Consider the following 277,621-nt stretch of genomic DNA (forward strand, 5'->3'; position numbering starts at 1 on the left):
CAAAGGGTCTGTGACCCACAGAGGTTAAGAACCCCTGACTTAGTCCAACCCCCTCTTTTTACCTATGACCCAGCAGAGGCACAGCGCGGTTAACAAGCCTAACATTGCACAGCAGATTCAGTGGAAGAGCTGGGATTTGAACCCACGTCATTTGACTCTGACAAGCCTCTTTCTCCTATATCACGCTGCTTCTCAGGGGCCTGTTGGGGAAGAAACAACCATATAAACAGAATAAACACAGAACAGAAAGCAGAAGCATCTGGGAGGGAAGTGAGGAAAGGCTTCATTGAAAAGGTAGACCTTGGGCCTTAAAGGCAGTAAGGGATTCTCAGAGGAAGAGGGGAGAGTGAATGGCTAGCACCAAGTCATCAAGGCAGGATGGGAGTGTCCATCCTGCTTGGAGGAAGGAAAGAAGCTAGTTTAGCTGGCCTGTGGAGCTTGGGCAGGGTAACAACATATAATGAAGCTGGAAAAAAAGTCCATTGGGTCTGGTTGTGAGAGCTGTAGAGCAGTCTCTTTTATCCTGAAGGCAACAGGAAGTTACTAGAGCTCAAAGAGGGGAATGGCACAGTCAGACCTGTGCAGGCTTTATTAAGGATGATTTGGAGCGGGGGACAGGGGAGGGTGGAGGGTGGGGGTGGGCAGAGACAAAGTAGGGAGATTATTGCGACAGTCCTGGTGAGAAGGGAGGAGGTCGTGGATGAAGGTGCTGACTGTGAGCGGTGAGAAGGGGTCAGATAACAAGAGATGTTTTGGATGTAGAAGATGCCACGATTTGGCAACTAAGTGAATATGCAGGGAGAGGGAAGGAGAGGATTTGAAGGTTGTGGAACCGGATGGAGGTCAAGAGAGATCAGAGATCTTCCCTGAAGTACAAGTCACATCTCTCAAGGCAGCCAGTAATTCAATCCACTTTGGCACGGGTCTGATTATTAGGAAGTTTTTCTTTACTCTTGCAACTTCTAATTCTTTCTTGTTCTGCCCTCAGGGGCCAAACAAGTGAAATCCCTGCAGATACCATGACTGCTGTCATTGGCCCCTACCTAAATCAGCCCTTCTTCAGGCTAAACATCTCTTAAATCTTTGAAGTTATCCTCACAGAGCATGAAGTTAAGGCTCTTTTACACTCCTGACTGACCTTTTTATGCTAACTTACAAATGTCATTCCTTAAACGTGGTGCCCACAAGTGAACGCAATCGGCCAGATGTGTTACGCCTAATTCAATTAGGCCACCTGTCGTCATCTGTCAAGATCTGTTGAAATCCTCAGTCATACCTTGTGTGCAAGCCCTCCTAAACCTGATGCCTTGATTATTGCAACAGCCTGATGGTGGGCCTGCCTGCCACAAGTCTCTCTCTACTGTAATCCACTCTCCATTCAGCCACTAAAGTGATTTTCCTAAAATGCAAGACTGGTAATATCATCCCCTTACACAATAAAAACTCCAAGGGCTTACCTGCAGGAGCAAATACAAAATACTCTACTTGGCATTCAAAGCTCTTCATAACCTTGGCTCCTCCCGCCTTTCCAGTTTTTTTTACACCTTACTCCCTGACATGTGCTCTTCAAGCTAGTGACACTGGCCTCCTGGCTGTTCCATGAACAAGACTCTTGGCTCTGGGCATATTCTCTAACTGTCCCCCAGGCCTGGAATGCTCTCCCTCCTGCCATCCAACTACTGACCTCCCTGGATCCCTTTAAGTCCCAACTAAGATTTTATCTTCTACAGGAAGTCTTCCCTAACCCCTCTTAATTCTAGTTCCTTCCCTCTGACAATTATTTCCCATTTGTCCTGTATATAGCTTGCTTTGAATATATTTGTTTGCATGTTTGTGTGCTCCTTGAGGGCAGGATTGTCTTTTGCCTCTCTTTGTATTCCCAGCTCTTAGCACAGTGCCTGGCACACAGTAGGTGCTTAGTAAATGCTTGTTGGTTGATTGTGTTAGCTGTCCCTTCCAACTTGGCATCATCTGCATATGTAATAAGCATATCACTGATGACTTTATTTAAATCATTGAGAGAAGACATGACTTGGAATTTGTATCACTTATTAACTGTGTAACCACAGTTAAGTCAATTTCCTTATTTATAAAATGGGGGAAACACCTGTATTACCTACTTCATGGTATTGTTTTAAGGAAAATGCTATATGTGTGTAATTTTTTTGTTAATCTATATTATGGCCCATATGTAGTAGTCTGCAATGGCCAAATGGGCCTCGTCCAAATTCCAAACTATTAGTTCTGACTGGAGTTAAAACACACACACACAAATATTTATTCAGTAGAAACTTACTTTGGTACTTCAAAGGCTCCATGATCTCATCAGTGCAGCTATGCCCTCCAGTGGTGCAGACTGCAATCCATCCATGTTTTCTTTCTTTGTGTGACTTTTGTCCATGTTCTTAAATGCTGGGGCCTTCCTCTCCTCTACATCTGTTTAAATTGTGGGATAACGAGGAGCATTTATGCCCTCTTATGGTTCTGTGTTCTCACTGCATGATGGCACCTCCACCTTCTTCAATCATACATCTCGTTGGTCATGTCATTTATTTTATTTCTCCTTCACAATTCCTATTTAGGAATATGTTGCAGTCTATTGACACCCACAATATACCTCAACATTGTCCTTTGGAGAAAGGATTCTGAGAAGATGGTGGAGTAGGCCAGAAAATTCCAAGCTTACCAGATTCCGCCCCCCCCCCAAACAAGACAAAAAAAAATCTCCTCAGGGAGAATGTAGAACAGGAAAAATAAACAAGAGTTGGGACAGAACAGCAGTCCTCAGGACAATGAGATTTAGTACCTGTGAAGTGTAAACATTACAGGCTAGTTCAGCAGGACCAACCTTGAACAAATGATATCCTAGAATACTGAAAGAGCTGGTAGATGTGATCACTGAGTGACTGTCAGTGATTTTTGAAATATCTTGAAGAATGTGATTGGAGGACAAATGTCCAAAAGGAAAAGGGTGAGGTCTGCAAACTACATACTCATTAGAGCCTGACAAATTCATGAAAAAATTTTAGGCCACATTAACTGTATGGGGTAGTTAATCCACTCACCTTTGGAACTCTCATCCTGGGGCTGAGAACCTTTCCCATTCTCTTAGAGTATACAATCTCCTGTGATAGTGAATTCCCCATCACTGGATATCAAGTGAAAGCTTCCTGATATTGTAGAGGGGATTACTGAAGTAGTATCAATGGTAAGATGACTTCTCAGGGACATTGTAGAGGGAAGTTAATCAAGTATGGTGTTGCACTAAATGAATCTACCTCTAAGATAGATATTATATATATACATGTGTACATGTACATATGTATGTATGTGTATATGTACACATACATGTAACATATATGTATATTTGTATTCAGAAACATAAGGAGAGCACTGCCACTCCAGATTGAAATTTCTATTTGCATCTTACCGTTCCAGCATGTAGTTACAGTCCCAAAGCTTTCAGAATTCAAATCCATTCATATGGATTGAATTTCAATACCAAATGAACACAAATAGCTCTTCACATTTTTATGTCAGTTAAGCCTCAAAGGTTGCATAGCAACAGAAAAGCTGATCCAAACTGGTGGGCACCTGAAAACTAATTCTGCTATCTAAAATAGAAATTGTAGTTTTCGTAGAATTATGACTTATTTGAAGCACACTGTAATTCTATGAACTAAAATAAACACCTTAAATGCATAACCAGAAAAGAACTATCTAAAGATATGCTGCTTAAAAAGTTAATGGTGTTTCACAGACTACAGTGTATGTTAAGGATGGTGTCAAATTACTTTAGAATATTCCTTTGACCTTGCAGAAATGTATTCTTTGTGAGGCTTGTTCTCATTCTTCTTAATTTTTGTATCATTTAGACCCAATAGAGGACGGCCACCATTTAGAGCTAGAGGCCCTCAGCTCAGATCCTAGCTTGGTCACTTACTACTGGAACAACCTTAATCTTTCCTCATCTATAAATACGGGGAGTTCCAACTCTTCATCTAGGAGCCTAGGCATCATTGGTGCTTTGAGCAGTCCCCATTCTTTGCATGATCATGCTTCAGCTTAAGGTGGTGAGTCACTGGGGAAGGCTATCCCCAAATGGGACACTCCTTGGCTCCCTCTTTCCTTTCCAGTCTTTTTACACTGCACCCTCCTCGACTGACTCTATAATCCAGTGACAGTGGCCTCCTTCCTGTTCTTTCCACAGGACACTGTATCTCCCAATTCCAGCAAGAGGAAAGAGGGGGAGGGAAGGTGCTCTGCCCGTGAAACTTCCTGTAACCAGGCGGGCAAATGGCACTATTTAAAGGTATCAGTCCATTTTCATCTGTCTAGTAACATCATTGATCAGCTTTCCAAAAAAAAAAAAAATCCCCCAGAGTGTGAAAGGTGAGAATATATGCTCATTTAAAAAAGAGTTCTATTGAATTCTAGCTTGTTCTAGGAGTGTGTTGTTTCATCTGGCTAGGATGGCTGGTCGTTCATCCCAATAGGCCTATTGTGTCCCCGGCTGGACCTGGCACTTTGGGATTGGCTTCTGTACCAAACACATGCCAAAGTAAGGAAGGCCCTTCTTCCTCTCCCTCAGGTATGTACCTGGAAATGAGCTTTTGACAAGGAGTCAAATTTGTGTTTAAATGGGACAATGGAGAACCTTTTCATTTTAAAATAAAATATGCCCTGTGGAAATTGTATTTATCTACAAACACAGTCAACTAAAGTATGTAGTTATAAGGAAATTTGAGGGAAAAAAATTTAAAAACCATCAATCCCCTTATAAGCTCTAAACAGTTCATAGAAAGAGGACTTTGGGGCCTCCCCCCAAAAAGTGGGGAGCTGGAGCGAATGGCTAGCTAGATTGTTTCTTTGATGCTGAAAAACATAAAAATGTGAAGACCTGACATTCACACAGACTTTTTTATGCATTTTCTTATCTGATCCTATAAGGTCAGTACTATGGGTATTATGATTCTTATGTTATGTGTGAAAAAACCGAAAGTTTTTGAGGGACTGTGACTCCTGGGCCCAAAACACAGAGCACAACTTGGAGTCAGGAAGACCTGAGTTCCAATCATGAGTTAGACGGTAGCTATATAACCCTGGGCAAGTCATCCTTTTCCAGCTTCAGTTTCCTTTTCTAGAGATGGACTCTAATGCCCCTTCCAGTTCTGAATCTATGATCTGCCCGTGGTCATACAGTTGGGAAGATCAGAAGAGGGGTTTTCTTTTCTCCTGATTTTTGATCCAGCTACACCATAAAGCCCCCATAAAGCACCTCAGTGATTTAATCTTAAGCCTTATAAAGAAGCAAAGTTTTCATTACAACTATTTTTTTCCTATAAGACCTGTGAACATTTGTTATTTTGGAGAGACAAAATCTGCATGTGTGATTAATTTCGACTGCCTAAATAAAGGGCTCTAACAGAGAACGTTACAGTAATACAAAAGGGTCAACAAATGCATTTTATAGAATAAACCAAAGACCATGAACTTTTTTTTTAATATTATCTATATAAAAAATAACGAGCGATTTACAGTTCTCTCTCTCTAATCAGAACCTCAAGTATATATAAAGGTACTGTACAATATATAAACATTTACAACCAGCACGTCCATTTTTGCTTAGCTTTCCAAGGCCATGTTGCTAAGTCATGATACATTAAGTACAGAGACAGGTTCTTAGAAAGGAAGAGCCACACCAGACCGACAACATATGACATCGAAGTTATGCCACAATTAACAACAAAAGAAATGGTCACTGTAGAGTTGTGGATGACAGGGAAAAGAAACCATTTTGGTGGCACTAATGCTTAGCCTATAGCATAGCTCCTAATTTTGTCCTATAATCAAAGGGTTATGAGAAGTGTGTGCATATAACTCTTAATGAAAAAGAGATCCAAGGAGACATTTCATATCTACAGTGGTTAAATTCGGGAATATTAAAGAGCTTCACAGTCAGACTCTAAGAGAGAAGGCTTTGTGAATGGTGTATCTTGTAGCAACAAGATGGACTGAGTATGATGTTGTTATAGGACAAGTAAAATGCCCCATAAAAACTACGTATTCTGAGAGTATTTTTTCATTTATATTTACTACTGAATGTCGTTTCAGGGAACTGAAAAAACCTACAGCTGTTTTATATATTTAAAACTGCACCTAGCCCTACCTTCCAACCGAGCTAGTTTTGTTTGACTGGACTCTAAGATTTTTAAAAAATGCACACAAGCTGAGTACACATCTCCTAATGAAGAAGTTGGTATCTGCAAAAACTTAACACGAAAGCCCAAGTAGATAAGTGGTCTCTACTCTCGATATGCACTACCCTGCTATCTGCAAATTGGATGGGGCCTCTTTTGGTTTTCCTCTTTGGGAGGACACCCTGAGGAAGGAACTCTTTGAAGTCCATGTCAGTGTTCTCTTGCTCCTGGAGTTTCTATAAATGATGAACCTCATAGAAGTGTTATCAAATAAACTGAATATTGGTATAATGATTGAAGCCCCATCTAAGCCTGCAAAATATCTTGATTTTTTTCAACCAAAGTCCATATTAAAGTATAATGATTTTTAGTACCAACTATTCAAAAACAAAGAAGTGGCAGTATGTTGCCTTAATCAGTTACAGGAAATATTTCACATGCTTTATAATATCATTATGAAATGAATGAAAAAGAGGCAGGGTGATTCTGTGGTACCTTAACTATATCAGGCTTAAGAAAAAAGGAAGTAAGCTTTTTATTGCTTAATGTACTTACTTGATGACTCTGGACCAAAAAATTGTAGGTAACAACATATTTTTACAGTTAGAGTTGTTGGAAGCATCTTAACTGATTAGACAGAAAAAAAAAGTGTTTTGCAGAAGTTAGAACACCAGCTTGAACCAATATATTTTTTCCTTTAAAAGTGATGGTGGTTTGGGGCTTTATTTAAAAGAAAATCAACTGAAAAAGCCAATTCGGGGGGACTATCAGTGGCTTTTTAAAGAGACCATTATCACCTTTCAATGACGAATTAACAGAACCTCCTCTTTGATGATCAGCAAGAACGCAAATATTTCTTTCTGTAAACATGCAACATGCTATTGAAAACATCGACTTCCAAGCCAAATCTTGCTTTTCCATTGCTGCAGAAATGTCAGAGGAGGCTAAAACAGACAAGATACAGTAGATAACTTGGCACAAGTACAAGGCATGAGTCATGGTCACATTGGCAATATCGACATCATTTTGTTCAGACACTCACAATACGATCCGAAAGCCTCAGAAGTGCAATGGCAAACGAGCAGCAGTATTCCGCCTTCCTGCAGTCCAGGGACATCAGCTAGGGACGAGAGAAAGCAGAGGGACGGGGGAGGGGGTGGCCAGCGGATTCTGAGCAATCCCGCAAGTCCTTCATGCAGCTTAGTTAACTTAGTGATCAAATTAAAATGTGTAGTTTACGTCTATTCTCAGACTGTTTTTTGGAAAACCAAACCAAACCAAACCCTGCTTTTGTTTGAAACAACAATAAAAAAAGAACATTTTTTTCTTTTCAATTTCAGACAATTAGAGACGTTTCTCAGTCACACCAGGGACTCGGCTTGCGCTCGGCACTTTCCAAGGTCCAGGAGTTATTGGGGCTTTCTTAACTGGAGAAGTACTTCCAGGTTTTAACCCATCACTCTCTTTTCTTGCCTCCACTTTCTCTGGGTCTTTTTCTTTGTGCTCTCCTGCCTTGTTCTGAATGACCATCTCTTCAGGTTCTAACTTCAGTGTTTTTTTGGACATTTTGCTGCTTGGTCCTGGTTTGGATTTGTTACAACTTGTGTCTCCGGAGTTTGCTTTCTTTCCTTTTTCATGATCAGTTACTACTTTGCTGCCAGGCTCACTGGCTCTTTTGGATGGAAGAGATTTTTCATCCATTTTCTGGCTTTTTTTCTCTGGGGAATGTGTTTCATTTTTCCCAGAGGGGTTTTGCTTTGGATCTTTCCTAGAGACACCTGGTTTTTCCTTCTCGTTTTTGATCATTTCAGTGTTCTCACCAGCTCTTCTACCCTGCCCCTCTTGCAACTCGGCATTCGAGTTTATTTTGTCTCTAATTACTTCCATCTTTGGCTGCTTTTGGGGGCTAGCAGATCTTCCTCTAGGTTTTCTTGAATTATCTCTTCTGGAACTTTCATTGGTGCCAACTTGTAAATTTTTATTTTCCCTTTTTCTGGGGCTCAGGGACCGATCTTTGGGTCTTCTTTTTGGGTCACTCTTTAAAGGACTGGTTATTTTTTCTCCATGTTCTCCTGAAGGTCTGTTAACTGATTTTTTGGGACTAATAGATCTGCCTCTTCTTGCAACAGCATCATATACAACTTCCTGAAGATTTTTCTTCTCACTGTGCTCTTGACTACTGGGTAGAACCTTTTTATTCACATTTTTTTGGACAGAAGATTGATGCTTTATTTCAGAATTGTTTTCATCTAGAGGGCTTTTCTTTACTGGCAGAGTATCCTTTAATTCTTCTGCCTTTTCACATATTTGAACTCTCATTAAAGCTTCTTCGGATACTGGTACATGAGAAGCAGAATGTGAAGATGGGAAATATGGTGACTGTTCATCATAAATTATGCTTGAAGATGAAGGATTAAAAGTATCCCAATCACCTAAAAATGAATAAATAAAACTAATTTGATTATAGAGCATTATTTTCTTTTCTGAAAAATTTATGTAACTTTGACAGCAATTTTTAAATGTATCTTAAAATTTTAAACCTCTGCTTATAAGTATATTATCTGAAGATATATAAATGTGCAACTGCTGGAACACCACAGTTCTGTGTGTGTGTATGTATGTATGTATAAATTAATCATTAAAAGAAGTATATTTGAAAAATAACGTCAAGGCAGCAGTTTTGGGAAATGAAGTATTTAAATATGGTAAGTATGTTTGCTTTAATGATAAGGTCTAGTGTGTAAGGAAATTAACTTTCAGTTGCTGTCCGTAAATATTCAGCCTTTAAGACATTGTCAAATTGTTTGCTAAAGAGTGTAGAAGGACTGTATAATTCATTTGCAAACTGGTAACCAGGTAGATAAAGCCTCTGGGATTAAGTGGTAGGAACTTGTAAATAATAACCCTTGCAACAAGCTGTCAAATTTAATGCCAAAAAGGAAACTGAAACATGGAGGAGAGGGGAGGAATAGATTTATTGTATTTAATTAAAAAGAAAAAATAAAGAGAGAAATGAATCAAAAGACATGCAAATTTACCAAGTCTTTTTAAGGAAAGACCAAGAAAAGCCCTGAAAGCCTTAATGTTGCTCAGGTTTCACGTAGGAGCACAGACCGGAAGGAGCCAAACCTGAAGGAGGAAGAGAAAAAGCCTAGGACTATGTACAAAAAACACAGAGCAGTCAGCAAAGACGTCACCAGGATTGTGATTTTTGAGTAGAACATGAAAGAGAATCATAGGACTGGAAGGGAACTGAAAAAGCCACATCTACATCTCCTTCTCTGCCCCCAAAGCATCAGGCAGTGTGGGTACTCTCCTCAATTCGGCTTCATCAAGCACCATCGACTTGGAACCATTTTCAAATGGTTTGGAAAATACCAAGAAAGCAATTAGGGCATGATGGTAGACCCGGTCCGGGGTCTATCACTTCTTTATGTCCAGCTCCTTGATTACAGTAGGCTATACCAGTCATTGTTACTGTACTCAGGAAAGACTCGGGTGACAAACACCCCACTGGATGGAAATCTATTACATTTGCTCATAGTCTATTAATTTATCCAAAGAAGAGAGGCAGTTATGATGTTGAGGATGGAGACTGAGCAATATTTCCCATAAAGAAGCTTCAGACACATTAAAAGGCAGTGGCCAAATCACTGGGCTTCTTGGAGGCCAAGTTCTTCTATCCACAAAACTGAAATCCTAATACTTGTACTGCTCACCTTATGGGAGTGCCACGAGGAAAGCACTTTTGTATATTGCAAAGTGCTAGGGAAGTGTGAACTGCTATGGCATTTTAAGCAGTTTCCTTCATTGTCAGGATGTATGTGAAGTTGATTTATTTTTCTTCTATGCTTGTTTCTCCACATAAGCAACTATTTTTTTCTCTAATGCCAAAACTCCTATTACAATACCATGCCCCAATAAAAGTACTATCTGAAGCCACTTATACTGCAAAAATATTAACAAATTCCCTGTGGAATTAGCTTTAGGATTCTGTTGCCCTGACCTAATCTCATGTTGGTCACTCACCTGCCTCCTTCCGATGACCAGCTGCCCCCTCTCCACAGCTCCCTGCCTGTTCCCTTCAAGCACCACTTGAGACCCCTTCCATACTTACCATGGTCAGGGATCAAGCCAGTCCCTGGCCTCAGAAGAAGAAGAACTTTATTTCCTCCGGCTTGGATCAGCTCAATTGCTCGAGTATGGGTAATACCTTGTGTAGGTTCCCCATTGATTTCAACAATCTGGTCACCAACCTAGAAAGAAGAGAGTCATCTAAGTGGGGTTCAATTGTGGGCCTGCTCTTTAAAGCCCTTGGGGCCATTCATCCTTGGTTAGTGAATCTTGTTGGCACCATTCCCTGGTGACCATTCATCCTTGGTAACTGATGAACATTGGAAAGAGTCTCAGAATTAAAGAACATCCAGTTTTACTTACTGTTCCACAATTAACCTTAGAGTAATTTAAAGTTCTAGTTTAATCGTTTTTTTTTTCCCCAAAGAATTAGAGAAGGTATATAATCATGCAGGAGACTGTCTAGATATTAAGACTCCTGAAGTTTATTTCTGTATTTTCCAACAGCTGCCAGAATGCCCTCTGCCCTAGAAAATGCTACCCAAGGGAGTGTAATGTAATGGAAAGTGTTCTCAATTTGGACTCAGAGGAACTAGGTCTGAGTCCTGGTTACATTTCTTACTGCTTGTCTCACCTGGGCAAATCCCTCCCCCACTTCTCTGGGTCTCAGTTTATACTCATCTATAAAATGAAGGGGTTGGAATATATGATTTTTTTTAAGGCAATTGGGTTAAATGACTTGCCCAGGGTCACACAGCTAGTAAGTGTCAAGTGTTTGGTCTGAGGCCGCATTTGAACTCAGGTCCTCCTGACTTCAGGGCCGGTGCTCTATCCACTGTACCACCTAGCTGCCCCGGAATATATGATTTCTAAGGTCACTTCTAAATTTAGTCTCTAAACAATGATTATCTGATGCTGCAGGACTTTATGAAGGTCAGTCTTTGAATAGGTTAATGAGGAAGATGTACTTTTGCATTGTCTATATGATTCTCTACTGTGGTTGTAACTGTGCAAAGAGAGGAATGATCCTTTGCTAAGCTTATAAGAAAACCATATAATGTATAGATACTTCTGCTTCAAGGATGCACAATCTTGTCAATGCGGGTGCTCCCTGTAAAGATGACAAACTGTAACCATTCTGCACCTTAGCAGACAGTTTTCACGAGTTGCCAAAAAAATCCCAAACCCCAAAACCCTGAAACGACATCATGGTGACCAGACTCCTTGAGAATGACAGACTGTAACTTGTCCAAGGTCACACAGCCAGGATGTCAGTGGACTACAGGGTTAGAGCTGACGGGAACCTCAGAAATCATGAAGTCCAACTGCCTCGTTTTATACATGAGGAAACTGACCCTGACATTCAGTGATTTGTCCAGTGTCACATAGCTAGTGAGTATCTGAGGCAGAATTTGAACTCAGGTCTCCCTGACCCCAAGCCCAGTGCTCTATGCACTGCCTAAGCAGGGGCGAGGGGCAGGACCTGAAGCCAAATCTTCCCAGCTTCAAGACTGACTTAATAAATGGGAGATGTGATTACTGAGCCACTTCCAGTAATACTGAAAACTCATGGTAAATGGGAAAGGTACCATGAGCTTGACTTGGATTTCTGGGAAGATTTCAGAACAAATTATTAAGAAGATGGTTAGGTGAGCATTTAAAAAGGTACATGGTGAATATAAAGAGCTAACATGGTTTCAGGGAGAACAAGTCACATCAGACTAACCTCATTTCTTTTTTTTGACAGAATTACTACTACAGTAAATAAAGGTAATATTTATGACTATAGTTTATATTTTAGCAAAGCTTTTTATAAAGTATCTTGTCCTATTTTTGTGATGAAGATGGAGAGAAGTTAACTATTGATAACTGCTTCTATGGCGGGACTTAATGGTTCAATGTCCACAAGGCAGGAGATTTCCAGTGCTGTGTTCATTTCTGGGCATCGTGATTTAAAAAGGAAACAGATATGGATAGAGATGCACTAGAGGGTATCAATTATGCCTGTTCTGTTTGGCCCCAGAGGAAAGAAGTTCCAAGGAGGCAAGTTTAGGGTTGGTGTCACGAAAAACAGCCTCAACTCTTTGCAGCTCTGTGATATGATGGTACACTTAGAGAATCCTAAAGAATCAACTAAAAAAACTACTTGAAATAATTAACAACTTTAGCAAAGTTGCAGGATATAAAATAAACCCACATAAATCACTGGCATTTCTGTATATTACTAAAAAGCCCAGCAGTTAAGAAATAGAAAGAGAAATCCCATTTAAAGTAACTGTAGACAACATAAAATATTTGGGAGTCTACCTGCCAAGACAAACCCAGGAACTATATGAACACAATTACAAAACTCTTTTCATACAAATAAAGTCAGATCTCAATAACTGGAAAAATATCAGTAGCTCATGGGTAGGCCGAGCTAATATAATAAAAAAATGACAATTCTACCTAAATTTATTTACTTATTCAGTGCCATACCAATCAAATTACCAAAAAATTATTTTATAGAGATAGAAAAATAACAAAATTCATCTGGAAGAACAAAAGGTCCAGAATATCAAGGGAAATAATGTAAAGAAATGCAAGGGAAGGTGGCTGGTACTGGCTAAGAAAAAGAGTGGTGGATTATTACCAAAGCCTCCTTTCCTCAACTCTCTCTTCTCTTCCATCCATTCTCTCCCTTTTGTAAAATTTAATTTTATTATTTTTTTTCTAATTACAAGTGTTTATTTTCCTTCTATTCCCTTGCCCCGTCACTAAACAATTTTAAAGAAAAAGAAAACATTTTGGAAATATCCACTGTAGGAATTTGTTTTGTTTGAGCATACATATTTGTAAGCCTTAGGATGAATTGAAAACAACCTAACAAAAAAATTTTTAATGCTAAATTATTTTGGCACAGCATAGAAATCCCAACAAAATAACAACTGGGCCCTTCTCAAAGCACAATTTGAAAATAGTTAAACAAAAGATCATTAAAAAGTTTCCAACTGATAGTATGATAATTTTATATCTTCAGGAATTTATTGCTAGTTAAAAGAAGAATATGCTTTATTAAGATAGTACCAGATGATACCAGAGTTGTCCAGTGTATATGATCTGAGATTTGCTGCTACTCAAAATTGTCCTCATTTATAAAGTTGTAGTCACCAACCATGTAGTATTTTTTTGTTCTATTTTCCTCACCCCTGTCACTTTATACAAGTCTTGCTATATTTCTATGCACTCTTCACAGGCTCCTCACCAGTCTCAGACCTGGACCAGACAGAGACTAGCCTCTGCCAATTTACCCTTTGGAACCAAGAGTTCCTGCCCCAGGGCCCCATTGTCCTCACTGGTGATTGCTTCTGTTGCTCTTTGTATCTAGGCATTAGCTCTAGCCAATTCACTTTACTCCCTGGATTTCTTGCCAACTCCCATGCGTATTCCCCATGTCCCCTATCTTTCTTCCCCTTCCCCCCTTTTCCAGTTCTGAACTACGAAGGGTCATCTTTGCTTTTGTAAATGCTTTCTGATTTATTCATTTATTCCTCATTACAGTCTTCTGCCAACATTCCTATGGCTCTTTGCCTGAGATCTCTCTCATCCCTGTCATGTGCTACCTGGTAATTACATATTTTGTTCACTTGTTATGTACTTTAGTAGAATTAGCCTGAAATATAGGCCAAACTTAATTTTTTGTTGAAATTAAGTCACTTAATGTGAGACTCATTTTCCACATCTATAAAATGGGGTTGATTGTTATGAGGAAGGTTCTTTATAAATCTTAAGATGCTAACAGAACTCTCACAAAATCTTTCCAAGGCCTATTTTTCTATTGTAAAAATAAGAGTACCAAAACTTGTAATTAAACAGACTTACCACCAGGTGTCCTTATCTTTTAACTAATGTTAAAAGAAGCTTAATGAACCTTTGTCCCAAAACACATTTTTCATTTAAGAAGGTGTGTATGGGGGGGGGAAATTAAAACAATTTAAAAAAGGTAGGGAAGGAGGGATAGAGAATCAACCTAAAGCCAGATGCAAATTAAAAGCAACTGAGTATTTCTGAGAAAGACATGAAACTGAAGAACATGGAAGAAAGGTGATGGTTGTTTTTAACCAGTAAATATAACAAGTAAAAATTAGTTCCTTTTTTTGTGATGGGGAATAAGGGAAATGATGGGGAAGGAAGGGAGAAAACAGATCTAAGAAGGAATAAGATAAGTAAGGGAGATACTAAGGAATTAGGAAAAGACAGTGATCATTCTTCAGCTAATACTGCTTTTACTCTATCCCTCTGGAACATGGACAGAATGTGTCTCCTGGGGTTGCCCTAGGCAGAGATGTTGCTTCTGGGAGAGGAGTGATAATGTGTAACAGTAATAGGAGTGCCTTCAAAAGACTGCTCACCACATGGTTAGGGGGAGCCTCTTTTCTATCGTCTATAGAGCCAAAGCTGGGGGCCTGAGTTAGCTTTGGCCTAGGCTCTGAGGCCATTTTTTTTGAAGGCAATTGGGGTTAAGTGACTTGCCCAGGGTCACACAGCTAGTAAGTGTCAAGTGTTTGGTCTGACGCCGGATTTGAACTCAGGTCCTCCTGACTTCAGGGCTGGTGCTCTATCCACCACACCACCTAATTGCCCCTGAGGCCGTTTTTTCTTTGCCTGTTTTTGTTTGTGGGTCCTTGGATTCCTTCACTATATGGTGAAAAACAATGATATAAGGGGAAAGGCCTTGGGGCCTTCTCCCCTTTGAGAGAATGTAGAGGCCCTGTGGAATGGGCCTTGGCCTCTGTGTCTGTTCTATTCTATTTTGGGTGAAGTGATTGGAGTCTCTGACCTTGAGAATTCTGAAAGGTCAGGAGGGCACTCCTGCCTGACGTTCCTGAGTTTGGGCTTTGTAGCCAGTGTGGTATCAGGGTGGAGAGGAACAAATAGTGACCTTTGGGACCCCAGCCCAGTGGTGGCTGAGACAAAGATTTCATCTGGAGGTCACACTATATCTGGCTATGGACTTAGTGGGTCCAACGTTATGTAGGAATTTATCTAACTGTATCTCCTGAGTGATGGGAAGCAGGAGAATTGTTTATAATACTGTTCTTGTAATAACTCCAAATTAAGTGTTCCTTTGTAAAATTTGATATTAAATGGGTAAACAGTACTGGAGTCCATGCACTGAACCCTGATAGTGGGGAACCTAGGTGCTTGCCAGAAGTTATGGACCTGTTACGAATGCCGGGACAGTACAAAGCCAAAGGGAAATGTGCAGTGCCTATCTGTACTGCAAATGCAATCTGCTTCATGTTTAGATGTCTAAGTTTCAACCTCCAAAGAGAAGATAATAATAGTTACGACTTGTGTTACTGCTTGGGGTTTCAAGTTGTTTTGGCTTTTTTTTTGTTAAATGTCTATTTTTGATTCTTTCTTAAAGCATTTCTTACATGTGAAATAAATAGTTCTCCTTTGCCTGATCTACGTTTTACACTGGGCACCTTCTACTTCCCTCTTTCTGTGGAGATGCTAGATGTGAACCAAGGCCCTAAATGTTAAGTAATTTTCCTTGACATCTGGGGTGGGGGTCTAAGATCCAAAGAGTTTGAAAAAAGGAGCCTGACACTGTAGCAGCAGTGGAAAAGTCCAGAAATGCGCCCAAGACAAAATTCAAGAAAGGAGCCAGCAATAAAAGCCATGGCTTCAGAAGTCTAGACACAGATCCACCAACTATGGGCGACAAGCTTAGATTGTGGAACGCACCGAGAGAGAACATACTACCCAGACACAGTCGGACATGGGCTCCACATGATAAGGCAGTACATCTGCAGAGTTTTAGAAGGGGGATCAGTAGGATCCCATGCACTGAAATTGACAAGGCAAGCAAACCCAGGCGCTCTCAAGATTGAAATTTTAAGGACACAAAAGAAACTCTTCCGATAAGGAAGAAAAAGGAGGCATCGTCTAGTTCCATGGCCATGGGCCAGTTGTTGGCCACTCAGTCTCAGCTTTCTCATCTGTATAATGGAGACCATTATATTCCCACATTTGGTCCCATTTCCTCACCTGTAAAAATGGCTGGTTGGATGACACGATTATGTCTTCTTCTGGTTTAAACCTATGAGCCCATCACTTTCTCTTACTAACACATCTTTGTGTTTTTATCCTTGACAAAAATAAAACAAACCTTGGTTCCTTAAAACTAGATCTTGCTGCTTCATGGAGAAATGAAAAATTCTCCCTTGGGCAGTGTTCCTGAGGACCACTTGTCCTGGCTCTTCCAGTTCATGGTAATATGATTAGTCCCTCAGGAAGTCCTTTTTATTAATTCTTTTGCTCTCAAAAGTCTAAACTGTAAGTGAAAAAAATGTCTCCTCTCATTGGCCAAAGTGAATAATAACGTAACTCTAAAATAGTATAACTGGCACATTTCACTAAGCAGAAAAAAAGCAATTTGACCATCCTAATCCAAGGAGGATCAGAAAAATCAAATGACAAGTTATTTTCCTACTCCCCACGACCAGTGGCTTTTCTTAGAAAATTTATTCTCTAGTCTCAGATGTCAGAAGTTTAAGAAGAACAAAATGTAAAAGGTGGCACAGATAGAGGGCAGCAAATAGAAGCTAACTCACATGAATTCTCCCATCTTTGATGGCAGGACCATCCTCAGCAAGTCGAAGAATGAATAACCCCATGTTATATTCCTTTCCTCCACGTAGACTGAATCCAAAGCCTCTTGGGCCTCTCTCTAGTTCCACTGGATAACAACCAAGGTTCTAAGGCAATACAGAAGGAAAAATAATAAGACAAACTTGTTTTTATGTCCTTTTAATGTTATGTAAACAACCAAAAGCTGCAAAGGCAATATTTACAACTGAGGAACCACACTCAAAACGCATTTTTAAGGAATTCTCCTGTAGAAAAGAACTATGACTTTCAGATGAATAAATACGTAATAGGTAATGACATCATTCCAATTAACTTGAACATGATCAGATTTCACCGTCTATAGCAGTCATTTATGGTGTACAGCGGGATACTCTTTAATTTTTTTTTTAATTTTAATTTTCAGTTCCAAATTGTCTTTTTCCTACCCACTGAGAAGGCAAGAAAGATGATATTCATTATACACATGAAATTATGTAAAACATATTTCCACATTAGCCATGTTGTAGGAGAAAAAGCAGGAAAAGTAGGGACATTCTTCTAAAAGGCACTATTTTGAAGAGCCTGAAGCAGTCTATAAGTAACTCTGAAAGGGTAGTTATGCTCCTATTGTCTCATAAGCACTTTTAACCAATAGCTTACCTTTCCACAATTAGATGGTAAATTACAGAAGAGGGATTAGTTCCTTAACTTTTGTATGCTTTTAGAGTGTCAATTATAAAACTGTATGGGTAGCAATAAAAACTCATGAAGGAATGTATTTATTCTAATCCTCTACATTTATAATCACCTACTCTGAGTTGCTTGGAGTACAATTATCTCAAAAATGTCACAGACTTAGGAGCCCTAACAATCAGTTCGGTGTACAGGACACCGGGATGGGTTTTAGTTACCTGATTGTGCCGATTACCCATAACTGAAATCAAAGCTGTATCAGGTTGGGCAAGATGCTTGTGGTCAGACCATGACAGCCTGTAAGTCGTGGAAACATCTTTCCCAATTTCACTTTCTAAACCACTTCTGCAAGAGAGAGAAAGCAAGACTATAGCACAGTTCACACCCTCAGTAAGGGAAGAGATCTCTGTATGTGTATAATGCATGGGAAACTAGAAAGACAAACTGGGGGTGATGGCAGATTTACCTCTATTTTATTCAGAGGGCAGCATGTCTTATCTCCACTCTCTCATCATTATTAAATGCTAACATTATCTAGCTATGATGTAAATCTAAGATAAAAATTTGGACATTAACCCAAACATATCCCTAAACCTTTGTTATCAAAATAGTATTTAACAAAATACATCAGCATGACTGAAATCAGTAAAAGCAGGACTTCATTAATAAAACTAAAGGCCTCAAAGTTAATACAGATATGGAAAAAAATTGTATTCCTAAGATGTATGGATCAATCCTCATGATGTTGCTGAATTTCCATCAACCTACATTTGGTTTCAGAGCTAGCTCTACCAACAAATGAGGGCTGTAAACCCTACTTCTGTTAGGCATGATGGCATCATTCAGTGCTGGCTCTGAGAGTTCAGACAGAGTTTCTCTGCCAAAGATCTCAGGTCCAATAGTGGCGAAGCCAGATGCTGCTTTATTAATTCTTGCCAGCATCTATTTGTCAGGCATGGATCTCTGACAACATTTTAGATATCACAGAATTTGCCAATTTAGTTATATACCTGAATGGGGGTGAGTGTACAAATGATTTTTGGTTCCAAACTGCTTTCTGTGCATTCCTAGAAAAATACAGCAAACAAAAAACAACTTGAGAAAAAACAGCCTCACCGGTCTCCCGATGTGTGACCAGCTTGTGTCTGTCCCATGGGTCTGTGCTGCAGTGCTGGACTTTGCCGGGCCGAGTTCGTTCCTGATGGTGGACCATGATGTTCTGGTCAAAAGGGAAAACAACAGAAATGAGAATCTGTGCATGAAGATGTGAAACTGAGGAGTGTGCCATTGAGACAAGCCTAATGACTCTTGAGTTTTTGACTTTAATATAAATGGTGCTGAGGTCAGCTGCCCACAATTTGAACCTGAGAATCTTCTTTCCCTGTGGTTTCTGATTAATGCATATGTTTCATGAGAACAACAGGAACAGGTTTCCTGCTGTACAATCTTTCTCCTCTTTCTTCTTGTTTTGATTACCACACAGATTATGAATCAAAAGCAACGAAAGCGAGTGAATTTTCATTTTTCTAAGACATTATGCATGTTACAACATATATATGTATCTATACATTACACATATGTACACACACACATATATACATATACATGCATATATATTCATGCATATATGTATACACACACCTGTATGAATGGGTAGTATTCATAATCCCTTTGAAATGCTTATTGATTGATTTGTAGAACTTGTGCTACAAAAATATAAATTATTTCTGCAATTTAGGGAACATTTTTGTTCATGTTTCCATAATTTTAAGATTATGAAGATACGCTTGCATTAATCTGTTACTGGGTTACTTTTACATATGTGACAGTATACAACAAGAAGAGATCAATTTTCAAAACCATTCTGTGATACATGTGTCAAGATGCCTATGTTTCTACCACTGCCCAATACTTAGTCAATCACTACCACAGCGACAAAGTCTAGTCTCAGGAACATAATCTAAACAAAATGTTTGATTCTTCACTGTAAATATAGGGGTAGCAACTGATACTCTTATGAAGTGCCAAATGCAAACCTGTTTTGGAGTTATATCAAGTAATCAATCAAATATTTAATAAATGTCTACTGTATGCAGGGCAAAGGGCCAAGAGGTGGGGAAGATACCAACTTTAGTCCCTTCACTTCTTTTTGTTTTTTGGTGAGGAAATTGGGATTAAGTGACTTGCCCAGGGTCACACAGCTGATGAGTATCAAGTGTCTGAAACCGGATTTGACCTCAGGTTCTCCCTGACTCAAGGCTGGAGCTCCACCCACTGTTCTACCTAGCTGCCCCTCCCTTCACTTCTTAATTGCTCACTTATTCCTTAATTCTCCAGCACTGAAGCCCTCTGGGCAAGCATCTTTATCTTTATCCCAGTCGTTTTTCACTCTGCTGACTGATGCTGTACTCTTCAAACCCTGACCTCCAGAGTCCATGCCCAGGAGCCTCTTGAAGCTCTGAACTCCCTGGACCCAACTCCCCTCATCTTTCAGCCTGGCCATTTTGCTCCCTGCTGTTGGGCATACCCAATGCCCCTTCCCGGCCTCCTTCTTCCACCTCTTGCTTTAAGAACTATTATTTAAATCAACATTCTCACTGCAGCTGAAAACGGGGTAAAATGGGCTGCCTTACTGTTCTACTCACCTTTCTTACTTCTTTCTAGACCAAAACATCTTTCTCTGACCTTTCTTAGTCATGTATTATTCCCAATTAGAGTATAAGTTCCTTGAAGGCAGGGGCTGTTTTGTTTTCTACCATACTGCCAGCACAGGGAAAGCCTGGCTTATAATATGTGCTTAATAAATGCTTGTTGATTGATTGAACAAATACCTTTTCATTCAGTCACATCACTATACCACACTAATAGTCTGCCTTCTGTTCCCCTAGTCTCATCAAAATTCATTTAATTTCAACATAAACTTCTTCCTAATCACAAATCCATTGGCCTTTTCTCAGTTCTCATTCTTTTTGACTTGCATGCAACATTTGACATTGTGCCACCCTCTTCTTTAATTCAATTAAACAAACAAGTAGCTAGCATTTATATTCAATTCATTTTAATAAGCATTTTTTAAGAGCGTAGCTATGTAGAAGGCACTATGCTCTGTGCTGGGGATTCAAAGATAAAATGAAAAAAGTCTCTGGTCTCAAGGACCTTACATGCCACTGGGAGGATATAAAATATCAGCAAAGCATATATCTGAATCTTCCTGACTCCAAGTCCAGCACCAGATCCATGCCACTATTCCTTCTCTTAAGAGGAAGAGCTCAAGAAGATTGAACATAAAGAGAGAAAAGAGAAAGAGAGTCCAGCACAAAGCCTTCAAGATATCTACAGTAAGGAGGTGAGGCCTGGATGATGAGCCAGCAAAAAAGACTGAGAATCAATCAGATAGGTAGGAGAACATAAGGGAGGGTGGCTAAACAGTACAAAACGGTATAGTTAAAAAAGGATTAGGATGGAGAAAAGGACTTTGGGTACAAAATATAAGATCACAGGCAACTTAAATAAAAACAGTTGAATGGTTTTGCTGGAAGCCAGACTACAAGAGGTTGAGAAGGGAATGGGAATTAGAGGGGAGGCCATGAACCAGATGCCTTTTTCAAGGAGTTTTGCCATTAAAAGGAAGACGTAGAGGGAGAGACAGTAGAGTCAAGTGAAAGATTTTTAGGGATGAGGAAATACAGGCAGAAGAGAAACCTGTATAATGGGAGACTAAAGATTAGAGGAGAGATTAGATGTTTGTTTTTCATTTATTTCTATTATAAATTTCAACACCAAAAAACCCAAAAGCATACTTACACATATACAGCAGAACAAGAGTATCGCATGTAAGAAACCATACCTCTTATTTTGTATACATTTTTAAAAAGAATATAATAAAGTTGTCAGGTTAACTTTTAAAATAGTTTTGTTTGTCTATGCCTCCTGAATTTGTTTCTGTTCTCTTTTATACATTAAAAAAAAGTTTAAATGGGCTTAAAAAAACAAACAACTATTACTTCCCCCACCTTTCACAATTAAAAGACCAAAATGGGGAGGAACCTTTGTAACAAATAGGTTTAGTCAAGCAAAACCAAGCTATATAGTGACTATGTCCAAAAATCTGTCTTTTTCTGCATCGTGAGTCCATCACCTTTCTGTAAGGAGATGGATAATATACTTCATCATAGATCCTTTAAAGTCATGGTAATTCAATTAACTGAATTCTTAAGTCTTTAAGTTTTGTCATTATAATGTTTTATTTTATAAATTACTCTTCTGATTCTGCTCACTTTATTATGCCTACATCAATTCCTACTACTCAGGATTCTCTGAAGTTATTCCTTTTCTCATTTCTTACAGTGCAATACTATTCCAAGACATTCATATACAATTTGTTCAGTCACTGCCCAAGGGATAGCCACATCTTCCTTTTTAATCTCCATTTCAGGGTCAGCAAGTGCTGCTATACATAATTTCTGTATATATGGGCCCTTTCCCCATATCTTTGAAATCACTGGGGTATATGCCCACTAGTGATATTGCTGCCAAAAGGTACAGTTCAGTAGCTTTTCTAGTATAGTTCTAAATTATTTTCCAGAAGGGAAATTCAGAGCCCTGCCAAGAATGCATTAGGGTGGCTGTCATCCCACAACACAGCCAACATGTACTATTTTATCTTTTGTCATTTTCACCAATCTGATGCATGTGAAGCAAAATCTCAGATTTGCATTAGTCTTATCACTAATGATTTGGCTCACTCTTTCACACGGCTTTTGGGAGCCGTTAGTTCTTTTGGAAACTACCTATTTGTATCCTTTGATCAGTTATTATTAGGGAATGGTCCTTATTCTTTTATGTTTGTACCAATTCCCTATATATCTTGGATACCTTAATTAGAGCTATTTTATGTTGACCTTTCCCTAGTTGACAATTTCTTCTTAATCTATAGCTACATTGACTTTGCTCATGTAAATACTTTTAAAATTTATGTACTCAGAATGATCTATTTTATCTTTTATAAACAATTCAACTTGTTTCTTTAATGGCAACTCCTCCTCCTCCTTTTCCTCTTCTTTTTCTTCTTTCCCTCATTTGTATCATATTGCATCCAAGCATGCATTGTACTTTGGGTCATCTTCAACTTTTTATTTTTGGAGACTTGCAGCTATACAATATTACTGGGAGAAGATTGTTAAAAAGATGGGCCTTTATTTTAGGGAGAAGTTTGGGGTCACTAAAATAACTGTACAATTTGTGAAGCCAATCAAGCCTGCCTTTCTTCACTTGTTCTGTTCTGTGCCCAGCTCACTTCACAGTCTTTTTGCAGTGTTTTTTCTCATATATATATGTATATGTGTGTGTGTGTGTGTGTGTGTATATGTATATACATGCAACTGCTTGACATAATCTCTATACTATTTCACTTGATTTCATTGGTTCCCTGGTTTCAACTATCATCTGTATGCAAATGACTCTCAGATGTACAGGTCCAACCTTGACTTCTCTCTCAACCTCTAGTCAAATATCTCCAACTGCCTACTATACATCTTGAACTGCACATCCCATAGATATCTTAAAATCATCATATCCAAAACGGACTTCATTAATTTTCCCCCCAAACCCTCCCTTATTCCAAACTTCCCAATTATCGTCTAGGGTAGTGGTATCAAATTCAAATAGAAATGGGGGCCATTAATTTGTACATAAATATCCCTGTAGGCTGAATACTGACTTAGTTTTAAAATGTAACATTATTATGTTTTATTGCATTTTTATTTATCTTGCTAACTATTTCCCGATTACATTTTAATCTAGTTTGGGTCACACTCAGGAATGTTGCAGGCTGTAAATGGCCTGCAAGCTGCATGTTGCACACTTCTGGTCTAAAGTACCAACGCCATCTTCCCATGTCTCTCCCCCCACCCCCTTCCAATCTGTTGCCAAGACCTATCAATTTCACCTTTGCAACATCTCTCTAAAACATACTGCCACTACCCTGGTACAGGCCCTCATCCCCTTGTGCTTAGGCTGGTTTACCTACCAGAAGCCTCTTCCCATTCAAGTACATTTTCCATTCAGCCACCAAAGTGATCTTCCTAAAGTGCTGGTCTGACCATGTCACTCCTCCCCACCCCCCCAATTTGGTCAACTCCAGTGACTTCCTATTACCTCTAGGATATAAGACAAAATCCTCTGCATGGTGTTCAAAGGCCTTCACAACCTAGGCATCCCCCTTCCTCTCCAGTCTTCTGACCACCTAATATTCCTCCATGTACTCTTCAATCCAGCAACACTGGCCACCTTGCTATTCCATGAACAGGACACTTCATCTCCTGACTGGGCATTTTCTCTGGCTGTCCCCCATGCCTAGAATGTTCTTTCGGCTTAACTCTGCCTACTGGTTTCCCTGGCTTCTTTCAAATCTCACCTACAGGAAGTCTTTCTGAATCCCATTAATTCTGGCTCCACCTCTCTGTTAATTAATTCCTACTCATGTATATAGTTTGTACGTATTTGTTTGCTTGTTGTCTCCCCATTAGATTGTGAGCTTGAGGGCAGAAACTGTCTTTTGCCTTCATTTGTATCCCCAATGTTTAGCACAGTGCCTGGGACCTGCTGGGTATTTAATAAATAAATACTGACTGACTGCCTCCTAGCAACTCAGGCTCACAACCTAGGTGTTACCCCTGCCTCCTCACTTTCTCTCACCCCCACGCTCCCTACAGCAGATTAGTGTGAAGTCCTTTCCTTTCTACCTTTACAACATCTCCTGTGTGCATCCTCGTCTCTGCTGACACTACTACCACCTTGGTGCAGGCCCTTATCCACTAATACCTGGACTATTGCAAGAGCCTGCTGGTTTCCCTGACTTGTTTCTCCCTAATCAAATCCCTTCTCAACTCTGCAGTTAAATAGATCATCTTAAAAAACTGCTCTGACCATATGACTTCCCTATTCAATAAACCCTAGGTGTTCCCTATTACCTCCAGAATAAAATATAAAATCCTCTGGCTTTTACAGGCCTCATAATCTGACCCTTTCCTACCTTTGTAGGCTTCTTATAGCTTAGTCTCTCCCCCTCCACCTAACTCTGTGAACCAGTGACATTGGTTTCCTTTACTTTTCTTCACTCCTAGGATTTTCACACGCTATCCCTTCGTGCTGGAATGCTCTCTCTCCCCGTCTGTGCATCCTGGTTTCCCTGCTTCCTTCAAGTCTCAACTAAAGCCCCATTTTCTGCAAAAGGCCTTTCCTAATCCTCCTTAATCTTAGTGCCTTCCCTATGAAACCACCCCTAATTATACTGTATATTTTTTGTTTGTGTATAGCTGTTTACATGTTGTCTCCCTCATTACACGGCTAGTTCCTTGAGAGCAGGGACTGTTCTTTGCCTCTTTTATATACCCAAAGCTTTGCACAGTGCCTGGCACATAGTAGGTGCTTAATGAATGCTAGCTGAAGGGCTACCTGAGCTCTTTTAGAGTAGAAACCGTCTTGCTTTTCTATATATTATCTCCAGAGCTTAGCACCACGCTTTGCAAACAGCAAGGGCTTAATAAATGCTTTTTTCATTCATTTGTTAAACTTGTTTTAAGTAGTGCTAGATGTTCACTCTTTCATCATTGAAGCAGCTCAGTACACAGTTGTTCTAATTTTACTGAAAGAATATAGACCTTTTAAGAGAGGGAAATATTTCATTCTGGACTTTTTAAAAAAAATTTTACACAACACTTGACACAAAGTGAGCATTTACTAGATGCTTTTTGACTGACTGCATACTATGTTTTCTCATTTTCATTTTTCTAGTTTTGTGATAATTTTGATTTTTGCTTTAGCAAGTTGATGTTCTGACTATCCTCAGAAGGCTGATTCAGGGACTGACTCCCACAGTAATAATGAGGCATTTCCTGTCTATTAAAATGTAATGAATTTAATTTTTCTGACATGATTAGGTGTTTACCATGTTCCAGATGAGGTTTTTTTTGGAGAAAACAGCCAAGATGTATAGGCAGGAGGCTCCTGGATAGTTTACAAGACTTTGTCTTCTCTTATTCCTTACTCTTGAAACATATTTTTATTTTCTAGAAAATAAATTTTATTGTTCTCTCATTTTTACATCACCCTGCTCTGAGACAGCCACTCCTTAAAATAAAGCATAGAAAAAGAAAAATCAATGAGCACAATTAGCCAATGCACTGAAGAAGGCTGATGTTACATTCAGGGCTTTGCACCAGTGGTCCCCCACTTCTTTGTTTTTTTGACTAAGCCTGTACATCACAATGTCACTGTACTCAGTTCCAATTGTTTTGCTATTATTCTTTCCATTTATGTTGCTGAAGTCATCATCTATACTGTTTTTCCTGTTTTTGCTCACTTGACTTTTCATCACTTCATACAAATCTTTCTGTGCTCCTCTGTATTCATCATGTTAATAGTTTCTTATAGCAAAGTAATATTGTATTACATAGATGTACCCTAATTTATTTAGCCATTACTGCACTGAGAGTCATCTACTTTTTGGCCAATTATTTGCTAGCATAAAAAATGCTGCTATAAATTTACTGGCATGTTTGGGGTGCTTCTTTTTGCCAGTGATGTCCTTAGGGTATATAACTAGCAGCGAAATTTCTGGATCAAAGGTATGGACATTTTCTTCACTTTCCTGAACCATATTTTCTTTCTTTTTTAAATTAATTTATTTTGATTTATCAACAATCACTTCTGAATCATATTTTCTAACATTCTTCACTGTCTTCCTCCATTTCTATCTGTTCACTGAAGTCACTGAGTAACTTCCTAAGTATATGTTGATTTAATTTAGAGGATTTATTGAGTTCGATGTAGAATTTCTCTATCTCCTCCTCCTCTGCCACAGATGTTGGTAAATAAGCTGTAATTATTTCATTGGTGGTTCTTTTTCAAATAGTTATCAAGAGCACTGTTGTACAAGAGGACCAAATACTCATCAACACACACACACACACACACACACACACACACACACACACACACACACACACACACAGAGTTTGTTTTGGATTTTAAATGCAAGGTAAAACCATTTCTGCCAGTTCTTCTATTTTTCTCTGCAAGGAGAGCCTGTGTGCCACCTTTGTATTTAATTGCAACTTCTAGTCTTCTGGATCCATTTATAGTGACAATGTGATATTGGTTATGATTTAGTTCCTCCAGTAGCACATCTACTTCTGGGCACTGGACAAAGAGCTTTCATATTCAGAATCCCAATAATGAATGTTCATAAAGTTTATAGATATTCTTAAAAGTGTAATTCTTAGCACATTCTGTCTCCTTTTCCAGGACTCTCCCATCATAAACGCATACGTGGAAGAGGCTGCACGAAGGCCATTTTGAAATTGTCTGTTTTACATGGTGTTATGGTCAAATAATTCACTATGAAATTGCCAGCCCTGTGAATACCTGTATTTAAGTGGGCTAATTCCAGGAAGACAGACAGAATGTTGCCAGGATCACCCTTGAAGTTTTTTCAGCAAGAAAGAATCTGTCAGACTTGTGCTCCACTGTCGTAGCCTTTGAGAACCCAAGGTCACCTTCAAGCGTGGTAAGGCATTAGAACAGAGCTTTGTGGACGTTACTGGGGCTCTGGGGCTTTGCTTAGTCTGTTCACGTATCTGAGAGTTTTCCTGCATTTTTCTTATGAGAGCTCCCTCCTTTCTCTGTTACTGTGTTGTCTCTTTATTTGACCTATTTCACGTTGCTCTGTGGCGAGGAAGGGAAGCTGGGCTTGGTTACAGCTGGTCACTCACCCATCTCGCAGAAGTGCAGCCTAACCTTCCCAAGGCACATCTCTGACATGTCACTTCAAAAACCTTCTAGCAACAAGTAACATGTACAAAGCACACTAATATCCACTACACAATGTAGTAATTAAAACTTTGCCAGATAGTGGAAGCGATAGGAGCAGTCAGTCTTTATACACTGCATGCATTTATGTTTTTAAATCTCTAACTTCAGAATAAGTATTAAGTCAAGTAACTTAATCCAAAAAGAGAGATGTAGACAGCATCCAAAATTATTATTAAGTGTTAGGAACTAATATGCCAATTTTATTTAAACCCTATATTTTGAAACATGGAGCTTAAATGGTAAAATGGTCACTTAGAGGCCAGGCTTTAGCTGAAAACAACCTGTTACTATGCAAGAGAAACCTCTGACACATGGAATAAAATGGAGCTGATAGAAATACGTTCAAGGACTGAAAGATTACAGTAGTTATATCTAAGTAGCAATTTCTATAGAGGAGGCTAACGCTTAAAGCTTTAATTTATACATTATTATGAATTTTGGCTTGATTTAAGCCAAGTCAAGCTACAGCCTTTTCAGTCATGTTTTTGGCCTAATAAAAGAAAGCATAAAGTCCTAATATTTTTCAGAGACCTGTATTTCAATGTATGTGGTGGGATGTGTATGGGGAAGGGGAGAGGTGAATGAAGGAAGAGAGACAAAGATTGTGGACAGGAGCATGTCAAGCAACAATTAACATTTATATAACATATTAGGTAAGGAAGGGGAGGGAGGGAGAAGGGAAAGGAGGGGGAAGAGGAGAGAGAGACAGAGAGAGCAAGGGGAAGAGGAGAAAGGGAGGGAGGACAGAGAGGGAGAAAACAGAGGAAGACAGAGGAGAAACAGGAGGGAGAAGGATAGAGAAAGGGAGAGAGGGAAGGAGAGAGATGAGGGAGGAAGAAGAACATTAACATACAAGAATGATAAGATGTGGAAAAAGGAAGCCAAAGTGTGGCTATAAGCACTACAAGTATTCCCACAATACCTGCTCACAAACTTTAAGAATTTTGCATGAGCTATGAGATGAATAACAAACCTCTGTTGATGAAAAGAGAAGCTCACATTTATATAAGTGCTTTATAGTTTACAAAGCATCTTCCTCACAAAATCTTATGAAACAGGTAATTCAGGTATTATTATCCCCATTTAATAGATGAGGAAACTAAGGCTCAGATGGGTTAAATAATTTGCCCATGGCCACAAAGCTTAGAAGGGACAAGGCTGCAACTAGAAGCCAGGTATTCTAACTCCAGGTAATTTGAATTTTTTTATGTAACCTGGAAAACTCATACTCAACTTGTGCTGGAGTCATCGCAGAAGCTGCAGGGTATCTTCTAAACTAGCTCAACCCATGAGTTATGATGGCCAGTAGCCAACAAGATAATGACTGGGGATTCCTGGGGACACCCGCTGGTCAGCGTCCTACTGATGGCCCACCACTAACCCGACTCCCTCTTTTCAATGAAGAGGGTGAGTTTGCCAATTTTAAGCATCCTTTCTTATCATCTGTGTATCCAACTATATATATTTAAACTATATATAAGTTAAACTATGTATAAGTATAGAGAAATGCCTGCCAAGGCAAAAAGAAGTGAACAGGGCAAAGTCAACATCAATGCAAGCTGGAGCGGAGCCTATTCATAGGCATGTCGTACTTCTTGTTCTGAGACAATCAGGAGTGCTTTTGGTTTCACAGGCTTGGCTGGAGAAGTAGGCACACAATCAATAATTGCATGTACACTGGAGGAATCGGTAGGACAATTTCAAGCCTTCCTTTCTTTAACACCTTTCCCAACCCCTCCATACAATCTCCAGTATTGGTGCTAAGCAAATGTACCCCAAACTAGTGATTATTTTAAATGACGTTCTCTGACGTAAATATTCCTTCCACTTTTCAGTTGTTCAATCATTTCAAATAATTTCTGAAATGTATTCAGTTTTAAAAATTATTATATTTCTTTAAATGAAGTATTCATTCCATCATGTGAAAACCAGGCCCATTTTCTTTTAGGTTTATCAGAAAACCCTCCAAATAGTAAAGAATTTGGAAGAGTAGCTACTTCAAAAAAGAACTTGATTTTTCATACTTGAGTTTCTGTTTTTCTATACTAAAGAAATGTACTGCTGGTACAGTTAAACTAAAATGAGACTGGAAAGTGATTAATGAAACCCCAAACTGTAGCTCTACTAGAAGACCATTCAGACATGGCTTATTTTGAGATATGCCCATCATTTACACTAAAATTAGATTTGACAAAAAGTTAGAAGTCATCATGAAAAACGATGGGTTTTATAAACACAAAATACTGCTCTATATTCATTAGTCATACATAAAACTACACAACTTGAATGCTGACAGGCAGCTCAGAGATAAGAACCAGGGCCCAGGTCTTTCAGCCCGTAGACAAGTGCTCTTACCATTACATACCATGCTTAGGCAAATCAAATGGCAGTATGTGGTGAGGACAGTGGTATCTGAGAATGGGATTTGGGTTTCTCGACCACGGATAAAATACAGAAATAATGGGCTGTGGGCCAGAGAAAAAGAGCATATGTAACAAAGACTAATACGAATCAAAAGGGCTTTAAATTGAAAAGGAAGAGGGAAGGAGCAAATTGCCCATACATATCCACAGAGATCACAAAGCCTAAGTGCAAGGGTGGAACAACAGTGAGAGCCACCTCCAGAAGCCAACAGACAATAAAATTCAAGAAAGGAGTCAGCGATAAAACCTGAAACCCTGGGCACCTAAATGCAAACAGGCAAATCATGGGTAACAAACAAGAACTAGACATGTTAACTGGAAGAGGGAAATTGGATCTAACAGGTGACTGGAATATGGCTCTGGAAGAATAGATCTTATTACAAAGGAAGAGGATGGGTAAAAAGAGGTAGAGGTAGAACAAATATACTCCAAATGCATACATGGCAGACAAAAAGACTGACCTCATAGACAAATTAGAGGAGCAAGGAAATTACCTCTTGAATTTATGGGTAGGGGAAGAATTCATGATCAAAGAAGAGAGAGTATCACAGAAGAGAAAAGACAATTTGGATTACATAAAATTTATAATGTTTTTGAACAAACAAAACTAATATAGCTAAAATTATAAAAAGATAGTAGGTAAATGGGAAAAATCTTTGCAACATTTCACTTAAAAAGGGTCTCATTTCCAAGATATACAAGAAACTAATTTATAAGAATAAGAGCCCTTCCCCAATTGGTAAAAGGTCAAAGGATATAAACAGGAAGTTTTCTAAGGAAAAAATCCAAACACTCAACAATCATAAGAAAAAATGCTCCAAATCCCTAAAAATTAAAGAAATGCAAATTAAAGTAACTCTGAGGTTCTGCTTTACATCCATCAGAATGGAAAAATTGAAAGAAAAAAAGGAAAATAAATTTTGGAGGAGCTGTGGGAAGACAGACATATTCATAATACACTGTTGGTAGAGCTGTGAATTGGTCTAGCTATCCTGGAAAGCAATTTGAAACTATGTCTTATGTCTTCAAATTTCCTAAACTATGCATACCCAGCAATACCACTATGTCTATACCCCAAAGAGACTGAATAAAAAGGATAAGGATCAACATGTATGAAAATATTTAAAGCAGTCCTTTTCGTGGTGGCAAAGAATGGGAAACTAATGGGAACTGGGGAATGGCTGAACAAATTATGATATTTGGATATAATGTAATATTATTGTGCTGTAAGAAATGATGAAAGTGGTAGTTTCAGGGTAAAGCTGAGAAGACACGTATGTATAAACTAATGCAGAATGAAATGTGCAGAACCAAGAGAACAATTTATAAAATAGCAAAAACACTAGGAGCAGCTAGGTGGCCCAGTAGATACAGCACCGGCCCTGGATTCAGGAGGACCTGAGTTCAAATCTGGCCTCAGACACATAACACTTACTAGCTGTGTAACCCTGGGCAAGTCACTTAACCCCACTGCCTAACCAAAAAAACCCCAAAACACTGTAAAGATAAACAACTTTGAATGACTTAAGAACTCTGATCAATGCAATGACCAACCATGATTTTCTGAGGAATGATGATGTAGCATGCTACCCACCTCCTGAGAGAGAGGTGATAGATTCAGGATATAGATTGGGATATATCTTTTGGACACGGCCAATGTGGGAATTTGTTTTGCTTGACTATGCATATTTGTTACAAATGTTTTGTTTTTCCTTTTTATCAATGGGGATGGGTGAGAGGGAGAGAAAATAGATTCTTGTTAACTGGAAATGAGTTAAATTAAGTTTTTTAAAGAAAGATACATTCATGTAAGGAAGTCCAGGAACCAGAGGTAGGCAAGCATGGTGGTAAATATTTGGTTGATGATAAAAAGACACAGAAATAAAAGCAACATAGTTATCACAGAAGCATACTATAGACCAGCTGTGTCTAGAAATGGGGGTTGTTAAACAATATATTTAGGACCCCTGTGAGGTATATGCTGACTTAGTTGAAAATGCAATATTAGCTATGTTTTATTGTCTTTTTACTTATTTTGTTAAATATTTCCCAATTACATTTCAATCAGTCCGGGCCACACTCAGGAGTGTTTTGGACTCCACCTTTGGGCTGTATGTTTGACACCTCTCCTACAGACTGTAAGGAAGAAATAAAAATACCAGAGAACATTAAGGTCTGAGAGGAGATCTCTCCACTTACTGCTTTTCTAACTCAAAACTTCACCCATTTTTTTCCCCTTGCTGTCACTGAAGAAAAACTATCTTTTCCATCCAAATCTAACTCCTTCCCCTCATGGCCTTGATTCCATTATCTCCTGCCTGTCGCAGAAGCCTAACGGTAACTAGTCCTCACCTTTGTTGTTCACCTTTAATTCTTTCCTCTCTCTTGGTTCTTTCTTCTGTGTCTGCAAATATGTTTATTACTCCTGAACCCCATAAATCATCTCCCCTCAAACTTGTAACCAGTTCTAGCTATCTCCTTTGTCCCTTTACTAAAAACAACTTTGGGAGTATTCTACACTGTCTGCCCTCACTGCTTTTCTACCCACTCCTAAAACTCATGAAATGTGGCTTCCTCTTCTCCCTGAAACTGTTCTCTCAAAGGTCACCAACAACCTTCTACAGCAATAGCAAAAACCCAGTGGTCTTTCATTGTACTCCTCTTTCTTGACTTCACAGAAACATGTGATATTATTGATCATTCCTTCCTTTTTATCTCACTTAATAAGGGACTTATATATAAGGAGGTATACTGGCATTTGAGGCCTAGTATGATTTAAGTGATACCCACCTGCCTTTCCAACTTTACCATCCCCTATTCCCTTTTATGTATTCCGTGCTTCAGCCAAATTAGTCTAAATGCTGTTCCCCAAACATCTTTTTGTTTCTTGGCACAGTGTCTCTGCTCAACATAGTGCTTCTACCTTGAATGACCTTTTGATTCAGTTCTATATAGTCAAGTCAGAGGCTGGCAGGATAAAGGTGTTTATGAATACAAAAGGATATATAATATGATTACTGCTCTCAAGTAGCTATCAATCCACTGAGTAGAAAGAATAGACACACAAAAATATAACAACATAAGACAAGAGGTGGTAAATTCCAAATGAGTGATACAGACAATACGTGTGACAGCAGATTTAGGGAAGGAGATCACTTGGGCTGTAGGGGTCAGTGATGGTTTTATGGAGGAGGTGGTCACTTCAGGTGGCATAAATAGCATGAGCAAAGGCATGGAGGCGTCAATATTTATAACGAGGTAACAAGAGCGCAAACTGGAGAGTTGGTTGGGGCCATACTGGAGAAGATACTGGATGGACAATAGAAGCTTGGAATTCAGCTTAAAGATCGTGAGAAGTTTCTGAATACAAAAGTGAGACAATAAAAAAATGTGTCTGAGGAAGATTAAACGGTGGGTAGGATATCTTAGAGGTAGGAACCAATTCGAATTAGACTGATGAGGGAGAAGACTATCAAGATGGTCTGGATGTACAGAAATAGAGATCTGGATAATGGTGGTGGTACCAGGAACAAAGAGGAAGGCCTATTCAAAGAACATTTTAAAAGTAAAAACTGACAGGACTTGACAAGACTAACTATATTTCAAAGGGAAAAAAAAGGAATGTAGCCTCCAGGAAGTGAGTTGAGAATTTCCTTTCCTAGTGGTTCAGGTCTCTTAATGCTGAAGTCTGATCCCTCCATCCCTCTCCACTTTTCTTTTAGGTACTCCTATTGACTTCAGAAGCTTAGCAGAGAGGAAATGTGAACCATGAAATCTCTTGCTACTTGCAAATAAAGAATGTGGTCTAAAGAGGATTCAGAATTGCACCTAATTAGAAATTATGTTAATGAAAGGTAGCATGGTGGCAAGGAAGGTAAGATATGTTTTATGCTTTAAATATATCCTTTTTTTTTTACAGCATCCCTGGGTCTTTCTTAGTCAATAATTAGGCATAAAACATAACCTATCTCCAAGTATCTTGGATTTTCCTGCCTTATAAAGTAATTGTTCTGGATGTAGTCTTCTGTCCTATAAAAAAGAAGCTATCTAATGCACCTAACATAAATAGCTGAATACCAAGTGACCTCCTTAGATCTATTTAGAGGATTCCCTCTCACTCTAGTATACAGATTTAGATTTTTAAAAAGTATTATCAATCAACCTTTTTCCTCCCAATTTGCATATATGTTCCACCATAAATATATATATTTCTGTTAATTACTAGTTGGGTTATTTTACTGCTGACAATGTTATAATAAACTGCCTTTTAAGTTCATTAAATAGCAAAGGTGCAAAATGAGACCCCAGGGTTTTATAAACCGCTCTGTTACCACAGTGATTCTGGATTTCCTGGCAGCAAGCCTGTACCTTTGTTAAGCTGTGCCTTCACATGATTAGTCCAGCTTTACATTTATTATGTACGAAGTTTATAGCTATTTACATGTTGCTTCCCCAGTTAGAATGTAAGCTCCTCATGGGCAGAGACTGCTTTTGCCTTTCTTTGTATCCCTCATCAGCGCTTCTTACAGTGCACGGCACATAATAAGCACTGTATAAATGCCTGCTGACTGATCCATCTTACCGTCTTCAGCAATGACGGTCAGTGTTACAGTGATGCCGGCATCTTTGATGAGCTGTACAATGTTATCATGGGAGAGTTCAATGATGGACTTCCCATTCACTGCAGAGATCCGATCTCCCACTTTCAGTTTCCCACAGCGATCTGCTGGACTTCCTTCAATGACACGTCCAATTTTATGAGGAATCACTGTGAAATCAAGAAAATGCATTTCAGCTTTCAGAAGTATCTGGTAAATTCTTGAAGATGCATCTAATACCACAAAGAATTCTGATTGGTGGCTACTAATCAGAAATCCTGGTACAGTGAACAGGTTGGCCTTCTAACCCAAATATTCAGCACCAAAAGGCAGGTTACAAGGAAATTTGCTGGTTTTATTTACCTGACGGTCACAATTCAGTAATTTAAAACTCCAGAAGCCTAGTGAAAAGTAGGCAAATAAATATATAAAACTAAGATTTTCAGATTAATTGTGATGCCCATAAAAGAGGTAGTTCTTTAGAGGGTCAAGGGTAGAGCAAGGATAGAAAGCAAAATGACTGGGAAACACATTAGTTCTGGTGTTCAATCACTTCTCACTGAACTATGCTCAGAGGGAAAGAAGCATAAAGCTGAATCAAAGACACTGTCAAAAGAAAATTCCCTGCAGTGCTACTCTATCACTGGAGATAGTCATATGTGAATGGCATTTGTTGGAGATTTTCTATATAGCCTCTGAAGCTCCTTCCAAATCTGAGATTCTGAATATAGTTGCTTGGAGAAGATGTGTGCACTTAGTGAAGAGAGCTTAAATTGAAGGTGGAGTGGGGGGTAGGATAATAGTTCACATATACCTACCAAGGCAGAGACCACAGACACTAGCAGATAGGACACAGGGAGACAAGCAGTAGAAAAGGGCTGGTACTAAACACTTTGGGCTCCCAACAGATGAAGCTCTTCCTGAAAAGGAGGTGGGTGAACCACCTAGGGAAGGAATTGATGCTTGTTCTCCAAAGAATGATGAGGAGAACCGACAAACTCTTTCCAGTGAGAGATCATTCACTAAGAGTCAGAGGATAGAGAGACAAATAGTGGTGGTGCTCTCTGCTAACCTGGTAACAACAACAGTGGTGTCTACTGGCTTCCTGGGGCATACATTCACAATATGGAAAACCTCTCAAGATTCATCAAATCAGACAACAAATAGCCACTCTTCATGGTTCGTGTGAGCACAAATAACATGACAAGAAGTAACGTAGAAAGTGCTATCAGAGATAATGAAGACTTGGGCAAGAGACTCAAGATTCACACAGCTGGTGCTATCACAGTTACCAATCAATGGCAAGGTCTTCAAAGGATAAAGGCAGATTTGGGAAGTAAATAACAGATGTAGGGGATGACAGACTCCTGCAGGGAAAGTGTCATAACTATAGCTAGGGGAAGAATTCTTAACCAAACCAGAGACAGAAATGATCACAGAGAAAAAATAGATGATTCCTATTACACAAACTTGAAAATCTTTAACAGTAACAAAACCAATGAAACTATGTTGCATCACATATCTCAGATAAGGGTCTACTATCCAATATATAAAGGGAACTAATGCAAATCTATCACCTTAAAATTCATTTCCCAATGGATAAGAAAGAAGTCAAAGAATGTGAACAAATACATTTCAAAAGAGAATTTCAAACTATTAACAATGGTTTCAAATCATTAATAATGAACAATAACATCACAGCTAACATTGATATAGCACTTACCATCATTTTACACCTTTCTGAGAGTTCAATCAATGTTAAGATTTATGATAGAGAAGAAGTAGAAGCTAGATATAATCTGATATACATCCTAAGGTTCACAAAGGCAGATTTAAAATGTTTCTGAAATGGACAGGCAGGTCTCATAGTCTAAAATTCTACAAGGGGAAGTCAGTCTAGGGGGAATGACATCTCAAGAAAGATGGAAGGAAGGGGCAGCTAGATGGCACAGTGGATAGAGCACTGGCTCTGGAGTCAGGAGGACCTGAGTTCAAATCCGACCTCAGACACTTGACACCTACTAGCTGTGTGATCCTGGGCAAGTCACTTAACCCCAGTGCCTAGCAAAAACAAACAAATAAAGATGGAAGGAAGAGGCTTTTTTTTAAGGCAATTGGGGTTAAGTGACTTGCCCAGGGTCACACAGCTAGTACGTGTTAAGTGTTTGGTCTGAGGCCGGATTTGAACTCAGGTCCTCCTGACTTCAGGGCCAGTGCTCTATCCATTGTGCCACCTAGCTGCCCCTGAAGGAAGAGGCTCTTCAGCTGAATCTTGAAGAAAGCCAGAGAAGTTAAGAGGTAGTGGTGAGAAGGTAGTATATCCCAAGTATTGGGGAGTTAGTGAAAGGGAAGGATTTGGGAAATAGAGTATTATATGTAAGGAACAGCAAGGCCAGTGTTGCTGGATCAAAGTGTACGAAGACAGAGTGTGAGAAAACTGGAAAGGTAAGAAGGGGCTAGGTTGTAAAGGAGATTTTGACTTTGACCCTTGAGGTAAACAGGGAGCCAGTGGAGTTTACTGAAGAGAGGAGATAGGATCAGATCTGGAACCTGCCTAGAGGATGGACCAGGAGTAACCAAAGGCAGGGACATCAACTAGGAGGCTCCTTTAAAAATGCAGACATAGGATGATAAGGGTCTGCACTGGGGCAGTAGTTGAGTGAGTGAGGGAAGGTAGAAGGGACAAGATTTAGCAACAGAAAGGATCTGTGGTGTGTGATTGAGAATCTGAGAACGACACTGAGGTTCTAAAACTGGATCACTAGAAGGATGGTGGTATCCTCAACTGTGGTAGTTTGAAAGAGATTTGGAAGGGATTGAGGGGAAAGAGAATGAGGTCTGTTTTAGACATGTTGTGTCTGAACAGTATGTCCAGTAGGCAATTCATGAGGCAAGACTGGAGGTCAGGAGAGAAGTTCGGGATGGACAGATAAAGCTGAGAACCACCTGCATAGAGGTGATAACTGAACCCAATGGGAGTGGCCAAGTAAAACAGTAGAGGGAAATGAGAAGACCAAGGGCAGGTCCTTGTCGGGTACTCATAGTTAGCAGGTTTGAAGAGTCTGCAAAGGAAACGGTGATGGAGCTGTCAGAAAGGTAGGAAGAGCACCAGGACAGCAGTGCCACAATAACCAAGAGAAAAGAGAGGATCCAGGGAAAGAGGATGGGTGACAGTGTCCAAGACTGCAGAGAGGTGAAGAACGATGAGGAATGAGAAAAAGCCATCGGATTTGGCAACTGCAAGACCGTTAGTAATGTGGCAGCCAGACTGCAGAGAGTTTAGAACTGGGTGATAGGACTGGAAGTGGAGGCACTTATTGTAGATGGTTTTCTCAAGGACTTTAGCCATGACAGGGAGGAAAGATTGGGGCTTGTAAGATCCAAGGGAGGGCTTTTTGAAGATAGAGGAGGAGCCAGGGGCACGTTTGTAGGTAGCAGAGAAACAGCCGACAGACTGAAGATTAGTGAGAATATGGAGATGGTGGGGTTGGTAATTGTCTGGAGAAGACAGAAGGGGATGGGATCAAAGGGGCATGTAGAAAGATTAGCCTTGGCAAGGAGCAGGGATGTTTCTTCATGTGAGATAGGGTGGAGGAGAAAGTGGGGGAACACATCTAAGTGACTTCAGAAGTAGAGAAGAAGAGAGAGCTCTTGGTGAACAGCCTCAATCATTTCATTAAAGTAGGAGGCAAAGTTCTTAGCTGGGGCGGTGGAGGGAGAAGGTGCCACAGGGTGTTTGAAGAGGGATGAAAAATGTTTGCAAAGGCTGCTGCGGTGAGGGACATGATGAGTTGATTAGACAGTGTAAAAGGATGGCCTTCCTGCAGTGAGGGCCCAGTGGAGATTATGTAACATAAATTTGTGCTGGACTGAGTCAGCACGGTGTTGAGACTTTCTTTAGTTCCATCTGGCAGGACGTGAATAGGAGCAAAGGCAGCAGATTGTGGAAGTAATCCAAGGCTAGTGTTTGGCAAGGCATAACTGGTGACAGAAGGGGGCAAAGGACTTGAATATAAGATGTAACTGGCTCACCAAGGAGTTGAGAGAGGGAAGGGAGGAGAGTGTAGCCAGCACAAGAACGATGGCTTGGAAAAGTACTGAGAAACATAGGGATTGGAGGGAATGGTAAAAAATGATGATCAGATAAAGGAACTCTGGTTTTCATGAACATGCCAGTGGTACACTGGGAGGCGATGGCAAGATCAACAGTATGACCAGTTTTAGCAGAACTCTCAAAGCAGAGAGTATCAAGATCAAAAAAGGTCTTATTTTTCAGGTAGAACGGGCACTGGTATCCCACACACAGCAGAGACATGGTCTTGGGAGATGCTCTCTCTTAGTGGGTAGAAAGATGATGACCAGGCAAAGGAGACTGAGAACAAATGGTTAGACAGGCAAGAGGAGAACCCAGAGACAGCAGCGTCATAGAAGTCAAGGGGACGAGAGAGTAATCGGAAGGAGGGAACACCTTTCAGTGCCAGAACCTGCAGAGAGGTCGAGCAGAATGTGGACAGAGAAGAAGCCCTGTGCTCAGTAGTTAAGTGGTGATTGACAACACTAGGAAAGCACTTTCCAGGAAAGTGGTGGGGTCAGAGAGAGGAGGAGGCGAGGAAAAGGAGGCAATGAGTGTCTGCTGCTGTTTTTTAAATGTATGAGGACATTTAACATTTTATGGAGTAGACAAGTTAAGCCAGAATTTAGAAGAATTTTTAAAAACATCAGTCATAAATTCAGAAAAATATGTGCCAAAGTCACAAGAAATATGAATTTGTTACAAATAAGTATAACCTATCTTTAGAAAAAACATGGTCTTACCTTCCTAGGAAAATCAAGTGTCTCATCAACTACTCTTCAGAAACACAATTAGCTTTTCCCATCTACGCCTATCCAATGTAAAATGGCATCAAGATGTTGCACTACAATTCTGTTACTTTCTATTTGTAGGTCTAAAGAAGAGTGTCTATATTTTTTCAACTACTTTACTTAAAATAATTAAAAAATTAATATCCAAAGACCTGAGTCTGTCCTAGAAGATACATGGATAATTTGCAGGACAGTTTTACTGTGCTTGGTTGGTCCACTAAGTTCGAAGATAGATTTACCAGATGTACCATTTAACATGGATATGAATAAAGCAGCACACATAGTACAATGGAGAGAATACTATATTTGATAAAGATGTCAAGTTCAAATCCTACTTCTGTTATTATCTATATGGTCTTGGTCAAATTATTTAACTGACACTCAGTGTCCTCATCTATAAAATGAGGCATTTACATTCTTTTTTTGGGGGGGAGGGGAGGGAAATTGGGGTTTTTGAAGCAAGTGACTTGCCCTAGGTCACACAGTTAGTAAGTATCCGAGGCCAGGTTTGAATTCAGGTCCTCGTGACTCCAGGGCCATTGCTCTATCCACTGTGCCACCTAGCTGTCCCTAAAATGAAGCATGTGGACAAGATGACTTCCAAAGTTCCAATGAGCTCTTCAGAGTTTCACTCACCTCTGGCCTAAATCTATTTGGGAGTTAACTGCTCAGCTGCCTTCTGTGCTCTTTATGTTCCTTTCTATGCAAAGACTCTCTTTTTTGCAATAGTTTTAAATGTCTCTTTCAAAGAATTAGTTTTACAAAACTAGATTGAAAGCACATAGTGAAAGAGCAGCACCATACACCTCTGAGGTGTTAGAAAAATTTGCACGGTAAGCAAAAAGGACTGAGATATTTAATCTTAAACAGAAGCCTAAACATTCCATTCTCCTAGCATTGTTTATGCAATATGATCCCGTGGAAACAAGAGGACACTGGCTCAACATTCTTGACTTCTAAAAACAGAAGAACTCTAAAAACAGAAATCACATTCACCCTCCTTCCATTTGCAATAGCATTAAGGCATTGGATTCACCTTCATTTCTTGGGTCAAGGAAGAAGGCTGTTGGCCAAGCTGCCTGGATGCTAATGCCACCAGAAACACATTTTTAATGGAAAAATATTAGAGCACAAGGTTTTGGAAGCTTTGGCTGAAGCCATGACATTTCCCCATGCACATCTGAAAAAGGTGTAGTCTTGAATGTTTTTATGCTTTGCAGTAATGATAATTATTTTCTGGACTAAATCTTTTTTGGTTTATTTAATCATGCCCACCCACATAACACATAGTTCCTTCTCCTAGGATAAACTCATCACTTCTAATCTCCCTACCATGCTTCTAACTCAAGCCTTGATTGATACCACCTCCCTCAGCCTCCTCTCCCCATGATTGCAGGGTGGTAGGACTGAGTACCAAGCTCTTCCCAATGCCTTCCTTTATAGAAGGCAAAAACTGGACTCTTAGCTCACTCCACTTTGTATCTTCTACTCTGCCTTGTTTCAACTCCATGGAAGAAGATACCCCTGAGCAGGGTAGCTCCTGGTCTCCTAACCTTCCCCTCACCCTTGCTCTCCTGCCTCCATCTGTGTGTTGTCTCCCTCTTTCAGAGAGACAATAAGCTCCTAGAAGGCAGGGACGATCTTTCTTTTTAGTCACTGTATGCCCAGTACTAGGCACAGTGCCTGGCACATAGTAGAAACTTAATACATGTTCAGTGGATTGGACTGGAAACCTCTCTATGAGGAGGTAATATCTAACATCAGAGTGACCACCAACTAAACACAACATCATTTGGGGAAGGATTCTTGCACAGTCTGTAGATGACATTTATCAACTAGCATTTCACTGAAGTTATCAACTCATATTTTATACCATAACTAGAAATCTTGAATACTTTATAAAATTCATCAACAACCTGAGACTAATTTACTATTCAGGCTGATAATTAATGAGCTGCAAACACTCATTTCCTACTGCACATTAGCTGCTGCTTCAATTTTACATTTTAATTGGGTTTTCTTTCCCACCTCGTTACTCAAGAATTTGCATTTATATACTTCTAAAGTTTCTTAAAAGCATAAGTACCTCTCAAAGGGAAGAGCAAAGAATTCATCTTTTTGCTAGATAAAATGTAACATTTAAACTATGTCTACAAACTAGCTTCTTAAAAAATTTAATGTTTAAACCAGTTATAATGCAATTTACTAGATCCCAATTTCCTTTCTTTTCCCCTTCAGTACTGCTTAGTTTTACCTTAAATACCTGACTCTACTTAATATAAAGAGATTTAGGAAATCAAGAACCCTAATAATCTCTCATTGGCTCATAGACCAGGATATCATAGACTACTCCATGGTGTAGAGTTAAAATATGACTATGTGTTATTATTTTCAAAAATCTTAATCTACAATGATACATGAAATCCACTTAAAATCTTCTTTTCCATTTTTCTGGTGTAGGCCACATAATGATCTTCACAACGTTAGTGACGGTTACAGTTCCAAGTGTTACCATAGCAACTGCTTTTGGAAAATGGAAACCAGTATCAGTAAGCAGTGACCTGGTACTCTGGTAATAATTCATCTATGACATGGTATCTTCTTCCATGATACACTTGCATTAATTTTAGAAATGTTTTCTTAAAATAGTTTGGCTTACAACTCTTTTCTGAAAGTGTTCTTTCCCTAGTAAGGAATTAGTTTAAATATATCTTGATATCCAGCAGAAAAATCAGGCTCACTGGCATGGAGAACATTATGTTAGCAAAATTTCTGGGGTTTTATTTTTTTGGTTTGTTTTTGATTTTAATCATAATGTTAATTTGCATTTATAACTACATTCCTCTTAGTTTTAACATATTTCAGGTAATCATTTTTTGACATCAAAGTAAATTGTGGATTTCTTATATACTAATAGCTCTGAATTATGGCATTTCCACTGAAGGTGTTAATATCATAGGGATGTCACTGGCAGGGAGGGGGAGGTAATCTCTTCCTTTTCTGAGATACTCTATCGCTATCTTTAAAATTTCTCAGAAGAGAATATTCTACCAAAATGGGCTAGAGGTGATTATTTATATATTCAGACAAGACAAATTCACAGAGATTTTCATTAAAATTTACCTTTGAACAAAACCATTATTTAAAGGAGAAATGTCTTTCATTTTTCAATAAAGGTATTAGGATATAACATGATATGATATGACATAAACAAAAGTTTACGATATAAACCTATCACTTATTTTTAAATAACAGGGAGGAGACATTTGATTCATGATATTCTGGGATTGGGGTTTCTGTTCTCCAACTGCCATTCACGTCTTCAGAGAGATTTCTAATTGTAAATCTGGAGTCTCTGCCCTTTCACCCCCCCTGCCCCTCCATATTAGTATTATTATGCTTTTCACTGAATCCATTAAGCCAAGATTCTGAGACATTCTGTGCTATAATCTTGATGCAGATTTAGCTATTAATAGTTATCTCCTTGAGTTTGTGAAGCCTCAAAGAAACTTCAAGTTCATACAGGTTTTATAGTTTTTAAAATAAATAAGAAAAATATTCATCATTCTCTGAAAGACTCACAAAGGCAATAAATTATAACACAAGCAGCATAAATCATAATTAATCTCATACAGTCCAATAGGAGGCTCACAAAACAAGACAAGGAGAAAAATAGACAAAAAGTTGTATAGGAGAACTTACCTCCAGGAGGTGGTTTATTTTTAGAGGTAAGAATGACAAAACCGAATCCTTCATTTTCTTTACGCTGCAAGACAACATCATAGGCCTCCTGAGGAGGCCTGGTTGTGCCCTCTGCCCGGTTCATTCGGGGAGATCCATTCTGTGCTGAAATGAAGGTCTGCGAGTCATCTTCTTCAGGCTGCTTCTCTATAACACATATTATTAATTCTGACACAATGAGAAGGTAATACAACTATATACAAAGTGTGGTTTCCTCTAAGAAATACCGTACAATGAGAATCCCCCTCTGAGAGCTTTGGTAAGCTAAGTACTTAAGTTTGGAGTTAAATATCAAAGGGCTCTGTGAGCATAGGATTAAAAATACAGTAATACTGAGTTTATGTTTATAGATCCTCGGAAGTATATGATCATCCTCCAACTACTAAGGGAGAAGGAACATGAGAAGGATCTCCAGGACAACAAAATTCGGATCATTTGGCTGAACAGAAGTCCAGCAAACATTGTAGACTACCAACCTCCGATACTTTTTTCATGCTTTTTGGGGAATGGGAGACAAAGCTTTATCTTGTATGCTGTTTCAGTGTCAAGGATTCATTGTACATGGTCCAGACTAGGTTCAAGTGTGTCTAAATCAGTCTGTTTGCAAGGTCCTGTGGAGGCCAGACTTATGATGTCATTGGTGGAGGGAACTCCTATATGAAGAAGGCAGTTAAGGTTGGGGGCAAAGAAAAAAATGTGGATAAGAAGTATGAAAAAGAGGCATAAGAAAACATGCTTTGCTGGGGAGGCTTGGAGAAAAGGAGAAGGCCACCCAGAGAAAGAAGGGAAGAACCACTCTAATTTTGGAGAAGAGAACAGAAGAGAAGTGGGCTTCATGCTCTGAGGAAACTTCTTATCTTCAAGGTCTGATAAAGTCCACAGGGCAGAGCAAGTGTGAGACCATCCAATAGGGGTCAGAGGAAGAAAAGAAGGGTAGGAGTGAATGGTGACTGTTCTGTTCAGGTGGCTGAGGAATCACCACAGGGATGTCGGTTATCTCCCCGGGGCATGTCTCCAAGATAAAAATGAGAACACCACCTCCCCCCACCCTCCCACAGCAGAGGATATTTCTGCTGATTCACATGGACATAAAGGTTACTACCACAAGGAACCCAGAAAACATTGCCAAAGTACTGTGGAGTCTTAGGCAAGGAACTAAAGGTGTTCTATTAAAGATAAGAGATGAAAAAGAGAAAAGCAGACTTAGATTAAGAAGATATTAAGATGTTTAGAATGCCATCTGGATTTCTAGCGCACTGCTTAAAACATAGAAATGGTAGTCTACTAGTCACAGAAAGGCTACTAAGAATGTATTTGCCTGATGTTTTGCAAATCCAATCAAAATGGCTTTAAACTGCAAAGAAAGGGATAGGAGTTACAGTGTTTATCGACTATGTTAAACGTAGAGAGCAGCAGCTGAGGCGCTCAGAAGTTTATGGAACACAAAATCCAAAACACATCTGATAAGTATAGGCAGCAAGATGAAACAGATGGAAACTCATGGAAAGAGGCAAATTTGATCTTGTAGGTACTACTGGGACCTGGTGGGGTTAGAGTCCGTGAGGGGAATGCACCTCTGGATGGGCATAATTTGTTTAAAGAAATAGGACACAAAAAGGGGCACACTATTGGTGCCTTTCTCCCCTCAAAAAATTATCTTGCATTGATGTATTTATTTAGTATCTATTCTGTAGATCTTATCTATGTACATAGTGTATCTTCCTGTAGAATGTATGCTTTTTGAGAAAGTACTGTTTATTTCTGTCTTTCTATCTCTAGCACCTAGCACAGTGTCCCACACAGAATAGACACTTAGTACTGGATGTGCAGTTGGCAAGAGCTGAGTTCAGATCTGTCTCAGACACTTACTATGTGATGCTGGGCAAGTCACTTTACTGATCTCAGCCTCCGTTTCCTGATCTATAAAACTGGAATAATAATCACATCTATCTCACAGGGTTGTTGGAAAGATAAAATGAAATGATATATGTAAAATGTTTTGGAAACTACAAAATGCTATGTAAATATCACACTGTAATTGTCATATTCTGATGATAGGGTTTTGAATTCACCTTTTTTTTTGGTTTCTTTTTCTCAGGAGAGCTCACTGTTCTTTCATGTGTGATTTTAAAATACTCAATGGTGTGGTTCATTTAAATTGGAAGTTGTTATGTATTCATAAACTGAGATTTGTTATGTATTAATGAGTATGTATAGAAATGAAAATGGCCAAAACTTGCACAATTTATATGCACCAACATTCAGTAGTTAAAATCATAACTGAAAAGACAGTGAGATCTCTTGCTAAGAGACAAGAAGAAATAGAAAAATAAAAGTAAAACATAATGGAAATTAGATCTAAACTTCTTATTAAATAAATTGGAATTAGAAGATAAATGTACAGATTAACTATACATGTATATGTAGATACATGTGTGTTTATGTGTATGTGTATGTGTGTGTGTGTGTGTGCATAAAACTGTTACACTCATATACATGTGTACACACATACAAAGGCAGTATAATGTAGTAAAGGACCAGATGTGGAACCAGCATGACCTCAGTTAGTGTCCCATCTCTGACATATAGAATTATGTGATCTTAACCTCTTACTGACTCAGGACATGCCCCAAGATTGTAAGTTTTAGAGGAGTTGCATATCTTTTGTGGCAGAATGAGTTTCCTCCAGTGACAAACCCACATCTTTCAACATACACATAAATACATCTTATCAACCAAACAATGCAAAACCAAAATGAAACAATTCCTGCCCTTAAGGTGTTTATATTCTACATGTAAAGGCCACACACACACACACACACACACACACACACACACACAAACACACACGTATAACACCACACACACACATATATACATACTCCCCCCCAAAGTGAGAGAGAGTATGTGTGTGTCTATGTGTGTGTATACACATACGCAATGAATGCAATATTATTACAAGATAATTTGGAAGAAAGAACTAGCCAATGAGGGGAATCAGGAAAGGCCTTAAGCAAAGGTAGCACTTGAGTTCACTTCTGAAGGAAACTAGGGATCCCAAGAGGCAGAGGCGAGAATGGGGAGCCTTCTAGGTCTCTCCTACACAAAATCCTGGTCAGAGAAGATGGAACGTCCTGTGTAAGAACCAACAAAAACAAGAGTGGCTGCATGGAAGAGTATATAAAGGGGAGCATGATATAACCAAGCTAGAAAGGCAGGCTGGAGCCATATTAGTGAAATCACAGATCTTTAAAATCTCAAGAATATAGGCGCACAAGTCAGAAGCACTTCTCCTATTAGAAGCAGGAATAAAACCCATATAGAGGGATTATACTGATGTATTTTAAAGTTGACACATGGAAGAACTCCCAAATAAAAGGCAGCAAATGAAATTAGGCAAGTGGCAAACACAGATAAGCAATATTGATCAATCGTCTGCAACACAGAAACCTGAAAGTGTGACTCATGTAAAGCCCTGTTATGTGATGTGACACATATATGAGAGAACTATAAGTACAATGCGGAAAGCAGGTGGGTTAGCACACGTGGTTTCTTGCTACCACATTGAGATCGACGTACCACCATAGAAGATCTTTCTTCTCACAGTAAGCAACACATGACCATTTCGAGCAGCAGTTGTCATTAGGTCCAAAACTTGTTTGTGTGATTTTCCTTTAACTGGAATTCCATCAATACACATGAGTTCATCAGCAGCACGAAGCCGACCATCTTTCTCAGCAGCTCCCAGGGGGATGATGGCTCCAATGTATATCTGATGAAACAAAAATCTGTGGGTTGGTCTAAACAGTCTGCTTAGATCAGTTAACAGTCAAATATTCAATAAAACTGAATATTAGGCAAACTGCAAAATGATTTTTAAATCCAAGGAAGAAAAACTGCCTCATCTTAGGCATCATTAACTTTGAAAATGACACCTGCTACAGTCCTGGTCATTGACAGAATATTATTTAAATGACAGGAGCTCCCCAATACCTTTCTCTTTTACTTTTAGCAAATCCTTAGAGTTGAGTACAAAGAGGGTAGGCACCATAATTCAGTCTGCTTGACCAAAGGAGCTGCTACACCCAGCAAACATACTCCTATGTAACAGCTGCTTGGAACAAAATCTCTGCTTGCTACCATCAGAAGATTCACTGTCTCTCTATAGCGATGAGGGCACTGGGATGAATCTTTCTCTACTCATATGCAGATAGCTGCCGTAGCAAGCTTACTGTTTACGACTATGAAACGTTTGTTGAGGAAAAAAGAATAAATGACATCTTTCATCTAAAAAGAATCATTAAAAAATTTTCATAAAAAGATATTTAGTATTAATTAGAAAATAATAAAAAACCCCAAATATTTCCAAATGTGTGCTTGGCTTATACAGCTTCACAGGTCCATTATGTGAGTTATAACTAGGTTTTAATAAACAGATTTCTCTAATATTTTGTTGTTCAGTCTTCATATCAGAAAAAAAGAATAAGGATGTCTCCCCAGGTTGTCTGAGTTGAATTTTAAAAAATGCTCTGGCAAATGATAGGAACCTCAGTACACTGAAAATATCTAAACATCAAGAGACAGGTACATCTTGATAAAATATTCCCATGTCTAACCACTGTCCTATAGTCATTTCAACCTGTCTTCAAATTTTACTTGCCTGGTAGGAGAGTGAAAAGTTTTATCAATATAATGAATCAGAACACATGTATGCCAACAAAATTAAATGCCCTTTTCTTAACTACTGTAGATATTTTCTCATTTTATTCTTCTAAAGCGGCATTATGGCCACCACGGTAAATTCACCTAAACTGTAATATATAAAGGCTTTGATTTGTGATATTGTACAAAGAGACTGTATACATTTAAATTTTATGAAACACAACTCATTGTGTGATGCTTAGACTATTAAAAGATGAGGGTTTTTTTGGTTTTAAATTTATCAATTTTTCCCTCAAAAAACAAATGTTAACAGACGCATACATAAACAAAATCTCTAAGTTGACTGCTTTGTCTACTTCAAATCCAACCTTTGGATCTACTGTAAAAAAGTCTTAATGATTTTGTATTTCTCCAGCTGTGTAGGTTTCCATATAAAATCACATGCAGAAAAGTACTGAGCATTTACTGATGTTTTTCATGCAAACACATTCTTAAGATTAAATGGTACAATTTTCAAAAGTATATCACAAACTATTTATGGATTAGTCAGAGAATAAATGTAGGAAACAGAATTTGGAATTATGGGCTTCCCAGGAAAAGAAACTGTCTAAGAATTTGTTTAGAAAAAGGTTAAAAGAACCCAAAGTAAAGGAGGAGAGTAACTAATCACATAGAGTTGGTATTTTATGAAGCTGAAGGATGATTACTCAATTTTTGGTTCGCATGTTTACTAAGAGATCAAGAAAGAAGGCTATAACTCCACCAAATAATTCTTGAAGGGAGCAAGGTGATATGAATGGAAACCAAGCCCATCTATTTATTAATCAAAATGTTAAAGAGAAAAAAAAGGGAGATTTAAAATAATCATGTGAGGGAACAAAACAATCCAGAAATACCATACATTTCCAAATTCCAAGTGAAAACTTACAGACTGATCAGGTCCATCCCCTCCCAGGACCCTAAAGCCAAAACCCGATTCCTGTTTGCGAAGGAAAACATCCAAATCCTTGGTGTTTGGAGCTAAGTGAAAAAAGAAAATAGTGGAATTTTTACTTTATTTCTTAAATGACAACTAGAACAAAACAAGATGACTAATGTTCAACATTTAGTCAGTTATATTTTACAGCCCTGCTGTAAAATTATAAACTTGAAGCTTTTAAGTATGTATCAGAGTTCAAGCCTGAATGTTAACATGATAAGAAAAATGTAAACTACCAAGCTCTGCTGCGAGGTTCTGGACACAGTGTTCTAGTCCTAATCAGTGCTTACTCGACCCGAATGTTTAGCTGGTGGCAAGTTAACATGAAATTCTAATAACTCCAGTTAGTACAACAATGCTGGATTCATTAAACCACAAGGTCAATTAATTTATATTTGCTATGTGGTAGCAAATAAAACATCAATTTGATAGTTAGGCAAAGTATTTCAGAATCTAGAAAATGACAGAAAATGTAGTACTGACACACTTAAACTGATGCCTTTCTCAGAGTACGGAGAGATGCATCCCTCTCTAAGCAGCTACATGTGCAGGATTTTACAAGTTTGTTTTTTAAATAATAAAAAGACATACTATTGCTATTAGTAAAAACAAGCATAATTTATATCACAATTTAAGGCTTCCATTAACTAGGTCAACATGAAAATACCAGACAGTTTACTTTACTTCATGTGTAAAATTTATCTTTGGAGTCTGGCTGGGGAAAATACTGCTGCCCTTTTCATTCATTCATCTATTCAGCGAACATATACTATTAAGTATCTAATATGTGCCAGAAATGATACTAAGGACTAGGAATGAAAAGCCAAAAACAACAGCATCCCTGACCTCAAGGAGCTTACATTCTATTATGGGAAACAACATGAACATTGATGAATAAATGCACAATTTATATAAATAAATATAATAGAAGGGATTTGGGGGTAGGGGAAAAGGCATTAGGAACCATGGGTATCCAGAAGACCTCCTTTAGGAAGTAAATGGGGCTTGAGCTGATCCGTGAAGGAAGCTGAGGACTCTGAGAGGCAAAAGTGAGGAGTCTGTGAGTTCTCGGGATGGGAGGGACAGCCTGGGCAGAAGCACAGAGAAGGAAACAGTATATAGACCAGTTTGGTGGAAGCATATAGTATGTATGTGAACAGGAGTAAGATACGCTGAGTCCAGAAAAATAGCCTGGAACCAGACCGTGAAGTGTTTTAAATGTTAACCCAAGAAGTCTGTGTTTTATCCAGAGGTTACAGGGAGTGGCTGAAGCTTCTTAAGCAATGCAATGACATGGTCACACCTGTATTTTAAGAATATCTGCTTTGTGGAAGATGGAATGCAGAAGGAAGAGACTGAGGTGGAGAAAAAGGGGAGACAAACTCCCAAACTCACTCTCTCTCTGTCTCTGTCTCTCTGTCTCTGTCTATCTCTGTCTGTCTCTCTCTCTCTCTCTCTCTATATATATATATATATGTATATAATGTACAAGATAACATTTCATTAAAGTGTTTATGATAAGTTCCAGGAAATGTTCTTTAGAAGCAAATTTTTAGTTTGATTTAGGAAAATAACAATTGCATTCCAAATCACATATATGTTTAAAGAAAATGTGAGTAATCTCCCACACTCAGTGATGTCTTGAATGCTGTGGAATTAAGTCCCATTTTTCTACCACAAAGCCAGGGGTTGCCTGGACAAGTTTAGTTCATGAGGCATAAGAAGCCAGTGCAAAGACTGTCTTGGGAAACAAGGTCTTCATTATGCACATAGAATGAGCCTTTTGTTCCACCTGTAGACGCTCTGCGCATTCTAGTCTGAGGGGTTACTGTTAATCCTTCACTCACTTTATGATCAGCTCACATTAGGAGAAAAAAATGCTTTTATTACCTCTGCAAAGACTTCATCAAAATGGGACTAAGTAGAATTCTAGAATGTTAGAACTATAAGGATCTTAAAGGTCCGGTGTGATCTAACAAACGTTCAGTGGGCAATGCCCTGAGAGTTCACAGTCTAGTACGTGACAGAAATATCTACACAGATATAATACAATTTAGACTATGAAAAATATGTAAGATGAAAGTCACTGCTCTGTCATCAGAAGACAGAGAAATAAACAAAAACTTCTTGGAAGAGGTAAGGGCCTTGAAATGTGGGCAAGATGTCACCTGTAGGAGACGGAAGAAAAGTGGAGAAAGTGGCAGGCGCAGGGGAAGGAAAGGAAACCAAGTTTATAACTAGAATGGCAGGTTGGGGTCAGATTGTGGAAGGCTCAGAATGACAGGTGAATATCAGGGAGAAGACAGATAAGATAGTAGAAGCAAAGGAAATTTGGAGATCTAAGTGCTTTTGTAGACAGAGGGAAGATCCCAAGTGAGAGATGACTGATGGAAAATAATCAGAGATAACTGGTGGAAAAGATGGGATGGGATAAAGTGCATGGCTAGAGGACTTAGCAATGGTCAGAACAGGAGTGAAGAAGGAGAAGACAGATATGAAGAGGGAGACAAGTTTTAAATGAAGGGGGGAAGTAATAAGAAGAACTGAGGGAACCCCTGGAGAGTCTTGATATGCTCTTTAAAGCGGAAGGTGAGGTCATCTGCTGAGAGTTTTGGAGGTACAGGTAGTGTTGGGATCTTAGGGAGAAGGTTCACAATGAATACTGTGGGAAGTGAGAAAGGGAATAGATAGAAACAGTACGTAGGAGAAATCCACATGGAAGAGGGGTCTAACTCAATTTTACAAATAAGGAAACTAAACCGCAGGACATACATAGCTTTAATCATTTTGTTTAGATCGCGTACCCACTTCTCATTGTCTTACAGATGCCAGGCTAAAGGACTGTGATTGTTTAAGGAGAACAAAGTTAGTCACATGCAGTATTTCCAAATATGGAAATAGATGCAGTATGGTAAAGGAGACACTAGATCTGAAGTCAGAAGACCTGGACTGAGATCCTGGCTCTGCCATCTGATTTTTGCCTTGTGACCTTGGGCAAATCCAACTCTTAGTTCTTCCCTTGTAAAAGGAGAGGACTGGATGAGGGGACTAACAGGGTGCCTTCCAGCTCTAACCCTTCATGTTTCTGTGCTTAATGCTTCCAAGGGGTAAATGAGCAGGCCTAAAAATTGTCTTCCTTCTTAAATAAATATTCTTAAACTTGCAATTAGAAAAGAAAACTATGATGCCTAATAATGGAAAAGCCCCTTATGGCATCCATGCTCACTTTGTTCTACACTATCTTGAAAAATCTTTAGAGACTTACGTTTATCTTCATATATTGTCTTGGACTTCAGGTAGACCTCGGAAGGATCTAATTTGGGGGATCCTGACCTGATAACGCTGGGTGGAAAAGGCATCGGCTGAGGAACAGACTCATTAATGGCCTCCAAGCTTCCTGAATTCTCTTGTTTATCCATCTTCTAAAATGGAAAAGCAGGTGCTACTTAGTAATTGGTTCAAAATGATCAGAAAACAGATGACTTAATCACTTCATAAAATAAGTTTGGCAAATGAAATACACAAGGTAGCTGGGCATGGATACATACATACTTCTTTATGTTTATCCCTCAACACTAAGAAACTAAGGTGTTGAGCATGAATATATTTGATAGATTCAGCAATATGAAAGTATTGGGCTTGAAAGTACTGGGCTAAGATGTATTTAACTGAGAGTAGAAAAAAATTCTACTTGGTAAATGACAAAAAATGAAGAGTATTATCAAATCCTGTGTTTGAACAAAGCTTCTCTTCTTCCCACTTTGAAACTGCTGGCTGATATGGGGAAGAAAATAAATGAGATATTGAATGCTTCCTACATAACAAGGGGGCTCTTCTATGAAAGGAAAAGGAAAAAGTCTGTGCCACATAATTTTTACTTCTCCTTTTTTAACCTAATTTAATTTCCAATGAAGATGTTTTCAACACCACATTCTTTCTAAGATCACTGAGTAGCAAAAGTCTTAAGCCTCAAATTCGGTTAAATAGATAATACTATGAAAACATACTCTAAAATCCAAACACTCTAAAGGGAAAGGCATGAAGCCAAGGCAAAGGAGTAGCTTATTCTGATTTTTTTGTTTGCAAAAAGTTAATTTCCAAATATTTAATAATATTAAGAACAAAATAAAAACAATTAGCTATAAAGGAAACAAAATATCATATTAGCCTCAAACAACTCCCACTGCTCCCCCAAACCAACCAAGCAACCAACCCAAACCCTCAACAGTATATTTGTCCAAATCTGTCAGCCAGGAATTAGATGATAAAAAATGATCACTGTCAACTAACATGCAGGAGTAGCTCTTAGCTTGGGGATCATCAGTGTCTAGTACTAGAGAACAACCCCATTTCTCCCTTCTTCCTCCTCCCCTGCTATGCAGAATCCTAGCCAGCCAACGGGAAAGGGAATAGCAGCCTCAATATGCAGCTAGAAGTTGCCACAAGCAGAATTCCTAGTACATGTTGATGAATTATATAACATTGAGTCTATGAAGGACACCTAGGTGGGCTAGAGGGTAAAGCTACTGTTCTAATAACTTTGCTAAATTACTATGATTCCTGAGAAGATATATTTTTAACTGTGCGGGAGAGTTCCCTTGAATAACCTAGGGTTTCTGGCTATTGAAGAACATCTTTGATGGGCTGATGATGACATATTATAAAGCATCAAGCTAAAACTATGAGGATTTCACATGTCATTAATTGCCTTTGCATTCAAGACTTGTAATTACTGGTGACTGTAATTACTGGAGACTGATAAGTGACTAACAGTTTCTTCCACAAGATGTTATGGAGAGCCTTCTCTCAGTTCTCATCCTATATATGGGTCCTTTGACAGACTATTTAACTATCCAGATGTCTAATAAACAACACCGTCTCTACGGTTAATGGTTAGCCAAACATAAACAATGAAGATGTATGTTCTGTAAAAAAAAAAAGCCCAACAAAAAGCAGCAAAACAAGTCACTCACTGGATTGTATGGAAGGCTGTAAATGTTTTGGGTAATTCAACAAATATCTATCATGCCTATCAGGTACAAGTTATGATTTAACAACAAAAATGAGGAACAGACTTGGTCTGTAAGGACCCTCCATTCTATTAAGCAATATGGTATGTAAAACAAATAAGTAAACCTGAGACGATTTAAGGCAGAAGAAAGCACCAACAATGGGGAGATCAGCCGAGGCTTCTAGGAGGATTTAGAGCCTGAGCTGAACCTCGAGGGAGGCTAAGGACTCTAAGAGGTGGGAAGTGTACACTCTAGGTTTCAGGGGACAGTCTGAAGGTAGGAGATGGAATGCAAAGTTTGAGTAATAGCAAGTGGGCCAATGTGACTTACCATAGAGTATATGAAGGGGAGTGATAGAAAATAAACCTGGGTAGGTAGCTTGGAACCAGATTTTAAAAGCCTTAAGTACCCAACAGGGGGATCTGGATTTTATCCTGGAGGCAACAAAAAGTCACTGAAGATTTCTGAGCAGGAATGACATGGTCAGAAGTATGGTTTAGAAAAATCGGTAGCCGTGTGTAGGATAAACTGGAGAGGGAAGAAACTGGAAACTGGGAGACTAATTAAGGGGCTATAGCAGTACTCTAGGAGCCCTTCAGGTGCTGAGGGTCTGAATCAGCATGGCAGCCACTGAGTAGAGAAAGTGGGGCAGATGTGAGAATTTCTGTGGAGGGAAAGTGAAAACCGCTTCTCAAATGAATGAATAAGAGGCCAGGAAAGATTCAAGGGTAACTTCAAATTTATAAACCTGGGTAACTCCAAAGATTATGGTGCTTTCAACAGAAATAAGGAATCTAGAAGGAAGGCTATGGGATACAGAGCCTTTGAGATGCTGATGGGATACAAAAGCACACAGGAAGTTTGGATATATGGATATATACTGGGTGGCTGATCACAGAGTTTTAATTTACCATCTGCCCCAACATTTATTTAAAACCACTGGAAGCAGATTTTTTTCCCCCTTGTGCTGTTTCTAAAGCCAAGAGAAATGAATAAGACTTTGGGAACAGTCCTAATTTTCCAGCCTAGGATATATGATGATCACTAACTCTTTACCTCTGTTGCAAACATTGTACATACTCACCACTTTGGTAGTTTTTGCTGGTGAAGGAGGACCTAGAGAAAACAACGAGCCAAATTTTAAAACCAGATGAAGAATTGTTTGGTCTGATATTATTTAATCATGAATATTGTCTACTAATGGAACAAAAGTAAATTAAGTAAGCTAGCTTTAATTTAGTGGAATAGAAAACTGAAAAACTAAGTATGCAGAGAGAAATGTCTAACTTTACCATGGCATAGCAGATAGAGTGCCTGACTAGGAGTGAGGAGAATTTTTTGAATACCATCTCTGACTCCTACCTGTATGATCATGGGATAGTCACTTAAAACCTCAGAGCCTTAGTTTCCCCATCTGTAAAATGGCAATAATAATACCTACACTATCTATATTACAGGTTCACAAGATCACAGCTCTGGAGCTAGAAGGGAACACAGAGGCCATTTCTTTGCCACCTAAATGCATTATTTTGCCAAAGTGGATATGGAGGCCAAGGGAGATTAAGAGACTTGCCAAAGATCACACAGGTAGAATTTGAAGCACAGTCTCTGACTCCTGGGTCAGTGCTCTCTCTACTGTGCTGTGCGGTGCTTTGAAAACCTAAAAGCAGTATTATGTATTTCAAAAGATCACCCAAAGAAGAAACCAAGCTGTTAAAAATAAACCAAAGTCCATATGAAAGGAAATGTTTCCATACACAAGATGAAGAAACAAGGTGCTAACAGAGCAGGCACATGTGAAGATGTACTAGAGTTGAATTCCATTTTTTAAATGTTAGCCATTCAGAGACAAGGACTCAATAATCCCATTAAAACTCAAGTTAGTAATTAGAGCTTAAAATGGGTGGTAGAGGGATGATATCTGGCGCATTTCATGTTCCTTCATGACCCTGGAAAAACAGGACTTGTGCTTATCTCATATAGGCACTGAGAGACTTAATTACCACTTATAAAAGGCCACTAGACCCTCAGAAAAAGTCTTTAAAAGTAAAATCTACTATCACTGTGGATTCTACAGAACGGGATTCAAGAGATTCTTCAACATAATTTAATGGCTGTAGAAATGTAAAGAGTTTTGTTCTTTGAAACCACCTAGGGTACATTACGGAGTCACAGACGAGTCTCACGGCTTTTAAAGGTCTTTCTACTATTACTTGTGTATATCAGTAGAAGAAATACAATAATTAAATGGGAAATCTTTTAAAGGAAGAAGCATCTGTGACTGATCATAAAAATTATAAGTAATATTTTTTAAATGGGCACTAATGGAGTTATCAATAAGTAGGAAGAGACAAGGACATAGAACGGACTTGTGATTTCTTTGGCAGAGAGAACCCTTCAGTTAGGAAACTGCCTCTACTGATGGCAGGTTGGCATCTTCCCTGCAGCTTGTGGTCTTGGAGCAGCCTAAAGAAAGCCATGGCCAGCATGCTCCCTCTCCATCATGCCACACTGCCTCAAAAAACAGATAAGAAAGTCATAAAAACTGCTCTCTGGCAGTGATTGAACAAAGCCTTAGAGAAAATGCACACTAGTGAATAGGTAGTCTGATGGGAGAAGAAACATCCTGACCTATTAGAAAAGACAATTAACAGACATAAACACATAAAAACTAAACATTTTTCCATGTTGCATCTTTACTCACCTCCTCTCAAGATGAGCAATGGTACATCTGCGCCTACTGGAAACTGCTTTAGCACTTCTACTACCTGGAGGTGTGTTAAGTTCTGCACATTTTGGTGGTAAATCTCCTTAATAATATCTCCTTTTTGAAGGCCATGACACCACTGGCTGTCCAATATCATTTTCACTTTCTGCCCAGTTGGACTATCAGCTATTGCAAACCCAAAACCTTTAGGACCCTTAATCAGAGGGATAGTCACTAGCTCTGGCTGAGAGCTGCCTGATGATGCCATGGATGCCCTTTGCTCATTTGGGTCCAAAGTAGGGCCATTGAGACGATCACTGGCCAGAATGTGACCTGGTTTCCCATTCTGGTCCAAAACCACTGTCCCTGATTTAAAATCCTGACTGCTTATGCAAGTCTCTCCCTTGGTTACAGGCTGTCCATTGATGATGGGTGTAGCTGTAACAATATCAACAACAGGATCTTCGTTATCGTCAGGAAGAGGATAGCCACGACACAAAGTCAGGTTCACATACTGGTTGACAGGGACCAATTGAAACATCTGGACAACATCTGCATGGGTGTGACCAAGGACACAGTTGCCATTTATGTCTACGATTACATCACCTAGTAAAACAAATGTATTAGAGTACATTAAAACCTAAGTTATCCCCAATTTTAATATTATTTTAGTTTAGGTAGTACTATTTCTTTTTTTTTTTTAAAGGCAATTGGGGTTAAGTGACTTGCCCAGGGTCACACAGCTACTAAGTAGGTACTACTATTTCTAATCGCTAGTTGACTAAGGTTAAATTCTGGGTCCTCAAGAAAAAAAATTCAGACATATCCCTTTTTGCCCTTTATTAATTTCAAAATAAATAGATTTCCATCCAAGAAAGAGAGGTCTTTCTACTTTTGTAAGCTTCTCTGAAAAGCAGGGGCTGCTTTAAAGTCATTATAAGAATATCTGAGATCCAAATTATTAATGGATAAAGGTGGCCTAGGGTGTGAGAATAATTATTTTATTACTCTATATAAATACTGTGATATGAATCATATCCAAGCGCCTGGAAAAGAATTATATACACAATAGGTCCTCTATATACATACATACATATGTGTATATATCTATATATCTATATATATGTTTGATGAATAAATGAAAATGTCACCTGCACAAAGTACTCTACACATTTAAAATTTTATTTACATCTGAAAAAATTATCCAGAAATTCAGTGACCAGTATGGCTATAACTGAGTGTCTGATTTTCAGAAAGATTTATTACTTATAGACTATATTTTCCTTTAGGGTATGATTAAGAATTTTACTGCAAGTCAATAATTAAATCTTTAATAGATCTTCACTCACTGCACATAACTTGGGCTTCAAGTGAAAAAAAAACATATAAATACTGGCAAAAGGAAACACCATATTTTTCTAAACAGAAGGAAAAGCCATCTCAATAAAATCTGACAAATCCAGGATCATTTCTGCAGTCCTTATCTGATATAGGTAAAAGCAGTTTGACTGCTAGATTCACTAGCCCTTAACATGCATCAGTTAGGATTCTTTTATGTAGACCCGATCTTTCTTACTTATTTACATGATCTCATCCATTTGCTTTCCCCCCGCCTTAAATTTGAAGGTGATTATTCAAAAGGTTATTTTCCCAATCGAGGTGCTCAAATTTGTTCTAGTTACATTTATGCTTTTTAAGGTCAACACGAATAGTCTTCAAACAAATGTTACTTCATGGAATTTGGATGTAATGACCTAATGAGAGACAGAAAACTGGACTACTTAGAAACAACAGTTGAGACATTGTTTTTGCTGCTAAAAGCTTGCAGAATGTTCATGGGAGTACTTTAATGTGATGCCAGGATGGCTTGTGCAGTACAGACAAATCTGAATCAATATTGTGACATTGTAGGAAGACAGTCAGGAGCTAATGGATTTGTTTCACAATCAAAATATGGAAAGGCGAAGACAAAACTGAGACCTGAAAAAGTAATTCTGATTACTCTCAATACTGATTTATGATGCTGGATGATGAAAATAGTTAAGAAGACCACATGTTTATATCCTTATTTATATTTACAAATTTTTCTTTGAATTAGGGCTAAAATATCTATAAAAGAATACCAGCTGGTGCTTGTTAAGGGCCAGTGAATCTAGCAATCAAACTGCTAACCTATAGCAGACAGGGGCTGCAGGAATAATCCTGGATTCGTCAGATTTTATAGCTTTTCCTCCTGTTTAAAAAAAAAAAGCTGTGTTTGCTTTTGCCAATACTTACGTGTTGTTTTTTCTTGTCAATCTCATCAGTTTTTCAGAAGGGCATGTGATGATCTGTAAATAATATTCTAATGTAACATTAACGTACCTCAGCATAGCAAAAGAAGTCTATCAATCAAACAAGCTAGCTATGCAATTACGTTCACACTATTTGTGAAACAGGTATCCATAAGAAAGTTAGGAGAACACAACAAGAAACAACTTCAACATTACATTAAAACTTTCAAAGGAAAAAAAAACTTTAAAATTCCTTCATCGTGAATAAGTGGTCTGAAAGACCCAAATATACTTTAAAAAAATGTCAAAATTTCAAAAAAAAAGTCAAATAGCCAAAGCAACAAAGTCTAGACAAGGAATATGCAACTTATCTCATGCCTAAACAGTTACATTAAGAACTGCAGAATTTTTGTCTGTTTCTAAAATAAAAGTTTCCCTTTAAAAAACCTATAATAAGCTAATCATTCTAAAGAGACATAAAAGTGTGAAATGTGGAATTACCATAAAGCAATTTATGGCATATCAGTAATATCACAGAATCATACATATTACAGAAGAAAGGAATCGTAGAGATTTTCTGCTCTAATCACCTTAGCAGAGAGGCAGTGTGGCAGTGGAGAGTGGGCAAGACTGGGAGTTACCAAGATCTTGGCTATGTTGTTCCTCTCAGAAACACTAGGTGAATGCCTATGGGCAAACATAATTCCTTTCGGAACCCCAGGCAATTCTCTAAGACTTTTCAGTTATAAACCATTCACAGTTCCCAATGCTGATGAAATTACTGGTCCAGACAAAAAAACATGGCTCATCACACAGTTAAATTCATCCTTTCATTAAGAAGGAAGACTGGTGAATTTTTGACAACCCTCAAGACACATGAAAAATTGTATGAACAAACTTTCTGACTGAGCTATACAGTGATCTTTGCAACTACCTTCTGCTGGAAGAGTGAGGGCAGCTTGGTGGCACAGTGGATAGAGTGCTAGGCCGGGAGTCAGGAAGATCTGAGTTCAAATCCAATTTCAGACACTCACTAGCTGTGTGATCCTGGGCAAGTCATTTAACCCTGTTTGCCTCAGTTCCTCATCTATAAAATGAGCTGGAGAAGCTGGCAAACCACTCTGGTATCTTTGCCAAGAAAAACCCAAATAGGGTCACAAGAGAGTCAGATGTGACTGAAACAACTCAGCAACAACAAAGAAATTACAAACATCATTAACAAAGTTTCCAAATTACCTTTTTCCTCTAAGTGGGTTCAGATACCATGTTTTTTATAAAAAAAAAAAAAGAAAAGAAAAATAAATACAAAATAGCCAGTCTCAACTCTAGCTATAATTTACTGAACAACTCTTCTGTTAAAGCAGTATATAGAAATTTGTTACCTGGTGCAATTTTCCCATCTTGAGCAGCTGGGCCATCTTTGAGTACATTCTTCACTTGAAGAAACTCATCAGGTCGATCTCCACCAATGATGGTAAAACCAAATCCCATGGTACTCTTTTTTAAAGATGCTCGTATGAGGACACCTTTAAGCTGGGAAGGGTCTCGAGTGAATTGTGACTTCTCTACATCTATACCAAAAAGAAGAATGGGTTTGCAAATCCAAGATATGACAACAGACATAGCAGGCAAAAAAAATAAGCCATTCAGGCTGTCTACAAAAAAAAAGAAATGTTTTACAATAGAAGGAAATGGGAAAAAAGATAATATCTAATATTTAACAACATAGAGAAGTTAATGTTTATGAACAAAAAGTTAGAGGTAATTACACATTTGTTAAAAAACCAAGTCTGGTTAATGTACAACTTCTCATTTGATGGATTCCTACGGTATAAGAATAATCCAATGGATCTGTGATTTCACTGACACAGATACTCTTTTCAATGATGCAGACAGTGCTTTCTCACCCTCTGTACCAACTATCCATGTCTTCCCATAAACTTGCCAACATGGTGGTGGGGGAGGAGGGGAAGGAGGTACTTCTAGTATTCTCTTCAAATCACATGAATATCAGTGCTAATAAAACTTGTGGGCTCCCCACTGGCTGTCTCTGCACTCACAACATGACACCTACTTTTTCCTGGACACATATTTTTCTGAAGACATGCTTTACAACACTTACGCTGAGTAACTTCTCATTTGTAGGGCATTATGACCTGCTCATGCCCATCAAGCATCTCTCCTTTGCTACCTTGGTGATCCTCAATTTTAATTCTTCAGAGATTGTACTTGTCTATGATTTATAGCCAAACAAAATCTCTGGAAGGATACCGGTGTTTAAAAAAAATCATTCAATCAACAAGGATTCATTAAATGCTTAATGAGCCAGACACTTACAAGTAGTGCTGAGGGTACAAAGACAAAAACAAGATAGTGTCTCTATCTTCAAATGGTTACATTCTTTCAGGAGAAACAACACACGAGTAAATACAAATTTCATACAAAATAAATGAAAGGTAATTTTGGAGGTGAGGCAGTCATAGTTGGGGAGTAGTCTTATAAGAAACGGCACTTGAGACAAGCTTTGGAAAAAGACAGAGATTCTAAGAGGCGGAGATGAGGTGTGAGTGGATTACAGGCATGGAGGATTCTATATACAAAAGCACAGAAAGCAGGGGTGGAATGATGTACCTCGTACACAAGGAAATGGCTCGGGTGCCGCAAGTAGAATTGCACTCGAGGGGAAGGCCAAGACGGCAAAGCAGCAAGAAGTACAAGAGCTGCTCTTTCTCTGCCTCCCTCCACCCCCAGACTCCTCTAAACAGAATGAGAAAATGCACAGGACCCAAACCTGAGTGAGAAATCTAAAGGAAAAAAACATCGCAGTGAATTCATCCTTCTGACCCAGGCTGGCACGGCAGGCAGACAGACAGAGAGGTCTGCAGACGCTAAGGACGAGGTCTGGCCAGGAGCACGCAGAGCATTCTAGAGCAGCCCTGAGGCTGTGCACCAGGGTGAGAAGCAGTCCTCACTCCAGCAGAGGGGACAGGAACAGGCACTAATAGTCAGGTCTGCTTACAGCCTAGTTCTGGATCCAGGGTGGCAGAGTGAGGAGTGGTCACCAACCCCACCACTGTACCAAGAAGGCAGCAAGTTCAGAAGTAAGCAGCTGCTGTGTGGCTTAGACTTTGGAAACAGAAGAGGATTTCAGTTCCAGTTTCTAGCCTGGTCTGAAACCTGCAGAGGAATAAGTGGGGCAGGAATCCCAGACCAAAGGGAAGCCTATAGTTCTGTCACTTTGAACCAGCAGAGCTTTCCGGCTGGCTGATAACCGGTGAATCCGACAACTGTCTACAAACAGGGCAATCCCATAAGCCTGTGGCTCAGACCCGAACCAGGTCAGGAATCTGCAGAGCTCAGAACAGGGTGGGCAGCAATCAGCCTTTGCCCTAGATCAAGCCACTCTGGGGAGACTGAAAGCTTACTGATCTGAAGCCTGGACTGTTGCTGAAATGCTGGAGTTACAATATTCAATGTCCCAATAAAGAAGATGAAGCATGACATTAACCTTTTGACAGAGATGTGATGAATTTAAAATGGAGAAAGAAACATGCATTTTCTGACATGGCTAATGTGGGAATTTGTTTTACTAGATTATGTAGATATTTAATAAGGGATATTTTTAAAAAATGCTTAATGGGAGGAGGGACATGAGAGGGACAGAATAAAAAAAATGCTTGTTATTTAAACATTTCAAAAGTTTCAAGGAGAAAAAATCCCAAGCATTTCTGACAAAAGCCTGACATTCAAGATCTATAGTAAACCAACCTAAATATAAAAGTCCCAAGAGGTCGTCAATCAATTAATATGCACTTATTAAATGTGTACTCTATGCCAATCACTGTTAAACACTGGGCATACACAGGCAAAGTGAAAATGTTTTATACACTGAATATTCCCCAATAAATCAATGGACAAAGAGAACTGCCATCTATCAATAATCATACAAAGGACTGGCCCAAAGCACTAACAATAACAGAAGTGAAAATTAAAATAACTCTTGAGATTTTACTCTAAATCCAGGAAATTGGCAGAGATGACAAAAGATGGAGATAATTAATGCTGGAAAATACTGCCATAAGACAAGAACACATATACACTGATGGTAGAGCTATAAACTGGTCCAACCATTCTGTAAAACTCTGTTGTTAAGCTATGTGAAAGAACTGTGGGGGAAAGTCACTAAACTTCATATCCTTTGACCCATAGGCTCTTCCTTTTGGGTCCCCAGGAGATCAAAAACATAAAGTCCTTATATATACTAAATATTCATTGTAAAACATTTTTGGTGGTGAAGAACCAGACAGCTAGTTAACATTCACGGATTGGGGAATGGGTTCATGTATATATATGAATAACAAATGAGAAATTCAGAGAAACATTGTAAATACCTACCAAAACTCAAAGTAACTAAAACTAAAGTAAGCAAACCCAGAGAAAGACATAAACAAAACAACTACGATAATATAAAGGAAAAGTACACTAATATCCAGTACTCCTGTATCGGCAGCAGGGAGCTTGCAGTGTGACTATAGCATTACTGCATAGATAAATGAAATTTGTTAGTATTATTTTGCCAGGATTCATACTTTTGACATTATGACCCCATTTGGTTACAGGCAGCAGAAACAGGCAATTAACTTCAGGACCCATACATCAATTATAGAGCCAACACTGACCTGATCACATTATAAATAATAGTTAATAAGATATAAATAAAGTTCCACCATCTCCTCCCCAATAAAATACTAATTGTACATTTATTATCAGCAGCATCAGAAAACCTTGCTATTTTCAAAATGTTCTTCTGTGTTTCTTCAGAATTCAGTATCCCTTATCAGTGGATCAAGAAACTGATACACTGAACATCTGAATTTCTAAATTGCAGCAAACAAACAAAAGAAGCTGCAATATCCCCCCAAAAAGGAAAATAATTAAACCAAGATCCTTCGGTGGCAATTCAACATAATCTATAAGGTTTTTTTATGAGGGAAAAGAACATAGGCTGTACCTTGCTTTGAGGAACCAACATCAGCCTGTCCTAACTGCTTTTTCCTCTTGGCTTCCACCACTGGATTTTCAAACTGGGTTTTCTGGTTAATGTGACTGTAACATTTAGAGAAATATATATTTCAATTCCAGATAAAATATTAATACACTTTTGTTTAAAATAAAGTTAATAAAACCTAAGTTAGGGTGTTACTTTCTCCTTTTAGACAATGACTATGACACAAAGCAAAAGAAACTGGCCCTTCAAGGTATGAAATAGACTCTGATCTTACGATAAATTTACATACATACATAACATGCATACATACACACAAACTTCTACCTCAAAGCTATTAACAGCTTTTGTCAGCATAAGACTACTGCAGAAACAGTGGGAATGATATTCTAGTACTTTAAAGCTTTATTACAATACATTACAATCCAAGTGGCATGCTTTCTAGTAAACTGTATTTTAACCTGAAGAGAGATTAGCAATGAGCTATAACTACCATGAAATCATAAGGTAAAGCATTAAACAGCCTCAGAATCTGAAGCTGACAAACCTGCATAAAAAGGTACAAACAACTTCTCTTTCATTCTGCAGTAAGCCTAGGGAAATGCTGGGGGTGGAATCGTATAGCACTTACCACCTCAAATCCCAAATCTACCACTTAATACCTGTGGGTCTCAGTTTCCTCATATGTAAAATAAAGGATTTGGACTAGATGACTTCAATTCTTTATCTCTGACACTACGAGGCTAAGAACACAAAAAACCCTAAGTCAAAAAGAAAGAAGTCACAGATGGGATTGGGATGTTAGCCTTCACTGTTGCATGTCTTAGCTCCTGAGCACATATGGTTGCTAAACTTCAGACTTATAAGAATGTCAGATATTCTTTAGGATGTGATTTTGCTTCAACTCAAAGATGTACTATGTATATTTTATCCACTGAATTAAATGAAATACCCTTCCCTCAACTCCCTTCAAATTAAAAATGCCAGGGCTAAATTAGGTATTGCTATTTTATTTATAAGAGATGGGGATTTAATGGAGAGACCTGCTTTTGAATATCCTTTTATAGTAGAAGAAGACATTCATCAAAGAAAAAAACCTGTTTGGAAACAGCCTGAAGTCCCTTTGGAGTGAGAATGAATCACTTCACCAAAGGAAGCTTCAGAACACAAAAAGTAGTAATTTGTATTTACACCTTTGATGAGGTGCGGGAGAACAGAGTAGGAACATGCAAATGAGTAATCACCTTCTTGCAAATACTTGAGACAAAAGAGTTAGAAACTCTAGTTAAGAAAACAATGTGATTGACTGTATTTTCCTTACATTAAAATAATTTTACCTCAGATAAATAAACTCTTTTCCTTTTAGCACTGAATGATTCATGGAATTTTCACATAATACTAGAAATAACAAGTAGTACTGAAGAATACTACTGATCAGAATTATAAATCAAATTAAACAGAAATAAAAACATGATTTTAAATGTTTACTATTTTCAAAAAGCCTCTCTCTACAATATATAATTTTCAAGTGTCATTTTCATTACGTGTTTTCTTTTTTAATGCATAAAATGCTTTGTCAAAAAGGAAGTTTAAATTATCCAAGAAACATAATTATGATCTCATGTAGAATTAGAGCTACTGAAATATCATTAAGATACAAGTATTCTAAATGTGGTATCTTATCATTTGCTCAAATTCACTTGTAAAAACATGGGCACATCAAATTATGTGCTACATTTCCACTGCAGAAAAAAATCTTATGTACATTTCTGAAAATGGCAGCATTTTTTATGAAGAACCTGTTAAGCTTTTACAGCAATCTTTTTAGAAATGAATTACTCGTTTTCAGGGCCGCATGCTCTATAGTAAAAAGTGACAATGCAGTTGGATTCCTACTTCAGTAACCCCGCCAATAACGATCATGGCGCCATCTGGTTTGACAACTAATAGCTCCATGGAGTAGCCATTTAAATAAGATCTTTTCAATCTCCATCCATAAGCTAACTATAGATTACCATGTTTGTGGTTGAAAACCTAACTAATCTGGGCATCAAGCCAACAAGCTCCACAGCTCAGCTGACTCCATACTAATATGTATACTCTGAGTACAAGCTACATTTTCTTGATTTAATAAATTACCCTCTTTAATATAAGCTTGTCCTAGAAATCATGTACAATCATGTTGCTGTGTTCACTTTCAGTCATTTCAAGCTCTGTCAAAATAAGTAGAGGAAGGAGGTTGGTCACCTCAGGAATGTCCCTAAACTCACTTCAAAATTATTATTTTTTATTAATGGAAACCATATCATTCAGTCTAGGATTTTTTTTTAAATTTGGCTAGGCAATGGGGTTAAGTGACTTGCCTGGGGTCACACAGCTAGTAAGTGTTAAGTATCTGAGGCCAAATTTGAACTCAGGTCCTCCTGACTCCAGGGCTGTGCTCTATCCACTGTGCCACCTAGCTACTCCCCCTCAGTCCAGGATTTTAAACAGGTAAAAGCTTTGATCTCTTTAATAAACTGTATTGAAATTTATAGCAAAATTATTATTAGTTTATATTTAGATTTTAATGCACTTTTTAAAAATAAAAAATCACTAGACTGCCAAAGGAGTCCATGATACAAAAATTTTAAATGGACTAAAATTTATTTGAATAAACAAAATTTAAAACCAAAAAATGTCACATTATTTAACATTACTATACCAGAAAGTCATAAAAATTAGTACTCCCCTTATAGAGGATAATGACTTTCAAACTGTTAAGTTATAATAATTAATTCTTTAAGTTGTGGTATAATGAAGAGAGCACTACATAAGGAGACAGGAGATATGGGTTCTAGTCCCAGCTCTTCATTGGTGAGTATGTCTCTAAACTGAAGCACCCTGGTCAGCCATGCTTACTCCAAAACCTGGTTCAACTCATAACTCCCCAGGTCCCCTGACTCCTTGTTGGCCTTGCCTTGGGCCAGCTTTCCAGCACTATCTTATATATTTTCTTCCTTGATTAAAATGTAAGCTCTGTAAGTTCAGGGACTATCTTTCTTGCTTGTATTTGTATTCCTTGTGTTAGCATAGTACCTGGCTTAGTACTTAATCCAGGAGTGGGGAACCTGCAGCCTTGAGGCCACACGTGGCCCTCTAGTCCTCAACTGCAGCCCTTTGCATTCAAACTTCACAGAACAAATTCCCTTAATAAAAGGATTTATTCTGTAAAATTTGGCCTTGAGGCCACAGGTTCCCCACCCCTGAGTTTTAATCAGTCTTTCCTTTCTTCCTTCTTCCCTCTTTTCTTTCTTCCTCCCTCCTCCCTTCTTCCTTCCTCCTCCCTTCTTCCTTCCTTCCTCTCTCTGTCTTAATCTGATTTTGAGTTTTAGCAAATTACCCAACTTTTTAAGGCTGAAGAGTCCAACATCACTAAAATGACGGAGGCTGAAGAGAAGACATTTATATCATGGGTCAACATATTTTCATATGATCACAGACTTTGAGCTGGAAGGGACCTTGAAGACCATTTCACATTTCCCAGATGAGGAAACTGAGACAGAAAGTATTCAAGTGACTTGACCACAGTAAGAGAGGTATTAGATATCTGAGGCATTATTTGAACCCTCCTGATTCCAAGTGGAGGACTTATCCCCTATGATTTGATTCCTTTTCTTTAGATTTACCTTGTATTAATTGTCTTGAATTTATTTGGTATTTATTCTGTATATACTTATATGTGTACATGTTATCTTTCCAAGAAAGTAAGCTGCTTGAAAATAGGGGTTGTTTCATTTTTTTTGCATTTGTATCCCCAGAATCTAGGAGACCACCTGGCCCATGGTAGGTATTTAATAACTGCTTATTAAATGGACTGATAGGAAACATTCCCCAAATTCATCAAAAGTCAGACATGTGATCAGCTTTCATAGAAAAAGAGGGCAGTATATAGGCAGTAATTTCTCATTTCTAATGAACAAGGGACCAAAGAAAGGTGTCCAAGGTTCATTTGGAAAAATTCAAAGAGGGAGCTGAATGTTTCAGCCAAGGATACTTCTTGGGCTATACGCACAGAGAAAAATCTACTTATCCAGTCCTAGCTCTTCTCCTGCTGTTCAGTCTCATATCTCCAACCGTCTATTAGACATTTAAATTTAGATGTCCTATAGACATCTTAAATTCACCAAGTATCAAGTGAATTCATGATTTTTCCCCACTGGTGCTCCCTTTTTCCAAATTTCACTTTCACCGTAGAGAGAATCACCAAATCTTCCTAGTCACCCAGGCTCATCCTCTAGGTCATGCTTTCGACTCCTCAGTCTTTTTCACCCACCACAGCCAATCTCTCACTAAGTACTATCAAGCCCACTTTGCAACATCTCTTGTACGCAGACCTTTCTTTCCCCGACACCGTCACCACTCGGGTGCAGGCCCCTTATCATCTCATGTCTGGACTACTGTAATGGCCCTTGGTTGGGTCTCCTTTGCCTCGTGTCTCTCCCCACTTCAGTCCAGCCTCCACTCTGCAGCCATAGCGATCTTCCTAAAGCGCAGATCTGACCATATTGCCCCCCTCTATTCAATACACTCCAGTGGCTCTGTATTATCTCCAGGATCAAATATAAAATTCTTTGTGTGGCTTTTAAAGCCCTTTACAACCTTTTCAGTCTTCTTATACTTTGGTCTCTTCCATGAATGTTCAGCTTTTCCTCGCACAGGACACTCTATCCCCTGACCCTGTCCAACATTCCTGGAATGTACTCCCTCTTTACCTCTGCCTGCTGGCTTCCTCTGAGTCTCACTGAAAAATGTCATTTTCTGCAAGTCCCCCTTAATGCTAGTGCCTTCCCTCTGAGACTAGCTCTAATTTACCCTGTCGATATCTTGTTTGTACACTCATTTGGATGTTGCCTCCCTCATTAGAATGTGAGTTCCTGGTGGGAAAGGATTGTTTTGGCCTTTCTTTGAATCTCCAGCACTTAGCCCAGTTCCTGACACATAGTAAGCACTAAATAAATGTTAACTGCTGACCCTCTGACCATCCTGCTCATTTCTCATTTCTATAATTCCCAGTTTGTAGAGCCAAGAAGCAAAGCCTAAGATAAAATGGAGGCTTAAAAATCTGACAAATTTCTAGGCAAGTCTCTACTGCTGCCTAGACTGAACAGCGATGTTTGGTACCTTGAGCTTCTAAGTTATTTTCAAAAAAAAAAAAAGAAAATGTACACTGATGGGAAGAAGGAAAATACATTAATATAATTTTGGCTATAATATGAAGAATTCAACAAACAAATGTTAAAGAATAAAGGACTAAGACTATTTGCATTCCATGATAAAATAGTTAAGCACTATGGCAACCCTGTGCCCACAGTTTGTTAAGCCCTACTCAAAGACTTTTTCCAGCTAAAATTTTGTGATTTTTGTTACAATTTTGATGATTTCTTAAGAATTCATCCAGAAATCTCTCTTAAATAACTTCAGGTAATATATTTGTCCAGCACAATGTATAGAATATGAAAGTAGGAGATGTGGGTCCTTTAGTTGTATGTATGTATGAATAAACACTTGTATTCAACAAAGTTAAATATCAGCAAATTAATGAGAGGGGAAGTAATAAAAGAGGAAAAGGAAAGATCCAATATTGTTTGAATCCCTATTTTTCCAGCTATTAATGACATTGCTGAATTTGCTTTTGCAACCTAAATCCCAGGCTCTGCAACCTAGTTTCTAGGCTGGTACAAATAAGCTCTAGATCACAAGTTTAAAGACTAACTGCAGAAGAAACATTGTCATTTGCAAATACATCATTTATAAGACATATGGCAATGCTGCAATAAATGAAGAACAAGTAAAGAGTGCTAGCTAAGATTTTTGACACTAGCCTACTGCACTCAGCTAATGTTAGTGGAGGTTTAGTTATAACATACACGTCCTTTAAAGTAATCAGGACAGCTACATAAGAATTTTTTAAAAAGAATTTTAAAGTATTAATACCAAGCCTTCCTTGTCTAACTCCTTAAAGGAAATAATAATGATAATAATAATTCAAAGTCTACAAAGCATGAGTTTACATCCTAATATTTTTATTCAATTACAAAAATCAAGTTGGTTTATCTATTTTTGTAATATAAATATAAAAGAATAAAGCAGGAAAAGGGGCTTTGTCCCAAGACCATTTCCATCTGAAATCCACTGAAAATGAGAACGACAGTTGTTATAACTAATATTATTATTACTATTAGAAATTAGAGAAGGTTTATCCTTAAAGAAAAGATAGAAATTGAGCAACATGTCCCTACAGGCTGCAAATATTTACTGAATATCTAAGAAGCTATGTCCTGACAGCTAGGATTATGCATCAGAAGCTTATTATTTTGATAAATGGTCAAAGGATATGAACAGTTTTCAGACAAAGAAATTAAAACTATAATCATATGAAAAATGCTCTAAATCACTACTGATATAGAAATACAAATTAAAATAACTCTGAAGTACCACCTCACACTTATCAGAGTGGTTAATATGACAGAAAAGGAAAATGTTGGATGTTGGAGGGGATGTGGGGAAACTGGTTCACTAATGCACTGTTGGTGGAGTTGTGAACTGATTCAATCATGCCAGAGGGTACTTTGGAACTATGCCCAAAAGGCTATAAAACTGTGCATACTCTTTGATCCAGCAATACTAATGCTAGGTCTTTATCCCTAAGATATTAAAAAAAAAAAGGAAAAGTACCTATTTGTACAAAAATATTTATAGCAGCTATTTTTGTGGTGACTAAGAATTGGAAATTAAAGGGATGCCCATCAATTGAGGAATGGCTAAACAAGCTGTGGTATATGATTACAATGGAATATCATTGTGCTGTAAGAAATGACAAGCAGGTTGATTTCAGAAAAACCTGGAAAGACTGACATGAATGATGGATAGTGAAGTGAACAGAACCAGAAGAACACTGTACACGGTAACACCCACACTGTGCAATGACTGACTTTGATAGCCTTAGCTCTTCTTAGCAATACAATGATCCAAGACAATACCAAAGGACTAATGATGAAGCATACTATCTGCCTCCAGAGAAAGAACTGATGTTGACTGAATACTGACTGAAGTATGCTATTTTTTACTTTCTTTCATTTTTTTCTTTTATTCAGGTCTTCTTGTACAAAATGACTAATATGGAAATGTTTTATATATTTGCACATATCTAACCTATATCTATGTCTAACCTATATGAATTACCATCTCAGGGAGGGAATAGAGGAGGGAATGAGGAAGGGATAGAATCTGGAACTCAAAACTTTAAATAAAAATGTAAAAAAGTTTTTTTAACAAAAGCTTATTATCTTTTTGATGTACTGACAGGCAACAAATTCCTATACTCTACAGACTTCAAAATATCCTGAAGAAGTCAACAAATATACTATACTATGACTGGACCATTACCATATATCAAACTGTGCTTATAAATATCCAGGCAAAACACAGATCCATGAATACTATGGAACACTTTTTAAATTTACTGTGCCAACTACTTATAATGTACAAGCTATGTGGTACAAACAGTTTTCAAAATATAGAGGTCTAGCAGAAGAAACATGATTTATGTGGAACAGGATCAAGTCTTTATCATCCCTGTTGTCCCATCTGCTATTGGAGATGTAGTGATGATGCTTTCAGTAAGCCCAGAGAAGATGAACTTACATTCTAATACTTTCATTCAGTTATAAAAACCAGCTATTTTATCCACCTGTGCTTAGTTTTCAGAATGTTAAAAAAGAACCACAGGACCGTCACTTATCTCAGGACTATTTCTATCTGAATGTCATTAAACAAAAGGAGAAGAATGTCTTTAGTTGATGATGATGAAATTTCATAATAGAGGACCTAAAAGTTGACAAAGTCCCTTCTCTACAACTTTACTCCCCTGTTAGGTTGCAATGTGCCCAAGAATCACACAAGGGTAGGACTGGGACTTGAAACCAGAATCTTCTGACTTCTGCTTCTGACACTTTTCAATAAAACATTCACAATCAAAGACTATTTAGTACAACCTTACCACAACATATTGATAAGTGGCCATCCACTCTCAGCCTGAAGACCTGCACTTTCCACTTTCTAATAGCTCTAACTTTTTTGTAACTTGCATCCACTGTTCCTACAGTAGTTCTACTCTCTGTAGTGAAAAAACCAAGTCATATAAAATCTCTCTTCTACATGGCAATCCTTTAAATACCTGAAGACACCTACTTCAGTTTCCTAATTTTTTATCTTTTTGCCTACTATTGTGCCATTTAAAGTCTATAGTAATAGTGACAACTCTTTTGCTAATTATCTGGGATGTTTCCCATCAACCCATTACAAGCATTTAAAATATCACTTTAACAAAACTTGTATGAGAAATACATACATACATACATACATACATACATACATACATACATACATACATATATATATATATATATATATACACACATACATACATATATATATATACATACATACATATATAGGTATGTATTCTTACCAACTATGACCTTACTAGACCTTATTTAGAATGCTATGCTGTGTAAGTAGAAATTATATAATCTAATGCTTTCTAAGGTTATATGCCCAACTAAATAATAACTGAACAAATAAATAATTGCTGTAGCAACTTACTCAACATAGTATGTTCCATACTGGGGGTCTTCTATTTTTTCCCAGCCATAGGGAAGTTCTGCAAACAGAAGTAAAAGATAAATGAAATGTTACATTCAATTTAAATAGAAAAAAATTTCAGCCATGCCACATATGAAGAAATATGCTCTGAAATTATTGTAATCTATGTGTTTGTGATTTCACTAAGTAGATTTTTGGAAGGAAAAAAGATAGAGAGATATTTTCTAGAGGGGGAAAAAAACGTGTTAGTGGATAGTAAAAGAAAATCCATTACCAACTATCAGAAAAAATGTAAATTTTTTTCTCTATAATGGCACATGAAATTAGAAATCTGTCCCCTAGTTCACATTTAGAAATAATTTTTAGCTTTGGTGACCAGTACTATTCCTCATTTTGTAGATGATAATCTAAAGTTAAAAAAAAAATGAAATAGCTATCTAGAAGCTAAAATGTTCATTTCTAAACTCTTCCTCTTTTATATACTCTAATCATGCAATAGCTCTTTTGATAGGTACTGAAGTTTTATAAGAAAATGCCCTTTTAGCCTTGTTGACATTTATTTCCATGCTTATCAACTAATTAACTTTTATCAAGTAATAGGCCCATCAAGGGCAGAGTATCTGCCAAGTCTGATCGGAAGTGCTAGCTGGCTGGAAAGCCTATGGTTTCCATAAAATTTAGTCCCTGCCTACAAAGTGCTAACAGTATACATAAAAAGAGATGGCATGACATCATAAGTAAATAAGAGACTTTCACAGCAAAGTGCCACTATGCTAAAGGTTATGGGGGAATCATAGGGATCAAATCACAGGGGAAATTATTACCAGTGGAAGGGCTGGGAAGGACAATATTTAACTTGAATTTCAAAAGATAGGTAGGAATTTAACAAGAGGAGAAACAAACTGACAAAGATGAGTAATTGTGTGGCCAAGTTGTTAGAAGCTATTTGGAATATTTGAAGATGATGGGTAAAGAGGAAAATCAGGATTTTGGTGCTCAAGTATGGAGAAAGGTGCCTGACTGATGTAGAAGTTAGCAGAAATTAAGAAGGATAGAAGAGGGAGACATGATTAGATCATATAAACTTAAAAAGAAGAAAGGTTATCAAGAGATAAGTAGAGGAAACAGAGTATGGCAATCATTCTGCTTGGCCATGTGTATCTTATTTTTTGGGTGGTGGTGAGAATTTGGGCAGAGACTGAGCAAGGAAGTTTGACTTCCAATATGCAAAAATTTCAGTTAAAGGGTGAAGGATGTTCATTTTAATCAGAAGCAGAAGGAATGTTTACTTTTTATCAAAAGCTATCCTATGTTGCATATACCATTATTTGGATTTACTGAACTGCTTTTTCCCCCTTCTTTTTTAAGTCTGTACTACAAAGGATAACTAGTTGGGGAGGGGAAAGAGAGGGAAAAACAAGACACTGTATCTCTCCTCTCTAAGCATTTTCTCTGGCTATCCCTCACTCCCGGAACACTCTCCCTCTCCTGCTTTGCCTATTGATCTCCCTGTCTTCCTATTAAGCCTCTTCCAATTCATCTTAATTCCAGTGCCTTCTTTCTGTTAATTATTTCCTAATTATAATATATATGCAAACAAATAATTTTGCATCTATATGCAGATACAAAATTCTTTGTTTGCATGTTATCTTCCTCACCAAATTATGAGCTCCTTGAGAGCAGGGACTGTCTTTTGCCTCATTTTGCATCCCTAGAACTTAGCACAGTGCCTGACATATAGCAGTTTAACTGACTGATTGGAAATATTAGAAATGAAAATGGTATAAAAACCTTAAGTCTATTCCCACTCCAAACTATCCTCCACTCAGCTACTAAAGTACTTTTCCTCACGGACAGATCTGCCATGTTACTCTTCTACTCAGCAAGCTCCAATGGCTCTCGGCTGCCTCTAGGATCAAATACAAACTCCTCTGATTTCTAAAGGCTTTCCCAACTTGGCCCCAACTTCCCTTTCCAACCTCATTATCCATTATCACTTCTTGCCTTCCTAGACTCTAGTTCATATGGACAGCCCTTCTTGCTGTCTGACACTCCAACCCCTATCTCCATGTTTGGCTGTCTCCCAAACCTATAAGTATCTCCCTCATCCCTCTTAGAACTCCTTGTTTTCTTCAAAACACAGCTCGATCTCCATCTTCCACATGAAGCCCTTCGTGATACCACCTGGTGTTAGCAGCTTTACTTCAAAAATTGCTTTGTATTTATTATGTGTATACTTAAACATATATATCTGGCTTTTCTTCCACAGAATTAAACTCCTGGAAAGAAGGGAGGGTTTCTCATTTATCTCTGTATCTCTAGCACAGAGCAGGAAATAAAAACCTTGCCGACTGACTAATTAAAAACAAAATATATTAATAAAACCCAGATACAAAAGCTATATTATTTCCTGCATATCAGTGAATCTTCATTTTCAGTTTGACAGAATTTTTTTCTCTGAAAAAGGACTAACAATTTGCTTTCTTACTCTGAAACATTAGAATAACATTTTCTAAATTTTTTAAGGTGAAAAATGATGACAAGTTTCAATCTATTTTAAGCCGTATTTAAAATTTAAGTTCTTTCACTGAAATGGCAATAATTGACATTCCCATAACACTTAAAGCTATGGGAAGTACATGATGCCACACATTTAGTTTTAGGGGTAAAATTTAACTCAGATCCATCTTGACCCCAAGCCCAGCACTCTTTCCACTACATTCGTCATCATAAGAAAGGATAGTTTATAAGTAAAACAACTTTCTACTCAATACTTTTATACTAATTATCTAACAGTAATACTAATGGTTTTTATTTGAATGAAGAGAAATATCTAAGTTAATTAAGTTATCAGACAAATTTTCCAAGATTTACATAACACTAGCCTCGATCCAATGAAGGGTATTAGAAGACTGGATAACAAAGGACCAGATTTGGAAACAGTGCAGTCTTTCTTGAATGGTCCACAATGATTAGTAGAATGTTTAAAGATATTTCAAAAAAGCTATGAGAACTTTTAGAAAAGATCAAGAAATGGAAAAAAAAAAGAAAAGATCAAGCAACAGAATGACTTCCATTTTGAAGACAGACTAAAGGTTGAAAGAGGGTATAATCCAAGTCTAAACTCATGAAGAATTTGTCATTGTTGTTCAGTTGTTTTTGTTGTGTCTGACTCTTCATTACTCCATTCAACGTTTTCTTGGCAAAGATACTGGACTGGTTTGCCATTTCCTTCTCCAGCTCATTTTACAAGTGAGGAAACTGAGGCAAACAGGGTTAATGATTTGCCCAGGGTCACACACCTAGTAAATGTCTGAGGCCAGATTTGAACTCAGAAAGATGAGTCTTCCTGACTTCAGGCCTAGTATTCTATTCACCTAGCTGCCTACTTAATAATTAGAAATATCCAAAAGTAGAATGGCCAGCATATCACTATCCTGTGTGAGAAAAAAGATCTAAGAGTTAGTAAACTATGAACTCAATGAGTCAATAATGACAGGGCCACTAAAAATAACAAATATGAAATCAAGCTATGAAAAGAAAAGCATAGCTCCAAAATGCTAATAATCAGAGAAAAGCAAATTAAAAAAAATTCTGAAGTTCTACCTTACACTCATTAGATTGTCAAAGTTGAAAAAAAAAACAGGAAAATGACAGATGTTGGAAGGGCAATGTGAAAACAAGCATATTCTTGTTGATGTTGATGGAGCTATGAATTGGTTGTGATATTCTGGAAAGCTATTTGGAACTGTGCCCCAAAAGTCATTAAATTGGGCATATCCTTTGATCCAGTGATGGCAGCACTAGGTCTGCATTCCACAGAGATGAAAGAAAGAGGAAAAGATCCTCTATGCACAAAAATATTTATAGCAGCTCTTTTTCTAGCAGCAAAACCTAGCTGCCTCTAGGCAGTTTCAGAGAAACCTGGGAACACTTGCATGAACTGATGCAGACCGAAATGAGAAGAAGTAGGAGAACAATAACAAAAACATTTTAAAAACTAACAATTTTGAAAGATTTAAGAACTCTTGATCAATTCGATGATCAACCATGATTCCAATGATAGCTGATGATGAAAAATGCTACCCACTTCCTGGAAGAGGTGATGGACAAATATGCAGAATGAGACACAGATTGCTGGAAAGAGACAATACAGGGAATAATTTTGCCTACATGCCTATGAATGTTTGTTACAGTGGTTTTTTTAGTCAATGAGGGAAGAAGTGGGAGGAACTAAAAATAAATGCTTGATAACTGAAAAGCATAATTTATTTTTAAAAACTGCCACCAAAAAAAAAAAGGAAGAAGAAAAGAAAGGTCAGGGTCAAGAACATTCAGAGGCTGCATGAACGAGTGGATAGGGAGCTGGCCTCAAGTCAGGACTACTTGGGTTTGAGATCTGCCTCTGACACACAATGGTTATATGACCTTGGACTCATAATAGGGCAGCTAGGTGGCACAGTGGATAGAGCATCAGGCCTGGTGTCAGGAATACTTCAGCTCTAATATAACTTCAGACAGTCACTAGTTATGTGACTCTGGGCAAGTCATTTAACCCTGTTTGCCTCAGTTCCTCATCTGTAAAATGAGCTGGAGAAAGAAACAGTAAACCACTCCACAGTCTTTATCAAGAAAACCCCAAATGGGGCCAGGAAGAGTCAGAACAGACTGAATAACAAAAGGTTCCTAATCCCATTAGATGGTGAGCTTCTGGAGGACAGGGGCTGTTCTTGCCTCTCTTTGTATCACTAGGGTTTAGCACTGTACCTGGTACCCTCTAGGCACTTTAAAAAAAAATGCTTACTGACTTGACTTTAGGCAAGTCACTTAACCTCTAAGTGTTCCAGGCAATTTCTAAGACTATAATTTGATGAGTAGTAGCCAATCTGAACTGCCAGAAGGACTTTCTTCACTGGGGAACTCCTTCCATAAATGAAATCACAGGTCTAGACCAAAAAAAAAAAAGGGTCAAGAACAGATGTACTATGGTAGGAATGTGGTTATCACATTTTAGGGTAAGTACTGACAAACTGGACCATATCCAAAAGGAGGTGAAAGTGACAATGAAAGGACTGGAAAACAAATAGTATGACGATAGGCTAAAGGAATGGGGGATGGCTGATCTGGAGAAAAGAAGACATGTCTTCAAATATCTAAAAGGGGCAGCCATGTGGAAAAGAGGTTAGAGGTGTTCTGCTTGGTCTTAAAGACAGTAATGGGTACAACGGTCAGGGAGGCAGTTTTTGGCTTGATATAAAGAAATATGAAAGTGCAATAGGCTGCCCTTACTAGAATTCTTCAACCCCCAAGAAGTAGCTCCATGTAAATAACCTAAAATATTGGCAAGCAGTTAAAGAACAACAGAAGTCTGTTCTCCTCTAGGGCAAACATTCTCTTCCCTTCAGTCTATTCTCCAATGGTCTGATCTCAAGTCCTCTCACTATGAAGGTCATGCCTTCCCTGGATGCTTTTCAGCTTATCAATGTCACAGAATCACAGCATTTAGAGCTGGAAGGGAACTGAATGGTTAACAAGCACAACTGATACCTGAAAGGAAATTCCTACTATAACATGGTCAAGAAATGGTTGTTCAGCCTCTGCTTGAAATCTGCCAATGAGAAGTAAGGTACTATTTCCAAGGTAGGCCATTCAACTCTTGGATATCTCCAATTATTAACTGAGCAGCCAGATGGCACCCTAGTGCATAAAGCTCTGGGCCTGGAGTCAGGAAGATTCCTCTTCTGAATTCAAATCTGGCCCCAGTCACTTACTAGCTTTGCGAACCTGGGCAAGTCCCTTAACTTTGTCTGCCTCAGTTCCTCATCTGTAAAATGAGCTGGAGAAGGAAATGGCAAACCACTTAAGTATCTCTGCCAAGAAAACCCTAAGAGGGTTCACAAAGAGTTGGACACAACCAAAATGACTCAACTACAGCAACAACAAAATTATTAATCAAGTTTTTCTTGACATTAAACCTAAATTTGCTTCTGCAACTTCTGATCTCTGGGGCAAAGTAGAATCCTCTTCAACACGACAGTACTTCTAAAACTTGAAAGTAGCTATCATGTTACCACTGCTCTCTTCTCCAGGCGAAATATCCCTAATTCTTTCAAATGCTTCTTGCATGACATGAATTCAAGGCCTTTCATTATTCTGACTGCCCTCCTCTGGATGATGTGGTTTTTAATGTCCTTCTCAAAAACTGGTACCCAGAGGGGCAACTAGGTGGTGCAGTGGATAGAGCACCGGCCCTGGATTCAGGAGGACCTGAGTTCAAATCAGGCCTCAGACACATAACACTTACTAGCTGTGTGACCCTGGGCAAGTCACTTAACCCCACTGCCTAATCAAAAAAAAACCAAACAAAAAACAACTGGTACCCAGAGCTAAACACAATTTTCCACATGTGGTCTGACCAAGGGAGAGTTCAAAGGAACTATCACTTCCTTAATCTTGGAAGCTAGGAGCTTCCAAGATCATATTAACTTCTTTGTATGCCACATCACATTGCTAACACATATTGAGCTTGCAGACCACTAAAGCCTCCAGATATTTTTTGTAAAAACTTTTGACCAATCATGTCTCCCCCATCTTCTATTTTTGACATTTTTTTTAACCTGAATATATATCTGATGAATTTCATCTTACAAGTTTCAATATAATATTCTAGCCTGTCAAGATCTTTTTAGATTCTGGCTGTCATCCTAAATTTTAGCTATCAGTCCTAGCTGGGAATGATCATTCCACATGTGCTGTTTAACATTTTCATCAGTGACTTCAAAGGCTACCAGAAGCATACATGGTATTCTTATTATCAAATTTTCAGATGACTCCCAGTCCTCAGGCTCCCAAACTAGGAGTCATCCTAGACTCCTCACTATCTCTCAACCCCCATATTTAAGCTGTTGCCAAGGCCTGTCAATGCCACATTTTCAACATCTCTTGAACACACCCCCTTCTTTTCTCTGAAACTGACCTGACTCTAGTGCAGGCCCTCATCAATTCACTGCATTAGGCTGCTGGTGGGTCTGCCTGCCACCAGTCTCTTCCCATTCCAATCTATCTTCCATTTAGCCACTAGAGTGATTTTCCTGAAGTGTAGATCTGATCATGTTGTCCCCATACTCTTCGATCTAGTAACGCTGGCCTCCTGACTGTTCTGAGATCAAGACTCTTGGCTCCCAACATTTCCTCTGGCTACCACCTTGGCAGGAATGTTTTCTCTTCTCATTTTTGACTACTGGTCTTCCTGGGTCCTTTAAGTACTCACTAAAAGTCCATTTTCTATAGGCAGTCTTTCCCAACCCCTCCTAATTCTAGTGCCTTCTCTCTGTCAATTATTTCTTATTTATCCTGCATGTGACTTGTTTGCATATATTTGTTTGTTTTCTCCCCCACCCCCCCATTATATTGTGAACTCTTTGAGGGCAGACTTGTCTTTTGCCTCTTTTTTATCCCTAGAGCTCAGCACAGTGCCCGGAACATAGTAGGTATTTAATAAATGCTTATGTATTGATTGATTTATGACCTTTGAGAGAGCTGTAGAATGATGGGTCTAAAAGTTATAATGCAAGAAGCTGAGGAACAAGTAGATGGAGAGGAAAGGGAGGCAGTGTATTTCCGTAGGTCTGGCTGTCATGACTATTTTAAGATATAGGTAAACCTTTGCACATCTTAAAAAGCTATATAAATGTCAGCTATTAGCAACACTGGCCAACACCTAATTTATGATGTTATTAATTTATATGTTAATAATAATAAGGTTTATAAATAATAAGGTCTGTAAGGTTTAATAACAGAGGTTTGTAAAGCACTTTATAAGTATTAAATAATTTTATCTTCATATCAACTCTAAGAGGTAGGTGTTATTATCATTCCTGTTTTACAGATGAGGAAACTGAAGCATACAGAGGTTAAGTGATTTGCCTAGAGGTTAAGTGTCAGGATTTGAATACAGGTCTTCCCGATTCCTGGTCCAGTGTCCTATCCACTACATCATCTAGGTACCTAGAATAATGTAGTAGGAAAAGTTTAGGTCTTGGTGGTCAGGAAAGATCTGCTTCTAATACTAATTAGCTGTATCTATGGAAAAGGAACTTAACCATACCAATATGTCCTATTTTACAGGGCTATTGTGAGGCTCAAATCCAGTGATATTTGTAAAATACTTTGTAACCTGAAAGCTAAATAAATTTCACTTACTATTACATATCAACAGAAGGCTGGTTGATGAATTTTTTTTTTTGGCCCCAGTAGCCCACAAAAAGGACAAAGATACAAAATGGTGCTGGCTGTTTCCCTTTGGTTGTGACAGAAGCAGAAGAAAAGAACATGAATATGTTTAGGATCAGAAAATTCTCAAGTACACAAATATTAATTGTTGGTATTTCTTCATGTGTAGTCCCATGTCTAATAATTACTAAGCCTCTTCTCTCCTGGAGGATCTGAATCTACCACAAGAAGATCCCCAATACAACGGCCAGATCCTTTATGGAGCATTTAAAGACACAGATGGAAGAGAAGTACCCAGAAAAAGACAAGGTGGAGAGTAATGAGTCCTGTACCACTAGGGAGATAACCACATTAGTGAGGTCACATTTATATATCTTTACAGATGGAAAGATAGATAAATAAAAAATGTGTGTGTGTGTGTTATTTAAAAAATCTTAGTGCTATTTTAAGCTTTAAGAACTTAAAACAGAACTAAGCCTTTTTGGGATATACTTCGTACGTATATGTGAGTATATTTATACACACACACATACATACACAGAGAGGAAGAGAGAGAATTACAAAATACATATATTAGTACATCCATTAAGTTTGTATTCAGAGATTTCTAAGAGTAGCCAGACACATTTTTACTGATGTAGTGAGATAACACATTTGTATGAATTCCAAGAGGAAAGAATAGAAGTTCTTTTATGAAATCTTCCAAAGATATACATCCTGTGGCTGACTGTTGATGTCCCCCTCCCCATGTTTCGGTGGTGTAATTAGGCATCTAACCCAACATGGCAGGAGTGTTAGCATGACAAGTTCGACGTTGTCTCACCTCCATCTTCGCAGTCTTCTGGAGCCTTTGCTTTTTTACAGAGACGGGGATCTAGCCAGGTCGTTGTCTTAGTGTTGTGGCTGTAGAACAAAGATCCCAATCAGAAGCAGCCAAGAGAGAAAAACTACTTCAAAACCAAAATTATAACGCAACCAATGGCCCCTAATATCTGAATGCCTGTCTCCTTCCTGCAGACTACTTCTATTTGAAGCCTCTGATCCAATAATCCCACTGTCTATTTCCTTAGCTTTGAAAATGAAGAAGTTAACCATTTTGGTTCTACTGAGAACATGAAGCCTCTTGTGGAGAATGTGGTGTCAAAAGCAGAATTATGTAAGCATGTTACCAGTCAAAATTATTTGTAGGCTGATATTGATCACCACACACTGGGCCTTGTCCCACTGAACAAATAGCGGGGAAGGGAGTTGATTAAAAAAAGAATAGCTGAGAGGATGGTTGAACTCTGAGTGCAGACTGAAGCATACTTTATTTTACTTTACTTTTCTTGTTTTTGTGTATGTTTTCTTTTGCAACATAATATGGAAATATGTTCTCATGACTTCAAATGTATAATTGATATCATATTGCTTGTCTTCTCAAGGACAAGAGAGGGAATCTGGAACTCAAAATGAGAAAAAAATTTTAAATGCAATTGGGAAACGTTTAACAAAATAAATAAAATTTTTTTTAAAAAAGAATGACTGGTTCTTCAACATGCAGTAAAATTAGAAAATTCAAAGGATTCCACCAAACTGAGCATGGGCTTAGCTGTGTTGTAACTTTGAGAGAAAACAGAAGAGTAAAACAAAGCAATCAAGTATGTCCTGTCTATGCCCATCCCTTCTTGTTTTCATCAGAAGTAACCCAAAGATGCTTGTAGAGAGTGGGGTTATTTCATGCAATTACAGAGCAGAGTTAGCAAGCTTCAGACCAGGTCCTTTAGACACTACCTCTAAAACAAAAATGGTCCCACTGCCAACCAGCACCACAGTCATAGTTGTGAGTACCCAAAATAATAAGGAACTAAAAAAGGAAATGGAAGAAAATATCTAGCAAGGTAACAAAATATTAATTAAAGCTTACATCAAACCATTAGGGGACAAAAACATGTTATGAATAAATCCTAGTGCAATTTTTTACATGCATTAAGCTCACTAATGTCTATCTGATATTAAGAAAGCTATTTGTTACAGGGCTTAGAGAATACAACTGGCACCATTGCCAGCTACTGTGCAAACAGATCTGTATAATTATTTGCAGCTCCATCCCATGCTACTTTCGACATCAGGCCTTACGTGATTCCCTGAACTGCTTGTACTTCCTCCCCAAATGACATTGGCTTTGGTTGTATGTATGTATGTCTGTGTGTGTGTGTGTCTAGATATACACATATGTATGTACTTTATCTTTTGTATATATTTGATATAGATTTTATTTGTAGTTGTTTCTTACTATCGAATGTAAACTCTTCCAGGGCACATACTATTTCATTTTTGTCTTTGTAACCAGAGCACTCTGCACAGAGCCTAGAACAGATCAGTGACGCAGTGAACAATACTTACCAAGTGGTTATTCAGAGCTGAGTACTGTGCTAAGCCCTGGGACTACAAAAAGAAAGGAGATTCTACTAGGCACTTAATAAATGCTTTATTGGTTGGCAGAATTGAATGTATTTTGTGTGTGTGTGTGTTAAAAACTGGTAAAGGGAGATAGGAAGCATAATGTTTTTAAAAAACGTTCTGCACCACCTTGCAGGCTTACTATTGAGTGAAAAATCTCAGAAACTGAAGAATAGTAATTAGTCAAATGTATCTAAAATGAATCCTAGCTTAGAAACTAGCAGACTACTAGAAGGAAAAATGAGACAAAGTCATCTGTTAAACCAAATTGTAAACTTCGAATACCCCCAATAGCATAGGCTTCTTTTTCTATTTGAAACAACAAGTTAACAATTGCCAGGGGCAATCAAATATGCCACCAGAGTGGGAAAAGCTTTTAGAATATTGACCTAGTATGTAGCAGCTTATAACTTGAGTCTTGCATAAGTAGATTATACTTTTCTATAAAAAAATTTTCCCACATCTGAATAGCAGGGGCATATACCAACATATTACTCTGGAGATAATAATTTTTTTCTAGGACTTATTAACTTATCCTTGTAAATAGATGAGAAGCTTACTAACCCAGTGTACAGCACAGTATTTCTAAAAATATAAACATTTTAGCCACTCATGAAGACTTGAATTGCAAAAGTTGCTTCAAGAAAAAACAATTTGTTTGGTTGTATCACATTGAAAAATTGATTTTAAATAACACTGTACTCTGTGAATGGGTTATCATTTTCAAAAGCTTTAGACTATTTACGTAGAATAAAAAGAGGAATGATATTTTCTATAAACACATGAAAAGTCCACATTCTCAAACATTCTTCAAATTGAGGTTCTATTATTTTCATATTTGGGGTAACAGAGTCTGTAAGAGCTGCTTTCAAGTCCTGTTTCAGACACAGACTGGCTGTGGGATCTTGGACAGGTCATTCAAAGACAAAAGTTTTAGGACAGTTGCCCATTTGTACCAGTCAAAGGAATTCCCTGATCTACCTACCTACCTACCTACCTACCTACCTACCTACCTATGCATAACTACACTTGGGTAAGGAAACAAAGACATAATATAATTCACTATAATCCCAAAGTCATAAAAAAATCTATCATTCACAAAAATCCTAGGATAAGCAATCATTTCAAAGTTGTTATTCAATAAAAATCACATATATGATGTGAAGTATTAAAAATTCAAAACTTATAAGGGACTAAGTTTTACAATAATTTTAAAATGCTCAATTTATTAACTAAAGGAACTGTCATGAAGTTAACATTTACATTTGATTTTTAATATTAATATCATACAGTGATAGAGCAGAGCTGAGCAAAGATACAAAATTTCTGTTCCAAAATGAAACTTCCAAAAGAACATTTATATAACATTCTTCCTTGGTGTGAATAACATAACCATTTTAGTTTGCTATAATACATGTGGTACCCAATTAACATCTCCATAAACAGGTTCACTGACAGCAGCATTTGTCATCAAACTATTGGCATTTTTTTGTGAATTTATATCATTAATCAGTCCACCCTTTTACTTTTATATTATTTATCTTACATTATGGTTATAATCTCATGGCACAGTAAGATGTGACCACAAGACCTTCAGTTCAGCCCTAGGTAACTATTCAGCCCACAGTAACTATTCAAGGTCAAAGGCCAGAAGGGACCTCAGAGGCTCTCTAGTCTGATCTCGCCCATTTTATAGAGGAAGAAACTGAGGACGGGGGCAGAAGTGTCTTGTCCAAAGTGACACAGGGACTAAGTGTCAGAGAAAGGGTTGCCTCCCTTTGATTTTGGCCAGCTTACAATATCTCTAAGCTTCATCTTCTTCAGGAAAATGGGGACAGTAAAATTTGTTTTTCCTACTTAAAGAGAACAACGTGAGAAAAGTTTTTTATATACTTAAGTAAACTGTGATGTAATTGTAAGATTGTGTGAATTAATAGAAGATTAATACAAAAGCATGGAAGGATCCATGTTTAGTTTAAAGCTAAATCTCAGAATGAAGTGAAACTGGAAGGGAAAAACAAAAAGAAAAAAACCAAAAACCTCTTATTTCTATCTTTATTGGTGGGAAAGAGGACTCCTGCTGGGATGAACTAGATGATAGTAGAGGACCATAGAGAGAAGGTGAAATTATTCAACTCAGCTTAGATATCTCCTCCGTGAAACCCAAATCTCTCCCCTGCCCCCAATCTCTGTCTTTAGTGCTCTTTTCCCTCCTCAAATTACCTTTTATTCTATCTCTCAGTATACCCCTTATACATTTCCAATAGAACAGGAGGTCCCTATGAGGAGGGACTGTTTTCCGTTTGTGTTCATATTCTCAGTGCCTCGCACAATGCCACATAATAAGCACTTATTTTTATGGAATTTAATTGTTGAATCCAACTGAAAACCCAATACTTTGTGGTTGCTATATATTATAGAGATATGTGCATATTGCTGAAGGTTGGGGAAAGATCAGTTCAGAACTGAGAATACTGTTTGTAATCTTTGGCAAAGAAGGACTTACAGAGAACCTTAGTAAGCTTTATTTTAGTGAAGGAATAATAATAGCTAACACTGATACAATGCATTGAGGCTTGCAAATATATATAAAAATCTCACTTGACCCTCACAACAACATTATGCTCATTTTATAGAAGAAGGAACTGATGTAAGTAGTAAACTGGAAGGAGGTTGGAGAGATCCTAGATTTATATGTTGTTAGCATCAGGCTCTCAGAGATTATCTATTAAAGTAAGGGGCGGACAAGGAACTTCTAGCAATTAGAGCTAGTGTCTTGGTAGAGAAGGCACCTGCCTCTCCAGAGGTTTTCCAGAAAAGCTTGGATGTGTGTGTGTGTGTGTGTGTGTGTGTGTGTGTGTGTGTGTGTGTGCACGCGCGCGCACACAGCAAAGGAGATTCTTGATCAGATGATGATTGGATTAGATGGCTTCTGGACCAGACCCCTTCCAGCTGTCAAATTCTGTGACTTTGTTTATTGTCTCTTGCAAGAAGAATGATCATTGGATTGGAAAGAATAGAGCAAATATGATTAACTGGAAGTTGAAACTCAGATAAGTAAAGAGATAATAAAGGAGTACCTAGCTACTCCTGATGAGTTTAAGGCACTAAGCCTAAGTGAAACACATTCTAAGATAGTAAAAAAAAAATTGGTAGCAGTACCTACTCAACTACTGTCAGAGATGTGATTCAAACCCAACCCAGCAAGCATTTACTATGCATCTACAAAACATGAGGTACTGTGCATACGTGAACACAAGGGCAAAGAGAAAAAGACCTGTCCCTCGAGGAGATAACATTCTCCAGAGTGAATACGATAGGTATGCAGATGGTTACCTACATAATTTCAAGAGGAGGAAGACAGCATTAGAAGAGGCTTACCAGGGGCTGAATCTCAAAAGAAGCTTGGGATTCTAACACGTGGAGGTGAGGAGGGAGTATATTCCTGGCTCAAGGGTCTGGCCCTACAAAGTCACAAGGACAGGAAATGGGATATTGGGCTCAGGATTCATAAATGGATTTGGCTCAGTGGAATGCAAACTGCATCAAGAGAATAATATGTGATAATCTGCAAAAGGTAGGCTACAGCTAGATGAATAAGGGTTTTTAATGTCAAGCAAAGTTCCTATTTTATCCTAGAGGCAAGAGGGATCCACTGAAGATTTTTGATTTGGAGAATAACATGGTCTGATTGGTGCTTTAGGAAAATTATTGCAATAGCCCAGGTGAGATATAAGACAAGGAACTGAACTAAGGCACTGGCAAGGGGACTAAAGAGCAGACAAATAGGAGAAAGAAGAAAGAAGTGCTATAGAATTAGAGGAAAAACCTCCCAATTTTCAAAAGGAGAAAAAGAGGGAAGACTGCAAATTGATAGGTCAGGGAGTATGACTGATTAAAATCGCAGAATGCATTATTAAAGGGATGGCTAGTGACCATCTAGAATATGAAGCTATGTTCATAAAGAGATGGTAAAGTTTCATCAAAAACAGGTCACACCAGACCAAGATCACTTACTTCTTTGACAGGGTTACTAGACTGGTAAGATGCAGAATGCATAAGTAGCTGGCAATCAGGAAGATCTGGCCTAAAGATTCATACTACCTGTGTGACCACAGGTAAGTCATTTCACCTTTGGGAGCCTCAGGCAACTAAGGCTTGGCTGGGGGAGGACACATCATGCTAGATGTGTCCTAGTAACTCATCTGGGCAAAGTTACTCATGATATCCTTGTGGACAGGAGATATGGACCAGATGGTGGAAGAGGCAAAAGGATCTGAAAGTAGTCGAATGACTGAACCCAAAGAATGGGCACTAATGGGTTGAAGGAAAAAATCCCTTGACAGAGTGCCATTTTTATGGTAACTGCCCGTGATGATAGCATAGATGGTATGTTAATCAATTTTCAGTTGACACCAAGCTGAGGGACATCTAATAAAGTAGATGGCAGCCAGGATGCAAAGAGATTTTGATAGTGCCCTGAATGTAATAGGTATTTAATAAATTTCAACTAAATTGAACTGATAGGCTAGGCAAGTATTTCTTAAGCTGGGTCCATGAACTAGGATGTGGCAAAAAAAATCACATCTTTATTTCAATACAATTAGTTTCCTTTGTAATCATATGCGCTTTATTTTATGCATTTAAAAACATTATTATGAGTAGGAGTCTACAAGCTTCAGCAGATTGCCAGAGAGGTCCATGGCACCATAAAAAGTTAATCCCTGGACTAAAACAATATAATATATGATAACAGGAATAAGCTAAGACCATATAATATAATTATAACCTCAAAACAGGGTGCAAGAATCCTGGCTGGACAATGGTTCACATAAGAAAAATTTGTTGTTTTTGGTAAATTGCAAGCTCAAGAAGACTACAGGACACAATGTGGCAGCCAAAGTAACTAACTGGATCATGGGCTGAGGAGAGAGGAGCCTAGTGTTCACAACGAAGGAGACAGGAGTTTTGCTGTGTCCTCTCCTGTGTCGGATCATGGCTGGACCACTGTGTTTAGTTTGGTACATCACATTTTAGGAAAGGGCACTGACAAAATTAAGGGTGTCTAGAAAAGGGCAACCAGGATGGTGAAGTGTCTCAAGTTAATGCCTTATGAGAACTGGTTGAAGGAAACAGGTATGTTAAGCCTGCAGAGAGAAAAGGTAGAGGGATATGATGGCTATTTTCAAGGACTATCATGCAGAAAGCAAGAGCAGACTTATTCTTTCTGCCTCCAACAGGGAGAAGCAGGAGTATAATGTAGGGAGAAACCTCCTAAAAAGGAGAGTAATCCAAAAATGGAATGGGCTGCTGTGGGAGGTAAGGGAGAATCTTGTAACGACAGGTCTTCAAAGGAAAGATGGAAGGCCCATAATCGGCGATACTGTCAAGGGAATTCTAGGTCAAATTCAAGTTAGACTAAACAGCCTCTGGAGTCTCCTCTAACTCTTTGATTTTGCACGATTCATCACATTTAACATCTATGGGAGAGAAAAAGCCATCTCTAAGATAATAAAAGCAATGGTCATGATAATCATGGGATCACCTGACACTCACTCAAGTTCACGGACCTATTGGGTGATGAAAATTGTATAAATGACATTACCTGACATTTATTTTATCAACTGTATCTGAATCTATTTCTTGTCATAGAGGAAAACAAATAATTAGATCAGGAATCAAACTCTAGCTTTTATTTAAAAAATTTATGAAAGGAAAAATAAACAGGGACTTGGTAATATTTATAATATTTAAAGTATGTTTTAAAAGAGTTTTGGACAATTACCATTGTAAGGAGTTAGAAATGGCACAAATATTTGCTTACTCAATGAAGTAGATCATCCCTGTGTCAGTGTAGGCCATTTCCCAGTTCTTAGGCAAAGGTTCCAGGTTCTCATCTCTTGCCATATAATTTCTAAAGTCCATGGAGCTGTTTGTTTGGTTGTAACTGGGAACTGTCTTCATCCAGTCAGAAGACTCTGAATGTCTCTCTTTGTTTTCTACAAATGTTCAAAGGAGAACAGCATGAAATTTGGATAAATGTATGTTTTGCCTTAAATAAACAGTCTCTTTTTCCTTCATTACAATGAAATACCACACACAAACTACAAATTTCCTTACATATTTCTATCATGCTCACACAGTTCAATACTCTTCAAAGTTAAAGTGAACTTACTGATTTCTCATATTTATTTTCCAAGTCTAATCACTTTGTCCCATCTGAGCATAGAGTTTAAAACAAAATTAACATCTGAATTGATTTAGTATGAACAATACGGGCTTAAACAATCTTAAAGTTTTATTTTTATTTGCCAAGCATAAAATGGATTTAAGGTATTTTAATACCTGAAGACCCCAATATATGCAGTATATTCTCATTTATCAATAATCAGTCAACAATCATTGATTAAGCATGTAATATGTGCCAGGCACAATACTAGGTGCTGGGGATAAAGAGGCAAAATTACAATAACTCTTGCCCTCAAGGACATTACATTCTATTGGGGGAAACAACACGAGCACACATGTACACAATAAATTTAAAAAAAAGGTAATTAAATACAAGGTAGCTAGGAGAGGAGGACATAACACTTAGGGGTTCAAAAAAGCCTTTTTGTAGAAGGTGGTACATGAGGTGCATCTTGAAGCTGAGTGAGAGATGAAGCAAAGACAGAATGAATTCTAGGGCGATGCATGGTGCAGAGGCATGGAGATGAGGGATGGAGTGTTGGGTATGAAGGACAGAGAAGGCCCATTAACGAGATCACAGAGCATATAAATAATGTACAATAAGGCTGGAAAGAGAGATTGAAGCCAAGTTTTGAAGGTCTTTAAAAGCCAAACACTTTATCCTAGAGGCAATGATGAACCAATGAAGTTTACTGGTTAAAGGACTGACCTGGTCAGATCTTCATTTAAGGAAAATCTCTTTGTAAGCTGTGTGAAAAACAGGTTGAGGGTGGGTGGCAGGTAAGGGACTGGTCATCAATTAAAAAGGCAAGCAATAAAGAATCATTTATTAAGTACTTATATTCAGGGCACTATGCTGAGCATAAGAAGTAACAGCCCCTTCCCTCAAGAAGCTTATATTCTCTCAAGGGAGACAATATATACATAAAAAATTTTGTATAAAAGGTGGGCATTTTTGACAGGCACTAGCAGCTGGAGTGTGAGGGGTCGAGATAGGTTGCATGTAGAATATGGCACTTGGTATGAGTCTGTAAGAAAACTAGGTGTTCTAAGAGACAGAGGTGAGAAGAATATATTCCAGGCATGACAGCCTGGCTGAAGGCCAGAGACCAGAGACAGAATCATGTATAAAGAATAGTAAAAAGGCCATTTTAAATAAAATATACATGAAGCGAATGAAAGGAAGTTACATGTAAAGGCTGGAAAAGTAGCCAGCGGTTTTAAATGTCAAAACAGAGGATTTATATTTGATCCCACAGGTTATCAGGAACCAATGTAATTTACTGAGCAGGGAAATGACATTATCAGATCAGTGCTTTAGGAAGAACAGTTTAGCAGCCGAGTGGAGGATGGATTGAGATAGGGAGAAAATTCAGGCAGAGAGAACAATTAGGAGGCTATTGGATGTGAGTGTAGAGAAAGTAATGGCACATGAGATTAAAATGAAAAGATGTGGCAACTGAGGAAGAATGTGAAGTCAAGGATGGTTCTAAGGTTGTGAACTTGAGTAAGGAAAAAAATGGAGTTCATCAGAGGAGTGTCTTTGGCAGGTTTGGTGAGGCTGAGATACCTACTGAACACCCCAGTTAAAATGTTTAAGATATCTGTTAATATGGGACTGTAGCTCAAAAGAGAGACCAGGGCTCTAAAACCTACAGAGGAATGACCAGGGCAGGCATCTCAGATCCAAAGGGAACCCACAGTTCTATCCTTCAGGACCAGGAAAGCTTCCCTGCTGGCTGACAGTGTCTAAGTCCAGCAGCAGTCTATTGCTGCTCAGACCTAAATTCAAGTCAGGAACTCATAGAGTTCAGATCAAGGGGACAGCAATCAGACCCTGTCCTAGATCACTACTTTGGTAGTACTGAAAGCTTGCAGATCTCCAGCCTGAGCTGTTCATGATATCCTGGTAGAATACAACAGAACCAGCCCAGATTTTCCCTAAAGAAGTCCCTAGAGTCCTGCCTTAATCAAGTCCAAAGTCAAGAAGTAGGCTGGAAGAACGAGTAAAGAACAACAAAAATCTCATCATAACAAGTATTATGGTAAGAGAAATGATCAAGACAGAAACATACAACAGTATGACCTCATAACATCTACAAGTAAAGTTTAAAAAAAAAAACAGGCTGGGCATAAATCTAACTAGAATTTCCGGAAGAGTTCAGTGACCAAAAGGGTTTTTTTGTTGTTTTTTTTGTTTTTGGCCAGGCAATGGGGTTAAGTCACTTGCCCAGGGTCACAGAGCTAGTAAGTGTTATGTGTCTGAAGTCAAATTTGAACTCAGGCCCTCCTGAATCCAGGGCTGGTGCTCTATCTACTGCACCACCTAGCTGTGAGCAAAAGTTAAAGAAAAAGAGCTTAAAAAGTTTTTATAAATGAAATGAGAGTGCTAGAGGAAAAACGGGAAAAGAAGTAAAAACTACATGGAAGAACTGGAAAGGGAATTAATAGTTTGGCACAAGAGGTACAAAATCTTGCTCAAGCAACAGAGTCCTTGAAAATGAATGGCCCAAACAGAAGTTAATGATTCCATAAAAACGATGATATTAAAACAAAGTCAAAAAACCTAAAAAATGAAAGAAAATGTAAAGTACTGCACAACAAAAAAAAATCTAGAAAGCAGATTCAGGGAAAAAAATTTAAGGATCATTGAAAAATATGGACCCCTACCCCCCCCTCAAAAAAGAGCTCAGACATCATCTTTCAAGAAATCTTACAAGAAAACTGCCCAGATCTCTGAAAACCAGAGGGCAAAGTGGAAATAGAAAGAACCCACTCATCACCTCCTGAAAGAAACCCCAACATGAAAACTCCTAGAAATAAAACAGCCATAATCCAAAGCTTCCAAGTTTAGTAGCCACCTCCATAAAGGAGCAGAGAGCTTGGATTACAATATTCCAGAAAGGAAAGGATATAGGCTTATAATAAAAAATAACTTACACAGTAAACTGAATATTATCATACAATGGAAAAAACAGACTTTAAGCAGAGGGCTTCCATGCATTCCTGATGAAAAGACCAGAGCTGCACAGAAACTCCGAAGTGCAAAGGAGCCAAGAGAAACAAATAAAAAATAAACGTGAAGGAGCAATCATCAAAGGATCAACTGCTTACATTCTTATACGGGGAGATAACATGTATCCTCTCTGAACCCTATCATCTGCACAGTCAGACAGGGGAGTGAAGCTGGCTAAGTGACCTTACTCATCTATAACTGCCCAGAGATGTAAGTGACTTTCTAGGCTGTATACTTGGTGCAGTCTGAATAAAAGATACTACTTGAATTTGTACAATGATGAGCAGGTTTGCTGAGATCCCAGACTGGGGCCTTGTTGTTGTTTGGAACAAAAAAAGGAGACGTAGATTAGAGATTCCCTATAAATTCATTGGTGTCCCTGGATATTACAAGATGGTGAAAAGATGCTGGCTACCAAGAGATAACTTGAAGAATGGTAACTGGAGATTGTCCTGCAAAAATCACTAGAAGTGCTTAAAGCCTAACTTGGTACAAAGACCCTTCAATTTGTGAAAAAGCAACACTATCTTCTGGAACTGCTTTGCAGGGTCCCATCCCAGGGAACTGAGACTCTATCGGAGATTTTTCTATTCAGGGCACGGACTGTAGGAGACAGGGAATTTATGGAAGACTTTATACAGAAAGATAAAGTGAACAAAGGATCTCTCTCAGGTCCAGCTATGGTAGTGACAGTAGTCTGACACCAGCCAGTTAAATTATATACAAAATCCGTATAGCCAGGTAGCGGCATAAAACTGGCCAGATGATCTCCCTTTTCTGTAACTGCTTAGTGGTCTATGTGGTTCTCTATGTTGCATACTGAGGAGGGCTCTAAATGAACTCTAAATGAAAGGGGCTTCCCAAATTAGCTCAAAGGGTCCACAGAGATCAAGTCGGTAATGTCAAAAGGTTCCTATATGGGCAGCCATGACAAAAGATTTGCCAGGGTTTCTCTGTTTTGTTAGAAATGTTAGCTGCCCCTCCCTGTCCTCAATATCTTTGATATCTAATGCCTACAATAAAAGTTCTGTCTGCTACTATCACATTGCAGGATTCAATGTATTGTGTCCTCACAATTTGAACCCAGACCCCCCCAGTGGGCTACAGTGTCCAGGACAGAAATTTGGCATGCAACCAGTCAGTGCTCCTGATGAGGCTAAAGATGCAGCAAAGGAGACTGAGAAATGGATGGAAAGGAACAAGGAAAACCAAGAGAGCAGTGTCACAAAAAATCAGAGGAGACCACACCCAAGAGGAGAGGATGGTGAGAAGTACCAAAGGATGATGAATGAGAAAAGGCCATCAGATCGGGCAATAAAGTGTCCTTGGTAACTTTAGAGAAAGAAATGTCAGTTGAGTGATGAGTTTGGAAGCCAAACTCCAGAAGATTTAGAAGAGTAAGAAGAGAGAAAGTGGAGCCACTAAGTATAGGTTTTATCAAGGAATTTAGCAGAGAAGAGAGATACAGGGTGATAGCTGGCATAGACGGCAGAATTTAGTGAGGGGTTTTTAAGGATGGACGAGACTACATCCTAGTCTCTAGTCACTAGGGCGTATTTATAGACTGTAGGGAAGGAACCAATAGAGAGAAATGGGAAGTTGGGGGTGGGGTAGGTAGAATGACAGTGAAGACAATTTCATGGAGAATACGGGACATAATGGGGTCAAGGACACATGTGGTGGAGTTGGCCTTAGTGGGAAGAAGGGCCATTTCTTGAACAGAGACTAGAGCAAAGGAAGACATAGTAAGGGGTGAGATAAAGAAAATGTGAAATGAAGAGAGAAAAGGAAGCTTAAGGCAAATAGCCCCAATTTTCTTGATAAAGTGTAAATTGAAGGTCCTCAGCTGAGAGGGAGTGGAGGCGAAGGGTTTGCTATGGTAGTTGAGAAGAAAAAAGGTTTGGAACCATGGCTGTGGTGAATTATTTAGGGAATCAAATAGTAAAGAGAAGAGATCGCTTTCCTCAGAAAGGGCCCAGTCAAGATTAGATAAAATTTCAGGGGCCCTTTTTGCATGGTTGCCCAATTTCCACTTCTGTTTAGTACCTAGAAAAAGCAGTGAAAAAGGCAGATGACACAGTAATCCAGGTTTGGGCTGTGGCAATAGGACAAAGGAACAAAGGATTTGAGTAGAGGACAGAATAGAGGCAAGTGGATTCACTAAAAGGTTGGACAGAGAGAAAAGAGAAGAGGATGGCCAGAGCAGGGATGAGGGCCGGGGAAGGTACTAAGGGGTAGGGGAATGAATAGGTTGAGGAGTGATATATCATAGGAAGAAATGGAATGATACAAAATTAGGATTGTATTTGTATTGCATTTTGGAGTTCTTGAATCAAATGAGATAATACATTAAATACTTTACAGATCTTAAAATGTTACAAAAATGTTAGTTATTGTTATTGTTATTGTTATTATTATTGTGGTGGTGGTGGTGGTAGAAGTGGAACACTTGTGATAAGATAAAAAGCATGACTCTCTTTGCGTGTTGCCTTGTTAGAGTAGAGGAATAGTTCACAGGAGTTGAGTGGACTGATGAACTGAGAAGGGTATTTGGGGGAAAGTCAACATGCAAGCTGATGTCCCTTAATATGAGTGCAAAAGTTGACTTAGTGAAGAAGACTGTGAGACAGACACTAAGCTCACCAAGAAGGGAGATACTTAAAGAAAGAATTAAATCTATGGAAGTTGATGAGGCAACAAAGCATGACGCATGAGAGGCTAAGCTTGAATCCAGATCATCCAAGATGGTCTTCCACCTACCATGGCCTGCCAAGAAGAATGGACCCTGCCAGATGAAAAAACAATGTCATCAGCTCTGACTGATGCCAAAGCGGGGAGGGGTGCAATATAAATAACAAGATATTATTTGTAGTTGGTATTTTAGTATTTTTTACATTCATATTTAAATATGTACATATTTAATGTTTTGGGAATTCACAGCATCTCCCCCTGAAGAGCAGCAATGACATGAAATATGGTAAAACTAGAAAACAACGCAGCTTTCCTTTCTACCCCTCTCATTATGAGAAATCCGTACAGCATGACTTCTCAGGTGTAAGCTTAAACATAGCAGGCCTCCTTATATGATGTTGCTATTTCTTTGGGTAATTAAGTAAACTGGTGTTCCAATGCAAAACGTTCCTTCTTCCAAATGGACTAAAATAAATACAGGTGCTCTTATATTTATGTCAAAGTAGAATAGGTGACAAAATCAATGAGAACTTAAAACTGACAATGTAGATAAATTGTATCCAGTAATTTCTTTTCAGATAATTAAAAATTGCCCCTATATTCATATTTGAAACAAAAACCCAGCCCTTTTAACATGTAATATTTATCAAATTCATATATATCAACTGAGCAAACTTTGATATTCCTTTAAAAAAAAAGTCATGACCACATAAATCAGACCGGCTATTGGACTGTCATCTTTCAAGTCTAAAACTAGAGCCTGGGCCCACATATATTTACAAAAAGAAATCTCATGTAGTGAATGAGCAAGATAATCTATTTATTCCTACATAAATGATTCTCTCACACTCCCCAAAGAGGCTGTTTCTCTTCCTTCTGCAAGCCTCTAGTAGTACTTTCTCAATCAATTGGTCAATAAATCAATTTAACCTCCTCTGTTTGACACTTAAAGTTCTTTCCAACCTGAAACCAATCTATCTTTCCAACCTTATTATGCAATATGTATCCCTCCCTCCTATTTTGTGTGTCTGATCCTTTGAACTGGTCCTTCATACCTGGAACACTCTTCCTGCTAATCTCTACTCCTCAGAATCCCTAGTTTCTTTCAAGAATCAGCTAAAACATCACCTTCCACATGAAGTCCTTCTTCATCTCCCAGCCCTTGGTGTCCTACCAAAATTATCTTCTATCTTTTTTGTATATATGTAACTCTCCATCCATGGTTCCTCAACTCCTGCTTGCCTTGATAGGCTGGGTCCCCAGATGGCACCTGACTACTCTCTCAGATCCTAGGGTCTGGGGTTTCTAGTACTATTATTTACAAGTCTCCACTGATCATCAGCCAGAGTTAATTAGCTTTCAGAAAGGATCTTTATTAAATAAGTATAGTAAGGCAGTTGTTACAGAAAGATTCGCGCCCTCAACTTAGGGAACACTCTGACCTTGGAGACTGGGTTCAAATGTAAGTACAGTGTGTGGCCAAAAGGGCATATTCACAGCTCTTGGTTACTAGCAATCATTTATTCCCTTAATGGATTCCTCATGAAGTTCTCCTTGGGTATGGCTCTTTCTGGGCTGCCCAGAAGCTGTCTTTCCTCAGTGTGTCTAGCTTGTCTCTCAGCTCTGGAGGAGAGAGCTGTCATTCTCGGTCACTCTCTTCTCTTCTCTTTATCTTTTTTCTGGGTAATTTCATGTTCAATAATCATTTCTATTCTTATGACTCCTAGATCTCTGTATATGGAGGCCTAGTCTCTCTCTCCCCTGAGCTCTAATCCCACATCAGCAACTGTCTATTAGACATTATGAATTGGATATCCTACATTTATCTGAAAATCAGCATGTATAAAACAAAACTCATTATCTCTTCCCTCAAACTCACCCATCCTTCTTCTGAATTTCCCTATTCTCTCAAGGGCACTGGATTCTTCTATTCATGCAACCTCAAGAGTTATCTTCATCTCATTTTTCCTCACTGTCCATATTTCTTCAGTTCCAACATCTTGGGAATTTCACCTGCATAACATCTCTCATAAACACCCTCTTTGATCAGGTACATACCACTTTGTTTCAGGTCCCAATTCTCATAGAAAGTGAGCTCCTTGAGACCTTGTTTTTGTTTTCCTAGCACCAAATCACAGCCTGGCAAATAGTAGCTATCTAATCAATGTTTGTTCACTAATTGATTAAGCACTCATGATCTAGATTATTATAATAGCCACCTAAGAAGTTTTCCTGCCTCCAGTCTCCTAACTCTCCAATACATGCTTCACACAGCTAACAAAGAGATATTCTTAAACTGTAGGTGTGACTATGTCATCGCCCTACTTGATCAACTTCAGTGGCTCCTTTAGGATAAAATATAAAACCTTTCCCAATTGGGTTCCAAACTACCTTTCTAATTCTATTGCACATTATTCTACCTCAAGCACTCTTTATTGCAGCCAAATCTATCTTTCTGCTGTAGCTTGTGTATTGCCTGTTCGGAGGGACTCTTCCTCCAGGAGCTGAGGGAGCAATCCTGACCCTAGCTGAGGCACTGGTAAAAACAGTTCAAAGTATCAACACAATGGTACCAAGACCTTGTCTAAACACAAGCCCGCAAAAAAGCATCAATGAGGAAGTGCTGAAGGCACGGGCAATGGTGTTCCATGGGAGATACTGGCATTCCCTCACCTGCAACAGCTAGGGTCAGTCATGGGGATGGAGCGCTAAGGATACAATGTGAGCGGCAGCTATTGCCTGTTCATCACCCTCTGTGAGAAAATGGAAAAGATTTCTTTCTCTAATCCTCCCTCCCCATGCACTTGCTTGTTTAATAGGTATCTCTTGCAGTCTGTCCTACTGTTATCTTGTTTTATCATTCTGATTCTGTGTTCCCTTTACAAAAAACACCTGTGGTCAACCCAGACATCTTTATTTCCTTATATACATTTTTTTTTTGTGAGGCAATCAGGGTTAAGCCCAGGGTCACACAGCTAGTGAGTGTTACGTGTTCGAGGCTGTCTTTGAACTCAGGTCCTCCTGACTCCAAGGCCGGAGCGCTATCCACTGCACCACCTAGCTGCCCCCCTTATATACATTCTGACTGTGGTCAGAGGATGCAATTGAGGGAAAAACTGGTTATTTTAACTACAAAGAAGGGAACTGACTATGAAGTTTCCTTCCAAGTTAAACGAAGAGATTCAATTATCTATCCATTGGATGGAAGAGAAATATTTGTTAAAGAGCATTTTTATGAGATTCTCCCATGCCTTCACTGTTGTTCCTACCTATATTTCTGATCTGAGGTATCACTACCTCCCAGGTGACTCCTACAATACAAGGGTCCACCAGAGTAGAGGGTGGTCTCCACTAAGATCTGAGGTTTTTTTCACTGAATGAAGAATAAAGGGGCGAATTTGACATTTTTGCTGAGAAAGAGGTAGATCTTCAAGTTAATTTTCCTATTGTGATTTTAGATCCCTGTTAACAACTATATTTTTGTAACTGTTTCCTAAACCACCTAAATTTTCCTCACAAGTCATAGGGAAGAAACAAGTATCAAGATTCTTATTAGTATATCAGACATTAACCTCAGAAACCTCTCAAGCAAAGATGCAAATAGCTTATTATTTCTACACCTTAATTGACAGTCTAAATTCACATTTCTTGAAATTACCTTCAGAATTTAGTATACCATCTACAGTGATTTCCTTTGCCTTATCGTGTCTTATTTATAGATAGCCCTAAATCCACAGTGTTAGAATATTGTTACTTTTTGCCATATAAAAAAGCGAACTACTTACAGGTTAGTGCCATGCTAAAGAAAGTCAATCCATAATTATACTAATAAGGAATTGTTCATCAATTACAAACCTGTACTTCCACTTCCATTAACTGCCTCCTTGTCTTCCTCCTCTTCCTCCTCAGGAAGAGAGCTATCCATTCTTTGCATTTTGCTGACTGATGTGGTTCTTTTTCGTTGAGATTCTGTGTCAAAGTCATTATCGAATAGGACTTGATCAACTGGATCTGGCTGGAAAGGACTAGGTTCTGCTGGAGGCTTGGGAGTTCCATAGAAGTTTCCTGATGTGTAAAATAAACAGCAATAGCACTGTCAGAATGAGAATATTAACAACCATGAGTAGCTCACTCAGTTCTACACTGTGTGATGTTACTACAAAGGGACTGGCTTCTAGTTACTGACTGACTGAAAACAAATGCTCTACATAAAATAGAATTAGGCAATTTTGCTGCATACTAACTACAACCTGTAATTACTGAATTATAAATGCTGTTACTTATAATTGTACTTTATTTCTATTAAGGTGCAGAGTTGCTTTTGTTTTTGAGAATAATGCATTTATTCCCAAAGTGACTGCATTACAAATAGTCTTGGATAAGGAACTTAATTTATTTCTCCTTGTTAATTTTAAGTACACTAATACCTTCATGTAAAATATACTGCAGGATTAGGTAGGAATAAAAAGTAAAGGTAACTGACCCTAATCAATTTTGTTCCAATGTGCAACATAATTAATAATTTTGTTGAAACCTAAAATCTGCAGGGAAGCTGAAGGTAAAAAAACAAACACTTTTTTAAGAATCTTTTTACAGAGAAGTAATTAAAAATAAAAATTCTGTACATCTTAATCACATAATTTCATTTAATACTTTATCAAATAAATAATGGCACTGATTGTACAATTCAATATTGGCTCACACCTGAAGGCAGAAAACATTAATTTCACTATGTTATCATAAGAATTAGCATTTTTTTAGAAATAAATGATCCAGAAAAATTCAAACAACTTAATCTCTCAATTTTATACATATTCTTAATCACTGAGCCAAGTACAGAAGGAAGGTACTCATCAGAACTATCTGTATTAACAGTTGGTGGCTATCATGAGTTTTAACCTTGCATTAATCATAATCATGCTAATATTATAGTGGGATGAAGTAAGCAAATTATGCTTTGAGAAATAAAATACACTTTCTCTATTTAAGATGAATCACATCCTCCAAGCAAAGGCTTTGGTTCCCTAGAAGAATTAATTAAGGCACTCACCCATGTGAGGTAAATTAGCTCTCCCAGAGGAATGGCTAATGGTTTCTCTGGAAGAAAATTCTATCTCAAATTTTACTTCCAACCTGAACTATAAACTGATCATCACATTCCATAGACAAGTCTAGAACAATGTAATTAACTTTCAAGCACCCCTTCTACAGGAAGGGTGGTGGAAATACAAACCACTTTGGAAATCTGGCTTTAGGAGGTATTTTTGTACTTATATTTAAATAAGCATTTCTTAAAATTGCTAATACTGTATATAAAACAATGAAAGAGAGAGATGGAAAGAAGAAGAGAGAGGGGAAAAAAGGAAGAGGAGAGAGGAAGAAAGGAGGGGAGAGGGAGAGAGAGAGACAGGGAAAGAGAAGAGAAAGAGAGAGAGAGAGGGAGAGAGGGGGAAAGAGGCAGAGAGAGAGAGAGAGAGAGAGAGAGAGAGAGAGAGAGAGAGAGAGAGAGAAATGTTATTTCTGCTAATAGCACCATTATTCTCTCTCATTCAGGCTTGAAACCTCTAGTCACATTTGAAACTCCAATCCACATAGCTCCCATCTCCATGAACTGCCATGCCATACTGATTTTTCCTACATACCCTCTCTTGTAAATGGTCCAATTCTTTTTTCTCACAATGCTACCACCCTATCTCAGACCATTACCTTTTTTTCTGTACTATAGTACAGAAACCAACAGCTTTCAAACTGGTCTTCAAGTCACCAGTGTTTCCACCTGCCAATCCATCCTAATCTGGCTATACCACACCCTAGCTCAAGAAGTCTGTGGATCACCACTGGCTACAAAATACAGTTTAAATTCTTTACTCAGTCTTACATTTGAAGTCCTTCAATAGGTATCTCTAAACTATCTTTCCAGTTTTATCTTTCACTATTACCCTATACAAAAACTTTGCTTCAGTAAAATTGTCTTTTAATTCCTGACAAATATGCTATGCTTTGTCATTTTTGAGCTTTTCCTTCTGCCTAGCAGGCCCTCCATTTCAAGCTTTCAAAATTCTATACATCCTTCAAGGTCGGCCTTCATGAAGCTGATCACACGAGCCCAAAGTGATCTTCCATCATTTAAACTCCTACAGCACATTGTACCCTTTTCATGATTTTAACATATACGTGATGTAGAGGAAAGAGCACTTGAATCAGTCAGAAGTGTGGGCTCCAATCCTTACTCTGACACTTAATAAAACTTGGGCAAATCCCACGACCTCTCTGATCCCCCTTTTCCCTTCTCAGTAAAAGAGGGGATCATAATACTTCAGAGGGTTGTGAAAAAAGTGCTTTGTAACTTTCACACCATTTAACGTGGGTTTTTATCTTTTTTGTACCTTAGTTCAGTCATTTGTAGAAAAGGAATAATACTTGTAACAGTAATTAATGAAGGGTTACTGCTGTGGTGACATAAAATATTGGATGGATAGAGGGCTGGCCTTGGAGTCAGGAAGAACTAGTTTAAGTCTTGCTTCTTAAATATGGTGGCTGTGTGACCCAAGTATCACAAGGGAGGTGACTTCTCAGTGCACTGATCAAGTTTCTAAAACTGTCCACTAATAAAGGAAGTTTCTCATCGTGACCTTCCTGTAACCATGAAATCATAGGTTTGACACAAAAACAAAACAAACAACAATAAAGCCAATGAAAACAAATGAGGATCAAATGAGACCACACAATCAGAATTAAGGTATTTAGGATGGAAGAGACCTAGGCAGCCATCCATTTCAACGTATATCTGAGAAAAGAATCTCCAAGAACAAGTGATTATCTAGCTTCTGTTTGAAGACCTCCAGGGAGAGGGAATCCCACTACTTTCTAAGGCAGGCTATCCAACACCAGAATAATTGTAACTGTTAATTTTTTTTTCCTGATATGAAGCCTAAATTTACATCTTTGCAACTTAACCCCTTTCTCCTGCTTCTTCTCACTAGGAATTTGAAAGTACTTTGTACACTGTGAAGTCCACACAAATTTATGGTATTATCATTACAGAAGTAAAATGGCATGGTGGGTAGATACCCTGTATCCAGGGCAGAAAGAACTAGGCTCAAATCTCATCTGTGATACATACTGGTTGTGTGACCCTGGGGAAGTCACCAAACCTATTAGTACTCTAGACCAGAGAGGTCAAACATGTGGCCTATAACTCTTCCCAGTATGGTCAGGACTAGATTAAAATTTAATTGGGAAATATTTAACAAAATAAATAAAAACACAATAAAATATAACTTTACTTTTTAAAACTAAGTTAATCTGCAGCCCCCAGGGATGAGTGGTCCCCATTTATATTTGAGTTTGACAAGTCTCTATAATGTTAGTTGCAGAGAAGATGCTGGCTTGCATTGGTGGGGGGAATTTCCTAACTTGGGAATTCTCAATGCCAATGAAATCACAAGTCCAGTCCCTATCCTTTGCATTAGAGTTACAATCGAGGATCTAATTTTGTCTGTGTGGGTAATCCACCAAAATACCTCCTGAGTTTCTGTGCCTGAAAAATTCACCAGCCTGTGGCCAAGCTAGTAATGAGCCTTCTGCTTTCTGCAAGGATGATCCTTAGTAGATGACATGTAGTCTGTGGTTAAGCCTGTACTCACAGCCTCTACAGACTGGCAGGAATGGTAAAAGCTCTAGTCTTTTTTTTTGTTGTTGTTGTTCAAACCAAATTAAAATGTAATTGGGAAATATTTAACAAAATAAATAAAAATGCAGCAAGCTCTAGTCTTTAAGATCCCAATGTTACCTAAATGCCATGAGGTCTCCTAGCAGAGCCTCATGATAATTATGGGGGATATGCATATCCTCTTAGATAATAAGCCCATTAGCATGCTTCCTATTTTTGCAGTACAAAAGTATGCCTCAGACATACTAGGTACTCAAAAAATTAATGACTTCCATACCACCACAGAACATTTTCTGTACCTGTACGGCTATGAATGCGTTGCTATGATCCTTTCAGTACTTCTCAAAAAATCAGGTTAAATAAACGCAAATGTATCAGAAGAGAGTCAACAAGCATTTATTAAACACCAACTATGTGACCGGCACTGGGCTAAGACCTGGAGACACAAAGAAAGGCAAAAGAGAGTCCCTGCTTTCGAGAAGCTCACAGACTACTAGGGGAGACAACATGTAAACAACTATGCACAAACAATATATACACAGGATAAAGTGGAGTTAAGTAACAGAGAGAAAGGCATTAGCATTAAGGGAGATAGGGAAAGTTTCCTGAAGAAGGTAGGATTTTAGCTGAAACTTGAAAAAAGCCAGAGAGATGAGGAGGGAGAGGATTATAGTCAATCAATCCGTGAACTAGCATTTATTAAGTACCTACTATGCATCAGGCCGTGTGCTAAGGGATGAGGATACAAAGGCAAAAAAAAATTTCCTCCTCTCAAAGAGTCTAATGTTAGAGTCTAATGGGGAAGATAACAAGAAAAACAACTATGTACAACAACATATAAAGAGGACAAACTGGAGTTAGTGTCAGAAGAAAGTCTTCTTCCCAACTTCTAGGAGGAGGAAGGGCACCCCAGACCTAAGGCCCATCAATGAAAAGGCTCGAGTTGGAAATGGAGTGTGGCATATGGAGGCTAGCAGCACTGTATGCTGTGGGGATGAGTAAGGTGTAAGGAGCCTGGAAAGGTTGAGGGGGAGGAGCGGTTATAAAAGGTGTTGAATGCCAAACAGAGGACTTTATACTTGATCCTGGAGGGGACAGAGAGCCCCTAGTTTACTGAGTAGAAGAGTGACGTGGTCAGATCTATGTTTTAAGGAGATCAATATAACAGCTGAATAGAGGATGGCTTAGAGTGGGGAGTGGTGTGAGGCAGAAAGACCCATCAGCAGCTGTAGTGTGAGGTGTTGGGGAATGTACCAGGGTGGCAGCAATGTCAAAGGAAGGAAGTGGGGCAGATATGAGAGATATTGAGAAAACAATGAGAGGAAAGAAAGTGGAAATACTGACTGCAGGTGGGGAAGGTAGGAGAGTATAGTCAGTGCAGGGTTGGAGGCCCGGGAAAAACATGAAGGGTCAAGGGGTAAGAGGTCACAGTGAGGATGAAGAACAGTGGGGTTGCAAGTTAAACAGGCAGTTGGAATAATGACAGATTGTGATGAGATAAGGGGAGTTATGATATATGAACTTTTTGATATGTTATGTGAGATAAGTAACAAAAACAGTCAGTTAACAGCAACCAGTAATGTTCAAATTGTCTGATAAAAGGAAAGACAGGAATGGAACAGCACTGAGGATAGTGCTGAAGGACATTTATTGAAGGAACTTAATGTCATGAAATAAGGAGCAATCCAAAAAATAGTTTCTGCATGAAATTTAAGGAGCATATTAAAAACTGTCAAATGCTCAAAAGGATCTCTGCTATCATTAGTCTGGAAGTTTCCTCCAATGATGCAGACTGAAATCCATCCATCGTTGTCCATCTTAATGCAACCTTCCCATAGGTTCACCACAAGGGGTTGACCTAAAGGGGTAAGGACCTTTCCTTGCTTTCACCTGACTCTAAGCATGTTCTAGTGACACAGTTTGGCTGCCCCCTTGTCACCCTTCACCCATACCACATGACTAGCCCATAACCTCTTCCTCTCACATCATTCCTTGTTAATATCTTTTACTCCTGTTCTTCAGAATTCTTCATTAGCTCTCCATTGCTGTCTACTCACACTCTTGTTGCTCTTCATTGCCCTCTGTAACATTAATTTTAATTCTTCAAAGACTGTCATATTTCACATGTTATTGTCATACAATAGGAGGATTCAAAAGATAGGCCTCTACTTCTACTTTTCATTGATACTTTGGGGTCACTGAAGAAGCACTGCAATTTCCCAAAGGAAATCTAGCCTTATCTCCTCCCCCTATTTAATTGTGGGCCTAGTTCATTTTCTTTTTTCTTTCTTTCTTTTTTTTTTTGGCTAGGCAATGGGATTAAGTGACTTGTCCAGGGTCACACAGCTAGTGTTATGTGTCTGAGGCAGGATTTCAACTCAGGTCCTCCCGAATCCAGGGCCGGTGCTGTATCCACCTAGCTGCCCCCCCCAGTTCATTTTCCACCTGTACTCTGTGTGTGTGTGTGTACACACACTGATGGACAAGAACTTCATGCTGTAATCTGGTCAACACATATTCTTCATCTACTTGGTTTTTTTCTGTGTGAATGGAAGAGCTGAACTCTTTTGAGTGATTAGAGATATCTTCCAGGAGGCTTGCGATGTTCAAGAGCTTGATGCAGTCAGTAAATGCCATTCACTAACATTTGCATCTGGAGGAAGAACCTTGCTATCAACATCATTTTTTTTTAAGGCAATTGGGGTTAAGTGACTTGCCCAGGGTCACACAGCTAGTAAGTGTCAAGTGTTTGGTCTGAGGCCTGATTTGAACTCAGGTTCTCCTGATTTCAGGGCCAGTGCTCTATCCACTGTGCCACCTAGTTGCCCCTTCAATATTGTTCTTAAACTTGGACTCTATACTGGATCTTCTTCATCATAGTAAAGACCTTTGGTAAATATCCACCTCCCTATTTTAGGCTTCATCAGAAAACCACTAAACAGTTATTTCTTTTGTTACATCTTTCAAGGTATCTTGAATGCTTTTGATGTTTGGATATGACATATCTTGTTATAAGAGACCATAAGGCTGTTTTGAATCAAACGTTTTTCATAATCAACAATAATGCACATTGGGATCTTTTATTCTCTATTTTGTTTAGTTAATTGTGAAAGAGTAAAGATGTGGTCAGTTGTTAAATATCACTTGCAAAATTCTTTTCTTATCCTTCCAATACCTTCACTAAAGATGACCTTGACTTTCATACAGATGATCCTTAAAGATTTTGTATAGATGGCAATATAGACATATAGGCTGTAAGTTACTGGTGTTCTCTTAGTTGTGTTTTTGGGGTGGGGGGGACAGCCAACAAGACACAATGATTCAAAGTAGTCTGACAAACTGAAGTCAGCCAATTTGGTGAAGAATTGATCAGAGAGTATAGCAAAGAGTCAATAAGAAATAAACACAAGAATGCTCAAAAATGCTGATACTGGATGTTCCTCTAGAAAATGATGACATTGTAGTGAAGAATCAAGAACAATAAAGAGGCTAAATGGTTTAGTGGAAAGAATGCTGACCTTAGAATGAGACACGGGTTAAATCTAGCATGGGCAAATGATTTAATCTCTCTAAATCTTTGTTAATTTATCAATAAAAAGAGGATAAAATTTGTAGTACTCACCCACATAGGGTTATTATGAAGGTAAATAAATAACATAACCTATGCGAAGCTCTTTGCCAACCTAAAACTGCCAGTTATGATTAATGTCATCTTATCCTTATCTTTTTTGATGGCATTGAGCTAGAAAGGATCCCAGAACACGTCACTATCTTCCCATTATTTTTTATATTTAATATTCTACGGATGATTACACTAATAAATAAGAAGCTGCTTTTTGTAGCTAGAAGTATTAGGTAAGACATAGGTTCCACTGAAAGTACCAATATGCCTCCAGAAGGAAGCAGGACAACAGAAATGACATGTATTATTTTTATTTCCTTTGCTATATACTAGTTCTGTATCTGGAAAACTTTTCATTTCATAGAACCTGGAGGTTATAAATGCTTAGAATCGCAATATTTAATAAAATAATGTTAAGTTTCATGGGTCAGTGTTATGTCCAGGCAATTGTGGACAACACTTGCTTCCAATGCATACTTTTATTCTTTAAGAACAAAATTGTTTCATCCTGTAGTGATATGTTACACAGGTTCTACCATCTTCTTCCAGTCTACTTTGATCACTTAGTCCAGGCTCTTTAAGGGCAGACCATCCTTCAGCAATTTCTGGTGACAATGATCTAGTCTTGAATTGTTATCATAAACCCTTCCATGACTTAGTCATTCGTTTGATGCTTCTTTCCAGAACACTGTTGGCTAAGTTGTCACATTGGATGTGACACATGGAGGTCCTTTTAAACGCACTGATGGATCTTAACTCCATCCAGAGATAAGTACATTTTGATTACAATCAACAAATCCAATGGCACATACTCGTTCTTAACCTTTCTGATTGCTCCAGGAAGTTGTGTTGGCTAATTTCAAAAGTATCAGTGCAGGTTTGTGACCTGGTTATAATATGCTTTGAAAAAATATTTGCAATCTATTTCCTCCTTGATGAGGACGTGCTTATCTTAGTCTAATATTATTAGGGGAATGGAACCTGTATATGGCAATTCCTTGTGCCTCTTTCCTATTTCCTGTTATAAAAAGTATGACTATCTCTCAGTTCTAAAATGGTCACATCCTTACTACACAATGAGAAAGGGGCAACTTCATTTACTTCTCATTTGGCAGAACATTCATAACATCTTTTGGGAAGTTAACATTCTATGATCAAGCTACATTTATGATAGTTAACAATATGTAAAAAACACTGGCCTTTCCCTAGTTCACAAAACAAAAACCCAAAATTCAGAGCCAAAATGGCTATCTGACTAAAATGAGAAATAATTAACTAGTATTTCTTACAAATGGAAAAATGTAAAGCATTACTCTGGGTATGCAGACACCTATGCCGTGTATTTTCTGTCCCAGACAATTATAAGCTGTGTGACTTTAGGTAAGTCACTTCACTTCTAAGTTTGAGTTCCTTCATCTATAAAAGGACATAATACTATGCTACCTACAGATTACTTTGGAGAAAGTACTTTGGAACCTGAAAGCTATTTGTAAATGTGAACTATATAGACAATCAAAAACAAATATCTCTGGATTTACTAGGAATCAGTGAAGTATAAACTATATGAGGCAGTTTGAATTGTTAAAGAACAGTTCACTTTCAAGTTTCTTTATGTGATTTAGTATTTTAGAGTTTTTTTTGTTTCTTAAAAGTTTATTTTCTTATTGATCTATTTTTACATCACACTAATTTTCCAAATATCTCTGCATTCTCCTACTTGGTGAGCCATTCCTGATAACAAAGGTTAAAAAAGAAAGATTTTTTAAAAAGTTCAGCAAAACCAACATCAATTTTGCACAACAGTGTAAACAATATTCCCTTGCCTCTGTGAAGAATGGAGAGGGGCATTTTCTCCACTTTTCTTCATGGCCAAGCTTGGTCACTATAATTAAATAGAATTCAGTTTAATTTTATCCTCCCCCGCCCCCGCCATTTAAATCATTACTAATTATGTTTTCCTGCTTATGCTTACTCTACTCTGCATCAGAGACCCCAAAGCTAGGTTTCCTTGGTTTTTCAATATTTTTGGTGATTTATTAAATTCATCTCAATGAAGAAAAAGACCCTCTAAAGGAAGAAAAAATTTAGAAATATTTGGTATTTCATTCATCAAATTTTGTCTAAGGTGTTTCTGTCATATGGAAATACTGCTGGATATGAAATGTTTTGGGTCACATACCATCATATGTTCCACTTTCTAACAATGCTCCACTCTCTTCTAGCGCTTTGAACTGCTCAACAGAAATGAAATTATAGTCTACCCCCGGAACTTCCCCATCCCTGGGGGCCCTTGTAGTGCCTAAAAGGGGGGAAAAGAGAGAAGTCAGGTTATAAAACACATTTTAACTTATAAAATATTCAAAGATGATACTCACAAAAAAGTCTTCATTTGAAATTTCCAAGTGAAACTAAGACAATTAATAATATATAGATGAGAAAAGATAATTTTAAAAATAAAGATAAATACATGAATTTATGAAATTCAAAACTACAAAGACTCTGAAAAGCTGAGTCTGAGTGTCGTGGGAAATTTAATTGCCTAAGAACTAACACTTATACTTTTATTAAACTTCAACAAATAACCCAATTGTCGATTATCCTTGCTAACTGGAAAAGGGAGGTGATATAATGGATAAAACTTACCAATAAAAGAAAAAAAAACATTTCATCAGCTATGTCCCCATGTCATATTACTGATACTAGGGCAGCTAGGGAGTGAAATAGATTAATCACTTTGAAATTGAGTTCAAAACTGGCCTCAATTCTTACTAGCTTTGGGACCCTGAGCAAGTCACTTAACCTCTACACCAGTTTCCTCATCTAAAAACGAGAATAATAATAGCACCTACCTCCCAGGGTTGTTTTGAGGATCAAATAAGATAATAATTATAAAGTGCTACATAAATATTAGCTATTATTAGTCTAGGTATAATGTATCTCCCAAGCAGCCACTTACACCTGCATTCTATGTGAAGTCAAGGTGTGAAAAAAAAAAAAAGAAAAAAGTTTTCCTGGAAGACTTGTTCTATTTCAATGAGAAAAGAAGGAAAGAATTCTAGATTGCAATTTTTTTAGACTAATTCATAAAATGTTCAAATTGATTGATTTGAACAGCCTTCATAAGGAGAGTGTTAGGCTTACAGTCAGGAAGATGGGTTCAAATTCCATCTCTGATATTACTTTTGAGACTCTGAGTATGTATTTTGGAACTAAACTATATAAAGGATATACCCTACACTGAAGAAATAACAGTTTCTTTTCTTGTTTATTTTTTCATTCATCCAGTTATTACTATTTAGACATTAATCTCTGAAATTTTTTCTAAAATTTATGGAATACTAAGATTTTAAGATAAAACTAACTTAATGAAATGAATAAATCACAATTATTGTCCTTGCTCCATCAATTAGGCAATAGGAAACTTCAGTTTACTGAGTATGAGAGTGACATATTCAAACCTGCACATTAGGAAAATCACTGGCAAATCATGGAAGATGGAATGGACAGAGAGAAACTAGAATCAGGAAGCCCGATTAAGAGACTATTCTAACAGTCCAGGTGAGAAGATATGAGGGACCAAGCTACAGTGATGGCCATATATGTAGAATAAGACTAAATCACTGTCTAAGTGAAAACCTAACTTTAGCACAGAAGTTTTAAAATTCTTTACTGCTTTCAGCAAAGGACAACTAGGAAGTACTTAAGATAAAAATATGACAATGTTACCTCAACATCATTCCTTGTATTAAGTAATTAGTGCTTTCACATTAACTGTATATCACCATGGCCCCCTTGCCACTTCCTGACTCTCTCTTTAATGCCATTATTCAGTAACCTCTCATTTTCTGAGGGTCAATCAATACAAATTTTATCACCCAATAAAGATTCTGGTAGTTGTGATCTACTCTGAGGATTCCCCAGACATTCTCCCTCACTTCTCAATGAGTTCAGTGCCTAGTTCACAGTCTTTCCACCCCAATTCTTGCCCTCATTTCAGGAAACTTCAACATACATACTGTTGCTCCCTTAAATATCTGAACTTTTAAATTCCTGAATCTACTCAATTCCCAAGACCTATGCATCTACTCTACCTCATTTACACACGGATATAGTCAGTCACTCAGTCAACTAGCATTCACTAAGCATCTACAATATGCCACATGCTGTGCTATGCACTGAGAAAAAAAGGCAAAAAAAAGCTTTTCAATACATGTTTATGAAGTCTAAAATGCCTTTATCTGATCATAATTATTCAAGAACATAAAGATTTTCAAAAATGTATATATATATACTCATGCCAGGCAGCACAGTGAATAGAGGACTGGACCTGGAGTTAGAAAGACCCGAGTTCAAATTTGATCTCAGGCATTAGGCATTTATTAGCTGTGTGACCCTAGGCGAGTCATTAAGTCTATAAAGCACCTATCTCACAGGGTTGTTATGAGGATTAAAAGAGATAATATTTGTAAAGTGCTCTGCCAACCTTAAAGCACTATATAAATACTAGCTATTATATATTGCTATTATTAAGTTTAGAAGTAGTATCCTTTCTTTTAGCTCCCTGCTATGGCTCAAGGTCAAAAAAAGAGAGAAAATAGACTCTATCTTCTTTTCAACTTCTAACTCGCAAGACTTGCTCTCACTCCCTATCCTGAGTCTTTAAAAGTGAGGCAATAAACTTCTTGTTTCTAAATCACTACTGGAATAAGTGGGTGCTCTGTCAGTGTACACCATGAAGCAGCTGGTAGCACAGAGCGTTGGACCTGGAATCAGGAAGACCCAAGTTAAAATCTTGTCTCAGATACTCATTATGTGACCATACGGGTCTGCTTCATCTTATATGACTGCTTTATCTTAAATACTTTATTAATATTGTTAACTTTTCTTCATAATCTCTTAAAAAGCACTTAGCACGGTGCCTAGCAAATAGTAGGTGCTATAAAAAGCTTATTTTCTTCCCTTCTCCCACCAGCCAACATCTTTGGAAGATAAGAACATGCTCACCAACTTCTAGAATAAAGGAAAAAATTTTAAAATCCACAGAAAAAGAAGGCACTGAATCCTTCCCTTTTTGGTGAAGATGAGAGTTCTACCAGGGGCAGAAACATACCTTGCCTGCCTTTGCATTTGAATTGTACTATATATACTTCTTGTCTTCAGTTACAGCAACAGTAACTGATTTTATATAGCACAGTGCCTGCCACAGAGTAAGGAGATACTTAATGCCTGGTGACTGACTCATGAATAGTGTTTTAAGATTTACAAAGTACCTTACAGATAGTTTCATTCAGTCCTCACAACAAACTTATAGTAGCTAAGGTAGGTAGGATAGGTATTAACATCCTCATTTTATATATTAGATGAAACTGAGCTCAGCACACAAATGACTAATTGAGCACCATAGAGATTAAATGACTTGCTCAGGGTCATAAAGCTTTTAAGTGTCTGAAGTATGATTCAAACTAAGGTCTTCCTAACTCAAAATTTTAATGTTTTAAAGCTGTAAATAGTTTTCAATAAATTTTTAAACTTGGCCAACTGTGGAGCATGATTCTATAGCACTCCTCACCCACACCTCCCAGGCCTTTTGTCTTGCTGCATGTTTCCCCCAACATGGAGGGAATCCCTGCTGTTCACTTCTTTCTTGCTCTAGGAACAAACATCAAATCAATACTATTGCTTCTGGAAAGGGCCTGTCAATCAGCTCCCCAAAAGTTTCATTCACTAGGTGTGATTTCCCAACCAAACACCCTTTTCTGTTTGCTACTCTGGTGCACGCATTATCTCTTTCTACTAGAATGTGAGGTCCTTGAAGGCAGGGACTGACTTGCTTTTGTAATTGTATCTGCAGAACTGAGCACAGTGCTCACAGCAAACACATAATATTTTCATTTATCCAAATCAATGAGGAGAAGTAAAGACTGGAAAGCAATACAACTGCTTTATATTAAATATTTTATTAATAATGTTAATTTTTTTCCATAATAAAAAATTTTCCAATTTTCTAAAAAATCAAACAAATTCTTCAAAAACTTCTTGCAGCCCAATGCTTAATCCCAGGGGTTAGGGAGTGAGATGGAGGGTGTTGCAATCTCTATATAACAGAACTGCAGCCTTTATTCAATTTTATCTATATATCTTTAGTTTAACTAGAATGCCTGCATCTTAATTGCAGCATTCATATACTTACATGGGATGGTTCTCAAGTAGAGATTGTCTCTGATAATCTGCTGGAGTTTGTGATCAATTGAGCCTTTCTGAAATTGAAGACTCAGATAATGACGCAAATCTTTATTGATGACTTTTCCTATAGAAAAACAAAAACGAACCATTATTTTGTGAACACCAGCAACTACCTTCATTAAAGTTCTACTCCTATAGCTCGCACCCTAGGTTCTAAAAGGGCTATTCCAGAAGAATGTAAGCTCTGGCAAGTCCTGACAAATTAGAAAGGCTGTGAGTATAACTGTAGCAACAGACTGTCCTCCAAGGATCAGTCTAAGGTACACAGAGGTTAATCACCCAGGGTTTAATTTTATGGGGCACAGAAACTCATGAAACTGATAAGAATAGTGTAGCAATAGCTATAAAATAGATAAACCTTTGTGGACCATGTTGTACTAGAATATTTTTATCTCTTTAATTAAATGATACGTCTGCTGCTAAGAGAGTATATTATTTGCAAAGCAACCCATATGTGCATATTATATAAATAAATGGAACATAATACTAAAATGTAATGGCCAGAAACCTTCCTTACTAGACAGTTTTATGAAATGTAAACATTGCTTTCAGCCAAGATGATAAGAATGCCTCAATCTGACCTCATCAGTAAAGAGAATGGGTAGGAAATTTCTGCCCACTTAGATGACAGAAAGGCATTATACTCACAAGGAAGTGAGACATTTTATTCCCTTTATTAGAGTAATAATGATGAAGTAAACAGGGAAGTGAGAAATTCAAGATTTAGAGGGAAGTAGGAGTGGGGGATAATCCAGAGGGGCAGTAGAATTGTTAGTAAGGGTTTGCATATGGCAAAATAGAGCCAGCAGAGGTTAAAAAATAAATAAAACAATCCACCGCACCCCACCCACATTTGTCTCTGTTAAGTGTCAATTATCAGTCAAGACTCCAATTAGCTGGAACTTATTAGAAAGGGAATGAGATACAATGAGACAAAACAGATTGAATCAATAACTGTATCTATTATTTGGTTTTAACTTACTATCAAAACTGTGCTGTCAAAGCTAAAATATAGCATATTTTAACTCAGTAATTGCTCCTTATTCATGTAGATGGCTGCTGTGGTCAAACTTGTCACATGAGTTATAACTGTTTCTGCACCATTTCCCATACATCTAGCCCATATGAAAAGAGTACCTAAGGGTTTAGAGGTAGGAAACAACATTCTAGAAGATTGGAAGATACCAGTGGGGTCCTAACTTCACAGAAACGAATTAGTGCCTGCTCAATCTTTGTAGAAGACGTAGAAACAAAGCCTGCAGTTAGAATAACCCTGAAATGTATTTATGAGCTTAAAATATAATTAAGCTGGGATTACTTGTAGCAACACTTTTTTAAATTCAAGATTTCCCCAATTTTAATTACATTACATTTTAACCAGAGATGATGTGAGATGTGTTGGACTCAGATTAAATTTTAATGTGAAAATAACAAAAAACATAGAGTAAGGCAAAATTAAATGAGAAAAGATGCAATAAAAATAATGGCTCAAAGAACACTTCTGTCTGTAGAGACTCCTGAAGGAAAGAATTAAACAACTCTGCTGTGTTTAGAACCTGGGAGCTCTCCAAGGTGAGAAGACGAATACAAAGGAGTTGAATATCTTCATATCCTAGGAGCAGGAGCAGCTTCTTATTTCTGCTGTCTACTCCTGTTGAGGCTCTAGATGAAGCTCTGATAATGCATAGTTGCAAGGAAAACACCAGAATTCTTTCATAAAATAAATATTTCTGATAAAGCTGGCAACTGTAAAACTCTTCTATTAACATTAGTTTGGGCTAGAAGGAGCCTTATAGGTACTCTGGTCTACCACTTTCATTTTATACAGGAAAAAACTTGGACACAGACATGCACTCATCCGAGGCTACATAGTAAATGTCAGAGGTGGGATTTGAACCCAAGTCTTCTTAAACAAAATCCAATCTTCCTTCCTGTCTCCACAGTGAGACATGTTACAAATTACAAAGAAGTATAAATTAAGATAGATTAACAAATGAATTATAATTGGTCAAGATAATTTACTAGCAATGATTATGGCAGAGCACAGACAGAGGCTGGAACTATGATTTCAACAGTAGCTTGAATTGCCAGATCCAGACAACTCTCCCTTACCCATGAAGGCCAGGGAGCACTTTCTCTCTACCTTAGTCTTAGAGAGTTGACTAGACTAGAGTACTAAAAAGTTAAGTGCCTTGCCCAGGTCACACAACCAGTATGTGGCAGGGAGATACTTTCAAGTTAGTGGTAAGCTCTTAGTAAGTCAAAAATGTGAGTTTTCTTTTTCTAAGACAATTCAGAAGCAAAATTGTGTGACAAAAAGAGAATCTTAAATAACTGAAAGTGACCTATTTATTAAATGTATGGCCTTGGGCAAGTATCAACTTCTCTGCTGATCTTCAGTCTCACATCTATCTCCAACCGTCTTTCAGGCACCTAAAAATGGATGTTCAGTGGACATTTTAAACTCAACATGTCCAAAACAACTCATTATCTTTCACCTTAAATCCTCATCCCTTCCAAATTTCCCTATTACAGTCTTGGGCACCACCATTCTTCCAATCACCCAGGCTTGTAACCTCAGAGTCATCCTGGACTCCTTCCTCTCTCCTATTCTCTATAACCAAGCTGTTGTCAAGGCTAGTCAATTTCACCTTTGAAACATCTCTCAAATATGCCCCCTTCTTTCCTCTGACAAAACCATTATTCTAGGTCCTCATCATCTCCATGCCTCAATTACTGCAAGAGCTGCCGGTGGGTCTGCCTGTCTCTATCATCCATTCAACTATTAAAGTGACTTTCTTAAAGCACAGGTTCAGTACTGTTATATTTCTACTCAATAAATTCCAGTGGCCCCCTATCATTTCCAGGATCAAATAAAAAAATCCTCTGTTTGGCATTCAAGGCCTTTCATAAACTATCCTCTCCCTCCCCACACACCTTTCCAGTCTTCTTACAACTTACACCTTCCCCATGTATTCTTCAATCCAATGATACTTGCTTCCTTGCTGTTCCACAAACAAAATAATCCAACTCTTTGATCAGGGCATTTTCTCTGACTGTCCTCCAAGCCTAGAAGGTTCTCTTTCTTCATCTCTACCTACTGGCTTCTTTAAGTCTCTACTAAAATCCCACCTTTTACAGGAAGCCTATCTGAATCTCTCTTAATTTTAGTGCATTCCCTCTCCTGATTATTTCATATTTATGCTGTTTATAGATGGTTTGAACATATTTGTTTGCATGTTGTCTCCCCCATCAGATTGTGAGCTATTTGAGTAGTCTGTTTTTTCAAACTTTTTTTTTAATCCTCAGTGCTTAGCGTAGTGAGTGCTAGTGCTCAGGAGGCACTTAAAATGCTTTTCGACTGACTGACTTACATTCCTGATCCTCAGTTTCCTCACCACTTCAAGGTGGTATACTTGACAATAATAGGGAGAAGGTTTTTTTGGGGGGGGAGTGAGAGGAGAAAATAATGAATAAAAGAGAGGGTAATATACCTATCACAGATACTTGGTATGAGTGTCAAATGAAATCATGTTTGTGCAGAATTTTGCAAACTATGTAAAACTCATTTATTTAATGTTTCAGTTACTTTTCCTTGTTTCCTTGTGACAGAAGCCTTGAATTATCTTTGTGACCTTGGGCAAGGTCATTTACCTTCTTTGGGCTTCAATTATGGCAATTTTTATTTCCTTTTATTCCTCCAACATTTTTTGGTTAATATTAACCTCACCTGACCAAAACCTGTGCATGTTAAAATTTCCTTAGAAAAGAAGCCAAAGGAATAGTCTCAGCTATCCCTGACTCCTTGATGCCATGTAAATCTCCCTCCTCAATCAGCCTGTGAATCCTTTTTCTGTTGTTCTTCAGTTGTATACAAATCATTGTGAGCCCATTTGGGGTTTTCTTAGCAAGGATACTGGAGTGGTTTGCCACTTCCTTCTCTAGCTCATTTTACAGATGAGGAAACTGAGGCAAACAGGGTTAAGTGGCTTGCCCAGTGTCACATAGCTACTAAGTGTCTGAGGCTGGTTTTGAACTAAAGAAGATGAGTCTCCCTGACTTCAGGCCCAGTGCTCTATCCACTGTGCCACCTAGCTGCCCATCCTCTAAATGTAGTTTAATCTGTAACCTGCCTTAGTTTACCTATAGTTTGTTTGACCAGAGGATGTATGAGATTATGACTCTGTTTAACTAAATTTGTTCAAATTTTATGATATTGAAGGAAGAATGGGATTATAGATCTATCTTCTTTTTAACTTTTATGGCCTAAGAGGAATGTACAAGATTGCAATACACAAATGAATTATTTCTCTGTCAGTCTGATGTAATTTTTCCTCTAAGAAGCCTTATAGGAATCCTCCTAACTGTTCAGGTTTCCTCTGAGGTCTGAACTGATGCTTGAGTATAACACTAAAACCTAGATTTTTAACCTCCATAATTTCTGGATTGTGGTAAATATATATTTGGAAGCAGTTACCTACCACATGGACTCAGAGAGGAGTTATTTCTCCCATAACAGTTTCTTTAGCTGTAAAAAGGAGGTTAGGCTTGGTTTGATAGGAAAGGTTCCTTCCATCTCAAATGACAATGACAATGAATTTCACTTTTACTATATACTTATTATTTATATATTGTTATAAAACTACAAAAAATTCTTTATTTTATTTAAAAATATAAGCTAAGAAAATTATGCGTTGATTATGTTATGAAAAGCAGGGGGAAGAGTTACATTTTATTTATTTGTTTCTTCTTTTTTAAAAAAGTTGGCATCATTACACAAACCTTCGGAACCACTGCTCTAGGCTTTTATTCTATACCCTGATTCTCCATGGGAAACAAGTGACAAATGTTAAGTTACAGACATAATAATTAAGTATGGATTTATAATCATATGCTCTTTATTTTATTTTATTTTTTGGTTGGGCAATAGGGGTTAAGTGACTTGCCCAGGGTCACACAGCTAGTAAGTGTTATGTGTCTGAGACCAGATTTGAAAATCATATGCTCTTTCATAAATTGAAACTTTAGAGAATGGATTTACTGGTATGATTTATAGTTTACTTGTTAGATCTACAAAACAGCAATATTTACAAACTTTTAGCAGAATTTATGACCTGTAACTCTATTTCAAAGTTTCAGAAAGTTACTTGATTTAAAAAAATCACAAAACTAAATCAAGAAAAATTCTTAGTCAACAAGCACATACTAAGTTTACTATGCTAAGCGCTAGGGATACAAGAATCAATCAAAAAAATGGCTCCTGACTTAAAGAAACTCACATTCTTCTGTAGCAGATTTAAAAGTATGTACACAGTCACAAACAAGAAACATAAAGAGTAAATAGTAGTAAAAGCTAGTCTCAGAGAAGTCGAGAATAGGGCATCTATTTGTTGATTTGTTTTTAGTGAGGCAATTGGGGTTAAGTGACTTGCCCAAAGTCACTCACAGTTAGTGAGCGTTATGTGCCTGAGGCTGGATTTGAACTCAGGTCCTCCTGATTTCAAGGCTGGTGCTCTATCCACTGCACCACCTAGCTGCCCCGAATACGATATCTATTAAGGACTTATAGACAGAAACTGTGCTAACACCAAGGCTACGAAGAAAAGTAAAATACATTCCTTGCTTTGAGGGAGCTCATACCTGCAAACATGTATGTGCAAAAAAGCAAAAAATCAACTGAGGGAAGGCATCAGAATTAAGGGGTACTGGGATCAGCAAAGGCTTCCTAAAGAAAGAGCCATTTTAGCTGAGACTTGAAGGAAGCCAGTAGGCAGACAGCATGAAGAGAGAGCATGCTATTGTGTGGGATGCCACTCAAATTAAAAAACACACAGAGGTATCCAAGGACAAACAGAAAGTTAATTTATTATTATTATTATTATTATTATTATTATTATTTTGTCAAATCTTGAGATTTGGGTGTCCCTCCACCAGGATGCTCTGATGAGGGGAGACAGAGTACAGGAGCAAAGGACCTGATTAAATAGCCCTAATGGGCAAATCCCCCCTCCCACCAACTGGCCAATATTTGGCTCACATTCTCAATGTACCATAGAAGCTGAAAACAAAACAATGAACACAATATACATATCTATATTTCTTAGTTTGCTGAAGTAATACCAAAGAAGCAATTAAAGATGTGCAGTCAAGCTAGACACTGTACTGTATAGCCTGGTCACCATGACCAAAATATAGCAACAGGTGCATCAACAAAATACAGGGGGGGCTTCTTCAGGAGTTTCAGGCTTGGTAAACTTTAACTACTGAACAATGGCATGGGAGGGGTGGTACTCGAGGTTGAATTCCCGTAAATCAGGTGATTTCTAGTAAACTGAAACTTAGGCCTGTCAGGCTGCTATGCCTGCCTTGAGTCTAATACAATTTCTATTTATTCTTCTAAGAAGTTTTCACGGGACCCCTCATTCCACTCTGCCTTCTCCCAAACCTTTATTACACTGAGGAGTCTTCACTGGGACATACCATTTACTATGCATGCAGAACAGTCAGTGAAAATGCCTGGGGTACAGCAATGGAGGGTCAAGGTTGAGGAACAGCAAAGAGATCAGTGCCCAGGTAAGGAATGAGACTCTAAACTAGGACAAAGAATGTGAGTGAAGATAAGAGGGGGATGTGAGAAATGTTGAGGAGGAATACACTAGTTTAAGAAACTGATTGGACATGTGAATGAGAAAAGAGAACAATCAAGGATGGCTCCAAGGTTGAAAGACTGAGGCCTGGAAGGAAGATGCTATTGAGAAAAACAGAAAGTCTGGAGGAGGGATGAGTGTGGGTGTGGGTGCATGTGCCCTGGGGAATGGGAGTTGGAGGCTGGGAGGAATGTAATGAATTCTATTGAGGTTGCCATGCCTATAATACATTCAGGTGACATCCAGCAATCAGTTTATGGGTTGTCCAAAGACCGCTGGATAAGGATTTCCAGCAGTGCCAAGCCAAACTTCCTTCACTTTTAAACAAGAATTACCATAAATCAGGGCTTAGCAAACTATAACAGAAAGCTAAAGACAGAATTTACATTTTAAAATACAATAAAACTTTATTTTAAAATGTAGAAAACATTCAGCCAGCCTACAAAAGCAAGCAGCAGATTTGACTTAGGCCACACTGAATCCCTTGCCATAAAGGAAAACAGAAAGCGGAAAGGAAGAAGGCCTTTATAAGCACCTCCACACATTTCTTCTGGTTCTGCTTTCAGTTGGCCCCAGAAGGCACAGTCAGAAGCAAGTGGGTAGAAGTTGCAAAGAGGCAAACATAGAGTTGATGTCAAGAAAAAAGCTTCCTAACAAACAGTGTAGTGGGCTGCTTCTAGATGTGAGAGATGAACTCTCAGAAGTGAAGCCTCCTCAAAAGGTCAATAATTTTTTATTACGATTTTCAAAATCCTTCTCCTCTCAGAAAGAATAAGTCCTGCCCCCCAACCTGAGTCATTTGCCCTTGGCTTCCTGCCTCTTTCCTTGTCTTTGAATTTTGCACCTGGAATGTAAGCCCCACCTCCCAGTTAGAATGTAAGCCCACCCCCAGTTAAGGGGGTAAGGGATAGTGGTGGGTGGACACTTGTTTGCGTGGTGGGCGATTTGCTTTTATAAGGCGGCCCCTGTACTCGGTCTCTCTCTCTCCACGTGTATCGAAGAAGCAGACAGCCATCTCGTGAGATTGTAATAAAGGTAACCTTTGCTTTCCACCTTGAGAAGTCTCTTGAGTTTAATTTGGGTTAGGGTTGCTGTTGCACACATAGAGGTGGTGAATCTCCTCCTCAGGAGAGCAAACAGAAGCTGAATCACTTTTCAGGTTATGTTAGACTGGGGATTATCAGAAATTTGATGAGTAAGACAATAAGACAACAGTTCCTAGAAAGTAGCAGAGTACAAAAACCCCCAACAACATCAGGATTTCTGTATATCACCAACAAAAACCAGTAGGAAAAAAAGGAAGAGAAATCCCATTGAGGAGACCAAAATATACGTATTTGAGGGTTACCCTAACCAAGACATAAGTAAATAAAAACTATAAAACAATTTCCATTAAATAATAAAGAACTAAGCTAAATGGAAAAATATTCAGTGTCCATGGCTGAATCACACAAATATAGTAAAATTATTACCCAAAGTACTTTGCAGATTTACCACTATACTAATCAAGTTACCAAAGGGTTACTGTATAGATTTAGACAAAAAACAAAATAATTTATATCAAAGAATAAAAAAAAGGCAATAGTATAAAGAGAAATAATGAACAAAATTAGAAAGGAAGGAGGCATTCTCAGATCTCAAACTATATCACAAGTAATAATTACCAAAACTATTTGTTACTGAATTAAAAGTATGGATCATAGACCAGTAGAATGAATTAGATAAGGAAAACTTAAAAACAAATATGCATGAGTCTAGTATATTATTAAACTCAAGAACACAAATACTAGAAAAAGGATTCTATTCAACGAGAAATACTGGGAAAACTGGAAAGTTTGAGAGAAAATAGATTTATATCATCATTTTATATCTGTACCACAATAAATTATAAATGGATAAACAAAGACTAAGTTTGGAAATGCTCATTCATAAATGGCAGGCCACCAATCTTTTTTTTTTTTTTGGTGGCAAGGGGAAGGAAAGAGAGGAATAAAACAATCCACGAAGACCATCTAGTAAGGTGTGGAAAGGAGGAAGTTGCAAACTTGCATTAGTCTACCCACAATGATCATGTTACATATTCCTGAAGTGCTGAAATACCATCATAAAAAGGACACATTAAATCATTCTAATTTTTTCTAATATTATATACACACTGAAAGCAAAGGAATAAGAGAGAACTCTTTAGAAATACTCTGATGATCTCAGTGGTGACTGCTAGTTACTCTTTCCACTACTGTGGTTCTCAACCAGCCTTTTCATTTCATTAGATTCTTATTTTTGTCTTCTCATATGCTCCAGAGAGGGAATACCCAATGTATAAGAAGTTTCCCTCTGAGTCTATTAACAGAATCAAGTTTAAAAAAAAATCAGTAATCAATGGGAGAAAGTAAATCTTCTCTCATGAATTCTACCTTTTGACAAAAAGGCTTATACAATCTTAGTTCTCCTAAATAAACAGCACCTATCTGTTTATTTATTTTTATGAGGACTTGAGTTATAGTAAGATCATTTACAATGATTACTTATTTGTGCTTCTCATGCCAGGTATCATTGACAAACCTGCCTTTCTGCCTGGTAAACAGTGCCCCCTTTAGCAGAGTACAAACTGAGGGACTTCACTCTTGTTTCTTTCTCATGAAAGAAGATAGAAATCTTTCCACTGTACCCTTCAATTTCCCAGAACAGACATTGACTAAGATTCAGTAATCTTTGCAAATTGCAGTTATGTATTTAGAATTCTCAAGTCCTGAGATAGAAGTATTGTTACTGATGATTTGTCCAAGAAGCTGACAGAGAGGATAGTTACAAGGGAAGATGAGCATGTGCCTAGTAAAAAATTTGAGGTGCAAATTATTATAATTTTCAAGTGGGGTCATTTTATTTATTTATTTATTTGCTAGGCAATGGGGTTAAGTGACTTGCCCAGGGTCACACAGCTAGTAAGTGTTATGTCTCTGAGGGCAGACTTGAACTCAGGTCCTTCTGAATCCAGGGTCGGTGTTCTATCCATTGTGCCACCTAGCTGCCCCCAGATTTTATTTTAAAAGGTTAACTTTACATATTAACATCACCGAACTTTAACAATGGGCCAGAAACAGATAACTTGTACAATTCATTCTTTTAAAAGAGAGATTTAATAGTTCCTCAGCTCCCCAATCCAATCTGTTTTCCACTCTGCCAAACTGATCTTCCTAAAATGCAAGTTTGACCATATCACTCCATTCCATTCCAACCACCTCCTCCCCGCCATTCAATAAGATTCAATTTTTATTATTCCATTATTTTCTTTTACTTTCATGATGAAATATAAAATTTCCTGTTTGAACTTAAAAGCCTTTCATAACCTGCCTACTTCCTTTCTAGTCTTCTTACACTCGGTCCTTCTATAGGACACTCCATTTACTAATTCATAAGTACTTTCACTGGCTATCTCTCCCTCCACTCCCCTTCCTCTTCACTGGCTTCCCTCAGGTCTAAGGTAAAATCCCACCTTCTTCTGGAAGTCCTTCCCAATCCTCATTAAGATTACTTAAATGATTTCGCTCTGAGAACATACCCAATTTATCTGGTTTATGGCTTGTTTGTACATAGTTGTTTTCATGCTGTCATCTCCATTAAGACTTAGCTACTTGAGATCAAGCACTGTTTTGTTTTGTCTTTTAAACCATTCTTTGTATCCTTAGCACTTAGAACAGCATCTGACATATAGTAGACACTTAATTAATGCTAGACGAGTGACTGATAATTTTTTAAATTATAAATTTCAATTCAACCTTCTAATGTACAATGTGAAGAGTCCTAAGAACCTATATATCACAGGGCAGAAATGCTTTCAATCAAGACAGCAGACAAGAATAACATTAGGATTGTTCATCTCAAATATTTTTTTTACTCTTAAGTGGTAATAAAGTTAAAAGGCTATTTCTACACCTACAAGGCATGGGTGATAAAAATATACTATAAATAGATCAAAAAACTAAAATTTCCAAAGAATGAATACCCAGGAAACAAATATTTATGTTCTTTAATTCAAACCCATTACAAACTTTTTATGTACTAGAAAACTGAGAATTTAATTTAATGTAGGATTTTAGGAAGATATTTTAAATACCACGCAAAAATGACAGATCTTTGAATCCATTTATTGATTACTGAGAATTAATTAAATGCTACTCTATGTGCCAAGAAATGCATCATGATATAGGATTACAAAGAAAAAGCAAAAACATCTCTTCCCTCAAGGAGCTTACATTCTAATGGGAAAAATAATATGTACAAAAATAATCAAGTCAACAATAATAATGATGCCTAGCATTTTCAAAGTGTTTTAAGGCTCGTAAAAAGTTTTACAAATTTCTCTTTTCATCCTCACAACCACCCTGAGAGTTAGGTGCTATTATTATCCCCATTTTACAAATGAGAAAACTAAGAGGTTAAATAACTCATCCAGGGTCACACAACTAGTAAGGTCTTCCCTACCCCAAGCCCAGGGCTCTGTGACAACTACTTGACAAGTTACTGAGCGTTTTAAGTGTATTATGTGCCAGGCATATATTTGTACGCTAAGTGCTGAGCACACAAAGGAAGTCAAGAAAGAGTTCTTGCCTTCAAGAAGCTCACAGTCTCTCCATGGATGGAATAGATGGAAGGGAATCTAAGAGAAGAATAACAAGTCACATGGTGGCCTGGAAATCACTAAGAGCTGAGTTTTTTGTTTTGTTTTGTTTTGTTTTTCTTTTGGCTAGGCAATGGGGTTAAGTGACTTGCCCAGGGTCACACAGCTAGTATGTGTTATGTGTCTGAGGCTGGATTTGAACTCAGATCCTCCTGAATCCAGGGCCGGCGCTCTATCCACCACGCCATCTAGCTGCCCCAAGAGCTGAGTTTTAATTCCTGACTTGGCCACAGTTTCCTAATCTTTGAAATGAAGGGACTGGAAAAGATACATCTACTATCTCTTCCACACTGAACATTTTATGCAAACTAAGACCCCTTGATACAAATGACTTAATTGTTTTTTACTACTGGCTGTTCAATTCAGTTACCTAACTAATGTGACCAATTTACATGGCCCCAAACATGCAATTTTTTGAGGCAGCTAGGTGGTGTCTATCGATAGAGTCCTGGAGCCAGGAACCCTTGAGTTTAAATTTGGCCTTCTAAGCTGTATGACCCTGGGCAAGTCACTTAACCTCTCTGTTCCCTCAGCTGTCAAATGGGTATCATAATAGTGCCTACCCTTCCAGGGTTGTTATAATGATCAAATGAAATCATATTTACAAAGCATTTAGCACAGTTCCTGGCATAGCAGGTGCTTAGTAAATGCTTGTTCCCTTCCTATCACCACGAGGACACCAATAAAACCCCACTTTACATTTTGGAAGGTTCTAAAACAAGCTCTAAAGGCTTCATATTAAACTAACAACTTTAGGCCATGGACTAGCCTCAAGAATGCACAGCCTTATCATTAGAGTCGTGGCCCCTTAAGATGATGTAAATCATGAAACATACAGATAGAACATTGCCTCCACTTCTGGGCAGGCCCCTTTCTCTTCTAATGTTAGTGACAGAATAGTGGGGAAATGGTCACAGAGGGAGCTGAGAATCACACGATTCTTAAATTATCTATTCCTACCAGTGGTTTCAGTACAAAGTAATAGGCAACACTGCTGCCTTCCCCTGTGGGTCTCACTTGCTTTGACTGCTATGAAGAGCCTGGTTTCTGTTGGAAAGGAGGGGTCAAGGGAAGAGGAACTGGAAGCTGAAAAAGGGACTGACTTCAGGATTACACAAAGAGTGCTTGGTTTGGAATCAAAGAGCCTAGGTCTGAATCCTAGACTTGCTAATCCTACCCAGGTAATCTTAGGATTGTTACTCTATTTCCTTGGGTTTTGGTTTCCTCTTATATAAAATGTGGAGGGTTGGATTTCCTGGCCTCTTAAATCTCTTCCAGACCAAACTTTTATGATCTTAGGGCCTACAAATAATAGTTTAATAGTATAACCATAACACCTGGCATATAAGGGCTTAATAAATACTTGTTGACCATTGTTGTGAGCTCATCAAGGGTAGGAACTTTCTTTTTTCATACTGGTATTCCCAGCATAGGACCTGGCACATAGTAAGTGTTTAATGAATGTTTAACACTATTGACTGACTGCACAATTTTTATCCAACATCTCATTAGTTCATTGGAGGAATGGATGCCTATCTACACTAATATTCTTTAAAAAAAAAAGCAGAAAATAAAATAAAATTTAATTAAAAAATAAAAGCAGAAGAAAAAGAATTTGTAGCTACACATAAGGACATTTTGTATAGTAGTTTCTCCAAACAAAGGTAAATTAAGGAGTTAGTTTTATCCTGCACCACATCACAAAGAAGCATCATTTCACAGACTTCAAGTCACTATGAAGTACAGTGCTAGCTTTTTAAAAAGACCATGAAAATAATTGTAGCTTGTTAATCTTGTGTTGTATAGGTTATGTTACAGAAGATGAAATAGAAAATCTATCCAAACCTTGATATTCAATGACTTCAATGTGAACAACGAGGAAGAGAGGAAAAATGTTAGAAAATATGGCTGAGACAATAGCCTAGTGTTTGATAAACCTGAAAAGTCCAGGTCCTCCATGGGTAAGAACTCATTATTCAACAAAAACTGTCAAGAAAACTGGAAAGCAGTCTGGCAGAAAGTAGGCCTACTCTAGATTAACATCTCCTACTGTATACCAAGCCAAGTTCCAAATGGGTTCATAATTTATACACAAAAGGAGATTTCATAAAGAAATTAGAGAAATTACCTCTTAGATCTATGGATAGAGGAAGAATTCATGACCATATGAGAGATTAGAAGGTTCACAGGAGGTAAAATGGGCAGTTTTAATTAGAGAGAATTAAAAAGCTTTTGCATAAAGAAAACCAATGCAGCTAAAATTAGAAAAGAAGGAGGAAACCGATGGGACAAATCTTTGCAGCAAGTTTGTCTGATAAAGTTCTCATTTTTAAGGTTTATAAAAGAAATTGATTCAAATTTATGTGAATAAGCCATTCCCCAATTGATAATGGCTAAGGGATATGACCTGTCTTTCAGAGGAAAAAAATAAGCTATCAATAGCGATATGAAAAAAATTAGCTAAATCACTAATAATTAGAGTAATGAAAATTAAAACAACTCTGAGTTACCATCTTATACCCAACAGATTGACAAAGTTGACAATAAAGGAAACGACAAATGCTGGAGGGCCTGTGGGAAAACAGGTACATTAATGTACCGATGGTGGAACTGTGAACTGGTCTTACTATTGTGGAAATCAATTTGGAAGTACGACCTAAAAGCTACTGAACTGAGCATACACTTTGACCCAGTGATGTTCCTACCAGGTCTATACCCCAAAGACATGAAAGAAAGAGGAAAAGGACCCACGTTACAAAAATATTTAAAGCAGCTCTTTTTATGGTGGCAAATAATTAGAAACTGAGGGGGTATTTATTAACTGGGGAATGAATGAGCAAATCATGGCATATGCATTGTGATGGAATACTATCATGCCATAAGAAATGATGAAAGGAATGGTTCCAAAGAAATCTAGGAAGTTTTATATGAATTGATTCAAAGTATAATTAGTAGAAGCTCGAGAACAATTTATATAACAACAATATTGCAAAGACAAACAACTTTGAAGACCTCAGAACTCTAATCAACATGACCAACAACAATTTCAGAAGACTCATGAGGAAACATATTGTACACCTTCAGATACAGAACTGATGGACCCAGAGTACATTTGGACGTGGTTAATATAAGATTTTGATTCACTTGATTATGTTTAAAATTGGTTTTGTTTTTCTCGCTTCCTCAATGGGAGGGAGGGAAAAGCAGCAGGGAAAGAATTCAGAGCTAAAAATAAAATAAAAATTGATTTTTTCAAAAAGAAAATATGGCTCAGGATCAAGAAGTGAAATAGGTTAAGGGCTTGTCAACTACTTGGGAAACCTAAGCCTGTACATCATAAACATTTTCTTCAAGAAGAGAGTTGGAAAGTAATTACATAACAAGCACAGAATAAGATCGTACAAACACACATATTTACTATATTTTAAAAGAAAGGAAATATCAATCAATCAAACAACATTTATTAAGCCCTTACTTACCATATCCCATTAAATCCAAGAAATATTAAGTGCCTACTATGTGCAGGGGCACTGTGCTAAATACTAGGGATAAAATTTTTTAAAAGTCAGTCCTTGCCTTCAAGGAGCTCACAATCTAAAGGTGGAGACACACAAAAGGAAGCAAGAAAGGGGGAAGAGTGTGAAACTCTAAAAGGTAAAGGTGTGGAGGAAGAACATTTCAAACATGGGCAACATGCCAAGGCATGAAGCTGGAAAAAGGAGGATTACGTATAAGGAACACAAAGCAGACCAGCATGGCTGTTAAGACAGTGTGTGGAACGGACTAATGTATAAGAATACTGGAAAGACAGGAAGGAGCCAATGCCAGACAGAAGCATTCAGTATTTCATATCAGAGTCATTGGAATTGCTACATGGAGAGAAATGATATGGTTGGATCTGAACTTTAGGAAAATCACTCAGCAATTAGTTGTGTGGAGAATGTATTGGATGGGAAGTGACTTAAGGCAGAGAGAGAGAGACCAATTAGAAGGCTAGTTACATTGTCCAAGCCAGTGATGAGGGTCTAGACTAGAGTCCTTCCCTTCCCTTCCTCTGCCTTTCTTTCTTTAAGAGGCAGCTCAAGCACAGCCATCTACAGGAAACCTTTTGTAATTCCCCCAACTGTTAGTGTCCTTACTCCCCAACTACCTTCTATTTCACTACTATAGAGGCAGCTAAGTGGCACAGTGGATAGAGTGCTGGGCTAAGAGTCAGGAAGATTAAAGTTAAAATCTGGCTTCTGACATTTAATAGACGTATGACCTTGGGCAAATCACTTCATCTCCGTTTGCCTCAATTTCTTCGACTGTAAAATTGGGATAATAACACCTAACTCCGAGGGTTGTTGTCAGCATCAAATGACATAGTTATTTCTAAAGCACCTAGCACAGTCGCTGGCACAGAGTAGGTGCTATATAAATGATATTATCATGTATAACATATCTATACACTAATACACATATATACACATATTTTTAATGTATTAATTTTATATTTATGCTGCAAATATTGATTTGTATTTATTGTATCTCCTACTAGAATGCAAATACTTTGCAAGTAGGAATTGTTTCATTTTTTCTATTTGTATACTCTGCACTTAGCACAGGGACTGGCTCATAGTAAGAACTTGGTGATTGATTAAACTAAGTTGGTGACTGGGTTACTAGAGAGAAAGGGACATATAAGAAGATGTTGTGAAGAAAAAAATGAGAGGGTTTTGTAACTAAATAGATATGTAGGGTGAATGAGGAATCAAAAATGACATGGAGGTTATAAAGCTTGGGGTTCCAGAAGGATGGTGGTCCCCTTAACAGTAAGAGGGAAGTCTGGAAGTTCAGTGGATGTGAAGAAGGAAGGACAATCAATTCTACTTTGGACATGCTGAGTTTGAGATGCCTAAGGTACATCCAGATAAAAATGTCCAATATGCGTTGGGTGATAGAGGACCAGAACTCAGGGGGGAGAGGGAGAAAGGGAGAGAGGGGGAAAGAGAGAGAGAGAGAGAGAAAGAGAGAGAGAGAGAGAGAGAGAGAGAGAGAGAGAGAGAGAGAGAGAGAGAGAGAGAGAGAGAATTTGTAAGGCTGATATGTAGATCTGGGATCTATAGATCTCATCTGCATGGAAATGATGATTTCTGAGAGCTGATGAAATCAAGTGAGAAAAAAGAGGAGGGAAAGCCTTTAAGAAAAACTCATAATTAGTGGGCAAAAGAGAGAAGGAGATGAAGCAAAGGAGCCTGAGGAGTAATCCTGACAAGTAGAAGAGCTAAGACAGAGAAGGTTCACAAAAACTCAAAAGGAAGGAGAAGATGGTCTATAGTGTTAAATGCCTCAGAGGTCAAGAAAGATGAGCATTGAAGGGAAGTCACTAGAACTGGCAATTAAGTAATCACTAGTAACTTCGAAAGAGCTGCTTCAGTTGAACAATGAGCTCAAAAGCTAGATTTTAAAGGTTTAGAAGAGAGTGAGAGGAAGGAATTGAAGACACTGAATGTACATAATTTTTTAAAAATACTTCAGCTAAAAAGGACAGGAGATTTAAGCAGCAGGGATGATAAAAACAAGGGAGAGATTTTTAAGGATGAGGGAGACTTTGGGTATATCTGTAAGCAGTAAGGAAGGAACCAGTAGAGAGGGGGAGACTATCAGAGAGACTGTAGGGGCAGTCTCCTGGCCAAGATAAGAGGAGATGCAGTATGTGAGTAGGAGAAAAGAGGAGGTCTGGTGGAAGGAATACAGGGTTGGATTTTTGCAAGGCACAAGCAGTGACAGAATTGGTGTACCAAGGAGTTGATGTTGGAAAGGAAGAAGAAAGTAGATAGAGCATATATTGTGGAATGGAAAAGTACTGAGTGGTAAAGGGACTAGAGGTCACAGTAAGAATGAAGAATAGGTAAAGCAGTAATAAGGCATGGGAGGAGCAGCATGATAGAAGAAGGAGGGAATAACAGATTATAATTGGATAAACGTATTAAGAAATGCTTAAACTAGGAAGCAGAACACTTGTGGGTGATGGCAAGATTTAAGGTATAACCACACCTGTGTATAGCTGAGGTGGAATGGAGGAGTAGGTCATGGGAGTTTAATAGATTAAGGAACTGGGAAGTTAGGTTATTTGAAGAGATATTAACATATATCCTAAATCCTCTAGTAGGAAAGCAGTAGCACTTGGGATAGAGAGGTTTGGTGACCCAGGTAGGCACTTCACTGAAAAAAAAAATAATGTGCTGGGGATTGGTACACAGTGGCCACCAGGATTTGGATTGGGTACTAAATCTGCATTAACTAGAAGCTTAGAAAAGTTGCTGACTGATGCTAGGAGGAAAGTCTGCAAGTGACAGTAAGTAGCAACATGTGTTTTGACTCCCACACTGGGACCAGTGAATTAATAAGAGTGGTGGCCAGGGATGCAGTAATGATGCAGGGTGTGCCAGGTCTCAGTGAGTGTGAGAGAATGGAAAAAGAGGAGGAGGTCTAAAATCAATAAAGTTTTAATTATTGAGCAAGAACTTCCAGGGGACATAGTGGAAGGGGTGGGAAGATCTAGAATGGGAAACTAAGGGAGTAAGGGCTAATTAAGGAGGATGGGAATGAGGGATTGTAGAGCAAGGATTGAGGAAGGTGGTTTGTGGGCAACTGAGGGTTTACTATCAGTTGGACAGAGAAAGTAGGAATATGCTGACCTCTAGGGAATGAGTCCAGGCAGAGCATCAGAGGATGAGAATAGCTCTGATGATGAAGGAAGGCAATACAGTTCAAAATCTCTGTACACTCCTGCCCCTTAAGGTCAGTCAGTATTTGGTCTGACTGTGTCCCAATGTCCTCTTCTATAAACCTGACTTCTTAGTAGATGGGTTACTGTGTTCCCCAGTATTCAGAAGCCAAGTCTCCTGGCAAGTACAAGCAGAGATTGCCAACATTACATACCCTGGATATCTCTGGAAGCTCAGCTATGGGGTAGGAGGTGCTGCACTCATACATTATATGACTCTGCAATCCCATCTATAATTATTATTTACCAATAGAGCCAACCTGGGTATTATACACCCTGGAAAGTCTAATATCATCATCTAAGATTGAAATTAGAATTCTTAAAAATTGTAGGTTACATGCAAAAGAGTCACTTATTTGAATATCAATGATCTATGATTAGCACTCTTATGACATATGAGACAGCACATATTTGATGAGGTATAGTACAGAAATAAGCTTGTTTTATATAAATATATATGTATAAAGTACTATTTTGTTACATTTGATAATATAACCTTATTCCATTCATTGTTCAGCTTACATTGTATTTTCATAATTGCCTCTGTTTTCTAAGAATTCAACAATATACAGCCTTATGTAAGAGTATACTGTACTGTGCAAGAACACAATGTAAGTTACTAGAAATAAAACCTAAATAACTCTCCTCTATTCTAGTTCTAACCATTCTTAGTTGCCATGGCAAGTAACTTGGTATGAAAGAACAGACCCTGAACACAATTTTCTTTGAAGTGTCACAATATTCTACATAAAATTTTGGATTTGCTCCTTGGAGAATAATGAGAAAACCATATCAAGAAATGAAAATAAATGGTATAATCTCAGCTTAAAAGAAGTATTTTCTGTCTGTTACTATAAATTTTTCTATTATAAGATGCTTTTGAAAAGGGTTTGTTATATTTGCTTTTTTTTTTTATTGGGAGGGAGAATTGTAATTATATTCAGTGAGTTATCCATCTCTCTTCTCATAGTTTGATGATTTTCTGTGTTTCATTTTATGAATATAAACAATTTCTGAGACACAAATTAATTCATTATTAGTTAATTCAGATTACTCCACGTATTTAGAGTCAGCAAAATCAGAGAAAAATATAAACTGTACATTTAGAAATTGCTATTTTTAATATGAAAGTTGTCAAATCTAAATGAACTAATCTTACACACACATGTATGTACACACATGTGTATAAAAATATACACAAATAATACCACTAAAGTTGCAGCTGCCAGTAAGGGGAAACATACTTTACAAATAAAATTAATGAAATCATTTTAATGTAGCAGGACCAGGAGGGGGAAGGAAGGAATGAACATAATGATTCAATTAGGATAAAAGGGAAAAAAAAGAAACCAAAAAACCTTTAATGCTGTCTAACAATAATGGTTAAGCTTGGCAAAAAGAAAAAAAACCATATCCTTCTCTTCCATGCAAAGGGGGGGACAATGGGTGTGGAACATTATATGCATAAACTGCATATATTGATTGATGGGTTGGTTAGTTTTGCTGAACTACTTTTTATCCCTCTTTCTCTTTTTATTATTTATAACAAGGGATAGCTCCTTGGGTGGAGGGTAAAGAAAGAACACAATTAGAGATGAAGATAATATAAAATCAAAAGAAATCAATAAAATAAAATGATTTTTATATGAAACAAATTGAAAATGCAGATTTGATCAAGCTCTGAAGAAAATTTGGGACAAGCCAATGATGTAGTTCCATGGAAGAAAAATGTTTAAAAAAAACCCCACAGTGATTTTGTTTTGGTTTTTTTGTGAGGCAATTGGGGTTAAGTGATTTGCCCAGGGTCACACAGCTAATAAATGTCTGGAGGCTGCACTTGAACTCAGTTCCTCCCGACTTCAGGGCTAGTGCTCTATCCACTGTGCCATCTAGCTGCCCCAAAAAAACACAGTGATTACAAAGAACATAATGTTAACTTTAAAGTGGGAAAATTAAATTGAAAGTTAAGAGGAAAATAGAACCATTGAAAGCTGATGCTTTAGGGCATATGCATTTTCCCCTCTTTTATAAGAGTTGGTTTTTCTTTCCTTCTGTCAATGCTGCTCTTTTTCATTCTCTCATGGATTCTCCCAAAAGCTTTGCCTTGAACTACTTAAACAATACAACTCTATGTATTTAAATTTTTCGTTCACTGTATAGTTAAAATCTCTCCCATAAAAAACTAATAAAAATGCACTAAGTAGCAAGATAAAATAATACATTTATAATTTAGGGTCACATAAAAATATGATTTACTCTTACTTTCAATTCTAATTAAATTGAAAAAATAAATTTAATATATAAATTTATATCACTTAACTAATAACCAAAATTCCAGATAGTATATTTCAATTAGAAATTAAGGTAAGCACTAAATATAACATTATAACCAAATTTTCACACTGGAACAGAGTTTCTCAAATAAGCTGCTTAACAAAAATAAAATTTTATAACCTTGTTTTTTTCAGATGGCTAAGAATACTAACAGAAGCAATAATAATATGTTGAATGTAAGCAAAACAAAAGTCACTATTAGTTAACAAAATGACTTGGTTATTGCTTTTAATGGTTTAATAACAACCATTATATTCATGACAATAGTGGCTTCTCATTTGAAATTTTTTTGGGGAGGCACAAAGAGAGGGAGAAAATAGAGGAAACAGGGAGGGAGGTGCGAGAGGGAAAGAAAGAAAATATATATATATACGGACACCAGGTCATGGTACAGGTCCTTTAATGATCCAGTTTCTTTTTAAAAGTATGTTATTTTGCTCTGAATGTCTAGTCTTCCTATACCATGACCTGGAGTCTGTCTTCATCTTGGAAGATACCTCCATTTTTGCTGACCTTTCATTTGACTGATCAGTTCCTCCTTGATCCTCCATTTAAAGGAAGAGTCCAAGCTTACCTTCATTCCACTTGGGCTCTGCTCCTGACTCCTCACAATACTTAGTCCCCAACTCCTTACTTTTAAGAATTTTTCAGCTTTCTTTTATGTACAATCTTCCTTCACTAGAATGTAAGCTCCTTGAATCTTTGTGATTATATTTGAATCCCCAGAACTTACTTTATACAGTGCCTGCCAGGCCCAGAGTAAGGAGTTGATATATGGCTACTGACTAATGGCCCTCCCACCCCCTAGTGCTATATCCACTGTTTCACCAGCTGCCTCTATGGAAAATTAAAAAATATAAAACCTGTGGAAGATTTACATAAAGATAATTAAATGAACAAAAATCCGAGGAATGGATGAGTTGAGAGTCTGCATCAGTGGAAGCACCACCTATAACAATGAGATCACAGAATCACTAAAGCACATGTTGAAGAGTATTTTTTATTTTGTTATTTCTTTCTTATGGCCAACATTAAGATTTTAATCACAAGATATGACAAGGACTTACAGACTTATGTGTATCACTTTTCAAAGCAACATTAACCTTTTTTTTAATCTTAATTGTTTAGGGTACTAGATCCATAATTTCACCAGTGTAAGGAACTCTTAGCAAGGAAACTCCCTACACAGATGGAGATCAGAAATTGTAATTTATTCCCTTAGAGATTTAGTTGCCTGAGGTTTTGGGAAGTTAAGTAATTTTATCCATGGTCATTTCCCTAATATATGGTAGTGGCAAAACTTGAACCTGGGTCCTCTAGTCTCTGCTAGCCTGTGCTGCTTCTCAATGAACCACAGTTCTACTTAAAAATAATTTTATATACTTACTAAAAGCAATACATTAATGTAAAAATATTTCCCTAATTTAAGTCATCTTGCTTAGTCAATTCCATTTAGTTGTCTCTCAGGTGTGTGTCTCTCACGGAGACACACACACACACACACACACACACACACAGTGAACATTATCAGGGCACATATTTCTTTGTAGGAGAATGGTTTGGAATATAACTTGGTTTGGATATATCAAAATTTCATTGGGAATATGAACTGGTCTGAAGCCCAAAAAGCCTTCTTGGAAGAGCTCAAGAAGGATTTTAAAAGTCTAATGAGAGAGGTAGAAGAGTCCTTAAAAAATACAGGTTGGCCAATTGGAAAAAAAGTACACTGAGAAAAACAAGTCCCTAAAAAACACAACTGGCAAACTGGAAAAAAAAGTACACTGAAGAAAACAAATCTCTTAAAAATACAATTGGCCAACTGAAGAAGGAAGTACAAAAACTAACAGAAGAAAACAATCTGTTAAAAACTAGAATTGGTCAAATGGAAACTAATGACTCTATGAGAGAGCAAGAATCAGTCAAACAGAAACAAAAAAATGAAAAAATAGAGGAAAACATAAAATACCTCATCGGTAAAACAACCGACCTGGAAAATCGATCCAGGAGAGACAATTTAAAAATCACTGGACTACCTGAAAATCATGATGAAAAAAAAAGAGCCTGGACAGTATCTTTCAGGAAATCATAAAGGAAAATTGCCCTGAATTCCTAGAACCAGAAGGTAAAATAACCATAGAAAGAATACACCGCTCACCACCTGAAAGAGATCCCAAATTGACAACACCAAAGAATATAATAGCAAAATTCCAAAATTACCAGATGAAAGAGAAGGTGCTGCAAGCAGCCAGAAAGAAACAATTTAAATATCATGGAACCACAGTCAGGATTACACAGGACCTTGCAGCTTCTATAATAAAAGACCACAGGGCATGGAACATGATATTTACATAGGGCAAAGGAGCTTGGATTGCAGCCAAGGATTAACTACCCTGCAAAAATGAGCATGATTTTTCGAGGGAGGAGATGGACATTCAATGAAATAGGGGACTTCCAAACCTTCCTGATAAAAAGACCAGAGCTCAACAAAAAAATTGATCTTCAAGTACAAGATTCAAGAAAGACATAAAAAGGTAAAAGGGACAGAAAGACACAAAATGTTAATAAGGGCAGACTATTTACATCCCTACAAGGGAAGAAGACACTTGCAACTCTTGAGAACTGTATTGTTATTACACCATGTTAAAGGATATACATAAAGGGGGTGGATATTAGCTGACTTTGATGTAATGATAAAAAAAAAAATCTAATCAAGTGGGTTAAATGGATCCAAGTAAGTGGATTAGTCTGATCTTAGAAAATGTACTGAGAAAGGAGGAGGCAGACAAGGGTAAATTACATTATAAGAAAAGACAGAAAATCCTATTACAGCAGAGGGAAAAGGGGGGGGAGGTGAGCATTGTTTGAACCTTACTCTCATCAGATTTGGCTCAAGAAGGGAATAACATAATCAGTTAGGTATAGAAATCTAACTAGCCCCATAGGCAGTAGGAGGGAAAAGGGGAAAGAAAAGGGAGGGTGGATAGAAGGGAGGGAAGAAGCAGTAAGGGCAAAGGATAATAGAAGGCAGGAGAGACTGAAGGAGGCGGTGGTCAAAAGCAAAACACTAGTGGGGGGGGAAGGAGAAAAGAGAAAAAAAACATGAACAGGGGGGAAAAAGGATGGAGAAAAAGACAGTATCGCTATCTTTTTTCTTTCTTTTTTCTCTTCTGTTGAGTTTTGTTTCCTCTTTCTGATGGTTCCTCCTATTGGTTTTAATTTTTACTTACAACTTCACTAATGTGAAAATATGTTTAATAGGAATGTAAATGTATAGCCTATATCAGATTGTGCGCCATCTTGGGAAGGGTGGTGGGGAGAAAAATTTTAAACTCAAAAGCATATGGAAGTGATAATTGATAAATCAAAATAAATTAATAAAATAAATTTTAAAAAAATTTCATTGATTTCAAGTTGTAGCCTGGAAAAGGGCTAGCTTTTGGGCTTAAACCACGAAAACATCTTCCTGACTGTGTTTCTATCTCTCTTTCAACATATACAAGTTCATAGAATTATATATTTAGAGCTAGAAGGGACCCTAGAAGACGTCTAGTCCAACCCATTCATTTTTACATATGAAGGAAATGAAGCTGGGAGAAATTAAATAGCTTGTTTAAGAGTCTGGTAAGGGACAGAGCTAGGATTTGAACCTAGATATTCTAACTTTAAATCTGACACATTTTCTACTGTGCCATGCTTTGTACCATTAGATTTGTATAATCTAATGCAGATGATGTGAAGGCATACTTATTGACACGATAATTTCAGCCAAATTGCAAGATATAAGATAAACCCATATAAATCAAAAGCTTTCCTACATATAAACAAAATCCAAAAAGAAGAGCCAGAAAGAGAAATTCCATTCAAAATAAGTACAGAAGCAATAAGACACTAGAGTGTATCTTCTGAGATTCACCCAGAGACTATAAGTATCCAATTATAAAACAATCTTTGCAGAAATAAAGACAGACCTTAATTAATTGGAGAAACATCAATTGCTTATGGGTATATACAGCCAATATAATTAAAAATGATAGTACTTTTAAAAAAAACTTTTTTTATTTACTCATTTTAAAAAACATTGAGTTCCAAATTCCCTTCCTCCTGCCCCTCCCCCACCATTGAGAAGGCAAGCAATATGATATCAATTATATATGTGAAATCATGCAATACACATTTCCATATTAGCTGTACTGCAAAAAACAAAACAGTAAAAAGCAAGAAACATAAAGTGGAAAAAATATGCTTCATTCTGCACTTAGAGTTCAACAGTTGTCTTTTTGAAGGAGGATAGCATTTTTCATCATGGGTACTTTAGAATTGTCTTGGATCAAAAATTCACAGTTGATCATCGTATAATATTGCTGTTACTGTGTACAACGTTCTCCTCTCTTCACTTTGCATCAGTTCACATAAGTCTTCTCAGATTTTTTTCTAAAACCATACTGCTTTTCATTTCTTACAGCACAATAGAATTCCATCACAATTATATATCACAACTTGTTCAGCCATTCTTCAATTGATGGACATCCCTTTAGTTTCCAATTTTTTGCTACCACAAAAAGAGCTGTTAGAAACATTTTTTGTACAGATAGGTCCTTTTCTCTTTTCTTTGACATCTTTGGGATATACCTACTAGTGGTATTGCTGGGTCAAAGGGTAACAGTTTTATAATCCTTTAGGCATAGTTTAAAATTATTCTCCAGAACAGCTGGATCAATTTACAAGTCCACCAACAATATATTAATGTACCTACTTTTCCACATCTTCTCCAGCATGTATCATTTATTCCTTTTCTGTCACGTTAGCTAATCTGACAGTTGTGAGGTATTAACCTCAGATTGGTCTTAATTTGTATTTCTCTAATCAATACTAATTTGGTGCATTTTTTTCATATGACTATTGATAGCTTTGATTTCTTCTTCTGAAAACTGCCTGTTTATATCCCTCAACCATTTATCCATTAGGGAATGGCTATTATTGTTATAAATTTGGCTCAGTTCCATATATATTTGAGAAATAAGACCTTTCTCAGAAAAAACCTGCTGTGAATTTCCCTCTCGCCCCACACTCTGCTCAGTTTCCTGCTTTCCTTCTAATTTTTTGGCTGTCTTGGTTTTATTTGGACAAACCCTTTTAAATTTAATGTAATTAAAATTATCCATTTTACTTCCTGTGATCCTAACTGTCTCTTGGTTGGTCATAAACTCTTCTCTTATCCATTGATCTGACAGGTTAAATTTCCCATGCTCCTCTAGTTTGCTTATGATATCACTCTTTATGTTTAAATAATGTACTCATTTTGAGTTTATCTTGGTTTACATTGTGAGATGTTAGTCTATGCCTACTTTCTACCAAATTGCTCTCCAGTTTTTCCATCAATTTTTGTCAAACGGTGAATTCTTGCCCCTAAATCTTGGATCTCTGGCTTTATCAAACATTAGATTACTGTGGTCATTCACTACTTTGTATTATGTGCCTAATTTATTCTACTGATCCACTGCTCTATTTCTTAGCCTGTACCAGACTGTTTTCATGATTACTGCTTTGTAATATAGTTTGAAATCCGGTACTGCTACCTTCTGTCATATTTTTCTCCCATTGATTCCCTTGATATTCTTGACCTTTTGTTTTTTTCAGATGAATTGTTATTATTTTTCTAGCTCTATAAAATAATTATTTGGTAGTCTGAGAGGCATGGAATTGAATAAGTAAATTAATTTAGGTAGAATTGTCATTTTAAAATGTTTATATAATCTAAATTAACTGTACCAATGAAACTCCCATAAGAACATTTTATAGCACTAAAAAGAAAGAAATCATATAGAGGAATACAAGGTCAAGAATCTCGAAAGTAATAACGAAAAAAAGTATTAAGAGGGAGTGAAGATAGTGGGGTGGTCTATCAATATCACATTTCAACTGTATTGCACGCCTGTATTTATTAAAATGATACTGTACTGGTTTAAAAAAAAGGTCAATCAGCAGAACAGATTAGGTATGTAACATAAACACACACACACACACACACACACACACACACACACACACACACACGCACACACACACACATACCCCACAGTAGTAAAATATTCATTAAAATCAAAGACCTGGGCTACAGGGGGAAAGATTCACTATTTGACAAAAACTGCTGAAAAAGTTCAACAGCATTATGGCAGAAATTAGACTTTAGGCCCACTTCACATCACAAGCTAAAAATGGATAAATGACTTAGATATAAAGAGCTTCATCATAAACTAGAGGGGCAAGGAAGATGGACAGGGAAAGAGTTCATGACTAAACAAGTGATAAAAAAGATCTCACGAGTTAAAATAGACACATTTTGTTTATATAAAATTTAAGTTCTTGCACAAACAAATTAAATGTGGTAAAAACTAGAACGGAAACAGGTAACTTCGTAAAAAAAATCTTAACAAATATCTGAGAAAGATTTCATAGGTCTCACTTAAAAAAAACTGATTCAAATATATAAGACCAATAGATAAATGATCAAAGGATATGAACGGTAATTTTCTTTCTTTCTTTTTTCTTTTTTTTTTTTTTTGGTGAGGCAATTGGGGTTGAGTGACTTGCCTGGGGTAACACAGCTAGTGAATGTTATGTGCCTGAGGCTGAATTTGAACTCAGGTCCTCCTGACTCCAGGGCTGGTGCTCTATCCATGACCCATGAACAGTAATTTTCAAGGGAAAAAAAAATCAAACTATAAAAAGTCCTATAAAAATGCTCCAAATTACTAATAATTAGAAAAATGAAAATTAAAACATCTTTGAAGTTCTACCTCACATCTATCATAGTGGTAAAGATGACAAAGGAGAAAAGGGGCAAATATTGGAGGATCTGTGGGAAAAACAGGTACATTGGTGCATTGTTGGGGGAGCTGTGAATTGATATAGCCATTCTGGAAAGCTATTTGGAAATACGCTCAGAAAGTTACCACATTATGCAGCTAGATCATTCCTCAATTTATACCCCAAGGACATCAAAGAAAGATGGAAAGGATCTAACTACATGTACAAAAATATTTATGCCAGCTCTCTACATGTTACCCCTGAACTGGAAACTAAGAGGTTGTGCTTCTATTGGGAAATGGCTAGACAAGTTGTGGTATATCAATGGAATGGAATATTATTGTACCATAGGAGTTACGAAATCTGCAACATCAGAGGAAACTTGAAGACCTTTATAAACCGATGCAGTGAAGTGAACAGAAGAGAACAATTTATCCAATGATAACACTACAAAACAACAACAACAACTCTGAAAGACTTTAGAACTCTGATCAACGTAATGATAAACTACAAGCCTAAAAGAATGAAGATGAAACACGCCACTTACCTCGAGACAGAGAAGTGATAAACTTAAATTGCAGAAACATATTTTTGGACATGGCTAATAAGAAAATTTGTTTTGCCAGACAATGTAACTATGTATTGAGCGATCTGTTTTTCAGGGTTGGTTTTTTAAAATTTGCTGAATGGAAAGAGAGTGGGGCTAGTAGGGACAAATTAATAAAAGAATTAAGAGAGCACTTTAGTGTCAGTTACAAATATGATGTTTGCAGTCTTTCACTGTCACTGTTAAACTAAGATTGACCAAGTCAATCTACTCCATTTGTCACTCTGTAAATGAACAAAATACTCAGAAAACCAAGAATAGCAGCCATCTCAAGAGCCACACGGTATCTATAGCAAAATTGCTTTAGTGCAAAATATATTCTTGAAAATGTCAGGAAAAGGTTGGCATTTGGGATGCTCACAGAATATTAATGAGAATATCAGGATTTATTAAGATGTAAAAAATTCTCTGTATAACACTAAACAATCTCTACTATATACTTTAGTGTTACTTTTTGACAGTTGCTGAAACTATCATCTGTGTCTCCAAGATAATTTGCCACCATGACAGATTATCAACACAGTAATAGGCAAAAAAAGAGCTTTTATTTATTTCTTTTGGGGGGTAAAGAGAACGGTCCAATTATAACTGCAATTCTCATACAAACATAGAAGCTCTATTATCTTAAGATTTATTAGGAGTGATTTTTTTTTCTTTCCTATGTGGTTCAGTTTAGTGCTTGAGCACTAACATCTACTCCCCAAAGGTGGCCACCTAAAGACTTTACCAATGGCACTGCTAAAGGGCCACAATAGTTTTTAAAAATCTGCAATTAAAACTTTTATGTAGTCTTATATGGTTAAAGCATCCTAATGTTCAAAATTTAAGAATCTATATAGTAGTAATAAAATATACATTTTAAATGCTTTACTTTTAGCAAAATTTTCCTCATAACCCTTATCACTATTTTACAAATTAAGAAATTTAGGCTCTAAGAGGATGAGTCATTTAATCATGGTCATAGATCCAATAAATGTGTAAGGCATAATTTGAACGAAGGTCACTTGACTGTAGGTCTCTGAAGTTAGGAGGTGGTGGCTGGGACTAGAAGATGATACAAATAACAAAAAGAACAATCATCAGAAAGAAGAGTAGGTTCTGAAGGAAAGCCAATAAGTTCTATCTGAGACATGAGGAGAATATGGTACCAGAGAAAAATGTATCAATAAACCATCTGTAGAATTCAGTTTGTTTCCTTTTGTATCTTTAGGTTAAGTAATCTGAGTTTTTGTCTAACCCAGGGTGGGGAACCCGTGGCCTCCAGGCCACATGTTGCCCTCTAGGTCCTCACATGTGCACTTTGACAGAATCCAAACTTCACAGAACAAATCCCCTTAATAAAAGTATTTATTTGGTAAAACTTGGGCTCAGTTAAAAGGGCACACCCAAGGACTCTAAACTGAAGGTTCTCCCCCCCCCCCAGTAACCTAAGGATTTTCTACATAATAAATTACAGTAACAAATATGACAAAGCTCACGTGAAAACCCCAGGGTATAGGTAGTCTTATTCATAATGAATAAGGAAACAAGTTAATCAAATCTGAGGGTTCAACTTTCCTTTCCAACTATATTTGTGCATTTTAAAATGTTGTTACAAAATTTCAGTGTGACCTTCCAAAAGCAGGATTTTTACAAAGTTTCTACTTACTTATCTAAGAGATATCATCATCAACTGTGTGGATTTGCCAATGCATGATTAAGAATAATTTAATACTTGAAGTTTTTTATACAGTAAAAAATCAGGGATTAATCATGGAAATATTAATACAGAAAATTACTTAAATTCTAGTCATAAGTAAAACATTAACAAATAGAACAGAAGACGCATTAAAGGGCACTGTATTACCATCTCAAACAATAAAAACCACAGCACATCAATAAATATAATACCTTATAACTACTGTGTTCAACAGTTTGGAAAGAGATTCTGTAGGTCTTATCTAACTTGATCCTCATAATAATTACCCTGTGACATAAGCAAGATAGGTACTATTCTCCAAATTTCAGTAAGTAAACTGTGACCCATGCTGATTATGTGTTAAAACTCACCCAAAGTCATATGGTTAGAAAGCAGATGACTAGAACTAAGACTTAAGTCTCCTGACTTATTCCAATATTTTTTTCCCACTGTACCTCCCCTCAGACTGAATAAAGATAGCCCACGACCCTGAACTCAAGAGCCTTGGGGGTAGGAGTCCCTCTGCTCCTGAAGATCACCAGCCCAACACCCTAGGCCAGTATATTAGGAAACAACACCTATGGAGACATGACCTAGTCGACTGCTTCTGAAAGTGCTGCAGTCACTGCCACTTCAGTAGCTGCGACCCCTGAAGACCTAAAAAATAAAGTCCTTGGTACTGTCTCAACATCAGAAACTGAGAGGATTTTATCAAAGGAAATTACATTAAAGAAGATGCATTACCATCTGCTTTGCCACTATATCCTAAGGACAAGTCCATCAGACTTTCCACAGAAACTAAGAGCTCCTTGACAGCAGGGACTGATCTCTCCCTCTTAATCCCCTCTTTCCCTTCTCCCTGTTTGTTCCTGTACACCCACTCAGCCGAATACATTTCTATATTAAACTTGTATAACCGTTTTACAACTATCTTTCCCTTATCCTTTAAGATAACTAAAACACAACAAAACATTGATTCACCTATCTGCTCTGCGTTAGTAATTTCTCTCCTAAAAAAAAAACACCTAAAAACAAAGGGGCAACTAGAGCACCAGTGCTGAAGTAAGAAAGACCTGAGTTCAAATCCAGCCCCAGATACTTAGTAGCTATGTGACCCTGGGCAAGTCACTTAACTCCAATTGCCTCAAAAAAAAGAAACTTTTATTCATATAAATTCCCTACATGCTTTGAAAATACCAATAAAAAAATACCAATCAGGACTCCTGAGAGTTTCAAAAACATCAATCATTTGCACAGCTGGCAGCACAACAATCCATAAAAGGGTACATCAATACCCTATGTTGACATAACTTCATTTTTCCCTTAGGAAGCACTTATCAGATAATTACTTACCAGTGAATTATGATGAGATAGAGTAAAGGAACCTCAGTTACTATCCATTACAATTATTAAGTTAGTAATTTAAGAGTCAGTCTAATGACTTCTGGGTCACTTGATAACAAGATGGAAGACTAGGCATTTTCTCTGATCCTCAAAAAATAGGAATTACATACAAGAGATAGAGCAATTTCAGCTATCTTCATTATCTAGGATACCAAGAACCTTAACAGGTAAAAATTCAATGAACTAAGAGCATAGAAGGCTATTCCTTGACCTATAATGTACACCCTCCCACCGTGATCCCACCAGTAATGCTACACAACTTGAAAATAATTTAATTGTACCCTTCCTCCTCCTTGAGGCAAAAAACCAAACAAACAAAAAAAGCAAACCCAAAACAGAAGCTTGTTTAGGTTAGGACGGCAGCATGACAGTGCTCCATGCTAAAACAGAGCTCTGCCAGAAAAAGAGAAACAGAGAAAAACGTACAGGACACATGTGCAACTGTGTGGCACATTCCATTAAGACTAAAAGAAAGAGCCCTCCCCCCCAAAAAAAAACCCCAAAAAACACAAAGAGCCCAGCATCCAGTTGAGGTTAGTTCCATTTCCAAAGAAGTCACGTGGAGCTAGTGAACCACGAATTGCTGAGAGTGGAAGAAAGCTGAGATACTCGGAAATCCAGCCCCCAGGGAAACAATGAAACAAATCAATGAGGAAGGAGCCAGAAAGTGAGCAATAGGAGAAAACAAAGAAAAAAGACAGAAATTACCAAAGATCTCAGGGGGAAGAAAATGACAAATTAAAGACTTTGAGTATAACTGGACAAATCAGCAGGGAAAAATATTAATAATAGAAGGTAATAGGACCTCCAGGTCAGGCAAAAGAGTTCAGGCACTTATGAGTAAAAACTGCAAGACAAAGAAAATAAATCAACATCGATGTGGCAGGGGACCCTATGAATTCCTAAGAGAGCAAAATGTTCCTGAATGGTTAAAAAATGGAAGAAAGAAGAATTGTGAAAGCAGAATTTATGATCTACACAATAGTAAAAATTGGCAGAATAGAAAAACTTGAATCCATGGTGACAAAACTATAAAGAACAATCATGGGTTGAAAAAAGAGCTAGAAGAAGACATTTCCAACCCCACCCTTTCCTTTGCAGAGGTGGAATTTATACAAACATTGGACAGTGCACATATTTTCAGACTTTTTCAATGTACTGTTGTACAGTTGTGCTGATTTCTCTCTCCATCCTCCTCCCCCCTTTTCTGCTTTATAGTAGGGAAAGGGGAAGAATACTCAGGGAAATTATAGTGATATAAAAAAAATATCAATAAACCTTTTAAAAAAGGCTTTTAAAAGTCATTCTAATGATAATTTTTGTTGTTATTTAGTCATTTTTCAGTTGTGTCCAACCCCTTTTGGGGTTTTCTTGGCCAAGATACGGGATAGTTTGCCATTTCCTTCTGCAATTCATTTTAGATAAGGAAACTGAGGCAGACAGGATTAAGTGACTTGCCCACTGTTACACAACTAATAAGTGTCTGAGGCCAGATTTGAACTCAAGAAGAGTTTTCCTGACTCCCAGGGCCAGCGCTCTATCCACTGAGCCACCTCACTACCCCACTGAAATGTATGTAGTGTTTTAAACTTTCAAAGTGCTTTACATTTAAGTCTCATGACAATTCAGAGAAATAGGAACTAGAGATAAACCTCCATTTTACACACAAGGAAACTAAAGTTGAGAGGTTTTAAATGGCTTAGAGGTCATACAAATGCTAAGGGTCAAAACCCTTAAACCCCAAACACCAAGAGGTTATTCACCTGTTTCTTGTCTTTCTCTAACCCTTCTCTCCCTCCCTCCTCACAGTTGTCAGAATCAGGTACTACTTTCAATGATAATCTATCTTGAAACTGATTTGTCTAAAGTACTGTACAAGACGACTTAGGATTCTAAAATATATTTGTTTAAAGTTTCAGTGCAAGTCTAGCCCTGTGGGGATGATAATGAAATATCTAGCCAGAGCTACATCATCAGTTTCCTCTCCTGGACCAACTGTGAAAGTAAAGGGTCTCCATTTAGATTTCCAACTTTCAATCACTTGGTAATCTTGTTTCATCCTACCTCTCAAATACACTGGCACATATACTACTGACAGGACCATGTAATCCCCTCCTTTTTTGTTATTTCAGTACTACTTTAGGAATAGTTGACTGAAAGTTGAGTATTTGAAAGCTTAGATCTCTGTTAACTTTGCTAATAATGACTATCATGGTACTCAGGGTAGGATTGCCAAGGATGATGGTGAACAAACATGCAGATCTGACTTGAGTGTTTCAACTCCCATGTCTCCATTCCAATAAAGTTTAAAATGAAAAGACTAGGGGGAATGTAATGAATATGGTTTATTTTTTTTCTTTTTTATAATATATTTATTTTCCCCCAACTACATGTTAAAACAATTTTTAAACATTTTTTATAAGTTTTAAGTGCCAAATTCTATCCCTCCCTTGCCTCCCCCTTCCCTGAGATGGTAAGCAATCCAACATATTTTATATATATGCAATCATGTAGACTTTTCTATATTAGTCGTTTTGTACAAGAAGACTCAAATTTTAAAAAAAGGAATGAAAGAAAGTGAAAATAGCTAATAAATTTCATCTTACGGCTAAATTTTTAAAAAAATACCTTGGGGGCAGCTAGGTGGTACAGTGGATAGAGCACCAGTCCTAGATTCAGGAGGACCTGAGTTCAAATCTGGCCTTAGACACATAACACTTTACTAGCTGTGTGACCCTGGACAAGTCACTTGACTCCATTGCGTAGGACCCTCCCCCCCAAAAAAATCTTAAATTACTTATAAGATACCCCAGGCAATGCCTACAAACTATGAAGTTTTTTTAAAAGTTTCTATTGTATGCCAGATCTTCACTTGACTGATCATTTGGGTATTACAAATAGGTCTTTAGCGAATTTGGGCCTCAGAGACTATAATCCAGTCTATTTAGAGTCTATTTAGAAACTATAATCCAGTCTATTTAGAGAAAATACATAGCATATATATGCTTACCTTCAAGTTCCATAATATATTCACTTGATTACGGTTATGCTTTTGTATTTGCATTCATTAATTAAGAAGAAAGATGAAATTTTAGGGTTAGATAAAAGCATTTCAATACACACCATATTAAGGGAAGGGGAAAAATTATTTACTGTAAATTAATACAGACAGAATGAAATTAGGACAATGTTTTAAATCCAATTTCAAAACATTAAATGCTACTATGTACAAAGTACTATGCTCTAGATATCGAAGAGTCAAAAACAAAATAAAAAATAACTCCTGAACTTTAGGAATTTACTTTCTTTTGAGGACAAATAAATGTATACACAGATAGTTAACTGATTTCTTGAAGAGGGAGAGAGTGCTAAATAAGAAGATTAGGAAAGGTTTCCTATAAGAGGTGCCACAAGAGTTGAACCTTGAAGGAAGACAGGGATTTTTAAAAGGCTAAGATAAGGAGGAAGGGTATTCCAGATAAAGGCACAGAAGTAGAAGATGGATTGCTTGGTATATGGAAAAATAGGTAGGGCAGCTTAGCTTGAACGTAAGGTCGGAAAGGAAATCATGTGAACTAAACCTAGAAAAAAGGCTGTAGTTAGATTGTGAGGGTTTTTAAATGATACATTTCTATTTTATTCTATAGGCAAAGAGAACCACTAAAGAGATATGAACTCATGGGTCAAATGAGATAATATTTGTAAAGCACTTTGCACAGTGCCTGACATAGCAGGTGCTTAATAAATGTTCGTTCCCTTCCCTTCATGGAAGTTGATGAGATCAATAAGAAAGAAACCAGGGTACAGGACAAAGATCTGGAATTTGTAAGGCAGTGAATAGAATACAGAATATGAATGATGATTTAGCAAAGGAGACCTAGAGAGGAGTCAGGCAGGTATGAAGAGAATCCTATAATAGCAATGTTATAAAAACCTAGGAAATACTGGAGAATCATAGTTTTAGAGCTTTGGAACCTAGAGCTAAAGAAAGTTAGGATATCATCTAATTCAATTCACTAATTTAAGATGAGGAAATGAAGGTCCATAAAAGAAGCAACTTGTCCAAAGTGGCTTGGGTAGGTAAGTGTCAGAGCAGGGATTTGAACTTAAATTCTCAAAGAACATGCAGGAGGAAGAGGTGGTGAATTATGTCAAATGTTATAAAGAGGTTAGCAAAGATAGAGCCTGGGAAAAGGTTTCTCACTTTCAGTTTTACTGATGCATTTTGTTTTGACATTACAAATTACTCCTGCTTTGTGAGAGGTCTCTTATAACAAAGTAAAACAAGTGAGTACAACTAGTAATAAAATCACCTCAAATGAGAGTACATGCAGCATTTCACATCTGTAGCCCCTCCATTAAAAAAATAACAAATTTCTATTTTCTCTTTTCCCTCCTACCCCCAATGCTATTAGAAAAAAAAAAGCAAATTTTTATAACAAATATAAACAATCAAGCCAAACACATTCTTTCATTGGCTATATTTAAATATGTGGGTGTATAGGCTACAATGACCCTTCATAATTCCATGGGTGCATTGAAATTGCACTGATGGGTGCAGAATAAGACGAGAGAGAGAGAGAGAGAGAGAGAGAGAGAGAGAGAGAGAGAGAGAGAGATGATTAATGATAGTCACTTCATCAAATCAGAGCAAAAAAAGAGAAAATAAGAAGTGATATTGAGGGTTTTAGAGTTAGGGGATAGGAGAAAAAGAAGTTCATAATGGATTCCTTTATTTTCTGGATAACGTAGGAGGCCAAGTTCTCTGGTGAAAGGGAGGAGAGGAGGTAAGGAGGTCACATAAGAGATTTGGAACTACCATGGGAAATGAAGAAGAGAGCTCAGTTGGGGTTAAATAATGTAAATTTTTAGTGTATCCAGATGGTATGATGTGACTTCCCCAAGCAACATTCCAAAGCACATGTGGAGGAACATATGGGAGTAACCCCATAATTGGGGTTTGGCAAGCTATGAATGGGAAAGGACAAGGGAGCAAAAGATTCAAGAATAGATTGATAGTACATACAACTGGTTCACTATAAGTTCAAGATTTCTAGGGCAGAAAAGTTAAGAACACAGAAGAGGTAATAGACTGGGAGACAGGGAAAAGGTAAAATGACTCAAGATTAAAAATAGGTTTTGGTAGAGAGGGAAAGTGAAATGGAAGGATAGCAAGTTGTGGTTAGAGAGAGGAATTTTAAAGTCCTGAATCATGAAATTAGAACCCTTTGATGGTAAGATTAAGATTATAGCCATTCTGGTGTTTGCATAGTGACAAACCACGACTCCACAAAGTATGTTAAAATAAAGGTATAATTTAAGGAAGATAAGGAAATTGATTAACAGTGAGGCCAACCCCAGCATAAGAGGAATGCTAGGGTGAAGAGGAAGACTGCAAACTAAGTGCAGACCTCCTTGAGAAAAGGAAAGAAAATGAGATTGCAAAAATGGGTTATAATCTTCACTGATGGAAGGAATAGCCACCTCACTGAGACAACTGATTAATTAAAGTATATTTTCAATACCAGAATACCTAAAAAGACTAGACAAAGAAAAGCTGTGATGGAGTTCTTACAAAAGCAGCAGTTGCAGTATACAGGAAAGCACTCTGGATTCAAAGTTGGAGGATGTAGGTTTGAATCCTAGCATGGTCACAGACTTTAGTTGAATCATTTACCTCAAATGTACCCTTAGCTTCAGCTTCTGTAAAATGAAGGCATTGGACCTGATAACCTCTAAGATCCCTTCTAACTCTAAGTTAAGAATTGCAGAGCTGAAAGAGACCTCACAAGTCATGTGTCCCAAACTGCACATGAACAAGTGTCTCCTTTAAAACACAGACATCTAATGCGTCCACTTTTGGATAGCTCTAATTATTACGCAGTTAGATGGGGCAGTGGATAGAGCTCTCGACCAGGAGTCAGGAAGACCTGAGTTCAAATCTGCCCTAAGACACTTAGTAGTTTGTGACTCTGGGCAAATCACGTAACCCTGTTTGCCTCCGTTTCCTCATCTGTAAAACAAGCTGGAGAAGGAAATGGCAAACCACTCCAGTATTTTTGCCAAGAAGACTCCAAATGGGGTCAAAGAGTTGGACACAACTAAAATGACTCAACAACAATTACTGGAAAGCTTTTCCTTATGTCAAGCCTAAATTTGCTTGTTCTTGAACTTCTAAAGCGCACTTAGTTCTGCCTTCCATAACCAAGTAGTGCCCACTTAACCTCTCTTTCTTGTGAAAATTTTCAATGAAATTGAAGGAAACTATCATGTGCCCCCTCCCAAGTTCTCTCTTCTACACACTAAATATCCTTAGTTCTTTCAACTGATCCTCATAAAGCATGGACTCAAGCCCCTTTATCACTACAGATGCCCGACTTCAGACGTGCCAGCTTAGTCATATGTTTTCTAAAATGTAGAGAGCAGAACCGAACACACTATTCCAGATGTGACCTGGCCACGGCAGAGCAGTACAGTGGAACTAGCTGCTCCCTATTCCTGGAAGCTCTGTATTCCTTCAGCTCTTTTGGCCACTGTATCACCCTGCTGACTCATATTGAGCTGGCAGTTTACTCAAATCTTTTTAAAGCTGCTGTCTGACTATCCCTTCTCCATTTTTGTATTGCAAAGGCCATTTCTTTAACCCAGAGGGCATTACCTACATTCTTAATAAATTTCTTATTAGAATTGATCTAACATTTTAGCTTATCAAGATCTTCCTGGATGCCATCTCCAGTTATCCCTCCAGTTTTTTGGTCTTCTACAAATTTGATAATTATGCCACCTAATCTTTTATCCAAGTCATTCATAAAAATATCGAACAGCACAAAAATGATCACATTTCCTAGGCCATCTTTCTAGAGACCTTTCCCAAGACATGAACGAATCACTAATAACTAAGTTTTAGGCCCAGACATTCCAATTGATTCAAAACCATCTAATAATACCATGATTTAGGCCAAAACTCTGTCTCATTCATAATAACAGCATGAAAATCTCTGTCCCTGGGCCCTCCTTCCCTTTTCACACACTCTATGATTTCATTAGCTTCCATGAACTTAATATCAGTCAGTTAACAGTCAACAAACATTTATTAAACACTATGTACCAGGCGCTGTACTAAGTGCTGAGGATACAAAGAAAGGCAATCTGGATGTCTGCACAGCTGACTTCCATGTCCATACATCTAGTCTTGAATTTTCTTCTGAGCTCCAGTCCTCCATTACTAACTACCTGCTAGACATATCCAACTGGATGCCTGAGTGGCACTTCAAATTCAACACATCCAAAATGAAGCCCCTTCTTTCACCCTAAATTCAAATCCTCCTTCTGGCTCCCATTTTCTGTTGAGGACACTGGTGAACTTCAGGTCCCCTCAGGTTTATAACCTCAGTCAGCTTTGACTCTTCTCTCTCTCCATCAGCAATAAGTCATCTAGTTTTTCCAATTCTACCTCCAGAATATCTCTCACATCTATCTCCATGTCTCCATTCACATAACAACCATGCTAATTCAAGATTCCATCACCTCACATGTGTACCATTGTATCAGCCTCTTAACCTCCTTTCCTCAATTTCCCCCCAGTATATAACATACTTCAAATACAACTGCCAAAGTGATATTTCTAAAACAAGTTTGATCATGTAACTCTCCTGCTAAAGAAGTCCCAGGGACTCCCTATTACCTGTAGGATAGAACATAAACTCCTATCAATGTCATTTAGCTCTCTGACTCTAACATATACATCCAACTTGATTACGTATGCATGCTCTGTTACAGCCAAAATGGCCCACTTCCATACCTTTGTACAGCCTTTCTTTTGCTACTCAACAGAATGCCTTCCTTCCTTACCCGGGTCTGTTGGAATCCTTTCAGGTTTACTTCTACCACTGACAAGAAGCTCTTCCTGATTCCCTCTGTTGTTGGTGCTTCTCTCCCTCCCCACCTGATAACTCTGTATTTACTTATTTACATAAACGTAGTCTCACCCCAAGAGAACATGAGTTCCTTGAGAGCAGAGACTGTCATTTTTTGTCTTTGTATATCTAGGGCCTCACATAAGCCTAGAAATTTTTATGCACTTAACAAATGTTTGCTGAATTTACTCTTACTGAGTTTGTAGTTTCTTGCAACTCCCAGGTTAATTTCTTTCTAGTCATTCCTCCCTTAACATACTCAAATGGATGTATGATCTCATTAGTTTGGATAGACCATAACCACTCATGCCTAGCCATCTTATGTGACTTTGGTCTATCTATAATCCTTCCCTAAGTTTGTCACAAGAGGTCCACCCAATAAGCTAGAGGCCTTCCTTGGTTTCAACTAGACAATCTCAGTGATGCACTAAGGCAGTGTCCTTACCACATGGCCAGTCTGTCTTCTTTTTCCATCATAAATTTCCTGAATGACATCTTTTTACTTCTGTTCTCCTCTGAAGGTCCTTTTTTTTTTTATTATTACCTTCTAATTTGCTCAACCACAATATCTCTGTATTACCTTCTATATGACGTTCAATTTTAATTCTTCAGAGACTCTACGTTGTAGCCATATACCAATGCTGGCAGAATACTGGCATCAAATGATAGGCCTTTGTATCTGGGAATAGTTTGTTATCATTAAAGGACCCAACATTTCAGCCAATAACAGGAACCATCAAGCTGTATTCTGCCAGGGCTTCTATTAGAAAATTTTGGTACATGGTTGTTATGTGAGTGGAGACAAGGGGATGGATGTGAAACATGTTCTGGAGGTAGGATAAATAAACAGATAAGTAAATAGAGGGCTTTCCATGATTCTTTTTACCACTATTATAGGCTGTGTTGCATATTAGATAGAGAGCCATTTTTGGAGTCAAGATGACCTGGAGTTCAAGTCTCACCTTGGACCCCTACTGGCTGTGTGACTCTGGGCAAGACACTTGACCACTCAGTGCCCCAGACACTCTAGAGCCCTCAGTACTGCACTGGTAGAAGGAGTTCTCTATACCAGTTAAATCCCAGGTCCAGTCTCTATCCCTATCTAAACCTTTTATCCAAAGAGTATTCAACATTCCATATTCTCTCAGATAACTATTTATTGTATTTCAAGTCCAAAAGTATCTCATAGGACAATGTATAGGAAATAATGACCTAGCAGATGCCATTAAGTTGTTTAGTTATTATTATTATTATTATTATTATTATTATTATTGTTATTATAGGCTACATTTACATAGTGTTTTAAGGTTTACAATGCTTTGCATATATGTATACATCTTAATTGATCCAAGATATCTGGTTTCCTTTTTGAACAACAGATCTGGAAGATAATGTGTTTTGATTAAAAAAACCATTTTTAGAGATGAGAGGTAAGATATTTGAATAGTCATAATGTTTCTGCCTTATCTCTAACACACCAAATTTTCAAGAAGGCAAATGAATCAGAGGAATGACAGTAGACAGAGGAGAAGATAAAACAGTATGACTCTAGACAAGTAGAGGAGTAAATCGGAGAAAAGGACAAGAGAAATAATGCAAACATATTTAAGAATATGTATTAAGCTACATGACTTTGCCTTTTTTAAAAAAATTAAGGCAATTTGACCTTGAATTGCTTTGTTATACTTTAGGGAGGAAAAAGTGATTAAATAAAACCTGCCTTGTGACAAATCATGATTTGAGTAAGATGATTTCAATTAAAACTAGTCTAATCTAAAAATCAATACTGTTTTCAAATTCAGTTTAAGAAATGATGGACTCCTTCAATAAGCCTAAAGCTTCTGAATATAGCAATTAATTATTGTGCATTAAAGGATTTTTATCACTTATACCTGTCATATTATAAAATACAGACCTAATAAATGGAAATGTTTCATTAACTTACTTCTTTCATTTAAAAATGGTCTCTTAATCTTACTTTTTAATTCCTATAGCAGTTGAAGGTAATAAAAAATAAACCTACAGTTTTAAAGTAGGTCTATAATTCAGATTCTTTTCTCTAAATCAGACTAGCATTCCACTTAATTATTCTACATTATAACCTAAAAATATTTTAGGACATAATGTTGCTACTCTACAAATGCATTCAGTTCTTTGGGTGTTAAAATTTGTAGTTGAGGGTAGAAGGAAGACAGCATGATTGGACGTAGAACATTTAGGCCTTTTGATAATCTTAAAACACATTATAAACATACATTAATAAATAAATTTAACAATTACTTATTATGCAACTACTATGTTCCAGATACTATTCTAGATAGTAAGGACACAAATCCAAAGAATTAAATAATCCTTACTCTAAAGAAAATTACATTAGCATGATGGAGACCAAAAGTACCTATAGTATATTTACATATAAATAGCATAAATATAAAGATAATAAATACAAATAAGTATAAAGTAGTTAAATACGAGGTTGGAAGGGTGCTAGCAGTTGAGGAGATGGGGAGATGAGGAAAGACTTCATGTACAAGTCTTCCATTCTCGGAATAAAGAAATAATGCTGCAGGCTAAGGTGAGCCAAACGCTGACAAAATATTTTACAATATGTACAATTAAAAAAGATATTTTAATGGTCTACATTAACTTTGGATAGTTGCCTGCAGGATTAAGAAGAAAAAAAAGAATGAGAATAATATTGAACCTATTAAACTAAAGCAACTATGTTGGGTGGTGAACTATTAGACAACCAACAAAAACCAGATAGGTAGCAAAATAGAAGAAACAAAATATGATACATAGAAATACTTGGGTTAAGAAAAAAGATGTAAAATATCTATGCCTGAGTGTAGAGCATAGGAAATGCAAGATTTTATCTGTAACAAAATTTCCCCATTATAATTTTTTTAAATACAACTTAGAGTCATCAAAATCAAAAGTAGTACCAATAACCACTAATCATTTTGCAAAAGTGAAAAGATATGACTTCTGAATCCTGTAAAACCAATTTTTTTGCCACAAAGTGGCAAAAAGTATGAAAACAAAAAAAGAATAACTCACTGAGTCTCAGAGGATCTTAGATTTCAAGTTGTGCTTACTTTGATATTCCCACCTCCCAAAGTAAATTTTCTTTTCTAAAGTTACACAGTCTAGAAAATTTTAAAAATAACCCTTTTCCCAGCCCCCCTTATGTCAACAATCTTAATGTTTTAAAAAATTGTGTTGGAAAGCTAAAGGCAAGAAAGACTAGGCTATTCTCACTTAGTGGAGAGGAGAAATATTGTAGAAAAAAATAACCCAGTAGATTCAGAGTCAAGAAGTCCTGGATTCATATCCCAACTCTCCTATTTATTACCTATGAAACCTTGGACATCTCCTCTCCCCTCTTGGAACCTCAATTTAGTCATCCAAAAAATGAGAGAGTTAAACCAGGTAACAGCTGAAGCTCCTTTTCACCCTAAATTCTACAATTCTATAGAGTAGGAAAGATAAATTCAGGTAATAGTATCTGGAAAGTAGATTTGAATACAAAATGAATTAGAATATTGTAAAAATTTACATACTTAAGTACTGAACTTGTATTAATAAGACTTGAATGAACCTATCATCTTACTGAAATAGATATTCCCTCCAAAAGGGTGGAATAAGAACTTTTCGTGTTTTCCCACATCCTGCATAAGAGAACCACATAACATATCAACCGTTTTTATAGACAATGCCAATGGAGCATAGGAAGGATATTCAATACAGTACAAAGACTATCTTTTATGTGACTCTCTCCCTGACTCTTCCTGAATGTATGACCTGCTTATCTCCCTTTTCAGCCACAAAGCTCCCTACTGATATTCTTTTTATTATATGGCATATGTAATTTTTCACTAGTAACGTGTTATAGCCTATTCATGCCCACCATGTACCTTCTACTGCCCTTTCGAAGACGTACAGTTTTAATTCTTGGAAGTCTATGGTACTTTGTCTACTCAGTGTCACACAGCATCACTGCAAGAATTTTAGGAGGTCTTAGAGTCATCCCTTTTCTTCACCCTTCATACCCCAAGTCTTGTAGATTCTAACTCCACAACTCTCACACTCATCCTCTTTTATTTACTTATGGCCACTACCCTATTCAGCTGCTCTCCACCTCTCTTGGTATACTGCAGTAGCCTCTTTACTAGCCTCCCTGTCTCAAGTCTCTCCCTATGCCAATCCAGCCTCCACACAGCTGTCAGTGGTATTTTTTAAAGAACAGGCCCATGTGACTTCCCTTCTCAATAAACTCCAATGGCTTCCTATGACCTCTCTAATTAAAAGCACTCATTAGTTACCTATGTGCCAACCAGACCCTGGAGATAAAGACAAAATCGAAACATTCCCTATTTTTTAAGGACCTACATTTAACAGGCTACAATAACTTGTACATATATAAACAATTTAAAAATAAACATGCTCAAAAAAATCACAAGGTGATTTTAAGGTGAGGCACTAAGAGATTGGGAGCATTCAAAAAGGCCTCATGTAAACAGCATATGAATTATGCTTTGAAGGAGACTAGGGATTCTGAGAATCACAGGTTAGAAAGGAAGGCATTACAGGCCTGAGGAGCTACCAGTAAATGTATAATAATCAACAGTCAATAAACATTTGTCAAGCACCTACTATGTGCCAGGCATTATGTTGAGCACTAGAATTACAAGTACAAAAAAAAGAGTCCTTCCCCTAAAGGAGCTTATAATCAGAAGGTAGAAGACAACACACAAAGGGAAGTTGAAAAAGGATGGCGGACAAGGGGTGTGTGCGTGTGTGTGTGTGTGTGTGTGTGTGTGTGTGTGTGTGTGTGTGTGTGTGTATGTGTAAACCAGAGAAGTCCAAGAGTTCTGCTGCCAGTTGAGAAAGCCAGTTGTGAGCCGAGCTTTCCCCTTAAATGGAGGTCACTACTCCACCCTCCAATTAGAGGGGCACAGGGTAGTGATGAAGCACAGTCCCAAGGCTAATGGGATCTGGCAGGATGATGAGGTTTTCTCAATAATGAGGACATGGTAGAGAAGTCAGAGATGTTGCAGCATAGTGCAGAAATGGGAAATAGTGTCCTCTATGAGGAACAGTAAGAAGCCTAGGGAATGCACAGAGAGTAATGTGTGCTAAAACCATCGAGGCAGTTTGGGGGCAGGCCAGGAAGGGCTTTAAATGTCAAGTGGGAATTGATATTTTAAGATGCAGCCTTTCCTCCCCCACCCTCAACTGCTGGCACTCTCGACATTGCACTGAACACCCTTGTACTTAGACATACTTTTTCTTTTTACATTTATACTGCATGGACTTACATGTGTATCTGTTGTGTCCCTTACTCCCTTGAGAGTAGCGATTACTCTACACTGTAGTCACTTAATAAATGCTTGCTGATTGAGATCCTTCTAGGAAGATTTATGGAAGGACTAGAATTATACAAGATCAGAAAGGGTCGTGAGCTGGAACACTCCTTACCTCCTAATGCTCCCCTTTCCTCCACTAGACACACTCACACTCTGACTCACTCCCAGATTATGACACATTCTCATGAAGCAGCAATAAATCTAGAATTTAGGTGAAGAAAGAGTTCCCAACTATACGAGAGAATCAAATCTTTGACCAGACTTCAGTTTTTTAATCAGACAGCTGTCCTATGAACTTAGCCACTTTATGACTGCACTGAGTTTCTTCTCCCAGCTTTAAAAAAAAATACGCATTTTAAAAATTCTAACTTTGATCTACAAACTAAAACCAAAAGGTTCCCAATTTCCCCCCATAACTTAAGAGGCACAGCTGCCTCCTCCCTCTGCTCCCTGCCCTCACTCCCACCCTAAGGTCGTTTAAAAGACTCAGAGGAGGAGACATTGGGGGTGCCTACAGGAGGAGCTCAGGAGGGAGAAGCCACTGTGCATCTCCCACCTCCATGCCTTTGCCCCATCACTGTCATTTGTGCCTCCTAGTTTCCTTCAAGGTTCAAGTGAAGTGCTGCTTCCTATGGGAAGTCTTTCATAATGTGCTTGGCAGTTCAGCTGTTAGTGCACTTTTCCTTCTCAAATTGTCTTATTTAAAAAACACTGCTATCTTTTTATTTTGACATTGCTAAAACTTCTCCCAGAAAACCTCCCCTTTCCTCCTCCCAAAGGGCCAATTCTGTAAAACAAATCTTATTTGAGGAAAAGAAAAAGAAGAGAAAGAGAAATAAACAGAATCAATCAACCCACTGAGAAAATCTGAAAATATATGCAATATTCTGTACCTATGGACAGGTATCTTTGCAAAGGAGTAGGGTGGACACATCTGTATTCTAATACTTCTTCTTGGGGTCATGCTTGTTCTTTGTAATTCCACAACATTCACTTTTGATTGTTCTGTGGTTGTTGTTTTTTCTGTCCATATTATTACAGCGGTTGGTCTTTCCTTTGACATACTAATCTCTGCAGCCTTAGTCCTGACAGAGACTTGTGCTAGGGCCAGACTCTATCCCATGATGAGTTTTGACATTCTCTTGATTTCCAGTATTTTGCCACCACAAAAAGAGCTGCTATAAAAATTTTTGTACATAGAACCTTATCCTATTTTTTGATCTCTTTTGGGTACAGGCCTACCTGTGGTAGAGCTGAGTCAAAGGGCATACACTTTTAGTAACTTTTTGTGTATACTTCCAAATTGCTTTCCAGAGTATTTGTACCTATTAACAAGTCCATCAACAATGCATCAATGTGCTTGTTTTCCTACAACCTCTCCAACAACTGTAATTTTCATTTTTTTTTCAATCTTTGTAAATCTGATAGGTATGAGTAGAAACAATCAAACCTTTAATTTGTATTTCTCTTATTATAAGTAATTTAGGTAGCATTCCCATTTTCATTTTACTGAATCATCCTATCCCAAAATAACGAACATTTCCTATCTTTATTTCTGTAAACAGTGGGATGTAGTTGTATTTATATATTTCTTATATATATTTTGGTAGCTAGACTCCCAAGTGTTTTATACATTTTGCAGTTATTGTAAATGGAATTTCTATTTCTTTCTCTCCCTGCTGGGTTTTATTGCTATTATATAGAAATAGTGATGGATTTTGTTTATATCCTGCAATTTTGCTAAACTTATTGTTTCAATTAATTTTCGTTGACTCTCTAATGTGCTTTAACTACGCAATATCATTTGCAAAAAAGTCTTTGCTGAATAGCTACATGAAAAGTGTACAATATAAGAAGGTGGCTCTGATTCTTGGCATTTGTTGCTTTTGGTATAAAGCATTTTTCAAAGAGGAAAAAATCCTGAGGCTTATCTTCATATATTCAGTAAATTAATGTGTCCACTATCACCAAAACAAAGGAACAACTACTGTTCTTTTCATTCCTTCATGCACTTCTGATGCAAAGGAAGTGAGCAGAACTAAGAGAACACTGTACAGAGTAATAGCAAAATGGTACGATAATCAATAGTGAATAACTTAGCTATTCTGATCAATGCAATGATCTAAGACAATTTCAAAGGGCTTATGATGAAATATGCCATCCACTCTTCAAAAGAAAGAACTGATGGAGTCTGAATGTAGATTGAAGCATCATTTTTTCACTTTTTCTTTTTTCTTTTTTTTGCAATATGACTAATATGGAAACACTTCACACATATAGCTGATATCAATGGGAGGGAGAGAGAGAATTCAGAATTCGAAAATTTATTTTAAATGAATGCTAAAAATAAATAAATAATAAATTGGAATTTAAAAAATACATGGGAACAGTGGGAAAAAAAATAAAGTTATACTAACCCAAACTATACTTCCTCACCCCAAAAAAGGCTTCCTAAACTTCTTAAAGCAGCAAGAATAATTGCTGCTAATTACATGCTGAATTACCATTTATTCTAGCCAGCTTGTTAGCTTTGGGTAAGAATTATTCTAATGTAACAAAAATTTCATCTATATGTTATAATAAAGACTTTGTAATGCATTAGGGCACTTTCTATAGTCAGCATGTGTATTTATATCAACCAAAATCAAGCATAATTTTATGTTTTAAATCAATATGATTTATAATTATCTACAGTTTTACATAATATGCTACATCATCCCTATAATGTAGTACTAAGCATTGGTCAGAGATATAACCTCTAGTTATAATATTGTTCTTATGGAAACAGAAAAACTCTCTGATCAACTGCTTTATAATTAAATTTCCTGAGAATTATTACATAGAGCACATAAACAGTCATCATCATTATTACTCTAAGCTAACACACCATATCTGTCAATAGGGCTGACATTTTCTTACAGAGTATCATGCCTAGTAGTGAAGAGAGGAAACACAAATACATACATCCTGGCATATCCATTTTATGTACATAGGCAACTCTAATTTCTTCATACTAGAAAGTTGATGATGAACCTGGCTGAGGCATTACATTAAGCCCAAGCCCTCTCAGTTACCTTAGTCCTAAGCACTGGATTTCCTATGGCAATTTTAATAGAACAGGAACACTTAGCATGATAGTCACGCCATCTTTTCAACATATGTCAAGGGGCCTATTCTAAAATTAAAACTTTATTCCTTTATCCTAATATGGCACTTAGGAAACTATTCAAGTTTATTAATCAAATTCCTTGTATATGATTATAGAGAAAGTCAATAAAAAAAAAGTCAGCATTAAAACTTATCAAGATACAACTTAGAGGACAGAGTTTTATCTAGAAACTCAAAATGCCTCCTCCATATGCTAGAGATTTGCAAAAGGCTTCTTGGATATAGCTAATCTCATTTAAAATAATCATTTTCACATTCTTGAAATGTCTGCCCATGTAAAGACAGTAAATAGTATTAACATAGAACAAGTCTATATTGCTGTTCTAGATCCGGATTTCATGTCTAACCATTAAACTTGCACTATTAACATATGCAGTCCTATAAAAAATGCAGCACTAGTGCATTTAAGAGGCTGGATTAAAACTATGCCTCAGTTCTAGTCCTAACAAAAATCAATGTGATATGCTGAATCAAGGACAATTTATCATAATTAGTGGGAATAATAAAGTAAGTGAAAGCAATATGTTGTAAATGTAAGTACTTATTACATCTCAATTATGTTCATCCTTACCCTGACATCTGTAAGACAAAATGTCTTAATACTATAAATATTAGGAATATATTATTCCATGGACGACTTGAATGTTTTTCACAAATTTTATAGGTTTTATAAAATTGAAAAGGGGGGAGTTTTAAAATGGATCCAAATTAAGCTGCTTTTCAATGTTGCAAGTTATTACTGCCCACACCTTTTTGTAGCTGCACAAAGTATCCTAAATTCCCAAGTACTCTAAAATTTCCTTGGCATGTTATTGAACTATTGTAGGTTATGTTACAGAAAGAAAGTAATTCAAATTTCTATAAGATGTGACAAGGTCATTCGAAGGTTTTTTGTTTTTGTTTTGTCTTTTTTTGTGAGGCAACTGGGATTAAGCTACTTGCCCAGAGTCACACACCTAGTGAGTGTTATGTATCTTGAGGCCACATTTGAACTCCGGTCCTCCTGACTCCAGGGTCGGTGCTCTATCCACTGTGTCACCTAGCTGTCCCAGGAATTCAAAGTTTTTTAAATGGTCTTATCAACTGTTATCTCCATTCTAAGAAAAGAAGAATAAAGAAAGGAAGACTTTCAACTCAAGTTCTAAACCTAATTCAAAGCTGGAGAAGAAGCACTGGTGTAATGGACAAAGATGTAGCCAGGAAAACTTGGATTCAAGCTCTACAGTTGAGGCCTTTTCTACTTCCATTCCCATTTTCTTCCTGAACTTTACTTCAAGATAGACAGCCAGGTAGGAGTGTAGTCAAAATGGAGCCTTTCTCAAGGGTTCAACAGAGCTGAAATTCTTCTACTGTGTGTAGGTTGTAACTTAGCTGAGAATGATTAGGGTCCAAAGATAAAGCTTTATAGGTAAAAGTCAAATCAGTAAATGAAGATTAAAAAAATACAAAATGTCTGAAGAAAACTGAAACATCAGATGAAAATACTATTTTTCTCCTCCATAGTGTAGTACTTCAACTGTTGTCAGTTGTTATTTGTTTTTTTTTTTTAATTTGGCTGTTATAATGAAATCTTTTAGGAATTCTTGAAGATTAAGAAATATTAACAAAAAGTGGTCATTAATTCCGAAGATAATACTAATTCTTATGCAGCTCAATTGGACAGCTCTCCCAATTTAGTAAATATATTTTGGTTTTCAAACTTTGAACCAAATGTTAATAGCTTTTGATTTCTATAGAACTTAAAGGCATTTTATCTAAAATGCAATGAATACAATGAATCAGTCCTATGTTATAGCTGACAAATGTTGGTACCAGTTAAGTTTCTTTAAAATACTGATGACATCTATAGAACTAAAAGGAGGTAATATTTTTAAAAAATCCAACTAACTCCCCAACTTCTCAGTATTTAAATTCATAGAATGAATCCAGATGTTACAAAACTTACAACACTGAAAAGTGAGCAACTTCTTGAGGTAGGCAAGTTTTGTAAACTGACATAAATATTTTACAATATGGTATCTACAACAATGAGTAATTTACTCCAGAACTCAAAACAGACAGGTGGTGGTGGTGGGGTGCTATTCATTCTGAATAAAATAGCCTGAGAGAAAACAAAATACAAGCATATATAATACATGCATGCAGTATCAATAGCTTCTCATTTTTCCCCTACAAGGAAATAACCATGGTATAAATTCAATCTTGATTACTGAAATGGTGCTTGGTTAAAAATTTGTGAATACTTTAGGTTTGTTCAAGTAGGTCTCACAAATGCTCATCAGTCCCTTATTTAATTCTATGAAATGGAAGCAGTAACTTTAGGGATTAAATAAATTATCAGTCTAACAGATAATATTTGTAAAAAAAACACCACCACTCTCACTCACCACCCACCCCAAAGCCCTATATACATTCAACCCAATGTAAAGGTCTTATTGGGGGCAAGGTAACAGGAGTATTTTAAAAGAGATAGTGTTTTATACATATGCATATTTATACATATATACATACATACACACATATGTAAATCTATATGTGTGTATATATATTTATATTTATACATGTTAGTCAAGCGGTCACAGATCTAAATATGGCAATGAAAATTTTACTGAGAATATTAAAATTAGTGATTAACAGACTCATATATTCCATTATAACCAAAGTAAGCAGATTAGAACTGTCTGCCTTATAACTGTAAAATGCAAGAATTAGTCTAAAAATTCTATTAGATTGTGTATACAGCAGGTCAGTTTTCCAGCTACTTCATTAGACAATTATTTTCAAATAAATCAAATTGCATGTCTCACCTCCATGCCAACAAGTGCTAATGATAGGAAATGGAGCCTATGAAGGGGTTAAGAAATTTTTTGAACTCTGTTAGTGACCTTGCTGTGACTTACATACAATATAATCAACTTTTCAGGAACACAGATGTTAAGAGACTTTATGTTGCCAATGTTTTAAGCTAAAAAAAATGCTTTTAATTTTTTTTTCTATTTCCCCATGCTGTGTTTACTGCTTTACATATGCTTTGACTGCCAAGGAATTGTTAACTAATCGGCATGAGATTCATTTTGCTAGTACACAGCTGGGTACTTTAGTCATGCAACATCTGCTTCTCAACATATCTTTTGCCTTTTCTGTACAGGAGTTGTCCCAATAAAAGATATTCTCTCAATTCTTATAAGAAGAACTTGATACATAACTATCATCATCTATAAACTATTTGAATAAAATCTTCAGTAGCCTCTGCATTTGTCCAATGGGCACCCTGTGCTCATTTGGAGGATCTAAAAAGCACAGAATGAACTTTAATTTGTATAATACTATAACTAATTCAAAGGATAGAGTCAAGAAGCCATACTATAATTAGATGTTACTTTTAATATTGGTATCTCTCAGACTAGTACTTTGAAGGCAAAGTACAAAAAATTAAGATTCAGAAATATTTTTCACAAAGATACCCAAAGGAAATGTAGTAGAGAAAGAACATACTGCTTTTTTTTTTTAACAATATAGCATTCTAGACAATAGACAAAATAACTTTTAAATATTCAGAGACTGCTACTCAATCTGTGAATTAGCTTTCTTTTTCTTCTCTTCTCTTGTTCCCTGACTTCTGAGCAACCACTGTTCATCAGCATGGCACTAAGCCAGAGGAAGATAAAATCCAAATATAGGCAATCTTCGAATTTCAATGGCAATATTCTAAAAGTATATTTAGACTTTGTAGAATTACAGAATTTGAAAGCTGGAAAAGATTTCAGTGTTCTTCTAATGCAAACCATACCAACCCGACTATAACATACCCAACAAGTGGTCACCAGCTTCTGTGAAGGAAGAAACTACCACCTCTTAAAACAGCCCATTCTACTTTTAGATAGCATTAATGGTTAGAAAATTTTAGCTGACATCAAACTTAGATTTTCCTCATTACTACTTCTTGTCCTACCTTCTGAGACTAAACAGAAGAGGTCTGATCCCTTCACATGATAGCCTTTTAGATACTCGAACATACTACCATGAATACTTAATAGATTGGAACTTTTAACATTTTTCCCATTATTATTGAGGGTGGATGAGCTCCTAGGCTACTCCACAAAAGCCTATTTAACCTGGATCTAAGTAGAAATAAGCACTCAAGAGGCTAAGACTGGATACCAGGAATGTGGGGAGAAGAGGTATACACTGATTTCTCACTGCAAAGGCACTCCTAAAGGGAGAGTACACAAACTAAATGTCATTGGGGATTCTGGGAACAGCCTGCTCCTGCCAAAATTCCCACATCCCCAATCATTTAACCTAGGGAAGTAATTTAGGGCCAGAGTAAGAACTCACATCTCCCAAATGCTCTTCAGATACTTACATAGTGTTTAAGTAAGCTTATGGGAGGATTAGTTCCCCTGGGAAGAGTAGCATTAAAAAACAAAACAAAATTTTGACTCCTCTTTTAACCAAGGAATCAGAGAACAAGCATGCATTCCTGGCACCACGCTAAGCACTGAAGCTATAAAGACAAAAATGAAACTGCTCCTAGAAGGATTACATTAGGGGGAGACCATTTGTAAATATATCAAGTATATACAAATAAATGCAAGGTAACATGAGGTGGGGGATGACACCTTGGCAGCTGGAGGTGCAAGCAGGAGGTGGCACTGGAGCTGAGCTTTGAAGGAAATAAGAGATTCTAACGGAAGAAGTGAGGAAGAATGGCATTCCAAGAAGAGAAAACCTGCATAAAAGGACAGATAGTGTTATGTGTCCTACCCAGCTATCTATACTCCTTTGGACTTCAGGGCAAACCTTATCATCTGCAAGATCCCTTCAACCTTGCAACTCATATCTCATCAGGAAACCCCTATCCCTGAGGCCCCTCTGAGATGGCAAAACTCCCAGCACCTCAATTTAAGGAAAGCACCCGGGACAGCCATCTTGTCATTTCCTACTAGGTTACATTCCTCTGGCCTCCACCACCATATCAATCCCACTCCCCTTTTCAGCTTCTTTTTATGTGTTGTCTTCCCTCCATTAAATTATAATCTTTGAGTTCAGACTGTCTTTTTCTTTTTTCTTTCTTTCATTGTTTGGGGGGCAAAAGAGGGGGAAGGTATTCCCAATAGTTAGCACAATGCCCAGCACATAATAGGCATTTATAAAGGTTTTTTGATTGTGAACAGAATAAGGACAGTGTCACTGAACCTAAGTCTTCATGAAGGGAAATAATATATAGTAAGCCTGGAAAGGCAGGTTGGGACTAGGTTGTAAATGATCAGCATCATTTAGTTTTTTTAAAAGTGAAAACAAGGCAATGGATATATTTTTTTAGAAGATATGTCTAGTAAGAGGTTGAGTTATATAATTAATATAGTTCCCTCCAAATCATATTTTATAATTCTATCTTTTAAGCAACAAACTTCATAAATGTGTTCATTTCACTTGTATTAAAAAAGAAGTTTGACCAAAGTAAAAAAAAAAAAAGAATAAGGAACTTGTTTCTGTTCTCTTAATATCTGGAGTACAGAAAGTTAAATGATTCAGTTTAAGTAAAAACTTTAATTTATTTCATTTCCTTGGGTCATTTCTAAGTAGGCAAGTTGTATATGCTGACAAATTTGGGGGTTTCCCCCCTTTTTTGCTATGCGATTAACTAATAGGTAGACAGTTTACTTTTAAAAATTCTTTTAAAGTCACTTTTAGAAAGGTACAGCAGTCTGTATCAGGAGAAAGTAGAACTGGTAGATATGACACAAATTTCTGCCTTGCCACTTTTAACGACATTGACTTTAGTGCTGCTCTAGACCAAACGATTATGGTGACACCACTGAAAATCCTCATCATGTCTGTGGATCAGGAACTACATGTCTTATATTCAGGCAGCAAATATAGAACTCTGAACTAATGTTACTTTATGAGTAAAGGACCGAATTAATACTCAACTATCATTATGCTGTAAAAACATTCTTATTGATAAAAAACTTGAAGAATGTTTTATATTAGAGAAGTCTAATCACATATCCTTTCCACTTCTCTACTTCAATAGTTCAAGGATCCATGGTTTCATCAATATAGCTACTCCTTCCATGGATGCAGAATGCAACCATTGTAAGACCTGGCAGGCTGTCAGAGCTCCTGTAGACAAAAGGTTCATCATACTGCAGACAACTTAATAACAAGACTTTCTGAACTTAACCAAAGTAGACCTAAAATAACAAAGTGTCCCACTGGGCCAATACTCAAAGTCTTTCCAGCTTGGTAGAACTTATCAGAGCTAGTGTTCTGTTAGCACAGCCTGCCAGAATTGAAGGCCATCTTTAGGTATCAGATGATGCCTAAAAGGACTTTAATAGATAGGTTATATGAAGAGGTTGGCTTAAATCAGGGGTGAGGAACTTGCAGCCTCGAGGCCACATGTGGCCCTCTAGGTTGTCAAGTGTGGCCCTTCGAATCCAATTCAGTCACAGATCCCCCACCTCCCCTTGGCCTAAATGACCTTTAAGGACCCAGATTTGACAAGGACTGCTGGGGGGGGGAAAAGGGCAGAAAATTTGACAGAAATTAGATTTAGATACATCACATATCACAATAAGTTCAAAAAGGATATGTGACTTGAATACAAAGGGACAAAGTATAACAAAAATTAGAAGAGAATGCAAGATTACCTACACTTCACAGCTATGACTAAAGGAAAATTGTTAAATGAGACAATCACAAATGATAAAATAGATAATTTCTATTACATCAAACTGAAAAGAATTTTGGGTACAAAATCAATGGAACTAGTTAAGATAATGAAAACTATCAATTGGGGAACAAAAATCTTTGTATCAGATGTTTCTTCTAACACTCTAAGATCCAAGATATATAAGGAACTAGCACAAATACATAATGCCAATTGCCATGTCCCCAACAACTAAGTTGTCAAAGGACGTTAACAAATAGTTCTCAAAAGAAGAACTGTGCACCATTAGTAACCTAATGAAAGACTTCGTCAAATCCCTAATAGCATAAATCAAGAGAAATGCAAACCATAAAAAAAAAAAACCTGTGAACTTTCATCTTACACACAGATAATTGGCAAAGATGACAAAACACAGGGAATGATCAGTGTTAAAGAGGCTACGGAAAAAACAGACATACTAATTAATACTGTGAACTGTGAATTGATATAACCATTCTGGAATGCAATTTAGAATTAGGTTTAAAAAAAAGTGACTAAAATGTCCATAGTCTTTGACCTAAAGATCCAAGTACTAAATATATACTTCAAGGAGTTCAAAGACAAAAAGAAAGGTCCTGAATACAACAAATATTCATAGTAGTATTTCTGGTAGAAGAAAAAAACAAAACAAAACTGGGTGCATTACTAAAGAAATTCTGATCCAAAAATTTAATGGAGTACTATTACACTGTAAGATACAATGAATTCAGAGATACCTAGGAAGATTTACTTGAATTTATACAGAGTGAAGAAAGCAAAACATGAAAAAAAATGTGAAAAATAACTTCATCAATGCAAAAAGATTGATAAAGCAATACTGAATGTTATGGAATTGCAATGTAAAATTATAATAGCCAACCTTGGCTAGAGAAGAGTTGAGAGAATACATCTCCCTCCCTTCTTGGCAGAGGCAGAGGATTAGGGACATGGAATTGTATACAAGATCTGACACAGGGGATGTGTGGGTAGATTTACCAAGCTGCATTCCTCCCTCTACTCCCTTCTTTCTTTTTAAATATTTGTTTAAAAGGGAAGTTTGCTGGGCAGAAAGGGAGGGATATATTCATAAATGAAGGTGATGTAAAAACAAAAAAAAAATCAATAAAAATAAGGTTGGTTTTTTTAAAAGAAAATTGGCAAGACAGTAGGCAAATACATTCTTACCAACTTTTGTTATGCATGTAGCTAATGTGTATTGAATTGAGTAGCCAAAAAAAAAAAGGTTAAATAATAATCCTTCCTGGTGGATATATAACCAGTCTGAAGAAAAAAATCTATTTGAGAAGCTGAAACTAGTACAAGCAAGTACAAGATACAGTTTAAGTAGCAGAAATAAAACACAAATTAAAAAGATGAAATCCAGAAAACATAAGCCATTACACTGATCACTAGGATTTCCAAATACTACTAACACTAGTACAAGTACTACCACTTCATATTTATATAGTGTTTTAAGGTTTGCTAAGTGCTTTAAAATATCTCATTTGATCATCACAGCAGCCCTGTGAGGTAGGTGCTGTTCTTATCCTCATTTTACAGATAAAGAAGCTGAGGTAGACAAAGGTTAAGAGACTTGTCACAGACACACAGCTAGTAAGCTTCTGACACAAAATCTGAACTCGTCTTCCTGATTCCAAATCCAGGGCTCTAGCCACTGTGCCACCTTGCTGCTTCTACTTACAGAAGACAAAATATCATTCTATGTTCTTTGTACAAATGTTTTGGCTATGATTAGCATAAAATCTAACAAACAGAAATATCTTAAAGATGTAAATAGAATAAAAGACAAGAAATTTTCCACAAAGTTGTTACTTTAATAAGAAAAAGCAAATTTTTTCATGTCTATGGCATCAAAAGGATTACCCGCAACATATAAGGTTGCTTACATAACTGCTAACTATAAAAAAAGCTTTATTCAAGTAAGAGAAAAGTTAATGCTATTTAAACCTACTGATATGATTGAAACAATTTTTAATCAGTCCACAAGAACTTATTAAACATTTATTATGTGCCAGGCAAGATGCTAGGCATTGAGGATACAAAAGCAAAGTATTCCCTGTCCTAAAGGAATTTATCAAATCATATGCAAAACAACTTATGTTATAGACAATACAGCAAGAAGGATTGCTCATATGTCTGAAGACCTTCTCTATCAATTAAGTGACAATCCAAAATCTTCATATTTTGTACTGCAAGTACATGAAGCAACAACTGCAGGTATAATACACTAGTCAAAATCTATCTTAGAGGAAAATTTTGTACTTTGCAAATCTATTGATGTCAATGCCTCATCACAAAAAGATAACTGATATATCTGATGGATTTTTAATGAAAATGACATGAAGAAGAATTTTATTGGATCCCATACTCACAAATCTTAACTGACATCAGAGTGATTTAGTTCTATAACTACTAGTTTAAAATATGGTCCCTTATAAAATTTGGACACATTGCATACTTCACAATCACTTTTATCAAGAAATATAAATGAGGATCAATATAAAGTTTTTCAAGTTGCTACATAAAAAAAATGAGTATTATAAAAACCAATCTATTAAAAGGAAGTTCAGCTGCGAAATTGTGACAATGTAGGGTCAGAGTACAGGGTACTTCTACGTTATTGTGAAAGATGCTGGCTTTCTCATGCCAAAGAATCTCAAAGGGTATTAAAACTAAAGAATAAAATGTCATTTTCTTTAGTGATAATAATAATGAAGCCTCCAGGCTGCAGTGCTGGCTCATGTCCATAGGATTTTCTCCACCATGCCACAGAAAACCCTTCACTCTGAAACCTTACTCCACCCTTAAATGACTTCTCACAATGGAAGTGCCCTCAGTCCCCTGGCTTCTGATTAGCCAGTTCCTTCCAGAACCTCCAATTTAAGAAAAAGGTCCAGGCCAGAGATGTCTTTAAAACCTAGCCAGACTGCACTGCTGATCTCCACAAAGATTTTCTCTACTATGCTCCTATGTTGAATACCTTCTCCTTACCAACTCCTTTCATGCACTGTCTCCCACCATTAAAATGTAAGCTTCTCAAGGGCGGTGGCTGTCTGCTTCCACTCGTATTCCCAGCCCTTATCACAGTGCCTGGCACATAGTAAAGACTTAATAAAAACTTACTGACTACAACAAAAATTTCCTCCTGAAATGGAAGAAATATTTGGTTGGTATTTTGAAAAAAACTAAGCATCTAAAACACATCAATGCGAGATCCTTAAATTCACGCTCTGATCCCAAAAGATAAAGTTACCATGTTTTTGGAGTCAAGGCTGAGTATAATGAATTGACAAAATGCTATTTTTTATATTTCCCAATTTTAAAAATGTCCATCTTTTATATGAAATACACATAAAGACCTGCTTACTAATTACCTGATTGGTCTTCTAAAGGAAGCCAGTCTTATTTTTGAATAGATAAGGAACTCATTTGCAATAGACAAATATGATAAAGTCAGTAAATCAACAAGCATTTGTTTTGCATGTGCTCAACGTAGTGCATAGAGTAAACAAAGAAAGGCAAAAACCTGGACTCTACCCTCAGGGAACTCACATTTAATGGGGAGAGACAACATGCAAAAAACTGTACATACAAGATATATACAGTGCCAAAGGAAGGTAATCTCAGAGGGAAAACACTGCAGTTAAAGACATATGAGTGGAGTCTTGAAGGAAATCAGGGAAGCCAGGATGTAGAGATGAGGAGGATGAGGAGGAGTCCAGGAAGAGAGAAGGGAAAACGAAAAGGCCATCCTTTTCATTCCTGAGGAATAGCAAAGTAGGGCAGTGGAGTTAAATCACAAAGTGCACGGAGAGGAGCAAAGTGTAAGACTGGAAAGGCAGGAAGGGACCAGATGGTGAAGAGCTTCATATGCCAAGGGAATGAAGGACTGTTCATTGAGCAGAGTGGTGACATAGTCAGATCATGGCTTTAGGAAAATCACATTGGTAGTCTAGAAGGGAATGAAATATACTGGGGAGAGATTTGAGGCAGGAAGGCCAATTAGAAGGCTATTTGAATATATAAAGTATAAGATAATGAGAGGCTGTAGCAGAATGGTGGCTATATGAGTAAAGAGAAGGACATATACTATTATCCCTTCCACATGGGGGAGGTGGTTTGGGGTACAACACTCCCAGTATCTGGAAAATCCATGTAAATTTTTTCCCCTCCTTTCTTACCAGAGAAGAAGTCTGAATTATGGCATTAAAAGATAAAATATGTTGACATTATACAATACTACACTTATATTTTACACATTTCTGATTTTCTAAACTTTTTCTGTGTTGTCTGTTGGCCTTTGCATGTTGTCTGCAGCTTCTGCAAAACTCCCCCAAAATTCCCATTTAATTTCTTATGCCAACTTATGATATGTTGAAACCATGATGGGGAAAGGAATAAGGAGAGATGTTGACATACTTAACCTCTTTTAATGTCAGTGCCTTCTCTATGGGATTATCTCCAATTCATCCTATATTTTTGTTTGTACATAAGTTATTTGTAGGCTGTCTTCCCCCATGAACTGCTTGATGGGAGAAAATATCTTTTGCCCTTCTTTGTATGCCCAGTGCTTAGCCCAGTGCCTGGCACATAGCAGGCCCATAATAAATATTTGTTGACTTATACTCTATTCAAATGCCTTTGAACTTGAAACTCTCATACTTTTGATATAGGTAAATAAAAGTTTCTCTAACTTATGAAACAAAGCAATACTACTATTCATGAAATCTTTCTGGGAAGCCTGTTTTTTCAGCTATAGCTTTTATATAAACAAAATATCTATCTAAATTAGAAGAATGAGAAACAATATCAGATACACACTTTGAAAACTACATACATCTAAAAATAAGACCAAGAATCACATTGGTATTATTAGAAGTTACTAATATGAAAATTATTAAGAATTTTATAAATGAATAAATATTTGTTATGCTATTTTATTATACATTATGAAATGGCAATAAGTCTTTAATTATGCATGAATAAAATAAGATCTAACAAAATTATTTGCGTAGAATGCTTTTTGAAAAGGTAGGGAAGAAAGTGGAATAATTTTTAAAGGGTTTGTTTCTACAAAAAAATTGGAAACCACTGTCCTAAGTACTTTGTGCTCTCTCCAACCTCTTAGCTATGGTATGACCTAATGTCTATCTTTGGCTCTCTTCTCTCACTATTCTCTCTCCCAAAGTAATCTATGAAATGAAAGTCTTGGACTAAATAGCCTCTAAGGTCTCTTCTAGCTCTAGAACAGTGATCCTATAATTTCATTTACTCCCAGAGTTTCAACTATACCTCTGCCCAGATGAACACCAAATCCTTATCTTCAGCCTTAACACTCTTTTGAGGTCAAGACCCATATCTCCAACTGCCCACAAGGCATCTCCATCTAAATGTCTAACCAATAAAACATACCCAATACCAACCTTATCTTTCCCCTTAACCTGCTCCTTCTTCTGACTTCACTTCTTTGGTCAGGCATACAACAACCTCAGTTTTTCTTGTGTTAAGCTTTACTTTAATCTTTGGTTATGATAGGTGAAGGACAAAGAAAAGCCTGTTACCAAGTCCTCTCTATTTCAGCCTCTCACGTGTCTTTTTTTTTTTTTTACTAAGAGGTTGCAGAAAGAAATCTATAGGATTTAGGGTCAGGAGACCCAGATTCAAATTCCTAAACTTAAATTTGCTAGCTTTGAAAACTTGTAAACAACAACAATAGCAATACATTTCCTAAATTTACACACATATTACTGCACAAATATTTTAATTAGCTTACATGTCACAATTTAACCTAGAGGACAGAGCACCAGGCCTGGAATCAGGAAGACCTAAGTTCATATCTGGACTAAGACACTTACTAGCTGTATGACCCCGGGCAAGTCACTTGACCCTGTTTGCCTTACTTTTCTAATCTGAAAAAATGAGCTGGAGAGGGAAATGGCAAACCACTCTAGTGTCTTTGCCAAGAAAACCCCAAATGGGGTAATGAAGAATCAGACATGACTGAAACAGCTAAACAACAAACAGCATAATTTAATCTAAAATTTGATGCATTTTATTATATAATTTTAAAAAGGTTGTTTTTATCTCATGAAGGATAAAAACAAATATTTGTTACAAAACATTACTTTAAAAACATTAGAATATACTTTGTGTTTACCTGATGCCTCTTATTGTTTGTATACCACAATTAAGTGTTCATTTTATTCTTCTAAGTACATAATGTGTCATAATAGCAAGAGTGCTAGATTTGGGGTTAGAGGACCTAGGTTCAAAATTCTGCTTCTGTACTTATCAACTGTGTGACCTTATTATTTAACCTCCTTGGGCCTCAGTTTCCTCAAGTGTAAAATGAAAGGTTGGACTAGATAACTTTTCATATCCCGTCCTTTCCAGCTCTAAGTTTATGATTCAGTAGTTAATGGTTTATTTTGAACCGTTAGTGATTGTTTTATTACTCTACCAGCAAAGTAAGTCCCCCCCCATTTCTTAATCCTTTGCTATTCATGAAGAACATAAGCAGGAAAAATGAACACAAGCAGACAAGGTTGTTCATATGCCAACAGTATATAATGAATGGCTTCTGCTTGCTTTACGTCTATCCTGTATCCTTATCCTTTTAATTATTCTTTACTTTAGCCATCAAAAACTGACAGATGGATATTCACTTTGTAAGCATAAAATTCTCTAGAATCTTGGGGAGAAATGTAGCCCTAGACTAAATTAGTAGTAAAACATGTGAAGTTGCTTAATCAGGTCTAATACGTCTCCTGACATCATTCATAGCTAAAATACATCACATAGTAAGACAGCATATCCCACATCACAGAAGGTGTTTGAAAACAGATTTCATAACCTTTTGTAGTGAAAATTTCAAAGGAGAATTCATATATTTGCAGGGAGTTAGACTGAGTGACTTTTTACAATTTAGATTCTAGGGCTAAACTTTCCTAAGGTCTTTTTAGACCTCCACATTTTCTCTAAAATTCTGGTTCTATGACTCTGAGATTACCAGCAAAACTCCAGCTTACAATAACTTTTTCTTTAATGTTCTTCTAAAACGCACTTAAGTTTTCTAATTTTGTGTAATATAATAAACAAATGAGCTTTCATACTTTTAAGTGGATTTGCAAAAAGCAAATATTAAAAATATGGGAAATCAAGGATCTTTATTGATTTACTTCTTTTTTGTTGTGGTTGTTTCATGGCTAAGATATTGCTGTTGTAGGAAACTATTCCAGGTAAAGAAACTCATTCTTTTTACAATTAAAAAAATCTTTCACCTCAATAAAATCCTTTTAACAAATATGCATAGGAGAGCAAAACAAATTCCCATAGTGGCCACGTCCAAAGATGTCTGTCCCATTTAGCATACTGAATTAAGCCATTGTTGCGAGGTTTCTTCATCATTCTTCATTGGTCCTCTGGAATCATAATTGATGATTGCCTTGATCAGAGTTCTTATGTCTTTCAAAGTTGTTTGTCTTTACAATGTAGTTGCAAATAAATAAATTGTTCTCCTAGTTCTGCTTACTTTACTTTGGATCAGTTCATATGTCTTCAAAGACTTCTCTAAAACCATCCCTTTCATCATTTCTTATGGCATGACGTATTCCATTACATTCATATACCATAATTTTTCATGTATTCCTCAAATGTTACCCCCCAACTTTTCCCTCCATTATTTAGTTTCTAGTTCTTTACAACCACTAAAGAACTATTATAAATATTTTTGTACACATGGAATCTTTTCTTCTTTCTTTCATGTCTATGAGGTAGATGGTATCCCTGGACCAAAGTTATAAGTTAGTAACTTTAGGGCATAGTTCCAAATTGCTTACCAAAATAGTTAGACCAATTCACAACTCCAACAATAGTGAACGGATGTATCTATTTTTCTTACAGTCCTTCATTTGTCATTTTCCTTTTTTGTCGACTTTGCAAATCTCATAGGTGTGAAGTAGAAGCTTAGAGTTGTTATTAATTTTCATTTATCTAGTTATTAGTAATGTAGAACATTTTTTTAAATATGGCTATTGAGCTTAGATTTTTTTTTTTGATAACTGCCTGCTCATATCCTTTGATCAATTATCTATTTGGGAAAAGTTCTTATTTTTATAAATTTCAGTTAGATCCTTACACATCTTCAAAATGGGACCTTTGTTAAAGAACCTTGTTGCAAACACCTCTTCTAATCTAATCTAATAATTCCCTTCTAATGCGCTGGTTTTGTTTGTGCAAAAATTTTAATTTTATGCAATCAAAACTATTTTCTCTTTTGTTTGGTCATGAATTCATCCCTTCCCCTTAGATCTGAAAGATCATTTCTTCTTTGCTCCTCTAATTCATTTGTGATAGGACTTTTTATATCTTAAGTCATGTATTTATTTGGAGCCTTACCTGGTATATGGTGTGAGATGGGGGTAATTAAATTGTGAGTTCCTTGAGGGTAGGGATGTCTTTTGCTTTTCTTACTATCCTCAGCACTTAGCACAGGATTGGCACATAGTATGTGCTTAATAAATGTTTACTGACTAATTTCAGCTAAAATATTTTCCAGTTTTTGCTGAGGATAGGAATGGTCTGGCTTTATCTATATCCTGAGTTATTAGCACACAAGTGCTTAATAAATGCTTGCTGATTTGTTTGTTGCTTTGAAATAGTCCTTATTACAGCAGAAGGGGTCTTTGGGTTTATAGAACACTAGGCCACTAGAATAATTTGCTCCTATATGTTGTATTACTAATCTGTTCCACCGACCAACTTCTCTATTTTTTAAGCAATACCAAACAGTTTTTCTTAAAAATTATTATTATTTAGTATAGTTTGAGATCTGGAACTGCTAGGTCCCTTTCTTTCCCCCCTTTTTTCCTTCAAAATTTCCCTTGAGATTCTTAACCTTTTATTCCTCCAGGTGAATTTCATTACTATTTTTTAATAGCTCTATAATCCTTTGGCAGTTTGATTGGTATATCACTAGGTAAGTAAATTAATTTAGGTAGTACTATTATTTTTATTATATTAGCTGAGCATATATACCTTGAACAATTAATGTGTCCAATTACTTTAGTGAGGGACTCATCTTACCAATGCAAATCTGTTCTGCAATTTTCAGTTTTAAAGAATTAGGCACTAAGAAATTAAGTAACTTGTGTTGGAGTCATATAGTCAGTATTTATCAAAAGTGAAACTTGAACCCAGGTCTTCCTGGTTCAATCTCACTACTCACTCCATGCTGCCTCAGAGAGTGACAGAGACAGACAGGATTTATATTCCATATTCTTTTTTAATGAGTTCGCTCTTTTCTTTATGTCTTATCCCAATGGGTAATATAAATAGTAAACTTAAGAAAGCAGTGAAAAAGATTAGTATTAATTTAGTCTGTGGTCTAATTTTCCTAAATAAAAATTGCTAGTAACAGTGCCAGATTACATAATGGGTATTTAATAAGTATTTGTTCATGAAAATAGCTCCTTTGATTTTCTATTGCAATGGATGTCACACAAGATGATTATACTTGACTGATTTCTAAGTGGCTGAATGAATTAATGACTCTTATTTCCCTCTGCATAATCATTACAACTGTATTGTTTTCATCATTATGCATCAGAGTGCCCTTACACATAAATATCACTTTATACCGTTTAAAAATTTACTAATGCTTATAATTTTGACATATCCTTATATTACAACTGTTTACCATATAAGCACACATACTCAAATATAGGGGTATGGATTGGGAATAAATTGAGGCAAGAAAATTAAGTCATTCTGTATAAAGGAAGAATACAAAAATTAGACAGTAAGATTTCATATGATTCATAGATCACACAAGGTGGAAAAGATCTTGAAGTTCACCTCATTTAAAATAAATAGTGCTGGAGGCTGAGTTGCCTGCTACTTGTTCCTACTTGAAACCACCAATCCAGCCTCCTGAGGCACTGGAGTACCACATAGCCAATCTGACCCATTAGCTTCCTGCTCTTTCATCTCACATTTCCAATTAAGTAGAAGCGTGAAGATTGTGGACGTGCAAGACCTCTCCTACACAGACACATATGCAAAAGAAAAATGAAGAACAATAAAATTAAGTTCCTCCATCCAGTCAAGGACCACAAAAAATGCAGCCATAATTAGTTCATACCACAGAAGCCAGTGCAAAGCCTGGTAAACTGACCAGCAGCCTGCACTTACTGAAAAAGGAGCCATACCAGGAAATATGAGTAAACTGAAGAAAATATGAAAAATAGTGAAAAAAATGTATTAAAAGAAATATAAGAGATAAACCCATATGAAAAGGGTAATAACTCCATGAGAAATGTCAGTAGAGCCTCCATGGACTACACTAATTTTGTCTTTGTATCCATAGTCCCTGGTATATAACAGATAAATAAATAAACGCTTGTTGACTGGTTGATTTAATATTTTAAGTAAGTCATACTATTTGGTATAATTTGTAGTAGATATTTTAAAAATATGCTTAATAAGAATGAAATTGAAAGAATTTTGTTTAAACCTTCTTTCAAGTGAAATGTTCTACAAAAAAAAAGTTTTGAAAATCATTGCTCTAACAGGTAACCAAATGTATTATTTTTGATCAATGAAGGGGCTGTTTTGACACAGAAAAGGGGCATGTATCTATATATCTGAGCAATCTTTATTTATATTTGTAAATTTATGCATAATTATACATTATACATGTCATCTGTAAGAAATCTGTGCTAAATGCTTTTTACAAATATTATCTCATTTGATCCCCGTTTTACAATTGAGGAAACTCAGGTAGACAGAAGGTAAGTGACTTGTCCAGGGTCACACAGCTAGTAAGTATCAGAGGGCTAATTTGAACTCAGGTCTTCCTGACTCCAGGTAGTACCACCTGGCTGCTTCTAAAGTCTATCAGAAAGTAAAAGATTATTGCTTTTTATTCAAACTTAGTTAAACAGATCTTTGGTTCCGTCATCAAACTCTCTGTAATGCCAAATTATACAGCAGATGGAAGGTGAGGCATTTTGTCTTCCTTAGTAAAGTGGACAGAGCCAGACTTCAATCAGGGCTACTGGGTTCAAGTTTCCCCACTGACACATACTAGCTGTGAGACCCTACACAAATTACTGGCAACCTCTTGGTGCTACAGACAGCTCTGTAAGACTTAATTGAAGAGCAGTTACCAATATTCATTTTTAGGGTATTTCCACACAGGATGTGCCTAGCACAAAGAGATAACATGTCAAGGCCAAAAAAAAAAAAAAAAGAAAGTAAAAAGCCCCATATAGTGACTTATAGTTGCTTGAAATGCCAAGTTAAGATAATTAAAGCATTTCTACAATGTCATTACTGCATGGACTAAACCCTCTGGCTTCTAACACATTGCATTTAACAGGCACTGAATAACTAGAATGGGACATATGAACTAGACTAAAGCAACCAGCTAAAGTAATCACATTCTCTTTCTTTCAAAAAAAATTTTTTTCCAATTACATGTAAAATAAAAGCAATTTTTAACATCTTTTAAAATTTTGAGTTCCAAATTCTTTCCCTCCCCTCCCCTCACTGGGAAAGCAAGCAACGTGATATAGCTATACACATGCAGCCATGTGAAACATATTTCCATATTAGTCATGTTGTGAAAGAAAACACAGACAAAAAAAATCAAGAAAAATAAAGTTTTTTAAAAGTATGCTTTGATCTGCATTCAGACTCCATCAGTTCTTTTTCTGGATAACATCTTTTATCCAAAGTCCTTTATAATTGTCTTGGGTAATTGTTTTGATCAGAAGAGCTAAGTCTGTTGAACAACATGAAATGATGCTATTACTATGTTCAATGTTCTCCTAGTTCTGCTCACTTCACTTTGGATCAGTACATAAAAGTCTTCCCAGGTTTTTCTGAAATCATCCTACTCATCATTTCTTATAGTACAATTGAATTTCATCACAATCATATAATACAACTTGTTCAGCTATTCCCCAATTGACGTGCATCTCTCCTCAATTTCCAATTCCTTGCCACCAGTAAAAGAGCTGCTATAAATATTTTTGTACATATAGGTCCTTTCCTTTTCCTTCTTTTTTTTTCATCTCTTGGGATAGAGAGCTAATAGTATTGCTAGGTCAAAGGGTATGCACGGTTTTATACATATACCCTTTATAACCTTTGGCCATAGTTTCAAATTTCTCCCCAAAATGGTTGGATCAGTTCACAACTTCAATAGTGCATTAGTGTCCCCATTTTCCTACATCCCCTCCAACACTTGTCATTCTCCTTTCCTGTCATATTAGTCAATCTAATTGTATAAAGTGGTATCTCAGAATTGTTCGATTTGCATTTCTCTAATTAATAGTGATTTAGAGCATTTTTATATGACTATAGATAGCTTTGATTTCTTCATCTGAAAACTGCCTGTTTATACTCTTTGACCACTTATCAATTGAGGAATGACTCATATTTTTATAAATCTCACTCAATTCTCTATATATTTGAAAAATGAGGTCTTTATCAGAGAAACTTGCCGTAAAAAATTTCCCCCAGTTTTCTCCTTTCCTTCTAATCTTGGCTACAATTGTTTTTGTTACTGCAAAACCTTTTTAATTTCATGTAACCAAAATTACTCATTTTATATCCCACAATGCTCTCTATCTCTTGTTTGATCATAAATTCTTCTCTTGGGGGCAGAACCAAGATGGCGGAGTGAAAGGAGTGACTTGCTTGAGCTCTCCTCCAAACCCCTCCAAATACTCATAAAAAATGGCTCTAAACAAATTCTGAAGCAGCAGAACCCACAAAAAGACAGAGTGAAACAAATTTCCAGCCCAAGACAACCTGGATGATTGATCAGAAAGGTGTATCACGCCGGGCTGGGAGCACAGCGCAGCACGGCGTGGGCACGCAGGCTGCAGCAAACCTGGAGCAGGCCTCACAGGACTGAATCATGGGCGGCTGTGGAGGTTTCCAGACTCCTCAATCCACCAATGCCAAAGACAACTTAGAAGGTCAGGGGAAAAAGTTCTGTTTCTGCAGTGCTAGAAGGAAGGTGGGGTTTCAGCTCCATTCCCCAAAGCGGGCCCGGGGGGGCGGGGGGGCAGCAGCTTCCCGACCTTCTGGCCCACAGACTGAGGGGGAATCCAGTGGCTGATCAGAGAGGGATGCAGGGATCTCTTTGCCAGTGCAGAGGCAGGAATCTCTTGCTTTGCCCGTGTTTGGATCTGGGTCACAGTTCTGGGCGGCGTGGGGTGAGGAGGAACTGGTGGTGGAGCTTGTAGTGGCTGTGGAGAGGAACCCCTCCTCACAGTTACAGGACAGAAAGGAATACTTGTGGTCACAGGCCAGGAAAGGAGTAAACACCTGCCCCTTATCATACCACCTTGGAAGAACTGAAAATTTACAGGTCCCTACAAGTATCTCTGAAAACAGCTGTACAAACCCCTGAAGCTTGGGACAGTACATTCTCCACATTGGAAGCAGACTCTTACCTTAACAAAGAGTTTAAAACTCAAGTAATTGGCGGGATCATGAGCAAGCAGCGCAAAAAGAGTCAGACTATATTATCTTACTTTGGTGAAAAGAAGATCAAAATATACAACCAGAAGAAGACAACAAAGTCAAAGCTCCTACATCCAAAGCCTCCAAGAAAAATATGAATCAGTCCCAGGCCTTGGAAGAGCTCAAAAGGGATTTTGAGAAGCAAGTAAGGGAAGTAGAGGAAAAACTGGGAAGAGAAATGAGAGTGATGCAAGAAAATCATGAAAAACAAGTCAACAGCTTGCTAAAGGAGACCCAAAAAAATACTGAAGAAAATAACACCTTAAAAAATAGCCTAACCCAAATGGCAAAAGAGGTCCAAAAAGCCAATGAGGAGAAAAATGCCCTAAAAAGAAAAATTGGCCAAATGGAAAAGGAAGTCCAAAAGCTTACTGAAGAAAATACTTCCTTAAAAATTAGAATAGAGCAATTGGAAGATAGTGACTTTATGAGAAATCAGACACAGTAAACAAATCCAAAAGAATGAAAAATTAGAAAACAATGTGAAATATCTCATTGGAAAAACAACTGACCTGGAAAATAGATCCAGGAGAGAGAATTTAAAAATTATTGGACTATCTGAAAGCCATGATCAAAAAAAGAGCCTAGACATCATCTTTCAAGAAATTATCAAGGAAAACTGCCCTGATATAGTAGAACCAGAGGGCAAAATAGAAATTGAAAGAATCCACAGATCTCCTCCTGAAAGAGATCCCCAAAGGAAAACTCCTAGGAATATTGTAGCCAAATTCCAGAGTTCCCAGGTCAAGGAGAAAATATTACAAGCTGCCAGAAGGAAACATTCAAGTACTGTGGAAACACAATCAGGATAACACAAGATTTAGCAGCTTCTACATTAAAGGACCGCAGGGCATGGAATATAATATTCGGAGGGCAAAGGAGATAGGATTACAACCAAGAATCACCTACCCAGCAAAACTGAGTATAATCCTTCAGAGGAAAAAATGGTCATTCAGCGAAATAGAGGACTTTCAAGCATTCTTGATGAAAAGACCAGAGCTGAATAGAAAATTTGACTTTCAAATACAGGACTCAAGTGGAACATGAAGAGGTAAACAGGAAAGAGAAATCATAAGAGACTTATTAAGATTGAACTGTTTACATTCCTGCATGGAAAGATGATATTTACAACTCATGAGACCTTTGTCAGTATTAGGGTAGTTGGAGGAAAAAAATTATATGTATGCATATGTAGATAGACAGATAGAGGGCATAGGGTGATTTGAAGATTAAAGGGTTATATCTGGAGAATAAAATTAAGGGATGAGAGAGGATTATACTCGGAGAAGAAGAAAGGGAGAGGTAGAATGGGGTAAACTATCTCACAAAAAAAAAAAGGAAAAGTCTCTTACAGTGAAGGGGAAACGGGGAAGGTGAGAGGGAATGAGTGAATCTTATTCTCATATGATTTGGCTTAAGGAGGGAATAACAAACACATTCAATTGGGTATGGAAATCTGTCTTACCCTACAGGAAAATAGGGGGAAAACGGGACAAGGAAGCAGGGGTATGATAGAGAGGAGGGCAGATTAGGAAAGGGAATAATCAGAAGTAAATACTTCTGAGGAGGGACAGGGTCAAAAGAAAGAATAGAATAAATGGGAGGGCAGGATAGGATTAAGGGAAATAGAGTTAGTTTTTCACAACATGTCTACTATGGACCTGTTTTGCATAACTGCACATGTACAACTTATATTGAATTGCTTGCCTTTTCAATGAGGGTGGATGGGGAGGGAGGAAGAGAGAAAATTTGAAACCTGAAGTTTTAAAAACGTATGTTTAAAAAAAATGTTTTCACATGCTACTGGGAAATAAGAAATACAGGAAATGGGGTACAGAAGTCTATCCTGCCCTATAGGAAAATAGAAGGGGAAGGGGATAAGAGAAGGGGAGAGAGATAGAAGAGAGGACAGACTAGGGGAAGGAATATTCAGAATGCATGCCATCTTGGGGTGGGAGATGGGGTATAAATTTGGAATTCAAAAACTTGTGGGAGTGAATGTTGAAAGCTAAAAATAAATTTATATAAAAAAAATAAATTCTTCTCTTATCCATGTATCTTACAGGTAAACTATTCCACGCTCCCTTAATTTGTTTATGGTATCACTCTTTACATTTAAATCATGTACCCATTTAAACCTTTCCTGATACATGGTGTGAGATGTTGGTCCATACCTAGGTCCTGCCAAACTGCTTCTCAGTTTTCTAGCAGTTTTTGTCAAATAGTGAGTTATTGTCCCAAAAGCTTGGATTTTTATGTTTATCAAATACTAGATTACTATGATCATTTACTACTGTGTATTGTGTACCCAATTTATTCCACTGATCCACCACTCTATTTCTTAGCCAGTACCAGGTTGTTTTAATCATTACCTCTTTGTAATACAGTTTGAGATCTGGTACTGTGAAGACACCTTCCTTCACATTTCTCCCCCTTAATTTTCTTCATATGCTTGACCTTTTGTTCTTCCAGATGAATTTTATTATTTTTTTCTGGCTCTATAAAATAACTTTTTGGTAGTTTGATTGGTATGGCACTGAATAAGTAAGTTACTAAATTTAGGTAGAATTATTATTTTAACTACATCACCTTGGCCTACCCATGAGCAATTAATATTTTCCCAATTGTTTAGATCTGACTTTATTTATGAAAAGTGTTTTGTAATTGTGTACACATAGTTGACTTGGCACATAGACGCCCAAGTATTTTATATACACTAGTTATTTTAAATGGAGTTTCTCCATCTCTTCCTGCTGGACTTTGTTGCTGATGAGTTATTTGGGTTTATTTTATATCTTGCAACTTGGATAAAGTTGTTAATTATTCCAACTACTTTTTTAGTGGATTCTCCAAGTATACCATCATTATCATCTGTAAAGAGTGACAGTTTTATTTCTTCATTACCTATTCTAATTCTTTCAATTTCTTCTTCTCTTATTGCTATAGCTAGCAGTTCTAGTACAATACTGAATAATAGTGATAACGGGCATCCTTTGCTTCACTCCTGATTTTACAGGAATGACGTCTAGCTTATCCCCGTTAACAGAGAAAGCTTGCTGATGGTTTTAGATAGGTACTACTTATCACTTTAAGGAAAGATCAATTTATTCTTTGCTTTCTAGTGTGTTTAATAAGAATGGGTATTGTATTTTATCAAATGCTTTTTCTGCGTCTATTGAATAATCGTATGATTTCTACTGGTTTTGCTATTGATATGGTCAATAATGCTTATAGTTTTCCTACTATTGAACTAGCCCTGAATTCCTAGTATAAATCCTACCTGTTCATAACATATGATCTTTATGATATATTGCTATAATCTCCATGCTAGTATTTTATTTTAAATTTTTCCATCAATATTCATTAGGGAAATTATCCCATAGTTTTCTTTCACTGTTTTTTGTAGTTCCTGATTTAGGTATTAGCACCATATTTGTGTCATAAAAAGGAACTGGGTATGAGTCCTTCTTTGCCTATTTTTCCAAATAGTTTATATAGTATTGGAATTAATTGTTCCCTAAGTGTTTGGTAGAATTCACTTGTGAATCTATTTGGCCCTGGGGAGTTTTTCTTAGGGAACTCATTTATGGCTTGGTCAATTTCTTTTTCTAAGTTAGGGCTATTTAAATATTCTATTTCCTCTTCTGTTAATCTGGCAATTTATATTTTTATAAATATTCATCCATTTCACTTAGGCCATGAGGTTTACTGGCATATAATTGGGCAAAATAGCTCCTAATAATTGCTTTCATTTCATCTTCATTGGTGGTGAGTTTACTCTTTTCATTTTTGATACTGGTAATTTGTTTTAAATCAAATTAACCAATGGATTATCTATTTTGTTGTTGTTATTTTTATAAAACCAGCTTTTAGTTTTATTAATTTTTTTTACTTTCAATTTTATTAATAAGTCCTTTGGTTTTCAGAATTTCCAATTTAGTACTTACTTGGAGATTTTTAATTTGCTCTTTTTCTAGATTTTTTAGTTACATGCCCAATTCACTGATCTGCTCTTTCTCTTTTTTAATGATCTAAGTGTTTAGAGATATAAAATCTCCCTTAAGTACTGCTTTGTCTGCATCCCCAAAATTTTGTTATGTTATATCACTGCTGTCATGATTTCCCTTTCCTGTTTACCTTTTTATGCTTCTCCTGATTCTTGCATGTGAAAGTCAGATTTTCGATTCTGCTCTGGTCTTTTCACCAGGAATGCCTGAAAGTTCTCTATTTCATTAAATATCCATTTTCTGTCCCTGAACAATTGTACTCAGTGTTGCTGGGTAAGTAAGTAATCCTAGGTCCTTTGCCTTCCAGAAAATCATATTCCAAGCCTTTTGATCCTTTAGTAAAGCAGCTACTAAATTTTATGTCATCCTGACTGTGGCTCCACAATACTCTGGTCTGTTTGCAATATTTTCTCCTTGATCTGGGATCAGCAGAATTTGACTATAATATTCCTGGGAGTTTTCATTTTGGAATTTCTTTCAGGAGGTAATTGGTGGATTCTTTCCATTTCTATTTTACCCTCCAGTTCTAGGATACTAGGGCAGCTTTCCTTGATAATTTCTTGAAATATGATATTGTTTTCCTTTTTGATCATGGCTTTCAGGTAGTACAATAATTCTCAAATTATCTCTTCTTCATCTATTTTCCAGGTCAGTTGTTTTTTCAATGAGGTATTTCATATTTTCTTCTATTTTTTCATTCTTTTGATTCTATTTTACTGCTTTCTTTATGTCTCATGGAGTCATTAGCTTCCACTTGCCCAATTCTAGTTTTTATGGCATTATTTTCTTCAGTGAGCCCTTGTACCTCCTTTTCCATTTGGCCAATTCTGCTTTTTAAAACTCTTCTCTTCAGTGGGTTTTTGTGGCTCTTTTACCATTTGGCCCATTCTGTTTAAAGGGTTATTTTCTTCCTTATTTGTGTGTGTGTGTGTGTGTGTGTGTTCTCACGTGTATATTTTACCAAGCTATTGACTCTTTTTTTCATGATTTTCTTGCATTATTCTCATTTCTTCTCCCAATTTTCCCTCTGCCTCTCTTATTTAAGTTTTTAAACTGTTTTTGAGCTCTTTCAAGAATTCTTTTTGAGCTTGAGACCAATTCATTTTTCTTTGAGGCTTAGCATGTAGCTGTTTTAACATTGCTGTCTTCTTTTGAGTTTGTGTTTTGATCTTTCCTATGACCATAGTAGGTTTCTTTGGCCAGGCTCTTTTTTTGTTGTTTGCTCATTTTTCCATTATATTTCTTGACTTTTAACTTTAAGTTAAAATTGGGCTCTGCTTTTGGAGTGGAGGAGGTACTGTTCCAAGCTTCAGGTTTTTCACGTCACTGTTTTCAGGGCTAGTTCTGGTTTGTTTAGTACTCTTTTTTCTTTTTTTTTTTTTGGCTAGGCAACAGGGTTAAGTGACTTGCCCAGGGTCACACAGCTGGTAAGTGTTATGTGTCTGAGGCTGGATTTGAACTCAGGTCCTCCTGAATCCAGGGCTGGTGCTCTATCCACTGTGCCACCTAGCTGCCCCTTGCTCTGGTTTGTGAGTGACCACAAACACTCTTTTCTACCCTGAAACTGTGACCAGGGTCCCCACTCCTGCTAGTGCTCCTCCTTGCCCTGGGTCTGTGACTCAGAACCCCATATAATCAATGCAACAGAGTCCTACACCCAGTGCCAGCAAAGGGTCTCCTAAAATCTCCTGTCCGGTTGTCCAACCTCCTTACTGGTACCAATTTAGTCATCCCAAGGCCTACTACAGGTGGAAATTTGTTTTACTTTGACCTTTTGTGGGTTCTGCCTCTCCAAAATTCATTTTGAGGCATTATTTTTAAAGTTGTTTGGAAAGGAATTAGGGAGAGTTCAGGCAAGTCCCTACCTTCACCCATCATCTTGGCTGCTAAGTAATTCCATTTTCAACCAAGAAATATTGGACAGGGCTGCTTTTATTTTTAAAATACTACACATAAACTTTTTTTTAATTTCAAAGTAAATACATAGCTAATCTCTAATATATGATACAAATAACAAATGGTATCCACAATACATAGGTATTAAAAAATATACTACAAAACCCACTCCATAAGGTAACCTCTAGCTTGGATATCTCATAAGCATCCTATATTCAAAAGAAAACTGATAAACTTTCTGCATAAACTCAGGTCTTTCTAACTTTCTTAATTTCACTGAGGAAACACCATGCTTTCAACTACCCAGGTTTATAAACAAAGAGTCATCCTTAAGTTTTCATTTTCCTTCATTCCCTATATATCCAATTAGTTATATATTCTATCCCCTCAACATCTCCTGCATACATCTCCTTCTCTCATCAAGTCCTCATCACCTTTTACCAGGACAATCTGAACAGCTTCCCAAATGGCATCTCTGTGTTCAGACTCTCCCCTCTCCAATTCATTCACCACGTAGCTGCTAAACTGATCATCCCGAACAGCAGACTTGGCCATATTTTCACTGACTTTAGGATAACAAACTCCTCTACTCGGCCTTCAGAATTTGCATCCAACCTATCTTTATAGTTGATTACACACTCTCCTTCATACGCTACAGTCCAGCCAGGCTGGCTTCCATCTCCTGATGAAGTGTCTTTTTGCTGTCCCCTATGTCTGGAATGTTCTCCCTCTTCACCCTTGCCTTTTGGACCCCTGAGCTCCACTTAAGGTTTAGTTCAAGTACCAACTCATCCAAGAGGCCTGGCCTGATTCCCCCAGATGTTAGTTCCACCTCACCTCCAATCACTGCTTATTTAGTTTATATACTCATCCTATGAACATGTTCTCTTTCCACAGCAGAATGTAAACTCCTTGAGGGCAGAAATTGTCTCAATTTTTTCAATGAACATAGAAGAGTAGGGCCATTAATATGAACAATAAAGTGAGGGGGAATAAGCTTTTGAAGGGGAAGTTAAGTTTGAGGTGCTGGGGCAGAGGACATTCAAGAGTTGTCCTGTAAGGAGCTAGAAATGTAGACCTGGGACTGAGGAGAAAGGCTGACACAAAAGAAAGTTGGGAGCTAAAAAACTTGTGGTGAGCAAAGTGTAAAAAATGCAATCCAATATACCACACTAGGGGTTTTTACATTATAGCTAAAAGACCTGGTCCCTTCTAGTAGTATTCTTTGAGGCTTATCAGAAAAGCTGTGTTAGGTCTTAATCAATTCAACAAGTGTTTACTAGGTACCTGCTGTGCATAGAAACTAGGCTCTGGCAGAGAAACAAGGTTTATATAAGGTACAGTCCCTCCCCTTGAGGAGTTTAAAGTCTAGTGCGGGAAAAAAAAACCAACAAACAAGTGCAGGAGAGGCAAAGAATTGAGTGCCATGGGATTTCCTTATTTCTGTTCATGGCACTGGTATGATTTTTCTAAATCTCAGAATCATCTTTTCCTCTTCCCTTTCTCTTATCCCTCACATTCAGTTTCCAAGTCCTGTCAATTCAATCTCCAGAGCATCTTATTAGGTCCTTCTCATTGCTATAACTCTAGTTCAGGCTCCAGTTATTTCTTGCCTCATCTATTGAAACAGCTCCCTAACCTGGCCACTTCTAGTCTCTCCCCTCTCCAATGCATCACTAACATCACTGTCAGATTAATGATCTTAAAGAACAGATCCAATCACTCCCTGCCCAAAATACTTTCAATGGCTACATGATGTCCAAATGCCTTAGTCTAGAAATCAAGGCTTTTCACAATCTGGCTCCAATACATTTCCTTAGGCCCATCTCTTACTACTCTTTATCACATATTTTATCAACCAAACTGAACAACAACAATGACCACAATACCCATTATAACTGATGATGATGACGATGATGATATTATGACAGGTGGCATTTCATATATTAGCTATTATGGTACTTAAAGTCTTTTAAGGTTTGCAAAGTACTTGACATATGTTATTTCATTTGATCCTCATAACAATCCTACTGAATAGGTGCCAGTAATATTCCCATATTATAGATGAGAAAGCTGAAGTTGAGACAATTTAAGGTGCTTGTCCAGGATCACAAAGCACTACATAAACAAGTCAGAACTTGAACTCAGGTCTTCACTCCAAGTCAAGTGTTTTATCTACTATAAGCATTTATTGGTCTAGTAGACCTAGATTATTCATTTTTTACCAGACACAACCCAAATTTTCCATTTCTGTGCCTTTGCACACAGTTCTGTATCTATGGAATACCCTTCCCCAGGAGTTCAATTCCCATTTTTTGCCTTCTGATATCATACCCATGTATCAGGATATAGCTCATACATCATCTAATCCGTGCCATTCTCTGAACGCTCGCCTACCCTTTCCACACTCTGCATCTGACAGTAGAACTGGAATTCATAGAAAGATGTGACAGTCAGTCCCACATCAACAATTTTATTTGAAGGCAGTGAAGTACAGTGAAAAGAGAACAGGATTTGGGATGAGAAGGCTAAGGTTCAAATTCCAGCCCTGCCACTGCCTGCTTTGGGCACTTCACTCATCTTTCCTAGGCCTCAGTTTCCTCATTTATGGAATGAGGAGGCTGAACTAGATGACCTCTAAGGTCTGTACTTACTAACAAATAGTTCCACCAATAACTCACCTTTATCTGAATGAAAATTAACTGTCAGATTAAGTTTCTCAAATTGGTAAGCTCATTGAACCCTTAGTGATGGCTGATATTAAGAAAAGGATTTTGTATCAGTCACTGAAGGTTCACAAGCTGGGGCTTTCTAAAACCAGAAAAAGAATAACTGTTTAGAAAGATACTGTTTGGAGCTACTTATTAAGGCACTAACGATTCCTGCCTCCGAAGTAATAGTGAGGATGAACCTAGAAGAACAGGGGCTGGAGTGGAAGGAGAGAGGATGAACCCCTTCAGTGCCAAGAAACAATCCCTGCTTCAAAACACAATCTTGAAATTAGAATGTTATCCCCAAAAGCACTGTGATAGTTTGGTTCACTACATGAAAAGACAGGTGCTCTCTGACTGATTCATTTTAAATTCATTTTAATTTAAAGTAGTCTGGAAAAGGGCAATGGCATGTGAAATGTTTTTAAAACATTTTTTAAATCCAGAATTATGACTTTAACAAAGAGATTTACTTGAATTGGAAAATAAAATGTGATACCATCCATTAAAAAAACCCACATGAGGAAAGGAATGAATTTATACTGAAAATCTTACACTGCATTTAAATCAAAGACAATTCACTTTTGCTAATTCTTTTTGCATTGAGTATGATGCATATACCCAAAGTACATGAGCACATAGAGAAACATTACTCTTATTGAAAAACTGTTCACTGACTGTTATGTCCTGTCATTTTGTTGTAGTGTGTATCTCTATTTTAAAAAATCCGAAAAAAAGAAATTTACCTGCTTGGATAGCTAAATTGCTAAAATTAATTACTGATGATTATTATTTACAAGTCTGCAGTATTCTCCCAGGACACAAACTGGGATTTTTTAATATAATGAAGAATATTCAATCTTATTGTTCTCGCTTTAAAAAGTTACAATTATTAATATTTAACAAGAGCAAAAACATTTTCTACTGACCAATAAAACATATTTTGTTGAATGTTTATCTCATCTTTTTAACTGAATATATCTTATAATGTACATATATATATTAGTGCAATAGTACATGCATCTTATTTATAAATATATATCTATTAGGGACACATACTAAAAATCTTTAAAGAACAATGTGTTAGGGAACATCAAAGGCAAATTGAACTTCTCCATTTTGCCTAGGTCTACCTCCTCTCAGAATCCAAGCCAAATTATAATTTAAGGTGAAGGAAGGGCAAGTTAGTCTATCATAAATTGTGGTAACAGGTACAGCAACATGGGACATGATTCATACAGACAGGCCCAGGACTAGCTGTCTGGCACAAAAAGGTGTACAACAAGGGTATTTTATGTTCTATGTTCCTCTACAAAGCCATGACTCCTTAGGAGCTGTGCTAACTCCATAATTTCCCTGTTTTCCCCCTAAAACAGAATACTATCCTATTCCGCATTATAGTTACTATATACTATTGTGTGTTTGTTTACATCACCTCTGCTAAAGTGTAAGCTCCATAAGGGATCAGACCATGTCTTAATTTTCTATTTTCTCCAACACAATGCTTTACATATAATAAGCACTATATGATAGTTAAACATAACTGTTTAAATTAGCCTAAAATTAAAAATAAAGGAAAAGCATAATTGATAGCTTTCCCTGAGCCAACATAATTCTGGAAAGCACCTTTCTGAAAGCTAACAAGGCATTTTAAAATGGCCAACTCTTGAATGAATGGGATTATTGGTATGGGGATATCAGGAATAATAAAAATCCACACAAAAAATTCAACCCCACCATTAAGGTCAGGTTTTACCTGTACCAAAATTTTTTAGCAGTCAGTCAACAAAAATTTATTAAGGGCCTACTGTGTGCCTGGTAAAGGGAAGAAAATAAATTTAACTAAAATAAATCTTGCAAAGGAATAAATAGGAAATAAGAAACCAATTGCAAAAACTAATGATGCTTGTTTTTCCCCTGAATAAGAAAAAAGCACCATCCCCTATGATTACAAAGAAGTTCACCATATGATTCAATCAACAGACAAATAAAACACTTATTACATGGTTAGCACTATACTAAACCTTGTCTACTATACAAAAGAATTAGAAAGGAACACATTTCCCGTCCTCAGGAGCTAGTTTAGAAAGACAGAATCCACACATAAGAAGTACATTTACACAGAAACATCAGGAAATGCAAATTAATATGGTTAACATGAAACTTTTCTTATTTATCACCTTTCTGGTAGTAGTTGGTTAAAAAAAAATGTTTATTACCTCAGAGGTAACTCTTGTTGCCCTATGTCTCCACTTTATTACTCCTAATGCCTAAGCATTATGCTAAGGGTATGGTGCCGACCCTTCTATCCCAACCCCAATCCAGGAAGGAATCCTATTTTGGCAGGCTGAAATGCCATCTCCCTTACTACAAGTATCTAAAATAGTAAACTTCACATGCAAATGTGACAAGATTATCTCCACATTAGTACTGAGGTTAATCCCACTTTCAAAACCTGCCAGTCAGGTACAAAGAAAAGTTGAGACTAGCACTTAGCTAAATTAAAGGTTTGCGCTGGGGATATCAGAAGTGTTGGTTCCTAAAGTTTTTTGTGTTGGTCAGGAGCTAGACTGAAATGAGATCTGTAAGAACGTAAAGCAAAGGAATAAACAGTGAGATTAATCATCAAAAGTTTCTAGAAGTAAGTTAATTTAAAACTCGGAGAAGGACTCGTCAAGCTATACACATGTACAAGGACGTACAGAGTTTAGCTTAGCTAGAGAAAAGGAACCACACAGGAGGGCAGAAAGAAATGAAGTCAGAATAACTGATTCCTTCTCAATCTGGTTTCATCATGGAAAGAAATCTGTTAGGATAAGATTTGAGACAAGTGCCGACATCGTTCAAGTAAACTCCCCAGGAAGAAACGTTTCTTGTGAAGCTTAAAGAATTCTCTAGTGTTCTGAGAAGTTAAGTGATTTACTCACAGACATAGCCAGTAGCAGGACTAGAACCTGGATCTTGCAGACTTGGAAGTCACTTCCCTAATCCATCTCCCATTCAGCAATCCCAAATCATCAGAAATCATCCAAAATTTTAGCATGAAAAAAATTAATATACTAGATGTTAATTTCATTTTTTAAAAGCTATAAAAATGATAGCTTAAACATTTATGGTCATAGATTTTGGTGCCAATTTAATATAATCATTAACAGGTTTGATATTTGTTATACTTTAGATGCTACCCTATCTGGGCTTACTGAAACTAAAATAAGGAAACTTGACATTTTAATGCCCCAAAAACAAGTTGTCATGAGGGATAATAATTCTTTAAAAGGCAAAAAAAATGTGCTTTAACCTTATAGATCTGAAATGTTAAATTGCATTCAGTCTTAGTGGTAATATTTCAGTTCCCCCGTGGATCTTTGACCAACTGGCAACGTAACTTAACTGTACAGGATAGAAAAGTAATCTGCAACAGGACAACTACAAATTAAAAGCTCAGTGTTAAGGAGCTTAGTCAACATCTCACCAGAACCTTTCTGATCCAACCTCTCTCTAGATACATCTTCAAAATGACACATTTAAGTATAGGCTTAACTTATTTACATGAAAGTAATTAGCATTTCCTTTTTCAAACAATAATTTGCTTACTTAAAGGTTTTAAAAAATGAAATAGGTAGTTGGCCAAATAAAAATGTTTAAATAAGGTTAAACAAAACTCAAAATTCCCCAATATAAGAAAATTTTCATTTAAGCAAGAAGTTTGGACCTTTAATATTTTTTTTTCTAGAAGTGATTTAGATGGGAGAAAAAAATATATGAAAATACTCAAGCACTGTTACTCCTATGAAAAGAAAATCTATGTCAATAATTAACATTTCATCTTAAGATACCTATAAAGCTGAACCAGAAAGACTTTACTGGATAGGAAAAAAATCAGAGAATTCATAAAAGTGTCACCTTGAATTTTTCACTGAATTTAATATCAATTAATTAGAGAGAAAGCCATTGCCTCTCATTGTAGCCCATTCTATTTTTGGATAGCTCACTTTCTAGAGATGTTAATTGTCTAGGAAATCATATAAATAGGCAGAAAGTTCTTCCAGTTTTCTTCACCAAAACAAAAATTTTTTAAATGAGGAAGAATTAGAATAATTAGTATTTTAGTGTCTTTACGTTTCTAAATCACTTTCAGTTTAAGAATACAAAAAATATTCTACATAAGTCTGCTCTTAAAATCATGGTTGGTATAATTAAATGTATAGTTTATTTAAAAATAAAATTTCAATCACTGAAATTACCCTGAAATGTTTTAACATTTTGTTAAAAGTGAGACTATAAACTGCTGAGCTCACCATCTTATAATATATGCCAATTTTTAAAAATCAATCAATCAAAAAATATTTATTAAATGCCAACAGGCACTGTCCTATGCTGGGGATACTGGCATATATAATGAAATAACCTTTAGTTATAATTAGCTTATATTCTAATGAGGGAAGCAACAACATCTTTAAATGTTATATATATAGAATAAACACAAAGCAAATAAATACAAATAATAATAGCTATTATTCATATAATAACACTTTACATACATTATCACATTTGATCCCTTCAACAATCCTAGTGCCAATATTATCCTCACTTAACAGAAAGGGAAACTGAGGTTAAAAGAAGTTCAACGACCTGCCCAAGGGTCACATAGTACTTGTATGTGAGGCAGAATTTTAATTCAGATTTCCCTATCTCTGAGTCCAACACTCAAGCCACTGTGCCCCTCAATTGCCTCAAAATACATACAAAGTAGATTTGCAGGGAGCCTCTGAACAGCTGTCACCTTCCTCATCCTTAGACCAACCTGGTTTTGAACCTTACCTAACTTAGGCTGATTATCATATGAGACCATTACCAGTAAGGCTAAATTCAAAACCATGTTGGCTTAGAGGACCAGTCAGAATTGGTTCTGCTAATGTAGTCTTCTAGAACCTAGTTTCATTCTGATAACTTGATTAGGCTTTGAAGAGGATTTCAATGGAACAGGACTTCAGTTGATGGAAATGGGGGAAAAAACCATCCCAAAATAAATATATTTGTTTATATTTATTTCCCCATATAAGCTACCAGGCCTTTAACGTACAAATATGAGTGTGAGAAAAGATAATTTTGTAGTATTTTGTTTCCTATTTCATACCTCAGGCAAACTTACTTGTCACCTACTGTTACTTGCAAGGACACCAATTTTCTTTTTTTTTTTTTTAATAATTTGAAAATCCTCATCTTGTTCCAAAGATGTATCCTGCTGCATATTATTTTGACATTTGAAGACACTTAAAATGCCAATATATTTTTTAACACACACACACACACACACAAGAAAAACCTTGAAAACATTAGAAAGTATCACTACATCACAGGAAAATTACAATTATTTAAGTTTTCAAAAATGTTATTTGTTGGATTTTGATATGCTTTATTGCATCAAGCAGCTACAGGAAAACATTAAGAAAAGGAACTCAGGAAGAAAAACAGAGAGCCAAACTCACTGAATAAAGAAATAAAATAAATAAATGATTTGCACTGGCAAATGTTAGTTACCCTAATAATCTCAGTTTCTAAGCTTTCAGTATTAACAGATTTTCATAATTAGTCGTGTTCAGACTTACAAAAACTAAAGGGTTAGCTAAGTTGCTGAGTTATTACAATATCAAAAGGACTGATTTCTTTCCCCCACAGCAGATTAGAATAAGAAATAGGAGAGAAGCAAAATGCATGCAAGGATCTTCCCATCATGCTGCAAGAGATTCACACGGGGTAGGACCCCTATTTTTCATCCCTGTATTTGCATACCACATATGAAAGTACCTTTTTCAATATCGAGTTGGAAGCATACTGCTTTTTTTCCCCACAATTCCAAATTTTAAACAAACATAATAGTAGTACTAAAAATAGTTATCATCCTACCTTTAAATAATTGTTAGCATTTATGTAGTAGTGTAAAGTTCACAAAGCACCTTGCACGTTATTTTCTCCTCACAACAACCCTGTAAGGTAAATGCTATTACTGTTATTAGTCATATTTTAGAGATGAAGAAACTAAGGTTGACAGAGGTTAAGTGATTGTTCAGGGTGTTCCCAACTCCAAATCCAGCGCTCTATACGCTTCCCCACCCCACTGCCTCCAGGACATTTATGGCTGCCTGAGTTACTAACAAAAGTAATTCTTTCTGTTCCTTACTTTGCCTCTGTTCTACACAAGTCAACAGAAACACATTTAGATTCTTTTGTATTTGAGCTAGATTCTACTGATCCTTTACACTATAAAAAAAATTGTAATGATCCAATGCCAGTTTTCTTCCTAATGCAGAATTTTTAGAGATCGTTTGTATTCAGTATTCTAAAATAGAAATGAGAATTCACAGTTTTTTTTGCAATAACATTTTTCTGGTTTGTCTTGCTAATGCTATCAAAAACTGACCAATTCCCAATAATACATTTCATACTCAAAATCCAAACTTAACACATCTTGTAATAATACTAGAAATTCAATCTAGAAAACATTTATTAAGAACCCACTAAGAGGCAAGATACTATGATGGACAGGAAAAAGGAGAAAGGAGAAAGATTAGATCTCTCTATAGTGACTCTAGACCTCATTATCTTTCCCCTACAAACTCAAACTTCTCCCAAGTAGGTGGCTCAGTGCTGGGCCTGGAGTCAGAAAGACCTGAGTTCAAATCTGGCCTCAGACACATTGTTGTGAGGATAAAATAAGATGATATTTGTAAAGCATTTTGCACAGTGCCAGGCACATAGTAGGCACTACATAACTATTGATACTTTTCCCCTTCCTTTGTCCGTATTTCCCTATTAATTCAAGAGCACCAACATGGGATCACAGATTTCAAGCTGTAAGGGACCTAAGAACCAACTGCACCCAGCCCTCTCATTGTACAGATGAGAAAACTGAGGCTGAGAATGGTTAAGTGACTTGTACAGGGTCCCACAGCTAGTGTCTGGGGCAGAATTTGAAACAGAGACTTCCTGAAGGCAAGGCCAGAGTTCTATTCACTGTGTCACTTGGCTGCCTAGGAAAAATTATGCAGAACAAACACCTCATGAGGCATGTACAGCTCTAATTTGGATCACAGATCTAGAGCTCAAAGGAACCTCAGTCAATCAACTACACATTCTCCACCTACCTTCTTATTTTACAGATGAGGCACAGAGAGGATTACAGGACTTAACAGGATCACGCAGCTAACAAGTGTCTGAAGCAAGATTTGAGCCCTGACTTCCTTCCAGGCAATCAGGTTTGCAATCTCAGCGTCATTCTCAACTCCTTACTCTCCATTACTCTACTTACAGTTACCAAATCTTATTATTTCTACCTTTGCAACCCTTTTTTCCCCTCTCTGTTCACCCTCCCAGTTTCAGCTCTCAAAATTCACTTCTCATCACTGGTCTCTTGCCTCATCACTCCCCTCTCCATCTTCCAGACATTGTCAAAGTGTTTTTCCCTAAAGTATAAGTCTATGTAAATAATGATCAGTGGCTCCCTATCACCTCTAAGATCAAATATGAATCCTCTGATTGGCTTTCAAAGCTATTCACAGCCTGGCCCCAATTTTTCTAGCCTTACTACACATTACTGCCCTTCACTCACTCTGTGGTCCAAACAAACTGCCCTTCTTGATGCTCCTCCTGCATCTTTAGTGTTTGCTCTTCTATCGTTCCCGTGCCTAGAAGGCTTCCCTCCTCGCCTCCATCTCTCAGCATCTTCAGTTTTCTTTAAGATTCAGCTCATCTCACCTTCTATAGAAGGCCTTTCCTAACCACCACGACCCCTGCCCCTCCAGGTGCCATCCACCCACAGAAAATGACTTCCTATGTGCCCAAGTGTATACATGTGTCTGTCCACTGAAAGAATATAAGCTCCTGGAAGTAAGGGACAATTTCTTTTGTCTTTGAATTCCTTGCACCCAGCACAGTGTAGGAGCTTTATAACTGCTTAGTGATTGACTAATATTAGTTTGAAAATTATAAACAGCATCACAGACTTCAAGCTGCAAGGAGCCTCAGAAACCATCTAGTCCAACTCCCTCATTTTACAGATGAAGAAACTGAGGTTGGCTCAGAGGTAATGTGACTTGCCCAAGGTCACACAGGGAGTTTCAGAGACACAATTTTAACCCAGGCCCTTTGACTACAGACTCAGTGCTAAGAAATACTCTAAAACTTTTATCAAGCATTTATAAATGCAGCGAAGAGGAATAGACTTAACTATGATTGTGGACAGTGGTTATGTTGTTGTTCAGTCATTTTTCAGTCGTGTCCAACTCTTCGTGACCCCATTTGGGATGGCAAAGATACTGGAGTTGTTTGCCATTTCCTTCTCCAGCCCATTTTGCAGATGAGAAAACTGAGGCAAACAGAATTAAGTGACTTGCCCAGGGTCACACAGCTAATAAGTGTCTGAGGCCAGGTTTGAACTTAGGTCTTCTTGACTCCAGACCTAGCACCCTCTCCACTGTACCAGCTAGTTGCCCTTTCTATTAACTGAAATTATAAAAATCTTGGTTTTTCATTAACTTCTATTATTAAAATCAGAGATGTATTCCAGTCAAAAAAAGCCCCTCCAATAATTTCAGTTGAAAACTTTGAGCACAGAATTAATTAAAATGGGACCTGTACCTGTCCCAGTGGTAAATTAATACTAGTCTTCTATGAATTCTAGCTCACCACAATTCCTTTTCAGTTTTCTGAATTACAATGTGTATTTACTTTCAAGAAAAGGGGTCAGCCTTCACGATATCATACAAGGAAACTAGCTCCCTTTAATTTGTCTTACTAGTGAAATGTTTGTCGATTGTCCCATGTAATGGGCAATGTGCTTATGCCATCATTTTAGGAAGGCCAATGCTGATGAGGGAGAAAAGATAATACCTCAAAGAACTTAAAAATCATAACATGCAAAGGAGAATGTTATATATAATTCAGTTCTTTGCTATTTCATATATTTTATAAAGGCAAGTTTTATGCAGTATATTATTTGATAACAAAGGAAAACTGAATATATTTAAAAATACTATATTTTCAGAATTAGGCCACTGATTAATGGTATGCCCACATGCTGCAATACCTAAACATTTGTCATAGTCAACAAACTTATACCCAAATGTACAAGACGCACTCTCAATCAACACCAAAAACAGCTTTCCTTCTAATGGAGATTTGTAAACCAAATGTAATCCAAACTGAAACTTTAACTTCCACAACCGGAACACTGAAACTGGAGGAACAACCTCAGCTACATGGAGGCAAAAATTCTTGAAGCTGCTCTCTCCCACTCTCAAACCTCTGCAGAAAAAAAGGGGCAAAAAAGCATGTTTAGCATAAAAAAAGCTGAGCACCTGAACACAGAGTAAGAACAAGCTGAGAAGGCTGATACTATATTCAACATGCTACACATAGCTGGCTAATGAGTTGCACAGTTATTCATGACAACTGGTAATGTAATAGATGGAGTCAGGAAGACCTACGTTCAAATCTGACTGCAGCACTTCCTACCTGTGTGATCCTGGGCAAGTCCCTTAATCTCTGCCTGCTTAAATTTTCTCACATGTAAAATGAGGATAATAACAGCACCTCCCTCCCAGAGCTGTTGTGACGATAAAAGGAAATAATATTTGTAAATGCACTTTACAAACCCATAAAGTGCTATATAAATGCCAGCTATTATGATGATGATGACATTTACAAAAGGCTACCAATGTACTATGGAAACTGAGAGGTGACAAGAAATAAGCAAGAAGGAAAACAGAGGACAGTAGAGATCTGAGGTCATGGCAGCCGATGAGGTGAGAGAAGAGCTAGCTCATATAGGGCAGAAACAACAAAACTTGGGAGAGAAGACTTATGTAGAAAGGGGTTTTCCATGACGGGGGGGGGATGGACACAAGGGGGCAGGTAGCCACATACATGTACTCCAATAGATTTCTTACTGTTTGTACTTGAAGGAAAGAAAGAGAACAGGACACAGAGCTAGTCAGTCAATGTGCTGCTATACATGCAACCCTGTTATCTACCAAATGCCCTATACAATCACCTGTACTCCAAAACACAAGACAGTAAGGGCACTTGAAGGAACAGGATTTATCTGCTTACTTACGGATAAGTTCTCATCAGGCACTTACACGTTAATCCAGCCATAAAGGTTCAGGGGATATTAACAGTGATAACCCAAGCTATGAGAGTAAAGGACTATGGCTTACATAACAAATACACATGAAGAAAGACAGAAGCACATGCATCATAAAGGCACACCATTTCCCCTCTTTGAACTCTACATTGCCCATTCATTCCATCACCCATCCTTAGATGGCATCTCTCCATATTCTTGTTTTCCTTCCTGGCTCAGGTATCACTCGTTCCATGAGGCTTTCCCTGATCCCCTCACTGTTAGTGATCTCTCCCTCCTCAACTTTCCTTGGCTAAGGTTCATCTCTGTCTTTGACTCCCCAGCACCTAGCACAGAATAGATGCTGAATAAATATTTACTGAATCCTACATCAGGGATTGCAGTCTTCCACAATTTAAAAATGATGGAGGGAAGTTTTAAAAAGTTGTACTAATCTTAAAGAAGTAAATGGCGATTTGTAACAATTTTTAAAAGGATGAGCAAAGAACAATGTTGATGAATCAGTTCATTTATTAATTCCTATTCTATAAGGTATCAGGTTTCAAAAAGAATAGCTTCGGGGCAGCTAGGTGGTGCAGTGGATAGAGCACCGGCCCTGGATTCAGGAGGACCTGAGTTCAAATCAGGCCTCAGACACATAACACTTACTAGCCGTGTGACCCTGGGCAAGTCACTTAACCTCACTGCCTAGCAAAAAAAAAAAATAGCTTCATAAACTTCTTTGTAGATGAGTCATCAATTGCTTTATCACTCACCTAAACAAGAGCCTCCAGACCATGTTCTATGTGAATAAATCTCAGTGTAAAGATAATAGGATTGCAGATTCAGAAATAAAAGGGATCTCAAAGGCCAGTTGAGGCTAAAGCTTTGGACCACTGCTCACTGAAAAGGCAAAAGATGTTTATGTACAAATGGAGCTGATGGAGTTACAAATGTATTCAGAAGAGTAGCTTTGGTCTTTCCACTGCGTTAGAAAGCTAGGTATAGGCTAGATGCACAAAAATCAACAATCCTGACACTGCAGAAAAATACTGTGAGTTTTTGTTATTTTCCAGGAAAAAATAACAACAACAACAACAACAACAACAAAACTTTCTTTTTTTTTTGTCAGAAGAAAACTATAGGGAGTTTGAGCAAACTCCAAAAATCAGCATTGTATTGTGGAGCACCCAATGTCACCTTGGGCTGTGTTAAGAAAGGCATGGCTTCCAGAGGGGATGCTGATCCCTCTCTGTTCTGCCTTAGTCAAACCTCCTCAGGAATCCTGAGTTTATTTCTGGGCATCACATTTTAAAAGGGACATGGTGAAGCTGACATGTATCCAGAAGAAGTTAGCCAGAATGGTGAAGTGCCTTGAACATGTGCTACATGAGGATCACACGAAAGGACTGGGGATGTTGACCCTAGAGAGACTTGGGGAAGATATAGTATGATAGCCTCTTCAGGTATCTAAAAGGCTGTGATGTAGGGAAGGGTTAGCCTTGTTTTCTTGGTCCTCAGAGGGCCGAATCAGGAGCAATGGGTAGAAGAGGCAAAGAGGCACACAGAGGCCTGATATCAGAGAAAACTCCCTAAAATTTAGAGTGAGCTACCTCGGAAGGTGGCAAGTTCCTCTATTTGGAGGTCTTCAAGCAGGTGATAACCTAAGAGGTTGTCAGTCAGTATAGCGCAGATTCCTTTTCGGTTATGGATTCACATAGTTAGCCATTGAAGTTCCTTCAAAAAGGCCCTCAAATTCTGTGAGTCTGTAAGAACAGCAAAATTACCATATTATTGGAGGACAGTCAATAAACATTTGTTAAGAGCTCTATTTGCTGTGCTAAGCATCGGGGACAAAAAAAAGGTAAAAGACAGTCCTCGAAGAACTCACAATCTGATGTAGGAAGCAACACAAAAACAACGGCAAACAAGCTACGTACGTGATAAATTGGAGATAATCAACAGAGGGAAGGTAGTGTCTCATTTGATCCTCAGGACAACCCTGTCAGGTAGGTGCTATCATTGAGGACACTGAAGCAAAGAGAAGTTCAGTGACTTGCCCAGCATCACACAGTGAGCTTCTGAGGCCAAGTCTGAACGCAGGTCTTCCTGACTCTAGGTCTTATATTCTATCTATTGCACCACCGGGGGCCTCATTAGAATTGCTATCTGTCTAGTGAAAAAAAAAAAATATATATATATATATATACAAGTAGCAAAGTAAGATATCCTAGCAGTGAAATGTTCTTGTAACTGTTTAAGTAATAATGTAGAACTTACTTTATGTCCTGAAACAATACAAAGTTTCTTCAATGAAATCCTTAGCAATAAGAAATAAAATCGTCTAACCAACCACACTATTAAGCACCATTACTATCACATATATTTTGTGGATGAAAACTGTTCACTTCACAGCACGTTAATTAGAATTCAGTCTCATGAAAAGTTCAAACTTCTGGGTTATCACTGCTGTTAACGTAAAGCAGTGATGTCAAACTCAAATAGAAATGGGTGTCACTAAACTGTACCTAACAATCCTTGTGGGCTTCACTTAGAAAATCACACATGAATATTATCTATGTTTTATTATACTTTTATTTATTTTGTTAAATATTTCCCAATTACATTTTAATCTGGTTCGACCATGCTTGGGAATGTTGTGGGTCAAATGCTGCTAGTGGGCCACATATTTGATACCTGTGGTCTAAACTATTTTTTTTAAATGTATGCCAGTGGATTAATTCCAAAACAATATCTATACCTCCAAAAAAATTATGAGATCTGAGATTATGAAATACAACTTTAATAAAGAAATAGCTTCTTAATGCAGGCTGACTGGATCAGCCCCTTCACCAAGAGGAAGAAGTAGATGCAGATAGAGATAACTGATGTGACTGATGAATATCCATCAAATTTTGGCTGGAACTCCAAAGGACTTCTACCATCCCTGTGTTTAGGGTCATCTAACCTACCCTAAACTATGCAAAGATGGGGAAGAGGTTTGTTTACCCTACATTACAGCATCCAGCTCCCTTTGTCTACCTTTGTATAAATACCAACTGCCTCCTAATATCTGTGGGCCATACAATTGATTGGACTGCATTCACTGCCTGGGATTTGGGTAGATTTCACTTTCCCAAGCCCATCCAGCACTGGGACCCAGGACAAGTGATGTGAGCACAGACATCCTGTATTATTTTGGTATAAATAAGTATTCTATCAGTGTCCTGTATGCTATTTAATAAAGCCTAAAGCTGGCTTGGCTGTGGCTGTCTCTGAACTCTGAAATCCCTGACTACCTCAGAGATTTTAGGTCTTTCAGTATTGATTTTTTGCATAAATATCTATGCTTGAAAGCTAAAAAATTAAATGTTATAGAAAACATATATACAATTGCTTATAGCATAATTGGCATTCTTGTTTTACAACTTTACAAGTAGTGACTTTTTCCTATGTATATATGGTATCTATTGTACCACTATGGGCCTCATTAGAAGTGCTATCTGCACTGGTGAAAATATATATATATATATATATACACACACACACACACACACACATATACACAAAGTAGCAAAGTAAGATACCCTAGCAATGAAATGTTCTTGTAACTGTTTAAGTAGTAATGTAGAACTTCATGTCCTGAAACTAAAAGTCTTAGAGCTATTAAAGCTTAAGATAGTAAAGCTTAAAACTGTACTAAGACTTTTGGAACACCCCATGCACACCAAATTCCACAAACATTTATTAAGTGCCTATTATGTGCAAAATGCTAGGAACACAAAGCCAAAAAAAAGTCCCTTCTTCAAGGATATTATATTCTATTGAGATGATACAGTGTCTACACAGATAAATAAATACAAGCCACTATGAAGAGAAAGTATTAAGTATTAACATAACTGAGAGAGGTTCAAGAAAGACTTTTCATAGGATGCTGTATCTAAACTGAAACTTGAAGGCAGTTACATATTCTAAGAAGTCAAGGTAAGGAACAAACAGCTCCAGGCTTAAGGGACAGTTTCCATAAGTTCCCAAAGGCTATACCTGGAGGTGCTGGAACAAGGAGGGGGCAGTAGCAGCCTCGGGTGCAATTGGGAGACTCTGAATAAAAATAAGGGGTGGTGGAAGAATAAGGAAAGAAGACAAGAGAATTTTGAAAAACTGTTCATACATGTTTCATCTGTTGCATAACAGAGTTAAAGTCGTAGTGATTACATTATTTTCCAAATGAACACACAAAATGCAAGTTATAATTGATCAGTGGTCAAGTCTGCCAACAGATCTTAACAAGCAAGTGTTGGTAGACAAGTGTGTCTCGAGTTGTCAGGAAGTCCAGAATGCATTGGCAGGAATACGTACGTGTAATAACTTGTTTAAAATATGATACTTATGGTTACATGGTGCAATATTGCATCATCAAAATTTCAATGCAGGAAAAAACCCCACAAATTGACAATAAATTATTAAATTTAGGATGCATCATTTAAAAAAATATTTTAGATATTTAGGTAAAAAAATGTTAAAGGGTTAAAGAAAGATTCCCAGGGAGACACTGAATAATTTTTTTTAAAAGGGGGCAGTAGGTCAAATAAATCTGGGATAAATTCATACAAATAAGTTCATATAAATGCAAGAAACCAGAAGATAGAATAGTAGGCCAGTATGGCTAGAACAAAGGAAAGGTAAAAGACAATAACGTAAGTCTAGAAAAGTAAGCTGGAGGCACAATGTGAAAGGTTTAAATGTTAGAATGGAGAGGCTGTAATTGTATCTTAGGGGTCACAGTAAGCTACTGAAGTTTTGGGGAGAAGGGAAAGGCAGAGTCAGATCTGCACTTTAGGAAGGTATTTTGTAGCTATGTAGAGACTGCATTTGAAACTGGGAAGACCAAAAATAAGGAAACCAATAACAGCCCAGGCAAGGGGTAATGAGGGTTTAAATAGAATGGTGGTTATATGCTTATAGAAAAGGGGAGAAAGAATTACAAGAAAGATTGTAAAGGTAGAATCTTCAAGACTCAGGAACTGAGTATATATATGTGTGTGTGTGTGTGTGTGTATACATACATACATACATACATATATATATACACATATATATATGTATATGGGAAGAGGAAGAAGGAAGTCAAGGGTTTTATAGATTACTGTGAAATCATATGTTAGAAAACTTGAAAATATGTGACCAACTGATTATTCTATATGTTTAGATTTTAGCTAAACAGAAAATATTTTAGGAAGGATCTCTAAGTATATGAAGGATCCCAAATCTGAAGGTTTCTGATACTATATATCAGCATGTTTTCTAGTCCCTGAGTCTTAAAATAATGCTATTTAAATTAAAAGAATGTCTCACCTGCAGAAGGTCAATAGAGCAAATGAACAGAAAAAACAAAAACAAATAAACACCAAAAAAACCCAGAACAGCTAAAAGTCTAATACGTAATGTTCACAAACAATAAACATTTACTCAAAAGTTCCTGGCCCTCTTTTCTATATGGAGAGGGGGGATTATTACAAATGAAGCAGAAATAAAAAGTAATTTTCTTTTGATTTTTGAATCTTAGATGCTAAGATACCATTTAACTAAACAGCATAACTGAAAAGTTAGAAACTTTGTGAATCAGTAATCTTATTTTATGTACTTGCTTAGTGTTTTACTACATTTAACAACCACTTAAATGTTTCAGAATTGTGAATTTTTTTTCCTATATAAAAAAGTAGGAGAGGGACAGAGAAACAGATGAGCTCATGATATTAAAACTCAAGCAAAGAGAAGAGAAAGCACATGAGAGAAAGAAGATATTTAAGACAAAGGCAATTAATATTCTGGTTTTTTTTTTTATTGCAGAGGAGAGGACAGATGTAAATATATTTTTAGCCAGGAAATTTTGTCCTGTTCTAGTTCATGGTCCTTCTTTTTTCTGAGTTTGAATATTTTTATTCGAGTTTTGTCTTGTTTTATTTTGTTTGGAAGTCAACACCATTAGATGATGTAATCTGTTATAAGGGCTGAAAGGTTCAGTTTACTTATTTGCCACAGCACCCACAGCTGGCATTAATGCATTCTCTATGCAGTAGCAACATAGAATTTTCATTTCGCATGTCCATTCCAACCTTAAGCCAAGCAGTGAAATTAGTGTAACTATATAAGTATTTAAAATTAGTAATATTTTAGTAATTAAAGTTAGTAATAAAATCATATACCTTCAGTCAAAAGCCAGCAAGGTAACTTAAGATCCATACTTTTGGTATGCAACATATAGAAGCAAATGAACAAAGGAGCATAGTGCTTGATGAACCCCCAAAGTCCAGTTATTAAGATAAAGATTCACTATAGGACAAAAACTACTGGAAAAATTAGGAACCTATGTATACATGACTTAGACGTGAAAGGTGGTATCATAAGCAAATAAGAGGAGTAAGGATGAAATTAGCTTTCAGACCTATGGATAGGGAACAAAGTAATAACCAAACAAGTGACAGAGAGCAAAAGAGAGAAAATGGACAGTTTTGACTATGTAAAATTTAAAAGCTTTGACTAAACAAATCAAGTCAGTTAAAACAGGAAGGGAAACAGGTAACTGGGAAGAAATCTTAGCAGCAAGACTTTAGAACTCTGATTGATGCAATGACAAGCCACAATTCTAGAGGACTAAAGATGAAGCACGTGACCCACTTCCTGACAGGTGATGGAATCACCACAAAATGCAACAAGACCTCATTTTTTTTAAGGTCTCATTTCCAAGGTAAAGAAGGAACTGATTAAAATTTAAAACACTACCACCAATTCCCTTAACACATAAATGGTCAAAAGAATAGGAAGTTAGTTTTCAGATGAAGAAATTCAAGCTTATCAGTAACCATATAAAAAAAGCTCCAAATCATTAATCATTAGAAAAATAAAAATTAAAGCAATTCTTGAGGTTCTATCTCACACCCATAAAATTAGCAAAGACAACCCTCTCCCCCAAAAATAGGAAAGAAAAGAAAATAACAAATGTTAGAGGGGCTGAGGGAACATAGGCACACTAGAGAACTGCTGGGGGAATTGTGTATTGGTCCAGTCACTCTGGAAGACAATTTAGAACTATGCCTCCAAATTACTGAAGTGAACAAGCATTCCCTTTGACCTAGCAATACCACTATTAGACCTAACAAAATGCTTTCCCTCCTCAATCCACTTTCGGACTTCCCTGACTTCCTTTTCAGTTCCAACTAAAATCCCACCTTTTACAGAAAGCTTTTTCCAACTCCTCTTGCTTCTAATGCCTTCCCTCTGCTAATTATTTCCTATTTATCCCAAATATAGCTTGCTTTGTATACAGTGGTTTGCATATCATTTCCCTCATTGGATTCTAAGGTCCTCAAGGGCAGGAACTGACTTTTGCCTCTTTTTGTATACTCCCAAGTGCTTACAAAAATATTTATGGCAGTTCTTTTCATGGAGACAGTAAGATAACACAGTGGATAGAGTCAGGAAAGTCTGAGTTCAAATCCAGCCTCAGATACCAATTAACTGCATGACTGCGGGCAAATCACTTAACTTCTATTTGCCTCAGTCTCCTCATTTTAAAATGGAGATAATAACAGCACCTACTTTGAAGGGTTTTTGTGAAGATAATTACTGTAAACCCTTAGCATAGTGCCTGGCACACAGTAACCATTATTTGCTATTATTATGTAGCAAAAAGTAGAAACTAAGGGGGAATGTCCATGAAATAGAGAATGGCTGAACAAAACCACAGGATACAAATGTAATGGGATATTATTACATAGAAAGAAATGGTAAACTGACCAGTTTCAGAGGAAAGTGGGGAGACTTCTACGAAGGGATAAAAGCATGAAGCAGAACCAGAACAATTTACACAATGACATTATCAAGAAAAACAACTGAAAGACTAGAACTCTGATCAATGTGATAACAAGCCACAATTCTAGAGAACTAACATGCTATTCGTTTCCTGACTAAGGTGATAAAATCAAAATGCAGAATGAGATGCACATTTGGACATGGCCAATGACAGAATCTGCTTCATTTGACTATGCATGTTTATTTTAGTTTCCTTTTTTGTTTTGTTTTGGGAGGGGGGAGGAAGGTAGACAGGGAATTAGAAATAATTGTTAATTGAAACTAATAATACAATTAAATTTTAAAAAAGATTTATACATCTGCTTAAAGAATAAAATGCAGGGATATAGTATGTTACTGCATACATTTCCTAACAGCCCTTCAAAACATCTAAATTTTTAATTCACAGCCTCTCAAAGCCTCATCATTCCTCCTCATCTGTAAAATGAGGATAATACCTGTACTACCTGTCTCACAGAATTCTTGTGAGGAAAACTTTAAAACTTTAAGGAAACATAAATCTGAGTTATTATGCCTAGAATTGATCTGAGGTCCCTACTCTATGATCTTATGATCTCATTTTGATTCAATTCAACATCTATTAAGCACAGATGTAGCATCTGTGCAAGGCAATGTTTTGGTTAGGTGCTGATCTTTACAACCCTGTGAGTAAATAGGAGAGGCTCCATTCCATTCTGTGCAAGTCCCCTGGGCAGGCCTCTTCCTGCTTGCAGGTGCCTCTTTCTGCCTACAGAGGAACAAGAGATGCCATTTCTTCTTGTTCCTTCCCAGTATGTCCTGGACTGCCTGCAGGGATTGGAGAGAAATGCTTTTTTTTTTTTTAAATCAGCTCCTCACTCTGGTCTACTGACCTGAGGTGCCTAACAACCTAAGAGGTCTCTAACCTGAGACCAAACCCTTGATGATGCTAATAACCCTTTCTGACCTCCTTCCCCAATGATTAAATAAATTCCCACTTGGTTATACTCTCCCTATCCCAATGATCCTGAAACTCTGGTGTCATTACACAGACCTTATTTTCCATTCTCTGCCACCCATTCCTTTATTCATAACCCCCTCAAGCAACCTTACCCCCAAGTCTCACTCTAAAGCTACCCACCCTTTCCATTCTTTTGAACATGTACTTGTGGGTAACAAACTTGTTTTTGTCTTAAGCCTTTTCCTTTCCTGCTTCTTTCATCTTCCAGTTCTCATGAGAACTGGTTCCTCCCAGTTAACACAGTCTCCCTGGCCACCCTTTCCAGACCTGGTAGAAATTTCACTCATTCCCCTCAAACCAGTGGTCAAGATGAGGGAGTTGGAACACTCTTTGCTTTCCACTGCCACTTCTTAGCTCTCCCCTCTACTCTAACACTCAGAAACCTCTCCTCATCTGAGATTCACTCAATCTATATCTGTCAGCCAATGAAAATTTGGTTAGTGTTGTCTATCAACCTCCTGGACCCTCCTCTTGTTTCTCAATGAATTCAATGCCCTGGCCCCTAGTCCTTCTCTCCTCCCTAATTCCAGCTCTCATACTAGGGGACTCCAATATATATGCTGATACCCCTTCAAGCACTCTTATTAGTTCCTCAACTTGTTCATTTTACGTAACCTACTCCTTCTTCCACCCCACCTCACTTAACAGAGATGGTCACACCCGTCATCTAGCCACCGCCCACAAATGCTTCATTTCCATGTTTATGAATTATGAAATTACCTTATCTGATCATAATCTGATGTCATTTCACCTCTTCCTCATACTCCAAAGTCCAAACTCTGCATTCTTCAGCCTCACCATGACTTTCAGTGTTTCAATACCTTAATTCTTAGGCCATCACCCCTGCACAGCCACAATTTCCTCCTTCCCCCATTCTGACCCCTTAGTGAGCTAGTTCAACTCTACACTGTCCTCTTTTCTTGAAACCCCTGTCCACTTATCTTATCCGGAATCTTACCACACCACAGCTCAGAGTGGATTATCACTCCCACCATGTGCTGCTTTCACTTCTACTCATACGTTGTGAACAAAGCTAGAGAAAAAATCATAAAACCATGCTGATTAGAGTTATGTTTGTTATGTATTCTCAATTGGGGCCTCATTGCAGCAAGGCAATCCTTTCACACCTCCCTAATTGACTTTATTCCACTCACCACAGTGACTTTTCCATAACTTTTCATCCCACCTCAACCCCCCCCCCACAGCTTCCTCACCCTCAACTGAAAACCTTACCTCATATTTTACAGAAGAAATTGAGGCCAACTGCCAAAAGCTTCTTCTTCTCCCCTCCTCCTCAATTCACATCTCCCATGTTCTGCCACTTTCTCTGCCTCCACCCCTGTCTCACATGAAGAGGTGGTCCTTCTCCTAGCCAAGGAAAAACACTCTATATACCTAAGGGACTCCATTTCATTTCGTCATTTCCAGAAGACTGTCTCCTCCATCCTCTATCACTTATTTTCATTCTCTTCTTGTCTACTGGTTGTTTTCCTACTACCTACAAAAAAGCCCATGTCTCTCCCTTTCCCCATAATTCAATCCATCCAGTACCACTAGCTATCATCCCATCTCCCTTCCCTTTTGTGGCAAAACTCCTAAGAAAGCAAATCTACAACAGGTGCTTCAACTTCCTTTCCTCTCACTCTCTTGTTTACTCACTACAGGCTAGCTTCCAACCTCATCATTCAACCAAAAGTGCTCTCAGATCCAATGGCCTTTTCTCAATCCTCATCCTTCTTGACCTCTCTACAGCCTTTGACACTGTTGATTATCCTTTCTCCTAATTCTCTGTTCTCTAGGTTTTCATGATACTACTCTCCCCCCTTGTTTACCATCTACCTATCTGAGCATTCTTCAGTCTTCTTTGCTGGATCTTCCTTCATCCACCTCAGACCCCTTAACTGTAGGTGTCCCCACAGGCCTCTTTATCATCTCTATACTCATGATTCTCAGATCTACTTACCGCGCTCTAACCTCTCTGCTCACCTCCATTCTCCATTTCCAAATGCCTACTGGACTGCTCAAACTACAAATATATTATAAATATATTAAATATATTAAAGTCAACATGTCCAAAATTACACCCATCTTTATTCCAAACTCTGTCCACTTTCTAACTTTCCTAATACTGTCAAGGATAGTACCATCCTTCCAGTCACCCAGTCCTGCAACCTAGGTGTCATCGTCAATTCCTCACTCATGTCTACATCATCCAATCAGTTGCCAATTCTGGTCCATTTTACCTTCATAACATATCTCATACATTTCTCCTTCTCTTCTCTGACTCTGTCTTTGTCACTCTGGTTCAGGCCTTCATCACTCAACCTCAAGAGTATTACAACAGCCTGCCAGTCGTCCCCACTGCATGGCCTCTACTTAATTGCCAAAGTGATCTTCCTAAAGCACAGATCTGACCATGACACATTGCCTGCCACACACACTCAATAATCTCCAGAGGCTATCACCTCCATGATCAAATAAAACATTTTCTGGCATTCAAAACCTTTCATAATTTTCAACTCTACATACCATTCCTGTCTTCTTAAACCTTAGACATCCCTGCATACTGTTTAATATGGTAACAATGACCTCCTGGCTGTTCTTCAAAAAAGACATTGACTCTGGCCATTTTCATTGGCTTTCTCCAGTGCTTGAAATTCTCTCCCTCCTTATCTTTGCCTCCTTGGCTTCCTTGAAGTGTCAGCTAAAATTCTATCTTCTTCATGCAGCCTTTCCTGACCCTTCCTTAATTCTAGTGACTTCCTCCTGTTGATTACCTTCAATTTGTCTTGTATACAGCTTGTTTGAAAACAGTTGTTTATATCCTCCATTAGACTGTGAGCTCCTTGAGAACAGGAACTGTCCTTTGCCTTCCTTTGTATCCCCAGTGTTTAGTAAAGTGCCTGGCACATAGTAGGTGCTTATTGACTTACAGCAACCCAACTTTATTCTTCAAAATCAATCAAGTTATATCTCAATGATTTAATACTATAAATCATGATTATATGAGAATATGAGAAGATTCATGTTTCACATGTAGCTTATGGCCACAGAGGATCTCCTTCCAAATCTAAAATTCTGGGATTCTGTGAAATTCTGGTAGCAAATAAAATTATTTCCTTACATGGAGCTTTTAGGGGAATCCTTGTTAAGAGTCAAATTCTTTTTTGGTGGGGTGGCAAGGCAATCTGAATTAAGTGACTTGCCCAGGGTCACACAGCTACTAAGTGTCAAGTGTCTGAAGTCACATTTGAATTCAAGTCCTCCTGACTCCAAGGTCGGAGCTCTATTCACTGCGCCACCTAGCTGCCCTTGGGATCCTTTCTTTTTAAAAGAAATAATGATCAGTAACTATCTTGTCTCTAAGTTTAACAAATGTTAAAGGAAATCCTTGGAAATAAATTAATTCAGAATCTCATTTTAAGAATAAAAAAGATATTGAGAAACTATCAATAAAGAGCCAATTGTAGTAGGGAAAACTTGGGTTCAAGTCTTGCTTCTCACTTAATGGTGGTGTTAACTCTTGGCAAGTCACAATTTCTCAATATTCCAAGCAATTCTGCATAGGTATAAGGGGAGTTTCCTACAAAGAAATTCACAGGCAGAGACCAAAATAAAATAAAATAAAGACATTAAATTTCTAAAGATAGCATTATTTTACTAGACCAGAGGTTCTTAACGTGCGGCACATGTTTTTTTTTAAATTCTGACAACTATATTTCAATATAATTGATCTCTTATAATCATGCATTTTTTATTTTATGGATTTTAAAATATTACTCTAAAAAGGGGCCTATAGTATTCACCAGACTGCCAAAGGGGTCCATAACACACAAACTAGACTTACGCTAGAATATTTTTTGTTATGTGAGAATAATATTTCAAAGTATTCCCTTTTTTACAGAATGAGAAACACAGATTTATAGGATTACATTTGGTTTGATAGCCCAAGAGTCCACTGAAACTGAAATCTCATCAATATGACTGTTTCCTTTCATGTATGCAGACTGCAACTCATCTGTTCCCTCACATCCCATGAAGATTCTGGTCCATATCCTCCCATTAATTTGCCACTAGGGCTCCACCCTTGTGTTCTCTTCATATTGTTTAGATATCAATGGAGCATGTTACTGGCCAGGAGTTGTTCACTATCACTATCACTTTACTCTTATTTTTTTTCCAGGTCTACGATGATATAATTTAAACCCTTATTCCTCCATAATTCCTCTTTTGAAATGTCTTGCAGCCTCATACCCAAATTGTACTTCTCCACTCCTCTTTAGGTCACCCACATGATGGCTGTCAGCCAAATATCACGGGATGATAGATGGACTTCTGTTTCAAGAAAGAAGCTTGGGGTCATTAAAATAGTTCCCCAAAACAATCTTGTCTACTTTCTTCCCACTGTTCAACTCTGGGCCCAGCTCATTGTTTATTTACATAGTGTGTATCAATCAATGAGGAATTAAGGCTAGAGTCTGTTAAGTACTTACCATGTGCTAGTACTAAGATAAAGAAAAACAAATACTACAACAAATCTAGCTATGAACTCAAGGAACTTCCATTCTATAAGAGGGAACAATAAATATTACAAAAGTAAATACACCAAACACATAGTAAACATGAGAAATTGGGAAAGATGTGGGGACAGCAGCTTCTCTCTCCTACAGAAAGTGGTATTTAAGCTGAACATTAGAGGGAGCTAGAGATTCACAGAGGTAAAGACGAGAAGGAAGGGCATTTGTTCCAGCCCTAGGGCATAGTCTGTGCCAAGGCAGGAAGGTGGGAAATGGAATGTTGTGCAAGAGGAACAAGCAGGCCAGTTATTGGGGAAGGAGAACTAACCACAGGAGGAATGTAGAAAGGCCTTCTGCAGGAGATGGCACTTGAGCTAAGCCTTAATAGGAAGTAGGGGTCAGCAAAGGTGAGGAGGGAGAACATTCCTGAAACAGCAGCCAGACTGAGCAAAGGCAGAGATAAGAAAAATGCAATGGGTTTTGTTTTTTTTTTTAATAGGGAATAGCAAGCAGACCTGTAACGAGCAAGCTAGAGGAGGAGGGGATCTCAGTCTAGAAAAAGGCTGAAGCCAGAATGCGAAGGCCTTTAAATGCCACAAGAGTTTGTACTTTCTCCTAGAGGCAAAAGAGCCATTAAAGCTTCTGGAACAGGGAAGTGACATGTGGTCAGACTTGTGCTTTTGGAATATTATCAATTCAGCATCTATGTGAAAAATGGATAGGATGTGGGGAAGGGTAGATCAGGAAGACCAATCAGGAAGCTACAGCAATAGTCCATCAGCTAGCATTTTTGTTGTTTGGTTGTTTTGTGTCCAACTCTTAGTGACCCAATTTGGGGTTTTCTTGGCAAATACATCAGATTAAATGGGGGGCGGGGGGAGAATGAGAAGTCAAAAATGACACTTAGGTTATGAGCCCAGGGGACTGAGAAGATGGTGGTACCCTTAACAGTAATAGGAAAGTTAAGGAGAAGGGAGGGATTGGGCAGGGGAAAGATAATGAGTTTGGTTTTGGACATGTTAAACTTAAGGTGTCTATGGGCCATCCAGTTCAAGATGGAGCTGGAGATGCAAGACTGAAGCTCAGGACAGGATGTTAAGGCTGGACAAATAAATATGAGAATCATCAGCAAAAAGATGAATCGATGCAATTTGGATTAATAGTTGAATTCACAGCAAGAAGTGATGAGAACCTAAATAAGGAAGGTTGCTCTGTGAATGAAGAGAATGGGGGAGATGTGAGTGTGGAGACAGAATCAACAAATCTTGGCAACTGACTGACTATTATGGGTGAGTGCAAAGGAAGAATGGAAGATGACTCCTAGGCTGTGAAGAAAGGGTAGTTTCCATTATGAATCTGAGTGAATTTTTAAAAAATTGGTTTCCCTTGCTAAAAATACAGAAGTATTTTGAACAACGTAAGTTTGAGAGCTTATGGAAAATCCAGGCAATCTTCCAAATAAGATCCTCATAAGATCTAACAAATGACCTCATATTCCAAATTAAGTGTTTTCCATAACTATTACCTCTCTTCATTTGGCAAAGAGATTAGAAGTGCCATAACTAGACATTTTCTAAATTCCCTTGGATTATTCATTATTACAATTGATTTATATTGGTAAAATGTCTATAATTGTTATAATTGTGACTATATCTGTTTCACATCTATTTTTTGTCATGGTTTGTTAAAATAAGTCATATTGGATTTTTTAAAAAGTATATGTCATACCTTGTGTATTCCTATTTATTGTTTTTCTGGTTTATGTTAATTTTAAGTTTTTTGCTAACAAGTGCATTATAAATACACAGTATTTGGTTCCAGGAATTTTTGTTCTACTCACATTGTTATAGTCCTTGCTTATTTTGTTTTCCTGGTTCTGCTTATTTCACTTTGCCTTCTCATAAGTCTTCCCATGCCTCTCTGTATTATTCATATTCATCATTCCTTACAGCATGGTCCTATTCTATTATATTCACATGCCATAATTTGCTTAGCTATTCCTCAACCTATGGGCATCTTTTTGTTCCTGGTTCTTTGCTGCTGTAAATATTTTGGTGTACATGTAGCCTTTCTATCTTTGTCCTCCTTGGAGTATATATAAGATCACTGAATCAAAATTTATGTATATTTTAGTCACTTTTCTAGCATAATTCCAAATTGCTGTCCAGAATGCTTAGACCAGAGGTGGGGAACCTGTGGCCTGAAGGCCACATGTGACCCTCTAGGTCCTCAATTGCATCCCTTTGACTGAATCTAAACTTCACAGAACAAATCCCTTTAATAAAAGGATTTGGTCTGTAAAACTTGGACTCAGTCAAAAGGCTGTACCCAAGGATCTAGAAGGCTACATGTGGCCTTGAGGCCACAGGTTCCCCATCTCTGGCTTAGACTAATCTACAGCTCAATCAAGAGTGTATTAATATGCCTATCTTCCTATATCCCCTCCACCATTAATAACTCTCATCTTTTGTCATCTTGGTCAATTTTCAAGACATAAGGTAAAAACTTAAAGTTGTTTTTATTTGCATTTCTTCTATTACTGGTGATTCAGAGAAATCTCAAGGCTTTGGGGAGATAAAAAGTAATTCTTCCTCACAGAATAGTCAGAGCAACCTACTATAAAGGAACATAGTTGCTGTTCAACCATTTTAGTGTTACAGGAAAACAAGCTCAACTTGATTACTGAATTAAGAATTTCTTCTCAAATACAAAAGGCAAATAGAAAAAAATCTAAGCCCTATACCCACACATTTAGAATAAAATCGTCTTTAATTTTCTACTAATCTACTGTTTATTCAGCAAATACAGATTCAATAATGAAGCAAAAATAAGTAATGCTAAATAAAAATAGGTCAGCAAGAAGAGGAATTTCAGAATCATTCACTCAAATATTTATTGAATGCCTATTATATGAAAGGAATTGATCCAATTAAGGGGGAAGAGGGGTAGAAACAAAAATATATGACCAATATCAGCTATGGAAAACTTCAAAGAAAAGATAGCATTTAAGCTGGTCCTTGAAGAATAGGAGGGCATTCCAGGCAGAGGGAATGGTAAAAGGAGCAGAAAAATGTGGGAATCATGTTTGAGAAATAATGAGTTGATCTGAGTACAGAAGTCACATAGGAGAAAATACTGGAGACATAAGTAGGGCCAGATTGTAGAAGTAATCATAATAGTTTAAGCATAAGACCTTCTGCTCACTTAACCTAGTCCAATCTCTGTCTCATGAACATGTCCTTTATACACACTCTTTCCCATCTAATTAGAAAGCTTTCTCCACTCTCACCTACCTCCCATTAAATCTTTCAAGACCGAGATCAAATTCCATCTCCTCCCTGGAAACTTGCTCAAATAAAACAGGGAGGAAGGGTAACAAGGTTAAGAAAGGAACCAAGAAAAAAGATCTTTTTTTAAATTGATAAACTAGTCTCCCCATGTGAAATCTTTCTTCATTATTTTTTCCACAGCTGGGGAGTGGTACTGTTGGCTGTCCCAGAGGGGTTCAACAGAAGCAGCCACACAAGTATGTGCACATGGAAAGCACACCTAGGAGTGACATGCTTTTGAACCTCAAACCCCTACAGATCAAGCTGCTCAAGAGAAACAAGATGAAATTGTGTGGTCAGGAGAAAAAGAAGGATGACAAAATATGTTCTTTCTAACACACATACTTGTTTGTCTCTGCATGTGTCTTCCCACCTTTCCTCTCCTACATTCCTATCTATATGTCACTAAAAATCATCTCACATGTCACCTTTGGCACATATCAATGCATATATGAAAGGTCATCCCAAGGTTTGGCAGGAGAAAGCTATGCCATAGTATGTTTTAAGTGATCAGTGTAATTTATACTGTCTACCAGCAGTAAAGAATTTTATTGAAATACCAACTATCCAGCTTCTCATTGAGAAAACAGATGACTGGTCAAAGGATATGAATGAACAGCTTTCAAAAGAACCGCAAAATACTGACAACCACATGTGACACTTCAAAAATCACTACTAAAGAAATCTAAATCAAAACAAAAGTTTCACCTCACAATAAGCAAGCTGAAAAAGATAACAAAAGACAGAAAAAAGTAACTGCTGGAAACTTCAGACACAAGTAAAGACTGGCACACCAATACACTGTTGGTGGAGCTGTGAAATGGTTCAACCATTCTGGAAAGCAATTTAAAATTATGCTAAAAAAAGTGTAATTAGGATGTCCTTAGCCTTTAACCCAGAGATCCTATTACTACTTATATATCAAAAGGAGGTCAAAGATAAAAAGAAAGGTTGCATATACATCAAAATATTTATGACAGCATTTTGTTCTAGAAAAGAACTAGGGGGAAAAGTTAGCATCCATCAATTAGGAAATAGCTAAACAAATCAAGAAGAATTAGAGAAACCTGGGAAGACTAGTATGAAGTAACTCAGAGTAAAATAAGCAGAACTAAAAAAACCAAACAACATATACTATGACTCTAACAGCATAACTGGAAGAAATAATATGAAACTGAACACTGATTATACTGACCAAGCTCGGACTAAGAAGAGCTGAGAAAACATATTTCCCTCCTTTTCACTGTAAATGCAGAGAACTATGGGTGTAGAATGCTGTATATACCATCACACACAAATGATGTTTTCTTTGGTCTTGTTAAACTGCTTTCCCTTCTCTTTCTGTGTTAAACTTCATTACAGCAGACCTCTTGCTGGATAGGTAAGGGAGATGACATATGAAGAAATAGATGTGCTACAAAAAAGGGAATAATTTTTTTAAGTAACTAAAAACATAGTTTTTGTTCCTTGCTACCAAAAATCTGTCTTCAGATAGCATGAAACGTAACCTGAAAGTGGCAAATCATTTTGAAGTGGTTTATAAAGATGTAAGCTGTAACGATAACACAACTATAACACAATCTCAAGTACTAACTTCCCACAAAGCATTCAAGGATACACAGTAAAGATGGTTCATGAAACTATTCAGTTATAAAGATTATGCACTGATTTTATAAATCAAACCCATGAATGAATGTAGAGAATTTATGCTGTCATTTTAGTAAAGTTAAATAAAACTATGAAATGGCAGAAATCTAGTCTGAAATAACAAGAAGGGTTTTTTTGTTTGTTTAATAAATTAAAATCTAAATGCCATAATGGAGATTTGTTCCCAAGAAACACAAGAGTACCTGTAGAAATTAAGTATAGCAAGAAGCTAAACAACTTAGCATGGTGACTTGCACAAAGTAGTTATTAATAAATGTTTGTTGTATAAATCTTACCAAAAGAAAATCTTCTGGAAAGTTAAATGAACTTAACAGTGTTTGCTTTAGACCACTAAGTAAAAAACTGATAGCAGAAAATAAAGATGGGGATATTTTTATTCAAATTTGCATCTTCCCCAGCATCTACCAAAATACTCTGTATATAAGATGAACATTCCTAATTATAAAATTTTAAGAAATCATTATCTTGTCAACAATGGTTTGCTGAATAGCTTGGGGCAAAAGAGAGGCTATCAGTTAAAAACTCAATGAAAACTGTTATAATGAAAGAAATGCATATATAGCTGAGGCAGCAAGATACCAAAGAAGAGACAGAAAGTAGCACGTTCCAGGCAAGTCAAACCATCAGCACCACCTTGACCACCACCTTCTGTCAGATTCTGATGAAGAAAAGTTCAGGACCCTGACCCCCAAGAGCCTTGGAAATGAATAGTATTGCTTTCCAGTCCAGTGCCCTCAGCCATCACGCTGGGAAGAATCCCTATGAAGATCTGGTCTGGCCACTGCTCCTACACAGCTATCGCTACTGAAGATCCAGAAAAGAAAGTTCTTGTTACCAAATTCCTTGGCACTGTCAAATGGCTCAACATCAGAAACTGACAAATTTTATCAGTGGAAATTATACTAAAGAAGAGGCATTACATCTGCTTTGCCTCTGTACTCCAAGAACCACTGACTTTCCATTTGACTTGTGGCTAAAATCTTCCATATATATTTTTTCCCTCATTAGAATGTAAGCTCCTTGACAGCAGGGTCTGGTTTACTCTTCTAGCTGTATTCTCAGAGTTTAACACAGTGCTTTGTACAACATGCTTAATAAATGCTTTATTCATTCATTTATTCATTTACCCTTCTTTGGAAAAATCAAATACTGAAAGATGACCAGAAGTGTCAGCACTACAAGGAAAACTCTTTTTAAAATACAGTAATGAATAATGTTTGATTATAAAAAGAAAAATTTCTACCACTGAACAATAAGACCACAAATTCAAATATAAACTGAAGGGACTAACTAGAGATAATAAAAAGAGGCTACATTTAGATCTTTCGAACTCAACTATCTTAGTCAGTCAAACCCAATCTTTCAGAAAAAAAAATAAATTCTGTTATCAAAATTTTGAAAGCAGGAATGACCCAAATATAAGTGCTATCAAATATAGATGGCATTTTCCTTACCAGATAGGCCACCTCATCCATCAGTTCTACAGGTAATTCCAGTACTTAATAATCTACAATTTAAAATTACTAAGCCATTAAAACAAAAAGTAAAATTATTAAAAGAAATATACAACTTTAAAATTAATCAAGTACCTTTCCTTGAACATTCTTAATCTACATAACATTGCTTTTTCCTAGCTAACACAGTCAACCCATAAGTCCTAACAAAAAGTGTATGCCTTTTCCATTACAAATCTACAAGATAAGTAACTTCTATTACTCCCTCCCTCAAACATCCCAACTACCTAAAACCCACATAAATTCCATAAACTGCCCACCAAAATACAAAAGTTAAACCAAAAAAATCTCTCAGAAAGTGCTACTGGAAAAAAATCTCAAATTTTTGTCTTGTCAATGCGTAAATTTAATTTCAATCCAATCTAGTACTATATGAATTAAGTGAAAGTACAATCCCCTACTTAGGACATCCAAATTATAGTGGAACTCTGTAAAAATGAATGTTGTGTACTCACGTTCCACTGAATCATCATGCACACACCGAATTTGGCTATTAGATCTCAATTAGCGGAGTTCAGCATATGCATGGTAATTCAGTGGAGGACACAAAACATTCCCTAAAATTAAATCCACATAATTTACCATCACTGGCTAAATGAAGACCTCACATTTGCACTGCCTGTCACAGGAGTTGCTGTTTAGATCAAAATCATCAGGGGAAGAAAAATTATTCACTAGTCTACTCTAAAGTAAAGGAAACAACTCTTGGTTTCACCATGAAAGGCAGAAGTTAGCTCCTTTCACTTGGGGTAAAATAGCAAATTCAAGGAATAAAAGGGCACCTTTTCTCTCTATATACATAAGGCTATGGTCAACTGAAGAACTGAGCAAGAGGAAGAACCAAAGATATTTCTGAAATAGTCAAAATGGCACACTGGTAAATACTGGACAAACGCTAAGCAATGATAAGTAAATAAGACATACTCTAAAACACCTAGAAAAAGTCTAACAGAAATAATTACATTTAAAAATAAAAATGGTCAGCTTCAGCCATTTAAAAAAAGGAACAGAATAAACAGATAAGACAAAAATACTTTCATGTTTGACTTCCGAATGAAATAGTAGGGGAAGAAGGAGCTTTGGGCAAGAAAGCTTCACTTTGGTTTGGCTCAGGCTCCTGTGAACATTCATCCGAAAAAATAGAACCCCAGGTACATGCAGTATTCTCCTAGCTACATCAAATTATCATTCTTTCATTAATGTTGACTGAGAATAATCATTACTGTAATTTCATTTTAAGGAAAAAAAAGGTTCAATTCAGTTACTTTATTTTTTTTTTGGTATATAATAAAAGAATTGCTGGTCTACATAACACTCTGTCTTGTCTAAGTATACTTTACGATACCTTTAAAAATGATTTTTCTTTCGCATAAATCTTGGATAAAAGGAAAATAAAAATAAAAACAGCAAGTCCCTTTTAAAAAATTAAACACTTCGTTTAAGTTTTCATAATGAATTCTAGGGATACAGACTAAATTCATTGGCACAGGAGAATTTCAGATGAGGGAACTCACTTTAACAATGAAGATCCCGCCCCCCCCCCTCTCCCAATGACCCACTTTTCCACAGAGAGCTGCCTAGAGTTGGCCAGAGTTAGAGGCTGAGATATCAATGATTTGACCCATCACACAACCAGTAGGTATCAGAGACAGGACTTGAACCCAGGTTTCCCTGACTGAGGCTGAGTCTGTAGATCCACTACACCATGGTGTCTCTGATAACTGAATAGTACAACACATTTTCTTCTAACATGAACGTTTATGTTGTGCATATTACCAATCACTTTCAAAGGTTTGCAAATAACCACCACAAATTCTTAATTTCTCATTCTTCTGAAGTTGTCTGTTTAGGACTAAAAGTCTGAAAGATTTACTATACATTTTGAGAAGAGCCATTTAAAAACTATGAGCAGCTAGGTGGCACAATGGACAGAGCATTGGTACCAGAGTCAAGAACAACTGAGTTCAAATCTGACCTCAGACACTTACGAGCTGTGTGACCCTAGGCAAGTCACTTAACCTGTTTGCCTCAGTTTCCTCATCTGTAAATGAGCTGGAGAAGGAAATGGCAAACCACTCCAGTATCTTTGCCAAGAAAAACCTGAAAATTGGGTCATGAAGAGTCAGATACAACTGAACACAATTTTAAAAATAAATGCTGAATAGTAACAAGTTAAAATGCCAAGAATACTTATTTTTCAAAGGGCTAATATTTTAAACTCACAATTTGCCTAGGAAACAGTAACAGAATATTTTTCTCAAGATCCCAATGGCACATATAGTTTTAAATCAATGGAAGTATATAATTTATCTTTAAAACACACACACTCTCACACTGCCCACTAGTCTCTAAATGATTATGGGATGAACACAACTGTAAAGGTTGTTTTATCCAACCTCACTTAAGGGATTAGAAAGAAACAAAGCTCAAAATAAGAAAAAGAAAAGAAAAGAAAAGGAAAGGAAAAGAAAAGAAAAGTAAAGTAAAGAAAAGAAAAGAAAAGAAAAAAAGAAAAGAAAAGAAAACCAGGTGCAGCTAGGTGGCAAGGTGGATAGATTGCAACCTAAGTTCAATTCCAGCCTCAGACAATTACTAGCTGGGTGACCCTTGGCAAGTCACTTAACCCCAAGTGCCTGAAAAAAAAAAAAGGGAATAGAAGGAAACAGGTAAAAATGGAAATTTAATTTGCCAAAAATGGAAATTTTAGCCCTTCCAAAATAAAGTAACAGACTGACAGTACAGACCTCTGAAGCCACAAGTACAGCAGTGCTATTATTTGTATTTAGTATCAACAGGATCATTTGAAGTATTCTTCAAAAGAAGAAATTACACAGTTCAATATATTCTGAAGCAAAATATGTTCAACACTGCCTATTAATGTTGTCATTCAGTACTGTCCAACTCTTAGTGACCTGGTTTTCAGTTTTCTTGGAAAAGATACTACAGTGTTTTGCCATTTCCTTCTCCAGCTAATTTTACAGATGAGGAAACTGAAGCAAACAGGATTAAGTGACTTGCCCAGGATCACACAGCTAGTGAGGGTCTGAGGGCAGATTTGAACTCAGGTCTGTCTGACTCCAGTGCCCATGTTCAATCCACTGTGGCACTGCTACTACATAAGTACAGTAACCAATAGGTGAGAGCCCAGGACCTTTAAGTATTTAGCACCAAGCCCTAATCAATTGAGAACACCATCAAAGCTTATGCTCTTTCATAAATTCACTAAAAAAGGCTGGGAATGAATTTAGAATACAACATCCTATAGTGTTATTCAGGGAGGCCTTTCTATTTGCTACAAAAGAAGAATCAGGAAAATGTGAGAAAAATCTTGCTTCTTTACCAACACCCCACTCTTAAAATATTTCAGTTTTAAGATTTATAAGGTAAAGAAAAATTTACATCTGCCATTCTCATCAATAGCTTACAGAAACAACAAAGAGTTTTAGATTTGTGAAGTACTTTTCATACGCTATAACTTGATTTTTCACAACAGACCTGTGGGGAAGGTACTACTGGTATCATAATCCTGGTTTTATAGATGAGAAAACAGAGGTTTAAAGAGATTAAGAGACTTGCCCATAATCACACAGCTTGAACCCAGATATCTCCTGACTATGAGTACAGCCCTCCTTCCATTACAAGCTCTGCATAGTAACATTAATCCTGTCAAATCAGTCCCTTAATTATGAGAGATCTGGCCAAGGGAACAGCATTCTAATGTGATGTTTTGTACACTACAGATGTACAAGCTCAGATGTGCTTGACTGACTGAATTATAACCTTAACCATACCATCAAGAACCTTACCTTTTAAAAAGTTTAGGAGTCAAGGAAGGATTCTGAATGAGGAGACCCATGTTCTTAATGCCCCAAAAGTACCGGAGTGAAAAATATGTTTCAAACTGTATTTAGTTACCAAAAGTTTTAAACCAAAGCAAAAAGCTCTAGTCTGAAACAAAGTCAAAAATATAGAATAAAATGAATCTGATCTACTGCCTGCTGAGAAAAGAGCTTCAGAGTCAATATACTACAAAACTATGGAAGAACATATTTTTTCAAATACAAAACTTAAGTTACACCAGCAGCTATTTAGTCCAGGTCCTGCTAAAGAGATGAAGGCAACTTGGGAGGAGAGAGAATGGGGGAAGGAAATATTAACATCTCTCAGGTTCTCCTAACATTTTGAGATAAAGAGATAAACTGCTGGTTAGTACAGGCCACAATCAGCCTACTACACTGATGCTTAGCATATTCAATACAGTATATATAACAAAAAAATAGCCTGACTTTGTAGCAAGTTGTAACCATAATTCAAACCCACAAACATCTCAGAATAATAAATATAAAAATAGATATACATTCTACTAATGATAAAATTATCAAATGTGTTATCAAGGATGAACTATATAATGAGTACCTATCAATGATTTGATTATATGCAGTGTGATCAATGCTTTGATACAGCCAAATATGCTAGGAAAGCAATCTGCTTTGCAGCAGATTTTATAGTATAAAAGACATGGGAGGATAACTAAACAGGGGCCTCTTCTTCGCTGCCCTTCCAAACGGCAAAAATAGGGTAACTGACTCATTTATAAAAGGTTTCATTCCACCAGATGTGAAAAAAAGATCTTAGTCCAAAACCTAAGCATATTATTCAACAGCTCTCTCTGTGTAAGAGCATAATAGGCATGATATATTATCAACTCTGTAAGTCATATACAGATGGAACACTACCTTAGAAATTGGTATGGTTAGACTGTCAGCTGCAAGATGCCGAGATGTTGCTAGTGGGCAGGAGACAGGGATCCTGATGGGGTACAAGCCCTGAAGCAGCTAGGCAAAAGACCATGTAAACGAGGTGGTGCTTTCAGCTTTTTCTTGGCATCATGTGTCTAAATGGGAAGGACCTTGTTTTTTCCCCCCATTGGAAGATACCATGACTATTTCAAAGAAAATGTCAAGATTTGGGGAGAAACCAGAAGCACTAACTCCCCCAAATGAAAAGCACTACCCAGCCCGAACTCCCTCTACATTCTGAAAATTCTGAACGGAGTAAAGATGCAGGAAACCTCGCTTCTGACCCCAGGTTGGTGGTGGCAGCCTACTGAACAGCCTCGGGCTCGTCACCTATCGGCTACAGTTTTTCTGCTTGCAAAATGGACAGGAGCCCCTCTCCAAAGGACTCACACGGTCCATGCAGTCCAGTGACAAGGAATAAGGGGAGCGGGGCTCTCCAGAAGGAAGGTGAGGGCTGGTGGTGCCTAGCACCTTCCCTTCACCCCCCCGGTAGTCTCGGGAAAGAAGGAAGGACAGGTAGGGTACCTGGTTTCACGGTCTTGAGGCGGATGGGCTCTCGGAAGTGGCGGATGACAGCCAGGGTGTCCCGGTTGGTGAGCCCGCTGACGGGCGTCCCGTTCACCTCCAACAGCACATCCCCCGGACTGGGCGCCTTGCCCGAGACGACGCAGCAGGTGCCCCCGCCGGGCTCGTCGCGGAGCCGGCCCAGGTAGGGGAACTCGCCGCGCTCGGCGCCTCCCCGGATCTCGGCGCTGAAGTCCCCCGGGGGCCCGGCCCAGGACAGGGCGCACTCCTGCACCTTGCTCAGCCAATGCTTCTTCTTCTTCAGCGTCTTCGACATCCCGAACCCCGCTGGACCATGGGGGGGACGGCGACGAGCGAGGCCCCCTCAGCCCGGGAGCCCCTCAAAGCCCGGGCCGCCCGGGCCCCGACGGGGCGGACAGCACGGCGCGGCAGCTGCGCGGCGCCGAGCCGGGGGGAGGGGGACCCCGGCTCCCGCAAGCCCCCTCGGGGGGCCCCCTCGCACGAGCGCGCGCGCACCCTCGCGCACACACTCACACACACACACACACCCCTCGGGGGCGCAGCGGGGCGGACCCGGCTCGGGAGCGGCCAGCGCGGACCGAGGGGGAAGAAGGGAGGAGGAAGGAGTCGTCCCTGGGCGGATCCTGAGGAGATCGCGGCCGGAGGGCGTCTCCGCCGTCCGCTAGTGCCCGGGCTCCGCGCCGGGGCGGCGGGAAAGGGGGGCGGGGGGAGGGGGAGGCGCAGGGCGGGGGCGGTGCAGGGAGCAGGAGCGAGGGAGGGAGGGAAGGTAGACTCCGAGCGCGCGCCCGTGCGCGAGCCCGCCCCTCGCTCGCTCCCGCGACGGGGCTCGAGCTTCTCTTTCCACGTCCGCCCGCCAGCCTGGGCTGCCCGAAGCCGGCCCCCTTCTACCTCGCCGCAGCCTCCGCCTGCAGTAGCAGCAGCGGCAGCGGCAGCACCGGCGCCAGCACCGCCTCTTCTTCCTCCTCCTCCTCCTTCCAGGCCCCCCCCGCCCTTTTTTTGCCCCTCCACGAGAACCCCGCCCCCTCCCGGCGCGCGGCGCCCGGCGCGCTGCCGTCACAGGCCGGGCGCTTGGGAACTAGCCCGGCCAGTCGACATTTGAGCCGGGGATTGGCCCCGGGCGTTTTGGGGGGTGGAACCCCGACGAGGCATCGGACAACCGATTGGCCAGTGGGGGCGGAGGAGGCGGGCCCGAGAATGAGTGAAGTTCAGGGTGGGAAAAGAGAAGTTTGGAAGTGGCAGAACTGGGGGAGAGAGGGTAATGGAATCGCAGTCCGAGCCGGGCTTCGGGTAGAGAAAGGGAAGGACATCCTCGGGAAGGGACCAGTCTGGACGTACTTAGCCTTCCGGGAGGAAAGGGTATAGCCTGTACCGTCGCCGCGTGGATTTGGCAGGGGGTCCTGAGAGTGCGGAGCTGGGTGTGCATACTGGGTGCGGGCCGAAGTACGAAGAGAGACCTAGCTGGGTAATGCAGGGCCAAGCGCGATGGGAGCCCCTCGGGGATTTGTCTGAGTTAGGCTTAAGTTCAGATTTTGCCTCCGGCATGCTAGCTGGGTGATCCTGGACAAGTCACTTAATCTTGCCTCCAAAACTCAACCTTGCAAAGTACATAGTAGTTTCTGATCTGCATTGCTTCCTCATACCAACGGAATAATAAGTCTGCAACCCCCCCCCAAATAAATATAATCTTTTTAGCCCTTCTGATTACTTCTACTTAATTTATTCACACCTGAAGGAGGAGGATTGCATCTGGCACACTGTAAAACCTTAATAAATCGACAAATTGAGGCAGTTATTTAACAGTGACACTATCCTGACCTCACTAGATTTAGATTAGATAAAATGTGCTTCCACCCTGCCTACAAACTACCATATTCTTGCCTTATTACCATATTTACACAGGCTTGAAGATCAAATTCACTTATATACCCGCCTAACTTTATGAGCCTAAATCAGCACTGGAAATATGCGACAGCCTACTTGCATCCAACATATGTCTGTCTCTCCAAAGACTTTGGATTGCCCTAAATTTTGATTCTTGGGAGAAGGTAGTGTTCTAAGATTTACCACTATACTGAATTATCCAAAGAACCTTAATGTCAAAGAAACAGGGTTTTTGTTTTCTTTTCCACTAGAGAGTAGCTTAGAATCACTAGAAGCACTGTGTAACTTCCTAAATATAATCCACTATCTTCAAATCAATTCTGAACTCAACTTCTTCATCTGCAGTGCTTGTCTCAGATGTATGTGCTGATGTATTGAACTCAATGGACTGGCAAGGCAGCCATGGGTACATGGAATTTTTGATCCATTTAGTTCAGGAAGATATCAAAAGACTGGAGAAAAAAATCACAGAGGATATTAGTGTCCCAAAGAAGCTATCAAAAGAACATCACTAACCTGCATGCCTATTTTTTCATCTATAAAGATGAAATCTTTGAGAGAATGATCTACATATGTACAAAGAGGGATCCTCCATGAAAATACGACATGGAAACACTGTCTTTTTGCAAAGAATTCTCTGGAGCAAAGCACATCTTAATAGTCACACAGAAAAAAGTCACAAAAAATAAGATCCTACCCAATTTATTTACCATTTATAAAAAAAAAAGCAGCAGCAGCATTTCACTTAGAACAAAAACAGCTTTAAAGTCTCTACCAACAAGGTGTATAGATGATGCATATTGTAAGACCATACAGAGATTCCTTCCTAAATACAACCACAATGTTAAATTTCCATTTAACAGCCCTTTCTATTAACTTAACAAGGAAGATGTATGCTTTGCAAAGCTATTTTTCACTGTCATTGAGGATGTCTTATGCAAGATCCAAATGGATAAGAAAGATTCTTGATATATTGTGAAGTTCTCTAGAAGCTTCCCTTTGTAGATAATAGTGTGTAGATTGCATCAAGCAGTAGAATGTTACAAGACCACCTCAGTGAGATTTGTGAATATTCAAAAAATTCTTGTAACAATCCATACAGGAATATGGACCTATTGAAATATAAAAGAGGATTTTTGACTAAATGATAGCTAAGGCCCATTCTAGGTATAAAATTCCAACAGAATGTGAGATCTTTGATTTCAAAGACTGTCTTAGTATCCCCAGCACCTAGCATAGTGCCTGGCACATAGTAAGCCCTTAATAAATTCTTGTTGAATTGTTTTTTTTTAATTCTATGATTCTATTTGGTTCTTTGTTGTTCCAATTTAAGTGTGTGTTTTTAACATTATTTCAGAGTGCAGGCAAGAGCCAACAGTTTGCTGAACACAGAGAAATGCCAACATGATATATTTAGTAGTTTTTATGCTTTGCATCTAAAAATCCACCAGAAATTAAATTTTGAATAATTTTTACATTTCACCTAGCTCAATTTTTCACTAGTCTATTTAGTATAAAACTTTTATCTTTGTAATTAGTGTAAGGTAAACCATCTTTATCTTCTAACTATGTATCTAATTCTCCTGATTTCATGTTTACTACCACCAGATATTTTGTCTTCTATACTATACACATGGAAAGGTTTTGTTCTTTTATTACTATTGTACCGAAATTGACTTGATTAATAATGAAAAACTTAGATACACAGAAAGGTTCTCAGGTCTGCAGAGTATTCTGTAGGCTTTTTCAAACTTACTGGCATTATCATGTCTCTAATGCATTCTAACATCAGCAACCTAAAAAAAAATCAGTATTAATGATCTGAGTTCTATTTTCAAATTTTATTAGCATTTTTATTTGCCTGGGCCTGTGGGATAATTTGTATGCTAATGCTAAAATATGTTGAATTACAAAAGTAATAACATGGAAAGTATTTCAGTTAAAGAAATATGTACTGCTAAAAACTTGTTATGATATGTGTGTTATGTCTGCTGTGTAGAAACTTGCACATTTATCTGTAAATGATCAAATAAATTTTGCCCAATTTCATATAAATCCTTAGAACAGACTACATTGTTAATACATTATGAAAGAGGAATATATAGTGAAAAAGGGATATGTATCTATATGTATGTATGTATGTATGTATGTATATACATATATGTATGTATGTATTTTAGTAAAGCTGTTGGTACTTCTTCTAGTGACACAAATTTCAACATATCCATGCCTTCTCATACAGTGTGACTTTTGTAAATAACTTTCTGTAACTTCAACAGGAGGTTCCCCCAACATGCTGGGAAGCCTTCCTCTAGATCTCTTGACAGTATCAATGAAGCTATCCTTTTGCTATCCCTTGTTCTCCATACATGCTTGGCCAATTTTCTTTTCAGGTCATACATTTCTTTGGTAATATCCTTTATACAGTTTCTCCTGAATAATTCTTCATTGATAAAATGCTGTGTCCTCTTCTCACCATGCACTTCTCCATTGCTCTTTGGTTGATCCTCAACTCTAATTCTTCAAACTCTCTGGTATTCTAGGACTCAGCAGCATAGCATCCCCAGAAGACTAGTACTATGCAAAAGATGGGCTTTTGGTTATGGGAAAAGCTTGAGGATATTAAAAGCACTGTGAAATTTCCCAAAGGAAATTCACCCTGTTCTCTACCTCCTCTTAAATTCTGAGTCCAGTTCATTAACCAAATGCAATGTCTCTCCAGTTTACGCTACCAATGGACCAGATCTATGGGTAGTCTAGCCAACTATATATGATAATCTGGACCATAAGCCTTTTTTTTTTATCTACTTGGGTTTTAGTGAGGCTGAACTCTTTAGAATGATTGCAGATCCTTTTTATGAGGCTCCATAGTATTCCAAGGCATGATGCAGTCAGTACAATGATCATCTGCAAACAGGAGTATCAGGAACACCTCACCATTTATAGGGTCTCTCTATATAGGTCTCTCTCAATTGGATTCTGCATTGGACATCCTCTGAGACAGAAGCAAACATGTTTGGCAATCGTACATTTCCCTGTTTTATATCTAGCTTGATATTAACAGTCAGAGATTCATCAAAAATCTCTTAATTTTTCAAGGAATCTTACGTTATTTTCATGTCTACATGGAAGGTGCTTTGATAAAGGAGAGGCTATATATACCATATGGTGACAAAGATACAAAATTACCTGACTCCAACTAGACAGAATAAAAAATATAATTAATTCATTAAAATATGTGAAATTTATAATCTTTGAGGCTATGCCTAGAAGGGATCTTAGGGACCAAGTAGTCTAACCTCCTTATTTTTACAGAAGGGGAAACTGAGGTTAAGAGGAATGAAGTGGCTTGACCACACAAACAGAGCTAAGATTCCAAATTCAGTATGGTTTTCATTATACTATTCTGCCTCTCTAACTTTGAGAGTTGAGCTTTGGTGACTGCAAGTTTAAAAAGGCAACAGAATTGGGCCTTGTTTGGGCAAAGTTTATTTATTTGACTAAGCTCAATTGCCATAGCCTAACAGAATATTTCCCAAATATTTGTCCTGTGAATTTGGGAGGAAAAGCATAAAGGCTAAGTGACATATTTGAATTATAATTATTGCCTTGTCACATTTCCCTAAGAGCCTCTAGGAACTAGAGAACAATTTTTTTTATCAGCAACCTTCAGAATTAAAAAAAAAACGAACCCAAAACAACAAAAACCACAAAAAAACCCCTAAATGGTCTATTCTCAATACTCAAAAGTTTATATTTGCAACTTTTTGTGTTTCAGATTGTTTGCAGAATTGTAGAGATCAGTGTTGGAAAATGAAGAGGCTTTTGTTTGTCCAACTAGTTTCTTTTCTAATTTTTATTGTCCCATTCATAAAAGGTTTCTGCCTCTGGTCTTACACTAGGATTTGAATGCCACAGTTGTTTTGGTGTTTGTTTGTTTTTTAAGCAATGTGACAAATTTGCAGTTGCTGGGGGTAAATTAAACAAGCATATTATGACATGTCCAAGACACTTCACAGCTCACCAAACGGTCATAAAACAGTGAAGAATGGTAGTCTCTAGTCCCAGCCCTGCCAAAAATCACTGACTGTGATTTTGGCGAGATCACAACTTCTCTAAGGCTCAGTTTTCTCTTCAAAGAGATAGCATAGTAATACCAGCCCTCCCTAAATTCAAAAGATGATTGTGAAGATGGCATGACATTATAGACAGGGTTTGAAAACTCCAAGGCAATGTATCAATAAAATATTATTGATGCTTTGAATGAAAATGGTCCAGAGATGATGCCATATGAAGGTAGATAGAAGGTACTAGGAGTTACTAGCCTAAAGACGAGAAACTTCAGGAGGACATGATAGCTGCCTTCAGTGTTTGAAATGCTAGCATGTGGAAGAGGGCCATGACTTTTTTCTTTTTGACTTTAGAGCAGCAGTCTCTGAACATTTTTCATTGTATACCTTTATTAGTTAAAAAAGGTGGAGTATATCTATTTATAAACTACTATACTAATATATAATACATAATTATAAAACATATACAAAAATAAAATTAAAAAGAATGAGATAAAATGAAATAAATTCTACTTTAAAATATGTTAATTTATTAACAATGCAAAAAATTTTGCTCTAACTACAATGTTATTGGGGGGAGAATATTTCTCTCTTTTTAAACTCTGCATATGTCATGGGGGATAAGGTAGAATTGTAAATGATTATTTGTTAGTACTTAATTGTTCAGTTAATTGAGCAATGCAACTAACCAAGTAGGTGAATTTCTTTTTTCTTTTTGAATAGCTTTTTATTGAAAGATACATGATACAGCAACCAAGTAATGGGTCATAAGTCAGTGAATATTAAAGTTTTTCAGTAAAAGCCATGTTTCTTTGTGTGTATTCACCACGCAGAACAAACAAAATGCAAAAACAACAAAAGGAATTATGTCTGACAACAACTCAGCAGAAAGTTTTCCGTATAAGTCCATTCATCTTTCTTTACATTGCTCTGTTAATGAATGTTACCATACCTTAATTTCCTATTTATATTTGGACACTTTAGTTGGGTTTGTTTTTCTTTTTCTTTTTTTGTTCAAGTGAAAAGAATAAGAAGAACAGTTTGGCTGGGTGATAGAGTATAGGACTTCAAATTAAGGCAAATCAAGCATTTATTAAGTGCCTACTAAGTGCCACTGCACCCTGCGGATGCAAAGAAAGACAAAAACAAACAAACAGTCCCAGCTCTTAAGGAGCTCAATTTGGCAATTAAGAGAGCAGTTTTGGTTGAATGATGAAGTCAGAAGCCATGTTATAAAGAATTCAGAAAAGAGTGAGAGGAAGGGAAGCAGATACATTGATTGTAGATGGCCTTCTCAAGAAGTTTAGCCATGAAAGGGAGGAGAGATGTAGGATTATAGCTACTGGAGATGGACAGATCAAGTGAAGCCTTTTTTGAAAAAAAAATTATTTTAAAAATTATTTAGCATTTCATTTTTCTCCAATTACGTGTAAAAACAATTTTTAACATTCATTTTTAAAATTTTGAGTTCCAAATTCCCTCCTTCCCTCCCCACCTCCTTCATTGAGAAGGCAAGCAACTTGATATAGGTTATACATGTGTAGTCATGCAAAACATTTCTATATTAGTCATGTTGTAAAAGAAAACAGACAAAAAAAGAAAAATGAAGAAAGTAAAAAAAAGATGCTTTAATCTGTATTGAGATTCTATCACTTCTTTCTCTGGGGTTGGATAGCATTTTTCATCATAAGTCCTTCAGAGTTGTCCTGGGTGATTATATTGCTGAGAATAACTAAATCATTCACAGGTGATCATCTTACAATATTGCTGTTACTGTGTGCAATGTTTTTCTGGTTCAACTCATTTTATTTTGCACCAGTCCATGTAAGTCTTTCCAGGTTTGAAGATTTTTTGAGGATTGAGGAAACATGGGTGTGTTTATAGACAGTGGGGAAGCAGTGAATTGACAGGGAGAGATTGATGACAAGTGAGGGAGTGGGGATGATAGAGGGGGCAATTTGCTGGAGAAGACGAGATAGAATGGGATCACTCATGAAAGCAAAGGGTTTTGTCTTGACAAAAAGAAGAGCCACCTCCATTTGAAACAGAAATGAAGGAGGAGTTAGTGGTGGAAGGCATCTAAATGATTTTAGATTAGGAGGGGTTGAGGTAGCATTCTCATCAAAGAGCCTCAGCTTTTTTCATTGAAATGTGAGGGAAGCTTCTCATCCAAGAGAATGAGGGTGGGAGAACAATGGAAGATGAAGGAACCATGAAAGGGTTTGGAAAAACACTGCAGTGAGTGGGATAGTGAATCAATTAAGGAGATATAAAAGGATTGCCTTACCATAGTTAGAGACCAGTTGTGATTATGTAGCATAAAATTTGTAGTAGACTCAATAAGCACAGTTTCATAATTCTTCTCTAGCTTCATTCAGCAGCACTTGAATAAGTGAATGCAGAGGATGGTGGGAGAAATTTAGGACTGAGGTTTGGCAGGGCAAGATCAATGATAGAAAAAAGAGGCAAGATGCTCCAGAGAAGAGGGCAGTGTAAAGTTGAACTGGTTCACTAAGGGGTCAGAATAAGGAAGGGAAAAGAATGTAGACAGTACAAGGTTGATGGCGGTGCAAGGAGAGATGGAAGGATTGAAGGTCACAGTGAGGAAGAAGAACATGGTTTGGGCACAGGTAGAGGTGGAGTGACAGATTATGACCAAATAAGAGAATTTCAGTCTTCGTGAATATGGAAATGAAACATTTGTGGGTGATAAGATTGAGGGTAGGACAATCTCTATATAGCTGAGAGGAAATAGAGGAATAGGTCAAAGGAAATAATTAAGGTGAAGAACTGGGAGGTAAAGGAGTCTCTGTCTCTCTCTCTGTATACATGTATATAATATATATATATACACACACATACATATATGTATGTGTGTGTGTGTGTGTGTGTGTACGTTAAAGGCCACTAGTATGAGAGCAAGCGTTAGTGAGGTGAGAAAGACTATGAGCTACTGGAATCTTGACTGGATTATAAATATGCATTGAATAAATATCAAAAGAGAGGTTACTGAGTGATAGCAGTAAAGGGAGAGCCTAGAAGTGGACATGGGGAGCTAGGAGTATTCCAAGTCCCCAGCCATAGCCAGTGATGGGGGGGGCAGTTTATGAGTAAAAATGTAACCAGTGCTAGACAGGTTGGCAAGGAAAGCTGTATCATCAGGAGGGTACTATGGCTCAATGAGTGCAAAGAGATGGAAAGGGTTAGAAAGGAAACAGTTTAAGATAAAATCAAGCAAGCAAGCAAGAAAAAAGTTTGTTAGCTATGGATCAGTTATTTACCTATTGATCAGTCATTCTAGAAAATACAGTGGAATATATGCAGAGCTTTAGACCAGCACATTGGGGTGTGGGGTTGAGGGGGACAAGAATAAGGAAGCAAAAAGTGAGGAATGGAGAATGGAGTTTGAGCAATGACAGCCAAGTATTCAGACTCAGTGGCATGGGGAAGATTTGATGGAGTAGGAATGTGTTAATCATTGAGGAATGAGTTCAGGTAAGTTATCATTGTCTCTAGGGGTTCTGCCGTGGGGTAGAGTCATCCCAGGGCATCAGTCAGTATATCTGGAAAGTAAGGGAGGAATGCCTGAGTGGTAGGAACAAAGACAGCTGATATGGAGTTGTTGGAGGTCAGAGAAGGTACCAGAAGGGAGCAAATAGAATGACTGGTCCAGAAAAAGTAGGATGCATCCCTCCTTCCCTGGAATTAATTTCCTTCCTTCCCTAGAAGGTGCAAATGAGGCAAATGGTATGGAGGAGGAGTTGTAGGAGGCTAGAGAGGATACCTGGAGGGCACATGATGGTAGAGGAAAATACAAAAAGGCTGGAAAGGTAAGTTGGGACCAGATTGTGAAAAGCTTTAAATGTGAAACAGAAGTTTATATTTGATAATTCTGAAATCAATAGGGAACCAGTAGAGCTTAGTAAGTAGGGGCATGTGCTCAGACCTGAGTTTTAGAAAAAATTCACTTTGGCAGGTATATGATGATGAATCGGAGTGGAGAGGGAACATGAGGCAGAGAGAACCAATTAAGAGATGATGAGAGTCTAACTATGGGGTGGTGACTATATAGATGGAGAGAAGGGGATAAATGTGGAAAATGTGGGGAGAGAAACAACAAAGTTGGCAACTGGTTGATTATATAGGGGGAGTGAATGAAAGTGAAAAGTTGAGAATGACACCAAGGTTGCAAACCTGGATGATTGTCAATACTCTCTCAATAGAAATATGGACATTTTGATGAGAGGTGGGCTTTGGGGAAAAGATAGTATAATAGCTTTTGTGATGCAGATTGCAACCTATCCATGCCTTCTCCTACTGTAAAACTCTGTCACATCCAAAATACCAACGGGAGGGGGTCTTACCAATCAGTCATTGTTCTAAAGAGCAATCATAAGATCATGCCATTATTAAGTAATCTCAGGGGCAGGAGGTGGGAAGAGAGTTAGAGTCAGGGCTAGGAGGAAGGGGAAGAACAATCTTCCCACTGGCCCCTGTGCAGCTGCATTTATGGGTTCTCATGTGGAAGTTACAATTGCCTTGAGAGGCTGACACCTAGCTCAGAAAGGATGAATTTGGAAGCTTTGTACAGTGGCAGGAATAAATGAAGCAGAGGAATGTTGAGGGCCAATGGGTAAAGGATAGATGTGGCTGTATAGGAGACAAGTCCCATGATTGGATGTTGTTATAAACATGAGATGTTAACTATCTATCCAGCCTCAGATGAGCTGATTTTAGGCCCCACACCTGGTCCCGGCATCTACTTCCTTTGGTTAATTTGTTAATTTTATTAATTTTTTCAATTAACATTATTTTCTCTCCTTTCCATCTCCATATCCCCAAACTGCAGGGATTGAGTTAGGGAGGAAGTTGCAAGTCTGCATAGTCAAGAAAAACAAATGCCTACATTGGCCATGTCCAAAAATGATGTGTCTCATTCTGTGTTCTGAGTTCATCACCTCTGTGCTGCCATGCTTCATCCTTGGTCCTCTGGAATCATGGTTGGTCATTGCATTGATTGGAGTTCTTAAATCATTCAAAGTTATTTGTCTTTACAACATTGTATATAATTTGGTGTCTTGGTTCTCCTCATAGAAAAGTACCTGGCTTGATTGAAGCATAGGATGAATGTATGGTATTGTGGGGTTACACTCCATTCTAAATAATTTGAGATTCATTTGTCCTCAGAAAGTCCAAACATCTTGATTGAATCAATCAATTAATAAGTCATGTAAACTAGGTTTGAATAAATCTTTATATCAGTTTGGAAGGATTACAGTGGTTTTGGCCATTGGATGTAAGGTAGATGACAGGAAACATCTTGTGATTGACTGAAAGAATCAGACATACCTCTGGGCCTGGGTACAAAAATAGTATCAGCCCAGGGGTGAGCTCAGTCAAGTGAATCAATCTAGTGGTAGAATAGCTCCACTTCAGAAGATTCCATTTGGAGCCAAGACACTGAGTGGGAATCAATCACTCTTGGGGGGAAAAGAAATTTCTCTCTCTCTCTCTCTCCCTCCCTCCCCCCCCCCTCTCTCTCTCTCTCTCTCTCTCTCTCTCTCTCTCTCTCTCTATCTCTCTCTCTTCCTCGTCCTCCTCTTCCTTCTTCTTCCTACCTCCCTCATACAATTTATCATGTTATTGAGAAATAGTCTTGACTAGGAAAAAGCCCCAGAGGGGGTATTACTTATTGGGGGAAAAATAGCAGACTTCTGACCAAGATCACTTCCTGAATAGGGGCAGGCAGGTCATCTCCTTGATATCTACTTCAGCAATAAACAAACAAACAAATAAATGAGCAAACAGTTAAATAAATACAAGACAACCCTAAAAAAAATCACACTGAAACAAATAATGACCAATAAATCCAATGAGAAACTATGGTAAGTGGTTATCATTCACCCCAGAACTGCATCAAAAGTCATCTAGAAAGTTATGGGCAATACGAAAGAGGCCACCGGTAAAGCAGTACCAGCATAGGAAAACAATCCAGCATCCTCCAGGCACTCCCAAAGACATGGAGACATTTCTGAGTTACATATAAACTACAAAACTCTCTATTATGAGGCAGCAAGAAAAAGGCTCAGGGTGTTCAGAAGCCCACATATGGGACACTGGAAGTCACCAGGAAAAGGAATGAGTAATCCAGGTATAATGTCATGTAGACCAGAACACCACAAGGCTTCCAGGTCCTTAATACACTTCCTACGATGCTATCAGGGTCCTAAAGATACTGTACTCAGAACTTCAAAAATCCACAGGTAATAGCCCTGTAAAATCAGCCCAGGAACCCTGGTGATACAGATCAAGATCAAAAAAAGTTGATTACACCCCTCCCAAAAAATATTGCAGCATGGGACAGAGCCTAGTCCTGGCCCAAAGCCCTAATTCAGTAACTAAGATTAGAGAGATGAATAACCCAAAGAATATATTGATGATAAAAATTATTGTAGATCCAGACATGCCCCCAGCCGAAAACGAAAGAATAACAACCTAACAACTTTAAGCAGAGAAAATGAAAAAATGGATTTTCCACAAGGATGATGTGAACACTGAGAAGAAATGAAGCAAGAAATGAAAAATTAATAAAAGTTCTGAAAGAATGAATTTTAAAAACAAATATTAAAAGTTGTTATTACATGTAATTGGGGAAAAATAAAATACTGAATAAATAATGAAAAAAGAAAATTAAAATTTCTGTGTTGAATGTGAAAGAGGTATATGGGACCATGGAGGCAGAATATTCAGCTGTTCTTTTTGCCATAACTTGCTGTGTGAAGATGATCAATTTGAACATCAAGCCAGCTGCCTGGTTTTGGAGAGAGAAACATTTAAATGTGTTTCCTTTAATCAGCTAGGACAGTACTCATGCCTCTGCTGTAAGGCTTGTTTCTGTGATGATCATACAAGAAGCAAGGTGTTTAAGCAAGAGAAAGGGGAGAAAAAAACCCCATTCTTCTCCTAAATGTGGACATGAAACTCAAGAGACTCAGGAGCTGAGCACGTCAACATGTTCCTTGAAATTTGTCCAGCAAACAGCAAGTGAAGATGCAGATGGGTATAATGCCTATTGGAAGAATCTTGCATCAGGAAAATATGGAGATACCAGGAAGATGAAGATGATCACTACGAAGCAAAAGAGGGTGATAAGGAGACGATGAAGGAGAAAAAGATTCAGATACCAAAACCACAGATCTATTCACTAATTTGAATTTAGGAAGGACCTATGACAGTGGCTATGCTCACTATGAGAAGCCTGAAGAGTAGGAATTACATTTCTTATATATATTTTGACATAGTATCTGACAGGAGTGTGTGTATGTGTATGTGAGTGTGTGTATGTGTATGTGTGTGTGTGCGTGTGTGCATGCACATGTGTTTGGTAAATTGTGTGTGTAGTTTTCCAAAGCAGTAGTTAAACCTTGTGCTAAAGTGTAGCCATGCTTATTAAGAGAAAAGGAGGCATAGATCTTTTATAGAAAGCTCAAAATCAGATTTGAAGCACAAGGAAAATGAGTTGAGAAGAAGATGGTTATTCTTATTCACCCAAGTATTGAATCATCGTGGATGAGGTTATTCCTGATTATTATCTTGTGGCTTCACAACAGAACTGGAAATAGGGGAATGGTGGTATAGTAAGATAATTGTATTTGTTGGAAATTAAGTTGCCATTTTTCTTAACAGTATCTAATTACACCTTGTCATTTCACAAGCTGTGTTATTGCAGAAATTTATTAATGTATTTTCCTCTTCATGAGATGCCAGAGTTTTCTTATATAATATATATTCTGAAATATTAGATATTCATGTTGTATTTTTAAAAAACCAAAGGATTAAAAAATAGAAGGAAATGTAAAATATCTGATAGTGGTTTTTAAAACTGACATTGAAAGTAAGTCAAGGAGAAATAGTTTCAGAATAATTGGACTCTTTGAAATCCATGATAAAAAAATTTTAGACACTATTCTCAAGTAATCATAAATGAAAACTGCCCATGTATATCAGAACCAGAGGGCAAAGTGAAGTTAGAAAACTTAACCAACCATCTCTTGAAAGAAAGTCCAAAAAAGAAAAGTCCCTGGGATGTCGTAGCCAAAATCCAGAGTACCCCTGTTAAATGAAAAATACTGCAATCATCCAGAAGAGAAGTTCAAGTACCAAGAAATCAATTGGGTTCATATAAGACCTTTCAATGTCAACTATAAATGAAAGGAGAGCTTGGAATACTGTATTCTAAAATGCAAAACATTGAACTTAAAACCAAGAATAACTTACCTTGCAAAAATGACTGTAATCCTTCTGTAGGTGGGCTGGGGAATGAATTTTTAATGGAATAGAATACTTTCAAATATTACTGATGCAAAAAAAGAAAGTTGAGTGAAATTTTCAAGGTGCAAACACAAAAGTCAAGAGAAACCTAGAAAGATAAATTTATACAAGCAATTTGAAGGGACTGTGTAAAGAAGCAGTATTCATATTCTAATGAGGGAGAAGAAACAAATGTCCCTTCAACACTTCTTCAAAGGATATTGAGAGATTTAAAATAAGGAAAACAAAGAACTTAGGGGTAGATATTTTTAAGATGGCAAAGAAAAGGGATAATAAGAGGAATTCACTAGTGTAGAAAAGTGGAGGGGAGTAGAATCTAATATTCTTCATAATAGGGGTGCATCAGAAAAAGAGTATACAAACACCAAGGAAGGGGGTGGGGGAGCAGGAATCAGGCAAACTTCACTCTAAGCTGAACCAAACAAAGGAGAGTTGGACAATAGTTTGGTGTAGAAAATGGAGAAACAAGTGAGGAGGTGATAGATCAAAGATAATAGCTAGGATGGATTAGTTGAAATAAAAAAACAACAACTTCCTGAGCCTGAAAAGAATAAGGGGGAAAAGAAAAGAAACAGAATGTGAGAGGGTGCCTATCAAATAGCAAATGGCTGAACACATTGTAGCGTATGAGTGTAATAGGATATTATTACGCCATGAGAAATGATCAAAAATGTTATTACAGAAATCCTGGGAATTAGGAAGTGCTGCAGAGTGAAATGAGCATAACCTGGAGAGCAAATTATATGACGGCATCTTTTAAAAAACAATAACTCTGAAAGACTTACAACTCTGATCAAAGCAACGACCAACCATATCTCCAGAGGACCATGCTGAATTTATAGTACCTACCTCCTGATGGAGGGATAATAAATTCAGGCACAGAAAGTTTTTCAACACAGCCACTGTGTGAATTTGTTTTGCTTGACCATGCTTATTTATTTCAAGGATTTTTTTCCCTCTATTTTCAGTTGGTGAAAGTGTTAGAGAGAGAGAGAGAGGAAATTAGCACTAGTGATTCAAAAGAAAAAATGGCCATTGAAACACTTTTTAAATACACAGAAAAGAACATAAGGAGGTTCAGAAGGAAGTGCAGAGAAGTAAGGCAGTTTTGAAAATAATGTATGAAATATATTATAGAGACTTATGGTTTCATCTACTACTCCATTTTTTGCATTGTGTATATGCAATGTTAATTTGTGAGTGCTTAAATTCAGAATAATTTTTTTAAAGAGCACCAGGCTTGGAATCAGCAGATATTTGGGTTTGAATCCTACCTCTGATATTTTAATTGTGTGACCATAGACTCTTTGAGTGTGAGTCTCCTTTTGGTATAGCAATAATAATACCAGTAGAACTTTCCTTACAAGGTCATTGAGAAGATCCAATGAGATAATATGTATAAAGTTCTATGCAAACTTTAAAGTGCCAAATACGTACCTGTCATCATTATTAGTACACAAGAGTAGAGGGAGATAAGGCTGGAAAATCATAGGGAGTACAGGGCATGGAAGACCTTAAATACCATGCTAAGGAGTCTGACTTTAATTTATGAGGCAAAGGGGAACCATTGAAGGTTTTGCAGTAGAAAAATAACATAGTGATTGTTCTTTGTGTTTGTATCCCCAATGCTTAGCACAGTTCTTGGAACATAACAAGCATTTAATAAAAGCTTATTTGTTGATTGAGTTAAATTGGAATGTGAAGAAAACATTGGAAAACAACCCTTTGCTTCATGGAGATGGAAGAAATACAAGATCTTGTTTTTAATCTTAGTTACAATATTTAAAAAGAACTAGGATATCACTGTAAATGCTATGTGTTATTACCACAATATAAATTTTGACTTTTCTTCAATTGTTCACTACAAACTCTCCATACATAGCTTAACCTTTCATATGTAATAGAGATGGGAGCAGGTGGTGATGAAGAGGATTTTGACATGGGTAAAATTGGAGCAAAGGAAAACAGAAGGGGTGTCTAGATAGTTGCCTTCTGCATACTAAGTAACCACTTTACAACAACAGACGTGATTTCACTTCTTTAAAGAACTCATTTCCCTGGCAGGGAAACAAAACCAATTCCCCTCTTGGAAGAAGACTGTTAAACTATGTCCTTTATTATTTCTGTGATAGCACAATAGAGCAGAGAATGGAGAAAAGGGTTAGAGACTGGAGACATAGATGTTACATTTGTAGATCTGAAAAAGTACATATAAAATGAGAAGAAAAGAGAGTGAGAGACTGGGCCTAGTGCGAAATGACTATAATTAGGTGATAGCCAGAAGAAGAAAACCAATAATGAAATCGATCACTACAATCAGGCATATATAGGGAAAAAAGTTTCTGGAATATAATACAAAATTGTCTGGAGCAATTTTGCTACATAAAGGGGTTAACCCCCCAGTAACCAAGAATCATTACATAAGCATGTAATTTGATAAGATGTTGCTCTGCCATAACTTAGGGTAAGCATCCATTTTATGGCTTTGAGTTTGTCAAATTCCATTGTAGCCTATTCTTGATTATTTTTATAATAAATATTTGAAAAACAAATTTTATTAGTGAGGAAATCTTCTACCTTTCTTCACATCTATTTTTTCTATTATATTGTAATAATCTATTTGTGTCCACATTTTTAATAAATACAAATTTTTGCAACCATCTTTCTACTCACTTATTTCTTGTTCTTAGTAATCATAGTTTCTTTATGGATTTTAACCATGTTCTATTGTTTTCATTGGTACCATTCACAGTCAACCATCTTTATTATGTAATTCTAATTTTCAAGGTTTTCTTTAACTGTTATACGTCCTATGATTTTTTATATGTTCTAAAGTTACAACAAATCTTTACATAAGTTTGAGAAAATATTATATTCTTCTACCCAATTTTTAAAGCTTGTGTAACCTTCTTTACTTAAAATTATTCTGTGACTGAAAAAGGACAGTGGAGGCAGGGGTAAAATTTCTTTTGAAATGTTGATTGTTTCCCTTCCTGTAAATTATTTAGCTTTTCCTTTTTTTAATTACCTCACTGTAAATCACCTACACCAAGGGCATAATACTGTTTGCAAACACAAAAGGGAATTACTGTGTGTGGTTCACATGCACCACTTACATTTCATTATAGACAAGGAAGTAAAAACCAAAAGTATAGTAGTTATAGATTTAAATGGTTTGCTTATTGTTCTATAAAATACTTGTTTCATTTACTCCTCCAGGTCTATGCATTCAGCTCAGCTTCTGTGAAGTGGAAAATATTATCAATTAGAGCAGCAGTAAGTTAGACTTGAGTCAGAATGATACAATAAATACGCTGTTGTGTTATGATATATATAGAGACGACCCCCTCCTAAGTCGTGACTTTGTTGAAGTCGATGGTTAAGCATGTAACAAAAATTTATAGTACACAAAACATTTGGAAAGAAGGCCAACAAAATAAGAATTATGAAAAGAAAGAAATGTGTTGTAGTTTAATAAAAAAAAAATTGCTAACTGTGAAAAAGGAACAAGAATTATATAATACTCAATTTAACCAAAATTTTATCAAGGGTCTACTATATGTGGATACAAAGACAAAAAGAAAACAGTCCTTTCCTTCAAAGAATTTATTTCAGTTGGCCCCCATTCTCAGATCAGTTGAAAACTTTTTGTATCCCGACTCTGTCAGCAAATGTTAACTATAGCTCCCCAGCTTTCCTGGCTTCCTGTAAGTCCCAACAAAAAATCTTGTATTTTACCAGAAACTTTCCCAACCCTCTTAATTCTAGTGCCTTCTCTCTGTTTATTATTTCCTATTTATCCTGTATGTAGTTTGCTTTGTATATATTTATTTGTATGTTTTCTCCCCCATTAGACCGTAAGTTCTTTGAGGGTAGGAACTGTCTATCAGAGAAATGGCTTGTAGGGAATTAAAACACACAACAAATGAGAAGATGATAATAAAGCACTTAAGTACCATCAGTATAGAGCAAAATTAAACCACTACCACCACCTTGACCATCATCTCTCCTCTGGCCCTGATGGAGACAACCCAAAGCCATGAATCCAAGAACCTTTGGAACAGCAACACTTCCAGCCCAATTCCCATAGCCATCATCCTGAGAAGGAACTTCTGCAAATGTAGCCTGGCAACTGCTCCTGCAGTTGCTACAGTCATGTCTCTTAAAGACCCACAAAAGAAAGTTCTTGTCACCAAAGTCCTTGGCACTTTCAAAGGTTCAACATCAGGAACTGATGATTTTATCCCTGGAAATGATATTAAGAAGAGTCGTTAACATGTGCTTTGTCTCTGTATCCCAAAAATCATAGGACCTTTCCATCTGACTTGAAGATGAAATCTTCTCTACATGTTGTTTGCCCCATTAGAATGTAAAACTTCTTGAGATACTGTGTGTATCCCCAGTGCTTTGCACAAAGTAAGTGCTCAATAAATGCTTCATTCATTCATTCATTCAATGAATTTAAGTCACTAAATCAATGATACAGAAAGTACACGAACATTTTAATTGCTAAGCTGCTTTCAGTGATATTTGAAGCTGAGCTTGAGTGGGATAGGTGTTGTATATCTAGAGATAAGTAAATGGTGATACAATTCTCTTCTCTTCTCTCTCTTTTCTTTTTCTTTCTTTTCTTTTCTTTTCTTTTCTTTTCTTTTCTTTTCTTTTCTTTTCTTTTCTTTTCTTTTCCTTTCTTTTCTTTTCTTCTCTTCTGCAGGGGAGAGAGGGGGCTACTCATAAGTCTGATCCCACTACTGATAGGCACAAGAGCTCTGACTTGCTCCATTTTCAATCTGTTATCCCTACTTAAACAATCTGTTCTTCCCTCAACCTTCATCCTTGAGTGTTACCATATTAATGCTATACTTAGTGCATATACCCAATGCTTACAGCAGCTCAGAACTCCAGAGTTCAACAGATTCCAGCCTCAGCCTCCTCCTTAGCTGATGTTCCTGGGGTGCATCACCATGCCCTACTAGTCCAGTTTTTGAAAGAGTTCGAAGAAGCTGAGCCATCTCCCCTTCTTACACTTTTTGTGTCTTAGGGATCCCCATGGGTTCAATTATCATCTCTATGCAGCTGACTCCCAAATCTAAATATCTAGTTCTAATCTCTCTCCTGAGATCTAGTCCCAGACTTTTTAACTGCCACATGACAATTCCATCTGGAGGTCACATTGGAATTTCAGAATCAACATATCCACAATGAAATGTTATTTTCTCCTCTAAACCCATCCCTCTGCTATACTTCCCTAATTCTACTGATTTTACCAGAAACCTAGGTTTGCATCATAAAGAATTATCCTTTATTCTTCCCTTTTCTCACCTCTCTCCCCACACCCCCCCAACAGTGTCTAATCACCTACCAAGTCCTGCCAGGCTTACCACTCACTGCCTTCTCTCCATTCATTCTACTGCCACTTTAGCGTAGGCCCTAATCACCTCTTACCTGAACTATTATACCAGTGGTCTAATTGGTCTCTCTGCCTCCAATATCTCACATCTCCAATCTGTCCTCCAAAAAGTTGCTAAAATAATCTTTCTAAGACAGAGATCTGACCATGTCTCTCATAGACTCAAAAACCTTCAGGGGACTTCCTATTATCTCTAGAATAAAATGCAAACCTCTTGGCCAGCACTGAAGGCCTTCCATATTCTGATTCCTATCTAGCCTTAGTTACTTTTATAACCATTCACATTCTCTGCATTACAACCAAACTGGATCACTAACTGTTCTCAAATTTGACATTCCATCTATTGTTTCTGTATTTGCAGAAATCATCCTGAATGCTTAGAATTTACTCCCTCCTTATCGCCATCAACCAGAATCCCTGTTTTCCTTGAAGGCTCAGGCGTGTCACCTCTTCCATGAAACCTACCTTGAACTCCAAGTACTGGTGCTCTATCCCTCCCCAAATTAACTTGTATTTCTATGTATATATAAAATATTATATTATTATATATCATATACACATGTTATATAATATATAATGTATTATATTATATAGAATTATATAATAATTATGTATTATATACATATATGTATGTATATGTGTGTGTATGTATGTATGTATAATGTGGGGCAGAAACTGCTTCCTTTTTCGTCTTTGTATCCTCAGGAGTTAGTATAGCACCTAAATAGATGTTTGTCAAATTAAATTCTTCAAACTATAGGCCACTAAGATTGACTTCAATAATTTGTAAAATTCCTAGAAGACATTATTATGGAAGTGGAGTTGATCAGGGGAGTTCCACTGATCAGTTTGATGAGCATCACTCTCCCTGATTTGAGTCAATCAGGAAGATAGAGACAACTCCTGATTGGTTGTTGATGGAGACTTCCCCAAGATGTTCGTTGGGCTAGGACTCTTGGGAGGATGCCTTCTTATAGAAGGAGCCATTTTTTTTCCTGTCCTATTAAAGTGAACCAAACCTGCGCTACCTTTTTTCACTTTTTCTCTATTCAGAGGACAAACTAGGGCAGGGCAAAGAAGAGTGTTTGGAAAGAGGGGAAGGTTGTACATGCCCACGGTATCCTTTTCTTAAGTCAGAAGCACATGGGAGTTACATGTTTTTCTGCACAGCTTTCTCACTGTTCTTGACTTGAAACAAAAGTTCCTGGTAGTGGCCCTTTCCAACCCAAAATATATGGCAGCGTTGGCCAGTGGTTGAGTACAAGGAGTTCCTGCAGAAATATATGATGGAGATGGACAGATGATTTCATATGTGATCTAAGAGGGGAAATCATGGACAATATTCCTGAACACCAACCTCCTATAAAGAGTTGGGGAAAATCTTTATTTTCTAGGCAAGTTAACAGCAGAATCTAGCCTTCTAACAGAGAAGGGAGGTTTCTTGAGTTGCACCCATTTTCAAGATTGTCATAGTTAGAGGCTTTAAGGATCATGACTTCAAGAAAGAGGAGATCTCCTGAGTAGCATGCGTTTTGGAGAAAGAAGAGATTATTCACATGGTCCCTGAAGCTGGAGAATAAAAAAGGACTGAAAGGATGAGATGGAGTTGCAAAAGACCTGAACTTTGCTTCCCTTTTTTACCATGAGTGATTTAGACAATGAAGGCCTGCTAAGAAGTGAATTCCCTGGCCATCAGCGCCTCCCCTCCCTCCCCCGCTCCAGGGAGTGTCTAAGTTACACCTACAAGTATAGGAAGTTACTATGTAGAACTCTGTGGAAAAGCTAGGAATTTATTAAAACACCAGGATTACGGGATGCTCTGTTGTCAAACACAAATTCCATTCTTTCTGAGAACTACTTTAAATGCTTTATATGTTTTCTACATTTCTTTATCAGCTCTTGTCACCTACTTGTAGCTTGATTTTCTATGGGGTAAAATAAAATGGTTGGCCTCTATCATTTGTTACCTAGAGTGTTTGTATGGAAGCTGGTCATCCTATTGCCTACATTTGTGGAAATCTAGACATGAGCATATGTAATTATTTATCAGAAGTAAACACTGGTGTTTTGCATGACTACACATGTATAACCTGTATCAAATTGCTTGCCTTCTCAATGAGGGGGGTTGGGGAGGGAGGAAGGAGGAGAATTTGAAACTCAAAGTTTTAAAAGCAAATGTTAAAAATTGTGTTTACATGTAACTGGGTAAAAATAAAACCCTAAATAAACAAAAAATGTTTTTAAAAAGCTTCAAACAGAAGTAAACACTGGGTAGGGACATATGCATTTAAGAGAAAGACTTTTTTATGGCAGCCTCCTAAAATCAGACCCAATCCATGTGTACAGCCTAGATAGATTGGGGTGACCTCGGCCATAGGTTACAATCAAAGAGACAGTTTGTGAGCCCTTAAGAAAAAAAAAAGCAAAACAACAATTATTACTACAACCCAGTATAGATGCCTCAAGAACACTGTCTTTCTGGTTACCAATATTCTTTTCCAAAATGTCAGCCAGCCCTCCTAGCTCCATGCCATCTGCAGATTGGACAAGCATTGCCATCTTTATTTTCATCTAGCCACAGTGTGAATCTGCTGTACAATGCAACCAACACGTGGCCATCCAGCTTCCACATGGGGCCTTCCAAAGTTGGGGCCACATAAAAAAGCCTAATTCTTCTTCCTGTGTAGCAATCTGTCAGACACATGGAAATAGCTACCATCACTCTCATAAATTGTTTATTTTATAGGCTAACCATTCCCAATTGAAAGTTCTTTCAGTTGATCCTAATTTCACATCATTTTTAGTCTTCTCACCATGCTAGACAGCTTCCTCCTCTAAATGCATACCAGTTTCTTGACGTCCTCCTGAAAATGTCAATCCTCAAATTAAAAACAATACTCTAAATGTGGTCTGACCAGAGCAGAGGATGTTGAGACTATTCCCTCCTTTGCTTTGCGTTCTCTGTTTCTTTGATGTTGTTTTTTTTTCTCCATAAAACCTAAGATCACATTCACTTTTTTTTTTTTGGCGGCTATATCAAACTGTTGAGAAACTCATTATGACTCTATAATCTACTCAAACTCCCAGTCTTTTCCACAGGAATTGTTATCTAATCATATCTGCCTCATCATGTAATTATACGGTTGATGTTTTTGAACTCAGATGCAGATATTTACATTTATCTTTATTAAGGTTCATCTTATTGATTTTGTTCATTGTTCCATTCTGTTGACACATCTTTGAATCCCAGTTCTCATATCCAGTATGTGAGCTATCCATTCCAGCCTCACGTCTTAGGATGATAAGACCATAGTTTTTGATCTGGAAGGAACCTTAGAGCTCATCTAGCTGAAGCCTCTCATTTTACAGATGAGAAAACTGAGGTCCAGAGAGGTTAAGTAATTTTTCCAAAGATACATGGATATTATATGCCAGAACCAGGATTTGAACCTGATTTTAAATCTTGCATTCTTTCCACAACACTACCTATAAATTTGATAAAGTTGACAACTATTTTTTCATCCAAGACTTTAATCAAATTATTGAACAGAAAAGGGTCAAGGACACATTCTAGGAGCACTTCCCTAGAGACTTCTATTTAAGTTGACATCTATCTATTAGTATCTACTTCTTGGATCTAGTCATTCAACTAACCAGTTGCAAATCTGATAATAAATTTAATATTTTTATATAATACATTATATATTATTATCAATATTATCAATATCTCTCAACATTGCTCATGAAATTTTATAGTCTTATACTTGATTTCAAAAAATCAGCTGTACAAGTACAACTTTGAAGAAATGGAACTAGACAATACTTAGTTTTTTAAAAAAATAGGGGTTTTTGTGGACCTCAAGAATTCAATGAGCCAACTCATCACAATGATGATGATGATGATGATGGTGATGATGATAAAAATACAGGAAACTGTACTCTGCTCTAATCAGACTACATTTCAGTTCTGGTGGCCATGTTTTAAGAAGCACACTGACAAGCTAGAGCACATTTAGAGGAAGGTAAGCAGAATAAGAAATTAAAATCATGTCTTTGTAGAATCAGTTGAAGAAACTGGGAATGTTTAGCCTTGAAAATGAAAGTCTTGGTTGATGATAGAATAGAACATGATAACTGTCTTTAAGTAGGATGATAGATTTTAGATGGTATCTTAGAGATCATCCAGACCAGATTGTTCATTTTACAGATGAGGGAACTCAGGAGCACAGAGATTAAATGACTTGTCCAAATTCACACAGCTAGTAAATAGCAGAGCTGATAGTTGAAGCTAGGTTTTCTGATTCTGAATCTAATACGCCTTCCACTATTCTCGGCTGCCATGTCAAAGCAGGATTACTCTTATGTTTGGGCCTGGGGACAATAGTAGGGGTAGTGGACAGAAGTTTCAGAGAGAGGTAGATTCGAAGGGAAAAAATTCCAAAAAGTTAAGCCCATCCAAACTTATAATTCAAGAGGCAGCTAGGTGGCTTAGTGGATAGAGTGCTGGGCCTAGAGGCGGGAAGACCCAAGTTCAAATCTAGCCTCAGATAACTCACTAGATGTGTGACCCTAGGCAAATCACTTAATCTGTTTGCCTTAGTCCACTGGAGAAGGAAATGGCAAACTACTGCAGTATCTTCGTCAAGACAGTTTCACGAAGAGTTAAGAGTCACAACTGAACAACAACAACAAAATGCATAATGGGTTACTTCACTGGAGTTATTCAAAGACTATTCTGAACACAATTCTTGGTACTGGTAGAACTTGACAACCGCTGAGGTTCCTTCTAACTTTAAAGTTGCATGATTCTGTGATGTAGATACAAATATCTATATATAGATATAGATATAATGATATAAATAAATGCATTGATTTATAGATATATCAATATCAATTGAGATATGTCTATAGATATTGTATTTATTAATATAAACATAATTTGTATTAAACATTTCTTTTTGTTATTGTTGTAAGTACACAAATCTTTGGTCCCTAGGAAGCTTGAACATATTATATGTGTTCTATTCAATGTGGTGGTGTATGTTTAAATTTAATTGAAAAAAATATTTTGCAATTTAAACTTTTTGCTGCAACACTGAAAATTCCCCTCTTATTAGCCCATCAACTCATGCCCAAGAACCAGAAATCAAAACTAGTCTGTGTGTTGGTGTGTGTGCACTTGATTTCACTATCCAAAACAAGTGAAGGGCACAAAGCAAGCAAATAATATAGAGGATGAAAACCCAGTGACCTGGGGCCCATTCACTTGATAAATTCTTGAAATATACTAGGTTAATCTTTTCATTGTAGGTGATATATAGAGAGATTTTCCATAAAGACATTTGGCGAATGAATTCCTGACAAAATGTACTTCTAGACTTCAGTGTCTTCAGAAATAATTCAGTTCTTTCATATTTTTGAATTAAGTAAAAGATTGATGTTACTTATAGGCATCCATAAGGAGAGCTGTCAGCATTTATTTCAGAAAAAACCTTTGTCAAGATCAATGCCCTCAACAAACAGCAAGCCTTTAGACTTTCTATGCTTTACTCTCCATGAAGGGACTCACATTTTTCCTGAATTCAGTTTCATTGCCCCTTTGAAAACTTAAAAACCTGATTTACTATGCTAATTTTATCCTGTGCCTTGTTGACATAAAGTCTATTCAAACTTCATTTATTTTTTATTTTAAAATTTACTAGTTTCAACTCCCCAACAAATAAAGCATCTGTGCTTCTCCATAGATAGCCACAGGAAATGAGCAATTCAGAGCCACCAAATCAAATGTAGTGATGTGTGAAGGACTGCAGACTGTTAGTGCCTAAGAGCCCTAATGGGCACTAGAGGGTTTTATTTTTGTTTGTTGTGGTTATTTTTGTGTTTCTATCATACAGCAAACCTCAGGAAAAGTTTCAAGATGTCCAAACACAATCAAAGGTAGGTATAGATCATTTTAAAATAGAAATGAGAGATAATATAAAACTGCCTGCCAATGATAATTGTGTTGTAACAAAATGTATTAATGCAAGCCTTGGGAAAATAGAAACAAAAAATAATTTATAAGACAGCAAACTAAAATGAGAAAAAGCTCTTCCTGAGGAAAATGATTACTTTTAATAGTTACTTGAAAAATTGTTCACTCTCTAGAATAATCAGAGAAAAGAAAATTAAAATGACTTTGAGGTGCTATCTTATACACATCAAGTTGGAAAAATATAGCTGAATTGATAAAATTCAGTTTTTATGGGGAATACTATTAGATTATTGATGAAAGTACAAATTAGTGCAATATATTTGAATATCAATCTGAAGATATACAATAGAAGTTACAAAGTACCCTTTGACACAGTGATCTCACTATTTTGGGTATTATTAAAAATGCGTGGGAGACCTAATAGTAAACAAATTTATACTTTTATTTTTAATGGTGGAAAATTAGAAATCATCAGTAGTAAGTGAAACAATCGTGGTAGGTTCCTGTAACAGATGGTTGTTGCCTTCTAAAAAATGACGTATGAAAAATACAAAAAAAGTGCAAACTGATACAAGAGTGTTGAAAGCAAAATTAGAACTTGCATATTGATGATGACTCTGTTTTTAAAAAGACAGCAGCAAAGTGTTATAAATACGCAGAACAGAGATGAGAAAAATGACACAAAGTGAATAAGTTAAAATTATTTGGTTAAAGTTTATTGTTTTCTTTCTCAAAATGTAAAGAGTTTGAAGTTGAAGTTTTAAGATTTTTATTTCATATGTCGTTTGGTTTTTTGTTTATTTTTATTTGCTGAGTTTGGAAAGCACTCTGCTGTAATAGAGAGCACTGGTCTTAGAGCCAGAAGGCAAATTTGAGTTCTAGCTCTGATATTTACTAGCTGCATGAGAAAACAAAGGCTCAGCCAAGTTATGGTACCTCCCTGAGCCTCAGTTTGCCCATCTATAAAATGCTGATAATAATATTTGCATAACATGCTCAAAGGGCCTCTGATTCTGCTCCCACATGGAATAGTTTGGGAAGTCTTGACTGCAATGGAAGGTTGCAATGATATATAATAGAAGTTCCTTGGAGAGACTTTGTAATATGTGTAGATGCTCTGTACCTGGTTTCATTCTGCTAAAACCATAATGGACAGCATCCTCTTTGATTAGCTGAACTTGTACACGTAGAACTGAGGGCAGTTTTTGCTTAATTGGATCTGCTCTATTATTCCTATTACTTAGATGGAGTTATTCTGTTTTGTTTTGTTTTGTTTTTTGTTTTTTTAAATTCCTTTGCTGATGGCATCTGTTGAGAGATAGTGTTAGAAGGGGATAGGCTTTGGGCCCTCTTCTTCCCAAGGCCAGTGTTTGACCTTGTGAGTAAAGTTCTTGTTCCTTTGCCTTAGTAATTTGTTGTTTTGTTTTGGGTGATGAAAGTTGGAGACCACAACCTTGTGAATTTTGAAAGGTTAGGAGAGTGAGCCACTCAAGGTCACTTTGGAGACATCTTTGATTTTTCCGTTCCCTTATATCCAACCAACATTCTTTTCCTAGTCTCCATTTGCCATCCCACTTCAGGTCGTCATCACATATTACTTAGGAATTATTTTGATAGCCTCCTACCTGGTCTCCCTGCCTCAAGCATCATTTCCTGCCTGGGAGAAGCTATTACTTCCCAGTGATTTTTAGGTAAACACCAAGGCAGGGAAGAAGAGTCATATTCTGTCAGGAGATGGTCCAAATCAGAGAAAAGCAAATTTAAAAGAAGAGTTCAGAATGTTACCAGACTTTTCCAGGGTTCCAAAATATAAAGGGCTGAGAGGCGCAGGAAAACCAGTTGTAAAAGTGAATATTCATGGTTGGGAGTCACTACTGGATCAGGAGGCAAGTTTCAGGGTGATAGAGGAATTTTCCCATTTCTCTGACTCGACTCATCAACCCAGACTTCAGTGTGTTATGGAGTGTTAATATATTTCCTGCCCCAGCTGTAACTACTCATCTATCCCTACTCATCTTTACGAGTCGTGATGATGATGCATCTCCATTCTCTCTTTTTTCTGATTGTAACAGGGCTTTGGTGTATCCCCAGACCATCTAAGATGGAGGTACCCATATGGGAGACTCCAGGGACCTGCTTCTGACAGAAGACATCCTATGTTGGCCTACCTCAAGGGGTAGACCATTGGCTGCATAACCAGAACTGGTTGCTTCTTTAGGACTAGCACACTGGGACAGTCTCTATATGGTGGCATCCAGGGATCAAGGTCTCCTTCACTCACAGCATGGGCATCATGCAGAAAGCAGAATGGGGGAAGGAATACCTTCCATTTTCCCTCAAGCCCTGAGAAGTGGGCTTGGGATTTTGATCTTGCTTTGTTTGTCCTTTTCCATTCTAGGGACGGAGAGTGGAGTCCGTTCCCAAGAGTTCAAGCCATAGAAACTCAGAAGCTCAGGAATCTGGGCCAGATGTTTTCCCCAGCCCAACAGGGGAAGCCTTGAGGAGTCAAGGTCCTGATATGCAAGTCCAGGTTGCTTTAGACTTGGAATGTGAGATGCACTAATGCTACAGAAAATGAGCTTCACTATGACCCTAATTTCCTCCCCAGTGAGAGAGGAAATGTGGGGGATTTTGTGCCCCTAATGTGTTGGAGTAAATGTTTGCATATTTGTTTTTATTATACCTTTGAAGTAAATATTTGCTTTATAAAGGTGAATCTGACCACTAAGTTAAATAGAATTGGGGTATTTGGACCCATAAAATTGAGGAGCATCATTGATAGCGGCTTGAGCCAGTGACAGAAACAAGAGACTCCTTCCTCCCCAACCTAAGGGGCCCAAGGTAGGGGCCAGAGAATCATTGTTACACAATCTAATCTTCACACAGCTGCTAAATTTGTCTTCCTGGTATATGTCTGATGCATATCTCTCAACCTTCAGTGTCTACCAAATGCCTGTAGGATAAAATACAAACTCTTTAGCCTGGCATTTAAGGCCTTCCCCAATCTGACTCCAACCTACTTTTTGAGCCTTAACTCAAAGTATTTCCCGTCCTATATTTTGCTTTAATCACACAAGACTGCTTGGTCCTGCAGTATCCTGTCTCTGTGCATTCACATAGACTCTATCTGGAACATATTCCATCGACCTGTAAAAATCATCTTCTTCCTTCAAAGGGGAGCCCTAGCTCTACTGCCACCTCCCCTCCTGACCGTTATCTTTCCAAATACACACACACACATCGGAAAATAATAGTTCCCTCTTCAAATTTCCCCTTTACCTGTCTATTCTACCTCATGTTATACTGAGTTCTGTACTTGTACCTCTATTAAATTGTAAGCCTGTAGAGTCCACAGAGTGTTATTTCTCATCTTTGCCTTCTAAACACCTAGGCCAGTACTAGGCACTTAATGTTTGTTGAATAGAATCAAGGCGCACACATGCACACCCATACACACACACACACACACACACACACACGCACGCACACACATCTAGATTTGGGTTTAAGAACAAGTCACTGCATTGCTATGTTTAGTTATTTGCTAAAAAGAAATTCAAATTATATAATCAGTCCTAGATGATGAGTCATTCAGTTTGAACAATTCAACAAGTATTTATTAAACCTATTACATATTTATGGGAGGACATGGACAGGAATTACACAGGATGGAAGGCGTGCATGGATTGTGATTTGTGCCATTAGAGATAATAACCGCATCAATGAGATAATGGATTCATTCAACGATTGGATTAAAAGTCTTATCTATAAGGCACTGTAAGAAACACTAAGAGAGACAGGATACAAAAGTCACAATTGCCCCTATCAATTATGTTTCTTCATTTTAGGGGCCTAAACATGTCAGTTCCGTTTAACTACTTAATGGTCAGATTAACTTTTATAAAGTCTGGTCTCTGTCATGGAGCTTTCAGACTAGCGACACAAGACATGTAGGAAAATAGCTACATATGTCACGTAACTCTGGATCCACATGGTTTGCTAGATTCAATGCAGGGTAATTTGGACGTTGAGTGTACCTCTTTGTACTGAACTCCCATCCAAGTTCATCTGGGAACTTCCAAGGTCATCTAAGGTCAGTTTGCATTAGTCTAGCAGATTGCAGTAACAACTCTATTATTAAAATATTTATTTATTGTTCAATTTATTGTTGCTTTATCTAAACAGACCTTTAAAATTAGTTAAAAGAATAGAGGAAACAATATAACCCACTTATTCCAGAGATTAAGGTCTCATTCCTGAGGTCACATTTTGGGGAAATGTACTTGCTCTTGAAACTCCTGCTCTAGGGTGGAAAAGACATGGCACAATTTCTAGCATGGTTGGAATGAAAGTTGGAAAAATCTACTCTGTACATGTCTGTATCTATCTTTGGAGTGTCCGCTCTCCACTGTCTTAGTTATGACAGGAATTCCTCTGTTTCAGCATTCCTTGGCCTAATGTTGATGCCATGATTGCTAGCTGCACCACTGTTGGCCCTCTTCCTGTACTTTAGCACTGCTGTAGTGGCTCCTCGGGACAGCTAGGTGGTGCAGTAGATAGAATGCTGGGCCCAGGGTCAAGAAGTTCTGAGTTCAAATCCTGCCTCAGACAATTACTAGCTGTGTGACTCTGGGCAAGTCACCTACCCTGTTTGCTTCAGTTTCCTCATCTGTAAAATGAGCTGGAAAAGGAAACACCACTCCAGTATCTTTGCCAAGAAAACCCTAAAGGGATCAAGAAGAGTGGAACACAATGAAACTGTTGAACAACAACAAAATGGCTCCCCTCTTCTTCTTAGAAATTAACATATGATGCAATCATTCTGTGCTACAGTCACAAGAATTAAAGTGAAGAATATGCCAATCAAACCCAACCTTGAGACTTAGGACCTCATGGGGAATAGAGTCCTCTTCCCTAAGATGTGCTTATATTACAATTACAATACAATGTACAATGTAATAGTGATAAGACATGTGCATGCTTCTGTACTACTTTAGGGGAGGAATGAACATCAGAAAACCATAAAGAAATGACCTAATGTGTTGTATTTGGTTTTAATGACCTATAAAATATAGAATGGACCCCCCCACAAGATCATAGGTTCTAATAATTGTATCAATATATAAAAATGAAGAGTGACACCAGCCATATCAAAAAGACCGGACCGGTGTTTATTTTAACAAAGAGAATAATGAACAAGGGGTTATATAATGTGTAGAACGCCAGGAATGCAGCCCAAAATGTTACCAACCTGTTATGTATTTCTAATACATGTGTATCTTTGGATTTGATTAGTACCAGAGTGATAACTAAGAATTCTTGTGCCCGGGGCAAATTAGACTGAGCCATGGGGAGGGGGGGAGGCGGCATCCCAGGGAACAGTCTGACTCCAGGAGCACTCAGCCAGAAGAGAGGGTGGCCTCTCCTCTACAGTGTATGACTCTTGTCCCTAAGTGGGTTGGGATAGACAGCAGGCCCAGGAGAGGGGTGCCATAGTGATTGGCTTTTAGGGATAACAGCCCAGGGGCAGTGTAGAGTCTTGACATAGGAGCATTACACAAGGTAGAGAGACCATAATCACTGTTTGGAGGACATTCCCCTCTCCCCCATGACACACGCACCCCCCTGACACACACACACCAGCATCCTAGGGCAAAGACCCAAAGCCCTTGTATTAGTTACAGCACTGATTAGACTAAAGAGAAATATGAATTCCCAAATAAATAAAATGTAACTTACCCTTAATTATAGATTAGTAATATAGTCACATACTTCCTTTAGAAAACATTTGCATGTGCTTCCCGCTGATATAAGGTGTGTCACATGATATATTATTAAAAGGTTCAGAAAAGCTGGTTGAGTGAATAAACAGTATGATGCTAATTGAAAATAAAAACATTAAAAGGTACCACAGACCAGAATGTACTTAAACGTTACATAACATTATTCAGTTAAGTGGAATGTCTTTTAGGCAATTTAAGTACTACTGGATGACAGAGCTCTAAGTTAAGCACATATGACTTTGGAGAAATTCAGTATTTGGGGGAATGTCATTTTTTGGTGTTGTGTGACCTCAGGTCACCCTTATTTGAAGATGAACTTTTAATTTGTACATTACTTGCATTGTAGGACAGACAGCTTCAGAAAATGATTCACCTGGGGATTTCATCAGATTTTTAAAAGAAAATAATCCTTAGTCTTAATAAAGATCCGTGTGAGTCTGGAATAATTAAGCCCTGGTATCTAAAACCATTACAATGAGCAAGGGTTGGTGTCTTTTCTACACAGCATGAACATTCAGAGCTGCTTCAAGGGGTTGTTGCTGTGTAAATCTTCAGTATGTTCCTTCTCAAGGTGCCATAAATGAAAATGCTAGGCAGAGTCCTTTTTGTCAGTTTCAATTATTTTTGCAAATAGAATTTCAGAGTCAACATTTTTCTGAATTGGCATGTAGCAAAGGTCAAAACCACTGGATGCCATGCAGCCTGAAGACAAATTATGATTCCAGAAACATGTAGTTGACAATGTTATTTGGTGAAATATACCAGAAAATGTTTGAAGAAGACATGTTTCAAGAACAGAAATAGGAAAGCCCAAAGAAAAACCATAGCTTTGGAGATATAAAGTAATGTGAAATATTTTTCCAAGAATCTAGTGTGAGTTATTTCTGCTGTAATGTGATTCTATCTATCTGGTTCCCATTTTCTTCAATAAGACTATGTTGTGTTATCTGGTGGCATAGAATTCTAAACTACTATTACCCTCTGGGGAAAGGTATGTTTTGTGGAATTGGATATAATGAGGTTGGAGACTATATGTACCCTCTGAGAGAATCTCTGAACATGACCAAGCTAGATCTTTAAAAACAGTAGCTTGATGGTGTTACTCTACTAACATGAATAGACAGAGATGCCTTTTTAAACATTCATGAGAATCCTAAACTTGAGAGGTGGGGAAAACAAGTAGTGATCATAGATTTCTCTACTTGATCTTTGAGTCTTATAGCATCAGATTGTATCTATTTAATGTTCACAGGTACCTAGCCTATCTACTTTTGAACATTTGTCATGACATAATGCATAATGTAATAACTGAATGCCTTCCTGCTCCCCAGGGAGAAGTAACTGCCCCAAGGCATATGCATGGAGATGGGTGAAGATATGGGATGGGTAGTGGGAGTCAGTGACTAAACTAGGAAAGGGCTGGGGGTGATTATAGCAAAGGATTCTGCAATAAGAGAAGGGGAAACTGGAAGGAAGGGTAGGGAAAAAAAGATCAAGGAGGTTTTAAAAAAATTCTCTCTCATCTCACATCAGGGAAATGAAAGAATTGAGGAATCTATTGATATTTGCTGGCTTTACATGAGAAGCTAGTGGACTATGTGCTAAGGAGCCAGGAGAATTGGCAGAAAGATAAAGGAAAGGAGAAGTAGTGGGGAAGGGGGAGATGCAGGCAAGTGCTAGTGAATGTTTTACCACTGCTTCTCCAAGAACAAATGACAGGTTTTTAAATTCAATCTTCATCATTAACATTTTTTCCCTTACTTTCTAAATTGCCAATCAGCAAAATAATAAATCAAGTCATGATTTATAGCTATTGAAGATTTCTGAGGTATAAATGATCACACTGAAAATTTAACAATCGCTTTTCTGAAGCCAGTATGAGCTGGGTCCAGCATACCTCTGGGGCCAGCCAACCACCAACAATCCCTCCCCCTCTTAGCAGAAGAGAGGAATGGGCTAATACCAGGCTTAGATTGGGGTCATATTACACAATAAAAGGTGTTTTACAAACACCTTTGCAACTAAATGTGGCTTATCCAATTTGTCATCTTGGGCCCATTACCAAAGTTGTGGGATTACATAGATTCATCAATTTCATTCTTAGGGGAAGCCCCCCAAATCATGACTTTTTTGGGGTTAATTTTGCCCCTAGCCAGAGGTCTCTCTAGGGAAATCAAATATCACTTCTCTCTGACAGGCAGGGCTGTGGAATGGATAAAGAATTGTTCTTAGGCTCAGGAAAAGTTGAGCTCTTCCAACAGAGATAGGATGTCTGATCTGTGTCACTTAATCTCTCATTGTCCAAAATAACTCTTTAAGACTATAAATTGCACAACAGTGGCTCATCAGCATTGGTAGAGGGAGTTTCCTCACCTGGAGTTCAATATATACATGAAATCACAGGTCAGGACAAAAAAAGAATATCTCCAGTCTAGCTTACTACAGATGTGAGTCAAAGGATTCCTAGTTCTCATATAAGCATTCATGTAAATTAGATAGATAGACAGACAGACAGACAGGCAGGCAGATAGATAGATATAGAGAGCAGGTATAGAACATAGATGCTGGGCCTGGATTCAGGAAGATCTCAGATACTTCCTAGCTGTATGACCCTGGACAAGTCACTTAACCTATGTTTGCCACAGTTTCCTCAACTGTAAAATTGGGATAATAATAGGACCTTACTCCCAGAGTTGTTGTCAGGATTAAATGAGATAATATTTGTAAAGTACTTAGGACAGTGCCTGGCACATAGTAAGTAAAGATAAATGATACACATACATGAATATAATAAGTATATATTACTTATACATATGTATGTATATTCATCTATCCAATAATAGCTAGGATTTATGATAGCTACATATATAGCTGCAAATAACAACATATACAATATAATATAGAAATATAAATGTAGATGTAGCTATATGTTACATGTAATTATACATAACATATTATATATGATTATAATTTTGTGTGGTATAATATATGCATGATTATAACATATGTAATATATAATATTATGTGTAATACATTATGTATTTAATATCATATATGTAATATATAGCCATATAGCATTTATATTTCTGTATCATATATTATAAATCCTGGTTATTATTAGATAAATAAATTAATATATACATGTATATGTAAGAATTTATGTGTATAAACATATATGTGTGTATACATGTATGTACATGTAAATCCATCTATTAATAGAGAGATACTGGGAAAGAGACAAAGAGACAGAGACAGAGATGTATAGACCCAATTCCCTAACTGGCCACCAAGTGGGAAGAACTGGTGATTCAAATCAATTTTGCAAGCATTAATTAAGTACTATGTGCCAGATAGATACTGTGCTAAACCCTGGGGATACAAATACAAGCAAAAAGAAAAGCAATCTCTAATCTCAAAGTGCATGAATTCTCACATAAAAGTGAGCTGGAAAACCTTAGGGTTGGGGAGGGAGGAGAAGGCACCTGGGAAGTGCAGAGAGCCAAAAGCCAAGCCGAGAGATAAGTGAAGGGGGCTGGCCCAGGGGTGATGGTGGGAGGCTCCTCAAAGCAGAGATTCTGGGAGGAACTCACTATTGAGGGGTGGGAATAAGGTCTAAGAGCTCTTCCAGAATGACAAAGCAGCTGAGGCATGGGGGTGACGTCAGAAGCTGAGCTGGGAGAGGAGACTTAGGGGATCTCTAGGAAGCTGCCCTCTGTCTGCTCTCTTCTCTTTCCTTAAGCAGATATGTAGATCATGTCAGGACTATCAGAAACTCTTTTGAGTGCAGCCACACACCCTCAACCCCAGCAACATGACAATTGTTTCCACACGGCAGCTAAGGCAGGTTCTCAGCTAGCTGAGCTGAGCTGAGGCCTTCAGACTCCTAGCTGCATTTCCCACTCTGTATTTCCTCTCCTGAGCATAGAGGACCAAAGAATGATCCCAAGATGGCTGTTTCCATTCTTGGAGACAACCTTGTGGGTTTGAGAAGTACTGTGATTCTTGGTCCCTTGGACGAAGCTGACTGGCAGCAAGGGGAAGTTTCTGCTTTGGAGAGGATACTACTTGACTGGGCTTGCCAGAGGATGTGAACATGGTGGGAATTGTTTAGAACATGCAAAGCCAAGGTGAATTGTAAAATGCCTGTTCAGCAGCCACGCAAACTACATCATGTCTTAGTGTTTTAAATATCAGCTTCTCAGGAGAATATAAGATTATGCCATTGTTATTGCTTATTAAGTTTTCTGTCAAAGCTGTTTAGGAGTCTTGTGCATGTTAAGTATTTCCTTTGTAAAGGAAATAAATAGCTATCCTATACCTGCTCTACATTGTACATTCTAGTCCCTACTTTGGGGACACCCTAGCCATAGCCTCAAATCTAAGCGCTGTGGTTTAATTAATTTCCTTGGGGTACTCAAGTGTGAGTATAAAGAGTCAAGGAATGTAATTAAAAAAAAAGATCCTGACTCATTTGAGGTGATGAGACTGTCCAAGGACTGAATATGGTAGTGAAGAGAGAGAAGGCACAGAACCTTTCTCCTTTAGGGCCCAGCAGCGTTTCTTATTGACAGACAAAGGAAAAGTGAAAACTGTCTTTGTTCTCAAAAAGCTTATATTCTGAGAGAAACAACATGTACAGATATATGAATAGAGAGACAGAGAGAGGGAGAGAGAGAGGCAGAGACAGAGACAGAGACAGAGACAGAGAGAGAAGATACCTTCTATACAAAGGAAATCAGAAGTGCTTTTAGAGGAAAAGGCAGAAGCCTGGGAAATGCCTTTCACAGAAGATGGTACTTGAGATGAGTCTTGAAGTAAATAAGAGACGCTAAGAGGCAGAAGGGAGGAGGGACTATGTTCTAGGCATGGAGAACAGCCCATGGAAAGAAAGAAAGAAAGAAAGAAAGAAAGAAAGAAAGAAAGAAAGAAAGAAAGGAAGGAAGGAAGGAAGGAAGGAAGGAAGGAAGGAAGGAAGGAAGAAAGAAAGAAAGAAAGAAAGAAAGAAAGAAAGAAAGAAAGAAAGAAAGAAAGAAAGAAAGAAAGAAAGAAAAAAAGAAAGAATGAAAGAAAGAAGGAAAGAAAAGAGAAAGAGAAAGTGTCATAGAGACAGAGAAATTGAGAGAGAGAGAAAGAGACAGAGAGAGAGAGATAGCTTTGTGTATGAAGAACAACAGGTTGAACTATAGACTGTATGGAGAGGAGTAATATATGAGGTATGCATAGAGACTTAACCTTTGATTTTACAGCTATACGAAATTGCAGGATGAAGAAATGCACTCTACTAACACAGGTCAGCACCTTCTTTCCAACCCATAGTCTTGTCAGAGCACTCCAACTTTCCCAGAGTCATAGAGCCAGCATATGCCAGAGGCAAGATTTGAACCTTGGTCTTTCCAGTTCAAGGCTAATTCTCTTTCTGATACCCCATACTGTGTCAGCATAGTGAAAAAATAGGAAATGGCCAGGTCATGAAGACCTTTAAATACCAAACAGGAGTTTATATTTGATCCCAGAAGTTATAGGGAACCACTGGAGTTCTATTGAGTCCTAAATTTTAAAACTTGAGGTTACTAGAGATACAACCTTAAGGCTAGTACTCCCTTTCTCTCTAGAAGTTTGGGTACTAAAATTTGGGGTCAATCAGCCAACAAAGTATTTATTAAGCAGTAAGTGCTAGGTACTGTGCTAAGTGCTGGGGATTTAAAAAAGAGCAAAAATTGTTCCTTTCCTCAAGGAGCACACATAATGGGGATGATAAGTAAACAAATCTGTAGAAACAAGGTATAGACAGGACAAATTGGAGTTATTAAGAGAGGGAAGGCATTAACAGTATTGAAGGGGGAGGGAGAAGAAAAGAATGGACTTGGAAAACCCTCTTGCAGAAGGTAGGGTGTGAAGGAAGCCAGGGAATGGATGTGAAGTGGGAGAGCATTCCAGAGGTGGATAGCCCCAAGGCACAGAAAAAGGCGTGGAATTGGGGGATGCAGTATGTGCTAGACACAGCAAGAGTGCCAGTATCATTGAATTCTAGGAGGAGCAGAATAAAGTACAAGAGGACTGAGAAGGTAGGAAGTGAGTTTTAAGAACTTATCTCTTGGGCTTCATGGGTAAGAGCATATGCAAATCCCAGATATCTCTTACTCAAGACAAGCAAACATCAACCATTTCTCAAAAAGAGTTTGGACACATACTCAGGTTTCTTCCTCATCCTATGGAACCTAGGACCACTCTTAGCTATTCTTTGGTTCATCCTCCAGAAAGGAAAAGAAAAGTCAAAACATCCTGACTCTGCAAATAACCTTTTTTTACACACGTAACACAAAAGGTTGCATATCAACCACAACAGCCAAAGTCAATCAATCCCCAATTAATACATAGCAGCCCAAGTCAGACTAATCACACATTCCCGCTTCCCCTGCAAGTTACAGAAACTCAGTCATTGATCCTCATCAGTGAGGTTTTAATGTGCTAGTGGGCCCATCTAGACCCTCCATAAGGATGACGCCTACAAAGTCCTAAAGCCTAACCTTTGTAAACTCATAAAATTCCTCAGGGAAGTCCCCTGTTTCTTTCTCTACATATGATTCTTATCTGGTTTCCTTCTTTTTAACAAGATTTTCCTCTATGTATTGAGTAGAAAAACTTATTTGTGATATTGTGCTGTTGCTTTTCTTATAACATAAAAACATTGCCTTTGAACAAGAGGGAATTCTCCACCCTTACCCTCCAGCATTTATTTACCTCCAGTCAGGATTACAGATCTAGTACTCAAGGGATCTGAGTCCATCTACTCCAATTCTCAACTTTACAGATAAGGAAAAGGAAGTCCAAGATTTTTAAGTGATTTGTCACACAGGTAGATTCAGAGCCTAGATTTGAACCCAGTTGTTCTCTGACTCCAAAGACAGTACTCTTTCCAATATTCTGCTTAGCCTTGATTGATTGATCAGGCTTTAGCACCAGGAGCTCTTTTAGCTGACTTGCTAAGGTTGCTCTAATAAGGATTTTCCACAAACATGACATGAACACTCCACTAATGTGTAGTAGGTGGGTCCCCTCATGTCTCCTTAATGAGGCATTAATCCCACAATAAGATTACCTCCTTGTCCAAATATAGTGGCATGGTGTTTGATAAACTCAAAGACCACAAATCCTGGAATAAGTACTCACCATTTGACAAAAACAGTTGGGAAAACTGGAAAACAGTTTTTACAGAAGTCAGTTCTGAACCAACATCTCATGCTATATACCGATATAAACTCCAAATGGAATCATGACTTAAGACATAAAAGTTATATCAGAAACAAATTATAAGAGTATGGAAGAAAATGCCTTTTACAACTATAGAGAGAGGGAGAGTTTATGACCAAACAAGAGCACAAGAAGATCACAGAAGAGAAAATGAGTAATTTTGATTACATAAAACAAAATAAAAGTTTTCCACAAACAGAACAAATGTAGTTGATATTAGAAGGGAAACATGCAACTAGGAGAAAAAAAATCTTTGTAGCAAGTTTCCATGATAAAGGACTCTTTTCCAAGGTATATGAGAAACCAATTCAAATTTATAACAATAAACAGTCATTTTGCAATAGATAGATGATCAAAGTATATGAATAAGCAGTTTTCAAAGAAACTCAAGCTATCAACAATCATATGAAAAAATGTTCCAAATCACTAAAATTTGAGAAATAAAATTAAAATAACTTTGATGTTTTATCTTGCACCCATCAGTTTGGCAAGAATGGCAAAAAAAAAGGAAAATGACAAATATTGGAAAAGCTATTGGAAAACAAGAATACTAAGGTATCATAGATGGAGCTGTGACTTGGTTCATCCATTCTGGAAAGCAGTTTGGACCTATGCCCCAAAAGTAGCTAAGCTGTATATACTCTTTGATCTAGCAAGTACCATTACTAGGCGTATACCCCATAAAGAGCAAAGAATGAGGAAATGGAGCCATATGCACAAGAATATTTACAGGAGCTCTTTTTTTAAAAATCAAGACATAGCTATAATTTGAGGAATGGCTGAACTGTAGTGTATAAATGATATATAATTTTATTGCACTGTAGGAAATGATGAAAGACAGTCAAAAAGAGAAATGTCAAAGACATGTATGAACTGATGCAGAATGAAATGAACAGAAATGAACAGAAAGAACTTATATAACAACTTCACAACTTGAAAAACTTGAGAACTCTGATTAATGCAATGACCAACCCATATTCCAGAGGACCATGAGGAGCTATGCCATCTTCCTTCTGACAAAGAAGTGATGGAATCAAAATGCAGAATAAGACATATGTTTTCAGACATAGCCAATGTAAAATTTTGTTTTGCTTGACTATGAATATTTGTTCCAAAAGGGCTTTGTTTTTCTTTTTTTCAGTTTGAGGTGGGTGGGAAGGGAGATGGGAGGAAGATCAGAACTAGGAATAGGATTGCCAAAAAAGAAAAAAGGGCCAACTGAAGCATTTTTAAATGCATAGCAAAGAATAGAAAGAAAGCCAGAAAGTTATAGACAAGCAGGACAACTTTGAAAGTTATATGTTGAATTTATTGCATACTTTAAAAGAAAAGCAAGCTCTACATAATAAAAAATGTGTAGTTTTGTGTACAATTCCTTTTTCTATTCCACTAAGCATATGGAAACACTTTGGAGGGGTATTAGGGTGTTAGCAGAATTAACAAGGATGGGATCTTTTTTCGGGAATTAGTGATGCCTCTTTGACATGGTATAAATTTTCCTTATGTTAGGTAACAGTTAATTCTGTATTGCTAAAAAAAAGATGATGGGTGTTTAGCATCTAGTTAAAACCTCTTTGTTAATGCCTGGACTCAGCCTTTAAAAGGGAGAACAGATGTAGATGGAGATGACCAGAGCTGAAAGATCAGAAAGAAAAGTTACATGTAGCCTCAGACTCAGTTCCCTGGAGGGATGTCTGTACACCCATGTGTCTCTTCCAGTGGACCATGAGCCCCCACAGTAGTGGCAGATGGAGGCAGTGGTGAAAGGTGAGGAGATTCTAAGGCAAGGCTGGAATAACATGAACAAGAACTAATTGCATTAGAGTGGCAGTGATCAAATAGTGGAAGTGTTCCTGAGTAAGTAGAGGAATTATGGAACCTATCCTTAATTCTCGTCTCTGTTGCCTCCTTCCCTATTTCTGTTGAATGTACCACCATCCTTCTAGTCATTCAGGTTCACCATCTAGGAATCATCCACAGCTCCTCACTCTTCCTCATCCCACCCATCTTAGTCAGTTGCTAAGTCACAGCAATTTTACCTACACACATCTCTCATCTGTCTCCTTTTCTCCATGCATCCTAGTTAGGGCTCTTATCATCTCTCACCTGGGCTATTATAATAACCTCCTAGTTGGTCTCCCTTCCTCTAGCTCTTCCTTTCTCCAATCCATCCTTCGCACTACTACCAAAGTGATTTTCCTAAAGCACGGATCCATCCATTCACTCCCCCAAAAACAAAATAAAACAAACAAACAAAAAACTCTTCAATGTCTCCCTGTTATTCTGGCAGTCAAAACAATTCACAACCTGCCTCCATTCTAATTTTCTATCCTTATTATACATCATTCCACTTAGTGATTTCTACAGTTTCACCAAACTTATCTTCTTGCCAGCCTCACATGCAATACTTTATTTCCCATCTCCATGTCTTTGCAAGACTGTTCTGCATGTCTACACTATTCTATTTCATTATCTCTGCCTCTCAAAACCCTTTATTCCCTTCAAAAGACAGGTCAAGGAAAAAAAAAAGACAGGTCAAGAGTCACCTTCTACAGGAGGCCTTTCCTGATCTCTCCATGTGCTAGTGCCCATCTACTCAAATTGCCTTGTATTTATTTTGTACAAATTTTGTACGCATTTTTTGTATGCATATTGCTTCCCCCAATAGAATATAAGCTTCTTGAGTTCAGGGTCTATTTCACTTTTTCCTTTATGCCTTCATACTCTAGCAAACTGCTTGGGAGTAGATGCTTAATAAATATTTGTTGATGAATAGATGGTTGGTTGGTTGGATGGATGGACAGATGGATGGATGGGTGGATGGATGGATGCAGGAGAGGAGTTCCAGTCCAAATCTTCTTGAGGAAAGAAGAAAAATTCCTGGAGAATTCCAGATTCCTGGAATAGGCTGAGGAATTCTAAGAATGATTAAGAGTCAATCTAGAGAGCTCTACAAAACAGAGCCATCATGTGGAAGACCAAACCTGGGTCAAACCCTTTACTGGTACTGTGCTACTCTGAAGGAAAAGGGGCCAACTCTCTAGCAAGCCTGAGTACTTTCCCATTGGGAGGGAGCCTAAACTCCAGGATAATAATAGCAATAACTGGCATTGATATAATGCTTTAAGGTTTACAAAGCACTTTACATCCTTTTATCTAATTTGATTCTCACAATTACTCTGAAGGTAAGTACCACAAATATTATCATCTTCATTTTACAAATAAACAAGAGGAGCAGTGTAGTACAGTAGTTAAAGAGATGCCCTTGAAACAAGGATGATATGAGCTCAATTCCTTCATCTGATATATACTGGCTGTAGGACCATCACTCAGTCACAACCTCTCTAGGCAATTCTCTAGTGGGAGAAGGGGGTTTATTAAGTATCTACTATGTGCAAAGCACTGTGCTAAGTGCTTTACAAATATTGTCTCATTTAGTCTGATAATACTACAAATTTCAGAGAAGCAGCTGACCTTACCTCACCTACATATTCCCCATACTGATAAAATCCTAGGTCTCTAGCCCTACCTTTATTTTGCAAATGGGGAAATTGAATCTTAGAGAAATTGTGATTTGCTCATGGTCTTCTAATGGGTGTCAGTTCTATGTATTTTCAAAATGGTGAGTCAGTCTTAAATATAACAGGAAATACAAAATGTATATACACCCTAGTTTCCTGGTCTGGGCCCATAATCCAATAGAGTAAGAAACCCCCTTCCCACACTCCAGTTGTACCTGGGCCCTTTATGTCAGAAAAAAAATCTCTGATACTTCAAGTGTTATAATAATTTTTTGCCCTTATCCTTCAGAGCTTATTTCATATACTCACTGTTAAATTGCTTCTTGATTTGAAGTCTTGATAATCCTATAGGCTATTTTAGCTCCATTATTACCAGTGCACTTTTTACCATCCTGCTGAATATATTTTAATCCTTATAAATATTTGCAGGTCCTTCTATTGCCACTTAACCTGTCTTTCCCCCTAAGGAATGTTCAAGAACTGCTATCTTTTGTAGTTTTCTTTGCCATTATCCAGATAAATTTCCTTGTATTAAGTCCATTATTAAAAAATTCCTTTGTCGATGTGCAGACAAGATGATAAGTATTTTCCTGTGTATGAGAAAGATGTGTTCAAATGCAGTCAACCATTATTATGTTTCATACTGAACCCTATGGCTCTATTGACTCCAGTGATAAAATGATAGCTTCAATTAATATAAATTTCTCTGTTTGGCATTTAAAGCCCTTTACAACCTGGTCCCAATCTACCTTTCTAGCTTTATTATCTATCACTCCCTTCAGATTCCCTCCAGTCCAGCCAAACTGGTCTTCATACTGTTGCTCAGACTTGATAATGCATCTCTCATCTATGTGCCTTTTCTACTGTCTGGCTCCCATGGATAGAATCCACAAACTCCTAACCTTCACTCTTAAAATCCCTGGTTTTCTTCAAAAATGAGCTTCTTAAAAGCCTTTTCTGATTCCCCTTCCCCTTCCCTCCAGTTAAAAAAATTCACCTTGGATATATATATGTATGTGTATATATGTATATATATATATATATATATGTATATGTATATATATATATATATATGTGTGTGTGTGTGTGTGTGTATAAATTTTTAAGTATTTACATATGTGTATCTTTTTCCCCCTGATAGAATGTAAGCTTCTTGAGGACAGGGATTATTTTCCTTTGGTCTTTGCATCACCTTAGTGTAGCAGAGTGCCTGACACTGGCAGGTACTTAAGAAATGTTTGTTGACTGATTGATCACTTGGGGTCTAAGAGTGGAGAAGCTATGTTATAGTCCACTGTGACTGTGTCAAATTGAAACAAGGAAGAAAGGGTTAGAACAAACATCAAGCCAGTATAACCTAGTTGCCTGCCAGATGTGATCCTTTTCCTTCCCTCCCAAGGTCATGGGCACGAAGAGACTGTATCACACTTTCCCCAGGTGAGATTCCTTCCACCAAGTTCCACCAACTCAGTGTCACCTGCCTACCTTTCAAGTACAATATGACCTAGAAGTAGGGAGATATTACTTCTAGCCATTCCTGTCCTGATAAACCTCAACTCTGAGCAATTCCTATAATCTGCTTCTTCTATTCCCAAGCACCCAAAACATGCTTGAAATCCTGATACTCTGCTGATTAAGCCATTAAAAATTGCCAACCTAAACTGCTACACAGAAATCCTTTTATCCATCTCTTATTGATTCCATTACATTCCATCCAATAGCTATTCTAGAATTTCTCTTCTGTTCTCAACCATTCTCCTTCTCCTCCTCTCTGATTCTATCTCTGTCCATGGATCTCTCTCTCTCTCTCTCTCCCTCTCACTCCCTCTCTGTCTCTGTCTCTCTCTCTCCCTCTCTTCCTCTCTTATCTATCATTGCTCTGATCTCATTCATTTCCATGGCTTCAACTATTGTCTCTATACAGATGATTCTTAAATCTCTATCTCTTATTAAAAAAAAACAACCACAAACTCTAGGCCTGTATCTCCAACTACTTGTAGGTCATCTCTACCTGGAAGTCCTTAAGGCCAATATGTCTAAAACTGGATTCTTTACCACCAAACCAAAATTGCCTAAATTTTTCTACTCCTGTTGATTATAACATTACCCTCTCAATAATGCAGGCTCATAACCTTTGAATCATTTTGACTCTTCATCTCTCTTCCCTCTTCCCTCACCCCTAGTTCCATCACCTCCCATGTCCTATCAATTCTACCTCAGCAATACCTCTCATTTTTTTCTTTTCCTTTCAAATCCCATTGCAACTACCCTAGGTCAGTCTCTCATCTTCTTCCTAGGAATACTTTAATAATCTTCTGACTATTCCTCTTGTCTCTAGTCTATCCCCTCCCTAATGTAACCTTACCACAACTAGAAATATTTCCCCAATATATTACTCCAAATATGCTACTTTTCTCCTTAAATCCATACTTTTAGTAATTCCCCATTGCCTGTGGACAAAGTACCAACTCTTGATCCTGACCTTCCAGCCCTGCCCAATCTAGGCCCAGCCTACTTTTCCCTCTTTGTCTCAAACGACTTCCATGTGCTTGTGCTGTATTCTAACAAGACTGACCTTACCATCACACATTCTTGTTCTGCTCTCTGCCCCGCTAGCCCATCGTTGTCCTTGGAAGTGCCTCTCCTCCTTCAAGAACTAATTTGGAGGCTCTTTCTCCATGAAATGTTTCCTGACAGTCTTTCCCTGCTTCTTCCTCTGCTCCTCCCAACCCCCAAAAGTGACCATCTCTTCCTTTCAAATTTCAAATCCAGCATTTCAACTAGATCTCTCCACTGCACTCATTACACTCTCCCTTGTATAGTCATTTATGCCCTTCCCCATTTCAATGTAAAGAAGAGTAAGAACTGTGTTGCATCTATTTTGGCATTCTCAGTACCTCAGACACCATCTTACGAAGAGTAGGTATTATAACAAATATTTGTTGAATTGAATTGAGATGTGGAAGGAGTCCATATCTATGGCAGTGGAAATAAGATCTGAAAATGGCAGAGGAACACTCTCTTCTCCTTTTTCTACTTATATTGCCTTGAGCTGACTCCAGGCCAAGTCCAGAGCACAGCCTCTCTTCTAATAACTCCACTGCCTCCCTAAGGCAGATCCACAGCAATAAAAACTCATCCCTATCAGCATTTGGGGCTCTAATCTATAGCACTGTCATTCTGCACACCCTATTTTATTTGATATAAAGGACTGCAACACCTGGCCTTTCAGAACATTGAAGGACTTTCCCCTCCATCTTCCGGCTGTTGAAATGCCAAATAGCTATTGTTTCCTTCTAGCCAACAAATTGTCTGTGTTTTTCCTTGCATTTAAAGCATCTCTGTCTCTAAAAACAAAACAGCCTTGCACCCCTACTATGTTAAATAATGGTTGGGAATTCTTGATCTGCATTTGATGTAGCATCAGAATACTCATGCATTCAGTATTTTTCAGGAATCTTTGGATGCTTTTGTGGGGAGGTTTATCTACATTTAGCTGTGCTGTTTTTTTTTTCTTTCTTCTGCCCTATATAGCCATTTGCCAAGAAAATTGCATTCTAATCTATTTTTGGTCAGTTTCTCCATGGTAGATACCAGGCATTAGAGTATCCAGCAAACTATATCACTGTTATTAAGTCATGAATAGGTCTTTGGAATGTTGATCACTTATCTGCCTTGTGCTATAGTGGAAAGGGTACTGAATTTTGATCAGAGGACCTGAATTCAAATCCCACCTTTGCTAGTCAGTCAAAAAACATTTATTGGGCACCTAGTATGTGCCAGGCATTGTGCTAAAGTGCTAGGTACTATCTATGTGATGTGGAGTAGGCCTTTAAATCAATAAACTTTTCTGTTACCCTCTCTGAGCCTCAGTTTCCTCATCTGTAAAATGGGGGTTGTACAATAAACTAGATGGTCTGTAAGGCCTCTTACAAGTCTAAATACTGTGATCTTGCTTGTTTTGTCTGATCTACTGCAGGTTCCATCCAGATAACCTGGTCTATGGAAAGTATCTATTACCTCTTGGTGTCTGTCACTGACCTATTTTTCCAAGGGCTTTATTTCCCCTACATTTCTCATGTTGTCAAGGTGTTCAGTTGCTTCTAGACCTGATGTTAGCTACAGAGGCAGTGCGGCAGATGGAATAGTAAAGCATTTATCAGTAATTAGAGAAGTAGAAACTAATAGCTTGGAGAGTAGAAGGCCCAAGAAGGTTATTCATAAGTTGGAAAGAATCATAACCATCCAAATGTAGTAGCAGCTAATATTCAGATTGTGTTTTAAAGATTTTCTACATAATATCTAAATGGATATGTGTGCATGCGTGAGTAGAGATTATTTCATTCATTGTATTTGTATTCCCAGTGCCTAGCATAGTGGCTGGCACATAGTAGGTGCTTAATAAATCCTTGTTGATTAATTGATTGAACAGACATTCATAAAATGTGTGCCAGGAGTGCCAGCACACTCTGGTGTAAGCATTACCATTGGGAAGGAAAGGAGATAATGGAAATGCACTCTGCAGTAAATATATGTATATGTGTATATACATTTGTGTGTGTATACATGCAAAGACACATCATATATGTACACATGTACATTGTTTGTATGTGCATATATGCTGTGCACGTGTGCAATATATGTATGTCATGTACATTACACGTATGCATCATGCAGCACATACATATGCGTGTCTATATACATATATAGTGTATGTACCTATAAATGTGTGTACACACACATATATATATACACATACAAATATACACGTGTGTATGTATACACAGTGAAGTATATAACATGTATATAAGTATATAATATGTATTAGTATATACAAATATAAAGCTTGTCTATGTATTTTGTGTGTACGTACACATACACACACACACTAAGAGTATCGCTGGTGAAAATTTACCTAGTTCACTTTATGTGGACCTCCCCTTTGTTCCCATTACCTGTATTATATTTAACTATGAACATGACAGATCTGTACCCCTACCCTCAACTCTCTCCTTGCGTTTAGAAAAATAACAATATCTGGAGAACAGGGACGATACCATTTTTTTTAACCTTTGTTTCCCCAGCACACCTTGGGCATAGTCAGAACTTAATAAGTGCTTGTTATATTGAATCATCACACGTATGTGTGCATACACACACACTTACGTACATCTATACGTAACATTTGTCTATATGTAACCAATAAATTATTATATATAATAATTCCATATAATATTTTATATACAAACATACACATGTGAGGCTATAAAACCTGGCATAATGATCAGTCCTGATCACTTTGAATATCTATGCAATCTAGGGGTATGAAATGAGTTGAGAGCAATGGATAGCCATTAGCCTTGTCCCCAGCTCAGAGCTGTCTGAAAGCTGTAATAGTCATTAGCATTGCAGTATATGGGAGCTGGGATAAGAAAAGTCAGATTTAATTTGGTCTGGTATAGAATTGACTTGCTTTGTGACTTTGGGTAAGTAATTTCATGTTTCTGGGGCCTTCACTCATAAGTGTGTGGGCTGTATTATGTGATCCTTTATGATTATAACATTTTCTATGGTTTTTCTGTTCTCATTGTATTTTATACTGCTCTTGTACACTTATCATTGCCAGATCTGGAGTCATGGAAGCCTGAGTTAGAGACCTAACTTAGATACTTAGTAGCTATGTGACAGTGTAAATCCCTTAGTTAGAAACCTACCTTAGATATTAATAGCTATGTGACCAGTATAAGTCACTTAATCTCAGGCTCAGTTTCCTCATCTACAAAATGAGGATAATAATAGCACCTACCTTACAAGGTTAATGTGAGGATAAATGTATGTAAATATATGTAAAGTGCTTTGCAGACCTTAAAGCACTACATAACAGTTAGCTATTGTATTATTATCATCTGTTGTATATATCTTTTTAATATTAAATTCTAAAATCCTTGAGACTATGTTATTCATCTTCATATCTCCCCCAGTGTCTAACATATAAAGGATGTCTAGTAAATGTGGAGCAGTGTCATTATAATGACTCAGCTTAGGCCTAGAAAAGAGTTGAGAAAATGTACTTTCTTACCTTCTTTGCAAAGGTAGGGGCCCATGGGGTGGACTTTTGCATATGCTGTCAGACATAGTTGATGTGTTGGTTTTCCTGATTTTCCTGAACTTCCTTTTTCTCTCATTCTTTTTAAATTCTTTGTTATAAGAGACGGTCATATGAGTAGGGGAAGGGAAAGTATATATTTGGAATGAAGGTGATGTAAAAACAAAAGATATCAGCAATTAAAAAATACTATAGTAAATAGTAGCAAAATAATCTAAATATTTTTGCAGATGCCTGAATTATTTGCTTGCCTCTCTGCTTCTGGATATTTCATTTGCATATGAATATTCTTCTGGAAAAGAATCAAATCATTCTTATGGGATGAATTTTTTTAAAATTTTTTTTATATGATTTTGAGTTGAAAATTTTTTCTCCCTTTTTCTCCCCCCCCTCCCCAAGATGGCACACAATCTGACATAGGCTTTACATTTACATACCCATTAAACATATTTTCACATTAGTGAAGTTGTGAGTAAAAATTAAAACCAATAGGAGGAACCATCAGAAAGATGAAACAAAACTCAATAGAAGGTAAAAATAAATGAGAGCGATTCGACTTCCATAGTTCTTTCTTTGGATGTGGACAGCATTTTCCATCCCAAGGCCTCTGGAGATGTCTTAGATCCTAGTAATGCTGAGAAGGGTTCAGTTTAACATTCTTAGTCATTGCATAACGTGGCTGCTATTGTGTACGAAGTCCTCTTGGTTCTGCTCACTTCACTCAGCATCAGACCATATAAGTCTTCCCAGGTTCTTCTGAAGTCAGCCTGTTCATCATTTCTTATAGCACAATAGTATTCCATTACATCCATATACCACAACTGGCTCAGCCATTCCGCAATTGATGGGCATCCTCTCAATTTCCAATTCTTTGCCACCACAAAAAGAGCTGCTATGAATATTTTCGTCGTACATGTGGGTCCTGTTCCCATTTGTTTGATCTCTTTCGGATATAGCCCTAGAAAATGCTATTGCTGGATCAAAGGGTATGCACATTTTTGTAGCCCTTTGGGCATAGTTCCAAATTGTTCTCCAAAATGGTTGGATCATTTCACAACTCCACCAACAATGTATTAGCGTTCCAATTTTCCCACATCCTCTCCAACATTTATCATTTTCCTGTTTTGTCATGTTGGCCAATCTGATAGGTGTGATGTGGTACCTCAGAGTTGTTTTGATTTGCATTTCTCTAATCAATAATGAGAACTGCCTGTTCATATCCTTTGACCATTTATCAATTGGGGAATGGCTTGTGTTCTTATAAATTTGTCTTAATTCTCTATATATTTTAGAAATGATGCCTTTATCAGAAAGACTGGTTGTAGAAATTCTTTCCCAATTTTCTACCTTCCTTCTAATCTTAGTTGCATTGGCTTTGTCTGTGCAAAAACTTTTCAATTTAATGTAATCAAAATTATCCATTTTGCTTTTCATAATGTTCTCTATCTCCTGTTTGGTCATGAATTCTTCTGTTCTCCATAGATCTGATAGGTAAACTATTCCTTGTTCTCCCAGTTTACTTATGGTATGAGCCTTTATATCTAAGTCCTGAACCCATTTTGACTTTATTTTGGTATATGGTGTGAGATTTGGGTCTATGCCTAGTTTCTGCCATACTCTTTTCCAGTTTTCCCAGCAGTTTTTTTCAAAGAGTGGGTTCTTACATGGGATGAATTTTAAAACAAGCTCAACCTAACCAAGAAACTAAATATATCTAAATGAAGAAGGAATAAAGTATACCTTTTATTAAGAAGGAAGGCAGACACTGACTTTTTTTTCCTGCAATCAATTATGAATTTACATTTGCTAACTGTGCTTATTTAATCAAAATGATTATCTTTCTTGATTAGGAGCATTTTTAAGGAAAGGGAATTACTAATTAGTTTGATATCATCCTGTTGAAAGAGTTTGCAATTAGATGGAGGAGGGTAAAGCAAGCTGCAAATGAGACAAATACTAAAATACAATTTCCATAGAAGAAAAAAATCCCACTTCCAAACTATATGAAGTATACATTTTGTTTTTGAAAGAAAGGTTATTTAATGTCTGAAATGCCTATCTTTTAGAATTCAAGAGAAAACTCTAACAGCTTGGATAAGGATTAGCAAGTTTGAAAATTCAATTATTTTATACCATTAAAAAAGGAAAACAAAATGCTACTGGGTATTTAGATAAGGCTAATATATTTCATTATTTTTCAATATATGCTATACTACAAACTTTAAAGTCGAGTCTTTCCTTTGAGCAGTCTGCTGGCTACACTTGTCATCTTCTGACAAACAGTTCAGACAATAGGAGCCCCTGGAAAGTTTTAAGGGATTTCTTCTCCTTCCCATACATCCTACCCATGGTTGCCAGTTTAATGTAGTTAATGACATAACTTTGATCACATCTCTTCCTCAGAAATCTTCAGTGATTTCCAATGACATATCAAATGAAGAAACCCAAACTCTTTGGCCTGATATTGTGGACCCCTTCACAATCTGACCCCCCACCTATCTTTCTGGCTCTGTCTCCCACCAATACCCCTCATGCAAGTCTTGGCTCTGGAAGAATAAAATTATTTGACATCTCCCAGGCTTGTCCCTATACTTCCTCCTACTGTATGCTTTTGTTCAGACATATGCTCTACCTGGGTCAACCTTCCACCAATTCTCTATTGAAATTCTATACATTCCTTCTACCTCAGTTTCAATGATACCTCTTCCATGAAGCCTTGCCTGATTTCCTACCAGACGCCCCAAGGTAAAGTGACATTTTCCTACTTTGAATGTAAAACCCCTCACAAACTTTAAATTTTTGATTCTACTCAAGCACACAGAAATGAATGAAAAAGCAATACAACAGCCAATATTTTCCTTTGTGTAAAGCATATGTTTTCTCTTTCCTAAGGAATATGTCTCCAAGTGAATATGCAAAAGATTATTTCCTTCCTGGGGTTGATGATGTTTTCTTCCCATGTACAGTATTTTGTCCTCAGACTCTTAAGAGCTATGCGACCTTGGGTAAGTTACTTACCTTGGTTCAGACTCTGATGTGTAAAATGAGGAGAATAATTGCACCTACCTCCCAGGGTTATTGTGAGGAACAAATGAAATTTTCCATGTAAAGTGTCCTACAAACCTTAAAGCCTATATAAATGCTAGCTAAATGGAATATGTAAATATAATCCACCTAGTAAATACATCATCTCTCAGTGCTTTAGGCAACTCTCTAAGAAAGGTGAATTGCTAATTACAGATAAATTCCCAATCTGCAAGGTGGAGCAGCCATGTTTGTAGTAACCACCCTGGCTAGAATGCAGAGAAAGCCCTGGGGGATGTGGGGGGTGGGGAGGAGTATGAAAGTAGAGTGAAGACAGAGGAAGAAACAACTTTGACCTTCAAGCTTTATTAGTCTTTATGATGATCAATTAACTACATTAACTGGGTCTGATCAATTATTTATTCTTTAAGGGAGATTGATGAAGGAAGTCCCTGATCAATTTTATGAGTTTATCAATTAACTTTTGAGATCACAGGGTGTGGATTTTTATGTGAAAGGCACTTTCCAGAGCAGGTACACATAGGCTCTAGTCCCCTGCTGAGAGGTCACAGGAAACTTCTGATTGGTCTTCAGTCAATGGGGCTGCCTTCAAGATGCTCTGAAGGAGGGGGGATCAGCTATTGTTGTTAATCAGTCATTCAGTTGTGTCTGACTCTTCATGATCCCATAGTCCATGGAGTTTTCTTGGCAAAGATACTGGAGTGATTTGCCATTTCCTTCTCCATTGTGTCCCCATTTTACAGATGAGGAACTAAGGCAAATGAGGGTTAAATGACTTGCCCAGGGTCACCTAGCTAGTGTGTTTCTGAGGCTGGATTTGAACTCAGATCTTCTTTGAAGGGATCACCTATTACCCATCATTTATAAAAGGGAGCCATGAAAGGTTGAGGTAATGAGGTAAATGGGGAGGATAGATAGATAGATAAATATAGATATGTATATATGTATACACACACCCACACACCCACACACACACACACACACACACACATGCACATATTTTTCAGTTGCCTAATATGATTTAACCCTCTAGGGAGTTGGGGAATGAGTGGGTGGGTAGGGTATAATAGTCAATTTTAATGTTTTTCATTTCTATATTTGTTCATCAGCTCCTGTGACTTCTTTGTATTTTTCACGTTTCCTAGCATGTGAAAAGACTCAATACCCATACTGCATACCCACTGAGTGCTTATATAAGAATGGGGACCTTGTAGCCCATATTTGAGGAAACCCACATATGAGTCATATGTATCTAAGCTTTATTTTGGAGACCATCATCATCCTGAATTAATTCTAGGTGGAGGCAAAGAACCGAAGAAAGAACATGATCCCTCCTAGGGATAAGGCCCAAGAGCAAACCAGAGGCAGTGTGAGCCCAGAATCCTTGGGGAGGTGGGAAGGAATCCCTCAACCATTATTTCGGGGGGAGTTAGACTCATTTAATATGATTTCTGTAAAAGTAAATTGTTCATGAAGTTTCACTGGGCCCCTCTTGCCTCTAGGACAAAAGCCCTCTCCTCTGAGATTTAAAGCCTTCCACAATCTGGCTCCCACCTATCTTTCCATGCTGATTTCACATTCCTCCCCCTCACATACTCTACACTCCGACCAAACTGGCCTGTTTGAAGTTTCCCATACCCAACATTCCGAATCCTGGCAGCATTCTCCTTTGCAAATCTGTCCCCCATACCTAGAAGGTTCTCTTCTCACTTCTACTTCTTGGAATCCCTAGCCCCCTTTAAAGGCTCAGCTCAGGTCTTGCCTCCCACATGATGTGTGTCTTTATCTCCTGAGTTGTTGCTACTTCTGCCCCAGCCCAAATTACATTGTATTTGCTTTGCATATATTTGCTAACGTGTATAAGTGTTTGTTCTCAATCTCCATCCCCAGAATGAAAGTTTTTTTTTGTCGTGGGCTAACGGATAGAGAACAGACCTCAGTCAACGGCCTCTGCTATGTATGTGTGTGTGTGTGTGTGTGTGTGTGTGTGTAAACACACGTGCTGTGTGACCTTGGCCAAGTCACTTAATAACTCAGTGCTCTAGATAACTCTCTATGATTATATGTTGCAGAGAAAGTTTCCTAACTAGAGAGGATATGTACCACTATCCCCAGTCATTAGCTTAGTACCTGACACATAGTAGGCACTTATAAAGTAAATAGAAATAAATGGAGTA

General features: G+C 37.5%; 1 protein-coding gene and 1 pseudogene across 3 annotated transcripts; one reads left to right on the forward strand and one right to left on the reverse strand.

Annotated features, from left to right (window-relative positions):
- Window positions 1-5,453: 5,453 nt before the first annotated feature.
- MAGI3 (membrane associated guanylate kinase, WW and PDZ domain containing 3) lies at window positions 5,454-224,465 on the reverse strand. 3 transcript variants are annotated; one of them, XM_021002040.2, is made up of 22 exons: window positions 224,052-224,465; window positions 112,422-112,538; window positions 108,411-108,530; window positions 98,793-99,002; window positions 88,866-89,040; window positions 81,423-81,502; window positions 72,368-72,425; window positions 63,728-63,822; window positions 60,099-60,287; window positions 56,441-57,049; window positions 54,821-54,852; window positions 51,990-52,146; window positions 48,674-48,765; window positions 46,663-46,855; window positions 43,045-43,230; window positions 34,464-34,649; window positions 18,702-18,804; window positions 17,804-17,930; window positions 16,877-17,020; window positions 10,318-10,456; window positions 9,239-9,329; window positions 8,544-8,632 (listed from the first exon to the last, which is right to left on the reverse strand). In XM_021002040.2, the coding sequence occupies exons 1-21, from the start codon at window positions 224,365-224,367 to the stop codon at window positions 9,280-9,282; spliced, it is 3,378 nt and encodes a 1,125-aa protein (XP_020857699.1). In that variant the 5' UTR covers window positions 224,368-224,465; the 3' UTR covers window positions 8,544-8,632; window positions 9,239-9,279. The 3 variants fall into 3 exon arrangements, with proteins under 3 accessions (XP_020857685.1, XP_020857691.1, XP_020857699.1); XM_021002026.2 differs by lacking the exon at window positions 9,239-9,329 and having other exon boundaries at window positions 5,454-8,632; XM_021002032.2 differs by lacking the exons at window positions 9,239-9,329; window positions 56,441-57,049 and having other exon boundaries at window positions 5,454-8,632.
- An 801-nt stretch (window positions 224,466-225,266) lies between these two features.
- On the forward strand, window positions 225,267-237,292 carry LOC110216507 (zinc finger protein 330 pseudogene; annotated as a pseudogene).
- The last annotated feature ends 40,329 nt before the right edge of the window (window positions 237,293-277,621 follow it).

Source organism: Phascolarctos cinereus, unplaced genomic scaffold (genome assembly GCF_003287225.1).
Source record: "Phascolarctos cinereus isolate Bilbo 61053 unplaced genomic scaffold, phaCin_HiC Scaffold_5;HRSCAF=322, whole genome shotgun sequence".
In the NCBI taxonomy this organism is placed as follows: Eukaryota; Metazoa; Chordata; class Mammalia; order Diprotodontia; family Phascolarctidae; genus Phascolarctos; species Phascolarctos cinereus.

Excerpts from the sequence above, each read along its gene's own strand:
- MAGI3 (XM_021002026.2), bottom strand. The coding sequence starts at position 224,367 with ATGTCGAAGACGCTGAAGAAGAAGAAGCATTGGCTGAGCAAGGTGCAG. Across the intron at positions 63,823-72,367 it reads TATGGAACATACTATGTTGA|TCACATTAACCAGAAAACCC; the intron begins GTAAGTTGCTAC and ends TAAATGTTACAG. Across the intron at positions 60,288-63,727 it reads TGTTGGTTCCTCAAAGCAAG|ATGTAGAGAAGTCACAATTC; the intron begins GTACAGCCTATG and ends TTTTTGGTATAG.